This window comes from Drosophila suzukii (assembly GCF_043229965.1).
Source record: "Drosophila suzukii chromosome 2 unlocalized genomic scaffold, CBGP_Dsuzu_IsoJpt1.0 scf_2c, whole genome shotgun sequence".
NCBI lineage: Eukaryota > Metazoa > Arthropoda > Insecta > Diptera > Drosophilidae > Drosophila > Drosophila suzukii.
Genome location: NW_027255896.1, coordinates 31,389,601 through 31,677,958, shown reverse-complemented (window position 1 = coordinate 31,677,958; position 288,358 = coordinate 31,389,601). Strand labels below are relative to the sequence as shown.

Here is a 288,358-nt window from a genome sequence, read left to right as displayed (position 1 = left end):
CCCACCAGTGACTGCTGGCGGTACAGTGGGGACTCCGACAAGTTTGGCCAAAAGCACACGTGTGACCCTTTTGGGTGAATGCTAAGGGGGATCAGGCGGGCCGGCTAGATCGTAACCCAGGCCACAGCACAAAATGTCGGGCTAGTGCGACATAAAGGAGCCCCTCCAAGAGATATTTTACCCCTTTCCGGTCACTTGTGGCGCTTGCCACGAGTCAGACCCAATAGGCGTACCTGAAGAGTGACCCGCGGGGCCTTTATTTACCTAATTGTATCCAAATAAACATTTTTCTCAGTCTTATTGATCGATTAAATTATGCTTAGATTTTTGTCTTTTTATCTTTCCTAGTATTTACTATTATATCTTTAGACAATTAATTGTGTGTGTACTTAACTTTGAATTTCGTGACCTATTTTTATGTATTAAGTATGGATAGTCCACTCATCTCCAGGACAAGCAGCCAGGCAATAATCAGAATTCTAGCCAAACAAAAACCAGGCTTAAAAATAATACACTTTAACGCGCAAAGTTTAGCTAAAAAGATTAAGGAATTCCGTTTTTTACTTACAAAGTCAAATATTGATGTTATCTGTGTATCCGAAACGTGGTTTGTCTCCGATGTTAAAAATGTGTCAATTATGTGTGAAAGTTCTAATCTTTTTCGCTCCGATCGTAGTGGTCGAGGTGGAGGAGTTGCTATTTGTATTAACAAGAAACTTAACGCTTAAAAAGTATGTGTTCAACCAGAGACGAGTGCTATTGAATATATATTTCTAAGTATTTTCAACAAAAGAGAAAACACATCAGTTTTAATTTGCTGTATCTACAGACCACACAAAACAACAGAATACTCTAAGATGATTGAGTTGTTGTCCACCCTCTCATTGAATTACTCGGATGTAATTCTTGCTGGCGATTTCAACAGTAATATTTTAATTGAAAGGCAATTGTCAAACGATATGGAATCACTTGGTTTATTTCCTGTAAACTTTAAATATCCTACACATTTTTCCACTACCTGCAACACCCTACTTGATGTATTCTTTGTTAGTGACTGTAAAAAAATTCAGAATTATGACCAAATATCGTTGCTTGCCTTTTCCAAACATGAACTGATCTTTTTCACGTACAACATTAATATTGACTACAATGACTATTACATAGAGTATAGGGACTTTATCAACATTGACTTTGCTTTACTTAGTGCTGATTTAGACTTTTGCGACTGGAATTCCTTATATTGCACTGCTGAGGTTAACACTCAGCTAGAAATTTTACAACGGAAGGTAAAAATCCTGTACCACAGAACGGTTCCTTTGAAGCGCAAAATGTGTATACACAGGGACAAATCGTGGTTGAGTTATAGCATAAAAAAACCTAATAAAAAAGCGCTACAAATCGTATACGAAATGAAAACGCTACAAGACAGAGAATTTTTATAACGAATTTAAATCAAATAGAAAATTGGTCAATGAAACCATTGCAGAGGCGAAACGAAATTACTACATACATAAATTCCAACATTCAAAAAACAATAAAAATACATCGACTATTTTCAGGGAATTGGGGATCGTCCATATTAAACCAACTTTAAGCTGTGATACTGATCTTTATGATCTAAATCATGAGGTTTTGCAATCGACCGTACCTGAATTCACTAATACCACCTACCTGACATCCCTTGAATGTTGTGATAAAAATAACTGTGATATTATTTTTAGTTTTAATTGTGTCAGCCAGTGCGATGTCCTAAAATCAATTTTAAGCATTAAATCCAACGCAACGGGTTTAGATGAGATAAATCCAAAATTTTTAAAACTAATCCTTCCCAAAATTCTTCCTGTTATAACACACATTTTAAACTGCTCCATCACCACCTCTACGTTTCCCAAATCTTGGAAAATAGCAAAAATATTACCAATTCCCAAATCAGGTACAGAATATCGACCTATTGCCATCCTGCCTTTTTTGTCAAAAGTTTTTGAGCGGTAAATTGCTAACCAAATTGTGAGTTTTATGGATGCACACAATATTTAATCTGAGAAACAGTCCGGTTTTCGGAAGAACAAAAGTTGCACAACAGCTGTTTTCAAAATCACTGAAGATATTAGACTACAAATGGATAGATGCAATATTACTTTATTGACGCTTTTAGATTTTAGTAAGGCTTTTGACACGGTAATCCACGAAATTCTTTTAACTAAACTACGTCGTCTTTATATGTTTTCAACCTCTGCAACAAGTTATATGAAATCCTACTTATCTCAACGATCACAACTGGTAGCTACACAATCATTTAAATCATCTATTCTGTCCGTAAAACGTGGTGTACCGCAGGGGTCCATTCTTGGACCCCTTTTGATCAGTCTTTATGTTAATGAGTTGCCAAATATTCTTACAAAATGTGACGTGCACATGTATGCCGACGACGTCCAACTATATGTAAGCTGTCCTGTTAGCCAAATTAATGAATGTGTTCGTGTCTGTAACAGTGAATTAGACAAGGTTTGAAAATGGGCAGAGCGAAATAGATTATCCTTAAACCCCATCAAATCAAAATGCATAGTAATACATAACCGATCTTTTAACACAGATCATCTGGAAATACTTGCCTTAAATGGGCAACAATTAAACTATGTAGACAGAGCGAGCAACTTGGGGTTTACAATAAATTCCACTCTATCCTGGATTAATCACGTAAAGTACGATTGGGAAAATGTATGGGATACTTAGACAACTTAACGACACGAAAACCTTTTTATCAGCAAATCTAAAAATGCATATTGCGAAAACTAAGCTGACACCACTACTATTCTATGGAGTCGAAGTCTTTGGAAATTGTGATGCTACTAGCCAGCACAAACTCCTTGTAGCCTTCAATAATTATGTAGCGAGATATATATTTAATCGCAGGGGCACAGATCGAATCTCTGATGCAACTTTTAAAATTTTTGATATACCGCTAAAAGTCTGGATCGAGTACAAAACACTAGTACTGTTGCACAAAGTAATAACAACTTACGACAACTTAACAGCGCTTCCGACAGAACAAACAATCTAATTTGTCAAAAAGTAAAACATGCCTATGCTGAGAAACACTTTTTTTTTTGTGCTGTACGTTCTTGGAATAAACTACCACTTCCATTAAAAACAATTAAGTCTGCCACGCAATTCCAAACGAAATTACACACACACAAAGCAGTATATAATTTAAAACAAAAGAAGAATTTAATGTTTCATATGTCAAATGTCATAGTTTTAATGTCTTGTATTAGTTAAGAAAATTGTAATATGTTAATGAAATTGAATTATGACTAGCGCACTAATTTATAAGTATTCTTGTACTTGTAGCGTTAGGAAGAGTTAAAACCAAAATAAATAAATAAATAAAATTACAATGCCAACACAAATTAAATGGGGCGGATAACTTCCACCTACCAGTTATCTCCAATCCATGTCCCATCCTTTATAAATATTTCTGTAAAGGGGATCCTGGCCAGACTGAGCCGCATCCCAGCCTAAGAAACTACTTTACAGATGGCGCCCGAACAGGGACATGGGATTTACGAATTTTATATGACGAATATATGGCCTAAACATTTGACTTTGTGAATTTTTGGATACAAGGAAAAAAAAATTTGTTTTTTTTTACTTCGATTTGTAAGGAGAGGCATACATATCGAGGGGCCACTAATACTATCAAGAACCTCGAGGTTCAAGCAGGCACAGCGAGTATAATCTAGAAGACCTGGAAAATGTAAGCAGGTAGAGTCAAACGAACACGTGACCAGAGAACACGTGACCCATATATACCTAAGAGGAAAAAACACAGCGGCAGAGAAAATATATAATAAGAAAACCATAGAAACCACGAGGAAAATAAATACGAGTATATAAGAAAACCAGAGCGAGATAGATATATAAGGAAACCAATGAGCCAGAGCGAGATAAACATCGTAGAACGATATAGATATAAAGCATAGCAGAAAGAGAGCGGACCGAACCCTCTACCGGTACGCCATTCGAGTCGGGAAACTTAAAGCACGAGGCAGGAATCTAACGTGTACTCTCACAGCAACCGCCATTTTGTTTGGCTCTCTCATCGTCTCTCCGACACCCGAAGCTGACAGCCGACCAGATCAGCAAAGAAAATACCATTGACAGGAAGAACCAGCTTAAATTCTCATTTAGCCGCCGCCGAGTGTATCGAGTTACCACGCAGTTTTCTCCGAGTTTATTACACCCAAAAAAAAAACCAAAAGTATAGACTTAATAAGCGTTGTGTTAAAAGTATACTAAAGTTAGTGTCGGGTCACGCAGCCGCAGCAGCCAACTAACTTCTTAATTCGATCTCTTATATTAATGGCATCGCGAAAGGTAGCTCTCTTTATCTAGCTCTCTCGTCTTTTGTGTACTTGCATTTTTCGGCCCAGCTTTCGGCTGGCTGTCCGTTTGTAAAATCAGTACGAATTCTGATCTCGACATAAAACGCATTCTCGTCTCGCCTGTTGTACTCTCTCCCGCTAATAAATTGTTAACAAGCCTAAAGCAACCTGAAATTCGTATTTTAATTTAGCAACAACTAATAAAAAAGCTTATTAGTTCAACATTGGTGACCCCGACGTGATTTGTGCATAAATAATACTAAGTGCAAATCATATAAGTCTATTTATTGACTTTTTTCATTCTTGCTTCTGCGGTGCATTGGCGTAGCAACAATCATAAGGCCTTAAATGCAGTGAGCGCTATAAATAAATAGCAGTTGGTGATTGCGGAAATTTACATATAAGGCGCAAAATCAGCTATACATAGAAGCGTACATAGCCAAGTAACGGGCTGTTATTCCCTCGTTTGCTTTGCGCTCATCTTCCCGCTGGAGCCGAATTTCGGGCATTTCGTCTGCTGTTGTTGTTGTAGCCATGCCTACGGGAGCTTTTGGAGATGTTACCGCTGATGCAAACAGGGCAATATTTTTAAAGCGCAAGGCAACGGCTTTATTTAATAGAGTGGAGCGCTTAGTGGATTCCCTATCAAGTGCGGCGTTAACTTCATGCGACGAATCCGGTCTTCATGTGAGGTTAGAGTTGATTGATGAGCTTCAAGAGTCATTTAAAAAGGTGCTCGGTGAGCTCGAAGAGTTGGATTTAGAGGAAATTGAAAGTGATTTAAGTGAGAAATTTGATGACATTCTCGTAACTCTGAAGTCATCGGTTCGATCCGAAATTTCAAAGCGCACCTCACAGCTTCTTTCGCATTCAACTTTTGCTGACGGCATCACTCCGGGAGTTTTCGGCCCCCCGCAGCGTCAGCCTCGACATAGGGCAGCATTGCTGCCCCCACTGGAGCTTCCAAAATTCGCTGGAGGTTATGCAAATTGGTCTGACTTTTATTCTATGTTTACCACGATCATAGATAGTCATCCGGACCTCACCAACGTAGAAAAGCTGCAGCATCTACGATCATGCCTGAGGGACGCAGCGTTGGAAACTATTCGCTCATTGGAAGTTTCGGATGGCAACTACGCAATTGCTTTAGATTTGCTGAAAAATAGATTTGATAATCGACGTTTGGTTTTTCAGGCACACATTATTGAGATCCTGGGACTAAAGGCGGTGCAGAGTGGTTCCGTCTCGACACTTCGGGATCTGTCCGATAAATTCAATGCTCATATTCGTGCTCTCAAGGGACTGGGCACGACAGAACAAATCGCAGGATGCATCATCGTCCAAGTTCTGTTCCAAAGGTTGGATCCGGCAAGTCAGGCAAAGTGGGAAGAGCGTTTAGAGGACTGCCTTCGTCAATTTAATTCCTACGTGGGAGTCAATGGCATCATTTCTGGAGCAGCGATGCAGGACGTTGGAGACTATGGATTTCGCCATGGCAAACTATACGCCGGGCAATCAGGTGGGAAGTAACAGAATACTCAATGCGCGTAGATCAGCATTTGTTGCCTCGAACGCTAACCCCTGGCCCTGGATTTGTATATTCTGTAATGATACAGGGCATTCCATTTCTTATTGTCAGAATTTTAAAATCCTGTCTCCTGCGAATAGGCTTCAAGAAGCGAAGCGGCTCGGTCTTTGCATAAATTGTCTTAAGGTTGGTCATCAAGTTCGGCAATGCAACTATAGTAGTTGTCGTTCATGCGGATCTAAGCACCACACCCTGCTTCACCTGGGAAACTCACCTTCTTTTCCTTCACAAGAAGGAGCACAGCTTCAAGAAGCACTTCCTTCTGCTTCACCCTCTGCACTGCCTTCCACTTCGACTGCTCTTATTGCACAGGAATTTAGTACTGATATTGTGCTCTTAGCAACGGCTAGCATTTTAGTAAAAAACCGTTCTGGGGTTTTCGTTCCCTGTCGAGCTCTACTCGATTCGGGCTCCCAACTGCATCTAATAACGTCCCGATTCGTAAATCAGCTTCAAGTAAAGAAAGTAAAATCCTCAGCATCTGTAACTGGAGTTGGAGATTCCAGTTTTGTGACGGACGGTCACTCGGTCAATATTACGATTCAGTCCCGAACGTCCGAATACTCAGCCAACATTACCGCGGTGATTGCTCCGAACATAACAGAGCGACAGCGTAGCTTCAACGTCGACATTGGCAGCTGGAACATACCCAAAAATATACAGTTAGCTGACCCAAGGTTTTATGCTTCCCAGCGGGAGGATCTTTTAATCGGAGCCATCCTCTTATTCGAGTTGTTGTGCGTTGTCCAAATCAAGCTCCCACCTGGATTACCCCTAATTCAAAAGATGCGTCTGGGTTGGGTTGTTTCTGGAGGCTATGGCCTTTTCAATGGCTCGGTTTTAATGTCGTCTCAAGATGAACTTCTCGCTAGTAGAGAGAATAGTTTCGATCGGTTAGATGATCTTCTTCGACGATTTTGGGAAGTGGAAAGCTGCGCCGAGCCAATTATACGCGCTACTAAGGAAGAATTGGACTGTGAAGCACATTTCGTAAGACACGTCAATCGTTTGCCAGCTGGTGATTATTCTGTTCGGCTGCCTGCCAAGTTTAATCTAGATCTTTTGGGAGAGTCCTACCAGCAAGCTTATCGAAGATTTTTGTCCCTAGAGAGAAAGTTGAATCGTCAGCCATCTTTGAAGGCTCAATATGCAGCATTCATAAAAGAATATCTCGATCTAGGACATATGTCATCAGTTTCTGCCGCTGACATCGGGTTGTGCCGATATTTCTTGCCTCATCATTGCGTCATAAAGGAAGATAGCTCCACTACAAAGCTTCGCGTAGTTTTTGATGGATCGGCGGCCAGTTCCTCAGGCTTTCTCTCAACGATGTTCTTATGGCAGGCCCTGTTATTCAGCCTAAGCTGTTCCAGATTCTTCTACGGTTTCGTTCACACCCAGTAGCAATCACAGGAGACATTTGCAAAATGTACCGTTGTGTTAGGGTTCAGCCTGAGGACAGCCATTTGCAATGCATTTTGTGGAGGGACTCCCCCCAGGATCAATTGCGGGTGTTTAAGCTAGACACCGTTACTTATGGCACGAAGCCAGCATCATTTCTGGCTGTGCGAGCTATGCATCAGTTGGCAGCAGACGAGCATACAGCGTTTCCGCTTGGGGCTGAGGTCATTCGTCACGATTTTTATGTGGATGATTTGATATCTGGAGCCAAGTCCAAGGAAGAGGCAGTCATCATTATGGATCAGGCATCAAAACTTCTAGCCAAGGGAAAATTTAAGCTTAGAAAGTGGTGCTCCAATGTGTCGGCTGTTTTGGATGGAGTTGCAGACAAGGATAAGGAGTCCTATTTGAAGTTTGATGATGGCACTGATTTTGCAAAAACCTTAGGTCTCGCTTGGGATCCAGTCTCTGACCAACTACTGTTTTCCTTTTCGGTCTTACAGTCAACCTCAAGCCCCTGCAGGCGATCTGTCCTGTCTGCAATATCGCGATTCTACGATCCTCTCGGGTTGGTTGGACCTGTGATCACAAAATCGAAAATTTTCCTTCAACAACTGTGCAAGGAGAAGTTATCCTGGGATGAAAGCCTTCCTGAGTCACAGAATACGGAATGGAGTGCTATATGTACGAGTTTTGGGCAGACTAAGCATGCGTCATTTCCTCGGCTGGTTCGTTCTCCAAACTCTGAGAGTGAAATACATGGATTCTGTGATGCCAGCATAGAAGCATATGGTGCTTGTGTCTACATCGTTTGCAAAGGCCGATCTCAATTACTTTGCTCAAAGTCAAGGGTAGCCCCCTTGAAAACACTCACTGTGCCCAAGTTGGAACTGAGTGGGGCGGAGCTCCTGTCTAGGCTCATCGCAGAAGTGTCTGGGACGAATGCATTTGAGGGAAAGGTTTATTGCTGGAGCGACTCTGCTGTTGCGCTTTCATGGATCCGGGACGAGCCGTCCAGATTCAATATCTTTGTAGCGAACCGAGTAGCTGCCATTCAGGAGCTAACTGAGTCAGTGGAGTGGCGATATATTCCAACTTCTTTAAATCCAGCTGACATTCTCTCCCGAGGTGCTTTTCCTGCTGAGCTCAACGAGTTTCCTTTCTGGACTCATGGACCAAAATTCCTCTGTGGTCCCAAAGCTGACTGGCCGACCCCAATCACTGCTGAAAAGCCAACGCTTGAGGTTCGCCGGAGGATCCTGCTGATAAAATCTCCATATGAAGACATAGTGTCCAGTTCCAAATTTGCCAACTCCTTTGCTGCCCTTCAAAGAGTTTTCGGATACGTCTATAAGTTTAGTAATCGCATCCATCGCCCTACGCTCACGGTGTCTGATGACTTTTGCGGGCCATTTCTCTACAAGTCAGAGGTGCGAAGCAAGCCTCCAGTAAAATGCTACGTTTGTGTCTTCATTTGCTTCGCCACGAAGGCTATTCATCTGGAGTTGGTCAAGGATCTCTCTACGGTATCGTTTCTACACGGCCTCAAACGATTTATATGCACTAGAAGAAGGCCGCGGCAGATTTGGTCTGATAATGCAACCAACTTTGTTGGAGCTCGCAATGAGCTGCTCGAGCTAAGGCGTCTTTTCCTCAGCAGTGATCATCAGAGAGCTACATTGGACTTTTGCCTAGCTGAGGCTATTGATTGGTGTTTCATTCCTCCTAGGTCGCCACACTTTGGCGGTCTTTGGGAAGCGGCTGTGAAGATCGCCAAGCATCATTTCTACCGCGCTGTTGGCACTGCTGTTTTAGCCTTTGAGGAGTTGCGGACCCTGGTGTGTCACATTTCGGCGGTTGTTAATTCTCGACCATTAGTCTCGATTTCAGAAAACCCAGCTGATCTGGATGTATTAACCCCAGCACATTTTTTGAATGGTGGTCCGCCTTCTTCTTTCGTCGAGCCGGATGTGACCAGTCTTAACTTCAATCGCTTGGATGGATGGCAACGCGTGGCTTACTTGCAGCAGATCTTTTGGTCCCTATGGAAGGAAGAATACCTAACATTGCTACAACAGCGCTCCAAGTGGCGCACCCCAAAACCTGGCCTGGTTGTCGATGACCTAGTTCTGGTTAAGGACGAAAACTTGCCTCACATGAAGTGGCCCCTCGCCAGAGTGATCGAGCTTCTCTTCGGTGGAGATGGGGTTGCTCGAGTTGCCGTTCTGAAGACAGCATCAGGAGTGACAAAGCGAGCAGTAAACAAGCTGTGTCTGCTACCCCTTAAGGATAATGTTGAAGCCCAGGCTTCCAACGGGGGGAGTATGTCGGGTCACGCAGCCGCAGCAGCCAACTAACTTCTTAATTCGATCTCTTATATTAATGGCATCGCGAAAGGTAGCTCTCTTTATCTAGCTCTCTCGTCTTTTGTGTACTTGCATTTTTCGGCCCAGCTTTCGGCTGGGTGTCCGTTTGTAAAATCAGTACGAATTCTGATCTCGACATAAAACGCATTCTCGTCTCGCCTGTTGTACTCTCTCTCGCTAATAAATTGTTAACAAGCCTAAAGCAACCTGAAATTCGTATTTTAATTTAGCAACAACTAATAAAAAAGCTTATTAGTTCAACAGTTAGTATAAAAATGTAAGTATTAACTCAACACTAATTAGTTTCAACTGTAGTGTAAGTGCTCTACCAAAGAGTATAAAGCGTAAACCTGTAGTGTTATTTTTAAACTAGTCATATTTGACTTTTTAGTTTAAAATTTATACTTTTGGTTTCAACAAAAACTTGATGTAGTATAAAGAAAATGTAGTTTCAAGTTATTACAAAATAGTTTCATGTTAACACTTTATAGTATTAAGCTTATACTAATTATTATATGAGTGAGACTCAGTAGCATAAATAGTATACTGAACATTAAATAGTTTTTCATGGTGTGAAACTAGGACAATAGCGATTATTTGAACATATATTTTGGTGTGAAACCAGGACAAAAGCGAGTATACGAACACAGAAAATGCTACTATATTTGCCGTTTTTTGACGCGTTAATTATTATTATGAGGATTTATATCGGTGAGTTTGGTCCTGCATCCTTGTGACATTTGTGCCTAGTCAACATGTAAGTAAAATATTTATTCTAAAATTAAAAAATGCAATATTATATTGTGTTCATTGTGTATTTTCGGGATCGATCTCTCATATGTATACAGACATAAATAAATACATGAAAAGTGTAACAATTGTCTACATATATGTACTTACATACATATAGTGCAGAAGTTAATACATCTTAAAAATATAACAATTAAATGGTGAATTAACAACTAACAGTAGTGGCTGTGTAAAAAAAAATCAAAAAAACAACAGCACTTTGCTGATTTCATCCCCTTGTGCAAACAAGTCCTTTCCCTGCAAGCATTTTCTATCGCGGAAGGCACTATTAAGTGACTTCTAGAAGATGAAAACGATCGCCCGCGATATCGCATTCTGATCGCGGAAGTGTCTCCCTTCGGGAAGATATGTGCCACTTCGGCGACACTTCTCGAAGTCGCTTCTGCGTTACTTCTGGAAGTGTCGCCGAAGTCACTTCTGGAAGTTACTCCGAGGTGACTTTACATTTGCTTGTAGAATACATCTAGAAGAGTCTTTCCCAATTGGAAAAACGTGAATAAAAACATATTTTTTTATACTTTTAATATTTTGCATTTATTATTTGTATAAGGGCTTTGTCCGCTTGTATACACGGTCCCTGGCATGTAGGAAATTTGGCTGAACACTGTTATTTAGGTCCAGCTCCGTCGACATAAGAAATTTATTAATAACCATTTCTAAAGGAAACAGAAAAAAAAAATATTTTTTGTTCAGTCAAAGTAAAAATAAACTAGAAGACATTACCTTTTACAATGAAATATGTTGAGAATCGTTGGATCCGCAGTTACACGCCAAGTAATGTCCACAGCTAGCTTGTCCGTAAATAGCTTTAAATAATCGTACAGCTCACGATAAGCACTTAATTTCGCAGGGGGATATTTAAATATGTTAAATAATTAATAACATTTAGAAAAAAACAAAGCAATATTTTCAAAGCGCACAAAATTGATACAAAACCGCACTGTACACAGACAAATCGTGCAACGAAATGACGCTCGGGCTAAAAATAATAGCGTGGGTCAAAAGGAAGACCAAAAAATTTTCAGAAAAAAAGGGGTAACGGAAAATTACCGCGACCTCTTTTTATGGCTTGTTTTTTTCCATTAATTTTGTTTTTGTAAAATGTGTACTATCGTTTTTCTGTCGCGCAAAAGTGTCTCCGAAGTTACTTCTTCGCGATCCCGGCCCTTTTTGTTTTTGTAAAATGTGAACTATCGCCTTTCTATCGTCCAGAAGTGACTTAGAAGTGACTTCTACGCGTTATATGTATATTTTGTTTTTGTAAAATGTGTTCTATCGCCGTTTTATCGCGCAGAAGTGTCTCAGAAGTTACTTCTACGCGATCGCGACCCTTTTTGTTTTTGTAAAATGTGTATTATCGTCTTTCTATCGTCCAGAAGTGACTTAGAAGTTACTTTTACGCGACACATGTATATTTTGTTTTTGTAAAATGTGTACTATCGTCTTTCTGTCGCGCAGAAGTTACTAAGAAGTGACTCCTGGACGACAGGCGATAGAAATATCGCCATTTTGCTTGCAGGGTTGCGCACGCTTACAGATACATACACACGAAGGAGCTACAAACATATATGTATGTGTGTTGCGCAAAATACTTGTTTCCATGGAAACATGGGAATGAAATCGGAAAAGTGCGCCGTTCTTTTTTCTATACTTTTAATTACAAATGTATTTCAGCTATTCAGAAAGTGGACCAGTTGATCCAGTTCGTCGAAGAAAATAACTTAGACCCATGTTGCCTGATAAACTTGATAGGTAAGTTATTCGTAATATAAATCGTACAATTTTTTAAAAACATTATAAAATAATTTATAGAATATATACCTTCGAAAAACTACAATTTATTGAAAGCGGTGAATTAAATTTAATTTTTCCTAATCGTGAAGACACTGCATTGCGTTCCGAGTTTAGGGCAAAGTTAATGGAGTGGAAAGTTAGAAATGTAAGCACCTGTTAAATATTTTTGAAAAGTCAAATGTTGTAATATATGTATACGTAAGCAGAAAATAGTCAGGCCGACTATTGTTCAACCGGTATCACTGCCAATCCAAAATATACAAGAAGACATCGATATGCGAAGTGGTTCCGGGCTTGTAAGGTAACTATAAACAAAGGCTGCTTAAAAATTACACAAATCGGTTTGAATGATTTTAAATGATTTTTATTTTATTTATTTATTATAAAATAAGAGTGCAAGTGATTTACTACAGTCCTCGAGCTCTGGGAAAAAAATTATACAACTGTATGATTCAGTTAAGGTTTTGACAATGGAAAATAGGCGTAAAATAGTGAATTTAATTTCCGAAATCTTTTATAACCCTCAAAATGATACATATGCATCAGTTAAATTGGCAGAAATTGAAAGGCTCGCCAACGAACTAGTGAGCATATTTCCGTCCGAAAAAAAAGAGGTTTACTATATCGGGCGCAAGGAAGCCAAGAGAAATAGTCCTGGTGGGATTCTATTTAATAAGCTCCACAACCATTTTAAAAAAAGGACGTCCAAAAAAGTTATTAAGCCAGAACCCAGTTTCGGTATATAGATGTTTGTGATGTCTCGTATTGTTATTATATATATGTTTGAAACTACTTTTGCAAATCTTTGTTAACTATAATTTTTTAATAACTTTTAGTTGGAGCACGATTTTAATAACCTGCACTCCGATCGACAATACTGTTTCACAACGAAGTGGGAAAGAACGGTACCAAAGTTCATGTCCTATTATTCCTTAAACGTAAAAGACAGATTTTACAAGCAACTTTTAACGTCCCTAAACAATGTTGTTGGCGATGGTAAGTACATTTTTTTAAGTATTGATATTTAAATTTAAGAACTAAATTCTTTTACATCTTAGGCCCAAGGGACTGTATATTGTTTATGGCTTTGCACGCTGTTATAAAACCAACGTACCGGTACACTGTTACTCAAGCGGACCAGAAGTTCTGTCGAAAGGCGACCATCGAAGACAGCGTTAGCAGCGCGGTATTGCACGTCACCGAAATCAATGACATTCAAAACCTAATTGAAACATTGAACAAAAAAAGTGTCGAGTCAAACTCCCCCATTCAACCATTTATAATTGTTGTGGGCGTAGACATTTTCAATTTGGTTAAATTCTATGTTAGCATTGGAAAGTCCTTTTATAAGTTTAACTCTTTCATTATTGCACTAGACATACGAATGTTTTAAAATTTATCAAGTATTTGGTCTAAAGTACCCAAATGAATCCCATAAAGTTTGTTCTTTTTTACAATACTTTTTCTATAATATGAAAACTGAATTTGATATTATATATCCGTGCGTATCCAATGTCATTGAAGATTTAAACTAAATGTAAATACTTTGTAAAATATTTTTAATTTCAAAATTTATTCATATCCTTTTTAATTTTAAGATCTTGAAATATTCTGTTATTAGTTAAGTCTTATATTTTTAATTTCTATATTTAGTTCTTTTATAATATTAATACCTAGCCATTAACAATATGCGTTGCTTTAAGTGTTTTAAAGAATTTTCTGACCTCAATAATTTATGCTTACACTTTAAGCATCACCACAATTTAAGGGAAATTGATTTATACATATGTGTCGAAGGCAATTGCAACCAAAAGTATTCTTGTTTTCAAAGATTTAAAGCCCATCTCATAAGGCATTTAAATATAAAATCTGTCCACAACTTGAACAACACAGTGGCCGAGGAGTACAGATCTCAGCATTAAGTCAAGCTTAAAGTTTTCCTCGTTTTTAGAAAATAATATAGAAGGATTCCCCAAAACATTTTCTATAATTAAAGAAACTTTTTGCGATTCAGAAACAGCAGAGTTTTCCGATATGCTAGGTAGTTTAAAAAATAGTTTTAAATATTATTTTCAATATGATCTTTTGGAATTTAGTGAGCACTATCAAGCCTATACAGTTGGTGGAAAAGAAAATTCTTTAAAAATTAATAACATAAGTAGTTTCCAAGGTCCCCCTGTAAAATATCATAAAAAAATGGTGTTAGCTATGTAAGATTAAAATCATTTTAAATAAAACTGTATAAATATTTATGAAATAATAACAAAATAATATCTGAAATAGTAATAAAAGAAAAACAACATACAACGTGATTTTATTGGGTTTGGGATTATTGGGATACCACGAAAAACAAAATAATATACATTTTATACTACAGGCAACGGGGAAATCGTATAAGTCTTATACGAAATAGTATAAAATGTATACTAACGATTTCGATAAATAGCTCAAAAAGTATACTACGGCTCTCTAGATTAGTTTAATATCTATACGAAATAGTATAAAACGGAGACTACATAGCATAGCTTTTATACTAAATAGTATAAAACGGAGACTACATAGCATAGCTTTTATACTATCAGCAAAAATTTCAGTACACTGAGTGAGTATAGATTGTATACTCGTTAGTTTAACTTTGATAACTTCGAAAGTTTCAGTTTAATACTTTCGGTGTCATAAGGTTAATACACATCTTATCAAGATATTTTTGACACTCAATAGTTTAGTTTTAATGTACGAATAGTTTAGTTTCTATGATCATTTTTTTTTGAGTGCATGCCTACGAAGTCAACGTGGAAAAGATGCCACAAGCGATACCAGTACTTTTGACAGAGACAGCGGAACATTGGTTTAGAGCGAACCAATTACTCGGCGAATCTTGTGCTACCTTTAAGAGAGCTTTTCTTGAGTTTTTCCTACCACCTCGATATTTTCAGCGATTGGAGGATGAAATCCGTACGAGATATCAACAGCCAGGAGAAACATTCAAGCAATATCTAGTTCAGATCCGACTGATGATGCACAGAGCAGCATACAAGGCAGCGAGAGGCGTCTTCGCCACCTCGGGGAGCTGACGGAGACTACAAGGATGAATCCCCGGAATTAGATACGATACTGCAAGTTCCGGCAGGCCTCATCGTAGCACGAGTAAGCATCGATGGCCAGCTCTTCAACGCCACTATTGATACAGGCGCCAGCAGGAGTTTCGTGAGTGAACGAGTTATCCAACAATGTGGACGCGTATCTTTGCAATTGAGTCCCCTTAACTTAGGTACGACCAATTTAGTACTGTCCCCTCTTTCAACGACTGCATTTCGCCAGTCGCCAAATACTATAACCGGAGGCCAAGAACCAGAACCACTAGACCAGCCAGAGCAGCCTGAACACAGGAACCAAGAGGCCCTGGGGCCGATCAATAATCTTTCACCCCGAGACGAAGCCACGGCACACGCCTTGCGATTCGCGAAGCATAGATTCCCCAAGGAGGGTAGGAGTCACGCCTAACGCTGGAGAAGCGTTAGCAGTTATTACAGAAACCCCAGAACAGCCGGCCACGGAAGCCGTAGAACCCTGGGTGATCCAGTTTCTAGAGGCCGAGCACAGTATCACAATGCGCTATGACAAGCCAATCAAACAAAGATATTTCCCAAAGAACCTGGCGATGCAGAAGATTATAAATGAACAGATTGACGAACTGTTTCGCAATGATTGTATATAGCCTTCACGGAGTCCAAATGAGATTATGCGTTGATTTTCGGCAACTAAATGCCCATTCGGTACCAGACGCATACCCATTACCTAGGATAACTCACATACTAGAACGGCTACGACACGCGAGTGCACAGCCCTTACAGTGCCAGGGAGAGGACTCTATCACTGGAAGGTCATGCCGTTTGGCCTACACTCGGCACCAGCAACGTTTCAGCGAGCACTTGACAGTGTTATAGGACCCGACCTGGAGCCCCATGCATTTGCGTACTTGGATGACATTATTGTCATAGGAGCCACACTCGAGGAGCATGTTCTTCACCTACAGGAAGTATTCCAACGGCTACGAAAGGCGAACCTTCGCCTCAATTCGAAGAAATTCAGTTTCTTCAAGCGTAGTCTAGTATATTTAGGACATGTCATTAGCGAGGAAGGAATCCACACGGATCCACCACATGCACGGAACTCCTACGCTCTCTCGCAATCGCCTCTTGTACAGCCCATGTCCGACTTCTCAAGAAAGGGAGAATGTGGCAATGGCAGCAGGAGCAACAAGATGCATTCGAGGAACTTAAAAGGAAACTCACGGAAGCACACGTGCTGACATGCCCAAATTTCAGCAAGAAATTTTTCCTTCAAACCGATGCCAGCGACATAGGTCTGGGAGCCGTCTTAACTCAGACGATCCAAAAAACGGAGCGCGTCATCGCATTTGCTAGCCGACGTCTCATCGCCGCTGAAAAGAATTATTCGGCCACAGAGAAGGAGTGTCTGGCCATTGTATGGGCCATCAGGAAGTTACGTTGTTATTTGGAAGGGTATCGATTTGAGGTTATAACAGACCACCTCGCGCTGAAGTGGCTTAACTCAATCGATAACCCCACTGGTTGAATAGCGCGCTGGGCGTTAGAACTGCAACAGTATCAGTTTGACGTCCAACACAGACGCGGAGACCAAAACATAGTCGCAGATGCTTTGTCCCGACAGCCTTTAGATGTAATACACAGGATTCAGGAAGACGCTAAAACTAGTACAGGAAAAACCAGAAGATTTCCCGAACTACGTTTTCGAGAACGAGCAGTTATATCGACATATAGGATCACGGCCCGACGATGAGGAATCCGTGCCATGGGAGCTGTGTGTGGCCAAGGAACACCGACCGCGGGTGCTATTGGAGTGCCATGACCAGCCGACGGCGGGGCATCTCGGGATTAGAAAGACAACCACACGGGTTGCCCAGCGTTACTACTGGCAGGACTCTTCCGCGATGTAGCTAGATACGTCCGTAAGTGCGATACGTGTCAGCGGTATAAGGTAAGCCAGAACAAGGCGGCCGGTAAAATGTGCACCAGACAGATCAGTGAGCCCTTTGACACGATCTGTTCAGATTTTATTGGGCTCCTCCCACGATCCAAGAGTGGGAATAGTATGTTACTGGTATTCTTCGACGCGTTTTCGAAATGGGTAGAATTGGTCACTTTGAGAAAAGCCACCTGAGCCCATTTCGAAAAATCCTTTCGAGAGAGGATTTTGAACCACTTCGGCGTTACTCGCGTTTTCGTTTGGGACAACGGGACCCAATTTTCAAGTCGGTCCTTCAAGGCTTTCTGCAAACAAGCCGGAATGGAGATCCAATATACCGCGCCCTACACTCCGCAGCAGAATCCGACTGAGAGGGCAAATAGAACCATTAAGACTATGGTCGCCCAATACATCGAAGAGAAGCATACGACCTGGGAAGAGCTCTTCTCAGAACTAAATCTGGTTATAAGCAGCAGCGTTTCAGACTCTACTGGGTTCAGCCCAGCCTTCATCGTTCACGGCATGGAGCCACGCGTCCCAGGGGCCCTGTACGATGAAGTCACGCCAGGAGACACAAACGCCGCTTGATCGCCTTTTGCCAAGACAGAAATGATTCGAGATGTGTGCAGTACAGGATAATACGCAGAGAGCTTCACAAGAACAGAGGAGACATTATGATCTGATTAGGATCTTTGGTATTTCTCAGACGACATCACTTGTCCATGGCAGTGGACAACTTCGCCGCCAAGCTCGCGCCCAAATACGAAGGCCCATACAAAGTTTTCAAGTTTATCGCGCCCACAATAGTACGACTTCAGCAAGTCCACGGAAGACAACGCATAACCGCAGCACTGGCCGACCTGAAAGAGGCAACCTATCCCAGAGAAACCCAGGAATTAACACAACAGAAGCACGATGACCACGAAGATCCTGTGGATACTGTAGAATAAGCTACGAGCAATTTACGAGACAGGCCACTGAAAAAGGTGCCAACGCGGAGTCAGTGCGCCTTCCCAACGTCCTCACTCCCCTAAAGGGGAAGAACTCCATGCTCCCAGTGCTGCACAAACTAACCCTCTGGAAAACTAGACACTAATTGACCCGTCTTAGTCCATCATGACCCGTCTAACTGCGTACAAAACGCTAGGTAGACCACTGTGGAAAACCCAAAACTAATCAATTGTCTCTTCACAGATCCGACGACGGGGAATTATCCTGATTGGTGGCACATGATCAAGTGCGTGGAGGAGGCCATCGGACCCCGCCCCGGATCCGAGGCCACGGAAGCCGCGCTAGGCCGAAGTGTGCCCCACCTATGGCGGCTGGAGACGCCTGTTACGGTGGTCGCGGTGGAAGCCCGAATGGCGTCTTGCTGGAGTACCCTTGGGAGAGGCGGACACCAACACGCCAAGCGAGCCGACCAATACGCCAAGCGAGCTGACCAACCCGACCCCGGAAGGCATCGTCACCACCGACGACGAGGACAACCGTCCCACCGCTCCGCCGAAACCAGCCTCTTCCGGCTAGGAGAGCGCGGGTGAGTGGGAGCTAAGCAGCCTGGAGAGCACGGTCGACTCCGGCACGAGCAGCACCGGGAACGAAAGCCCACTTAAGACCCGGGTCCGGGAGGAGCTCTATCGCGAGAGCCCTACATACTCCGAGAGAGACGGTGGTGAGGAGCAACCGTGGGTACACACGCCCCTACACCCATCAGCGCATCAAGTCAGCCGTTGGCAACTGCGGCGAGCCACCCGAGCCTGGCTGGAGGCGTTCTTCGTACCTACTGGAGGCGACGCAGATGAGGAGAAGCCAGCCCTGGTGGCAGACGAGCAGCCTAACACCAAGGTTACAGCCACAGAGCCGGACGATGAAGACGAAGGCGCCCAACCACCCATTTTCGCGAGCTGGGCGGAAGAGATGGATTGGATGGAGCAGCAATAACGATGCCTCGAACTGGACGTCGTAGACAGACGCCCGGTACCCACGCAGGACCAAGCAGAAGCCGCAACGGCGCGGGGCGCAGCGGCGTTGCGCCGCGACGACCGCTCCCGCCAAGCAACACCGGAGGGCGAGGAGTGGATCGTCCCCCCACCACATTGGCGCAACAGGGTGGAGGGGAACCGCCTGCAGCGATCCCTTGTGGACCACATCTCGCCGCAGGAACGCAGCGGACGTCGTGTGGACCGGAAGTTCCTCTTCCGAGCAGGGGAAGTGGAATTCCGGGTCCATATCAATAGGCGGGACGAGATCACCATTTCGCAACGCCCCCCGAAGTAGGAGGGGAAAGTAAGAACCCTACGGCTCCTCACAAATAGAAGTATTAGTAGATAAATTTAGTATTAATCGTATTAGTAGATAAGTTTAGTGTTAATCGTAGGTTAAGATTAGGCACGAACACGCACACACGATAGTCAAGCGGAACACCCACCGCTAGCGAGCCAAAGCTCACCTACCACACACACACAAAGCGCGAGAACTCACCACGAAAAACTGGCACGCGCCAACTCCAGCCATAGGAGTGAGGGAGAGGACAATAGGATCGCAACTTACACGGGAATTCGCACGACAGCGAAATCAACCTCAACCGCTCAAATGCGAGCGAGAGGAAGATAAGATCATGGAAGTTTCGAGAAAAACGGCGCCAAGACAAGAAGATGGACACAAACTGGGAGTCAGTTATTTGCGAGTGGTCAATTGACACGGACGAACAAAAGTGAACAGACAGGCAGCGGTCGTTTTGACGCTGGCCCAGGCGAGTGGCGACAAAGGACCTACCGAGGAGCAACGAGGAGTACAATTGAAAGTATCTAACTCAGTTTTATTCCTTTCCTGTACTTTCCGTTATCCATTTAATTATTCTTGCTTATTAATTAGAATCCGTGCTTATCCTCCCAACATTTTTGACAAATTTTCACAAATGTTTCATAATTCATATCAGTATTAATATGGTCCCGATATATATGCCGCATATAAAAATCATTTTGTTTAAACATTATAATAAAGTTGGCATACTCACGAATCAAATGTTTCGGAAGAAGGAAGCGTTTCCGACCCCATAAAGTATATATATTATTGATATGTATTCTTGATTTACGATTTTTTTAAGTTTGTGGGCGTTAAAGTGGGCGTGGCAAAGTTTTTTTGGGTCAATCGATAGGTATTGATGAGAACAATACATTTCAGTTAAAATTTTTATTCTAGCATCAAAAATGTAGGAGCCACAGTTTTGGGCGGCTTGTGGGCCCTAGAGTGGGCGTGGCACCCTGCTGAAACGAACTTGCGCTGCGCAAGAAGCTCAGGAATCTGCATGCCCAATAGCCTAGCTCTTATAGTTTCCGCGATCTCAGCGTTCATACGGACCGACGGACAAGGCTAGATCGACTCGGCTAGGGATCCTGATCCAGAATATATATACTTTATGGGGTCGGAAACGCTTCCTTCTACCTGTTACATACTTTTCGAAGAATATAGTATACCCTTTTACTCTACGAGTAACGGGTATAAAAACATCGAATCTTCCTGGAACTTATACCATACAAAGCTAAGCCTATATAAAAAGGAAATAAGAATATAGAAGCGAAGAGCATGGGCTAATTTCTGTAGTAGCTCAGAATCTACTGCGGAGCCATTCAGACTCAGAAGAATTTTAGCAAAATCTCCAGCAACCATTGGCTACCTAAAAACCTGAAAACTGGACGGACAACAGTCAGGAAACCCTTGAACTCATGTTAGACACTCTTGTTAAAAACACCCAAGCAGTGGAGGACCTCTACATAGAGGAGAACCTTGACGACCAGAGAATAGACTACATCTCAAGCCCTGACCGCATCAAGTTGGATATTAACTCTTCTAAGCCCTTCGAATCCCCTGGCCGGGCGGGTTCTTCCTGGCCCAGTTACATCGGACACTAGATATTTCCCTACCCTGGCTGACAGCCATCTTCCACGGCTTCCTTGTACTAAACCACATTCCAACAAGGTGGCTGGAAGTTAAAGTAATTTTTATACCGAATGCCGACAAACCCTCCCACACCAGCCCAAAGGATTTCCGCCCGATAAGTCTCTCTTTCTTCTTGTTGAAGACCCTAGAAAGGCTAATTGACGTCCATATCAGGCTAACCATCAAATCAAGCCTACTCTCCGCGCTTTCAAGCCCTAGGAAGCTACACACTTCCGAACATAACGGCCATTCAGGGCGTAAGCATTCCAAAACTCTTATGTTTCCTAAAAATAACAAACTATTTCGTAAAAACAGTAGTAGGTAGTAGGTAGTAGGTATTAGGTAGTAGGTAGTAGGTAGTAGGTAGTAGGTAGTAGGTAGTAGGTAGTAGGTAGTAGGTAGTAGGTAGTAGGTAGTAGGTAGTAGGTAGTATGTAGTAGGTAGTAGGTAGGTAAGTAGGTAGTATGTAGGTCTTAGGTAGGTAGTAGATAGGTAGACCCCAACAGTGAAAGGGGAAAATTCCACCGAGGGAACTGGTCAAAAAAGAGGCTCCACAGGAACATCAGCCGTGAGAGGGAGTGGTGCAAGAAATAAGACCACTGTCTGGAGAATGGCGGTTCCAAAAAAGTGGGCTCGAAAGTCTATTCGCCCGGATGCCCTTACAGTGGAAGCAAATGTCAAAGCAAAACCTAAAGCGAAGTCCTGGCTATGGTCTCCCGTATGGACAACAGCACGCTGCAAAACCTTAGCACGCGAGTCAGCAAGGTCCTGCGTAAAGCAAAGATGGACGGACAGACGGACAGACGGACATGGCTAGATCGACTCGTCTAGTCATGCTGATCAAGAATATATAAACTTTATGGGGTCGGAAACGTCTCCTTCACTGCGTTGCAAACTTCTGACTGAAATTAATATACCCTCTGCAAGGGTATAAAAAGACGTGGATATTAACACGATCACATTCATAAATTTCGAACCTGGAGTTCCGGAGCAGTATTACCAAACGATTCTCAGTAATGAATTGTGGCCACAATCAAAAAAAGTTAGCCAGTGCATTCATAGGGAGAGATCCAAACCCCCCTTGGACTCTACGGTTGCGCACTTCTTAGAAGGAGGACCGTTGCGTCCTTCGACTCTTTTTAAAGGTGAATCAAAAAACCCCCAATAGTCGACGTCTCTGACATAGACGCCAGTATCGGTCTTTTCTTGGATCCTACTGCTTTTCGTTTCGGCTTTCTGCCCTATTCACAACAACATCAGCGGTCGACTTTTTTCCCGGCTACCCATATATTTTCTGCACCAGATGTTTTAAATCTCAGTTTTGACTTAAAAGAAACAGTTCATCGCGAGCTGCTTCAGATTCTGATGTTTCTTTTGTGTTGCTTATGCTCGCAATTTAATATAGTTACTCTCCCATACTGCGCACTCTCTGGATTGGCGACTCTGCTACGTGCTTGCTTATAGTAAATTGAAACAGCCATCATTCAGGAAAATATACTTTCATAATATATCCGGCATGAGAACCAAATCGCAATTTGTCTTTATGAATTCTTCTAACAGTGATTTGGCTAAGACTTGGAAACTTGGCTAAATTCTAACTTTAGTTAGAACGAATTCTTCGATTCTAAATTATTTCAAGTTTTTCGTAAAGATAGAGACTTTGGCAGAATGCAGTGCAAGAGAGGAGATGGTGTCATCGTGGCTGTTAGCCGTAAATTCTGTGACACTGTAATTCGACTCCTTAATAATGACTCGCTTCTGGACCAGTTGACGGTGAAGGTGTCTGGCTCATCCGGAAAGATATCGATTGCGGCTTCCTATGTTCCACCTGGCAGTAATTCTGTGCTTTACCAGGCTCACCTAGACAACATTTTTAACATCCATGCCAGCTTTGAGGACTCCGATGGCATTTGTGCGGCAGGAGACTTCAACCTCAGTTCTGTTTTCTGGACGTGGAACCCACAAGCATCTGCTATGGTGCCCGGAAATTTGCATCAATCACATGAAATTATTGTCATTAATGACTGTTTTAGTATGGGCCTCACCCAAATTAATAAAATTTTCAATGATTTGCAAAAGCTTCTTGATTTAATCTTCAAGATTATATTGTTCATTCTAACGTTACTCTTGCTGATCTTACGATTTCAAGTTGGGTTGTATATCACAAACCCTTTTGCTTAATCATCGAATGTTACAGCTTTCTGCCATTTATTGATTTTAATCCTAGATACATATTTGATCCCTCTAGTTTGAGTTCCCTAAGGGATTGCCTGCTATCCTTGAATCGGCGTGCCTTGCTATCGATCCCTTGCATTGAAACTAATTATTAAACCTTTCTTTCAACGATTAGAAATACTCCTGACAGCATAGTCCGTAAAGGCTTCCTTGGTACAGTAAAGGACTGCACAAATACAAAAACCTTAGGAACAAATACTACAAAAAATATTCTAAAACACATAACCCTGCCCATGGTAAAAGATACAGGCGGCACAAACGTGAGTTTGAGTTTCATAATAAATTTCTATATAACCAATACATTTGTGATGTTGAGCATAGTTTAAAGGCCAACCTTAAAGCGCTTTGGCGCTTTGTTAACTCTAAAAAATCACATACGTCTACACCTTCAAAAATGTCGTACGGTGATGTTGTTGCTTCCACAGAGGCCGATATCGCCAATTTGCTTGCTAACTGTTTTTCCTCGACCTTCCGATGATTGGTATGACCAGGAAACTTTATAATCAGTTTCAGAAATTTGCAACATTGGAAGCCTGGACATATTGTATGCTGACGTTTCTGAAGCAATTAGTTATTTTGATGATTCCCCGAGGCTAGACCTTGATGGAGTTTCTTCATTCTTCCTTAAGAATTCTATTGCCAGTCTTTACTTACCCCTGCAAATTATGTTCTCTTCTTCTTTGCCCCAAGGTAGATTCCCAATTAGATGGAAAATTTCTAGAGTCATGCCGGTTCATATAGGAGGAAGTAAATTTTATATTTCTAATTATAGGCCAATTGCTAAGATCAGCAACATAGCTAAATTGTTCGAAAGAATAATTTTCAAAAAATTATCTTTCTTAATAAGGTCTTATATCGAACCTAATCAACGTAGCTTCATGCTCGGTCGATCTACGACGACCAACTTGGCTATTTTTACGAATCACTGTATACATGCATTTGAGGATCATTCACAGATGGACATGATTTACACAGATTTTGCCAAAGCTTTTGACAAGTATTGTAACTCTGCCCTAAACTTTCCAAACTTGGCTTTCACTCCTCTTTTTTTAACTGGATGGCATCGTATTTGGATAACCGACGTTATCATGTTAAAGTAGGTCGTCCATTATCTAATCCTTATAAAGCGACATCTGAACTTCCTCAGGGTAGCTCTCTTGCCACTTTACTTTTCATTATTTTTATTAATGACATTTGTGCCTGTATCCTTTTTTCTAACTTCCTTTTTTATGCAGATGATCTAAAGACTTATAGGACTGTCAGTACCGTCAATGGTTCGATATTGCTTCAATCTAACCTAGAGTTCTTGGAGTTCCAAGAATAATTTTCCTTTAAACCTTAACAAATGCCACAGCGTTCGTTATGCGAAACGTCCTGTAATCAATCAATTCACTTATCACATCAATAACCACACTCTCTCTGTTTTGAATGAAATAGTTGATTTGATGACAAATTTCTGTTAAACGAGTACCTAAATTTTATATAACCAAAGGCATATGCTATGTTCGCTTTGTTAAGCGAAACACTTTCTTATTCAAAGATCCGTATTCCAGATTGTCTGTATTGTCTCTGCGTTTGTCCGTTCTAGGGTTGAATATGCTTCCTTTATTTGGAACCTTTCGGGAAGTGTCCAGATCAACAGGATTGAGAGGTTGCATAAAAAGTTTTTGAAGTTTGCATTGCAATCCTTGCATTTTACTGAACCGGCTCCGCCCTATGCTAGACAGTATTCCCTGCTTCAAACTTACTCCGTAAAGGAGCGCCCCGCAATTGCTGGCCTTCTCTCTCTTAATTATCTGCTAGTAGGAAATATTGATTGTCCTTACCTGTTGGGATGCATTAATTTAAATGTTTCTGCCAGGAATCTCCGTACCATGTTTCCTTTCCTGGACCGTGCTGTCCGGATAAACTATCCACGCAATGAGCCATTACTAAGGGCTCTTAGAATGTTTGATTCGCGGCCTTCAAGCATTAGATTCAGCTGGGGGGCCAAGAGAGATATGTTAAGGCAAACCCATAGGAAATATTTTTAAGTTAATTTTCAAAAATAGATTTAAGTTAATCATAAGTAGCCAGATAAGGATTTATCCATTGGCGATAAATTAAGAAATAAATAAACCTACAGCCATCGAGAGAAGTTGTGAAATACTTGAGGGATAAGATAGAATAAAATTACGATAGAGTTCAACACTTTAACACATCAACTGTGGGCACCTGAGTCTCTTTTTCCTACTCTCGTTCGTGGAAGATGTGGAGTCATAACCGGTATACTTAAGTGGTTAATTTACATTTGGGGTTTGAAAATCAATGTATGGGTACGTGTATGTGTAAAGAAAGTGGACCCGGACGCGTTAAAATTCACAGTCTAGGTTTTTACTTCATATCAAAAGTCGTTAAAGGGCAAGAACTTTGGATCATTCTTAACAAAAGACCATAACAGCTCATAACAGTTAATAACAGCTTTTAACCAGCTAATAACAACTAGTAAAGAACTAGTTAATAGCTACTAAATAGATAGTAACCATCTAATGACCAGTTTATACCAACTGTTTAATATCTACTAAAAAGATATTAACCATCTAATAACATTAAGTGACCAGCTTATATCAACGTCTAACAACTATACCACATCCAAGCAGCTCTACCTCCATCATGAATCAGGAAAACCAGATGAGCATTCTAATTAAAGAGTTTAGTTTAGGTTAGGTTAGGGCGGCTGTCGGACTATAGTGCGACACTCTTAGTCCTCTATGGGTCCATTGTGATACCGCATGATCTCGTTTTTTCTCTTCTCTAGGGTCCCATATTTTATGTGTTTCAACCTGTCTTAAGCTAATCAGCACATTCGCGTTCGGACTGTTGCATACAACGGAGGTGTTTGAGCAGTGTGTGATACTAACCAATTTTTACTTTTTCTGTTTTTTTCAAAAAAAAAATATTACGAAAAATATACGTTTAAATACTGTTTATAAATATTTGTTTATTGTTATTGGTTAAATAAATAATCAATTACGGGTAAAGTTACTCCAAGAAAAAAGGCCTCCTCCGAGGCCAAGGGTAACAACCCTTACTCGGAATTGAGAAACGTTAAAACGCCGAAATTATCGCCCTTAAATAAAAAGAAAAAACCTACGGATAAGAATTTAGTGGAATCGGTAAGCGAAGAAGTTGAGATGAAAGAAGTCAATGACCCTGTAAGTCATCCGAGTCTAACCAGCCAAGTAAGTGGTAGAGCTATAACGGATCCTGGTAGCAAAGAAGAGAAGAGAGAAAGTGGAAATTTGGAAAACAACGGATACTCGTACAGCAGCGCTCACAAGGGACCCTTTGTGGTCTACATAGACAAAATTGGTGAAACCAATAGCGAAAATCGACCTAGAAGAGTTCCTATAAATCCACTTGAATTATATGCTGTCTTGCTTAAATTAAAAATTAAAGATATAATTTCAGTAAATAAGATAGGTTATGGGCGCTGCAAGGCTGAGTGCAAGTCAGCAACGGCAGCTAATAGCATCCTGTTCTCTAATCTGTAAAGTAATGGTTACGAACCTAAAAGTCTTAAGCATTTAATTTTTAAAATGGGTATTATTTTTAATATTCCGACAAAATTTTCCGACTCTGAACTTAAGGAGTACATCTCTTCTCCAGTACCTATACAAGAAATAATTCGTGTGAAGACTAAGGACCGAGACAATAAAGATATTTTCATCAACACTCCTGGGGTTAAGATTCTGTTTAAAGGCACTCAAATTCCCAACGAGATTGTCTTTTTGTACACAAAAACTAATGTTAGTCCATTTGTTCCTTTTAGTCAAAGTTTTCGTTGTTTTAGATTTAATCATTTTGCTCAACATTGTAAGCAAACTGAGCAAAAATGCAGTAAATGTTCTCTTTCGCATTCAAGAGAGCAACATGTAGTCAACTCGTTTGTACCAACTACAAACAAAATCACTCAGCCACCTCTCTTGAGTGCCCTGCTCGTATGAAACGAAGATTAGGTACCCCTCTCTCTTTCAAATTTTAGATGAAGTCGACACCAACGACTTAACCCATTTCCCCCACCCAACATGGCAAAGAAAATCTGCCATTCCAGTGTTACAAAATAATACCAAAATAGCTACCCAACAAATATTTGCACAAAACCCTTTTAATAAAGTTATTAAGAACTCTCTTAACAAGAAAAACGAAGAGAAAAATTCGCGCGACACTATGATCAGCTGGAAAGCTGCTCTTCATGAACATGAGTACACTCTAAACGAAAAGTTTTCTCACGTTCATTCTAATCCACCTAGTTCCCCACCCTCTAGTCAACCTTTCTCAGACAATCCATCTCTTGAAGCAGCGGAGAATAGTTTAAATCAATTAGCTTCTGAAATTTCCTCATTTCTAGTCAACGAAACAACCAATTTAGTACCTGAATCAAGAAACTTTTTAGAGAATTTAAGAAGAGAATAGCACTTACAAACTCAAAAATTGATTTGTTCAAAATTAATCAACTTGTTTAATTTGGAATAATTATTATTTAATTATTTATTTATTTTTTTATTTATTTTTTTATTTATCTATTTACTTATTTTTATCTGTTAAATTAATTACTTTTTAATTATTCGTTTTTCTTTTCTCTTTTATTTGTCTATCTGTTTTCATTTGAAAATAAATCATAAAATTATATATTATTTAAATGACAATAAAAATCCTACAGTATAATATTCAGAGCTTAACTGCTAATAATAACAAACAATTACTAGAATTATTCTTAGTAAACAACAAAATAGACATAGCAATTTTATCAGAGATATGGGTTTCCAATAATTCCATGTGTAGCTTGGTAAATTATAATTTTGTAAGTAAGCCGCGTAACGATGTTTATGGAGGCGTTGGAATTTACTTAAAAAAACATATACGCTTTAGACAAATTAACTGTGATATTAGCTTAGAAGTCATTGGTATAGGTACAACTAACCTAAGAAATAATATTAATATTTTCAGTGTCTATGCTGCACCCACCACAGACATTACTTCTTTTCAACAAGGTTGCGATGATCTATTTACTATTGCTGCTCAATCGAGTGGTCTAACTGTCATAGGTGGTGACTTTAATGCCAAATCCAGCATTTGGGGTAATAATACTCAAGATGCCAGAGGCGGCATTTTAGAAAATTTCCTCTTACACTCCGGTTTCTTTTGCCTTAACAACGGCTCTCCAACTTACTCTCATAACCCATCCTATAGTTCAACACTCGATCTCACTTTCATTAATAGTAGCAATCTTTGTTCCAACTGGTCCTCAATAAATTCTAAAATATCAAATAGCAATCCTTTTCCAATCTTTATTGAAATAGACCAAATTTCTGCTTCGACTAATATTATTAAATTTAACCATAAAAAAATAATTAAAGACTTTTCCAAAATTCAAATTACAACGTTAGATAGCATCTCCAACTCATCCCAAACAATACACTGTAATAATTCAATTAAAATAAATACAAACAACAGATATGTTCCAAAAAAGTATTGGGACGAGGTCTGTGAAAAATTGTTTACATTAAGAAACGCGTGCAGACAAAAATATTTTAAATCCAAACTACAATTGCCTATATTAACAGTAATAAAAAACTTAACAACTATTTTTATAAAATGAGAAAAGAAAACCTCAATAAGCTAGCAGAAGGCATTTCCAACCCCTCTTCTCTGAAAGATATGTGGAACAAAATCAAAAATCTTAAACTTTATAAACAAATTAAACCGTCCAACAGTGCAATATCTGACTCAGAACATAGACACTTTCTCAATCAAATAGCCACAGCACCCAACACTGCGATGTGTCCTGACGTATCTTTTTCTCCTGATCTGCTTTATAGATATGCCAACTCAAATTTCTCAGCGTGTGAACTTCTTGACTTCCTGAACTCTCGTAACCCAGACTCGGCTAGGGGTCTTGACAACATTTCATATAGAATGCCTTTAGCTCTACCCTTAGATCAAATAGAAAAACTGGTATCCCTGCTAAACATTACTTTAGACAATGGTGTTATTCCAGAACAGTGGCAAAAAATAAGGGTTATACCTGTTCCCAAAAAAAATCTTGACTCTTCAATTATTACCAACAACAGACCTATCTGCCTTCTAAGTGTGACTTTTATGTCCTTAGAAGGTTTGATTAAATTGAGTATGGAAGAGCACATTAATAAAAATAAAATTCTGCCACCAAGATCCTATGCGTTCAGAAAAAACTATTCTACTGCCCAATGCATCAACGATGTACTAAATAACATAGCCAACCTAAAAGCTCGTGGTTTCCACGTTACCGCAGATGTTTTAGACTTAAGTAAAGCCTTTGATGTCGTCAATATCCCTGGGTAGCAAATTAGTTAGTTTGGGCTTCGACCACAATCATATTTATTTCAATACAAACTTCGTTAGTAAAAGAGTTCTCACTATGGGTACTGCAGAGGTTACTGTAAACAAAGGAGTTAGTCAAGGTAGTTGTCTGAGTCCAATCCTCTTTAATTTATATACAGCTGAGCTTCACAGCTTAAGTAATGACCATGACAGTATTCTGTTCCAGTACGCTACCGACTTCTTTCTAGTCTGCTATGACAAAGTCTTTTCGATGGCTGAAGAGAAATTAGAACAAAAAGTAAATAGATTTATGGAACTGTGCAATATTAATAATCTTACTTTTAATCCAGACAAATCAGCCACCATTCATTTTAATTTAAGAAAAAAACCTTTAAGTGTCTTGTGCAATAATATTATTTTAAAAAATGTAAATAGCGTAAATTATTTAGGTAGAGTCATAAGTTCAAACAACTCCTCTGTGCAGCTTGTAAATAAAACGATCTCTTAATCTAATCAAACGAATATGTTTATTCAAATGCTCAGTGGCTGCCGCTTCGGAGTACATCCAAGCAAGTCATTACTTTTTTATAAAGCATTTATTAAAACTAGATATGAATATGCCTGCTCCTCTTTTTCAAACATATCATAATCAGTACAAAACAACATAAATCAGCATGCTAATTTCCACCTTAGAAAGGCCTTAGGACTAATTAACTCGACTCCAATTAATATTATTTATAATCTTGCAGCTGAACTTCCTCCAGCTTATAGGATTAAATTCGCTACAGCGAAGGAGTTGGCCAAAACGTTCGGTCATGGACTACCATCTGCGTCGCTTCTGTCAAACTCCTTTGTAGCCAAAAATACTAGTTACAGTAGAATTTATGCTGAATTAATAAACATCCTGGATAGTATTGCTCCTATTTGTCCTTATTCTCTGTCCACACGAAAGATTTCAGTTGACACAAATTTCTTTAAAGGTACTTGTAAGAATAAAAAAATGGCAAGCGAAACTATAATTCTCTCTTTATTTAAAGAAAAAATAAGAGGTTTAACCTCAAAAAATATGGAAATCATCTTCACGGATGGTTCTGTGTCGGAAAATACAGATACAGCGGCTAAAAATTCTAGGATAAACGGCTCTTTCGTACCCGTCAGATGGACCCTCAAAGACGCAATCAATCATATGTTCGCGCAAATAAAACAAGACTGGGAGCGTGAATACAGTCTGTTTTCATTAGAGCGTAACAAGGGTTACTCTCTCCTCTCACCGTATACCACTTCCAAGCCCTGGTTTAAAAACAAAGAAGACCTATTCAACCGTATAGAAACGAAGATTCTGAACAGAATCTTAAGCGGACACGCTTTTGATAAGTACACACTTTCCAAAATGAAAGTTTACGATAACGCCCTATGCGATTCGTGCAACATTAATGAAGACATTTCGCATATTTTGTTAAATTGCTCAAAATATACACCAACAAGACAGAATTATCCAACACTACTTAAATATACCGATATTTATCGTTTACTTGGAAATGAACCAATTGAAAATTGGACATCGATTACCAGTTTCGTTCGTGCTGCTCATATTAATATCTAATATAACACACTCCACACTGCTCATTTAATACACTATAGCACCATTCACGCTTATACCAACTCACAAAATCTTAAAATTAAAATTTCTCACACACATTGATAACATTTTCATCGCTTATCGTTCATCGTCATCACTCATCGTTCATCGTCATCATAACATCACCAGAAACTACTGCACGCTATTTACTTAGCTGTCCATTAAATTTTGTTTTTCTTGAAATTTAATTTCATACATTGGCGGTGGCGTTAACCCGGTCCAACGGTCACAAAAGGAAGTAACTTAATACATAAAAAATAAGCTTATCAGCATGTCTTCCACCCGGAAGATTTCATAAAAGCACTTTTGTTTTTAAGATTAATCTCCGATATTTCGGTAAGATCGTCGATGAAGGGGTTTCCTAAGTGTTTCAGTCTCAGTCTGCATAGGGCTGGGCAGAAGCAGAGAAGGAGTTCTACCGTTTCTTCTTCTTCTTCATCCCTGCAGCTTTTAGCCTGCTGGCATGTGTGCCAACGAGCAGGTGGCCTTTAAGGGCTCGAACTAGCATGGCACACTCTGTGCGGCTGAATTTGAGTAGTTCCGAAGTTTTTTTTATTGTTTATCACTTGCAATGGTCCCTTTCTTGGTTCTCTCTTGGTTGTTTAAGCCCCATTTGAGATGCTTATCTAATACTAACCCCAAGGATCTGCTGTGATCGCTTAAGGAGAGATTACAATTGTTTAGAATAAAAGGGTTAAGTTTTGGGATTTGGTATCTATTTGTAAATATAACAAGTTCCGTTTTTGAGGGATTTACCCTAAGTCCGTTCTTTGTCGTCCATTCCGATAGTATTGTAAGTTTAGCGGTCATAACAACGCAAATTGTTTGTGGATATTTTCCATTAAAGATGATGGCGACGTCGTCTGCGTATGCCACTACCTTTCAGCCTCCTCCTTCCAGAATCCGCAGTAGTTTATTTACTGCGATATTCCACAGGAGGGGTGATAGTACACCTCCTTGCGGGGTTCCTCTGTTCACTTGTCTAGTCTGGGTTGAGGCTAGTGTGGCTGTGGCCATTCTGCTTATTATCAATTTATGGATCAACCCCACCATTGGCGACTCAACCCCTAGTTCTGTGGGAGATTCTGTTATAGCAATGGGAAGCACGTTATTGAAGGCTCCCTCTATATCTAGGAAGGCGATCAGTGTGTATTCCTTGATGTTGAGTGATTTCTCGATGCTGCTTACCACCAAGTGTAGCGCCGATTCCTTTGGTATAAGCGTGTTGTGCCTCTGATATTTCGAGTCGATAGTGGCCCTTATGTGTAGGCTTATCATTCTTTCAAAGCTCTTTAGCAGGAATGATGTCAGGCTTATTGGCCTAAAATCTTTTGCTGTGGTGTGGGTGGCCTTCCCTGCCTTGGGAATGAAAACCACCTTCGTTTCTTGCCATGCTGTTAATAGTTCTCCAACCAGTTTATGGCTATTTGTCCTGCTTGTTGTATGTGTGCCGGTTTTTCAAACTTTGAATGGACCATTTAATGGTGCGGTCTGATAGGAGGAGATCTAATTCTGGAGGATGACCTGTTTGTTGGCTCCTTGGACAGTGAGCGTCTAGGAGCAGGTCCAAGGGCTCTTTGCTGGAGTCTGACCATGATCCATTTGCCTTCTGAAGATAGCCCAAAGGCGCGGCTGTCTTAGAGAGTATTTTCCTGAGCCTTGCGGTATCAGTCATTTTTATACCCTTGCAGAGGGTATATTGATTTCAGTCAGAAGTTTGCAACGCAGTGAAGGAGACGTTTCCGACCCCATAAAGTATATATATTCTTGATCAGCATCACTAGACGAGTCGCTCTAGCCATGTCCGTCTGTCCGTCAGTCCGTCCGTTTCTACGCAAACTAGTCTCTCAGTTTTAAAGCTATCGGGCTGAAACTTTCCCAAAAGTCTTATATCTTTTGCAGGTAGTATATAAGTCGGAACCAGCCGGATCGGACAACTATATCTTATAGCTCCCATAGGAATAATCGGACGAACAAATTTAAAACAAGGAAGAACGCTATAGTCGAGTACCTCGACTATCAGATACCCGTTACTCAGCTAAATGGAGATATGCAAGTAGCAAAGTAAGATTAAAATGCGCCACCTACCGGCGGTATACAGATTTAAGCGTTATGGGCGTTAGAGTGGGCGTGGCAAATTTTTTTTTGGACCATTCGATAGGTATTGAAGGGACCAATATATTTCAGTTAAAATTTTTTATCTAGCATGAACATTGTGGGCGTCACAGGTTTTCGCGGTTTGTGGGCGTCAATCGATAGGTATTGACAAGACTAATACATTTCAGTTAAAATGTTCTATCTTGCATCAAAACTGTAGGAGCCACAGTTTTGGGCGGTTTGTGGGCGTTAGAGTGGGCGTGGCAGTCTACTGAAACAAACTTGCGCTGCGTAAGAAGCTCAGGAATCTGCACGCCAAATCTCAATAGCCTAGTTCTCATAGTTTCCGAGATCTCAGCGTTCATCCGGACAGACGGACAGACGGACATGGCTAGATCGACTCGGCTAGTGATACTGATCAAGAATATATATACTTTATGGGGTCGGAAACGCTTCCTTCTGCCTGTTACATACTTTCCGACGAATCTAGTATACCCTTTTACTCTAGGAGTAACGGGTGTAAAAATTATATCTTTGGTGTTTTTTAGCATATAATTTCCTAAGCTTGGAAATAACCTTTTTTAATTATTTTTGAATTTTGAATTAAATTTTATCGAAATCGGACGACTATATCATATAGCTGCCATAGGAACGATCGGAAAATTGGTGGAAAAATAATATGAAACAAATTATAGCCTCGGTGTTTTTCAACATATAACCGCCAAAGCTTGGAAGTAACATTTTTTAATTAGTTCTGAATTTCGAATTTAATTTTATCAAAATCGGACGACTATATCATATAGATGCCATAGGAACGATCGGAAAATTGGTAGGAAAATAACATGAAACAAATTATAGCTTCGGTGTTTTTTAACATATAACCTCCTACGCTTTGAAATAACATTTTTTAATTAGTTCTGAATTTCGAATTTAATTTTATCAAAATCGGACGACTATATCATATAGCTGCCATAGGAACGATCGGAAAGTTGGTAGGAAAATAATATGAAACAAATTATAGCTTCGGTGTTTTTTGACATATTATCTTATACTATTGGGAATATCATTTTTTGTGTTTTTAGATTTAATAATTATAGCTGCAAGGGTATATAAGCTTCGGCTTGCCGAAGCTAACTTTCTTTCTTGTTTTTATATCATTTTTATATCGTTTTGCTCTTTTAATGGCCTTTTTGTAAGAGGCTAGTTCATGCTTGTAGTTTTGCCAGTTACTTTGCTCTGTTAAACAGGCATCTGCAGTTGGTTCTGAGGATTGATAGTTGTTGGGTCCACCAGGGGGGTTTTTGCTCCCTCTTGGTTTCCCTGTCTTCTGCTTACAAAGTTGCATGCTTCTGTGAATTTGTCTACTGTTCTGTCCAGCTCCTGTGGGTTTCTAATGCTTTCTGGCGGTTCCATGTGGAGGATATTCGTCAGAACTTCTTTGTACCTGTGCCAATTGGCTTGTCTGGGGCTAGCTAAACTGAACGGCAAGGGCGAATCAAGGGACAATATTGTTTTTATGTATCTATGGTCTGAAAAAGAGTGCTCGTCAGTTTTTGACTGCGCCTACGAGTGAGTCTGATACCAATGTTAGATCTATGATCGGTTGGCAAGTTTTAGTTATGATGGTAGGGACATTGCCCCTAATGCATAAGAATAGGTTCGAATTTAGAATAAAATCAAATAGAGACTCACCTCTGTCGTTATTGTTTGGGCAACCCCACTGGGTGTGATGGGCGTTGCGTCACAGCCTATTACCAAACCCTAACTGAGCTTTTCGCCTTCCTCTGCCAGTTCTCTGCCCAGCGCATCTGGGGGGTTTTCCTTTTCAAAAGGACATAGCATAAGCTTGTATTCCATTGTTCCTAGTCCAGAAACCTTGCCTCCTACTTCCCAAGGTTACTGTACAAGGACTAGGTCGGCTCCGCCTTCGGTCAGGAGAGGCAACAGTGCAGCAGACGTTGCTTTACTGTGGTGCAGGTTGATTCGTAGAAGTCTTTTTGACATCTACAGCTCAACATCCACCACAGTGACGTCGGCCTCCTTTGTGTCGCTGAGGTCCACGTCCTCGATAGCTGATTAAAGAGTTTAATAAATTTAACAAAAAGACACTGCTTTTAAAGACAGGATGCCTGAAAATGTAAGATTCCCGACCCTCAAGACGGAGGATTGCTCTCGAGTTGGAGGAGTACATCTTGTACATGCCGGAAGGGTACACCTTTCTCAGGATGATATCATAAATGAAATGGTTGATGAAAAATGTAATATTCGTAAAAGTAATGACAACTTGTATTTAGAAATATGTAAATAATCATCAAGAATGTGAGTTTTTAGGAATATAACAATAAATAAACTTTTTTAATCTAAAGATGAAAATATATCTAATCTTTTTTATTTGGAGATGGTATATAAATATTACAGATTATGGTGTACAGTATTAGTTTAGTAACTGAGAAGTGACTACATAAATTTCGAAAATTTTTAATGTTTCACCTTTAAATTTTTCAAAATATACTACATTAATATTTTTGTCACAGTTAACCAAAGCTAGTTTTGCATTGAAGCGAAAATTCAATGATCTCAAACAAGTAAAAAATTAGACGAACTTACAATTGGAGGAAACGATTTCTACTTTACAACTAATGACTAACTAATGTTGAGTAAAGGTTACGGACCTTAAAAAAATGCAAGCAATTCATAAACATTGGGCGATAAATAACTAAAGGTTAAAGATAATAAATAACGCTTCCTAGTGGAATGAATTGTGATCTGACTTCTGGTCTGTACTCTCAAATTTCCTCAGTAAACCTGAAAACTTTGATAATCAAGACTTGCCAATGTATAAAAAACCATGTTTGAAACGATTACACATTTGATCCTCATAACCTTATAGAGGGTACACGAGCATACAAATATAGCAAAATTATTAAGAAGTTGATAGACAATGATTTGAGTCCTACAACTCCACTTCGCTCAAAAACAGGTTGATATTAAATGACTTTGATAAAGATTATCTAGCAACGAAACAATATACTGATGAGAACATCAGAAATTTGGGAGACGATTTAAGAAAACCGCTGACCCTATTTGTTTTCAAAATTCTGGGAAAGCTTAAAAACCTTGAGGACTATATGTTTAAATATGTAACAAATTTCCGAAGCTTATTTAAAATCGAATGAGGGTTACCGATATTTGTATACTTTTATAAAAAACAAATATTGCAAACATTTTATAATCACCTGAAAGTATTTGCTGGAAGTAAATTCCGTAAAGTCCGTAAGGTTCGTATTAGTAAATACATAATAACATGTCTTTGTAAAAGGGTACACACCAAACTATACAAGAGAAATCTTACAAGATAGAAATGTGAACAATACATTCCCTTAAACATTCTTACTTGAAGATTTAGATGGTAACCCGATTTAGGGAGGACTATATAAAGAAGAATTAAAAAAACTGGATTCCCCCACACATACCGAGTTGAAAAAGTTTTAAGGTGAAAAGGAAATAGAGTTTTAGTTAAGTGGCTGGGGTTTTCAAGGACCAGCTGGATAAATAAGGAAGAAAGAAGAATAAGTAGTATAATAAATGATTTATTTAATTATTCAATTTTATTTATATGTTTATCTTATTTTTTATAAAGTTAAATATTAATATTTTTGTACAATGTTTATTTAAATTAAATGAAAAATAGTATGTATACTTCTTACAAACTTAAAATAAATGTATTAATATTTTCCAAAGGCTCCATCATAATAATACATTTCCAATTCAACTGATTTATAAAATTGTTATTTTCCAATATGTTCTTTTTGATTCTTATGATTCTCCATCGTTCATATAATTATTTTGCATCATCTCACCCAAGCAATATGAATTAGATTTTAACCATTAAACATTTTCTAAAATATCTTTTTCGATTAATCTCTGATGTTTTATTGATGTCGTACCATGGTCTTCATTACTTAACTGTAAAAATTGTGTTGCCACAAAGGATTTTTTTATTAACAATAATTGTAGTTATTTTGTGTGCTTTTGATCTAAGCTTGTTATATTACCATATTGTGGGGTCCAGTTAATAAATAACCACTCCTTTTGCTTTATTATATGAAGATTCAACTTGATCTATTCTGTAACAATAAGCCTTTGAGCACAGACAAACAAATTCATTCATAAGTTTACCGTTAAGCTCATCTTTAAAAATCACTAAACTTTCTTTGTTAATTTTTTTGAAGTTATGCAGACTAGTTTTTTATCTGAATAGTCCGATGTATCAAATTGCTTCAAGATCATAATGAATATCTTTATAAAAATCTCCAGTTTTTGTTGTATAGGTAAATGAATCAGTATACATATAATTTAAGAGTAACTTTTCCTCAAACTTTGGCTTCATATATTGCTAGTGAAAATCATATATTTTCCAATTCGATAAGTCTGATCCTGCAAATCCTAGTTACACTGGCTTATTATATAGAACGGACAATTTTTTATAGAAAATTGGATTTTGAAATTAAAGTTTTGGCACAATGTGCTTTTCATACAGTCTTGGTGCTATCCGGAGCTTCTCATGTACTAACAAGCTTAATATCGACCCTGCGCTCGGGATATTCCATTGTTTTTCTGTATACAGAATTATTCATTCATTAAAAAAAAAACTTTTTCAAAATTTATTATTTGCATTTTGCCTACGTAAAGTATTTAGATCAATGTAATTCTTTAATCAAGACTTTTGTAAGAGCTGAACTCCTCTATAGATCTTTTTCAATACTAACCCATTCTGTATACATTGTTGCCAATTCCGATAATGCATTACATAATTTTTCTCATTTCCCAGGTTAGCAATTAAGTTTTTTACTTTTTTTTACTTAAAGTCTTTATATGGTAAAGGTTGTGACATTGCCCAACAATACAAGTTATTCGCATCCACAAACATTCATTTAAAAAAAACTTTTTCAAAATGTAAAATTTGCATTTTGCCTATGTAAAGTATTTAGATCAATGTTATTCTTTAACCAAGACTTTTGTAAGAACTGAACTACTCTATAGATCTTTTTCAATACTAATCCATTCTGTATACATTGTTGCAAATTCCGATAATGCATTACATAATTTTTCTTATTTCCCAGGTCAGCAATTAAGTTTTTTACCTTATCATCTCTTGAGGCTAGACAATTTGACGGACTAAATTGAAGATTATTATGAAGATCATGTAAACGGTACGGATATATTAAGTCCACTTTCAAAAAATAACCGTATTTGCAATCAGTTGGAATATTATGAACATCAAAATTGTTTATGTCTGTTGTAGACATCCACTTAAAGTCTTTATGTGGTAAAGGTTGTGACATTGCCCAACTATACAAGTTATTCGCAAATTTTTTTTGGTTCAATCGATAGGTATTGATGAGACCAATACATTTCAGTTAAAATTTTTTGTTTAGCATGAAAATTGTGGGCGCCACAGGTTTGGTCGGATTGTGGGCGTTAGAGTGGGCGTGGCATATTCGCATAACAAACTTGCGCTGTGTGCAAAGCTACGGAATCCAAATCTGAGATCCAATTCTCTATCTTTGATAGTTTCCGAGATATCCACGTTCATATTTACGATATTTTGAGGTTTGTGAGCTATTTGTGGGCGTTCAAGTGGGCGTGGAAAACTTTTTGGGTCAATCGATAGGTATTGACGAGGGTAATACATTTCAGTATAATTTTTATTCTAGCATCAAACTGGGCGGTTTGTGGGCGTTAGAGTGAGCGTGGCACTCTGCTGAAACAAACTTGCATGCCTAATCCCAGTATTGCAGCTCTTGTAGTTTCCTAGATCTCAGCGTTCATACGGATAGACGGACATGGCTAGATCGACTCGGCTAGTGATCCTAATCAAGAATATATATACTTTATGGTGTCGGAAACGCTTCCGTACTTTCCGACGAATCTAGTATACCCTTTTACTCTACGAGTAACGGGTATAAAGATGAAGAATCCTCGAGGAATCATAGTCTGACAAATATTTATTATTTGCTTTTGTATATCTATGACAACATTGAACTAAACCACCTCGAATGCTACTTTGAATAAATATATACATATTTTTATCTGTCAGCAATTATAGTTGAATATTCGAAGTTTTCAACATTGCCTCACAAGATAGACCTGGTGTCGTAAAATACTGAGCTGGGTCTAGTGAATAAATTTCCATACAAACTTTTCAGAAATTTTCAAAAATGTTAGTTAAAAGGAATACATCAGTTTCAAATATAATTCCAAAAAATTATTTAGCGAGATCATATTCTTCCTGAGAGCATTTTCTGTTAAATTACTATAGAAAACTTCCTTTGGTGGAAGGGAAGTGTTCTCGAGTCTACTAGCGGAATCCAAACATTCTTGGGGAAATATACCCTTCTTACGCATTGGTCGAAATTCTAAATAATTACTGAAAAATAACTTTACAGTATTCAATCAACTAAATTAGAAGCTAGGCTATCTAAACTTGATGGCATAAATCTATATGTACCGAGAAAACTAATTTAAAAACTATTTACACCAACACATTTTTTTTTTTTAACAGAAATAAAGTTTTTTTTGTTTACTAATTCTTGAATAAATAAATGACAGTCGTATTTCGAAAAATTATGAACATATACAGGTATAAATTTGCTTACTTTATTATCAAAGTTACATTAAGAGTGCAGCTCTATAGCGACCTGTGAAATGACAATGATCTCTAACCCTAGCAGTCTGATAGTTATTTTCGAAAATGCATTCAAAATCCGCGTATACAACGAATGGAACTTAAGTCTGATGTTGATTTTGAGTAAAATCCAGTGTATTATTCTAAGGGTGCGGAATCTTTGATACCTCCCGACTACATAACGTCTTGTGTCCTCCTGAAAAATGAAGATATAGATGCTACCGGAGGAAGCACAAATAAACTTTAACATAATCGCTGATGTCAGTAGCTCCCAGCGCAATGAAGTGAGCAATATAACAATAGCAATTGCCTTCAGATTATATTGTTTTGCAGAAGACTTTTCCCATATTTGCAGATGCAATGTCACTGTAATGGGCACAACGGCAACATCGTTAATGGGACGTCGATGCCAAGTTGCATTTTCAAAAAGGGATGTACTCCGATCTCATTTTGATCTCCTACTCAGGCCCAATATTATCAGTAAGAGCACCTCACGACACGCGTCATGGGGGATATTAGTCCCGAAAAGAAACAGAAAAAGTCGATTCTGCATCGACTGCAAATCTCTCAACGCAGTCACTGTGAAGAAATGATACCCAACGCCAATTGTAGAGGAACAATTATCCAAGCTGTCTGGAAACTCGTACTTCACAACTCTGGACTTACGGGCAGGAAAGCAAGAAATGTACTGCATTTATGACTCCGGATGGACTATTTGAGTTTAAGGTAATGCCATTTGGCTTGGTAAACGCACCAATGGTATTTCAGGAGGTCATCATTGATTTTTAATAAGTTATGTAGATGAAGGCATTATCAGTGCTGCCAACACTCAGCTGAAAAGACCGGAAAGATCCGCCACATTACTGCGGGAAAAAGGGACAAATATTTTTAAAAAACGACAAAAAACCTGACAAAAGTTAATCTTTAGTAAACTTATTATTTTATTATGTTTATTATTAAAATTATTTTAAGCTTTACTGGAATCTTTTAAATCGCGAAAAATTCAGTTTAAAATTTCTGATTGCTAGCTTACACATCTTGAAAGTTGACAGAAATAGTGATGGGTAAAAAAGTTGTGTGACCAATGGTCTGCGAATTGGTGTCTAAGCTATAACTTATACGCACTGTTTAGGTTGATCAAATATATTATTTTCATATAGGTGGCCCTGACTTGTATGGAAAGTCCGTTGTGTCTTATTCTGACTAAAGTTTTCTTTCCAAAACATTTCGGTATTTTACCTCAATTTTGTATTCATATTGAACGAGATACGAGAGTTGACAAAGTTGGGTAGGTGAAATCGATCTTTTAGAAAAAAGTTAAGATAAACTTGTCGTATGAGTAATTTTTAAAGAAACTTTGAGGACGTTTCGCGAAGTCTAAATTTTAGTTATTGAATACATTTTTGCACATTTAAATCAACCGAGGGAAGAGGTGAGAACAAGATTTCGTTTTATCGATCGCCTTAGTGACCATACATACACCGAGCGGTATTCAGAACTATCGAACGATACTCAAAGGTCTATTTTATGCGGCCGTCAGTAAATAAGTTCGATTTAAAGAACAGATACCCGTTACTCAGCTATAGGGACAAAAGGAAAATGGAGATATGCAGGCAGCAAAGCGAGATTGTTGTATAGCTTTAATAAAAGGTTTAATAGACGTTACTCAAATTATTTTCAAGCTTCTCAGTTTGTTATACAAACTCCGGCTTGCAAACAAAGGAAATATTAGGATATTTCAAGTTTTATAAAGTCTTCCGATAAAAAATTGACTTATTAACGCAACAGTTTTGAAAATGATATGTTTTAATTTTTAAGCAAAAATCTTGTTATTTCGACCATTAATGTTATAGAGTTACTTGCTAACACAAAGTCTAATCGCTTGAAAAGAACTTGTTGTACAGCTTTTATAATAGGTTAAATAGGGTTCACTCAGATTATATTGGGCGTTCACAGTATTGTTAAAAAAACTACGCCTTGGCAACTAAACATCAACCTAATCAACCTTGCAGCTATGAAAAATAGTCATAGTTGATGATTGATGATAAAAAAACAAGGAACAACGCTATTTTCGAGTGCCTCGACTATCAGATACCCGTTACTCAGCTAATGGGACCAAAGGGAAATAGAGATATGCAAGCAGAGAAGCGAGATTAAAATGCGACACCTACCCGTGATCTCAATATGTGGTTATGTGGGCGGTAGACAGACTTAAGCGTTATGCGCGTTAGAGTGGGCGTGGCAAACTTTTTTTTGGATCAATCGATAGGTATTGACGAGACCAATACATTTCAGTCAAAATTTTGTATCTAGCATGAATATTGTAAGCGCCACAGGTTTGGTCGGCTTGTGGGCGTTAGATTGGGTGTTCGTACCCAAAGATACTCAACATGACCACACCCAACAAATCATCAGTAGCCAAGTTGGGAACAGTACCAGGCGCTCAGTAGCACTCACTGCAGACTAACTCACCGTCTCACCGACTCAACGGCACACTGACCCGCCAATGCAGTCAGCACATGTCGCAGTTTTAGCTGCGCCAACTGCACCATAATCATAATTCCCTGACCTACTTTAGAATATAGCTTATTTCCCTAATCATTACACTAAGCTTCCGTGTTCCAAGTAGTATATAAGCAGGTATCAAATGAAGAATAAATCAGTTATCAACGCATTTCATAACTCCGCGGTTCTACTTCCTACCTCTGGGAACAGGGCTCGTAATACACTATATGCACTAGCAGCTAACCACGTTAGCTCAACCTCAGCGCAGGTCCGCATCGTCTGTGGTCCGGCGTCGCAGTAACCATCGTTACCATTGCCGCGACGCGATCGTCCTGCCAGCAAAGCGTCCCCGTGCCAGCGACAAGTGCTCATTACCCCCTTGTCCCGCGGTGTGAACCGGAAGTGTCTACGTCGGTTAGGCACAAACATTGGTGACCCCGACGTGATCCTTTACCAACAAAGGATCACACTCAAGCAACCCCCTTCCCACCAAAGGCGGAACTTCTGACTGGTGAGTGGACCCGTTAAGTTCACCACATCCATCCGCCCTGGAAACCATAGCTCATCCAGCTTCACAGGATACGCTTCGTCATCCAGCGTCACAGGATCGTCAGCTTTATATAGCTTCACAGGATACGCTTCGTCTTCCAGCGTCACAGGATCGTCAGCTTTATCCAGCTTCACAGGAACGCTTCTTCTTCCAGCGTCACAGGAACTCAGCTTAATCCAGCTTCACAGGATACACTTCTTCTTTTAGCGTCACAGGAACTCAGCTTAATCCAGCTTCACAGGATACGCTTCGTCATCCAGCGTAACAGGATCGTCAGCTTTATCCAGCTTCGCAGGATACGCTTCTTCTTCCACCGTCACAGGAACTCAGCTTAATCCAGCTTCACAGGATACGCTTCGTCTTCCAGCGTCACAGGATCGTCAGCTGTATCCAGCCTCCCAGGATACGCTGCTTCTTCCGGCGTCACAGGAATTCAGCTTAGTCCAGCTTCACAGAATTCACAGCTTCATCCAGCTTCACACGATACGCTTCTTCTTCCAGCGTCACAGGAACGTCAGCTTCATCCAGCTTCACAGGATACTCAGCTTAATCCGGCATCACAGGACTTACAGCTTCTTCTTCCAGCGTCACAGGAACGTGAGCTTCATCCAGCTTCACAGGATACTCAGCTTCATCCAGCTTCACAGGATTCTTTGTTTTCAATATGTCTACTTCATTCATAGAGGAAACAAGTCACACAAGAATCGATTTACACAATCGATTACTAGACACCCAAAACGAGCTGCAAGGGAAAATCCAACAGCTCATTAAGAATTATGGCAAGGATTCTGCCGACCGACGCCATCGAGACGGCTATTATTCCGGTAAGCTAAATCAGTTAAACGATCTCTGGCAGCAGTTTTGCGACCTAGATTAAGAAGTCCAGCAAGCGACACTACCCACTGGAAGTGAGTACTCTTCACGACTAGTAGCGGGCTTCCGAAGGCCCCCAGACGAACTTCGGCCAACATCAAGATCACAACAAGAGATCAAGTCAAAGGAGATTCCGCAATTGACACGGTTATCCGACAGTTGCAGAGAAGATGCAACGAATTGGAGTCATTATTAACATTAGCCTTGAACGCCCCAACTGTCACCCCAGCCCTACAAAGGCACCTGGATCTCCATTTGGCGTTACTGAGGTAAGCCCACGACGAATTGGATAGCACACCTGGGGCCGCAGCTCTGACAGAAGCAGAGCTAGCTCAATTAAACACATTATAAGAGGAATACGAAATGAACCTGCTTCGAGAAAACGACGAGCCAATGAGCCTAAACTTGGCACTTCCGCCAATTAGCATTCCGGAGTTCAACGGCGAGTATCTAGGCTGGCCACCGTTCCATGATCTCTTTGTGGAATTGGTACATAATAAACCATATTCGGCCAGTCAAAAACTACATATTCTACAGAGTTCGCTTCGTGGTGAAGCGAGGAACGTTTTGACAGACAGCCTTCTCACAGGGTGGCTATGACGACACCTGGTTGCGTTTGAAGGCCAGGTACCAGAACGGAAAAATACTAGTATTCGCCGCCGCAGCAAAAATTATTGACCATAAGCCTATAGACGGCTCCTCGCGCCAACTAAGGGTCTTACATGACACTATAAAAAGCTCAATGAGTACTCTTAAAAACCTCGATGTCAGCACAAAATCGTGGGATCCAATCCTGTGTTTTCTTATCAGAAGAAAACTAGGCCAGCAGTCTCTAGCTGCTCTGGCGCTCAACCTACAGCAACACTCCGCCATTAGTCAGTTCACAACGAAGAGAGCTGTAAGATTTGTCACCTATGACAACATAATCTTAGAGCATGTAGCCGTGCCCAGCAAATGGACCCCAAAACACGGCGCCAAGCCATTATTTATGTAGGACCATGCACAAATTATTTGTCTATAGCTCATAAGGTTGAAAACTGTGGATCACCGACCACTTGTCGAGTCTGCCAGCAACGGCATCATTCACTGTTACACCAAGGACCGACTAGCAATCCAGTGGCCGGCGCAGTAACCATTAGAGGCTACGACAACCCTAGAAGATATACTTTGCTCGCGACCGCCAAGGTATCATTACAAGGGCCAACGGGTCACCTACAAACATGTCGCGCTGTAATAGATGGTGGATCACAGGTGAATCTTATCTCAAGGAGGATGGCAGTTCTGCTATCTCTAAAGGAAATGTCACCGATTTAAATATTTGGTATCGGAGGGAAAATATTAACAGCAATCAGATCAAAACTAAAGTTCTCATCATGTACATCAGGGTTTGAAACACTGTTAGAGGTATTTATTATGCCCACAGTCATTAGAGACCAACCGTCAGTAGCGATTGCAACCGATCTTAATATTCCCGAGGGACTGCCGTTAGCAGATCCTGATCTAACCCTAGGGGCTGAAGTATTTTCTCGTGTAGTAACCGGTGAACTTCCGGAACTAGGACCTAATAGACCGTTGGCCCAAGGCACAAGGCTTGGTTTTGTAATCACAGGTTTTCTCGACAAAGAAACCTCATCGGATACGGAAATCAACCCTATTCTGGTAGAAGACAGAGGTGATCTTGCAGGACCAAACGCTGCTTATGAGCCAAAGAAAGATAAAAATCCAATGAATGATAATCATTTTGATATAGAAGATAGCAAACGGCCGAAAGAGATTTCACTCGATGAAGAAAGGATTCATTTAACGAACTTAGCATTGATGGATCATAAAAGAAAGGAGCCTGAAGATATATGTAGCCAATCAAGAACGAGCGGCACTGACTCGTCCGATCGAGGATCAGCCGCTATACATAATAGTTCATTGCAGCTAACTGAACTTTATACTACAAAAGAAAAACTAAGTAATACAGAACCGACTGCCCATCAACTTAAAACCAATAAGAAGGTTGACTTTTGTTCAACATTTCTAAATTTAACCAAGAAATACCTAAGTTTTGTTGCAGAAGGTCCACATACCATAGACGTGCCAAATGATCAAGTTCAAGATTTCAGTCCCTACGGTAATGTCAATATTATCGCAAAGGGGAGTGTTAAGCAGCATCAAGAAGATGTGAAGGACCTGAATCACAAACATGAACCGCCGCAGTTGAAGGAAAGATCCTCCTGCATCAATGATTTGTTGGGTGCTTTTTATATAATTCGGCCAAGGGTTGACCGACATCACGCCTTTATTGAGGGTACCCCTCAATGGGGGGAGAATGTTCGTACCCAAAGATACTCAACATGACCACATCCAACAAATCATTAGTAGCCAAGTTGGGAACAGTACCAGGCGCTCAGTAACACTCACTGCAGACTAACTCACTGTCTCACCGACTCAACGGCACACTGACCCGCCAGTGCAGTCAGCACATGTTGCAGTGTCAGTACCAGGCGTTCAGTAGCACCCACTGCATATGAGAATTGATGATCGGCATATTATATGTCCCACTAACTCACCGTCTCACCGACTCAACGGCACACTGACGCGCCAATGCAGTCAGCCCATGTTGCAGTTTTAGCTGAGCCAACTGCACCTTAATCATAATTCCCTGACCTACTTTAGAATATAGCTTATTTCACTTCCGTGTTCCAAGTAGTATATAAGCAGGTATCAAACGCGGTTCTACTTCCTACCTCTGGGAATAGGGCTCGTAACACACTATATCCACTAGCAGCTAACCTACGTTAGCTCACCCTCAGCGCAGGTCCGCATTGCCTGTGGTCCGGCATCGCAGTAACCATCGTTACCATTTCCGCGACGCGATCGTCCTGCCAGCAAAGCGTCCCCGTGTCAGCGACAAGTGCTCATTACCCCCTTGTCCCGCGGTGTGACCCGGAAGTGTCTACTTTGGTTAGGCACAAACAGTGGGCGTATTTAATCTAGCATGAAAATTGTGGCGCCACAGGCTTGGGCGGTTTGTGGGCTTTAGAGTGGGCTTGGCTTATTCGCGTAACAAACTTGCGCTGCGTACAAGGCTACGGAACCTAAATCTGAGATCCCAGTTCTCTATCTTTGATAGTTTCCGGGATATCCGGTTCATATTTACGATTTTTTTAAGATTGTGGGCGTTTAAGTGGACGTGGCAAACTTTTTTTTTGGTCAATCGATAGGTATTGATGAGAACAATACATTTCAGTTAAAATTTGAGTTCTAGCAACAAAACTGTAGGAGCCACAGTTTTGGGCGGTTTGTGGGCGTTAGAGTGAACGTAGCACCCTGCTGAAACCAACTTGTGCTGCGCAGGAATCTCAGGAATCTGCATGCGTAATCCCAGTATTGTATCCGCCGTGTTTTCGAGCTTCGGGCGGCCGATCGTTGCGCTCTCGGCAACTTGGTTACCGGACTCTCTCTCCTGCTCTCTGTGTGGCTTATTCTGATTTGTTACTGCCGTCCGTGGGTCTTCTTCTTTTCTAAGCTTATCCGAAACCTTACCTACTAACAATATTTACATCTACATCTGATGTCTACAAACTGTGAGGCTTCCTCACACTTCATCCCTTCTTCGGGGATGGGGAAGGATGAAAATTCATTGGCCCTGCCGTGAGACCTGGACTCGATAGCGCGTGTCACCAACCACTTCCTAGAAGCGTAGGTTTCTGCCGGGGTCGTCCACGAGCTCCATCTCAGGGAGTGCCTTCTCTTCGATGCTGGCTTCTTTCGCTGGCCATGGGGCGTGTCGGCGACGCGAACCGGTGCTCAGGATTCCTGGGCGGTTGGCGTCAGTGTCAGGCTCGGGGCCAGCTGTATCATGGCGGAACCGCCACCGCCATTCGTTGGTGGCGGGCAGCGGGCGTACTCCCTGAACTGGCCTCAGGGTGACCGCAACCCGTCCGGCGGTGGCTGTTATAACCTCGCCTGTGGGGGTTGGGCTCGTCGAGGTGGCCGATAACAAGCTCTCTATGGTGGCTCTGGCGGTCGCGCGCCTCTGGGCGGCGGCTGATGTGGTGGGTCCTTCTGGGGACTTGGAAGCTGTTGCACCATGTGCTCATAGGCGCTGTGGCCTCGAGCTCCTCCTGCGCTATCGTTCGGGCTGGCGTCGCCGGCCGGCGACTCGATGACCTGTCTGCGCTGATTGCGGCGCAGCCGGATGGTGCAATGTCGGTGATAAATGTCGGGTTTCCGGCTTGTGCGTGATCATTGATCACATTGTCGGGCGACCCAGAGGCGGCGGTCCCGGTGATTCTGACGATCATGGGGGTGGCCGCGTTGTCGGTCCTGGGTGTGGGTGATCCGGCCGTGGATGTGCCCGTAATGGCGTTGGTACTTGGAACGGCGTCGTGGCTGGAGCCGGTGTCGATGCCTGGTTTTCCGGCGCCAACAGCGTTGGTAGCTAAGAAGGCCGTGGGATTGACCTCGTTGGTGGTCCCGAGTATGGCTGTTCCGGCTGTGTCCGCGATACCGGTGGTAACGGCGTTTGAGCTGGGAATGGCGTCGTGGTCGGAATATGGCCCTGGCCCAAACAACTCCTCATACGTCGGTGGCGGCGTCTCGAACCTGAACGGTGGGATCTCTTCCGAGAGGTTGTTTTCCTCGTCCAGCAGCTCCTCCTCGTCTGAGGAGGGCGGCCTCGAGTCTTCGTCCCGGAGCTTACCTCGACGACCTCCTCTTCGGATATGTCCTCGTACGACGCGCCCAAGGGTCCCCTGTCGGTTCGAGGAACCGGGGTCGGTGCCAAATCTCCGTTGTCCTAACGAGACGGAGTCATCCAGTAGTGCCGCCATCATGTCCTCAAAAGACATCCCCTCGCACCAGGAAGAACTGATTGGTGGCGAGCGCTCGGGTCTAGCGACGATCAAATGTGGTCGGTGGTGCTTCGCTGTGCGTGTGGGTCGCGAATGTGGTCGGTGGTGGCCAGGATACGATCCCGGCAGCGATCGAGACGTGCAGTGGCGGTGATTGCCCGGTGACTGCCTGTGATGTCTCACCGCGGCCGACAGCCGATGATGTGGTCGGTGGGTGCCTTGGTTGTGCCTCCGAGGATCGTCGCGCGTTGGCGGATCGTCGACCATGCCGGTGGCTGCGTTTGTAGTTTGATGTCGGTCGCGGCATTCTCAAAACCTAATTCTCCGTGTATTTTGATGTAGTGGCTCCGGATACCGGATACTGAGCTATGGAGGATGTAAATTCGTGAGTACTCTTCTGGGTGCTTGTCATGTGTAACGCGGCTCCTAGCCTAGTCTTCTGTATCTCTCGGTTGTCCGAGGGTTAGTCTTGGCGTGTGGTTGATTTCGGGGACAGTGTCCAGGACGAGGAGAGCCTGGTGTGTATTTCTCTCCCAACGGGGTGTGGGGACGTTGGACGAGCGCGCTTATCAGCAAGTGGCCCCAAGACACCCTGGTCTCCTCGGCCGGGGCACGAGGGTGGTTTTCGTCCTGGTCGTTTGTGGTTTCGCCAAGGCGTTCTGAGTCACGGTCCTTGTCGTGGTCGTCGTCGTCGTCATCAACCTGGTGGTATGGTTTCAAGTTGTTCAAACTGGCGGTGCGGCGGCGGCTTCCCGGGATCTTTAAGAGGACGATATTTGGGGACGGGAATTTTGTGACTCGGTACGTTCCCTCGAATTTCGCGGCCAACTAGGCGGCGAAATCCTTGGCGGCTTTTGACAGGACGTGGTGGCGCACTAGTACCAGCGATCCTATTGGTGGTGTTCACTCCCGTCGCCGCAAATTGTAGGGCCGGCCCTGCTCGGCTGTGGCACGTTTTGCGTTTTCCCGGGCGACTTTGAAAATGTTGTGGAGCTGCTCGCTCCTCTCCTAAGGTGGGATCTGCGCGGATCCTCTTTCCGTCGTAATTTCGGAACACAGAGTGTTCAATTGTGACGCCGTGCCGAAAATGCTATATAAGGCTGTCATCGTTAGAGGGGCTCTTGGGAGTAGGTAAACGACTGAAGTTCAAAGATAACAGTTTAGCCTTTAATTAGTTAGCATATAATATTTACACTTCACTCTTGTTCATTAATTGACTTTACAATAAATGGGTCGCAATGGACAGAAAAGTAAAAGCAGACGATGTTGTTCCGATCGCTAAAGCTCGTAGTTCTCTTCTCCTTCTCGCAAGTTCTGCAGAGTTGCCGGATGTCCTGACCTTCGTCTTCAGTTGGCAGGGCTATCAGCCGCCCGCCAATGCGAAATCAGCATAATACATGTGTTGTTCAGGATTCTGGATCTAAATTCCCTTGTACTCGTAGAGGCTAAGTCAAAGAAAATGAGAAATGACATACAGATGCAATTGATTACCAAGCGAGCCACAGCTGGTTCATATTAGCATGAGATCGGCAGACGACAAAGCTTTGAGATGGAGCGTTTTTGACTGCCTGATTTTGTTTTCAGTGTTACAACTCGAACGAGTGAATCCTCTCCAGGATGGAGACTGGTAATTCTACCGAGCGTCCATTGCGATGGTGGCAGTTGATTGTCCTTGATGAGTACTAATTCATTGATTTCAAAATTCTTCTTTTCCTGACACCATTTTGGGCGAGTTTGAAGATGGGACAGCAAATCTCGGCTCCATTGCATCCAAAACTGACGGATCAAATTTTGATGAGACAGAAATTGCTCACGGAACGACGAGTTTTGAGGGCGACAATTGGCAGGTGCGAGCAGGGTGTCACCAATGAGAAAATGTGCCGGCGTGAGAGCTTCTAAGTCGTCTGGATCAGCTGTTAGCGGACAAAGTGGCCGAGAGTTCAGGCAAGCTTCAATTCTGATAAGCACCGTTGCGATTTCCTCATAAGTTTGCTTGTGACCTCCGACAATGCTCTTTAGGTGATGCTTGACGGACTTGACCCCGGCCTCCCAAAGGCCTCCGAAATTGGGGGAGTATGGCGGAGTGAAATGCCATGTCGAGCACGTAGCGTGCCTGTTGTGCGCTTGCTAATAATTTATTGGCGCCAACGAAATTTGTTCCGTTGTCGCTATACATATGTTGAACTGGTCCTCGGCGACCAGTAAAACGAGAAAATGCTAGTAGGTAGTGCTCCGATGAGATTCCGGTAACCACTTCTAGGTGAACTGCCTTCATAGCCAAGCAGACGAAAATAGCGATGTATCCCTTGTAAGTACTTGTCCCACCGGTATAATCGACGCCGGTCGCAATGAATGGGCGGTTCGGTGTGTTGACCCTGTGTACCTGCAGGTCACACATCAATAGACTTCCGATGCTAGGTGACGCACGGAAGCACGGCTTGTCTTCCCTTTGGAATCCAGAACTTGTACCTCGTGTGGGCTAGAGTAAGATGAGCGCCGCCATGCAGGGTAGCTTGATGGGAGTTCTTAATTACCAGCTCTGTAAAGAAATGACGCTGCGGTAAGATGATTGAATGTTTGCGATCGAAAGAAAGATTGGAATGTTTGAGACGACCGCGAACGCGTAAGATGCCGTCGTCAAGAAAGGGAGTGAAATTTCTTAGGATGCTCTTCGGAGGCAGAGGATGCATGTCGGATTGAAAGGTTTCGACTTGTACTATTTTCACGACCCAGTGCATTGTCCAGTTCCTCCGGCGACAGCTGACTGAAAAATCTGGTTTTCTTCGATTGAGTGTTGTGACAAAAGCGCAGTATGTATGCTATGACTCGAACGAGTTTGGTGTAAGTCGAAAACCGCTCAATAATATTAAAGTCTACTTGGGTGGTGTGCAAACGAATCCGAAAAGATTTTGCTTCTAGGGACTGCTCATCAATCTTTATGTTCGGTACCTCTGTATCCGACCACTCACTTAAGTGTTGCCTCAACCATGACGGTCCCTGCCACTAGAGATCAAAGATGGAGATTTCTGATGGGGATAGTCCTCTCGTAGCGCTGTCTGCTGGATTGTCCGCCGTGGGAACATGTCTCCATTGCTTTAAATCGCTGTGATTCAGAATGTAGGCAACGCGATTGGCGACGAACGTTTTCCACCTAGTAACATCTCCTTTGATCCCTTGGAGAACGATAGTGGCGTCCGTCCAGTATGTAACGGAGATTTGAGCGTTTTTCCAACGATTGTTTGCTACTACCTACTTAGTTAGTTTGGTTGCCAGTACAGCGCCGCATAACTCGGTCCTCGGGATCGTGAGTGGATTCATTGGAGAGATTTTGGATTTTACACTGATGAGAGTGTTAAAAAATGATGAATCCGGTTGTGGTATGCGCATGTAAGCCGCCGCTGCGTAGGCGTGATTGGTCCCGTCGCAGAAAGCGTTCAACTAAATATCATGGCTAAAGTCTGGCGTATACCGTACGCTGCGAGGAATTCAAATTTTTCTGATGTCCTCCAGATTAACACGAAACCTTTTCCATTTGTTAGCGATGGAACTGGTCACTGGGTCGTCCCATCCTAAGAAGTGCTTGCGGCCGTTCTCGGAATGTAGATGTGCCATTGTGACTTCCTTGAAAATTAATTTTACTAAAATGAGAATAGGAGCTATTAATCCTAAGGGGTCGAAAAGTCTGGCGATGCTCGAAAGAATTTCTCTTTTAGTTGAACCCGTGGGAATGCTCGCTTGCAATTTGTAGGTGAAACAGTCTTGGTTAGGTAACCAATGCATGCCTAAGGTTTTGACTGTATCAAAGCTGTCCCAGCTTCGTGAAGTTTGATTGCATCGGTTTGATGAAGGTCTAGGAGCGCTATGTCGTTGCTGGACCATTTTCTCAATTCCATGTTCGCAGATTTTTGAGCGTTCTGGATCTGTAAGCTCTTGTTTTGTAATACTGAGATAGTCTGATCACCAGAGAGAATATCGTCGACGTAGATTTCGTGCTTTAAGACCTTTTCCGCCAGTGGATAATTTTCGCGTTCATCTTCTGCAAGTTGACGAACGACTCTGATGGCGGTGAATGGTGCAAAAGCGTTACCGAAAGTTACCGTTGACAGACAATATTCCTTGATGTTTCCATCCACCGCCCGCCATAAAATCCGCTGGTACTGCGTGTCGTTCGGATGTACGTCGATGCAACGGTACATGCGCTGGATGTAGAGTGGGTCCTACGGACAATACATCGTTTAGAGATCGACCGTTGGAGGTCTTTGCCGATGCGTCGAATACAATGCGCTGTTTGGTGGTGAGACTGTCTTCTTTATAGACAGCGTGATGGGGAAGAACGCAGGATTCGACCAGAAAGGATTTTGTGGAGGTAATGCCTGTTGATCTCTCACTAGAGACTGCTGGTGTGACTTTCCCCAACTCAAAATATTCTTCGATTCCCTCCTTATAACGAATCCATTTTTCCGGATCCCGTTAATAACGCCGCTCTAATTGAAGAAACCTGTTTAAAGCGATTCATCTAGATTGAACGTTGGGTTTAGCGACGTTCAGATGCAGCATCTTGCCGTAAAATTGCACCGTTGACCAGTAGTTTGGACGGACGGCTATCGAAGCGCTGATTTTGCATCGTGGAAGCTGGAGAGCTTAGACGGTATGCTCTGAGATTATTGTAGCTTCCGACCCCTGATCGATGAGGGCAGTTATTGATGCTTAAGCGCCGCTCTGGGGGTGGCAGACAATAATCCGTGCGCTGGCTAACAAGATATTCTGTCGCGTTGCATGGGAGGCTGTGGAAGAATAACATTGGAGGTTTGGATTAGCAAGGGGGTTAACTGGTGAGGTGTCGTTGTTCATAATCGAAGCGATATGTGGTTGACTGGATGACACGCTCAGCGAGTAAGGTTTTGGTGCTTGAGGGATGCTTGGCGCCGCTGCCGGATGAAGTAGAGAATGGTGACGTTGTCCGCAGTGGTAGCAATTCTTTACACTTGAACAACGGGCAAGCATGTGCGATTTGCTCAGACAGTTACTTACGACCTCCTTACGTTGGTAGCAACCCAAGCTTAGGAATCGCTGACATCGACGAAGGATATGATTACCATTGCAGTGTGGGCAACGAAGCACAGGAGGGCTTGGTTGCTCGTGGGTGTTATGAACCGAGATACGTTTCGTGGTGTGATGATCCAGTGATGATCCAGATTTGTTGGTGCCCGAACAGTTTCTATTTTCAATGGCGTCCAGGGTGATTAACAGGTTGCTGAGAAACTTTTCGAGATCCTTGTACGAGGAAATGTGGGTTTGACTGCCGAGATGATGTTTCCAGGCGGAGTGCGTTTCTTTCGGTAATTTTGCAGTCAAATAATGAGCGAAGGTGATCCCCGACCTGCAACGACGCGTTGATGGTGTTACAGGCGGCTGCGCAGACGTTGACAGCACTGATCATAGATCGAATATCATCGGGCTTCTCCTTGCTTAGGCTTGGCAACTGGTACAACATGTTCATGTGATTGGAGAAGTCCACGCGTGGGTTGTTATAGCGCTGAATTAGTGTGTCCTATGCCACCGTATAATTAGCGGCCGCCAAAGGAATTTGACGAAAATCGCAATCTCGACCAGCTTGCAGAGATTCCTTGAGGAAATGAAAGCGTTGAATGTTGTCCAGCTGCCCATTTTAATGAATTAACCGAGTGAAGGCGTCATAATATCTTGGCCAGTCCACGCAGTTTCCGCTAAACTTGGGCACTGGCAGTTGTGGCATGTGGACACGTGCGTCGGCAACCGTCGACACGGCGGTTGGTGAAGAGGCTAAGGACGGCGTCACCGGGAACCTTATTCGTTTGCCTTCAGCTACAATGCAATAGGTTTCCATGTACAGATCCTCAAATCTGACGGCGATCTTCTTGGCGTGATAGTCCGATTTGGCATATCCCTCGGTGCAGATGATTACTTGATGGGTGGTCTCAAAAGCCGAGTTTAAACTCTCGATTTGCTGCATGCGCCTCATATAATAGCTTTCGGTTTTTCGAGACGCGGAATCCTTCTTATAGTTCTGCTGCAGACGTGTTAGACTTTGAAGACGCTCCTTTTCAAGTGTAACAAAACCTGCTAGGGTCAGACATATTATGAAAATTTTTACCAAATTTATTTATTTATTTAACAAATTAAGCTAAGCATTCAATGACTAACTTAATTGCAAAAAATACCGAGCACTTGAGCACTTAACTTGTTCTATGTATTTATTATGGTTTTATTTATATATATATACAAGGGTGGTCAAAAATATTTTCACAAAAAAAAATTTAAATATATTCATAATTTGAACTTACATCTTGTTAACTTTGGCATCAATGGAAAGGTAATTTAAATGCCGTTTGAATGATACAATACATTTCTTAACACATTCAGTACTTATTGAAAAGGACGAATTTGTGTGAAAATGTCCTTTTTGAACTTTTTTCCTCGACTTGAAAACTTAAATTTTTTGATGCAAAAAGTTTCTTCAAACAAAAATAATAGTAACTGCAAAAAGAATTTTTCAAAAATCATTTTGCTTATATTTTTTATGATTTTTTGAAAATGCTTAGAAACATGCATTTTAGGCATATTTTTCTCTTTTTCATACAAATTTTTTCCGACAGTGTCACCTTTAAAAAACCATAAAAAATATAAGCAAAATGATTTTTGAAAAATTCTTTTTGCAGTTACTATTATTTTTGTTTGAAGAAACTTTTTGCATCAAAAAATTTAAGTTTTCAAGTCGAGGAAAAAAGTTCAAAAAGGATATTTTCACACAAATTCGTCCTTTTCAATAAGTACTGAATGTGTTAAGAAATGTATTGTATCATTCAAACGGCATTTAAATTACCTTTCCATTGATGCCAAAGTTAACAAGATGTAAGTTCAAATTATGAATATATTTAACTTTTTTTTGTGAAAATACTTTTGACCACCCTTGTATATACATTTGTTTTTCATATTTTAACTTAACTTTTATATTGAGAGCTTTGCTTTTTTAATGAATTCGTGTATTATTTTGATGTTTTCTGCGGATGGGCATTCTTAGGTTTGTGTGGGTAGCTGGGGCCCAAAGAAGTATGATCTGAGGCTAAACAGACCGGGACAATCATTTAGTAGGTGGTCAATGGTCGGAAGTCCACCGCAGAGACTACAAATTGGATTATTTTGGCCTTTTAATAGGTGCTCGTGTGTTTGTTGAGTGTGTCATATTCGAAGTCGGATAAAAGTGCTGCACTGGGGTCTACCGGTCGCAGCTGGAAGATGTATTTTGGTGCATGTAGGATTAAAACTCCTGTACCTATGGTTGAAACTATTCCATTCCAGCATCTTTTGGGTTTCCAAGTGGTTATATGTAAGGTTGTGTATATCGTTGCAATTAATGGGTGTAAAGATGAAGGTTGGTGAGCGGCCCATATTGTGGGCAGCCAGGTCTGCGTCTTCGTTTCCTCGTATACCCTGATGGCTAGGGACCCAGAAGAATGTAATTTTTGTGGAATACTGTTTGCCTATCCTTTGTATCTCCTGTATTTATTGTTATTTATTGCTAACAGAGAAGAGAGGCTGTCTGTGCAGACAACAAATTTCCCCTTGTGATCGATTGCAAAGCGGCAGGCTAATAATATAGCAGTGGCTTCTGCAATGAATATGGAATTGTAAAGGGGAAGGCCTCCCCCCGCTATGATGGAGTTGTTAGCGTCTACAACCGCGAATGAGGTTGATTCCGATGTTTTGGATCCGTCGGTATACAGCCAATGTTTTCCCCCGAGGCGCTCTTTTTCGCTTTGAAATCGGGTGCGATATACTGAGCTAGGAGTGTGACACTTGCTTGAGATACGCAGGTTGGTGTTTATAATCGGTTGTTTCCGAGACCAGGGTGGAAATGGCCCGGGCGGCTTGGAGCGGTTTGGTGGGGGTAGATCCAATTCTTTGCTGAAGTTGGCGCATATTCGGAGAGTAGAAAGGCATTTATACTTCCTTCTATCCTTGAAAGTGCTCTTGAAGTCGTCAGCCAGTAACCGATTTGGGGTGGTGTACAATTTTGGAATTAGCCGGGTGGTTGTTTCTTTTACCCTTGTGGGGATGCTGGGTAGTCCTGATTCCGCAAGTATGCACTTTATAGGTGACGTAGGAAACGCGTAGATTGATCTGCGTGCAGCTCCATGGTATGGTGGTTGAATTTTCTTGATATGTGTGGCTGCGCACCAGCCGAAGATCGGGAGACCGTAGTCTATTTTGGAGAGCATTAATGCTCTGGTTATGTTTATAAGAGAATTAATATGTACATGAGAATACTTAGAGCTAAGAAATTTAATTATATTTAGGCGAGATTCTAGCTGTTTTCGTAATATTAAGCAGTGTGTTTTAAATGTAAACCTAGAGTCGAAGATTCTCCGTATAGCTTATACTTTTATTCCTGAATACAATTTCGGGAAAGTTACAATTGTGCTTACGACATATATGTAGGACCTGTCATTTTTCTATGGAGAGTGAAGCCCCGGATGAAGTACCCCATTGCTCCAGCTCTTCCAAAACTTCAGAGAAAGTTTCCTTGACAGAATCGAGATCTTTTTTTTTTGGTAAAAATAAAGGCATCGTCCGCATACAGCGAGATGGATATATCTTTATGCCTGTTAAAGATGGAGGTGATTTGCTCAAAGGCAACTATAAAGAGCAACACCGATAAAGGGGAACTCTGAGGTATACCGTTGTGGAGCTTGTGTAGTTTAGAGGTTGAGTTGTTAACTCGAACCCTAAAAGTTCTATTGGTCATAAAGGCTTTGATAAGGTTGTAAGGCCTTGGACCAACACCCCAGAGTTCAAGTTGGTGTAACACTGAATGTGACCCTACGCGGTCGAAAGCCTTGTCAAAATCCGTAGCCAGAACGGATACGTGATTTTTTGTAGAAAGGGCCTTCGACGTGAAGTGTTGAAATCTCAGCAGAGCGTCCATGGTAGAGTGGCTCCTTTTAAATGCCACTTGGTAGTGAGAGATTCGGTTTTTTTGGGTGATAAACCACATGAGTCTACGAGCTTTCATTTTTTCTATTATTTTCCCAAGGCAGGAGAGGAGCGAGATGGGACGGAAACTGTTTGTGCTGTGGTCAGATTTCTTTGGCTTCGGGATAGGGATTACTGTGGTTGATTTCCAGACGTGTGGGTAGGAACCAGTGACAAGAGTGAGGTTGAAGATTTCAAGGACCTTTTCCTTAAGGGTAGGGGGAAAATTTTTAGCACTGCATACGAAATTCTGTCGTACCCAGGACATTTCCCTTTGGAACTTATAACAAGTTCCATTTCCAAGAGACTGAATTTTTGCTCAAGTTGCTTCGCAGCATTGCATATTGAGTTTGGTTGGTATATGCTGTTTACGTAGCTTTGTTTTTGATCGACATAATTCCGAGAGAAATTACAGTCTGCAGATTAATTTGACCAGGTATTACCAAATTCATCAGCTATTTGACACTCACTGGTAACAAACCCAGCTACGGTTTTTAGGCACTTTATTGGGGTGGGAGGCACTCCCGCTAGGCGCTTTACATCGGACCATATCTTTTTTGAGCTAGACAGGGGCGAGATTCGTGAGGTAAATTTTTCCAGGCAGGATCGCTTAGCAGTCAGGACGGCCCTTTTGAACCGAGAATTGGATTTCTTGTAATTCAAGAGGTTTGAAGTGGTCAAGTTGGACTTGAATGTGTAGAACAAAGCTTGTTTTTCATTTCTAAGCTCCTGAAGGGTGCTATTCCACCAGGGAACTTTGGCTTTGTGCCGTATACACTTGGTTTGCGGAATACTGCGATTGGCCGCGGCACGGATGCATTTGGTTACTTGAGCGACTTGGTGGTTAATGGAGTTTGGTTTATAGTTTGGTATAGAGGAAAGTTGGCACATTCACTCTCGAATAGTTTCCAGTTTGCTAGATCGGTTTTATATTTTGGCAAAGGAGGGGAACTGTCTGGACTGGGGTTCAGACACAGAACAATTTGAATGAGAAAGTGGTCACTGCCATGTGGAGATTTGAAAACTGACCATTCCGAAATATGTGCCAGTCGTGGAGAAATGAAAGATACATCTACACGTGTGAGTGTGTTATGGGTGGAAATGTGGGTTGCTGAGCCATCGTTTAAGGTTATCATATTGGAATCGACTATGGCCCGCTCTAAGGCTTTACCACGCCCATTGGATCCAGGCGAACCCCATAGTGGGCTCCATGCATTAAAGTCACCTAACCAAATTGTTTTGAACCTAGCTAGCTCTGGTTGATAAATCAAAAAAGTCACTCGTACTCAAGTGATCTTTCTTTTCAGCTTACGCCTGAGTTTACGTAACGTTGATTATATCGTAAACGCAGGCAGTACTGTTTTCCGATTCCGCTTTGAGTAGGAGTTTTTCCTTGGTTGCGAAATTATAACGGGTCTTCTTGCAGCCCCCGTGTGTGTGTGGAGAAGCGCTGTCAGGCGACCGGGTTGCTGAGCCATCGTTTAAGGTGATCATATTGGAATCGACTATGGCCCGCTCTAAGGCTTTACCACGCCCATTGGATCCAGGCGAACCCCATAGTGGGCTCCATGCATTAAAGTCACCTAACCAAATTGTTTTGAACCTAGCTAGCTCTGGTTGATAAATCAAAAAAGGCACTCGTACTCAAGTGATCTTTCTTTTCAGCTTACGCCTGAGTTTACGTAACGTTGATTATATCGTGAGCGCAGGCAGTACTGTTTTCCGATTCCGCTTTGAGTAGGAGTTTTTCCTTGGTTGCGTGTGTGTGTGGAGAAGCGCTGTCAGGCGACAGGGTGTATTGGTATTGTCGGTGTGAAAGCACGTTTTGGGGGGCACAAACGGAGACGATCTCAATTTGTGTTAGATAGAGTCATTGGTGTTATGCTTTATAACTAACAATTGAAAGATCCAACTGAGATTTTTAAGCTTCAAGCAAGAGTCCCTTCATGGGCCACCATGTTCAATTGTGACGCCGTGCCGAAAATGCTATATACGGCTGTTATCGTAAGAGGGGCTCTTGGGAGTAGGTAAACGACTGAAGTTCAAAGATACCAGTTTAGCCTTAAATTCATTTGCTTATAATATTTACACTTCACTCTTGTTCATTTATTAACTTTACAATAAATGGGTCGCAATGGACAGAAAAGTAAAAGCAGACGATGTTGTTCCAATCGATGAAGCCCGTAGTTCTCTTCTCCTTCTCGCAAGTTCTGCAGAGTTGCCGGATTTCCTGACCTTCGTCATCAGTTGGCAGGGCTATAAGCTGTGTATACGAACCAAGTACCATGGGACTGAACACAGAGCTTTGGGCAGACGTGGCTCCCGGTCCTGCACAAGGAAGGCCGTCCCGTTGTGTCCGACGCGCTGCTGTTTACGACCAGCGAGATCTCCGGGAATAGGTGGTCTCCAAGATATTGTGCTATGATCGTCTTCACGGTTCTATTCGCCAGCTCCGTGGGATTCTGACGTGGGGTGTAGGGTGCGGTGTGTTGCAACTCCATTCCCAGAATTGTGTTCCGTTATCGCCATCGAAGGTCCTCGGCACCCCGAAACGGCTGAGAATCCGTTCCCGAAACGCTCGCTCGAGATACGGGACTGTGCGGAACAAGATCTACCCATTTGCAAAAAGAGTCGAGAAACACGAGAAGCACAATGTTTCCTTGTTTGGAACGTGGTAAAGGCCCGACAAAGTCGGAGCACAGCATGTGGAAGAGCTCGTCGAATTGTCGAGAGAAAATCTTTCCGGCCGGCTTCTTTTGGCAACTAGTACATCCTTGTACGCATTGGGCCACTTTTCGGAACAATCGCGGCCAATAGTACTGTTGGGCCACCCGCGGCTTGTCTTGCGAACGCCTAGGTGACCAGCAGTGGGATGATCGCGGCACTCCCCCAGCGGTATTGCGTTTCCGCGAATAGTTTCCAGTGCGTGTTTTCTTCCCTTTTCGGGCGTAGGCCAATGAGCCTTTAGAGTTTTCTGTTCTCCTCTCGAAAATCTGGAAACTTCGCTGGCTCCTGCCGAATTCGTCGTACCATTTTGTTTATCCATTTGCACTTGTTTCCTTGCACTTGCGCTTGCTGAATCTTTGCCAGAGGCTGGAGTGACAGGGCGTCAGCGACCAGGTTCTGAGTTCCGCGTAGGTAGTTTATGTCGTACTGGAAATGTTGCAGCTCCAATGCCCACCGAGCGATCATGCCAGTGGGGTTGTCGATAGAAGTCAGCCACTTTAGCGAGTGGTGATCGCACTGCCCCTATACCATATTCGCTCGCGTCGATTTGCAACACGAACTTTGCCTCGGTCAACAGGTCCATCAATCTTTGAAATGCCTGCTCTTGCTCCTCTGTCTTGAGTAGATTTGTCATCGGCTCGATTACGTCAGCAAAGTTGCGAACGAAGCAACGATACCAGGAAGCTATCCCAAGGCATCGGCGGAGCTCCCTTAGGTTCGTCGGCGGTGTCAGTTCGCGGATGGCTGCGACCTTATAAGGGTCGGTTTGTATCCCGGCCCCGCTGATAACGTGGCCTAGGTACTTTAAGCTTGGCTGGAAAAACTGGCACTTGTCCCGATTCAGACGTAGTCTCGTTTTCCTGAGTAGCGGGAACACCTCACGTAAATTTCGGACATGCTCTTTGAGTGTGGCTCCGATCACGATGATGTCTTCTTCATCCGGGCCGATGACAGTTTCCAGGGCTCGCTAAAAGGTTGCCGAGGCCGAGTATAGGCCAAAAGGCATAACCTTCTAGTGAAATAAACCCCGGCCTGGAACTGTGAACGCGGTGTACTCACGACTGGTTGGCGCTAGTGGGATCTGCCAGTACCTATTCTTAAGCTCCAGCTTGGATATATATCGGGCGTTGCGCATCCGCCCCAATATGTGGTGGATTCTCGGCAGCTGGTAGGCATCCCGTACCGAGCTCTCGTTCAATTGTCTGTACCGCTCGCATGGCTGGATTTCTCGGGTGGTACCTCTGTTTGATCGGTAAGTCGGTTCGCATAACGATACTGTGCTCGGCGATTTACTTGTGAAGCCGTGTCTCGGCTGTTCTGTTGCGTCATTGAGCGGCTTCTTAGTAGTTCTCCTGTTGCTCTGGTTGTGCCCGTGGGGCGGCTTCGTCGTAGTTCTCCCGCTAAGTGTTCCATGCTATGTCTGCGTGCGGCTCGCAACTCTTTGCTGATCCGGCTTTGGTAGGTGGCTGCAGGATAAGGGGCTGGCCTCCACATTGAAGCGTTGCTCCACTGTTGCACAAGAGATTCATACCGAGGAGGAGGCCATCTAGTACGTCCGACAATTCCTCGCCAGGCGTTCGCTTACAAGACTGTGCGAGGCCCCCGTATCCAATGTAGCACTGATACGGTCCGGATACGGTCCTGATCCTGTACGAATGGGTTGGTTATTGTCCCTGTGGGATCGGTGGGTTCCTTGGCTAATTATAGGATACTCGAGGTCCTTGGCCGATCCCCGACTCGTAGTTCCGGCAGCAGTCGATGGTCCGCAGATTGCGTCGGCCGCAGTCCCAGCAAAAGATGACTATGGGATTCCGGGATTCGGTAGCGTAGTGACCAGCCTATCGCTTCTCCCAAGGCTCGGGTGTGGGATGCCGGCGGTGTGAGTGGTTTCGTAGTCGCGAAGGGTACTATCCCAACACCATGGGATTATTCTTCTTATAATGTTGAAATTCCTTAAATTGTACCCATCTTACGGAAGAGTCTAGGTTTTAACAAAACATGAATAGTTGGCAGAAGAATTAATTTGGTCGTTGGCAATATCTTCGCGATGAGCGCGAAGAGATTCATGGTGGTAATATAATGAGATGTCATTATTTTCATTGACCAAAGCTTCATATTGCGTAGTCAAGTTCTTCCTGGATATTTGTGGCTCCAAATCTAGTTTCCTGAAAGGAAAAATCCCGATGCCCTTGTTCTCTGCAGCAACCTACGTTAAGCGAAGCTCGCTTAATGTGTCTTTAAAGATGCACTGCGACTTTGTTGTAGGTCGCTCCTTGGCTTTTATGGATAGTATAAGCCTCTGCAGGAGCAACAGGAAATTGCTTTTGATCAATTGAAGAATGTCCCGAGTTACCATATTTAAATACTGGGGCTGTTTATTATTATTATAGTTCAGTCTGGGCAATAATTTTCTCGAACTTTTGACCTAGCTATGGCCCCGACAGTGGCATCTGAAAACCTAATCCATAGTCTATTTGCATTAATTGACCTGTTGTCCCATTTACCAGTCCATCATTTGTATCAGTATTGACGATAATGATATATTTTGCAGTTGTCTTGAAGTGTAAAACATATGGAAGACCCTGGGTTTCAGAGGTCTTCATGTTTTGGGCATGCTTAAGAGTCGCTTCTCAATATTTCTCACACATATTGGCTGATTAAACGGTATTTACTACAGTTGCTACAGACTCTCCCGTTATAATTTGGTCAAGCTTTAGGGAGTTGCAATGCTTTACCTCAGCACTAGAACAGAACAAGTGAGTTGTATTTTCAGGAACATCAGTTACTGGAAGAAGTTCAAAGACAAAGCAAAAGCTTTGTCGTCTTGTTGCCGCATTATTTCCGTAAGCTCAAAAAACTTTAAATTATTCCAATGGTTTTCTCCGGCAAGCTATTATACGGATTGGTCGCATATTTTAAGAATATCCAACGATCTACAACTGAGATAAGCTGTTTCAGATCTCCGAAAACTATTATTGATTTGATTATATCCTGACTTATGAAAATTTGACGATGTCTTGGGATTCGAATATCCAAGCATTTTGATCCGACCATTGATATATCATCTATAATAATTAATTGGATATTTATTAACTTGCAATGCATCGTATTTAATGTATCATTGCCTATATCAGGGCTGCTATATCTAGCCCTTTTCAGGACAGACCTTTTACTTTTTTGTAAGGGGCCGGATGTTTGATTTACTGGAAGGTAGAAAACGAAATTTAGCGTTAGTCCTCCAATCCCAAAAGCGACCTTTCCAGTAGGAGCAAAAAGTAAAACCTTTGCAAAATCTGTTCCGCCAGGAACTTTATTTGCTCGCCAAGTTATGGACTGATACATTTTAGAACTCAATAAGCTTTTCCCACTCGGGCCCCTTCACCAACGTATTCATAAAATGTTTTTATACCCTTGCAGAGGGTTAAGTGATTTCTGTCAGAAGTTTGCAACGCAGTGGCGGAGTCGTTTAACTACGAAATAAATTCCTTTTAGGAGAAAAATTAAAGGTACAAATCGAGGTATTCAGCCAAAAACAAAATCCATGATGCGCCACTGAAATTCTCATCTAACTCGAGATATCCTATCATGTAATAATTATAAGACTCGTCATAACTTCATTGCCTTTCACCCTATATGATCATATAATAAGTTGATCAGCCCTCAAACTGTTTTTGCAGCAAGTGCTAAACTTCAGAAGGCAGTTTAAAAACTGATCAAAACATCCATGCATTAAAGTCACCTAACCAAATTGTTTTGAACCTAGCTAGCTCTGGTTGATAAATCAAAAAAGGCACCCGTACTCAAGTGATCTTTCTTTTCAGCTTACGCCTGAGTTTACGTAACGTTGATTATATCGTGAGCGCAGGCAGTACTGTTTTCCGATTCCGCTTTGAGTAGGAGTTTTTCCTTGGTTGCAAAATTATAACGGGTCTTCTTGCAGCCCCCGTGTGTGTGTGGAGAAGCGCTGTCAGGCGACCGGGTGTATTGGTATTGTCGGTGTGAAAGCACGTTTTGGGGGGCACAAACGGAGACGATCTCAATTTGTGTTAGATAGAGTCATTGGTGTTATGCTTTATAACTAACAATTGAAAGATCCAACTGAGATTTTTAAGCTTCAAGCAAGAGTCCCTTAATGGGCCACCATGTTCAATTGTGACGCCGTGCCGAAAATGCTATATACGGCTGTCATCGTAAGAGGGGCTCTTGGGAGTAGGTAAACGACTGAAGTTCAAAGATACCAGTTTAGCCTTAAATTCATTTGCTTATAATATTTACACTTCACTCTTGTTCATTTATTAACTTTACAATAAATGGGTCGCAATGGACAGAAAAGTAAAAGCAGACGATGTTGTTCCGATCGATGAAGCTCGTAGTTCTCTTCTCCTTCTCGCAAGTTCTGCAGAGTTGCCGGATTTCCTGACCTTCGTCATCAGTTGGCAGGGCTATCAGCTGTGTATACGAACCAAGTACCGTGGGACTGAACACAGAGCTTTGGGCAGACGTGGCTCCCGGTCCTGCACAAGGAAGGCCGTCCCGTTGTGTCCGACGCGCTGCTGTTTACGACCAGCGAGATCTCCGGGAATAGGTGGTCTCCAAGATATTGTGCTATCATCGTCTTCACGGTTCTATTCGCCAGCTCCGTGGGATTCTGACGTGGGGTGTAGGGTGCGGTGTGTTGCAACTCCATTCCCAGAATTGTGTTCCGTTATCGCCATCGAAGGTCCTCGGCACCCCGAAACGGCTGAGAATCCGTTCCCGAAACGCTCGCTCGAGATACGGGACTGTGCGGAACAAGATCTACCCACTTGCAAAAAGAGTCGAGAAACACGAGAAGCACAATGTTTCCTTGTTTGGAACGTGGTAAAGGCCCGACAAAGTCGGAGCACAGCATGTGGGAGGGCTCGTCGAATTGTCGAGTGAAAATCTTTCCGGCCGGCTTCTTCTGGCAACTAGTACATCGTCGTACGCATTGGGCCACTTTTCGGAACAATCGCGGCCAATAGTACTGTTGGGCCACCCGCGGCTTGTCTTGCGGACGCCTAGGTGACCAGCAGTGGGATGATCGCGGCACTCCCCCAGCACTCTCCTGCGGTATTGCGTTTCCGCGAATAGTTTCCAGTGCGTGTTTTCTTCCTTTTCCGGGCGTAGGCCAATGAGCCTTTAGAGTTTTCCGTTCTCCTCTCGAAAATCTGGAAACTTCGCTGGCTCCTGCCGAATTCGTCGTACCATTTTGTTTATCCATTTGCACTTGTTTCCTTGCACCTGCGCTTGCTGAATCTTTGCCAGAGGCTGGAGTGACAGGGCGTCAGCGACCAGGTTCTGAGTTCCGCGTAGGTAGTTTATGTCGTACTGGAAATGTTGCAGCTCCAATGCCCACCGAGCGATCATGCCAGTGGGGTTGTCGATAGAAGTCAGCCACTTTAGCGAGTGGTGATCGCACTGCCCCTATACCATATTCGCTCGCGTCGATTTGCAACACGAACTTTGCCTAGAAGTCTGGGCATGCTAAGATCGAGCCTCGGTCAACAGGTCCTTCAATCTTTAAAATGCCTGCTCTTGCTCCTCTGTCTTGAGTAGATTTGTCATCGGCTCGATTACGTCAGCAAAGTTGCGAACGAAGCAACGATACCAGGAAGCTATCCCAAGGCATCGGCGGAGCTCCCTTAGGTTCGTCGGCGGTGTCAGTTCGCGGATGGCTGCGACCTTATAAGGGTCGGTTTGTATCCCGGCCCCGCTGATAACGTGGCCTAGGTACTTTAAGCTTCGCTGGAAAAACTGGCACTTGTCCCGATTCAGACGAAGTCTCGTTTCCCTGAGTAGCGGGAACACCTCACGTAAATTTCGGACATGCTCTTTGAGTGTGGCTCCGATCACGATGATGTCTTCTAAGTATGCGAAAGCATGCGGTTTGATGTCCGGGCCGATGACAGTTTTCAGGGCTCGCTAAAAGGTTGCCGAGGCCGAGTATAGGCCAAAAGGCATAACCTTCTAGTGAAATAAGCCCCGGCCTGGAACTGTGAACGCGGTGTACTCACGACTGGTTGGCGCTAGTGGGATCTGCCAGTACCTATTCTTAAGCTCCAGCTTGGATATATATCGGGCGTTGCGCATCCGCTCCAATATGTGGTGGATTCTCGACAGCTGGTAGGCATCCCGTACCGAGCTCTCGTTCAATTGTCTGTACCGCTCGCATGGCTGGATTTCTCGGGTGGTACCTCTGTTTGATCGGTAAGTCGGTTCGCATAACGATACTGTGCTCGGCGATGTACTTGTGAAGCCGTGTCTCGGCTGTTCTGTTGTTGCGTCAGTGAGCGGCTTCTTAGTAGTTCTCCTGTTGCTCTGGTTGTGCCCGTGGGGCGGCTTCGTCGTAGCTCTCCCGCTAAGTGTTCCATGCTATGTCTGCGTGCGGCTCGCAACTCTTTGCTGATCCGGTTTTGGTAGGTGGCCGCAGGATAAGGGGTTGGCCTCCACATTGAAGCGTTGCTCCACTGTTGCACAAGAGATTCATGCCGAGGAGGAGGCCATCTAGTACGTCCGGCATAAAGAGGATGGAAATGATGACCCGTGCTTCTCCTAGCAGTACCCTACCGGTTCCATCGACTTGTTTCACTTGTGAGCGTACGGCGCGAAGATTCCTCCCGTTGTCTAACTCCCTCGCCAGGCGTTCGCTTACAAGACTGTGCGAGGCCCCCGTATCCAATGTAGCACTGAGAGAGCGCCCTTCGACCGTGACGTAGGCGCGGATACGGTCCTGATCCTGTACGAATGGGTTGGTTATTGTCCCTGTGGGATCGGTGGGTTCCTTGGCTAATTATAGGATACTCGAGGTCCTTGGCCGATCCCCGACTCGTAGTTCCGGCAGCAGTCGATGGTCCGCAGATTCCGTCGGCCGCAGTCCCAGCAAAAGATGACTATGGGATTCCGGGATTCGGTAGCGTAGTGACCAGCCTATCGCTTCTCCCAAGGCTCGGGTGTGGGATGCCGGCGGTGTGAGTGGTTTCGTAGTCGCGAAGGGTACTATCCCAACACCATGGGATATATTCTTCTTATAATGTTGAAATTCCTTAAATTGTACCCATCTTACGGAAGAGTCTAGGTTTTAACAAAACATGAATAGTTGGCAGAAGAATTAATTTGGTCGTTGGCAATATATTCGCGATGAGCGCGAAGAGATTCATGTTGGTAATATAATGAGATGTCATTATTTTCATTGACCAAAGCTTTATATTGCGTAGTCAAGTTCTTCCTGGATATTTGTGGCTCCAAATCTAGTTTCCTGAAAGGAAAAAACCCGATGCCCTTGTTCTCTGCAGCAACCTACGTTAAGCGAAGCTCGCTTAATGTGTCTTTAAAGATGCACTGCGACTTTGTTGTAGGTCGCTCCTTGGCTTTTATGGATAGTATAAGCCTCTGCAGGAGCAACAGGAAATTGCTTTTGATCAATTGAAGAATGTCCCGAGTTACCATATTTAAATACTGGGGCTGTTTATTATTATTATAGTTCAGTCTGGGCAATAATTTTCTCGAACTTTTGACCTAGCTATGGCCCCGACAGTGGCATCTGAAAACCTAATCCAGAGTATATTTGCATTAATTGACCTGTTGTCCCATTTACCAGTCCATCATTTGTATCAATATTGACGATAATGATATATTTTGCAGTTGTCTTGAAGTGCAAAATATATGGAAGACCCTGGGTTTCAGAGGTCTTCATGTTTTGGGCATGCCTAAGAGTCGCTTCTCAATATTTCTCACACATATTGGCTGATTAAACGGTATTTACTACAGTTGCTACAGACTCTCCCGTTATAATTTGGTCAAGCTTTAGGGAGTTGCAATGCTTTACCTCAGCACTAGAACAGAACAAGTGAGTTGTATTTTCAGGAACATCAGTTACTGGAAGAAGTTCAAAGACAAAGCAAAAGCTTTGTCGTCTTGTTGCCGCATTTTTTCCGTAAGCTCAAAAAACTTTAAATTATTCCAATGGTTTTCTCCGGCAAGCTATTATACGGATTGGTCGCATATTTTAAGAATATCCAACGATCTCCAACTGAGATAAGCTGTTTCAGATCTCCGAAAACTATTATTGATTTGATTATATCCTGACTTATGAAAATTTGACGATGTCTTGGGATTCGAATATCCAAGCATTTTGATCCGACCATTGATATATCATCTATAATAATTAATTGGATATTTATTAACTTGCAATGCATCGTATTTAATGTGTCATTGCCTATATCAGGGCTGCTATATCTAGCCCTTTTCAGGACAGGCCTTTTACTTTTTTGTAAGGGGCCGGATGTTTGATTTACTGGAAGGTAGAAAACGAAATTTAGCGTTAGTCCTCCAATCCCAAAAGCGACCTTTCCAGTAGGAGCAAAAAGTAAAACCTTTGCAAAATCTGTTCCGCCAGGAACTTTATTTGTTCGCCAAGTTATGGACTGATACATTTTAGAACTCAATAAGCTTTTCCCACTCGGGCCCCTTCACCAACGTATTCATAAAATGTTTTTATACCCTTGCAGAGGATTAAGTGATTTCTGTCAGAAGTTTGCAACGCAGTGGCGGAGTCATTTAACTACGAAATAAATTCCTTTTAGGAGAAAAATTAAAGGTATAAATCGAGGTATTCAGCCAAAAACAAAATCCATGATGCGCCACTGAAATTCTCATCTAACTCGAGATATCCTATCATGTAATAATTATAAGACTCGTCATAACTTCATTGCCTTTCACCCTATATGATCATATAATAAGTTGATCAGCCCTCAAACTGTTTTTGCAGCAAGTGCTGAACTTCAGAAGGCAGTTTAAAAACTGATCAAAACATAGAGCTGTTGTACATTTGTACAAATTGAAGGATATGTAACCTAAGAATGCCCGCACTCATAGAAATGTTACTGTAAAATCACCCTAAAAACAAGGAAAATCGCCCTAAATCGACTGGGTAACAAAAGAAGAGCAACATTTTCTAAAAATAGGCATGTATTGGTCTTACATTTAGGGCGATTTTTCATAAATCTAGGGTGAGTTTTCTTAAATCTAGGGCGATTTTTCTGTTTTCAAAGGTAAATACCCTTAAATCCTTAAAATAATTTAATTTTAATTCTTGAAATTATGCTGAAGCGCCTTAAAAACAAGAGCAAGTGCCCAAAAATTTAAAACAAAAGCTTGTAAAAAATCGTGTTTGGACATGTTTGCTGGTTCTCGGCAAACATTATCTGCGGTACTTTTTCCAGGATTATTAGCTTAGTGTCCTTTTTTTACTCTAATTTGAGAGGGTGAGAAGGCAAGGTTATTATTTGGCCGCTCCTCGCATGTTGGAAAACTGCTAATTAGAGTCATATGAATTGAAAGTAGTCATTAAACAGAATTAGAGAAATAACATAAATATAAAACAACTTACTTCTTAAGAGGGTATTCTAGTCTAGAAATTTGAAAAAATCGAAAATTTTTTTTTTTCATAATTCGAGAGTTTAGATATTTAAAAATATCTCCCTAAACGGATTATTCAAAATTCAAGTTATTTTTAAAATTATGGCTGATTAAGAGAATGTAAGTTGTACGTGCTATTCTATCAGTTACACTGCCTGAAATTTAACGTAAAACTTTAAACGCGTTTTTCTCCAAACTACTTTTTCTGATACGGTAGCCATAATATTTCAAGTTCTAATCAGCCGATTTACTTAAAATTTGGCATGAATATTCTTTCAATATCTCTCTATCGCATGAACCAACAAAAAATTGGAATTTAAAATTTGTAATATTTTTAAAAAATTCGATAAAATTACAAAATTAGTATAAAAAATCGACCTTTTTTTTGAGTGGCCGCCATTTTATGAAAAAAATTTTTTTTTTTAGTTTGGCTGGTTCATGACATAGCGACATTCGTACTGACTAAAAATCTTTTTTTTTTTATTTTTCAAATGACCACAAGGGTAGAAATCATGGCGACGAGGACACGGCCTTTTTTTTCCCCCCTCTACTTCAAGGACGCATAACTTGATGAAAAAAAAAATGTTTTTTTTTTAAATTTTATTTTATGTACTCTTTTAAGTTAAATTAACAAATGATAAAAAACCCGACGTTAAAAATATCAATTGTTTAGTTTTAATTAATTGTTAAAAAAGGCTCGAAACTAGAGCCTCTAGACTAGAATACCCCCTTAAGAAACATTTTCGTGGTCGCAACGAGAAACGAACTCACGACCGCTGGGTTCGTAGTCAAGAGCACTACCGCTGCACCAAAGTCCCATCGCGCTAGGCGACGCTCAAAAAGGGTTCATATCTCAATATGTTCTAAGAACAAATTCTCAATTTAATTCTAAGAAATATTCTCACTAATGACAACAAATTATGTTTTATTTTAAAAAATATTATTTTAATGTACAATAAATTATTTTTGTTTATTATTTTTACGTTCTAAATTTTTTTTGCCTATGCACACAAAATTGACTCTTCGTGGAGTAGATGAGTTTGAAAGTTCAACGCATTTGACCGCTAGGCCAACGATTTTCAAATTGTAATGGCGGTTTTCTAGTTTCATGCGCGATTTTGGATGATTTTTTGTTCTACGAAATAAGGCGACTTGCCTTAAATATGAGAAAATATTAAAAGCATATGCTCTGAAAAATTCGCGTTAAATAGTAGAAATAATTAGCATTTTAGAAAAATTAACCCTAAAACATATTTTCTATGGTGATTTTTTCTATATTTAGGACGATTTTTCTTAATGTTAGGTAGATTTCATGTTTATGGCAATTTTTCTAGTATTAAAAAATAATAATATAAGTAAGGTAATCCTATTTTAGTTTACGGAACTAGCCATAAAAAGATTAGCACAAAGCGTTACTAGACAATTCCAAAATGTGGCTATCAGCCAATTTTACCTGTTATACATTAAAATTGATTTTAAAAGATATTTTCTAAGATATTGGCCGCTATAAGAAAGGGTTACCCGAAGGTTAATAGCAGGTATAATTCAAACCAATATCCTACGCCTTATCCCCTGATTAGACTATGAATAACAGTTGCCGAGTGACAACATATACGAGAACAGAATTTTTATTGTGTGTATAATTTTTACTCAGTGAATATTAATCCACCCATAGGAAAATAAAGAAAGGTGTCAAGTGAAATATTTGCCATTTGGTAAGTATGGCTAAGAAGGGAATGTCAAAAAGATTAACCGATTTTAGAAACTGTACAAATTTTATAAGAGATTTGCCACAAATCCATATTATAAATTGTTTAAGTCTGGTTGGCTTTTAATCATGTGGCGACGCACAAATCTCTTTGGGTCAAATTTGAGTGGGATGTAAGTTAATATCAATACAACTTTTTATTACGCAATAACTTAACTTAAAATTTTGTTTAGATTTTGAACAGGAAAGCCGCACGTTCATGGAAATACTTGGACCGTTTTATAATTTGGAGTCCTGTCTGGCTGATAATTTTCTCAAACTTTTGACCTACACTCATAAAATTATTTTTCTAAATACTAGAAAAATCGGCCTAAACATGAAATCGCCCTAACATTAATAAAAATCGCCTTAAATATAGGAAAAATCGCCATAGAAAATATGTTTCAGGTATAATTTTTCTAAAATTGCGTTTAATATTTTCTCATATTTAGGGAAAATCGCCGTTTTCCGTAAAACAATCAGATACCCGTTACTCAGCTAAATAGAGATATGCAAGCAGCAAAGCGAGATTAAAATGCGCCACCTACCGGCGGTATACAGATTTAAGCGTTATGGGCGTAAGAGTGGGCGTGGCAAATTTTTTTTTGATCAATCGATAGGTATTGACGAGACCAATACATTTCAGTTAAAATTTTTTATCTAGCATAAAAATTGTGGGCGTCACAGGTTTTCGCGGTTTGTGGGCGTTAAAATGGGCGTGGCAAACATTTTTTCAATCGATAGGTATTGATGAGAACAATACATTTCAATTAAAATTTTTATTCTAGCATCAAAACTGTAGGAGCCACAGTTTTGGGCGGTTTATGGGCGTTAGAGTGGGCGTGGCAGTCTACTGAAACAAACTTGCGCTGCGTAAGAAGCTCAGGAATCTGCATGTCAAATCTCAATAGCCTAGCTCCCATAGTTTCCGCGATCTCAACGTTCATCCGGACAGACAGACGGACAGACGGACAGACGGACATGGCTAGATCGACTCGGCTAGTGATCCTGATCAAGAATATATATACTTTATGGGGTCGGAAACGCTTCCTTCTGCCTGTTACATACTTTCCGACGAATCTAGTATACCCTTTTACGGGTATAAAAATCATCCAAAGTCGCCCTTGAAACTAGAAAATCGGCCTTGAAATTTCAAAATCGTTGGCCTAGCGGTCAAATGCGTTGAACTTTCAAACTCATCTACTCCACGAAGAGTCAATTTTGTGTGCATAGGCAAAAAAATTGTAGAACGTAAAAATAATAAACAAAAATAATTTATTGTACATTAAAATAATATTTTTAAAAATAAAACCTAATTTGTTGTCATTAGTGAGAATAATTCTTAGAATTAAATTGAGAATTTGTTCTTAGAACATATTGAGATTTGAACCCTTTTTGAGCGTCGCCTAGCGCGATGGGACTTTGGTGCAGCGGTAGTGCTCTCGACTGCGATTCCTGCGGTCGTGAGTTCGATTTTCGCTGCGACCTCGAAGATTTTTCTCAAGAAGTAAGTTGTTTTATGTTTATCTTATTTCCCTGATTCTGTTTAATGACTACTTTCAGTTCGTATGACTCTAATTAGTAGTTTACCAACGTGCGTGGAGCGGCCAAATAATAACCTTGCCCTTCTCACCCTCTCAAATTATGGTATAAAAAGGACACTAAGTCAAAATTCCTGGAAAAAGTACCGCAGATAATGTCTGCTGAGAACCAGCAAACATGTCCAAGACGTTTTTTTTATAAAAATTAGTTTTAATATTTAGGGCACTTGCTCTTGTTTTTAGGGCGCTTCTCCATAATTTCAAGAAATACCGCCGTTGATGCTTAAAATTTTTTTTCACATGTTAAGGGTATTTACCTTTGAAAACAGAAAAATCGCCCAAGATTTAACAAAAAATTAACCTTAGATCTAAGAAAAATCGCCCTAAATGTAAGACCAACACATGCCTATTTTTAGAAAATGTTGCCCTTATTTTGTTACCCAGTCGCCATTGACCCCCGTTTTAGGGCGATTTTCCTTGATTTTAGGGCGATGTTACAGTAAAATTTCTATGAGTGTAGCTATGTCCCCAGATGCATCTGAAAACCTAGTCTGCAGTCGAGTAACTAACAAAGAGCCGTTAACCATGCAACTGTAAACTCGCATAAATTGACCTGGTGCTCCATTTACCAGTCCATCATTTGTATTAATATGGGCAGTAGCCATGTATTTAGCAGTTGTCTTGTAGTGTAAAATATATGGTAGACCCTGAGTTTCAGATGTCTTAGTGTTTTGGGCATGCCTAAGAGTTGCTTCTCGATATTTCTCATACATATTGGCTGATTAAACGGTATTTACTGCAGTTGCTTTAAATACTTCCGTCATAATTTGGGCAAGATTTAGGAAGTTTTAATGGTTTACCTCAGCGTTAAAACAGAATAATTGATTTGCATCGTCAGGAACATCAGTTACTGGAAGAAATCTTGCCTTGAAAAGCTCTGAGTCTTTATCTGTCATGTTGGCTTCGGACATATTATTCAAAGCCAATGCAAAAGCTAGGTCGTCCCGTTGACGCGTTATTTGCTCAAGATCAAAAAAACTTAAAATTATTCTATACGTTTCTTACGGCCAGTATATTATAGGGATTGGTCGCATTTTCTAAGCTGCTTCAAATCTCTAAAAACTGTTGTTGATTTACTGGAAGGGAGAAAACGGAATGAAGCGTTAGTCTTCCAATCCCAGAAGCAGCTTTTTTAGTAGGAGCACAAAGCAAAACCTTTGCAACATATACTGTTTGCTCCAGGAAGTTTATTTGCTCGCCAAGTTATAAAATGATATATTTTAGAAATTAATCTGCTTGTTCCCACCCCGCCCCTCCACCAACGTATTCATATATAGGTGATGTATTATCCATAACGTGGGCGCAATACTGGCGTTGCTTAAAGTTGAGCGACTGGGTAAGCGAGCAAAGGATATCGTCGAATACTATCGGAGGAAGTCTTATAAATGGAATTTCACCTGGAATATTTATAGCGATGTCATCTTGGAGTACGTTTAAGTTTTGTCTGACATCGAGTATTGCCAAAGCCCCAAACTCTTCATAAAGGTATTGTAAGGCTGGCTCCTCGGGATGGGGTCTATCTTTGTCTCTATCAACATTTTGCAGATCTTCAAGAATTCTCTCTAATTCCTTGTTGGCAAACACATCATATTGCTCCTTGTTGCGTTTAATAATTTCAATATTTTTCCTCAAAGTGATTTCATTATCGTTTAAAATTAATTCCGTCTCTTCACTTGTCCGCGGTAAGAATAGCAATCTGATGGAGAAGAGTTCGAGCTGAATCGAATCCATATAAAAATTAGGGCATGCTTACATTTTTTTATACTACCGGTCCCATGTAGCATTTGTTAACTTTGTTCGGCCATGGTATTTTCTTCATCTGGCTCAAAGTCCATTTGTTTACCTTGCAAATAAATAAACTTGCTCCCGAAATGTGAAATTTGCTTTTAACGGAAACATTTCTATGGCTAATTTCTGTTATTGCTTCTCGAAGCAGTTGCGACACGCCACGGTTGGATTTTTTGCTGTTGTTAATTATATAACTACCACAGGTGTAAGGATCTAAGATGAATTGAATATCCATGCTAGCTTTATATAAGCCTAAAATATTTATATTATAAGCATTCAGCAATTTTTCAGAAAACTGGCGATGATGAAGTACTTGGTTTTTTGTATGCTATACCGAATTGCGAATCGTACTCTTCATATGAAATTTCAAGATAAGTAAGAAAACATTCAAAATGATACAATGTGGCTGATTCTTGTTCGGGAACGGATTTTAAAAGCTCTTTTTTTTAAATTATTATTATTAATATCTAATGCTAACTTATAGTTAAAACTTTAAGCTAAAAGTGGGTTTATTCTAGAGCTATAGCAGCAAAAGGCCTTAAGCTCGGACTATTTTTAATATTTCTCTATGTTGTTCAACGTTGGCTTCGTTTTCTTCTAATGGATACAAATCCAGTGTTTCAGGCTGTTCGTACCCAAAAGTGCTCAACATGACCACACCCAACAAATCGAGCAGTAGCCAAGTTGGGAACAGTACCAGGCGCTCACTAGCACCCACTACAGATGAGAATTGCTGATCAGCATATTATATGTCTCACTAACTCACCGACTCAACGGCACACTGACCCGCCAATGCAGTCAGCAAATTTGGCAGTGTCAGCCGAGCCAACTACGCAAACTGCTACCATAATCATAATTCCCTGACCTACCTACCTACTTTAGAATATAGCTCATTTCACTAATCATTACACAAACCGTCCGTGTTCCAAGTAGTATATAATCATGAATCATATGAAGAATAAATCAGTTATCAACGCAACTCATAACTCCGCGGTTCTACTTCCTGCCTCTGGGAATAGGGCTCTTAATACACTATCTCAACTAGCAGCTACCCAGCTCCAGCATCGCCTGTGGTCCGGCATCGCAGTAACCATCGTTACCATTGCCTCGACGCGATCGTCCTGCCAGCAAAGCGTCCCCGTGCCAGCGACATCATTACCCCATTGTTCCGCGGTGTGACCCAGAAGTGTCTACTTCGGTTAGGCACAAACATTGGTGACCCCGACGTGATCCTTCACCAAAAAAGGATCACACTCCAGCAACCCCCTTCCCACCAAAAGCTGAACCTCTAACTTGTGAGAAAACCCGTTAAGTTCACACTACATCCACCCGCCCTGGAAACCATAGCTCATCCGTCACCCCAGCCCTACAAAGGCACCTGGATCTCCATTGGGCGTTACTGAGGCAAGCCCACGATCAATTGGATAGCACACCTGGCGCCGCAGCTCTGGCAGAAGCAGAGCTAGCCCAATTCCACACATTATACGCCCTTCCCATAGAGTCCATCCGTTCGTTGGGATTTTTGACAAATGTGAAACTCCGATTCCCACAGGGAATATCCACCATCTACCATCCAACAACAGCTGTCAGATCAGCTGTGGCTAATAAAAACACAAGCAAAAATTGTTAAAGTGGATTTTGCGACACCAAAATGAACAATTTACCAACTATTTGGGCTGTTGTACAACAGCAAAATCTGAAGTTAAATAAGCTTTTATTGGCAGCCAGTTCAGAGGAGTGGAATGACGACCAATTGGATCTGTACGAAAGTTTTTGTTTTGCAAAAGAGCAAATGCCACGAAGTGTGTGGATGCTGGTATGCGACTTATAATAAACAGAAGCGATGCGGGACATTTTGAGAAAAGGATATACCGGAAAACAACGACGAGTTCTTCAAAGAGAGCTTTCGTATGGAGAAAAGTACCTTTTCGTTTTTGGTTTACCGACTTGGTGTTTTGCGGAGGAAGGACACCAACTGGCGAAATGCCATTCCTCTTGAAAAGCGGATCGCTACAGCCTTGTAAGCCTTGGGGTCATCAGCGGAATATCGTTTCATCGAAAGACTTTTTGGAGTTGCGCAGAACACTGTATACAAAATTCTCCACGAATTTAGCCGGGCACTCATTTTTTGTTTGCCAGCGAGTTCATGTCACCGGACTATCTTATTCCAAAAAAAGTGGACGAGTGTATCAAAGGATTCGAAGCAATCGGATTTCCCCAGTGTCTAGGTGCAATTGGTAAGACATAAATTCATTAAATCAGTTCATGTTCTTAGCAATGTATAATGTGTAGATGGTTGTCACATCGAAATAAAACCGTCAGCAGCAGAAGCAGTCGATCAATGGCTGGTACTCAATAGTACTATTCGCTCTCGTGGATTAAAGGTAAACTGCATTCTTCTAAGAGCTCAACAATGTTATAAACGAATTGTATTTTAAATTTACTACAGATACAGATTTACCTATGTAAACATCGGCTCTGCTGGGCGCTGCAACGACTTTCAAGAGTCGAGCCTGACAAGGAAAATGGTGTCTTCTCCGTTTCTTCACGAAATCACAAGGGAAATTTGTGCCGTTCAAGTTCCGTTGCTGCTTATTGGGAACTCTGCCTTTAGATTTTCCCAAACGCTGATGAACGACATTTTCTACAACTGCATCCGAAAGGCAAGATTTCGTTTTATTGGGAAAAGTCTTGGCAGCCACTACAAGAATAATAGTGAAGTCATACTAGCCTGCTGCATTTTACAAAACATTTTAAATGAGCACAACAACGCTATAAATGAAACAACCAAATCGGACTAATATGTCTGCAGATTTTTTCCAATCGCAGAAATTGTCTAAATGGTAAAAAATAAAGTTCATAAAAAATAAATCTGTTTGTTTTTTATTTAATTTTAATATCACATTTCATTTTGGTCTATTTATTATAAATTTTAGGAATTCGTTGAAGTAGACGGGTTCTGGGACAATTAGCATATTAATGGCCCCACCCCCTTATTAATTTGCATATTAATGACCCCCGCCTCTCACTAATTAACATATTAATGGCCCCCGCCTCTTTATTAATGTATTTAGGTTCTGGGACAATTAGCATAATCCATAAATTATCTGGTTTTAAAAGGTTTAGATGTCATAAAAATGTCACGATCATATCCATAAAGAGTATACTAAATTACCCCCCAACCACACACCACCATGTGACAATACTGATCACGTGACTTTTTTGCCTCATTATCAGCAGTTAATATTCAGCAGGTGTTGCTGTACACGGGAGAAAGGTCGCACAGTTTCCCCACATCCCCATGTGACAATATTGATCATGTATCCTTTTCCTCATTATCAGCAATTAATATTCAGCAGGTGTTGCTGTGCACGTGAGAAAGGTCGCAAACCCAAAACATCTAAAGCTGGTTGCCTTAGAGGGACATGTCCGATCATGTTGGGGAATAACGTTTCCTATGATTGTAAAACTAATTTAGAAATCAAAAGAGCCCCAATAAAATAAATCCTACAAGCTTATAATTCTCAGATGTCGAATATTTTCAAACAGACTTTTTTTCGGCCCAGAGTGTTTAACTGGTAAATTTTCCAAGATCTCTCCTTTCTACAAACGGGTTATAAACATGTCATAAAAGGGATAAAAGCAAGAGCTACCCGAACATGCGCACCTGTCTATTACCTGACCGAATTAAAAGGGACACATGCACAAGTCTGAAAGCGCACGCCCATTGACAAGATCATGGGCCTCACGCCAACGACCTAACTGCTGGCTCTAATACGTTCCCATAATAGGTGTTGAAATCACGACCGCGCAACAACTCGCAAGTAGCCGACATATCTCAGTCAAGGAAATATTTTCCATTCTCCATACCTGTAATTTTAACTCGAAATAAAATGTCAGAAGTTTATGTTGTACCATAATAATACATTTATTCATTTATTTTGGTATTGCGAACATTTTTGTTATATATAGAAATTAATTTTCTGCTTTGATTCCGGCGATTTGCGTTTACGTTTCCGACGTCATTTCTGGATTAAAAAATCTAAAGTGTTCACCATAATTCGAAATTTTGAGGTCATGTCCACCTCGATTCCTGAACATAGTTTTTATACCCGTTACTCGTAGAGTAAAAGGGTATACTAGATTCGTCGGAAAGTATGTAACAGGCAGAAGGAAGCGTTTCCGACCCCATAAAGTATATATATTCTTGATCAGGATCACTAGCCGAGTCGATCTAGCCATGTCCGTCTGTCCGTCTGTCTGTCCGGATGAACGCTGAGATCTCGGAAACTATGGGAGCTAGGCTATTGAGATTTGGCGTGCAGATTCCTGAGCTTCTTACGCAGCGCAAGTTTGTTTCAGTACAGTGCCACGCCCACAATCCGCCCAAAACTGTGGCTCCTACAGTTTTGATGCTAGAATAAAAATTTTAACTGAAATGTAATGTTCTCATCAACACCTATCGATTGACCCAAAAAAAAGTTTGCCACGCCCACCCTAACGCCCATAAACCGCCCACAAACTTCAAAAAATCGTAAGTATGAACGTGGATATCTCGGAAACTATCAAAGATAGAGAATTGGGATTTCAGATTTAGATTCCGTAGCCTTATACGCAGCGCAAGTTTGTTACGCGAATATGCCACGCCCACTCTAACGCCCACAAACCGCGAAAACCTGTGACGCTCACAATTTTTACGCTAGATAAAAAATTAACTGAAATTTATTGGTCTCGTCAATACCTATCGATTGGTCCAAAAAAAAATTTGCCACGCCCACTCTAACGCCCATAACGTCTAAATCTGAATACCGCCGGTAGGTGGCTCATTTTAATCTCGCTTTGCTACTTGCATATCTCTATTTAGCTGAGTAACGGGTATCTGATAGTCGAGGTACTCGACAGTATCTTTCAACATTTTTCTAATGTTAAGCAACTCGTTGTACTAGTCAGTTTAGTGGGTTATATTCAAGTAAACGGTCTTGTATGAGGAGACAGTAAGCTTGGGTATTTTCATGACTTAGTGTCTTTAGTTCTATTGAAATTCTCACATAAATAGGACCAATTTTTACTGATTCATTTTGATATGAAAGATCAACTACAATAATAGGGGTTTTCAATTTAAATTCATTTGAGGTCAAAAATGGTTGTGACTCACGATTATAGTAACTAGACTGAAATCTTGTATACATTTCATATAGGTGAGAATATTAATTCTTACTAAAATCAACATTCAACTTTCAAGTTTGATAAGTTATTTGTGATAAGTTCTCCATTTAGTGTAAATCCAATTATGGCATATCTTGGTTTTTCGCGGTTAGCCGACAATTTCACATTTCAGCTGTGTTGACTCCCACACCCCAATTTGGGGTTAACTTATAAATCCCAACTCTGGAATGCGATTGGTAGGTTTACACAACTTTTAATAATATCGTACATCTTAATTTTTGAAAAATCGCTCAGAGTTACATGGGGAATTTTCCAGATTTTATTCGTAATTTCCAGTCTAAAAGTTTATTCATTTCTGGTTTGTTCAAGATTCACCAAGATTCTTAGTTAGCATCAACACTAGTTCGTGTTTACAATTTAACTTAACTTTTTATAATCCTCAGCCAATCCCAACAAATTTTTTAATGGTACAGAAAAATTTTATGTGGGGATCCCGTAGAAATTTCGTCTCCACTCCTCCATCCAGAATTTAATAGGTATTGACTTTGAAGATTATCCAGAGATATACAATTTTTTAGGGTAGTAGTCATACCGACATTGACTTGACACGTTGGACTCAATGTATTTAGTTGATACCTAGCAGTATTTTGATGGTTACTTTCTTTTTAGTCTTGATTTTGGATGGTTACTTTTTGTATAGTACCTGTACAGTACTTGGTTTTGGATGGTTACTATCTGTATAGTATCTGTAAAGTACTTGGTTTTAGATGGTAACTAAATGTTAACAAGTATTATGAGTTGCTATAGTCTCTTGTTAAGAATTATCAAAGTACACAAGTTACAGTTTCTAAGATGTGTTAGCCAAACACACTTGCAGTGAACTACCATTACCTGACCGTCATCAAAGTCACATGCCCAAGACCCAAGGACATTGAATAAAATACTTCCCCTTCATTTGTACCTGGAGTTTTAATTACAGTCAGATACAAAATTTGTAGGATTATTCAATATTTTTTTATATATTTTATTATTGTAAACATATTTAATTAAATTCATAATTAATTATATTCTATGTATATTTGTATATAATTAATTTTCTTACTCCATCCCTCTGTAAGAAACATGTCGGTTATAAATCTTCGTTCCAAACGCAGATTTTAGCTTGGTTCCCATAGATAGATGTAAAATAGTTCTCACAATGTAATCTTTCTCAGATGTTGAATTATTTTTAAAGCATTCATTTGTTCCATCCCCTAATAACATTGTAACATATTTCGAAAGCACCATTAGCTAGCATAGGAGCGTCTTTCAATTTAATTTCTGATTCAAGTTTATGACAGAGGTGTTGGGACCTGGTAATATCGGTTTATGTTGTCAAGTATTTTTCTAGTTCTAGTTTTCTAATTCTATTCTATTTGTATACTATTTGTATGAGTAAGGCATCATTGTCTAAGATTCTGAATAAGTTTAATAAACTCTTTAATTACAATACTGATTAGCTGGTTACTATCTACTTAGTAGATGTATACAAGTTGTTTAGTATCTGGTTTCTATATGTTTAATAGATGTATACAAGTGGTTTACTAGATGTGTACAAGTTAATTACTAGCTGTTTAGTATCTGCTTACTATATATTTAGTAGATGTATACAAGTTGTTTAGTATCTGGTTTCTATATGTTTAGTAGATGTATACAAGTTGTTTACTAGATGTATACAAGTTGTTTACTAGCTGTTTAGTATCTGGTTTCTATATGTTTAGTAGATGTATACAAGTTGTTTAGTAGATGTAAGTTATCCAACCCGTGAAACGGTTCCACTTATGGAATTTATAAACAAATTTTTGAATTCAATCTCAGCTATGTTACCCTTGCCTTCAGCGACATTGCCTTTGCCTTTGTTTAAGATTCTGCCTTTGCCTTTGCCATTCACTTCGAGGGCCGCGCTTGACCGTCCTGCTAAGATAAACAAACCAATCGTAAAGTAAACACAAGCCTCCGTTCGAAGCCCAAACTTTTCCGTTCAAGGCCCAAAGTATTGCGTTCTAAGTTCAGAACATATTGCGTTCCGATTTTCAATCAAATTGCATCGGTCAGCATAATTTCATTTCACAACGAGATGCGACAGTTTCAGCAAAAGCTTTTATTTTAAACAAAAATTAAAGTTCTGGAAGCTTAAGAAAAGGAAAGCTTCTGGCCGAGGTTCATTGGATAATTTTTTAGAATTAAGAGCCAGTCCTATTTTATCCGAGACCGCGATCGGTTCACAATTTTTAAAAAGTGTCTTGTATTAATTTAGTTTAAGAATAAAGGGTTATCACCCGAGGTTTAAAAATAAAAAAATACATTTTTTTAAATCATCTACTAACGACAAATTTAATTGGCGCCCAACGCGGGGCCACCAAACATCACAACAAAGTGACAGTGGTCGTTAACAATAATTAAATGGAAATTAAAAAATGAAATATTCCATTTAAAGGTGAAGGGTGGACAAAAATCTTAAATAAAAAAAATACAAGAACACAAAATAAAGCAAAACCAGAAACGCACTAAACAAAAACAGTTAAACAAACCAACTCTTACAACAACAACAAGAAAATCACAACTCGCTGAAACAGGAAAAATTAAAGAAGGAAGGAAGGCCATTCTATTGCCAATAATTTCTACTGAATCCAGGAAGGAAGATCAACCCACAACCTCACAGAAGGGAGACCCCATCGGGACAGTCTCGTGAGAAATTAATTTTCAATAAAAAAAAAAAATTAAAAATTATAATCTAAGATCAGGAAATAAAAAAAAAAAAAATTTAATATAAGATTTAAACATTGATAGAAAGTAAGATAGATTCACGATTTAATAAAAAATATTAAACAATCTGGAAGATTTAATAAATAGCTTTGGTGAAATAAACTTAACCATGGCAACCGGAGGTTCAGCACCAAATTTTTCTGCAGGTAGTATAGCCACAGCAGGCGGCTTAACAGTGGAATTAATAAATAGATTGATAAATCTTCAATTAAATGAAGTGAGCAGGAAAATAGAAGGTTTAGAAGGAAAGTTACCCACAAATGCAAACACTGTGGAGGATTATAAAATTCAAACAATCGACCCAACTATAAAATGCGATACAACACTTGAAGTGGTAAAATCTTTACCAAAATTCACGGGGGAACCAACACAATATGTAGGTTGGAGGGAAGCCGCAGAAACTGTAATGAGTCTCTATAAAATTCAAAGTGAACAATATTTTATCGCCTTAACAATTTTACGAAATAAAATTTTGGGAGCTGCCCATGATGCTCTTACCAATCATGGCACCGTTTTAAACTTTCGAGCAATCTTATCTAGATTGGATTTTATATATAGCGATAAAAGACCAATACATATTCTCGAATCAGAACTAAGTATCCTCAGGCAGGGACGAATGACAGTTACAGAATACTATAATGAAGTCAATAAAAAAATGACACTACTAATAAACAAAACCATAATGACATTCGGAAAGGACAGCGTAATTGCCAAAGAAACAAGCAAAACAATAAGGAGCAATGCTTTACGAATTTTTATATCTGGGCTAAATGGATCGATTACAGAAACTCTTTTCTCATTAAATCCACCAGATTTACCCAATGCTTTGGCAAAGGTCCAAGAACTAGAATCAAACAATTTCCGTGCTCAATTTGCAAACAGGTTTAATGGATTTAAAAATGAAAATAAATATCAGGGAAACAACTTACGATTTGATCAAAAAAGACAGAACAATAATACCAATAAAACGGGAAATTATTGGAGTAATAACCAGAATTATAATTGGCCACAAAAGGGAAATTTTTGGCAAAACGATAATCATAATAATAATCAAAAGCAACAAGCCGTCGAGCCAATGGATGTTGTTCCATCGATTCAACTCCAGAATAAACCTAGTTACAATCGACAGCCGAATAATAATTGGCAGGCAAATAATAATCGAGGTAGATACAATAATAATTATTATCAAAATAATAATCGATCAAATTACTATCGCGCTAATCAAAATAAAGAGCAAACTCAAGCTCAGAAAAGGGAACCAGATGGAACAGTAGCAAGAAGCAGTTAAAGATTTTAATAGATACAGGAGCCACTGCTTGTTATATAAAAAAGGGAATTTTCGAAAATAAAAATGAGTTATCAATATACAAAAAGGTAACTACAGTTCATGGGTATTCAATTATTAGGTATTACCATATTATAAATATATTTGAAATAAGACAATTATTTTATGAAATCGAAGGATTAGAATCTGATCTGCTAATTGGATTTAATTTATTAAGAAAAATCGGAGCTATAATAAATATAGAAAAGGGAGTCTTGGAATATAAAGAGAAAACAGAAAAGTTAAAATATTATGATAATGAGGGAAAAAAATGAAATAAGTTTAATTGAAGACAATAATATTCTTCCGTTAAAAGAATTTATTATAAAAAAATATTTTGATGAAAAAAATAGCGAAAACACAGATTCATTATTTGTGGAAAATAGTGAAAAAAGCTTGGGAATTCAAAATCCTGAGAGTGCCGACGAAGTAAATACCGTCAATAAAAATACAAATATCTTGGGAATTCAAGATCCTGAGAGTGCCGACGAAGTAATTACCGTCAAAAATCAAATAAATAAAAATCGTTGAGTTACCCGACAAACAACAGATAAACAATATAGGTACTGATCAATTAGATGGACTAAAGGAAAAAATAGTTCTCTATATTGAAAAAGAGCATTCATAGATAAATATGCAAATTCCTTTTAGAACAGACATAAAGGGGAAAATAAATCTTATTCACGACAGGCCAATATACGGGAAACAATATCCGTACGCTTTTTCTGTCACCGACTTCGTGAACAGCGAAATCAGTAGAATGTTAGCAGAGGAAATTATAAGGCCTAGTCGAAGCCCTTATAATTCACCAGTTCTGGTAGTACCAAAGAAAGGAGAAAATCAAGACGGAAGCCGTAAATTAAGACTCGTCATTGACTATAAAAAATTAAATGAAAATACCATACCTGACAGGTACCTAATGCAAGACCCACCAGTAATTCTATCTAATTTGGGAAAAGCAAGATATTTTTCACAGATTTAGAATCAGGTTTTCATCAGATATTAATGAAAGAATCTGATGTAGAAAAAACATCCTTTTCAATAAATAATGGAAAATACGAATTTTTAAGAATGCCATTCGGACTAACAAATGCACCAAGAATTTTTCAGAGAGCAATGTACGACATCTTAAGAGAACAAATAGGGAAAACATGTCATGTCTACTTGGACGACATTATAATATTCTCAAACTCGATTGAACAACATTATAAAGACTTAAACAAAATTATAAATATATTATTAAAGGCAAACATGAAAATCTCTTTAGAAAAATCAAAGTTTTTTAAACGCGAAACCAGTTTTCTAGGATACATCGTATCTTATAACGTCATCAAGACAGACCCAGAAAAAATTGACACCATAATTAAATATCCGCTTCCAAAAAATATTCGGGAACTAAGAAGTTTCTTAGGCCTTACGGGCTATTATAGAAAATTTGTTTTAAATTACGCCTCTATAGCCAAACCTCTAACAAAATATCTTGGAGGTCAGAACGGCAAAATTTCAAAAAGAATGTCAACAAAAATGTTAATTCAGCTGGATGACCCAGCTATTAAAGCTTTTAACGAGCTGAAAGAAAATCTCATTGCTCAAGTAGAATTAGTTCAACCGGATTAAAATAAAAAATTTACCCTGACCACCGACGCTTCGGACGTCGCAATTGGTGCAGTATTATCTCAAGAAGGTAAACCAATTACTTTTATTTCAAAAACCTTGACTAAAACGGAACAAGTTTATGCAACTAATAAGAAGGAACTTTTAGCCATAGTATGGGCTCTTAAAAATCTAAGAAACTACTTGGAATTGAAATCCAAACCGATCATCAACCATTATCTTTCGCAATCTCTGATAAAAATCCTAATATTGAAATGAAACGCTGGTACTCCTTCATAGAAAGTTTTCATAGTATCTGTAAAGTACTTGGTTTTAGATGGTAACTAAATGTTAACAAGTATTATGAGTTGCTATAGTCTCTTGTTAAGAATTATCAAAGTACACAAGTTACAGTGAACTACCATTACCTGACCGTCATCAAAGTCACATGCCCAAGACCCAAGGACATTGAATAAAACACTTCCCCTTCATTTGTACCTGGAGTTTTAATTACAGTCAGATACAAAATTTGTAGGATTATTCAATATTTTTTTATATATTTTATTATTGTAAACATATTTTATTAAATTCATAATTAATTATATTTTATGTATATTTGTATATAATTAATTTTCTTACTCCATCCCTCTGTAAGAAACATGTCGGTTATTAATCTTCGTTCCAAACGCAGATTTTAGCTTGGTTCCCATAGATAGATGTAAAATAGTTCTCACAATGTAATCTTTCTCAGATGTTGAATTATTTTTAAAGCATTCATTTGTTCCATCCCCTAATAACATTGTAACATATTTCGAAAGCATCATTAGCTAGCATAGGAGCGTCTTTCAATTTAATTTCTGATTTAAGTTTATGACAGAGGTGTTGGGACCTGGTAATATCGGTTTATGTTGTCAAGTATTTTTCTAGTTCTAGTTTTCTAATTCTATTCTATTTGTATACTATTTGTATGAGTAAGGCATCATTGTCTAAGATTCTGAATAAGTTTAATAAACTCTTTAATTACAATACTGATTAGCTGGTTACTATCTACTTAGTAGATGTATACAAGTTGTTTAGTATCTGGTTTCTATATGTTTAATAGATGTATACAAGTGGTTTACTAGATGTGTACAAGTTAATTACTAGCTGTTTAGTATCTGCTTACTATATATTTAGTAGATGTATATAAGTTGTTTAGTATCTGGTTTCTATATGTTTAGTAGATGTATACAAGTTGTTTACTAGATGTATACAAGTTGTTTACTAGCTGTTTAGTATCTGGTTTCTATATGTTTAGTAGATGTATACAAGTTGTTTAGTAGATGTAAGTTATCCAACCCGTGAAACAGTTCCACTTATGGAATTTATAAACAAATTTTTGAATTCAATCTCAGCTATGTTACCCTTGCCTTCAGCGACATTGCCTTTGCCTTTGTTTAAGATTCTGCCTTTGCCTTTGCCATTCACTTCGAGGGCCGCGCTTGACCGTCCTGCTAAGATAAACAAACCAATCGTAAAGTAAACACAAGCCTCCGTTCGAAGCCCAAACTTTTCCGTTCAAGGCCCAAAGTATTGCGTTCTAAGTTCAGAACATATTGCGTTCCGATTTTCAATCAAATTGCATCGGTCAGCATAATTTCATTTCACAACGAGATGCGACAGTTTCAGCAAAAGCTTTTATTTTAAACAAAAATTAAAGTTCTGGAAGCTTAAGAAAAGGAAAGCTTCTGGCCGAGGTTCATTGGATAATTTTTTAGAATTAAGAGCCAGTCCTATTTTATCCGAGACCGCGATCGGTTCACAATTTTTAAAAAGTGTCTTGTATTAATTTAGTTTAAGAATAAAGGGTTATCACCCGAGTTTTAAAAATAAAAAAATACATTTTTTAAATCATCTACTAACGACAAATTTAATTGGCGCCCAACGCGGGGCCACCAAACATCACAACAAAGTGACAGTGGTCGTTAACAATAATTAAATGGAAATTAAAAAATGAAATATTCCATTTAAAGGTGAAGGGTGGACAAAAATCTTAAATAAAAAAAATACAAGAACACAAAATAAAGCAAAACCAGAAACGCACTAAACAAAAACAGTTAAACAAACCAACTCTTACAACAACAACAAGAAAATCACAACTCGCTGAAACAGGAAAAATTAAAGAAGGAAGGAAGGGCATTCTATTGCCAATAATTTCTACTGAATCCAGGAAGGAAGATCAACCCACAACCTCACAGAAGGGAGACCCCATCGGGATAGTCTCGTGAGAAATTAATTTTCAATAAAAAAAAAAAATTAAAAATTATAATCTAAGATCAGGAAATAAAAAAAAAATATATAATATAAGATTTAAACATTGATAGAAAGTAAGATAGATTCACGATTTAATAAAAAATATTAAACAATCTGGAAGATTTAATAAATAGCTTTGGTGAAATAAACTTAACCATGGCAACCGGAGGTTCAGCACCAAATTTTTCTGCAGGTAGTATAGCCACAGCAGGCGACTTAACAGTGGAATTAATAAATAGATTGATAAATCTTCAATTAAATGAAGTGAGCAGGAAAATAGAAGGTTAAGAAGGAAAGTTAGCCACAAATGCAAACACTGTGGAGGATTATAAAATACAAACAATCGACCCAACTATAAAATGCGATACAACACTTGAAGTGGTAAAATCTTTACCAAAATTCACGGGGGAACCAACACAATATGTAGGTTGGAGGGAAGCCGCAGAAACTGTAATGAGTCTCTATAAAATTCAAAGTGAACAATATTTTATCGCCTTAACAATTTTACGAAATAAAATTTTGGGAGCTGCCCATGATGCTCTTACCAATCATGGCACCGTTTTAAACTTTCGAGCAATCTTATCTAGATTGGACTTTATATATAGCGATAAAAGACCAATACATATTCTCGAATCAGAACTAAGTATCCTCAGGCAGGGACGAATGACAGTTACAATGAAGTCAATAAAAAAATGACACTACTAATAAACAAAACCATAATGACATACGGAAAGGACAGCGTAATTTCCAAAGAAACAAGCAAAACAATAAGGAGCAATGCTTTACGAATTTTTATATCTGGGCTAAATGGATCGATCTCAGAAACTCTTTTCTCATTAAATCCACCAGATTTACCCAATGCTTTGGCAAAGGTCCAAGAACTAGAATCAAACAATTTCCGTGCTCAATTTGCAAACAGGTTTAATGGATTTAAAAATGAAAATAAATATCAGGGAAACAACTTACGATTTGATCAAAAAAGACAGAACAATAATACCAATAAAACGGGAAATTATTGGAGTAATAACCAGAATTATAATTGGCCACAAAAGGGAAATTTTTGGCAAAACGATAATCATAATAATAATCAAAAGCAACAAGCCGTCGAGCCAATGGATGTTGTTCCATCGACTCAACTCCAGAATAAACCTAGTTACAATCGACAGCCGAATAATAATTGGCAGGCAAATAATAATCGAGGTAGATACAATAATAATTATTATCAAAATAATAATCGATCAAATTACTATCGCGCTAATCAAAATAAAGAGCAAACTCAAGCTCAGAAAAGGGAACCAGATGGAACAGTAGCAAGAAGCAGTTAAAGATTTTAATAGATACAGGAGCCACTGCTTGTTATATAAAAAAGGGAATTTTCGAAAATAAAAATGAGTTATCAATATACAAAAAGGTAACTACAGTTCATGGGTATTCAATTATTAGGTATTACCATATTATAAATATATTTGAAATAAGACAATTATTTTATGAAATCGAAGGATTAGAATCTGATCTGCTAATTGGATTTAATTTATTAAGAAAAATTGGAGCTATAATAAATATAGAAAAGGGAGTCTTGGAATATAAAGAGAAAACAGAAAAGTTAAAATATTATGATAATGAGGGAAAAAAATGAAATAAGTTTAATTGAAGACAATAATATTCTTCCGTTAAAAGAATTTATTATAAAAAAATATTTTGATGAAAAAAATAGCGAAAACACAGATTCATTATTTGTGGAAAATAGTGAAAAAAGCTTGGGAATTCAAAATCCTGAGAGTGCCGACGAAGTAAATACCGTCAATAAAAATACAAATATCTTGGGAATTCAAGATCCTGAGAGTGCCGACGAAGTAATTACCGTCAAAAATCAAATGAATAAAAATCGTTGAGTTACCCGACAAACAACAGATAAACAATATAGGTACTGATCAATTAGATGGACTAAAGGAAAAAATAGTTCTCTATATTGAAAAAGAGCATTCATAGATAAATATGCAAATTCCTTTTAGAACAGACATAAAGGGGGAAATAAATCTTATTCACGACAGGCCAATATACGGGAAACAATATCCGTACGCTTTTTCTGTCACCGACTTCGTGAACAGCGAAATCAGTAGAATGTTAGCAGAGGAAATTATAAGGCCTAGTCGAAGCCCTTATAATTCACCAGTTCTGGTAGTACCAAAGAAAGGAGAAAATCAAGACGGAAGCCGTAAATTAAGACTCGTCATTGACTATAAAAAATTAAATGAAAATACCATACCTGACAGGTACCTAAGGCAAGACCCACCAGTAATTCTATCTAATTTGGGAAAAGCAAGATATTTTTCACAGATTTAGAATCAGGTTTTCATCAGATATTAATGAAAGAATCTGATGTAGAAAAAACATCCTTTTCAATAAATAATGGAAAATACGAATTTTTAAGAATGCCATTTGGACTAACAAATGCACCAAGAATTTTTCAGAGAGCAATGTACGACATCTTAACAGAACAAATAGGGAAAACATGTCATGTCTACTTGGACGACATTATAATATTCTCAAACTCGATTGAACAACATTATAAAGACTTAAACAAAATTATAAATATATTATTAAAGGCAAACATGAAAATCTCTTTAGAAAAATCAAAGTTTTTTAAACGCGAAACCAGTTTTCTAGGATACATCGTATCTTATAACGTCATCAAGACAGACCCAGAAAAAATTGACACCATAATTAAATATCCGCTTCCAAAAAATATTCGGGAACTAAGAAGTTTCTTAGGCCCTACGGGCTATTATAGAAAATTTGTTTTAAATTACGCCTCTATAGCCAAACCTCTAACAAAATATCTTGGAGGTCAGAACGGCAAAATTTCAAAAAGAATGTCAACAAAAATGTTAATTCAGCTGGATGACCCAGCTATTAAAGCTTTTAACGAGCTGAAAGAAAATCTCATTGCTCAAGTAGAATTAGTTCAACCGGATTAAAATAAAAAATTTACCCTGACCACCGACGCTTCGGACGTCGCAATTGGTGCAGTATTATCTCAAGAAGGTAAACCAATTACTTTTATTTCAAAAACCTTGACTAAAACGGAACAAGTTTATGCAACTAATAAGAAGGAACTTTTAGCCATAGTATGGGCTCTTAAAAATCTAAGAAACTACTTGGAATTGAAATCCAAACCGATCATCAACCATTATCTTTCGCAATCTCTGATAAAAATCCTAATATTGAAATGAAACGCTGGTACTCCTTCATAGAAAGTTTTCATAGTATCTGTAAAGTACTTGGTTTTAGATGGTAACTAAATGTTAACAAGTATTATGAGTTGCTATAGTCTCTTGTTAAGAATTATCAAAGTACACAAGTTAAACAAGCCAAACACACTTGCAGTGAACTACCATTACCTGACCGTCATCAAAGTCACATGCCCAAGACCCAAGGACATTGAATAAAATACTTCCCCTTCATTTGTACCTGGAGTTTTAATTACAGTCAGATACAAAATTTGTAGGATTATTCAATATTTTTTTATATATTTTATTATTGTAAACATATTTCATTAAATTCATAATTAACAAGGAAGAACGCTATAGTCGAGTACCTCGACTATCAGATACCAGTTACTCAGCTATATGGAGATATGCAAGCAGCAAAGCGAGATTAAAATGCGCCACCTACCGGCGGTATACAGATTTAAGCGTTATGGGCGTTAGAGTGGGCGTGGCAAATTTTTTTTTGGATCAATCGATAGGTATCGACGAGACCAATACATTTCAGTTAAAATTTTTATTCTAGCATCAAAACTGTAGGAGCCACAGTTTTGGGCGGTTTGTGGGCGTTAGAGTGGGCGTGGCACTGTGCTGAAACAAACTTGCGCTGCGCAGGAATCTCAGGAATCTGCTTGCCTAATCCCAGTATTGTAACTCTCATAGTTTCCGAGATCTCAGCGTTCATACGGACAGACGGACAGACGGACAGACGGACAGACGGACATGGCTAGATCGACTCGGCTAGTGATCCTGATCAAGAATATATATACTTTGTGGGGTCGGAAACGCTTCCTTCTGCCTGTTACATACTTTCCGACGAATCTAGTATACCCTTTTACTCTACGAGTAACGGGTATAATTATATTTTATGTATATTTGTATATAATTAATTTTCTTACTCCATCCCTCTGTAAGAAACATGTCGGTTATTAATCTTCGTTCCAAACGCAGATTTTAGTTTGGTTCCCATAGATAGATGTAAAATAGTTCTCACAATGTAATCTTTCTCAGATGTTGAATTATTTTTAAAGCATTCATTTGTTCCATCCCCTAATAACATTGTAACATATTTCGAAAGCATCATTAGCTAGCATAGGAGCGTCTTTCAATTTAATTTCTGATTCAAGTTTATGACAGAGGTGTTGGGACCTGGTAATATCGGTTTATGTTGTCAAGTATTTTTCTAGTTCTAGTTTTCTAATTCTATTCTATTTGTATACTATTTGTATGAGTAAGGCATCATTGTCTAAGATTCTGAATAAGTTTAATAAACTCTTTAATTACAATACTGATTAGCTGGTTACTATCTACTTAGTAGATGTATACAAGTTGTTTAGTATCTGGTTTCTATATGTTTAATAGATGTATACAAGTTGTTTACTAGATGTGTACAAGTTAATTACTAGCTGTTTAGTATCTGCTTACTATATATTTAGTAGATGTATACAAGTTGTTTAGTATCTGGTTTCTATATGTTTAGTAGATGTATACAAGTTGTTTACTAGATGTATACAAGTTGTTTACTAGCTGTTTAGTATCTGGTTTCTATATGTTTAGTAGATGTATACAAGTTGTTTAGTAGATGTAAGTTATCCAACCCGTGAAACGGTTCCACTTATGGAATTTATAAACAAATTTTTGAATTCAATCTCAGCTATGTTACCCTTGCCTTCAGCGACATTGCCTTTGCCTTTGTTTAAGATTCTGCCTTTGCCTTTGCCATTCACTTCGAGGGCCGCGCTTGACCGTCCTGCTAAGATAAACAAACCAATCGTAAAGTAAACACAAGCCTCCGTTCGAAGCCCAAACTTTTCCGTTCAAGGCCCAAAGTATTGCGTTCTAAGTTCAGAACATATTGCGTTCCGATTTTCAATCAAATTGCATCGGTCAGCATAATTTCATTTCACAACGAGATGCGACAGTTTCAGCAAAAGCTTTTATTTTAAACAAAAATTAAAGTTCTGGAAGCTTAAGAAAAGGAAAGCTTCTGGCCGAGGTTCATTGGATAATTTTTTAGAATTAAGAGCCAGTCCTATTTTATCCGAGACCGCGATCGGTTCACAATTTTTAAAGTGTCTTGTATTAATTTAGTTTAAGAATAAAGGGTTATCACCCGAGGTTTAAAAATAAAAAAATACATTTTTTTAAATCATCTACTAACGACAAATTTAATTGGCGCCCAACGCGGGGCCACCAAACATCACAACAAAGTGACAGTGGTCGTTAACAATAATTAAATGGAAATTAAAAAATGAAATATTCCATTTAAAGGTGAAGGGTGGACAAAAATCTTAAATAAAAAAAATACAAGAACACAAAATAAAGCAAAACCAGAAACGCACTAAACAAAAACAGTTAAACAAACCAACTCTTACAACAACAACAAGAAAATCACAACTCGCTGAAACAGGAAAAATTAAAGAAGGAAGGAAGGGCATTCTATTGCCAATAATTTCTACTGAATCCAGGAAGGAAGATCAACCCACAACCTCACAGAAGGGAGACCCAATCGGGACAGTCTCGTGAGAAATTAATTTTCAATAAAAAAAAAAAATTAAAAATTATAATCTAAGATCAGGAAATAAAAAAAAAAAAATATAATATAAGATTTAAACATTGATAGAAAGTAAGATAGATTCACGATTTAATAAAAAATATTAAACAATCTGGAAGATTTAATAAATAGCTTTGGTGAAATAAACTTAACCATGGCAACCGGAGGTTCAGCACCAAATTTTTCTGCAGGTAGTATAGCCACAGCAGGCGACTTAACAGTGGAATTAATAAATAGATTGATAAATCTTCAATTAAATGAAGTGAGCAGGAAAATAGAAGGTTTAGAAGGAAAGTTAGCCACAAATGCAAACACTGTGGAGGATTATAAAATACAAACAATCGACCCAACTATAAAATGCGATACAACACTTGAAGTGGTAAAATCTTTACCAAAATTCACGGGGGAACCAACACAATATGTAGGTTGGAGGGAAGCCGCAGAAACTGTAATGAGTCTCTATAAAATTCAAAGTGAACAATATTTTATCGCCTTAACAATTTTACGAAATAAAATTTTGGGAGCTGCCCATGATGCTCTTACCAATCATGGCACCGTTTTAAACTTTCGAGCAATCTTATCTAGATTGGACTTTATATATAGCGATAAAAGACCAATACATATTCTCGAATCAGAACTAAGTATCCTCAGGCAGGGACGAATGACAGTTACAGAATACTATAATGAAGTCAATAAAAAAATGACACTACTAATAAACAAAACCATAATGACATACGGAAAGGACAGCGTAATTGCCAAAGAAACAAGCAAAACAATAAGGAGCAATGCTTTACGAATTTTTATATCTGGGCTAAATGGATCGATCTCAGAAACTCTTTTCTCATTAAATCCACCAGATTTACCCAATGCTTTGGCAAAGGTCCAAGAACTAGAATCAAACAATTTCCGTGCTCAATTTGCAAACAGGTTTAATGGATTTAAAAATGAAAATAAATATCAGGGAAACAACTTACGATTTGATCAAAAAAGACAGAACAATAATACCAATAAAACGGGAAATTATTGGAGTAATAACCAGAATTATAATTGGCCACAAAAGGGAAATTTTTGGCAAAACGATAATCATAATAATAATCAAAAGCAACAAGCCGTCGAGCCAATGGATGTTGTTCCATCGACTCAACTCCAGAATAAACCTAGTTACAATCGACAGCCGAATAATAATTGGCAGGCAAATAATAATCGAGGTAGATACAATAATAATTATTATCAAAATAATAATCGATCAAATTACTATCGCGCTAATCAAAATAAAGAGCAAACTCAAGCTCAGAAAAGGGAACCAGATGGAACAGTAGCAAGAAGCAGTTAAAGATTTTAATAGATACAGGAGCCACTGCTTGTTATATAAAAAAGGGAATTTTCGAAAATAAAAATGAGTTATCAATATACAAAAAGGTAACTACAGTTCATGGGTATTCAATTATTAGGTATTACCATATTATAAATATATTTGAAATAAGACAATTATTTTATGAAATCGAAGGATTAGAATCTCATCTGCTAATTGGATTTAATTTATTAAGAATTACAGTCAGATACAAAATTACAGTCAGATACAAAATTTGTAGGATTATTCAATATTTTTTTATATGTTTTATTATTGTAAACGTATTTCATTAAATTCATAATTAATTATATTTTATGTATATTTGTATATAATTAATTTTCTTACTCCATCCCTCTGTAAGAAACATGTCGGTTATTAATCTTCGTTCCAAACGCAGATTTTAGTTTGGTTCCCATAGATAGATGTAAAATAGTTCTCACAATGTAATCTTTCTCAGATGTTGAATTATTTTTAAAGCATTCATTTGTTCCATCCCCTAATAACATTGTAACATATTTCGAAAGCATCATTAGCTAGCATAGGAGCGTCTTTCAATTTAATTTCTGATTCAAGTTTATCACAGAGGTGTTGGGACCTGGTAATATCGGTTTATGTTGTCAAGTATTTTTCTAGTTCTAGTTTTCTAATTCTATTCTATTTGTATACTATTTGTATGAGTAAGGCATCATTGTCTAAGATTCTGAATAAGTTTAATAAACTCTTTAATTACAATACTGATTAGCTGGTTACTATCTACTTAGTAGATGTATACAAGTTGTTTAGTATCTGGTTTCTATATGTTTAATAGATGTATACAAGTTGTTTACTAGATGTGTACAAGTTAATTACTAGCTGTTTAGTATCTGCTTACTATATATTTAGTAGATGTATACAAGTTGTTTAGTATCTGGTTTCTATATGTTTAGTAGATGTATACAAGTTGTTTACTAGATGTATACAAGTTGTTTACTAGCTGTTTAGTATCTGGTTTCTATATGTTTAGTAGATGTATACAAGTTGTTTAGTAGATGTAAGTTATCCAACCCGTGAAACGGTTCCACTTATGGAATTTATAAACAAATTTTTGAATTCAATCTCAGCTATGTTACCCTTGCCTTCAGCGACATTGCCTTTGCCTTTGTTTAAGATTCTGCCTTTGCCTTTGCCATTCACTTCGAGGGCCGCGCTTGACCGTCCTGCTAAGATAAACAAACCAATCGTAAAGTAAACACAAGCCTCCGTTCGAAGCTCAAACTTTTCCGTTCAAGGCCCAAAGTATTGCGTTCTAAGTTCAGAACATATTGCGTTCCGATTTTCAATCAAATTGCATCGGTCAGCATAATTTCATTTCACAACGAGATGCGACAGTTTCAGCAAAAGCTTTTATTTTAAACAAAAATTAAAGTTCTGGAAGCTTAAGAAAAGGAAAGCTTCTGGCCGAGGTTCATTTGATAATTTTTTAGAATTAAGAGCCAGTCCTATTTTATCCGAGACCGCGATCGGTTCACAATTTTTAAAAAGTGTCTTGTATTAATTTAGTTTAAGAATAAAGGGTTATCACCCGAGGTTTAAAAATAAAAAAATACATTTTTTTAAATCATCTACTAACGACAAATTTAATTGGCGCCCAACGCGGGGCCACCAAACATCACAACAAAGTGACAGTGGTCGTTAACAATAATTAAATGGAAATTAAAAAATGAAATATTCCATTTAAAGGTGAAGGGTGGACAAAAATCTTAAATAAAAAAAATACAAGAACACAAAATAAAGCAAAACCAGAAACGCACTAAACAAAAACAGTTAAACAAACCAACTCTTACAACAACAACAAGAAAATCACAACTCGCTGAAACAGGAAAAATTAAAGAAGGAAGGAAGGGCATTCTATTGCCAATAATTTCTACTGAATCCAGGAAGGAAGATCAACCCACAACCTCACAGAAGGGAGACCCCATCGGGACAGTCTCGTGAGAAATTAATTTTCAATAAAAAAAAAAATTAAAAATTATAATCTAAGATCAGGAAATAAAAAAAAAAAATATAATATAAGATTTAAACATTGATAGAAAGTAAGATAGATTCACGATTTAATAAAAAATATTAAACAATCTGGAAGATTTAATAAATAGCTTTGGTGAAATAAACTTAACCATGGCAACCGGAGGTTCAGCACCAAATTTTTCTGCAGGTAGTATAGCCACAGCAGGCGACTTAACAGTGGAATTAATAAATAGATTGATAAATCTTCAATTAAATGAAGTGAGCAGGAAAATAGAAGGTTTAGAAGGAAAGTTAGCCACAAATGCAAACACTGTGGAGGATTATAAAATACAAACAATCGACCCAACTATAAAATGCGATACAACACTTGAAGTGGTAAAATCTTTACCAAAATTCAAGGGGGAACCAACACAATATGTAGGTTGGAGGGAATCCGCAGAAACTGTAATGAGTCTCTATAAAATTCAAAGTGAACAATATTTTATCGCCTTAACAATTTTACGAAATAAAATTTTGGGAGCTGCCCATGATGCTCTTACCAATCATGGCACCGTTTTAAACTTTCGAGCAATCTTATCTAGATTGGACTTTATATATAGCGATAAAAGACCAATACATATTCTCGAATCAGAACTAAGTATCCTCAGGCAGGGACGAATGACAGTTACAGAATACTATAATGAAGTCAATAAAAAAATGACACTACTAATAAACAAAACCATAATGACATACGGAAAGGACAGCGTAATTGCCAAAGAAACAAGCAAAACAATAAGGAGCAATGCTTTACGAATTTTTATATCTGGGCTAAATGGATCGATCTCAGAAACTCTTTTCTCATTAAATCCACCAGATTTACCCAATGCTTTGGCAAAGGTCCAAGAACTAGAATCAAACAATTTCCGTGCTCAATTTGCAAACAGGTTTAATGGATTTAAAAATGAAAATAAATATCAGGGAAACAACTTACGATTTGATCAAAAAAGACAGAACAATAATACCAATAAAACGGGAAATTATTGGAGTAATAACCAGAATTATAATTGGCCACAAAAGGGAAATTTTTGGCAAAACGATAATCATAATAATAATCAAAAGCAACAAGCCGTCGAGCCAATGGATGTTGTTCCATCGACTCAACTCCAGAAAAAACCTAGTTACAATCGACAGCCGAATAATAATTGGCAGGCAAATAATAATCGAGGTAGATACAATAATAATTATTATCAAAATAATAATCGATCAAATTACTATCGCGCTAATCAAAATAAAGAGCAAACTCAAGCTCAGAAAAGGGAACCAGATGGAACAGTAGCAAGAAGCAGTTAAAGATTTTAATAGATACAGGAGCCACTGCTTGTTATATAAAAAAGGGAATTTTCGAAAATAAAAATGAGTTATCAATATACAAAAAGGTAACTACAGTTCATGGGTATTCAATTATTAGGTATTACCAAATTATTAATATATTTGAAATAAGACAATTATTTTATGAAATCGAAGGATTAGAATCTGATCTGCTAATTGGATTTAATTTATTAAGAAAAATTGGAGCTATAATAAATATAGAAAAGGGAGTCTTGGAATATAAAGAGAAAACAGAAAAGTTAAAATATTATGATAATGAGGGAAAAAAATGAAATAAGTTTAATTGAAGACAATAATATTCTTCCGTTAAAAGAATTTATTATAAAAAAATATTTTGATGAAAAAAATAGCGAAAACACAGATTCATTATTTGTGGAAAATAGTGAAAAAAGCTTGGGAATTCAAAATCCTGAGAGTGCCGACGAAGTTAATACCGTCAATAAAAATACAAATATCTTGGGAATTCAAAGTCCTGAGAGTGCCGACGAAGTAATTACCGTCAAAAATCAAATAAATAAAAATCGTTGAGTTACCCGACAAACAACAGATAAACAATATAGGTACTGATCAATTAGATGGACTAAAGGAAAAAATAGTTCTCTATATTGAAAAAGAGCATTCATAGATAAATATGCAAATTCCTTTTAGAACAGACATAAAGGGGGAAATAAATCTTATTCACGACAGGCCAATATACGGGAAACAATATCCGTACGCTTTTTCTGTCACCGACTTCGTGAACAGCGAAATCAGTAGAATGTTAGCAGAGGAAATTATAAGGCCTAGTCGAAGCCCTTATAATTCACCAGTTCTGGTAGTACCAAAGAAAGGAGAAAATCAAGACGGAAGCCGTAAATTAAGACTCGTCATTGACTATAAAAAATTAAATGAAAATACCATACCTGACAGGTACCTAATGCAAGACCCACCAGTAATTCTATCTAATTTGGGAAAAGCAAGATATTTTTCACAGATTTAGAATCAGGTTTTCATCAGATATTAATGAAAGAATCTGATGTAGAAAAAATATCCTTTTCAATAAATAATGGAAAATACGAATTTTTAAGAATGCCATTTGGACTAACAAATGCACCAAGAATTTTTCAGAGAGCAATGTACGACATCTTAAGAGAACAAATAGGGAAAACATGTCATGTCTACTTGGACGACATTATAATATTCTCAAACTCGATTGAACAACATTATAAAGACTTAAACAAAATTATAAATATATTATTAAAGGCAAACATGAAAATCTCTTTAGAAAAATCAAAGTTTCTTAAACGCGAATCCAGTTTTCTAGGATACATCGTATCTTATAACGTCATCAAGACAGACCCAGAAAAAATTGACACCATAATTAAATATCCGCTTCCAAAAAATATTCGGGAACTAAGAAGTTTCTTAGGCCTTACGGGCTATTATAGAAAATTTGTTTTAAATTACGCCTCTATAGCCAAACCTCTAACAAAATATCTTGGAGGTCATAACGGCAAAATTTCAAAAAGAATGTCAACAAAAATGTTAATTCAGCTGGATGACCCAGCTATTAAAGCTTTTAACGAGCTGAAAGAAAATCTCATTGCTCAAGTAGAATTAGTTCAACCGGATTATAATAAAAAATTTACCCTGACCACCGACGCTTCGGACGTCGCAATTGGTGCAGTATTATCTCAAGAAGGTAAACCAATTACTTTTATTTCAAAAACCTTGACTAAAACGGAACAAGTTTATGCAACTAATAAGAAGGAACTTTTAGCCATAGTATGGGCTGTTAAAAATCTAAGAAACTACTTGGAATTGAAATCCAAACCGATCATCAACCATTATCTTTCGCAATCTCTGATAAAAATCCTAATATTGAAATGAAACGCTGGTACTCCTTCATAGAAAGTTTCACTCCTAAAGTCATTTATAAGCCAGGTACAACTAATGTAGTTGCAGACGCCTTATCAAGAATTCAGATCAACAACTTAACTGACAGTAACGAATCGTTCTCAGATCAAAACACTCAGCATTCAGCAGAGAGTATTTTTGAGAATGTTATCCAAGAAACCCGTAAACCCTTAAACCAGTTTAAGCAACAATTGCTATTAGCAACGGGGAGGTATACAATACATGAGTCGATTAATATATTCGAAAATACCAGACATATAATAGAATTTGACACTCCCGAACATTTGATATCAATCTTAAGAGAATATATTCCTCCAAATTTAACGGTAGGTATTCATTGTACTTTAGAGGACTTTTATAGAATTCAAAAACCACTTAACGATAATTTTGTGAATAAATTTTTGTATACAAAAATATTTGTCCAAGATGTAGAAACTCCTGAGGACAGAGCACTTATAATCGAAGAAACACATTGCAGAGCACACAGGGGACTTGACGAAAATTATAAACAAATCAGTAGATTGTATTATTGGCCAAACTTACTAACAAAATTAAAAGAATATATAAAAAATTGTAAAATTTGCAATGAAAACAAATATAACAGACACCCAACTAAAATTCCAATTGGAGAAGCCCCAATCCCGAGTAAAGAAGGCGAAAATTTACACATCGACATATATTACGCGCAAAGTCTTACTTTCATAACTTGTATTGACGCTTACTCAAAAGTTTTATTAGTAAAAGAAATCCAAAATAAATTAAATATCGAAAACAAAGTAATGGAACTTCTTCACCAATTTCCACAAGCCAAAGTGATAATGACCGATAATGAACCAAGCTTTACCTCGGCCCAATTTAAATCTTTTGCACAAAGGTGCGGCTTAACTTTACATTACGCAGACCCGAGGCACAGTACCTCAAACGGACAAGTTGAAAGGGCACATTCTACACTAACAGAATTAGCTCGATGCATTAAAGAAGAATTTAATCTAACCGACTATTCCGAAATAGTAATAAGAGCCGCTCAAGAATATAATCAGAGCATTCACTCTACAACGAACCAAAAACCTTTTGACGTACTATATATTAAAATAGAGCACGATAACATTCCTCAAATTTTAAAAAATACACAAGAGAAAATGTTAGAAACACATAATGAAAACAGAAAAGAAAAAGCATGTCATGTAGGACAGGTAATTTATGAAAAGAAACACGGGGAAAGAAATAAACTTAAAACTAGATATAAAAAACAAGTAGTTAAAGAAAAATTACCTAACAAAATAATAATCAACAATAGAAATATAATTATTCACAAAGATAATATAAAATTCTTAAAATTTATATGTTACTTTTTTTGTTCTTTTCCAGAAAATGTTTTATCAGGTGCTCATACTACACCTTATTTTATTAACAAAATCAGAAATAATAGACTATACAAGTCACGAGTATCTTTTATTCAAGGACAATAAAGATGTATTGACGTACGATTCATACGCAGAAATATTCCACGTAACTAACTTAAGTTTTTATAAAGAAATAATAAAATTGGAATCAGATAATATAAAAAGGGATACTAATAAAAGGTCACAATGGGAAATTAAATATGACATAGAAGTAATCGAATTAATTTTATCCCAATTAATATCAACTAGATCAAAAAGGGGGATAAATGAGATAGGCACTGTGTGGAAATGGTTAGCTGGAACTCCGGATCATGATGATTTTATTAAAATACAGAATAAAATCGATGAATTAATTGAAAATAATAATAAGCAATTTATTATCAATTCCAAACTGTTTAAATAAATAGAATCTCTTTCTGGTGATTTTAAAAATGTTTTTATTGATCAAGATTTACCACTGCGAAAACATCGCTTACGATTATTAACATTTGATCTGCAAAATTTAATTGACACAATCACACTAGCAAAAACTGACGTTTTTAATACCAAAATATTAAACAATGATGACATCATGGAAATATTAAAACATGAACAAAAACCAGTAATTATCGCTGACTTAATGGACATCTCTGTTTTTAAAATCGCACTGCATAAAGAACTTGTAATAATTTATATAAAATACCCAATAATAAAAAACAGATGCGAAATATATTACGCTAGAGCGATTTCCCAAATCGATGGGAAACTAGTATTAGGCAATCAAGTCGCAAAATGTGCAATTATGTTTTATGAAATGTCTAACTTTAAGAACGAACTTTTTAATAATTATTGCACTTTAAATAATAAAAAACTTGTTTTACCCGCCTGTTAAATGGCGAGAAATCCACTTGTAAAAAAATAAGAGAGAAAAATAAAACAATAGACATCATCTTGTATGATGCCATTCTTATAAATGGTAACAATATTGTGAACAACTCTCATTTAAACGGTTCATTTTTGATAACATTTAATGGTACAACTGAAATTAATAATTTTTCTTATACCAATTTGGAAAACAAAATTCTTTACTACTTAACTACGAACCACTTCAAAAATTATGAAATATCCGATTACATATTATCAAATAACTCAGAACTTTCTTTAGATAATATAAACATTTTAAATCCTTTCATTAAAATTAATAATACCAAAATATCACTTACCTTTATATTATTAATTTTAATCATTATATATTTGATTTTTTTACTTATTATAAAATACAAAAATGTCATATTATTTGTAACCAAAACACAACGGCCAGAACCAGAAAAATCTATTAACCAAAAAAATTCTTAACAGAATTTAGAGATCAATTAAATGAATTTCATATTGAATCGGGACGATCCATTTTAGAAGGGGGAGAGTTATCCAACCCGTGAAACGGTTCCACTTATGGAATTTATAAACAAATTTTTGAATTCAATCTCAGCTATGTTACCCTTGCCTTCAGCGACATTGCCTTTGCCTTTGTTTAAGATTCTGCCTTTGCCTTTGCCATTCACTTCGAGGGCCGCGCTTGACCGTCCTGCTAAGATAAATAAACAATCGTAAAGTTAACACAAGCTTCCGTTCGAAGCCCAAACTTTTCCGTTCAAAGCCCACAGTATTGCGTTCTAAGTTCAGAACATATTGCGTTCCAATTTTCAATCAAATTGCATCGGTCAGCATAATTTCATTTTACAACGAGATGCGACAGTTTCAACATAATCTTTTATTTTAAACAAAAATTAAAGTTCTGGAAGCTTAAGAAAAGGAAAGCTTCTGGCCTAGGTTCATTGGATAATTTTTTAGAATTAAGAGCCAGTCCTATTTTATCCGAGACCGCGATCGGTTCACAATTTTTAAAAAGTGTCTTGTATTAACTGAGTTTAAGAACAAGGTTTATCACCCGAGTTTTAAAAATAAAAAAATAAATTTTTTTAAATCATCTACTAACGACAAATTTAATTTGTATACAAGTTGCTTACTAGCTGTTTAGTATCTGGTTTATATATGTTTAGTATCTGTTTACTTGATGTTTACTAATTATTTTAAGCTGGTTACTAGTTGTTATAAACGTCTACGAGCTTTTATAGTCTTTTGTTAAGAATGATCAAAAATTCTTGATCACTAGACGACTTTCGATGTGAAGTAAAAACTTACACTCTGATTTCTAATGTGTTTGCTATGTACGTAACAAAGAATGCAAAGCCAAAATATCTCAAGATTGATATATAAATCTTAGAGGGACATGTCCTATTATGTTGGGGGAAGATGTATCCTGTGATTGTAAAACTAATTAAGAAATGAATTGTTCACAAGTTGTCTAAAAGCTGTGTAGAAGCTGCTTTGATAAACAATTTTTATTCATAATTACAGATATTAAAAATATATAATAATATCATCCACTTTAACTAATATATTGTTAAAATAAAACATTTCCATTTTTCATGTTCTTTCATCTTATGTAGGTATAATAAATGTAATCTTAACTACGATAGCTAGCCTTACATCGCATAACTATAGATATTAGCTACAATAAAATGTCTAGAAAGAACAAAATATATGAATGTCAAAAAACGATTTAAAACTAACTATAATTGGGAAAGTAATTGAAATCGCTCAGGCGAAATACAGTAAAAAACAAAAAACACTGTGATTATCCCATTTTCAATCACCATAAGAAATGTGTATACCCACACCTAAATGACCAATTGTATCCTTTGTCCAAAAATGTCTGTGACTTTCACTTATAAATTTTTCACCGATAATTTAAATCCCATTAAGCAAACCACCCATTGCTAACCGTACCATAACCCCAGAGTCAAGTTGGTTACCTACAATACACATAGGTGGTGGTGTAAAGAATTGCTAAAATGCCTCGACACAGGCGCAAAAGTCATAAAAAATGATCATAAAAATATAATTAGGAAAGTATTTTTTATTGCGAACCATTTATAACTGTTACCAACAACACAAATAGTTATGTTACAAAGGATTTGCTTAAATGCCTCGACGCAGGCGCAAAGGTCAAGGTATTGGAAAAAAATGCATGGAATATTATCCCATCATAAAAGGGGTCATAAAATATATAATTAGGAAAGTATTTTTTATTTGCGAACAATTTATAAATGTAACCAACAACACAAATAGTTGTTACAAAGGATTGCTTAAATACCTCGATGCAGGCGCAAAGGTCAAGGTAATGGAAAAATTCATGGAATATTATCCCTTGACCAAAAACGAAAATTTCTTCTATTTGGATATTAAAAAAATATATATTAATTCCATACTTCGAATTTTCCATCAATATATTTGATATTCTCTAACTAATTGAGTAATAAGTTATCATGTGCCTATTTAATTTACCAAAAACAGTATTAGTATTCTCTCATAAAATTTATCTTTTGGATCCCTCTAATTCCCCACCGGTGAAATATATGTTCCTCATAATTAATAATGATGGTTTGTCATAGATGGGTACTTTTAATTGATGTTTAAGATATTTACATCCTTCTCTAACTAATATCCTTTTATCCATCATGTAAACAGGTTTAGAATTGTATTGCGTGCTTCAACCCCTAGCCACACCCAACACTGTAACAGATTTGACTTTTCCATTGGCTGCCCCAGCTACCTAAACTGTACATTTCTTTTGATTTTCTCTTTTCCTTTCTAAGCAATGTACACAATTTTTAAACTGGTTCTGACCTCCCCCTTTAATGGCATCCTCTACTTTAGTTTCGTTATATTTCTGATCTTTTCCTAACAGTATGCGAAGTTTCAACAGCAAATTGATCTTCACGATGCGGAAATCGAAAATAATCCGCTGTCACGACGGCTACTGGAAGTTAAGGAGATGATTTTTCGTATAAGGGATTCAATATCAGACTTAGAATGTCTTAAATTTAATGGTGAGGCAGACCAATGTGAGTTGGTCAGCGCTATATCTCGCGAGGACGACCCTATCTTAATATTTAATATTAAAAATAGATATGATGCAATATCATTTAATATTAATAATTGGGAAACTCTATTGATAAATCTAAAAAATTGTAAGATATATTATGGATATTATTTGAATGTGATTAATAAATTATTTTCTGAAACAAATAATTTTGAAAATATACAAATAATAATTATGTATTATTCATGGGATACTATCACAAAAACATTATTATCTCTGTTGGCTTAATAATTTTTAATAATTTTGAATGAACTCCAAAACCAGTTTTTGAAATTTTTTAATATTGATTAGAAGAAAAGAGACAGAAATATATTGTGCATTACAGATACCTTGAGAGTCAGTTCTATGAGGTTGTAAACCAGTGTCTGATTGGTATGGAGTTGGCAGCCATTTGTTAAAAATTGGTATTCACCAGCGGGAATCTGATAATTAAACTGCAAATACTAAACTCTTCTCCAGAGATTGTAGATGGTAAATTGAATTGTAGGTAAGTCTTGTCTTTTTAGAGTCTGATATCTTTAACTATATTCTGCTAGTTACATGTTATGAGTTAATATTTGGGACTTCGGGTGCTCAATAATCCCATAAAATGATAGGGGTTGAAGCTCGCAATACAATTCTAAACCTGTTTACATAATGGATAAAAGTATATTAGTTAGAGAAGGATGTAAATATCTTAAATATGAATTACAAGTACCCATCTATGACAAACCATCATTATTAAACATGAGGAACATATATTTCACCGGTGGGGAATTAGAGGGATCCAAAAGATAAATTTTATAAGAGAATACTAATACTGTTTTTGGTAAATTAAATAGGCACATGATAACTTATTACTCAATTAGTTAGAGAATATCAAACAACTAGATTTATCAAGCATTTTGATGGAAAAATCAAAGTATTGAATTAATATATATTTTTTTAATATCCAAATAAAAGAAATTTTCGTTTTTGGTCAAGGGATAATATTCCATGAATTTTTCCATTACCTTGACCTTTGCGCCTGCATCGAGGTATTTAAGCAATCCTTTGTAACAACTATTTGTGTTGTTGGTAACATTTATAAATTGTTCGCAAATAAAAAATACTTTCCTAATTATATATTTTATGACCTCTTTTATGAAGGGATAATATTCCATGCATTTTTTTCCAATACCTTGACCTTTGCGCTTGCGTCGAGGCATTTAAGCAAATCCTTTGTAACATAACTATTTGTGTTGTTGGTAACAGTTATAAGTGGTTCGCAAATAAAAAATACTTTCCTAATTATATTTTTATGATCATTTTTTATGACATTTGCGCCTGTGTCGATGCATTTTAGCAATCCCTTACACCACCACCTATGTGTATTGTAGGTAACCAACTTGACTCTGGGGTTATGGTACGGTTAGCAATGGGTGGTTTGCTTAATGGGATTTAAATTATCGGTGAAAAATTTATAAGTGAAAGTCACAGACATTTTTGGACAAAGGATACAATTGGTCATTTAGGTGTGGGTATACACATTTCTTATGGTGATTGAAAATGGGATAATCACAGTGTTTTTTGTTTTTTACTGTATTTCGCCTGAGCGATTTCAATTACTTTCCCAATTATAGTTAGTTTTAAATCGTTTTTTGACATTCATATATTTTGTTCTTTCTAGACATTTTATTGTAGCTAATATCTATAGTTATGCGATGTAAGGCTAGCTATCGTAGTTAAGATTACATTTATTATACCTACATAAGATGAAAGAACATGAAAAATGGAAATGTTTTATTTTAACAATATATTAGTTAAAGTGGATGATATTATTATATATTTTTAATATCCGTAATTATGAATAAAAATTGTTTATCAAAGCAGCTTCTACACAGCTTTTAGACAACTTGTGAACAATTCATTTCTTAATTAGTTTTACAATCACAGGATACATCTTCCCCCAACATAATAGGACATGTCCCTCTAAGATTTATATATCAATCTTGAGATATTTTGGCTTTGCATTCTTTGTTACGTACATTGCAAACACATTAGAAATCAGAGTGTAAGTTTTTACTTCACATCGAAAGTCGTCTAGTGATCAAGAATTTTTGATCATTCTTAACAAAAGACTATAAAAGCTCGTAGACGTTTATAACAACTAGTAAGCAGATAAAAATAATTAGTAAACATCAAGTAAACAGATACTAAACATATATAAACCAGATACTAAACAGCTAGTAAACAACTTGTATACATCTACTAAACAACTTGTATACATCTACTAAACATATAGAAACCAGATACTAAACAGCTAGTAAACAACTTGTATACATCTAGTAAACAACTTGTATACATCTATGAAACATATAGAAATTAGATACTAAAAAACTTGTATACATCTACTAAGTAGATAGTAACCAGCTAATCAGTATTGTAATTAAAGAGCTTATTAAACTTATTCAGAATCTTAGACAATGATGCCTTACTCATACAAATAGTATACAAATAGAATAGAATTAGAAAACTAGAACTAGAAAAATACTTGACAACATAAACCGATATTACCAGGTCCCAACACCTCTGTTATAAACTTGAATCAGAAATTAAATTGAAAGACGCTCCTATGCTAGCTTATGATACTTTCGAAATATGTTACAATGTTATTATGGGATGGAACAAATGAATGCTTTAAAAATAATTCAACATCTGAGAAAGATTACATTGTGAGAACTATTTTACATCCAACCAAGCTAAAATCTGCGTTTGGAACGAAGATTAATAACCGACATGTTTCTTACGAGGGATGGAGTAAGAAAATTAATTATATACAAATATATATAAAATATAATTAATTATGAATTTAATGAAATATGTTTACTATAATAAAATATATAAAAAAATATTGAATAATCCTACAAATTTTGTATCTGACTGTAATTAAAACTCCAGGTACAAATGAAGGGGAAGTATTTTATTCAATGTCCTTGGGTCTTGGGCATGTGACTTTGATTACGGTCGGGTAATGATAGTTCGCTGCAAGTGGGTTTGGCTAACACTTCTTAGAAACTTTAACTTGTGTACTTTGATAATTCTTAATAAGAGACTAAAGCAACTCATAATACTTGTTAACGTTTATTTACCATCTAAAACCAAGTACCTTACAGATACTATACAGATAGTAACCATCCAAAATCAAGTACTGTACAGGTACTATACAAAAAGTATCCATCCAAAAACAAGACTAAAAAGAAAATAACCATCAAAACACTGCCAGGTAACAACTAAATAAAATTAAGATGTATGATATTATTAAAAGTTGTGGATTTATGGATTTATGTATGGGAGTCAACACAGCTGAAATGTGAAATTGTCGGCTGAAATGTGAAATTGTCGGCTAACCGCGAAAAACCAAGATTTGCCATAATTGGATTTACACTAACTGGAGAACTTATCACAAATAACTTATTAAACTTGAAAGTTCACTTGAATTCTGAGTCATATCCATAATAATCTGAATGTTGATTTTAATAAGAATTATTATGCTCACCTATATGAAATGTATACAAGATTTCAATCTAGTTACTATAATCGGGAGTCACAACCATTTTTGACCCCAAATGAATTTAAATTGAAGACCCCAATGATTGTGGTTGATCTTTGATATCAAAAATCAGTTAAAATTGGTCCTATTGATGTGAGAATTTCAATAGAACTAAAGACACCAAGTCATGAAAATGCCCAAGCTTACTGTCTCCTCATACAAGACCGTTTAGTTGAATATAACCCACTAAACGGACTATTACAACGAGTTTTTTAACATTAGAAAAATGTTGAAAGATACTGTTTCGATTGATGTTCAAGGTTTCTTTGATAATAATAATAATTTTATTCTAAAGGAAATTGGAATTGTATTCGATAAAGATCCAAGCTTGAATAATAGTTTTTTTTTATAGAACCACCATATGATTTTACTTTGCTAAATACAAAATCTTGAAAGACTGCAATTTGGTTTACCAATACACATCACAAAATTTTTTGGAACGATGGAGAAAATAGTTTTCCACAAACTCGAAAGTATCTAAGGACAATTACAAGCGGAAAAAATTATTTGTAAAGGTGTGGAAAAGAAACGATTTCTACAGACGTTTTTTGGGAGTCGTCAGCTCATTAACGTCGAGAAAACGGGCTGTCCGTCATTAAACAGGTTTAAAGGAAACCGGTTTCCCTATTGTGAAACACACCTTAAGGGCGGGGTTTGTGCTCTTAACAATGCATACATTATTTTGACATTTTTTAAAAGTAGCTTCAAAACAATAAAATAATTTTTATAAATTATTTAAAAGTTGAGAGTAGATGTGTAAAGATGTGCAAGAAAACAAAATTAACCAAATGAAGTTTCATGAGGAAATTGACCAATTTATTGAACAATTTGAAGGAGAGATAATTGGTCAGCATTTTCAATACCTTCTAAACACAAAAACTATGTTCATGAATCGAGGTGGACATGACCTCAAAACTACGAATTATGGTGAACACTAGACATTTTGTAATCCAGAAATGACGTCGGAAACGTGCTCCTGCTTCTTCTATGCAAATCGCCGGAATCAAAGCAGAAAATTAATTTCTATATATAACAAAAATGTTCGCAATACCAAAATAAATGAGTAAATGTATTATTATGATACAAAATAAACTTCTGACATTTTATTTCGAGTAAAAATTACAGGTACGGAGAATGGGAAATATTTCCTTTACTCGGTCGTGATTTCAACCCCTATTATGGGAACGTATTAGAGCTAGCAGTCAGCCGTGAGGTCGTTGGCGTGAGGCCCATGATCTTGTCAATGGGCGTGCGCCTTCAGACTTGTGCATGTGTCTTAACAGCTCCAACAAATCCAATTGGAATTTTGCTTGTCTGTCTGCCATTCTCGACAGGATTTCTGTCTGCGCTCGCTGCTCCTACAGTCTTTCTCGAGTTATCTGCACAAGCTCCGACTTGTGTTCCCCCTATGCGCGCTTATTTCTTTCCTGCCTGCAAGGAATAATATCGTTGAGTGGATTTCCAATATGTTGTTGCGCGCATATAATTTACCTGTACTTTTTGGTCATGTTCTTTATTTTTGTCCGGACGTCCTTGTAGGACACATCAAGCCCATCTTCCATTAAGTCTGGGCCATCTCCATGTATATATGGACATTTTTTCGTGCTCCCCGCTACTGCTCGATGTTCTCCTGCAAAATATGGATCAGCAGGATCTCCATCTGCATAGTCACCCTCAGCTTGCCACCGGCGGTTCGCGTATTATTGACTGAAAAATTAAAAGCAATGAATTATTACAAAAATTAAGAGCATTTATGGTCATACCTATTTCTTTGTCACCTTCCATTTTCAAAAGTTTCGCGTCATCATTGTTTACGTTTTCGTAGAGAATGTTCCACTTTCAAGAAATTATCGCCTAACTTTAGCATAAAGCAGTCCGACAAATTTGGATGGGGAACTAACTGTACAATTTTCGGAACGGCAAAACCTTATGGACCATCCGTTCAACGGATGGTTGACGGTGGGTGGATCTCTGTGGGAAGACCCTATTATATGAGGAATACGAAATGAACCTGCTTCGAGAAAACGACACGCCAATGATCCTAAACTTGGCACTTCCGCCAATTAGCATTCCGGAGTTCAACGGCGAGTATTCAGACTGGCCACGGTTCCATGATCTCTTTGTGGAATTAATGCATAATAAACCATATTCGGCCAGTCAAAAACTACATATTCTACAGAGTTCGCTTCGTGGTGAAGCGAGGAACGTTTTGACAGACAGCCTTCTCACAGGGTGGCTATGACGACACCTGGTTGCGTTTGAAGGCCAGGTACCAGAACGGAAAAATACTAGTATTCGCCGCCACAGCAAAAATTATTGACCATAAGCCTATAGACGGCTCCTCGCGCCAACTAAGGGTCTTACATGACACTATAAAAAGCTCAATAAGTACTCTTAAAAACCTCGATGTCAGCACAAAATCGTGGGATCCAATCCTGTGTTTTCTTATCAGAAGAAAACTAGGCCAGCAGTCTCTAGCTGCTCTGGCGCTCAACCTACAGCAACACTCCGCCATTAGTCAGTTCACAACGAAGAGAGCTGTAAGATTTGTCACCTATGACAACATAATCTTAGAGCATGTAGCCGTGCCCAGCAAATGGACCCCAAAACACGGCGCCAAGCCATTATTTATGTAGGACCATGCACAAATTATTTGTCTATAGCTCATAAGGTGGAAAACTGTGGATCACCGACCACTTGTCGAGTCTGCCAGCAACGGCATCATTCACTGTTACACCATTGACAAGCAATCCAGTGGCCGGCGCAGCAAGAGATGAAGATTAATTTAACGAATTTAGCATTGATGGATCATAAAATAAAGGACCCTGAAGATATATGTAGCCAATCAAGAACGAGCTGCACTGACTCGTCCGATCGAGGATCAGCCGCTATACATAATAGTTCATTGCAGCTAACTGAACTTTATACTACAAAAGAAAAACTAAGTAATACAGAACCGACTTCCCATCAACTTAAAACCAATAAGAAGGTTGACTTTTGTTCAACATTTCTAAATTTAACCAAGAAATACCTAAGCTTTGTTGCAGAAAGTCCACATACCATAGACGTGCCAAATGATCAAGTTCAAGATTTCAGTCCCTACGGTAATGTCAATATTATCGCAAAGGGGAGTGTTAAGCAGCATCAAGAAGATGTGAAGGACCTGAATCACAAACATGAACCGCCGCAGTTGAAGGAAAGATCCTCCTCCATCAATGATTTGTTGGGTGCTTTTTATACAATTCGGCCAAGGGTTGACCGACATCACGCCTTTATTGAGGGTACCCCTCAATGGGGGGAGAATGTTCGTACCCAAAGATACTCAACATGACCACACCCAACAAATCATCAGTAGCCAAGTTGGGAACAGTACCAGGCGCTCAGTAACACTCACTGCAGACTAACTCACCGTCTCACCGACTCAACGGCACACTGACCCGCCAATGCAGTCAGCACATGTTGCAGTGTCAGTACCAGGCGTTCAGTAGCACCCACTGCATATGAGAATTGCTGATCGGCATATTATATGTCTCACTAACTCACCGTCTCACCGACTCAACGGCACACTGACGCGCCAATGCAGTCAGCCCATGTTGCAGTTTTAGCTGAGCCAACTGCACCTTAATCATAATTCCCTGACCTACTTTAGAATATAGCTTATTTCACTTCCGTGTTCCAAGTAGTATATAAGCAGGTATCAAATGAAGAATAAATCAGTTATCAACGCATCTCATAACTCCGCGGTTCTACTTCCTACCTCTGGGAATAGGGCTCGTAACACACCATATCCACTAGCAGCTAACCTACGTTAGCTCAACCTCAGCGCAGGTCCGCATCGCCTGTGGTCCGGCATCGCAGTAACCATCGTTACCATTGCCGCGACGCGATCGTCCTGCCAGCAAAGCGTCCCCGTGCCAGCGACAAGTGCTCATTACCCCCTTGTCCCGCGGTGTGAACCGGAAGTGTCTTCGTCGGTTAGGCACAAACATTGGTGACCCCGACGTGATCCTTTACCAACAAAGGATCACACTCAAGCAACCCCCTTCCCACCAAAGGCGGAACTTCTGACTGGTGAGTGGACCCGTTAAGTTCACCACATCCATCCGCCCTGGAAACCATAGCTCATCCAGCTTCACAGGATACGCTTCGTCATCCAGCGTCACAGGATCGTCAGCTTTATCTAGCTTCACAGGATACGCTTCGTCTTCCAGCGTCACAGGATCGTCAGCTTTATCCAGCTTCACAAGAACGCTTCTTCTTCCAGCGTCACAGGAACTCAGCTTAATCCAGCTTCACAGGATACGCTTCGTCATCCAGCGTAACAGGATCGTCAGCTTTATCTAGCTTCGCAGGATACGCTTCTTCTTCCAGCGTCACAGGAACTCAGCTTAATCCAGCTTCACAGGATACGCTTCGTCTTCCAGCGTCACAGGATCGTCAGCTTTATCCAGCCTCCCAGGATACGCTTCTTTTTCCAGCGTCACAGGAATTCAGCTTAGTCCAGCTTCACAGGACTCACAGCTTCATCCAGCTTCACAGGATACGCTTCTTCTTCCAGCGTCACAGGAACGTCAGCTTCATCCAGCTTCACAGGATACTCAGCTTAATCCAGCATCACAGGACTTACAGCTTCATCCAGCTTCACAGGATACGCTTCTTCTTCCAGCGTCACAGGAACGTGAGCTTCATCCAGCTTCACAGGATACTCAGCTTCATCCAGCTTCACAGGATTCTTTGTTTTCAATATGTCTACTTCATTCATAGAGGAAACAAGTCACACAAGAATCGATTTACACAATCGATTACTAGACACCCAAAACGAGCTGCAAGGGAAAATCCAACAGCTCATTAAGAATTATGGCAAGGATTCTGCCGACCGACGCCATCGAGACGGCTATTATTCCGGTAAGCTAAATCAGTTAAACGATCTCTGGCAGCAGTTTTGCGACCTAGATTAAGAAGTCCAGCAAGCGACACTACCCACTGGAAGTGAGTACTCTTCACGACTAGTAGCGGGCTTCCGAAGGCCCCCAGACGAACTTCGGCCAACATCAAGATCACAACAAGAGATCAAGTCAAAGGAGATTCCGCAATTGACACGGTTATCCGACAGTTGCAGAGAAGATGCAACGAATTGGAGTCATTATTAACATTAGCCTTGAACGCCCCAACTGTCACCCCAGCCCTACAAAGGCACCTGGATCTCCATTTGGCGTTACTGAGGCAGGCCCACGACGAATTGGATAGCACACCTGGGGCCGCAGCTCTGACAGAAGCAGAGCTAGCTCAATTAAACACATTATAAGAGGAATACGAAATGAACCTGCTTCGAGAAAACGACGAGCCAATGAGCCTAAACTTGGCACTTCCGCCAATTAGCATTCCGGAGTTCAACGGCGAGAATCTAGGCTGGCCACGGTTCCATGATCTCTTTGTGGAATTGGTACATAATAAACCATATTCGGCCAGTTAAAAACTACATATTCTACAGAGTTCGCTTCGTGGTGAAGCGAGGAACGTTTTGACAGACAGCCTTCTCACAGGGTGGCTATGACGACACCTGGTTGTGTTTGAAGGCCAGGTACCAGAACGGAAAAATACTAGTATTCGCCGCCACAGCAAAAATTATTGTCCATAAGCCAATAGACGGCTCCTCGCGCCAACTAAGGGTCTTACATGACACTATAAAAAGCTCAATGAGTACTCTTAAAAACCTCGATGTCAGCACAAAATCGTGGGATCCAATCCTGTGTTTTCTTATCAGAAGAAAACTAGGCCAGCAGTCTCTAGCTGCTCTGGAAACTTCAGCGGATGCACCAATGGAATATCCAACGTTTAGGAGTGTACTGATGTTTATTGAGCGGCGCGCTTGCATGCTGGAGACGATAGGCGCTCAACCTACAGCAACACTCCGCCATTAGTCAGTTCACAACGAAGAGAGCTGTAAGATTTGTCACCTATGACAACATAATCTTAGAGCATGTAGCCGTGCCCAGCAAATGGACCCCAAAACACGGCCCCAAGCAATTATTTATGTAGGACCATGCACAAATTAATTGTCTATAGCTCATAAGGTTGAAAACTGTGGATCACCGACCACTTGTCGAGTCTGCCAGCAACGGCATCATTCACTGTTACACCAAGGACCGACTAGCAATCCAGTGGCCAGCGCAGTAACCATTGGAGGCTACGACAACCCTAGAAGATAAACTTTGCTCGCGACCGCCAAGGTATCATTACAAGGGCCAACGGGTCACCTACAAACATGTCGCGCTGTAATAGATGGTGGATCACAGGTGAATCTTATCTCAAGGAGGATGGCAGTTCTGCTATCTCTAAAGGAAATGTCACCGATTTAAATATCTGGTATCGGAGGGAAAATATTAACAGCAATCAGATTAAAACTAAAGCTCTCATCATGTACATCAGGGTTTGAAACACTGTTAGAGGTATTTATTATGCCCACAGTCATTACAGACCAACCGTCAGTACCGATTGCAACCGATCTTAATATTTCCAAGGGACTGCCGTTAGCAGATCCTGATCTAACCCTAGGGGTTGAAGTATTTTCTCGTGTAGTAACCGGTGAACTTCTGGAACTAGGACCTAATAGACCGTTGGCCCAAGGCACAAGGCTTGGTTATGTAATCACAGGTTTTCTCGACAAAGAAACCTCATCTGATACGGAAATCAACCCTATTCTGGTAGAAGACAGAGGTGATCTTGCAGGACCAAACGCTGCTTATGAGCCAAAGAAAGATAAAAGTCCAATGAATGATAATCATTTTGATATAGAAGATAGCAAACGGCCGAAAGAGATTTCACTCGATGAAGAAAGGATTCATTTAACGAACTTAGCATTGATGGATAATAAAAGAAAGGAGCCTGAAGATATATGTAGCCAATCAAGAACTAGCGACAGTGACTCGGCCGATCGAGAATCAACCGCTACATATAATGGTTCATTGCAGCTGGCTGAACTTTATACTGCAAGAGAAAAACCAATTAATATAGAACCAACTTTTCATAAATTTAAAACCTACAAGAAGTCTGACTTTTGTTCAACATTTCTAAACGTAACCAAGAAATATCTCAGTTTTGTTGCAGAAGGTCCACATACTATAGACGTGCCAAATGATTAAGTTATACGAGGGCACAATTTCAGTCCCCACGGTTATGTCAATTTTATCGCACAGGGGAATGTTAAGCAGCATTAAGAAGATGTGAAGGAGCTAAATCACAAACATGAACCGCCGCAGTTGAAGGAAAGATCCTCCACGGTCAATGATTTGGTAGGTGCTTTTAATACAATTCGGCCAAGGCTGACCGACATCACGCGTTAATTGAGGGTACCCCTCAACGGGGGGAAAATGTTCGTACCCAAAAGTGCTCAACATGACCACACCAAACAAATCAAGCAGTAACCAAGTTGGGAACAATACCAGGCGTTCAGTAGTACCCACTGCAAATGAGAATTGCTGATCAGCATATTATATGTCTCACTAGCTCACCGACTCAACGGCACACTGACCCGAGCCAACTACGCAAACTTCTACCATAATCATAATTCCCTGAGCTACCTACCTCCTTTGGAATACATTCCATGGGAGTGCGCCGATCATCTGTAATGGAACTCGATTCTCCAATAAAAATGTACTAGTCTTACCTAGCCAAATATCTCGGAGCTTTTGAACATTTTATTTAATTCATAGACTAATATGGCTTTTTCCGTGGTAGATAGAGCTGCCGCCTCTTCGTTACTTATGACTCTGTTGTTCAATAAAATAAAGGAATAAGTAAGAGTTCGTTCCATTTAGATACAGCAGCAGAGAGAGTTATGAAAAATTTTGGCAAGCCAAATTGTCTTATCATGGCTATCACTTTTTTTTCTGCTTCCCAGTTGGCTGGGCCGGAACGGAGACTTTTTAAAATGTAAAACGGGAATTATCCCTCACACTTTCAGCAGTTACAGTACCTGATTTTTTTCGTAGGGCAATGGAAATGGAATTCTGAATTCGCTGAATTTTATAAAACTTGTACGTATACAATACTTCGGGTACTGTTCAAGAAGAACACTAGTTGTTATAAATGTAAGGTTTTATGAGCTCTGTTCATGTCAATATGTAAATCTATCTAGAGCCTTAAATAACGATCAGTAACTTAAAATCTACAAGGGTGCAGTGCCGAACAATTGTAATCTTCAGTACAGGATACTTGAACCTGACCATAAGTACTGCACAAAGGGTGGCTTTGCGGGAGACCGTTGATAAGGCTCCCGCTCAAGCAAACAAATTTGGTCTTTGTGAAATTTCAGCCGAATCGGACTCGTACTTTTGTTTTGACTGCGTGTGGAATCGGACGTGTCCGCGGATTTTAGAAAAATGGAGAAAGAGCAATATCGGTCTGTGATTCGATTCTTGTTTTTGAAAGGAAATCGCGCAGCGAAATCAAAGAGCGCTTGGATGCCGTGTACGGTGACTCTTCTCCTTCGATGGCGACCGTCAAAAATTGGTTTAACGAGTTTCAACGAGGTCGAACGTCGGCTTTTGATGAGCCACGCCCAGGCGCCCCGAAAACGACTACCACGGAGGATAACGTGACAAAAATCCACGATCTCGTATTGACAGACCGCCGATTGAAGATACGCGAGATAGCTGAGACATAGCATGTCAAAAGACCGCGTGGGTCATTCCTGCTTGAGAAAGCTGTCGGCGCGATGGGTGCCGAGTTTGTTCACTCCGGACAACAAACGCAACCGTGAGACCACTTCAGAGCAGTGTTTGACGCTATTTAAGCGCAATCCGAAGGAGTTTCCGCGTCTTTTCGTGACCGTCGACGAAACATGGTACCACTGGTACACACCAGAGACCAAGGAACAGTCGAAACAGTGGACTTTACCTGACGAACCTGGTCCGAAGAATGCGAAGTCTGTCCCATCGGCCGGAAAGGTGATGGCCACCGTTGTTTGGGATTCACAAGGTGTGATCTACATCGACTACCTGGAGAAGGGCAAAACGGTCACAGGGCTGTACTATGCCGAATTATTGGGCCGATTCGCCGCCGAATTGCAAAAAATACGGCCCCATTTGGCCAAAAAAAAAGTGCTCTTCCATCATGACAACGCACCGGCTCACACTTCCGCCCTCCCCAAGGCCAAATTAGTCGAATTGGGCTACGAGCTGCTACCCCTTCCACCATATTCTCCAGATTTGGCCCCGTGTGACTTCTTTTTGTTTCCGAACTTGAAAAAGTCACTCGCTGGACAGAAATTTGCGTCGAAAGAGGAGGTCGTCGCCGCCACAGAGGCCTATTTTGCAGACCTCGAGAAAACGTATTTTTCAGACGCTGGGTCAAGTGTATCGAGCTAAAAGGAGATTATGTTGAGAAATAAATCGCCACTAATCCTCTTTTGGAGGCTATGTACTTATCCGACCACCCTCGTACATGCGTCCAAATTCAGATAAGTTAAAAATACAAATTGTTCCTAATTTGCTTAACATACATAAATAAAAAAAAAATATAAAAAAATTATGAAAATGTTGTCCGACAAGACCATTGAGCTCTTGCAAAAGCAGTCCGAGCAAAGGTGCATTTAACTCAGCAGGAGTTTCGAAAATCGTTAGGCCCACATAAGGTTTTTATACATAACCATAGGGTTTTGCTAAAGATAGGTGTAGTTGAGCACGAATACTTCACATCAAAACATTATGATGCGATGATGATGATACTTGCTAAATTAAAGATACACTATGAAAAGGACACAGTTAGACTGGGAAGTAGTGCGGTAAATAGAAATATGCGAAATTAAAACCCCTTCAAGGGCTGCTAAGTTGAAGAATAATTTTGAAAACAATGTGGGGCATTTAAGGAAGTATCTTGAGGAAACTTTTAGTAATTTAAATTACGATATTTATTCCTTTGAATTTAAAAAAGAATAAAAGTTACATTTGGGAAAATCAAAACTTCTGGTTTAATAGATGAAGTACAAAGTTATTTTGAAAGCTCGGAATTTGAGGACAAGATAAGCGAATCAGATTTCGATGTCCAAAAAATTTTAGATGTAATAGATAAAAGACTTAAGAATGAAAGTAATCAGGTTAAGGAAACTATATCTGTAGAGGCAAAGGAATTACCTAAACTGACCAAAATTCAGATACTAACTTGATTTAGTGATTCTAAGAAATGGAATCTATTAAATGAGTTGTTTATGGAACTCATTCATACATTTGGAGTTGATAACCAAGCGGTATGAGAATAGAAGAACAATTTTCTCTGAACACATGAATAGGCTTATGGATTACCCCAATCTAAATTAGTGTGTTTGCCCACATTATACTTCGGAAATTTAACAAAGATTTTCTTAATTTTATGAGTGTCATGTAAAAATGACAAAGAAAATTCCGGGACTTTCTGTTGTCAAGGATGTCTTATAGCAAAGACTCAGCTCCATTTCCTTTTTCCACAGAAAAATAATCTTTTGAGAAAAGAATTAAAAAAAAACCACAAAGAAAATTGTTCTTGCTGTAATTTACCAACCCATAATGAAACACAGTGTTATAAATTTAAAGGAATGGAACTAGCAGAAAGAAATGACTGGCTGAGGCATTCAAGCAGTAACAAGGGAGAACGCTTTAGTCGAGTACCAAAGGGAAATGGAGATATGCAAGCAACAAAGCGAGATTAAAATGCGCCAGCTACCGGCGGTATACAGATTTAAGCGTTATGGGCGTTAGGGTGGGCGTGGCAAACTTTTTTTTGGGTCAATCGATAGGTATTGATGAGAATAATATATTTCAGTTAAAGTTTTTATTCTAGCATCAAAACTGTAGGAGCCACAGTTTTGGTCGGTTTGTGGGCGTTAGAGTGGGCGTGGCACTCTGCTGAAATAAACTTGCGCTGCGTAAGAAGCGCAGGAATCTGCACGCCAAATCTCAACAGCCTAGCTCTTACAGTTTCCGAGATCTCACCGTTCATCCGGACGGACAGACAGACGGACATGGCTAGATCGACTCGGCTAGTGATCCTGATCAAGAATATATATACTTTATGGGGTCGGAAACGCTTCCTTCTGCCTGTTACATACTTTCCGACGAATCTAGTATGCTCTTTTACTCTACGAGTAACGGGTATAAAAAGTGCACAAATGAAATTATTTGCTTGAATTGCAAAAAACCGCACCACACGCGTCTTCACATTAATGATATTAAAGAAGAAGTAAGTCGACGGAACAAGCCTTATTGGCCACAGCATTGATTCATGTGAAATCAGCTAGTGGAGGCTTTGAAAAACTCAGAGCACTGATTGACAGTGGTTCTCAGAGTACTATTATATCGGAGGAAACTTCACAAATACTCAAGCTACCAAAAATAAATAATTTTACTGAGATTAGTGGAGTTTCTTCGATAAAAAAATGTATATCAAAGCATAAAATAAGACTGAACACTTAACCTTTAAAAGAAAGAAAAAATGAGTTAGTAGTGGAGGCAACTGTCCTCCCAAAATTAATAAAATCGCTACAAATGCGCTTATTTAATATTGATAAAGAAATAAAACGTTAGCCGATCCCGAGTTTAACAAATCAGGTCAAGTGGACTTAATTATAGGAGCCGATTTAATAATAAAGATAGACAACCTTCTTGGTCAAAACACAGACTTTGGTTGGATAGTGTCTGGATGCACCAAATCAAAAGGAAGTTACACGGTAGTTGCGACCACGATTGAGTGCAAGGACTTGGTAAGATTTCGGGAATTGGAAGAAGAAAGTAAGGAGGACTTGGAGTCCGAAATTTGTAAAGAAAACTTCACGAAAACAACACAAATAGACTCTTCGGGACGATATGTTGTTAAGATGCTGTTCTTGCCTAAGTTAGCTAGATAAGGTTGTGGTCACTCCGCGGGGCGAGGAGGGGTATGGACGCTCGTCGCGGGCACGGGGCGCTGTTTATTACAGTCGGATCGCGTCGCGACACGGGTGACTATGGGTAGCACGGTGCCGGACCACAGGCGATATGGACTGTGTGAGGAGAGTTATCGAATGCTCGTGTAACCGGTGATCAACAGTGTGTTGAGGTCACGCCGCGGGCCAAGGAGGATACTGACACACCTGTCGCTAGCACGGGGACACTAGAGAGCACAGGACGATTGCGTCGCGACACAGATAGCTAGAGTAGTATAGTGCCGGACCACAGGCGATCGATGAACTTGGGTGCATATATTATCTGATATGTCACGCCTCATGTTGGGGTTTCACATACAATTGTGTTGACCTAGCTTCGCTTCTGGTTTGTAGACTGTCGTCTACGCTGCAATGTCAGCAGTATGCTGCTTGTTGCTGCTGACCCACTGAGTCTTGCCCGACTGTCCCATACTTGCAGCGTCGGCACTATACTGTGCTGCTACTGTGCGCCTGGTCGCTGTTTCGTATAAGTTGCATTGGTAATATGTTCTGCTCGCTGACAACTTGCAACTCCGTCGTGTTGGGAGTTGCGTGCGTTTGACCCGTGTTCGTAACCATGCTGGATCGAGCCGAGTAACCTTGGTTACGAATTTCCCCCCCCCCCCCCCCCCATTGACGGGTTCGTCAATAAAAGCGGAGAGTAGCCACTATTTGTCAGTTGTCGACATGTTGCTCGTCCCTTATACGGATCTCGTGTTTCAGTTCGCATGTGCGGAGGAGTCTACTCGTCTCCCACAAGGACTGCACCTTCTTTATCCAAATGGTCCTAACATCTTTCGTCGAAGAAAACCAACCGTGGATACGTATTCCGATTGGTTTTGTTTCGCGTAACCTACGATATCCAGCTGGTCGTGTGGTCCAACTTCATCCTGAGTCCTTTCTTTTATTGGACGATGGGTCTGTCTTGGTTTTTTGCGTGCTGTCCTGGCCTTGCACCGTAGTGATAGTCCTGTTTTGCGTGCGGGCGTGTCATCCTGGTATGATGAATCAGATTCCGGTGTTGAATGCGATATTGGATCTGCATTTGTCAGTGTTTAATGCTCAATAAATTGCTTATTCTACCGTTACATGTGTATATATATTTTTTGCTGAGGTCTCGTCAATCATCTATAAAACTGCGGTGTTCTGTGTTATTGGGTCTTCGTTTGTAGCAATGGTGCTTGAAGACCATTGCGAAGTCGTTTTGGACCTTAACGGTTCGATGCGTTATACTTGTGTTCCCACCTGTTGGTCTTTACTGGATAATATCCCAGGATTCTATGTACGTCGTAAACGCCGTTCGGTCTCGATTTGTACCTCATGTGGCCCTATTATAGATGGTCTGCGTTATCCTCCCAATCTGCCTGTGACGGTCCACGACGGCTCCTTCATCCTTCTTCCTAACAATCGTTTTGCTGTTGTTCGATTGGCTGTGCTTGCCGTTACCCTGCGTGGTCCTCCAGTGCCGGACGCCGATCCTCTGGAGATGTATTGCGACTCCACTAGTAATTCGGGTCATGAGTAGTGACCACGTCCTCCTTTTTTTTTTTGATTTACTTGACAACTAAATATATTCTACCATCGTAATGAATTTTTGAACTTTTTATATTTTTTTTTTTTATTCCGTGGTCGTCAGCGTTTTCACCCGACTCATAGGTATTGGGGAAGTGACGCTTTGTTCTGCGACGTTCTCTTGTTGACATATTCTTGTTTGTTTACCTTTTCTAATGACTAAACAAATTGCTGCTAGCAACAGTAATATTACGAGCCCTGCTGCAATGGAGATTGGTTTAATGTAGTTCATCTGCGTATTCGTAGTTGCCTCCGAGTCCCCTCTGTCTATCTGCTCTTGAAGTTGATGGACTTCTCCCTGCAGATGATTTAGGTAGCTCGTTGTATTGCTATGTATGGTCGTGTCTTGCTGCCTCTCCTGTGTTGGTCTCTTTAACGAATGTATAATAATTGTCCCTGGTTTTTTCTCTATTGTCGACCCTGTAGCGTAACCACCTCACTCCTTGCAATGCAGTCCGCATTCATTTTTTCTCGTTCCTCCCCGCAAACATAAGTTAGTGTTACTTCCTGGGTTGTAGCGAAAATCCAAGAATTTGGAGCATCAAGAGGGTACCATATGCTTGTTGTGTTGATCTTTTCGGGTTTGCAGCTGGATTTTTGTTCAGTTTGATTGGCTGCCAGCGCGCATTGCAACTGCTCGTGCGCTGGACCCAACGTCGTTTGTTTTATATTGCACAGCATTGGTCCCTTTGACATCTTCGTGCATTGGTTCAGCTCTTCCACAGTTAGTGCGAAGGGTCGGTCTCGATGATCACTAATCGCTAGATATTTGGTTTCTGTCTCCGTTGTGATTATTTAACCTTGTGTGGCTACTGGAATTGGCGTCAATTGATACACGTCGTACTCCTCTTCGTCCACTAATGGTTTTTTAGTATGGAATATGAGGGTATTGTCCAATTCCTGGACTTTAGATACCATCACTGATACGTATCATGCATTGTCTCATGTGTAACAGGTAGCCGCCTCCCCTTCGGGAGATTGGCCTTTATGTTTCTAAGCTCCTTTTGCAGCTGACTTACGGAGATTAATGCTGGGCTGTCTATGCCCCTTTTTAATCCGGATATAATGTTGACGACTGCCGTCTGTGCCCTCTTGATATGCCCTGCTATTAATGTTAGCTCTGATGACACCTGCGCCATGTTCCCAGTTCGTATGGTATTTTCGAGGTCTGTGACGTGTGTTTCCATGTGTCTTACTCTGCGTTCCATTTCATCATTACTCGTTCTCATCACGTTTATTTTGCTATCTAAGATCGACGTCTGATTCTTGAGTAAATGCGTGTTGTGCAGTTCCTTAGCTTGGATTCTGCCGATGACATCTTCCATATTCTGCGCATACTGAGAGTCTAAAACTCCAAATAGTCCGTTGGCGAGATTTGCTACCAGATTCAGGACTCCTCTCCGTTGTCGATGATGATTGAATAGCTGTTGACCATCGTAAGCTCGCTGGACTCTTGTTCGAGCACCTGTATTATTGTTGGACACGACCCGCCTCGAAGGCACCAGGTTGATAATTCGTCAATATTTTTCTTAAATGCAGTGATTTCCTGCGCTAACAGTCGTAGATCGAAATATGATATGATCGTCCATTCTGCTGACATCATCCTTAATTCTACATATGTTCCCATATTATTAGGTAATGGACTTACTTTTACGGGAAGTTCAGCCATGATTGGGACGGCTTGGGTGGCGTTGGCAATGGCCAGCAGCACTATGAATTGGAACATAGCCTTGGGGATCTTCTGACACCTTTTGTCACTTCTTCGGGTGCCTTTTGAGTGTCTAGTGGTAGCACCGCCAGCCAACGAATCGCTCTCGTGCATTCTCCTGCTAAAGTCCGGATGCTGACGACTCGGATTGCACCGTCCTTTCCTGCGTGTACCGTCACTATTCTCCCTAGTGGCCACTGTAATGGTGGCATATTGTCTTTCTTTATCACCACTAGGTCTCCTACAGACACGTCTTTTGTTTTCTTGTCCATTTTGACCGGTTTTGTAGTTCCTGCAGGTACTCGTGGCTCCATCTTTTCCAGAAATCCTGTCTGACCTTGTCTAGTTGTTTCCATCTTGTCACTAGACCCGATCGTACCTCCTTGTTATGAATGTCGGGAGATGAGGTTATTGGTCCTCTGATCAAGAAGTGTCCTAGAGTCAGCAGACAGATCGCGTTGTCTGGAAGAAATTGGAGTAAGAGGCCGTGAGTTTAATATTGCCTCTATGTCGATAATAACTGTTTCTTATTCTCTTTATGTCAAATCTGCCGTTGACACCGTGCGGATCAACAAATGTTTTGCTGATTTCACTGCCGGCTTACACAGTCCTCCGAAATGAGGTGCCCGTTGTGGAATAAAATGGAACTCTGTTCCGAGTATATCGTGGTTTTTAACTCTCGCAACTCGTTCTTCGCCCCGACAAAATTCGTGGCGTTTTCACAATAGATGCTCCTGGCGACTCCTCTCCTTCCATTAAATCTTTTAAGTGCTGCCAAGAACGCTTGAGTGGTTAGATCCGAATTCACTTCTAAATGTACTGCCTTGGTGGTAAAACAACAAAAAATAGCTAAATAGACCTTATGGGGTTTCTTTCCTCGGATTTTGTAATGCACAAAAAATGGTCCGCAGTAATCCACCCACTAATATTAAACGGTCTTGCAATTTGTACCCGATCGGTTGGTATCGGACTCATAATCTGATTTAAAAACCTTGGCTGAGCTCGGCAGCAGGTGATGCAGGGTGGTACTGTCGTCAATGCGAGTTATTTTCCCTTGATCGTCCAAAATTGTTGTCGCGTGTTTGCCAACAGTGCCTGAGGGCCACAATGCTTAAGCTGCCGATGCTTGTTCTCAAATATGATGATTTGTTCTCAAATATTCCGAGCTCGGCAGCAGGTTATGCATCGTGGTACTGTCGTCAATGCCAGTTGTTTTCGCTTGATCGTCCAAAATTGTTGTCGCGTGTTTGCCAACAGTGCCAGAGGGCCACAATGCTTAGGCTGTCGATGCTTGTTCTCAAATATGAGCCATGACCTGCTGGCAGCAACATAGGATGTTTTTCATCGAATGATAGTGTAGTATGCACATACATTGAATACCCACTGTACCGAAAGTACTTAAAGGGTAAGCACTGTAACACTTTGTTGCAGTGTTTACATATTTTAAAGTCCCCTAAGTGGCCGAAATATGAACCGATCGCTATGGCTTAGCCCGCACACAGAAAGTGCTAGCGTCGGCATAATTGCAACGAACGGACAGCATATGCATACCCCTCGCGACTCCACTCGAGAGCGCATAGCAACATATATAAGTACACTCCTTTATACATAAGTATATAGGTACATAGCCGTCTCTCTGCCGCCGCCTGCGAGCAGCGCAGCTACGAGACAGCCTTAATTAGACTTAAAGAATATTGTAAAAATCAGAGACTCTTCGATCGTTGGAGCGGCACCATTGCTGCTCCAAATAAACCCTAAAATAAAATTAAATGAAAATAAAATACAAACTTGAAACAATCTTATTTCATGGCGACCGTGACTAGAGTCACAAGGAGCAGCGGATCAGGAAGATAATACATGGAGGATATACTAAAAAATAACCCGTCTGAGTGAGTAGAGTGTGCGTTATGGTACGTGGAGGTCAGAAGAATAAAATTAACAAAAGAATAGCCCGCCTAAAATGGCTGTTATTTGTTCAACCAACACCGCCCGCATGGAGTACAGCGCAAAAACTGTACAACGAGCTTGAATTTTTAAAGGAAACCCTCCAAAATAGAGTACCACAAGTCACAACTCACTCAGAAAATCAAATACAAGTTATAAATAAAAAACTAATAACGAAACCAAATATTCCCAAGCCACTGCCGAAACAACCACAAGTCTGCCCGACCGACTGCCCCGGACCTCTCAACTCTGCGGCATGCAATTACGCATGCATGAAGCCGAAGACCAGTGCGAAGACTAGCGCCGGTACCGCCTGAGCCAATAGGCCCAGGACAGCTGCAGCAGTTATCAAGCGTGGGAGGCACGACCGCCACCTGCGCCTTCGAAGGAACGTCAGCGTAGCCAAACTGGCGACGACCAGCTGACGTAGAAGGAAGAAAAAGAATCCAACTAAGCTGAAAACAAATTTTTTTTTACCCATGCACTGCGTTGCATAATTTTTTTGATTTCACTACGATGCATATTTTTTTTATATAATATAATATTTTGTAAAATTGAGCGGAACTTTTTCTGCCCGATTATACGTGTAGCCCGTAAAGCTATGCAAAAAACTAGGTAGGAAGTTTGTTAATTTAAATGCGCAGTAATGCGATAAGTAAATTTTCAAGAGAAGATCATAATAATTTTAATAAAACACTTTATACACATAAAATACAAGTATATGCAAAACCCACCAAAATGACTTTGGACATAAAAACAGTGGATTCCACTGCCAATGTCATCAATAAGGTAGAATCTAGCAACATCAACCTATATTGGGTACATATACTCTTGATAATCATTGTTGTTATCATGTGCACCACTTTCTTTTACAAAATTTACAATATGCATAATAAATGTCTGAGAAAAAGGTATATGAGCCAGGGAAATGACCTGGATAAAATATAAGCAGCAAAACAAATAAATAAAAAAAAAACAGCACAAACAACAGTGGTTACACATAAATGTTAACACCTAAAATCTAAGAAAATGAAATAAAAAAAAAATATATAAAAATATTTTAATATATTATTCTTACAAAGTATGGCTAAACTAAAGGCATGGAATGGAACAAATTGTACGAGGAATTAGCAAACATTAAAACTAAATTTGACAGATCACACAAGTCACTAACCCAGAAAAGACCTATCCAAAAGAACACGGTTAGGAAGCATGTTGAAATATTAGTAGAGTGCTTTGATGAAGCGCGAATGCTAATACATGATCACAGGGAAAAATTAACTCAAAATCATTGGTCACAGGTATCGAAACTTTTGATACGACTACGAACTAATTTAATATTTGTTAAACAAAAGTTCAGTTTAGAATTATCGGTACCAACCGTTCTTAACACTCCAACAGAAGTTGACACTGCACCTGACCCGGAATCAACAGAAGCGAACGAATCGGAGTCAGAAGAGCTTCCCGAAGTAAACCTCAAAATAGAAGATGAAGATTTAAATAATCTTACTATTTCGGCGGTATACACTGATCTGGACAATTCAACAGATTCAGATACTTCAAGTGTAATAGAAAACAAAATAAGTAACTCTATCACAATGGCACAATCAAATATTGACTTTATTAATACAGCATCCAAGCTTATACCAGTTTTTGATGGTAAGGCTGAAAATTTAACAAGTTTCATTGATGCTTTACAAATAATAGAATCAATAAATGGCGAGCACGAAGAATTAGCTGTTTACATAATTAAAACAAAGCTAAAAGGTGTCGCCAGAAATCTAATCGGTAATGAAACAACAATTACTGAAGTGATTTCCAGACTAAGAGGCAACGTCAAAGGCGAAACTGTTGAAGTATTATCAGCGAAGCTGATGAACCTACAGCAACGCAATAAAACTGCTAACCAATACACACAAGAAATTGAGCAGATGACGAAAGCCTTAGAAGGTGCATTTATAACAGATGGTTTATCTTTAGAGCTAGCCAGAAGTTATTCCACGCAGCATGCAGTCAAGGCAATGACTAAAAATTGCACAATCGATAAGGTAAAACTTATCATGCAAGCTGGCACCTTTAGGACTATGAACGATGCCGTTTCCAAATTTGTCAATAGTGTCACTGAAGCAACTGGACAGTCAAACACCGTCCTATATTTCAAGAACTATCCACAGCGCGGCTCAAATCGCGGCCGTGGAAATTATAGAGGTAATTTTCGTGGTAATCACAATAACTATAACAACAATTACCAAAATAACAATAGAGGACGAGGCCAATATAGAGGAAACTCTAGAGGTGGTAGTAACTCGAACCGAGGCCACAATGGCAATAACCAAAGCAATGTCAGAATTACCCAAAATACTAACCAAAACACATCGGAAAACTCCCGAAGCCCTTTAAATACTCAACAATAAAAGAAGTCAGAGTTCACACTATTAATCTCAGCCAAAATATATTCGTTTCATTTTTCAATGTAGCTACTGGAAAAGAACTTATCTTTTTAATAGACACAGGTGCAGACATTTCCATTTTAAAAGAAACTTCGGATAACTTCCCAAACATCCAAGATGATTACATCATAGACATAAAAGGCATAAGTAACGAAATAACCAAATCCCAAGGTTTAGTTTCTATAGAGATACAGACAACTAAATACATAATCCCACACGATTTTCATATCGTAAATTCACATTTCCCTATTCCATGCGATGGAATATTAGGCATCGACTTTATTAAAAAAAAAAACTGTCAATTAGACTTCAAGCCATCTGAAGATTGGCTTATAATTAGACCCAATAATTTAAAATTTCCAATTAATGTACCAATAGCTCATAGTGCTGGCAATAATTCAATACGTCTGCCAGCAAGATCCCAAGTTATTCGGAAAATTGAACTTAATTCAAAAGAAGACAGTGTATTAATTCCAAATCAGGAAATTCAGTATGGTATTTACGTTGCAAATACCATAGCAACATCCAATAATGCCTTCATAATGCTAATAAACACAACAAATACCGACCAAGTAGTCAGTACAGATAACCTAACATATGAACCACTTTCGAACTACGATGTAGTCAACACAAATCCAGACAATAGAAAAAAATCCGTACTATCACAACTTTCAAAAAACTTCCCTACACAGTTCAAGTCACAGCTTTCTAGCTTATGCACCCAGTATAGCGATATATTCGGATTGGAAACCGAATCAATAACCACAAATAATTTTTATAAACAAAGACTGAGATTAAAAGATGATGAACCAGTCTATATAAAGAACTATCGAAGCCCACATAGTCAGGTGAACGAAATACAAAAGCAAGTAGGAAAATTAATCTCTGACGGTATTGTCGAACCGTCAGTATCCGAATATAATAGCCCATTGTTACTTGTTCCTAAGAAATCATCCCCCGGGTCAAATGTAAAGAAATGGCGATTAGTAATTGACTACCGCCAAATTAATAAAAAATTACTTTCTGATAAATTCCCATTACCTAGAATTGATGATATTTTAGATCAACTAGGTCGAGCTAAATACTTTTCATGTCTTGACTTAATGTCAGGATTCCATCAAATTGAACTAGAAAAAGGTTCAAGAGATATAACGTCTTTTTCAACGAGCAACGGCTCATATCGCTTCACGCGATTACCCTTCGGATTAAAAATAGCTCCTAATTCGTTTCAGAGAATGATGACTATTGCGTTCTCTGGTCTAGAACCTTCTCAAGCATTCCTTTATATGGATGACTTAATTGTAATTGGTTGTTCCGAAAAACATATGCTTAAGAACTTAACAGATGTTTTTGAGAAATGTAGGAAATACAACCAAAAGTTACATCCAGAAAAGTGTTCATTTTTTATGCATGAAGTGACTTTTCTAGGTCATAAATGCACTGATAAAGGAATACTTCCAGATGACAAGAAATACGATGTCATTATGAACTACCCAGTTCCGCACGACGCGGACAGTGCTAGACGTTTCGTAGCATTCTGTAACTATTATAGACGTTTTATAAAAAATTTCGCCGACTATTCACGGCACATAACAAGATTATGTAAAAAGAATGTTCCTTTTAAATGGACGGATGAGTGTGAAAATGCATTTCAATATTTAAAAACAAAACTTATGGAACCTACATTGCTACAATATCCAGATTTCACTAAAGAATTCTGTATAATAACAGATGCAAGTAAGCAAGCATGTGGAGCGGTTTTAACTCAAAACCACAATGGTCTCCAACTTCCCATTGCATACGCATCAAGAGCATTTACAAAAGGTGAAAGTAACAAATGTACTACTGAGCAGGAATTAGCTGCAATTCATTGGGCAATATTACATTTTAGACCATATATATATGGAAAACATTTCTTAATAAAAACAGACCATAGACCTTTAACATACCTTTTCTCAATGATCAATCCCAGTTCTAAACTGACACGTATGAGGCTCGAACTAGAAGAATACGACTTTACAGTCGAATATTTAAAGGGAAAAGATAATTATGTAGCCGATGCGTTATCAAGGATAACCATCAAAGATCTACAAAATATAACTGGAAATATACTGAAAGTCACTACTAGATATCAAAATAGACAAAAATTCCTCGCGGAAAATCAAGAACAAGAATTGCCTATGCAATCCTTAAATAAAGCTTCTAAGCCCAACGTATACGACGTCATAAACAATGATGAAGTACGTAAAGTAGTGACCTTGCAGATAAAAAATACGTTATGTTTATTTAAACAAGGCAAAAAAATTACTGCAAGATATGATGTCAGCGATTTATATACTAATGGAGTTATTGACTTAGATCAATTTTTCCAAAGGCTTGAAATGCAAGCCGGTATACATAAAATCAGCCAACTCAAAGTGGCACCGTGGGAAAATATCCTTGAACATACTTCAATAGATAATTTCAAATTAATGGGCAGTAAAATCTTGAAAACATTTAGAGTAGCGCTACTCAACCCGGTGACCCAAATAGCAAATTTAAAAGAAAAAGAAGCGATTTTGTCTGCATTTCATGACGATCCAATTCAAGGAGGTCATACTGGCATATCAAAAACTTTGGCCAAAGTAAAAAGACACTATTACTGGAAAAATATGTCTAAAGATATAACTGAGTACGTAAGAAAATGTCAAAAATGCCAGAAAGCCAAAATAACTAAACACACGAAGACCCCTTTAACAATTACTGACACACCAATAAATGCTTTCGACAGAGTGATAGTGGACACTATTGGTCCACTACCAAAATCAGAAAATGGCAATGAGTATGCAGTCACTTTAATATGTGACTTAACTAAGTATTTAGTTGCCATACCTGTTCCGAATAAAAATGCTAATACTGTCGCTAAAGCAATATATGAATTTTTTATCCTGAAGTACGGTCCAATGAAGACGTTCATTACGGACATGGGAACAGAATATAAGAATTCAATTATAGACGATTTGTGCAAATATTTAAATATTGAAAATATTACATCCACAGCACACCACCACCAGACAGTTGGAACAATAGAAAGAAGTCATAGAACTTTCAATGAGTACATTCGATCTTACATATCGGTTGATAAAACTGATTGGGACGTATGGCTTCAATATTTTGTCTTTTGTTTCAACACGACCCCCTCTATGGCACATACTTATTGTCCATATGAGCTAGTATTCAGTAAAACAAGTAATTTACCAAAACATTTTAATAGCATAGATAGTGTAGAAGCACTATATAATATAGATGACTATGCTAAGGAGAGTAAGTATAGATTAGAAGTAGCCTATAAAAGAGCTAGAGTTATGTTAGAAGCAAATAAGAATAGAAATAAACTACTATACGATCATAAAGCAAATGATATAGATATATCAGTAGGTGACCAAGTTTTATTAAAAAACGAGACAGGTCATAAGTTAGATCCTAAATATACAGGTCCGTATATAGTAACGGAAATAGGAGATAGAGATAACATAGTAATAACAAATAATAAACAAAAGAAACAAACAGTTCATAAGGATAGATTAAAAATCTTTATTTCATAAATTGCACTTAGTATGGCCATACAAAGACACACATACATAGATAAATAAATACACGTATTCTCTTAATAATTTCATTTTCTTTGATTCTAATAACAAAATACAAAAAAATAATAAAACAAAAAAAAAAAGTGTATTAATTAAAAATTTTTTACTATAAAAATAACTTCATTATATTACGTTATTTTTCAAAAGGAGGGAGATGTAGTATGCACATACATTGAATACCCACTGTACCGAAAGTACTTAAAGGGTAAGCACTGTAACACTTTGTTGCAGTGTTTACATATTTTAAAGTCCCCTAAGTGGCCGAAATATGAACCGATCGCTATGGCTTAGCCCGCACACAGAAAGTGCTAGCGTCGGCATAATTGCAACGAACGGACAGCATATGCATACCCCTCGCGACTCCACTCGAGAGCGCATAGCAACATATATAAGTACACTCCTTTATACATAAGTATATAGGTACATAGCCGTCTCTCTGCCGCCGCCTGCGAGCAGCGCAGCTACGAGACAGCCTTAATTAGACTTAAAGAATATTGTAAAAATCAGAGACTCTTCGATCGTTGGAGCGGCACCATTGCTGCTCCAAATAAACCCTAAAATAAAACTAAATGAAAATAAAATACAAACTTGAAACAATCTTATTTACTTGAATTCTGGAGTCGTTCTCCTACTCGTAGTACCTTGGTATTGTCCAGAAACGGGTCTAATGACCGATAAGGATCTGATACTGCCACACAACCGTTCTTCTGCAACTGAGTTATAGTGGGCTGGAATGCTATTCCTTGTACCTGTCGCACTATTCGTTGTAATGCTTTTGCTCGTTGTTCCGGAGTTTTTGGTCCTGTTTCTCTCTGATTGCCTGATCGAAAATTTTTTCCAAAACGCAACATCCAGGCTGCTATTCCTACCAGCGTGTCAAATGACCCGTGGTGACTCATTTCAGTGGTCCAATCATCGATTTTGATTAGACTCAGGACGTGACTGGTTATAGTCCGTTGTTCAGGGTCCTTCGTGCTCAGCATATGCTTAGTCTGTTGTATCCAGGCTTATTGGTTCGTTGTCAGAAATGGTGGACCATTAAAACACAACTCCTTTTGTTTAAGCTGTGTTGCTGAGCATGACGAAAGGTCTGCTGGGTTGTCTTCTGATGCTAGATGCACCCAATGCTCCGGATTTGATAGTTCATGAACCCGAGCAACTCGGTTTGTCACGAACGTATGAAATAATGATGCTGTTGCGATTATCCATGCTAACACTATTGTAGAGTCCGTCCAATATTGGACTTCATCGATCACTATCCGTATATCCTTTTTGATTCTTTTTGCTAGCTCAGCTCCTAGCACCGCTGCACATAATTCTAGTCTAGGCAATGTTTATTTTGCTAAGGGTGCCACTCGTGATTTTGCGCATAGCAGCCTACTTACTATTGGACCCGCGGATGTGATCGTACGAAGATAAGCAGCCGTCCCATAAGCGACTTCTGACGCATCAGAAAATATATGCAGTTGAATGGCTGCTGGGTCTGCCTGTGATAGCGGATGCCTGGCGAGCTCAATGGTAGCCAATACCTGAATATCATTTCGAAACGCCTGCCAATGGGTTGTATCTTCCTTGTCTAATTCAGTATCCCAGCCTAACGATTTTTGCCATAGTTGCTGCATAAATATTTTTGCTGCTGTCGTTATGGGGCATAGTAACCCTACTGGATCAAATATTTTGGCTAATTCAGAGCACACAACTCGTTTTGTGACCGTCCCTTGTTCGTATGGCGTCGCGCGTCCTTGGAGTTTATCTTCCTTAGGATTCCACACTATCCCTAGTGCTTTTATTGTTGCATCCGAGAATTTGCTGAAATCGAGGTCCAAAGCCTGGTCGTCCCTTGGAATATCCTTAAGTAACTCGGGGTGATTTGCGCACTACTTCCCCAGCCTTAGTTTTGCCGACCCTAGAATTGCACAAATCTGATCTCGTTGCCGTATCGCCTCCTCCAGCGTGTCGGCTCCCTATAAGCAATCGTCGACACAGAAGTTTTGCTGAATGGCGTCCGCGCCTAGCTGCTGGTCTTTCGGCGCTCTCTGTGCCAGATGTTGTAAACATTTAGTTGCTAAGTAAGGCGCTCATGCAGTCCCGTAGGTCACCGTATTTAAATGGAAGTAACGCATTTTTTTTAGTGGATTTCGTCGCCATACTAAGAGTTGATAGCCCTTGTCTTGAGGATGAACCCAGATTGGTCGATACATTTTTTCTACGTCTGCTGTGAACACGAACCGGTGAGTCCGGAACCGTAACAAAATTGATAGTGAATCACTCTGAACTGTCGGCCCGACCCTTAGGATGTTGTTAAGGCTCTTTCCTGTTGAGCTAGGCTCCGAAGCGTCAAAGACCACTCATAATTTTGTGGTGGAGCTGTCTGGTTTTAGGACGCAAAGGTGGGGAATGAAGTAATGATTCCTTGGTACATTGGAAAGCTGTACCTCCGTCATGTGATTCAAACGTTCATACTCATCCATAAAACTCACGTATCCTTCTAGCATTGCTGGATCCCGTTCTAAACGACGTTCTAGGCTGAAAAATCTCCGTTGAGCCAAAGCTAATGTTTTTCCTAGTTCTCTTAAATTTTCTGCGAACGGCAATCTTACCATTAGTCATTGATCCGGGCAGAATTGGACGTTTAATAGAAATTGTTCTTCACAAAGCCTCTCTTGGACTGTAGTGGATTCTCCCGTGTTATTGTCATGACATTTCCTGCCATGGCTGCTGGCACTTGTCGCCTCACTGCGCCGAACACAATCCACCCAAGAGCGGTTTCTTGTAGAGTTGGCTTATCATCCCCCAACTCGTTAAGTCCGGGTTTTATCAATCGAGAATACACCTCGGCTCCCAGAAGCAAATCTATGCTCCGAATACTAAGTCCTTCATCTATGGATTCCGACGGTTGGTTTTTCATCAGTTGTGGTAAGATAAACACAACAATCTCCTTCTGAAAGTTCGACCTTAACGATGACAGCAGCACACGTGCCCATGACGAAGATCCCTGCTCCGTTTGTCCAATTACTAAGATACCTTGTGATGAGTTGAAGGTGGGGAGAGCAAGTTGATCTGACATCCTTCTGGACATGAGATTTAGCTGAGAGCCAAGGTCGATGACTGCGCGACAATTTTCTCGCTTTGCAGCTTGTCTTTGTATTGCCACAATGGCTGTGGCGAGTAATACGTCCGTGTTTGGCTGTTGGCCGAGGGCCAACGCAGACACCTTGTTGATCATTGGGGTTGCAATGGTTGATCTCGGGTAGCAATGGCAACAACCGGCGCCGTGGATTCTGGATGTTTGTGCAACATGGAATGATGCCAGGTTTCCAGGTTTTTTAAAGTACTCATTGAATTCATGATCGTGTCATGTAAGGCCCTGAGTTGGAGTGAAGAACCATCAACGATTTTTGGTATGATGATTCCAATTCGTTGCATCTTCTCTGCAACTGTCGACTTACCGTGTCAATTGTAGAGCTTCCCTTTACTTGCTCTCCTGTTGTGATCTTGATGTTGGCTGAGGTTCGTCTGGGGGCCTTCGGTGGATCGCTTCCAGTCGGTATGTTGTCCAGGAAGACTTTTTGATATTTCTCGACCAGCTCCTTAAGTGCTATTAGTCGTGAGGAGTATTCACTTCCCGTGGGTAGTGCCGCTTGTTGAACCTCTTCATCCAGATCACAAAATTGTTGCCAGAGCTCCCTTAGTTGTTCTAATCTGCCGGCATAATAGCCTTCTCGGAGGCGTCGGTCGGCAGAATGCTTGCCATAATTCTTAACAAGCTGTTGTATTTTTCCTTGCAGCTCGTTTTGGTCGTCTAACAATCGATTGTGTAAATCGATTCTGGTTTGGTTTGTCTGCTCGATCAATGAAGTCGACATAGTGCAGGTGTTCAGTAAGTCTTAGCCGACTGCGGTTCTTAAGATAGGCTTGACAGGTGATTGTGTAAGAACGTCTTACCTGTGCAAACCGGCGTGTGTGTTGCCTATGTGGAAGGCGGATGCTGAAGTGTGATCCTTTGTTGGTAATGATCACGTCGGGGTCACCAATGTTCTTGCCTAAGTTAGCTAGACAAGATTCTGGTCACTCCGCGGGACGAGGAGGGGTATGGACGCTCGTCGCGGGCACGGGGACGCTGTTTATTACAGTCGGATCGCGTCGCGACACGGGTGACTATGGGTAGCACGGTGCCGGACCACAGGCGATATGGACTGAGTAAGGAAAGTTACCGAATGCTCGTGTAACCGGGGATCAACAGTGTATTGAAGTCACGCCGCGAGACAAGGAGGACACCTGTCGCTAGCACGTGGACACTAGAGAGCACAGGACGATCGCGTCGCGACACAGATTGCTAGAGTAGTATGGTGCCGGACCACAGGCGATCGATGAACTGTGCTAGGGTGAGTTGACAAGAGTCTTCAGGTGATAGAAGTAATAAGACTTGTGGGTGTTTAGATTTGTAACTGACTTTATTGAGCTGTTGATCAGAGCTTAAATACTATCATGACCCGGAACTTGGGTGCATATATTATCTGATATGTTACGCCTCATGTTGGGGTTTCACCTACATTTGTGTTGACCTAGCTTCGCTTCTGGTTAGTAGACTGCTCGTCTACGCTGCAATGTCAGTAGAGTGCTGCTTGTTGCTGCTGACCCACTGAGTCTTGACCGACTGTCCCATACTTGCAGCGTCGGCACTATATTGTACTGCTACTGTGCGTCTGGTCGTTGTTTCGTATAAGTTGCATTGATCGTATGTTCTGCTCGCTGACAACTTGCAACTCCGTCGTGTTGTGGGTTGCGTGCGTTTGACCTGTGTTTGTAACCATTCTAGATCGAGCCGAGTAACCTTGGTTACGAACAGATGCCTTTTAAGGAAGAGCAAACCTTAGGGGAATCTAAAGGCCAAGCCATAGCAATATTTTTAAATTTGGAAACAAAATTAATTAAAAATCAAAGCCTACAAGAACAGTACTGCAAGTTTATGACAGAATACATGACTTTAGGGCAAGTTATCTAACCTGTGAAACGGTTCCACTTATGGAATTTATAAACAAATTTTTGAATTCAATCTCAGCTATGTTACCCTTGCCTTCAGCGACATTGCCTTTGCCTTTGTTTAAGATTCTGCCTTTGCCTTTGCCATTCACTTCGAGGGCCGCGCTTGACCGTCCTGCTAAGATAAATAAACCAATCGTAAAGTAAACACAAGCTTCCGTTCGAAGCCCAAACTTTTCCGTTCAAAGCCCACAGTATTGCGTTCTAAGTTCAGAACATATTACGTTCCGATTTTCAATCAAATTGCATCGGTCAGCATAATTTCATTTCACAACGATATGCGACAGTTTCAGCATAAGCTTTTATTTTAAACAAAAATTAAAGTTCTGGAAGCTTAAGAAAAGGAAAGCTTCTGGCCGAGGTTCATTGGATAATTTTTTAGAATTAAGATTCAGTCCTATTTTATCCGAGACCGCGATCGGTTCACAATTTTTAAAAAGTGTCTTGTATTAATTCAGTTTAAGAACAAAGGTTTATCACCCAAGTTTTAAAAATTAAAAATACATTTTTTTAATTCATCTATTAACGACAAATTTAATTGGCGCCCAACGTGGGGCCGCGTTAATTAAAAAGTTCCAAAAAATTATTTAGTGAAAAATAAGTTAAATATAAACGGAGCTCGCGCAGCCAACAACTCAACATTTCTAGTGGAGAAATTAAAAAATCCACCAAACATCACAACAAAGTGACAGTGGTCGTTAACAATAATTAAATGGAAATTAATAAATGAATTAATCCATTTAAAGGTGAACTTTAAAAAAAAGGGTGGACCAAAATCTTAAATAAAAAAAATACAAGAACACAAAATAAAGCAAAACCTGAAACGCACTAAACAAAAACAGTTAAACAAACCAGCTCTTACAACAATAACAACAAAATCACAACTCGCTGAAACAGGAAAAATTAAAGAAGGAAGGAAGGGCATTCTATTGCCAATAATTTCTACCGAATCCAGGAAGGAAGATCAACCCACAACCTCACAGAAGGAAGACCCCATCGGGACAGTCTCGTGAGAAATTAATTTTCAATAAAAAAAATTATTAAAAAATTATAATCTAAGATCAGGGAATTTAAAAAAAAAAAAAAATAATATAAGATTTAAACATTGATAGAAAGTAAGATAGATTCACGATTTAATAAAAAATATTAAACAATCTGGAAGATTTAATAAATAGCTTTGGTGAAATAAACTTAACCATGGCAACCGGAGGTTCAGCACCAAATTTTTCTGCAGGTAGTATAGCCACAGCAGGCGGCTTAACAGTGGAATTAATAAATAGATTGATAAATCTTCAATTAAATGAAGTGAGCAGGAAAATAGAAGCTTTAGAAGGAAAGTTAGCCACAGATGCAAACACTGTGGAGGATTATAAAATACAAACAATCGACCCAACTATAAAATGCGATACAACACTTGAAGTGGTAAAATCTTTACCAAAATTCACGGGGGAACCAACACAATATGTTGGTTGGAGGGAAGCCGCAGAAACTGTAATGAGTCTCTATAAAATTCAAAGTGAACAATATTTTATCGCCTTAACAATTTTACGAAATAAAATTTTGGGAGCTGCCCATGATGCTCTTACCAATCATGGCACCGTTTTAAACTTTAGAGCAATCTTATCTAGATTGGACTTTATATATAGCGATAAACGCCCAATACATATTCTCGAGTCAGAACTAAGTATCCTCAGGCAGGGACGAATGACAGTTACAGAATACTATAATGAAGTCAATAAAAAAATGACACTACTAATAAACAAAACCATAATGACATACGGAAAGGACAGCGTAATTGCCAAAGAAACAAACAAAACAATAAGGAGCAATGCTTTACGAATTTTTATATCTGGGCTAAATGGATCGATCTCAGAAACTCTTTTCTCATTAAATCCACCAGATTTACCCAATGCTTTGGCAAAGGTCCAAGAACTAGAATCAAACAATTTCCGTGCTCAATTTGCAAACAGGTTTAATGGATTTAAAAATGAAAATAAATATCAGGGAAACAACTTACGATTTGATCAAAAAAGACAGAACAATAATACTAATAAAACGGGAAATTATTGGAGTAATAACCAGAATTATAATTGGCCACAAAAGGGAAATTTTTGGCAAATCGATAATCATAATAATAATCAAAAGCAACAAGCCGTCGAGCCAATGGAAGTTGACCCATCGATTCAACTCCAGAATAAACCTAGTTATAATCGACAGCCGAATAATAATTGACAGGCAAATAATAATCGAGGTAGATACAATAATAATTATAATGAAAATAATAATCGATCAAATTACTATCGCGCTAATCAAAATAAAGAGCAAACTCAAGCTCAGAAAAGGGAACCAGAAGGAACAGTAAATGAGCCAGCTAATAAGGTAACCAGATTAAACAATATCAACGAACATCATTTTTTAGACCAGACCCCTGCAGGGGAATGCCTTATTTAAATAGGACAGACCGAAAAACCAAGAAGCAGTTAAAGATTTTAATAGATACAGGAGCCACTGCTTGTTATATAAAAAAGGGAATTTTCGAAAACAAAAATGAGTTATCAATATACAAAAAGGTAACTACAGTTCATGGGTATTCAATTATTAGGTATATTATAAATATATTTGAAACAAGACAATTATTTTATGAAATCGAAGGATTAGAATCTGATCTGCTAATTGGATTTAATTTATTAAGAAAAATTGGAGCTATAATAAATATAGAAAAGGGAGTCTTGGAATATAAAGGGAAAACAGAAAAATTAAAATATTATGACAATGAGGAAAAAAATGAAATAAGTTTAATTGAAGAAAAGAATATTCTTCCGTTAAAAGAATTTATTATAAAAAAATATTTTGATGAAAATAATAGCGAAAACACAGATTCATTATTTGTGGAAAATAGTGAAAAAAGCTTGGGAATTAAAAATCCTGAGAGTGCCGACGAAGTAAATACCGTCAATAAAAATACAAATATCTTGGGAATTCAAAATCCTGAGAGTGCCGACGAAGTAAATACCGTCAATAAAAATACAAATATCATGGGAATTCAAAATCCTGAGAGTGCCGACGAAGTAAATACCGTCAATAAAAATACAAATATCTTGGGAATTCAAAATCCTGAAAGTGCCGACGAAGTAATTACCGTCAAAAATCAAATAAATAAAAATCGTTTGAAATATAAAAATTTCAAGCCCGCCGTCGTTGAGTTATCCGACAAACAACAGATAAACAATATAGGTACTGATCAATTAGACGGACTAAAGGAAAAAATAGTTATCTATATTGAAAAAGAGCATTCAAAGATAAATATGCAAATTCCTTTTAGAACAGACATAAAGGGGGAAATAAATCTTATTCACGACAGGCCAATATACGGGAAACAATATCCGTACGCTTTTTCTGTCACCGACTTCGTGAACAGCGAAATCAGTAGAATGTTAGCAGAGGAAATTATAAGGCCCAGTCGAAGCCCTTATAATTCACCAGTTCTGGTAGTACCAAAGAAAGGAGAAAATCAAGACGGAAGCCGTAAATTAAGACTCGTCATTGACTATAAAAAATTAAATGAAAATACCATACCTGACAGGTACCCAATGCAAGACCCATCAGTAATTCTATCTAATTTGGGAAAAGCAAGATATTTTTCAACAATAGATTTAGAATCAGCTTTTCATCAGATATTAATGAAAGAATCTGATGTAGAAAAAACATCCTTTTCAATAAATAATGGAAAATACGAATTTTTAAGAATGCCATTCGGACTAACAAATGCACCAAGAATTTTTCAGAGAGCAATGGACGACATCCTAAGAGAACAAATAGGGAAAACATGTCATGTCTACATGGACGACATTATAATATTCTCAAACTCGATTGAACAACATTATAAAGACTTAAACAAAATTATAAATATATTATTAAAGGCAAACATGAAAATCTCTTTAGAAAAATAAAAGTTTTTTAAACGCGAAACCAGTTTTCTAGGATACATCGTATCTTATAACGTCATCAAGACAGACCCAGAAAAAATTGACACCATAATTAAATATCCGCTTTCAAAAAATATTCGGGAACTAAGAAGTTTCTTAGGCCTTACGGGCTATTATAGAAAATTTGTTTTAAATTACGCCTCTATAGCCAAACCTCTAACAAAATATCTTGGAGGTCATAATGGCAAAAATTTCAAAAAGAATGTCAACAAAAATGTTAATTCAGCTGGATGACCCAGCTATTAAAGCTTTTAACGAGCTGAAAGAGAATCTCATTGCTCAAGTAGAATTAGTTCAACCGGATTATAATAAAAAATTTACCCTGACCACCGACGCTTCGGACGTCGCAATTGGTGCAGTATTATCTCAAGAAGGTAAACCAATTACTTTTATTTCAAAAACCTTGACTAAAACGGAACAAGTTTATGCAACTAATAAGAAGGAACTTTTAGCCATAGTATGGGCTCTTAAAAATCTAAGAAACTACTTGGAATTGAAATCCAAACCGATCATCAACCATTATCTTTCGCAATCTCTGATAAAAATCCTAATATTGAAATGAAACGCTGGTACTCCTTCATAGAAAGTTTCACTCCTAAAGTCATTTATAAGCTAGGTACAACTAATGTAGTTGCAGACGCCTTATCAAGAATTCAGGTCAACAACTTAACTGACAGTAACGAATCGGTCTCAGATCAAAACACTCAGCATTCAGCAGAGAGTAGTTTTGAGAATGTTATACAAGAAACCCGTAAACCCTTAAACCAGTTTAAGCAACAATTGCTATTAGCAACGGGGAGGTATACAGTACATGAGTCGATTAATATATTCGAAAATACCAGACATATAATAGAATTTGACACTCCCGAAAATTTGATATCAATCTTAAGAGAATATATTCCTCCTAATTTAACGGTAGGTATTCATTGTACTTTAGAGGACTTTTATAGAATTCAAAAAGCACTTAAAGATAATTTTGTGAATAAATTTTTGTATACAAAAATATTTGTCCAAGATGTAGAAACTCCTGAGGACAGAGCACTTATAATCGAAGAAACACATTGCAGAGCACACAGGGGACTTGACGAAAATTATAAACAAATCAGTAGATTGTATTATTGGCCAAACTTACTTACAAAATTAAAAGAATATATAAAAAATTGTAAAATTTGCAATGAAAACAAATATAACAGACACCCAACTAAAATTCCAATTGGAGAAGCCCCAATCCCGAGTAAAGAAGGCGAAAATTTACACATCGACATATATTACGCGCAAAGTCTTACTTTCATAACTTGTATTGACGCTTACTCAAAATTTTTATTAGTAAAAGAAATCCAAAATAAATTAAATATCGAAAACAAAGTAATGGAACTTCTTCACCAATTTCCACAAGCCAAAGTGATAATGACCGATAATGAACCAAGCATTACCTCGGCCCAATTTAAATCTTTTGCACAAAGGTGCGGCTTAACTTTACATTACGCAGACCCGAGGCACAGTACCTCAAACGGACAAGTTGAAAGGGCACATTCTACACTAACAGAATTAGCTCGATGCATTAAAGAAGATTTTAATCTAACCGACTATTCCGAAATAGTAATAAGAGCCGCTCAAGAATATAATCAGAGCATTCACTCTACAACGAACCAAAAACCTTTTGACGTACTATATATTAAAATAGAGCACGATAACATTCCTCAAATTTTAAAAAATACACAAGAGAAAATCAGTCAATCAAAATTATCAGGTGCTCATACTACACCTTATTTTATTAACAAAATCAGAAATAATAGACTATACAAGTCACGAGTATCTTTTATTCAAGGACAATAAAGATGTATTGACGTACGATTCATACGCAGAAATATTCCACGTAACTAACTTAAGTTTTTATAAAGAAATAATAAAATTGGAATCAGATAATATAAAAAGGGATACTAATAAAAGGTCACAATGGGAAATTAAATATGACATAGAAATAATCGAATTAATTTTATCCCAATTAATATCAACTAGATCAAAAAGGGGGATAAATGAGATAGGCACTGTGTGGAAATGGTTAGCTGGAACTCCGGATCATGATGATTTTATTAAAATACAGAATAAAATTGATGAATTAATTAAAAATAATAATAAGCAATTTATTATCAATTCCAAACTGTTTAAAGAAATAGAATCTCTTTCTGGTGATTTTAAAAATGTTTTTATTGATCAAGATTTACCACTGCGAAAACATCGCTTACGATTATTAACATTTGATCTGCAAAATTTAATTGACACAATCACACTAGCAAAATTGACGTTTTTAATACCAAAATATTAAACAATGATGACATCATGGAAATATTAAAACATGAACAAAAACCAGTAATTATCGCTGACTTAATGGACATCTCTGTTTTTAAAATCGCACTGCATAAAGAACTTGTAATAATTTATATAAAATACCCAATAATAAAAAACAGATGCGAAATATATTACGCTAGAGTGATTTCCCAAATCGATGGGAAACTAGTATTAAGCAATCAAGTCGCAAAATGCGCAATTATGTTTTATGAAATGTCTAACTTTAAGAACGAACTTTTTAATAATTATTGCACTTTAAATAATAAAAAACTTGTTTTACCCGCCTGTTAAATGGCGAGAAATCCACTTGTAAAAAAATAAGAGAGAAAAATAAAAAAATAGACATCATCTTGTATGATGCCATTCTTATAAATGGTAACAATATTGTGAACAACTCTCATTTAAACGGTTCATTTTTGATAACATTTAATGGTACAACCGAAATTAATAATATTTCTTATACCAATTTGGAAAACAAAATTCTTTACTACTTAACTACGAACCACTTCAAAAATTATGAAATATCCGATTACATATTATAAAATAACTCAGAACTTTCTTTAGATAATATAAACATTTTAAATCCTTTCATTAAAATTAATAATACCAAAATATCACTTACCTTTATATTATTAATTTTAATCATTATATATTTGATTTTTTTACTTATTATAAAATACAAAATTTGTAACCAAAAAACAACGGCCAGAACCAGAAAAATCCATTAACCAAGAAAATTTTTTAACAGAATTAAGAGATCAATTAAATGAATTTCATATTGAATCGGGACGATCCATTTTAGAAGGGGGAGAGTTATCCAACCCGTGAAACGGTTCCACTTATGGAATTAATAAACAAATTTTTGAATTCAATCTCAGCTATGTTACCCTTGCCTTCTGCGACATTGCCTTTGCCTTTGTTTAAGATTCTGCCTTTGCCTTTGCCATTCACTTCGAGGGCCGCGCTTGACCGTCCTGCTAAGATAAATAAACCAATCGTAAAGTAAACACAAGCTTCCGTTCGAAGCCCAAACTTTTCCGTTCAAAGCCCACAGTATTGCGTTCTAAGTTCAGAACATATTACGTTCCGATTTTCAATCAAATTGCATCGGTCAGCATAATTTCATTTCACAACGAGATGCGACAGTTTCAGCATAAGCTTTTATTTTAAACAAAAATTAAAGTTCTGGAAGCTTAATAAAAGGAAAGCTTCTGGCCGAGGTTCATTGGATAATTTTTTAGAATTAAGATTCTGTCCTATTTTATCCGAGACCGCGATCGGTTCACAATTTTGAAAAAGTGTCTTGTATTAATTCAGTTTAAGAATAAAGGTTTATCACCCAAGTTTTAAAAATTAAAAATAAATTTTTTTAATTCATCTATTAACGACAAATTTAATTGACATATGGTTGAGGCAAACGCAAAAGGTAAGTATTGTATACCACATCAATCCGTAATTAGAGATGCGAGCTTAACCACGAAAGGAAGGGTTGTTTTTGATGCGTCACCAAAAACAACTAATAAGAAATGTCTTAATGATATTATGTGGATTGGACCTAGAGTTCATAAAGATATTTTCGACATCATTTTAAAATGGCGCAGGTGGCTGTATGTAGTTTCGGCAGACATTGAAAAAATGTATCGTCAAATAAATATAGCGTAAAGCGATCAAGAATTTGTGCCTGCCTTGTGGAGAGATTCTTCAAAAATCAAAATCAAAGACTTTAAATGAACTACAGTTACCTATGGTACTGCATCGGCTCCATATGTAGCTAAGCGAGTGCTAGCGGATATAGGAGATAAATGTAAAAATTCACTAATCAGTGGAATTATAAAAAATTATTTCTATATGGGTGATTTGATGACAGGATCAGACAGCATGAAAGAACCCAAAGAAATCGTTAAACAGGTCTCATTGGAGTTAGAAAAAGTAGGGATACATTTTATAAAATGGATTTTGAGTCATCAAGAAATTATTGAAAATGTTGAAAATGCTGGAGAAAACAAAACATTAAGCATGGATGATAATTAGTCGGTAAAGGCTTTAGGACTTCAATGGGAACCTTTTAAGGATGATTTTTAGTTTTGTTGTAAATTTACCATCAGTAAAAACATAAATAAAAGGATAGTATTGTCGAACCTAGCCAAAATATACGATTCATTAGGATGGCTATCACCAGTTACTATTGTTGGAAAAATATTTATGCAAAGACTTTGGTTAGAGGAAATTAATTGGGATCAAGAACTAGAGGTGAATGATTTCAACGAGTGGAAGTTGTATGAAGAAAATTTAAAATTTTTGTAAAAAATTAGGATTCCGAGATGGATAAAAGCACATGTAAGTTTTTCAGTTCAGCTTCACGGTTTTGCAGATGCTTTTGAAAAATCGTACGCGGCAGTTGTATATGCAAAGGTAGAACAATCGGTGACGTTAATAGCTGGTATAGGTAAAGTAAGTTCTAAGAAAAACAGAAAGACTATTCCTAAGTTAGAGCTTTGCGCAGCCCACCTTTTAATTAAACTAATCCAGAGAACAAAGGAATCTATTTCAGACAGCAGAAAATGTTGCATGAAGTGATTCCAGCATTACATTAGCTTGGATACGTAATCGGAACTGCAAAGATAAGTTTATTAGATAGATACAAAATGGAGTCACGTAAAGTCAGAAGATAGCCCGATAGACATTGTCTCCAGAAGTATTTGTGCCACCAAATTAAAAGATTACTCAATTTGGTGGAATGGGTCAAAATGGCTTTCAATGTCTAAAGACCATTGGCCAAAGTTTCATTTGTAACAAAAAGAAGATATATTTGTTAATACTGTAATAACGAGTACGGAAAATAACTTATCTAAATTTCTTGAAAGATATTCAAGTTTTCAAAAATATTAAATATATTTTAATATATAAATATTAAAATTAATAAGGCTTCAAGCTTTTGTGGCAGTTAATGAATTGAAAATCACGCAGAGACCTTACATGGTGGAATTAATCTAATGAGTAACCAAGTTCAAAGGATATTTTGGATATTTAGGTTGAGATTCCCTCAAGAAAATATTACAAGATATCGACAATTAATGAGTAATCTACTTAAGTACAGAGTAAATGCTTCATGTCCCTTCATTTATAGAGGAATAGACTATGCGGGACCATATCACCTGATATGCTCAAAAAATCGGGGACAAAAGACACTTAAAGGTTACATTTCAGTGTTTGTGTGCATGGCTAGTAAAGCCACTCATTTAAAAGCTGCTAGTGTCTTAACTTCCGATGCATTTTCAGCAGCATTAAAAAGAGTTATATCTAGAAGAGGGAAATGTACTTACATATATTCGGATAATGGTACTAATTTCGTAGTTCCTGCTCGGAAGTTGGATGAGGAATTTCTAAAATTCATTAAACATAAAAGTAGAGTTTCAAAAATTAAAAACGACAAAATTCTTTGGCAATTGGTATTTGGGAAGCAGGTGTTAAATCCGATAAATATCATTTAAAACCGGTAATTGGGGATAATATTTTGACTTAAGAAGAAATGTCATCTCTGTTATGTCAGATAGAAGCGGTGCTAGGTTCAAGACCGTTATATACTACTGGGGACGATATTGAAGATAATAAAGTTTTAACACCCGGTCACTTTTTAATAGGTAGACCACCATAAGATGTGGTTGAGTCCATAGAAGACCATAAGAAAATTGGTAGTCTTGATAGGTGGAACACAGCTTTTTGGTTGAAGTGGAAAAACGAATATCTTTACACACTGCAGCAAAGATATAAATGGGAAAAGGCAGTTCCAAATATAGAAATAGGGTAGGTTGTGCTCTTAAAATATGAAAATGGTCACCCCGCCAGTTGGCCAATGGGAAAGTAGAGGAAGTTCACAAGGGCAAAGATGATAAATTTCGAGTTGTAAAAGTTAAGACCAAAAAACCTTCATTTACAAGACCAGTAGCAAAAATGTGTCGTTTAATTGGTGTAAAACAAGCAGAAGATCTTATGGAAAAGACAGTTAAAATCAAGAAAAGAGTTAACTATAATATGGATGCCTATTTTCAAATAATAAAGAAAAGTAATGTGCTGATACAGAAAATGAGAAATGTTTGCGGGAGCTTCATAGCTTCCAGGATCAATTCAATAGAGTTTTGGACAATATGCAAAATCAGTAAATGGATCTGAAAGAACATAGTAATGTAATTTATGTGGGATATGGATATATTGAGGGATTTACAGCAACCTATTTAATTTCACATGGGGACACACTGTTCAGAGTTCCGCAACCTCAAGCATTTTTCATCAGCCAAAATCGCAAAGGAGTTCCTATCCCTTTCCATCAAAGTAATATATATCCATCACCCTCTTTCATTAAAAATTACGCCTTATAAATGTAAGCTAGTCAGTTGATGTGGAAATTTTGTCAGAGGAAGTCGTGTCATCCATAGAGTGCGAAAGTCGTGAAGTTTAAATAAAATACCTTTGTTTCTTTAATTTACTTACTATACCCGAAATAAACATTTAAATTTGTAATACCCTACAAATTATTGGGGGCTCAACCGGGATTAAAGTAAAAGAACAAAGAGAAAACTGTGCGTTAACACATCGAAAAACTGCCGCGACAAAGAACGAAGCAAAAGCTGAAAAGAAACAGTTTAAACCGGGGGAAGTATGGTTGCAAAGCTGAAACTTAAAGGAATTGACGGAAGGGCACCACCAGGAGTGGAGCCTGCGGCTTAATTTGACTCAACACGGGCAGTACGAATTTACTCATGTACCGTTTGGTATCTCAAATTCTCCTGCTGTTTTCTGTCGTTATGTCACGGCTACGTTGAGGGATCTCATTCAAGCGCAAACAATCGTTGTCTATATGGACGATATAATCGTGCCAACTAAGAACGAATCTGAAGGACTGAAGGCGTTGGAGAAAGTATTGAGCGTAGCCTCGAGGGCTGGATTACGAATCAAGTGGGAAAAAGCACAATTTCTCAAGAGCAAGATCAATTTCTTAGGCTACACTATTGAGAACGGAACTATAGCACCCACCAACGAGAAGATTAAAGCAGTCGTCAATTTTCCAATTCCTCAAAGCAGACAAGCTTTGCTGCGCTACTTGGGTCTGACGTCATACATGCGGCGCTTCATTAAAGACTACGCCCTCACAGCAAAACCTTTAAGCGACCTTCTTCGGATGAAAAGCAACAAAAAGGACAACAGAAATCTCACGTTGACAGAGCAAGGATTACTTTCATTTAACCTCTTGAAACAGCTACTAGTGTCAGCACCAGTACTCAAACTGTTCGATCCGATAGCCACAACCGAAGTGCATACAGATGCAAGCAAGTATGGCTTTGGAGGCGTTTTAATGCAAAGAGACTCGGAGGATCAGCAGTTCCATCCTGTAGAGTTTATGAGCAGGAAGACAAACGGTTGTGAAGAAAAGTACAGTTCCTACGAGCTCGAGGTTTTAGCAATCGTAAATGCGTTGAAAAAATGGCGAGTTTACCTCCTTGGTAAACCTTTTACTGTGGTTACCGATTGCAACGCCTTCGCAATGACGATCAAGAAGGATGACCTACCACCAAGAGTTGCCAGATGGGCCATGGCTCTGCAAGAGTTTGAATTTAAGGTAGAACACAGGGCTGGAACCAAGATGAGGCACGTTGATGCATTAAGCCGATTGTCATGCTTTCTAATCGCAGATTCCACAAAGTCACGTTTAGTGGAGGCACAGGACAACGATAGCTGGATAAAAGCTGTAAAATCCATATTAACCAACAACGATGACTACGAAGACTATTTCTTAAAAAATAATATCCTGTACAAGGACGCAGTTCTTGAGCTGTTAGTTGTTCCTAATTCAATGGAAGAGGAAATTATCAGCGTAGCACACAAGGAGGGCCACTTCGGTATAAAGAAGACTCGCGATATTCTGGAAAAGTCGTATTATATCCCTGGAATTCAACAGAAGGTAGAACGAGTTGTCAAAGCATGCGTGGAATGCCTCATCATCGACTCCAAGCGTGGAAAAAAGGAAGGGTTACTTAGTCCCATTGACAAGGCTCAGGAACCTCTCGGAACCTATCATATCGACCACGTTGGACCCCTCACCGACACGAAGAAACGCTATAACCACATTTTGGCTGTCTTGGATGGATTTTCCAAGTTTGTCTGGCTTTATCCAACAAAGTCGACTGGAACCGAAGAAGTCTTAGAAAAACTGGAAAAGCAAGCATCAGTTTTTGGCAATCCTCGCCGAATAGTTACTGACAGGGGCACCGCTTTTACTTCAGGACTCTTTAACGAGTACTGCAACCGTGAAGGAATCCAGCTTCTACACATCACCACAGGCGTACCCAGAGGTAACGGCCAAGTGGAAAGAGTTCACAAAATTGTCATCCCGATGCTCAGCAAAATGTGCCAGGAAAACCCTCTGAATTGGTATCGTCACGTAGATAGAGTTCAGCAGATAATTAACAACACTCCACCTCGAACAACTAAGTACAGTCCGTTCCAAGTCTTGACCGGATTGAATATGAGAAAGAGGGACGACGAATTCTCGAAACTTTTTGAAAACTTAGAAATAGAAGAACTAAATGACGAACGTGAAGAGATACGAAAGAAAGCTCAGCAAAATATAGAGAAAGTCCAGCAAGAAAACAGAAAGAGTTTTAACGAAAAAAGGAAGGTAGAAACTGAATATGCTGTAGGTGAATTGGTTGCCATAAAAAGAACACAGTATGGAACTGGAATGAAACTCCGTCCAAAATTTTTCGGCCCATACAAAGTAACTAAAAAACTTAATCACGGACGCTATGAAGTAAAGAAAGAAGGCACTCAGGAGGGACCAAATATTACTACAACAGCAGCCGAATATATGAAAAAATGGGGTTCATTCAGGGGCGAATGAAGATTCAGGATAGCCGATTGTGGGATATGGATATATTGAGGGATTTACAGCAACCTATTTAATATCATATGGGAACACACTGTTCAGAGTTCCGCAACCTCAAGCATTCTTCATCAGCCAAAAACGCAAAAGAGTTCCTGTCCCTTTTTCATCAAAGTGATCTATATCCATCACCCTCTTTAATTAAAAATTACGCCTTATAAATGTAAGCTAGTCAGTTGATGTGGAAATTTTGTCAGAGGAAGTCGTGTCATCCATAGAGTGCGAAGGTCGTGAAGTTTAAATAAAATACCTTTGTTTCTTTAATTTACTTACTATACCCGAAATAAACATTTAAATTTGTAATACCCTACATTTATGATGCAGAAGAGATCCAGTAGCAAACGTGCTCCTTTCGATTTCTTGTGTTCATTATGTCACGTTTTGTATGGAATCATGGGTGAAGATGAAAAATATGAAAATTCTATTAGATAATCAGCACAATTTAAATGAATTGGTTCAAAAACAAACTTCGGTGGTAGACTCCACTGCAAATTTTTAAAAGAAAACGACTGAGGACATTGGCGATAACTTTAAAAATATGCATATAAGAATTAAAAATATGACAGAAGTTCATAAAGCAAGTTATTATGTTTATAAAGAGTAGATTAATTTCTCTATAATAACTAAACAACTTAACTCATTGATTGAAAAAGGTGAATGGGTGCAGGCAGCGATCATAAGTCTGTTAACTGACATTAATCATGGTAGATTAAACACTAACATCCTTAAGCCAAATCAACTACAAAATGAAATCGCAAGTGGGCGTGGCCTATTAGCGAAATAAACTTGCACTGCACTCAAGGCTACGAAATCTAAATCTTAAATCCCAATTCACTATCTTTAATAGTTTTCGAGATATCCGCGTTCATATGTAAAATTTTTTGAAGTTTGTGGGCCATAAAGTGGGCGTGGCAAACTTAGAGTGTTAGAGTGGACGTGGCACATTGCTGAAACAAACTTGCGCTGCGCAAGAAGCTCGGGAATCTGCATGCCAAATCCCAATAGTCTAGCTCTTATAGTGTCCGAGATCTCAGCGTTCATACGAACAGACGGACAGGCGGACAGATGGACAGACGGACATGGCTAGATCGACTCGGCTAGTGATCCTGATCAAGAATATATATACTTTGTGGGGTCGGAAACGCTTCCTTCTGCCTGTTACATACTTTCCGACGAATCTAGTATACCCTTTTACTCTAGGAGTAACGGGTATAAATATGAATTTTACTCTACGAGTAACGGGTATAAAAATACATGCGACATGTTTGTATGTATATACAGGGGTGATCAAAAGTATTTTCACAAAACAAAAGTTAAATATACTCATAATTTGAACTTTCTTCTTGTTAACTGAGGCATCAATGGAAAGGTAATTTAAATGACGTTTAAATGATGCAATACTTTTCTTAACCCATTCAGTACTTCTCAGGAATCTGCGTGCCTAATCCCAGTATTGTAACTCTCATAGTTTCCGAGATCTCAGCGTTCATCCGGACAGACAGACGGACAGACGGACAGACGGACAGACGGACATGGCTAGATCGACTCGGCTAGTGATCCTGATCAAGAATATATGTACTTTTTTGGGTCGGAAACGCTTCCTTCTGCCTGTTACATTGTTTCCGAAGAATCTAGTATACCCTTTTACTCTAAACAAACTAAATGCACGCGTTTGGTTTCACCCTAGATTTGCTAGGGAATGTACATTTTGGCGACCGTGACATCCTTCCTTTACCACTAATTTCACTGGAAAGTGGGAATGGCAAGTTCTGAAATATCGATATTCTTACGAACGGTTATACTAAGCAAAGGCTTTCGATAGCACGTCACCAGTCGAAAACGGTGGTACTTGGGAAGTAATTACGACGCAATAAAATGAGTAAATAAGACGAACGTTTAGCTACCCTTTTACTAGAAAAGAGTAACTTAGTTTTGGTCATCAGGAACTTAAAGAAACATGTGGAAGCTGATCATCGGATGAGTGCTGCAGAACTAAATTGCCGAGGGCATGTGGTAGACGCTCATTTCAAGCAACCGTCCCAAACCCAATCCAACTGTACTGTACCCAGCAAACAAGGAGAGAGACCCTCGATGAGTTTTTCATCACGACCAAGGCAGGCATACTCAGCAGCTCCTCCAAGCTGAAAAGGCAGAGAATAGAAGGAAACGCAATCACACTTGATTGCCTTTATTAAAAGTACCAACATGTGATTTATGACTGCGTTCACGCACTTAGTGCATAATGACGTAACAATTAACCCAGTCGAATTTAACTACCTCTTAAGTTGCTTCTCCGACACCGCCTTGAGTGTTGTGTCCTCTTTCCAAGTTTCGGAGGAGAACTATCGCCTCAAAGATCGGTACGACAAGTAGGTACTCATTTTTCTGGAGAACACATCCAGCTTTTGCACTATAACCAGTATAAAGCCAGCAGACTCAAATTCACTCCATGGTATCTTGGACACTGTTTCTGCACTGGGCGGGTCATTGCAATCACTCGACTCAATAACTGATATACTCAATGCAATTCAAATTCACAATGTTCTCTTAAAGTTGGATTCAGATGCTCGGCAAGCATACAATCGATCTCATGCCTGTGATACGTTGCCTTCTTGGGACCACTGTTACAAGACGCTTACCCGACACAGTGAATTCCTGGATTGCAGTGCGACGTGCATCTTGACGGAGCGGCTGTCAGAAAAGCGGCATGAGAAACAGTATGGAAATCGCCATGACAACTTACTTAATTTGCACCGCTTCACCCAGGTTTCTAAGCAAGTCATCACGGCATCGCCAATGGATGACACTTCACAAGTTGACCCTTGCACTCAAGCGGTATCCCTTTTAGCCAAGCAGTCTAGACGCGCTCTCATTCCAACTATGTTATCTTCACGACTCGGGATAGGAGACCAACTTTATCACCGAGGAACTGGCAAAGCGGTTTCAGCTTACCGATGTTCGGCAGCAGTATGAGATCTGTGGCATTGCATGTGCGCGAGCTAAAATGAAGTTCTCAGTCATCACAACATTAAAGTCAAGAATTGGACACGTAGAGTGGTTACTCGTATTTGTCATAACCAAATGCATCATTCAGAGCCAACCGGAGAGCATTGTTGAAATCAACGGATGGAAATTTCCGGCAGAAGCAAGATCGATATTTTCTTGGGAGAAGAAAAAATATATCTCACTCAAAATTTTCACTATTTTGCAAAATTCTTTAATTGGGTGACTTATTTGCGGCAGAATCAACGAGCCTAGGAGTGTAAGGGCTCACGCATTCATGAGCAAGGAGAAAAGCAGTCGTAGAAAGAAGTCAAAGAACTGTCTCTCACAGAGGAAGAAGAAGCCTCCAAAAAACAGATCTTGGTTCCGGACGCGTTCAGGTATGCCTACCATTTTTCGATTTTTGCAACTGGAGAAGCGTCTGGAGCGCGATCCTTTGCTGAAGGAAATGTACTGCCATTTCTCCTCTCATTTCGCTCTCAAAGATATGCTCTCACTGCAGACATCTCAAAAATGTACCGACAATTTATGGCACACTCTGACGATCGCAAGTTTCAATTGATATTTTGGAGATCTTCGCCAGAGCAGCCACTGGAAATCTATCAGATCAACACGGTTACCTATGGAATGGCATGCCCACCATTCCTAGCAACAAGCATTCTTCAATTTATCGCCCAACAGAAACAAGAACAGCATCCTATTGGTGCGTCTGTACTACTCTAAGACATGTATGTTGATAGGAGCAGACTCCATTGAAGATCTACAGCAGAAGGTCCACCTGCACTGGCATCGAATCGAATATGATCTCCAGAACATTAATAATATCGAAACACCACGATTTGTGAATTCTTCACCACAGCACTCTGGACAAATCCATGGGTTTTCAGATGTGTCAGAATTTTTGGGTCAATCGAAAGGTACTGATGAGAACAATACAATTTTTATTCTTGCATCAAAACTGTAGGAGTCAAAGTTTTGGGCGGGTTTTCGAGATCTCAGCGTTCATCCGGACAGACGGACTCGGCTAGGGATCCTGATCAAGAATATATATATCTGTGGTCGGAAATGTTTCCTTCTACCTCTTACATATTTTCCGACGAATCTAGTACATTCCTTTACTCTACGAGTAACGGGTATAACTATTATAGGATTCTCGCTTTACTTGTCAAGGGTCGGTCTGAGAGTAGGAGGTCGACTTACTAGAGCACCAATATAAATTGACGGGAGATATCCCTTGCTCTTCAGACTACTTCGCCTGCAAGTCTATGTTGAAAATGCTAAGCATAAACTGTCATCGTTTGTGGTAAGACAGTGCGTTCACTGCTACCATTACAAGAACAGACTTGCTAACCAAGTAATGGGTTCGTTTCCTTTTGACCGACTTAAGACTTTAAGACCATTTACTGTAACTGGAGTAGATCTATGTGGACCGTTTTAAACATCCTATCGCATACGCAGAAAGGTGCCATATAAGATGCTCAAGCAAGATCTCTTCAGCCAGCAAAGTAAACAGGACCTGGAAACATTCAGCAACGATAATGGAGTACAACTCTGCTTTATCCCGCCAAGAGCTCCATAGTTTGGTGGGCTTTGGGAGGCAACGGTGTAGTCAATGAAGAACCTACTAATCAAATGTATGTCGGATACCGGGATGACATATAAGGAACTGCAGACGATCGCAATCGAGGCAGAAACCTTAAATTGACCAATTAAATTCTCGACCAATTGCTGGAGATTCAGAGGATCCCAATAACGGGGAAGCTCTTACCAATGTTCATCTCCTCACTGGCAGTGGATGACAGCAAGTTATCGTATCAACGCATTGCATTCTGTAATCGAACCTAGTCCTAAGCCATGTACTTAATCAACATGCTTGTAAATATTACCAAATCGCAAAATGTATCTCTAATTTTGTGGAATGTGGAGATCTTAACCCTTGGAACAAAGTGAAGGGCTTCCCGATCAATAAACGACTGGAAATCGAACCAGAAAACTGAATGCACGCGTTTAGTTTCAACCTAGATTCGCTAGGGGAAGTAAAGTCGTCAAGGGTTAACTTTGTTGGTATGAGACCTTCTCCAGGAGTTAGAGCACTACGCTGTCCAGTCCAGAATTATCGTTTTCCATGCGGGTTTCATGACCTGCTGGATTTAAATCCGCCTCCTATTCATTTGGTCATTTGATATAGAATAGGTTTGTTGATGATGAAGATGTTCTACAACTTCTCTGTCAGATTCATCAGTAATCTCTATCTTCCATTTGATTAAGCCAATCACCCTTAAAAGATATGTTGCGCTTTCTATAGAACTCAGTAATTATGGGAATATTCAAACTTTCTCTACAGGTGAACCTTGACCACATGAGTCGAAGCAAAGGTACGGTGGAGCGCACTTACAGTAACAGGTACTGAAATTGTAACATTAACAACGGCACCTCTTAATCCACATTGCCTTTTATATCCAAGGGAAGTAATGCGCGTAAAGGTTAGGTTAGGTTAGGTAGGAGTCTTTGGAGATTAGATACTAGTCCCCACACTTAGGCCGCATTGGCCCCTTGTGATACCACGTTATCTCTGAGCATATCCTTTTTCCCTAGCTCATGGGTTATTTGCTTTCGCCAAGTATTTTGTTCTCTTAGGAAACATACAAGTTTTTGAATGCTTACGCCTTTAATGGCCGCAAGGCTCGGAAGTGTTTACCTACCTAGGGTTTGAAAGCGCTTTAGGTTATGCGCTGGGCAGAAGCATAGGAGGTGTTCGATACTCTCCTCTTCGTCTATCTGTTTGCAGCTGCGGTAGAAGTCGTGGTTACAAAGTCCCAGCCTGTGCGCGGGAGTCCCTATAAGACAGTGGCCCGTGAGGGCATTTAGGAGAGTGGAGATGTCCTCACTACTACATTGTAGGAGAGTTTTTGTTCTTTTCGAGCTGTAATTTGGCCATGTGGGTCTAGAATTGTGTCATGTTGAGATTGAGTTCCAACTGTTGTTGGAAAGTGTGTACAGTCTCTGCCTAAGATGGAGCTTTAAGGTAGCGATGGGCATACCCACCGTGTCCTAACCACGAAGGATGTCGGCGGTTGTCCTTTGTCTTGACAGCTCGTCTGTTATGCAGTTGCACTCAATATTACGGTGTTCAGGCACCCAGATGAGGTTGATTCTCAGATGAGTGGCCATCTCGTTAAGAGAGATTGTTTTTAATTTGTTGTGTAGGCGTCGAGGGCCCTGAGGGCTGCTTGACTATCCGAGAAGATGAAAATGTCTATGTCGTGATGTTCTTATGTGTCCAGGTGGGCTATGGCTTCCTGAATTGCCCCTTGGAAAACAGTACAGTGGTCTGGTAGGTGAAAAGAGACTTTTATGTCTAGTTCGGGAGAGAGTTAAGCCTGGAGCCGTCCGTGTTTATGTTGACGGCGTTTTCGAATTGGTGTGGGAGATTGTCCCAATCTGTACGGGTGGGTATGAAGATCTTGTATCTTCTTTCGAAGTTGACTATGGCTGGAACGTAGTCTGTACTATGTGGTGTGAGGAGTTGAATAACTCCCCACAAATAGAAGCAGCAGCAGATGACCGGTCGCTTACCAGATACGTGGCGAATTCGCGTAGTAACGGCGCGGCGAGGATAGTTTGGAGACTTGGATGGAGAAAGAGAGAGTTTGGAGACCAAGAATGGAGATCGAGAGAGCTTGGAGACCAAGGACGGAGAGCGAGAGAGTTTGGAGACCAAGCATGGAGATCGAGAGAGAATGGAGACTTCGAGGGCAAGGCAAGAGTGCCGTGTGCAAAAACAGGATAACGGAACTCCACCGGACTTTGGACTCTCCCGTGAACTTCGGGCCGGGAGAGGAAGTGCCACATCTCGGCAGTGGAGCGGCACACAGGCGTGCCACGAGCATCACGGGAATCAGCGGGATGGCAGCAGTGGGTGGAGAATCGATTGGAAGCGGTACGTGGAGGACAAGTGGGTCAACCAGGAGGCACGGACTTTGGACCCAGAGTGGAGAGATCCAGCGGACCGTGCGCAAAAGGGAAATAACGGTTCCCGGAGGCCCTGTTTAAGGCCGCAGAGCGCTGGCAGTTGGATCAGGCGATCACGAAGAGTCAAACCTTCAGGATCAGTTAAAGTACCAAGTGAACAGTCAGTCAAGCAAGTAATCTACGAGGAAGCCACAACCAAGCGAGTCGTCGGAAGCAGCACCGTGGGAAGCACACAAGGAGCAAGATCGCCACGTCGAGACGTTCGGGATTGGGACACTAAGAATCTCCGAATTGAGACACAGGGGGCTGAGTTCTGGTGGGCATCACGCGGCTAGGTCAAGGCGTCTGTTTTCCAACTTTTTCACGACCACACCCTGGCGAGTCGCCCGGCGGGTCTGTCAGAGACAAGCAAAAGAGTCCTACGACGAAGAACCGTCAGCTTGGGGAGGCAAGTTGTCTGCGACCCAGCGTACCTTGCCCGACCAAGCAGGACCTGGCGTGACGGACGAGCGGTAGATCGATTTGTGGTTTCAAGAGGCGGCCACCTGGAGAGCCATGCGATTACCGGTTACCGCCCAACTCCCCGAGTGCCAGAACGACGAGATACTGGTCAGAAGACAGCGCAGAGGACATCGACAGCGACGCCAGCAGACATTTTTGGCAGCCACGTTACCATCGCCGCGCGGAGCTCATTGGGAAGCGCAGGAGCGTCGCGGACGTCACGCATTAGGGTGAAGCCGGGTGGAACGTTCGTCTGCGCTAGGCGTAAAGCAAAGTGAACTGCTAGTCAGCTTCCTGGCGGCAGCCTTGGCTGTCAGCGCGATCTGAGCAAGAACCTAACGGGACCGTCAGGGATAGAGCAAGGGACAGGTATTGCCTCGAAAGGCGTCGGCCTGGAGAGCAAGGCTTGTTCACCCTAGTCTGAGAACGGTGACGCTTCTCTAAGCCCACAAGGCCGAACTCTCTGCGGGTCTAAGGCGCAACAAGCGACACCGAGGGAGCGCGTCGGCAAGCAAGCAGAGGCGGCCAATTAAAGCGTCCCGAAACCCAGGATCCAGTGGAACCCGAGTCAACGCGTCGAGGAGCCAGAAAGAGGAGCGCCAGCAGCCGGCGGAACAAGAACTAGGAGATACCGAAGCCAGCCCAGCCACACACCCGCTGTACTAATACCACGAGAATAAATTCCACTGTTACCATTTGAACCCTTTGTTTTCTCACTGATCTACGGGCAATCACGTCAAATAAATTTTGGTGGGACAAACACACAATCTTCTGAGCTAGCCGCGCGAATCTCGTAGCGAGCAGACGCAAAAAACAGTTCGTTACATCTGGCGCCCAACGTGATTGTCCCAACAGTGAGAACAGCAGAGCCGGCCCAAGCATTACGTTAACAAACGCTGAAGGGGACAACCTGGTGGCAAGCCTGAGCCTTGACCACATGCAAAAAGAGGCCCATAGGAGAGAGTCAAGCCCGGATAAGAAAACAACAGCGCTGACCCCGAGACCAAGCCAGTCGGACTATGCAAAGGTCGCTAAACAGGTCCGCAAATGGTCGTTCAGGTTCGACATTTGAGTTCCTGGAGCAGGTAGAATGGTCCGCCAACACGTACGGCTTGGACCTTGATATGATCCCTCGAGCGATGCCGGAGTTGCTTAAAGGAAGGTTCATCGCCAACAACAAGCAATGGAGAACCTGGGCAGAGTTCATAGAAACCACACGTATTTTCTGCCAAGAGATTTCTTCACCAGGCTAGCGGACCAGGTCCGGCAACGGAAGCAAGGATTCAGCGAGGCGTTCAAGGAATACATGATCGATATGCAGACGATGGTGAGGCCACTTAACTACTCTACGAAAGAAACGTTAAGGGTCATTAAAGAGAACTGCACACCAAGCCTACGGATTTTCCTAAGAGCATACAAAGTTTCGGACCTGGATACGCTAATGATCCTAGCCGATGAGTACGAAGATTTTGAAAAGGAACGAGAAGTTTTCGCACAGAAGAACAAGTTCTCAAAGACCAAGTCGGCGTCACCAACGCAGGTGACATGCAGAAGATGCGAGGAGACAGATAACCAGGACACACGAGGAATGACCCATGGTCACCTCCACACCAAGCCAGACACTTCAATCTGAGATGGAGGCAATGGTCACCAGCGGTGGGCGACAAAGTGTGGGCCAAGGAACATTACCTGTCCAAAGCGGCTGAAGGCTTCGCTGCAAAACTAGCCCCGAGGTACGATGGCCCTTACCAGGTTGTAGATTTCGTCTCTCCAGTGATCTGGTCACACAGTCGAAGAAAGAAAGGACAGTTCACGTTGGCGAGCTCAAGCAACAACACAACGAGCAGACAGCAGAAACTTCAGATGTCTAACAACAGGTACGAGGCGACAGGATTAGGCGTCAGGCCGTAGAAAGGTCAACCATAAGGGTAGGGCACAACGACGTGGATAAGGATGGATGGTGATCCCGACCGCAAGGCAACAGGATTCAGCGTCGGGCAGTTGCCAGGGTCATCCGCGATAACGCCAGGCGGAAGGGACACTTACAAAACGGCACAAGGACACGGGTAACGTGTAGGGATCCAACCGCAAGGCAACAGGTTTCAGCGTCGGGCGCGAGCCAGAGTCAACTGATTACGCCACGTAGAAGAGAGTATGCTCGGAGGAAGACAAGCAACACAAGTAGCGCAGTCCAGACATACACCGCAGCATCCGGAGATTCTATACGGAATGCGCCGGACGAGCTCGTCTAGTTGTTACCCGAGGAAAAGGGAGGATGGTGCAGAATCAGATCTACACCGTAGCCAGTTGGTCACAAAAGACAGAAACACACACCACACCAACAGTTAACTAAAAACAAGAAAAAGAACGGGGCATGCATGGGCCGCACCAGCAACCTGAAATTTAAAGGGGGCTTAATGCAGGAAGCAGAAACGGACATCATAATACTTACCTGCTGTCCTGGTTGCAAAGTGGATGCGAAGTCCTCTCCGCACCCGCTCTCGAAAGCTGCCAATATGGAGTCAGATGCTGCCAACAGAGGACGAGTGAAGGGCGAGAGAGGACGAAAGGATGAGATGAAAAGGCGTGAAAGAAATGCAAAAGAAACTTACCTATAAAAGTTGCAAAATCACCACAAGCCAGGGAAGGGGGCGCCTTGATAGGCGTTCGATTGGCACTGGACGATAGTGCGATCAATGGTCACACGAAGATGGAAAAAAATCGGCCAAGGTGGAAATATCGCAACGAGCAGGTGGCAACGCCGCCCCGTCGGTATCGATATGCGAATAAACATCGATCACGCACGAATGGTGTGACCAGGCGGAGGAAGCATGGAAAGGAGTGAGACGCAGCAATGAGCAGCGCGCTGGGGATCGATAGCCCATGAGTATCGATGTCCCAGTGGAAACACGGGAAATATCGGCGCGGGAGATTTAAAGTTGCTACAAAGAGGATGACCAGCGCTGTAGGAACTCAGTAAAGTTAAGAGCGTCGAGGGAGCATCAAGGGAGCAACGAGGGAGCGCCGCGGGAATCACAAGGACTCGAAGGCTAGGATATGCAAGGAAACACCGGAGAGTAGAAACAAATTTTAAATGTTTCCCGAAGTAAGGGGGGAATGTGAGGAGTTTAATAACTCCCCACAAATAGGAGCAGCAGCAGATGGCCGGTCGCTTACCAGATACGCGGCGAATTCGCGTAGTAACGGCGCGGCGAGGAGAGTTTGGAGACTTGAATGGAGAACGAGAGAGTTTGGAGACCAAGGATGGAGAGCGAGAGATCTTGGAGACTAAGAATGGAGATCGAGAGAGTTTGGAGACCAAGGACGGAGAGCGAGAGAGTTTGGAGACCAAGCATGGAGATCGAGAGAGAATGGAGACTTCGAGGGCAAGGCAAGAGTGCCGTGTGCAAAAACAGGACAACGGAACTCCACCGGACTTTGGACTCTCCCGTGAACTTTGGGCCGGGAGAGGAAGTGCCACATCTCGGCAGTGGAGCGGCACACAGGCGTGCCACAAGCATCACGGGAATCAGCGGGATGGCAGCAGTGGGTGGAGCATCGATTGGAAGCGGTACGTGGAGGACAAGTGGGTCAACCAGGAGGCACGGACTTTGGACCCAGAGTGGAGAGATCCAGCGGGCCGTGCGCAAAAGGGAAATAACGGTTCCCGGAGGCCCTGTATAAGGTCGCAGAGCGCTGGCAGTTGGATCAGTCAAGCAAGTAATCTACGAGGGAGCCACAACCAAGCGAGTCGTCGGAAGCAGCGCCGTGGGAAGCACACAAGGAGCAAGATCGCCACGTCGAGACGTTCGGGATTGGGACACTAAGAATCTCCGAATTGAGACACAGGGGGCTGAGTTCTGGTGGGCATCACGCGGCTAGGTCAAGGCGTCTGTTTTCCAACTTTTTCACGACCACACCCTGGCGAGTCGCCCGGCGGGTCTGTCAGAGACAAGCAAAAGAGTCGTACGACGAAGAACCGTCAGCTTGGGGAGGAAAGTTGTTTGCGACCCAGCGTACCTTGCCCGACCAAGCAAGATCGATTTGTGGTTTCAAGAGGCGGCCACCTGGAGAGCCATGCGATTACCGGTTACCGCCCAACTCCCCGAGTGCCAGAACGACGAGATACTGGTCAGAAGACAGGGCAGAGGACATCGACAGCGACGCCAGCAGACATTTTTGGCAGCCACGTTACCATCGCCGCGCGGAGCTCATTGGGAAGCGCAGGAGCGTCGCGGACGTCACGCATTAGGGTGAAGCCGGGTGGAACGTTCGTCTGCGCTAGGCGTAAAGCAAAGTGAACTGCTAGACAGCTTCCTGGCGGCAGCCTTGGCTGTCAGCGCGATCTGAGCAAGAACCTAGCGGGACCGTCAGGGATAGAGCAAGGGACAGGTATTGCCTCGAAAGGCGTCGGCCTGGAGAGCAAGGCTTGTTCACCCTAGTCTGAGAACGGTGACGCTTCCCTAAGCCCACAAGGCCGAACTCTCTGCGGGTCTAAGGCGCAACAAGCGACCCCGAGGCAGCGCGTCGGCAAGCAAGCAGAGGCGGCCAATTCGAGCGTCCCAAAACCCAGGATCCAGTGGAAGCCGAGTCAACGCGTCGAGGAGCCAGAAAGAGGAGCGCCAGCAGCCAGCGGAACAAGAACTAGGAGATACCGAAGCCAGCCCAGCCACACACCCGCTGTACTAATACCACGAGAATAAATTCCACTGTTACCATTTGAACCCTTTGTTTTCTCACTGATCTACGGGCAATCACGTCATATAAATTTGGTGGGACGAACACACAATCTTCTGAGCTAGCCGCGCGAATCTCGTAGCGAGCAGACACAAAAAACAATTCGTTACAGTGGTAAGGATGTATGTTTTGTTAGGATACTGGAGTGACCCGAAGAACCTGTTGTCCATGCCGCTGCTTCGCGGAGCCTCAGCGCTGTTGCAGATGCCCAGCTTTTGGCAAGTAGGTCCAGGGGTCGAGAATTGTGTTTAGTGCTTCAGTGGCGGTGGTGCGGAGCGCCCCACTGATACAGAGTGCTGCGCTTCTCTTGATCTTGTAAAGGATCCGGAGGTTATTCTTTTCTAGGGAAGGCCACCATACGATGTTTCCGTAGAGGAGAATGAGCCTGACTATTGCAGTGTATAGCCAGTGAACTATCAAGGGGGAGAAACCCTACTTCCTTCCTATGTCTTTTTTACAAGCGAAGAGAGCTATGGTGCGTGTGCGATCTAGGATGTTGTCTGTCCAAAGGAGCTTTTTGTCAGGGATGACACCTATGCGCGTTTGGTATAATTTTCAGAGAACTAGACTTGGGACCTTATACTTCCTTTTAAAAAGAACTAGTTTGGTCTCGAGGGAATTCGACATGTGCTGCAATATTGATATTGACGGACTCGGAAATTTTCTTCCTAAGCAAAAACAAAAAGAAATCATTTCTCTGATCAGCGCTCGTGTCGACCAGACTTAGTTTTTCGCTATGTCTTCTAATTCGTGTGCGGAGTGAAAAGCTGAAGGCTTTGAGGTGGTTCGTTGTGCAGCTCTTTGTCGCTGCAAGTTCCACACCGCTTGCGTTGATGTGCCGGAAGATGCAATTAAACTTTAAACAACCATGCCCAATCTTATGTGGCAGTGCGACAGTTGCGATGTGAGCAATTACTCGCATTCCAAAACAGATGAAATTATGAAAGAAATTTCTAAAAGCGTTCCCGTAGTCTACTATGGCAAGCTTAAGAACCAATCATCGAAGGGTGGATAAACCTCTTATCATAGCGCCAGTTGCATCAACATCCAAACAAGTTAACCCTTCTTCCGACCACGATCCCGTTATATCAACGAAAGTTGTGGAAATGAAGCGAAACAATAATCGCAAGAACAACAACAAAGTTTGACTCCTTCTTGTGTTTTATTCGAAGCTCTACCAAGCAAACGTTTTCTGCACATAGGTAAATTTCCAGTTAACACACAACCAGTGGTGCTGTGTAAATATGTTGCGGACAAGTTGAGCGTTAAGGAAAATTTAAATATTTGCAATTCTCTAACTAAAACCAAGGGAGAAAGCTATAGTCGAGTACCTTGACTATCAGATACCCGTTACTCAGCTAATGGGACGAATGGGAAATGGAGATATGCAAGCAGCAAAGCGAGATTGAAATGCGCCACCTACCTGTGATCTCAATATGTGGTTATGTGGGCGGTAGGCAGGTTTAAGCATTATGCACGTTAGAGTGGGCGTGGCAAACTTTTTTTGGATCAATCGATAGGTATTGACGAGACAGATACATTTCAGTTAAAATTTGGTATTTAGCATGAAAATTGAGGGCGCCACAGGTTAGGTCGGTTTGTCGGCGTTATAGTGGGCGTGGCATATTTGCGTAACAAACTTGCGTACAAGGCTACGGAATCTAAATCTGAGATCCCATTTCTCAATCTTTGATAGATTTCGAGATATCCGCGTTCATATTTACGATTTTTTTAAGTTTGTGGGCGGTTTATGTAGTTTTAAGTGAGTCTCTGACATAGACGTCACTATCGGTCTGTTCTTGGATCCTACTGCTCTTCGTTTCGGTTTACTGCCCTATTCACAACAACAACATCAGCGGTCGGCTTTTTTCCCGGCTACGCATTTATTTTCTGGACCAGATGTCATAAATCTCAGTTTTGACTTAAGAGAAACAGTTAATCGCGAGCTGCTTTAGATTCTAATGTTTCTTTTACAATAGTTACTCTCCCATACTGCGGCCTCTCTGAATCATTCTGCGCTCCTGCATTCGCCGTTTGCCTAAAATCAACATCGTATGCTGCTATCTTCGGACTCTGATACTAATGAGCTCTGCGCGTTTCTGGGGATAGCGCTCTCTTATATGAGCAGTCGGATACTCTCTTCACTGTGCTCTTTACCGCCTCTCTCTACTGATGCAATTTCTTCTACCCTCTTTGGATGGCCCTCACAAAACAGGCATGCGCCCGTAAGAAAATCATTTACATATTCCCAATTCGACTGCACTATTATTCCTCGGAACGATGATCTTAACCTGCCTTTAAAAATACGTATGGATACGTTGCGCAAGGTACTTAATAGTACTTATGATCTTACAAGGCCTACATCTAATTTGGATGTTGAGAATTTCTCTACAACAATATGCGCTGACTGGCAACCTCCTAGGGGCTTGTCCGCAGTAAATTCAATCTTTCAGGAAATAATGGCCTGAAAATATACTTTCAAAGTATAACCAGCATGCGAACCAAAACGCAATCTGTATTTATGAATTCTTCAAACAGTGATTATGACATTATTATACTGGTTAAAACTTTGCTAAATTCTAACTTTAATTCGATTGAATTCTTCGATCCTAAATTATTTCAAGTATTTTTGTAAAGATAGAGATTTTGGAAGAATGCAGTGCGAGACAGGAGGTGGTGTCATCGGGCTGTTAACCGTAAATTCGGTTGCACTGCAATTCGACTGAAGTTATTGTCATTAATGACTGTTTTAATATGGGCCTCACCCAAATTAATAATATTTTCAGTGATTTGCATAAGCTTCTTGATTAAGTCTTCATTATTTCTATTGTTCATTCTAACGTAACTCTTGCTGAAAACACCATTAATAATTAGGTTGTGCATCACAAACCCTTCTGCTTAATCACTGAAGTTTACAGCTATTTGCCATTTATTGATTCTAATCCTAAATACGTATTTGATCCCTTGAATTGGGGTGCCTTGCTATCAAACTCTTGAATTGAAACTAATTATAAAACCTTTCTTTCAACGATTAGAAATACTCTTGACAGCATAGTCCGTTCCAAGGTAAGGGTTTCCTACATGCTTTCTTGGTATAGTAAAGGACTGCAAAAATACAAAAACCTTAGGAACAAATACTACAAAAAATATTCTAAAACACATAACCCAGCCGATGGTGAAAGAGTCAGGCAGCACAAACATGAGTTGCAGTTTCTTAATAAATTTCTATATAACCAATACATTTGTGAAGTTGAGCATAGTTTAAAGGCCAACTCCAAAGCGCTTTGGCGCTTTGTTAACTCGAAACAAGGAAGAACGCTATAGTCGAGTACCTCGACTATCAGATACCCGTTACTCAGCTAAAGGGACCAAAGGGAAATGGAGATATGCAAGCAGCAAATCGAGATTTAAATACGCCACGGGGGTAGACAGATTTAAGCGTTATGGGCGTTAGAGTGGTGTAACGAACTGATTCTTATGGTCTGCTCGCTACGAGATTCGTGCGGCTAGCTCAGGATATTGTGTGTTCGTCCCACCAAATTTATATTAACGTGACCGCCCAGTAGCTCAGTGAGAAAGCACAGAATTCATGGGTTCGTATTGGGTTTATTGCGGGTATATTATTACAAGTGTCTTAGTCGCTTGGTTGGCCTCGACTAGTTGCTTGTGACCTTCGGTGCTTCCGACGGTCCTGATTGACTCGACGACCTCTCGCCTTGATGACTCGGTGCTCCAGTCCTGTAGCTCCCCGAAGATACTCGCAGCTCCCTGAAGATCCTCGCCGCTCCCTGAAGATCCTCGCAACTCCCTGAAGACGCTCGCTCGCTGTTCGCTTCTCACGCGTGACTTGGTGACTGCTGGTACCGACTCGGACTCGCGAGGGGTATCGGCAGTACGGCCTTAGGGAAGCGTCGCCGTTCTCAGACTAGAGTGAACAGAAGCTGCGCTCTCCAGGATCGCTCCTTTCGATACACCGCCGCCTGTCCCTTGCTCTGTCCCGGATGGTCCCACTGGACCATCGCGCGGACAGTCCGCGCGGACAGTCAAGGCGGAACGCCAGGAAGCTGCCTTGCGCCTCACTTCGCTTCCACGCCTAGTGTAAACGAACGTTCCACCCTAGCCTCACCCTTTTGCTTTTTGTCCGGGTCGTTTACGCGTGGCTTTTGGTACTCGGGGTTCGGGCACGCCGCTCCGGGACCTCGCAAGTCGAATCCGTAGGGCTCTCCTGGACAATCCCACTCGAGACCATACCGATCGACCGCTCTCCCTTCTGGCTTGTTATACTCTTTCCAGGCGTAACGCCAGGACTTTGTGGACAGGGTTAATCGACCGCCATGACCTAGCCGTGTGATGCCCTCTGGATCTCAGCTACCTGCGTCTCAATTCGGAGATTCCTGGTATCCCAATCCCGAACGTCTCGACGTAGCAATCTCGCTCCTCGAAGGCTCCCACGGCGCTGCTTCTCTGGCGACTCGACTTGCTGTTGTTCCCTTGTAGATTATCTGGTTGTTTGATTGTTCACTTTGGTATCTGAGTGATTTTGACGGTTTGACTCCTTGTGATCGACTGATCCAGCTGCCAGCGCTCTGCGGCCTTATATAGGGCCTCCGGGAAGCGCTATTTCTGCTTATCCCAGCCTTCGAGTCCTTGTGATTCCCGCGGCGCTCCCTCGTTGCTCCCTCGATGCTCCCTCGACGCTCTTAACTCCGTTGAGTTCCTACAGCGCTGGTCATCCTCCTCGTAGCAACTTGAATCTCCCGCGCCGATATTCTCCCTGACTCCACTGGGACACCGATACTCGTGGGTTATCGATCCCCAGCTCGCTACTCATTGCTGCGTTCTACTCCTTTTATTGGTTCCTCCGCCTGGTCACACCATTCGTGCGTGCTCGATGTTTATTCGTTTATCGATACCGACGGTGCGGCGTTGCCACCTGTTCGTTGCGATATTTCCACCTTGGCCGATTTTTTTCCATCTTCGTGTGCCCATCGATCGCACTATCGTCCAGTGCCAATCAAACGCCTATCAAAGCGCCCCCTTCCCTTGCTCATAGTGATTTTGCAACTTTCTAGGTAAGTTTTCGCATTTCCTCACTCCTTTCTAATTTCTCTCTCCACACGACCTCTCTCGCCTCTCGTCTCTCTCTCTCGCCCTTCAATCGTCCTCCGCCGGCTGAGCCTGGCTTCACGCTGGCAACACTCGAGAGCTGGTGCGGAGAGGACTTCGCATTTGCTTCGCTGCAGGTGATTATTTTGGTGTTGTTTGGCTGCTTCCTGTATTAACCCAGTATGAATTTCAGGATGCTGGAGCTGCCATGTATGCCCCTCACTTCTGGCCCCTGTTTCAGCTTTTCCGAGTGCAATATCTCCACGTTCATTTTGACCTTTTTGATGTCAGCGGCGCTCAGGTTCACGCATAGGCTGCGCACCAGATCTTCGACGAACTGGGGAAAGTGCTCCGATTCCCGAAACTGAGCCACCTTCCAGCTGTTCGTGGTGCCGAACTCCTTGAACTCCTCCTTGCTTTCCGGATTGAAGGCATCGAAGCCGCCGCTCGTACTCGTCACGCCGAAGGCGTCTTGGACGTGTTTGAGGTCTGAGGCCTCCTGGATCTTTTGCAGGCGCAGCTTCTCGGCCAGTTTATCCTCGGGTGATAGGTTGGCCAGTCGTTCCGCCTCCGCTTCCTCCTCCAGCCTTGCTTGCTGCTCCATTTTGGCCTTTAGTGCTTTGCTTGGCTTGGTTTTGTCTGGGGCTTCTGTTTTCGTGGGCTTCTCCTCGTCCTTCTAGTAAGAAGTAGTAGTAGTAGTAACCCAGATCTACGGTACAGCTCTCTGCTCTGTGCCGTCTTCCCCCTTCCTTCGGCAGACTTTTGATGCGTGTTTTTTCCTTCCTCCAATCAGTCCCAATCAAGACCTTAGACGCTCTGGTTCGCTCCCTTTGTGTTCTCCTGATGTCCTTTATGTGTTTCATTGCGCCTTTGTAGATGCCCTGTAGTATCCTTGGAGTCGGTTTGTAGTATCCCTTTCGAATCCTTGGAGGTATCCTTGGAATTTGTTCGTAGTATCCTTTGGGAATCCTTGCAGGTATCCTTGGACTCTTTTCGTAGTATCCTTTGGGCATCCTTGGAGGTATCCTCGGAATTCTTTCGTAGTACCCTTTGGGCATCCTTAGACGTATCCTTGGACTCCTTTCGTAGTATCCTTTGGGCATCCTTGGGGGTATCCTTGGGATCCTTTCGTAGTATCCTTTGGTAATCCTTGGAGGTATCTTTGGACTCCTTCCGTAGTAACCTTTGGGCATCCTTGGGGTATCCTTGGACTTTCAATGTTGTTTTGCGTCTGTTGTGTTTGTTTGCTGTGGCCGCTCGCTTGTGTTTTCCGTTTGTTGCTGTTTCAGCTCGCTTACGTGGATGGTCCGCTCTTTCTTTGTGTTTATGTGTCGTATCTTGCAGATTACTGGTGACGCAAAACCTATGACTTGGTAAGGTCCGTCGTATCTTGGGGCCAATTTTGCTGCGAACCCCTCCGCCGCTTTTGATAAGTGGTGTTCCTTGGCCCACACGACATCACCCACCTCTGGCGTCCATTGCCTCCTCCTTAGGTTATAATGCCTAGCCTGGTCCTGGGATGCTTTCTCCAGGTTCCGCCTTAAAATCTCGAAGATTTCCCTGAGTTTGTTTGCTTTCTCTTCCGGGGTCTCTGTCGGTCGTCCGGTCCCTACGGTATCTCTGTCGTATAGGGCGCTCGGTAGTCTTGGTTCTGTGCCTTGGGTAATGAACGACGGTGTGTAACCTGTGGATTCTGAAACGCTCGTGTTTACTGCCAGCATGATTTCTGGCCATTTTTCGTCCCAGTCTCTTTGGTTCTGCCCTGCGAACTGCGCTATCATTGTTTTCACCGTCCTATTGGCTCTCTCAGTCGGGTTCTCCTGTGGGGTGTATGGAGCTGTGAACTGTTGCTTGGCTCCCATTTCGGCCAGGAAACTCTTGAAAGTTTTGCTGGTAAACTGGACTCCGTTGTCCGTTATGACTATTTTGGGGACCCCATACCTCACGATTATGCGTTCTTTAAAAGCTTTCTTTCGGGACTCGGCCGTCGCGCTTCGCAGCGGCACGAACTCAGTCCACTTGGAGAACCTGTCTATCAATACCAGCAGCATTTGGTTGCCGTGCTTCGAACGCGGCAGGGGTCCGACGAAGTCCGCACATACCGTAGCCCATGGTTCCTCTGGCACCTGCGTAAGCATTTTCCCAGCCATTTTCATCTGATTCGGCTTGAATCTCATGCATGTCTCGCATCCTCGCACGTGGGCTCGGGCGTCTCTGTGCATTCCTGGCCAGTAGTACCGGGCTGCCAGACGTGCTATTGTCTTTCGAATTCCTACATGGCCAGCCGCCGGTGAGTCGTGGTTCTCCTTCAGCACCGTTTCCCGTAGAGCTTTCGGGACGCACATTTTCCATGTTGCAACATCTTCGCTGCCCGCTCTATGAGGTATATTCCTGTACAGGGTGTTACCCTCCATCACGTAGTCCGGAGCATTTCCAGAGTCCAGCTGCATGCTGCAGAAGCTTCCGCCGCCGACGTCTCCTTGATCCCTCGAAGCGTTTCCGGCAGTGGCTGCCTTGACAAAGCGTCTGCCACCACGTTGAGTTGTCCTTTCCTGAAGGGCTTTCTATGCTGTTGAGCCACTTCAGTGCCATGTGGTCGGTTACTACTTTAAAGCGGTAAACTTCCAGATACGGCTTGATTGCCCAGACGATTGCCAAGCACTCCTTCTCGGTCGTTGAGTAATTCTTCTCAGCGCCGTTGAGCGTTCGGCTTGAGTAAGAGATTACCTTTTCGCCTCGTTCAGTTTCCTGGGTCAAGATTGCCCCGATGCCGCAGTCGCTTGCGTCAGTTTGCAAGATGAATGGTTTGTCGAAGTCCGGGCATGCCAGTACGGGGTCTGCGACGAGTCTTCGAACGCCGTCTGATGTTCCTGTGTCCACACCCACTTATTGCCCTTGCGTAGCAGATCGTTGAGAGGTTTGACTATTTTTGCGAAGTCAGGTACAAACCGGTGGTACCATGATGCTACGCCCAGGTACTGTCGGAGCTCTCTTACTGTCGATGGTGGTTCTAGTTCGGCGATGGCTGCTACCTTTTCCGGATCCGTGCCTATTCCTTCGCTAGTCACTCGATGACCGAGATATAACAGCTCTTTCTTGAAAAATTGGCACTTCTCCGGGTTTAACCTCAGATTTGCCTCCTTTAGTCGTCGGAACACTTCCTTTAGGTTGGCCTTGTGTTCTTCCAGCGAGCGCCCGTTTACTATGATGTCGTCCTGGTAAGCAAATGCGTGCGGCGACATTTCGGGGCCGATCACCCGGTCCAGCACCCGTTGAAAAGTCGCAGACGCCGAATGGAGTCCGAATGGCATTACTCTCCATTGGAATAAACCTTTTCCCGGCACTGTAAACGCCGTATACTGCCTGCTGTCTGCTTTCAGTGGGATGTGCCAGTACCCATCCTTTAGGTCCAAGCTGCTGATGTACCGTGCTTCCCTCAGTTGGTCGAGAATATAATTTATTCGGGGCATCGGGTAGGCATCCTTTATAGACTTGGCGTTGATTTGCCTAAAGTCTCCATTTCTCCATAGTCTCCATTTGCCCGTCTTTTTTTTAACCATCATGATGGGGGAACTGTATGGGATTGTTGAGTGTTCTACGTATCCCATTTGGAGAAGCGCGTCCACCTTCGCATTGATCACCCCTTGAACTTTCGGATTCTTGGGGTAGTATCGCTGCTTTATTGGTTTGGCGTCTTTCATCGTGATCTGATGCTCTGCCATGTTTGACGCTCCCTTCATGCTGCTGAAACTCGCTAGCTTGCCCGTTGTACGACTGCCACCGATAGCTTCTCCTCGAGCCATCCCTTGTGACGATTCCTGGCCGGTATTATCACTTCGTGTCCAGCGCACTTAATCTCGGTACCGACTTGTGATAGAAAGTTCCATCCCAACACCAATGAATCCACTACCCCTGGTAGTATCAGCAGGCTCATGCTCAGTCGCTTGTTCCCGAACGCGATTTCCACCTCCAGCTGCTCATCGATTCCGCCACATCTTCCGTCTGCCAACCTAACTTGCCGTCATATCCTCGTAATCTTTCCGAGGGCAGCCAGGTCGTCCGCCAGCTCTTTGCTTATAAAGCTTGCTGTTGCCCCGGTGTCGATTGTGGCCTTGTATGTGCCCCCACCAATCGTCACCGCTGCGGACAACTGCTGCTCCTCCTCGATCAGCTTTCCTGTTAGTTTGAAGAGGTAGCATCTTGCGACCCCCGCTCGCCTCTCTGCGGCTGAGATCGCTGGGCATTTCCCGCCTGCTGGCAGCATTCGACGCTCCTGACGCCTACTCTCCCGCCCACCCAGCAGAACAACAGGCGTTGGTGCCGACATCCCCGCGCCCAGTGTCCATGACCGCCAAACTTTCGGCAGGCCTCCTGGGGGTCTGTGATGTGTGTCGTTTCACGAGGACTTTGTGTTGTACTTGGTGGCCTCCAAACATTGTTTGCTGGCTGCATCTGTTGCTGTTGTGGTGGTGTCCATTGGCCTTCGGGTGGTGCTCCTGTTGCCTGCTGCCGTGGTACTCGGTTAGGTGGCGACCATTGGTCGTTTCCCCGTGTCTACTGGATTCCTGTCTCTTCGCATCTTCTGCATGTTACCTGCGCTGGCGATGCCGACTTGTTCTTAGAGAATTTGTTTTCCTGCGCGAACGCTTCCCGCTCCTTTTCGAGTTCTTCATACTCGTCTGCTAATATCATCAGCGTGTCCAGGTCCGACACTTTGTATGCCCTGAACGACTCGCTGTAGCCTTGCTTCCTTTGCCGGACCTGGTCCGCCAGCCTGGTGAAGAAATCTCTTGGCAGGAAGTATGTGTGGAAATTTTCAATGAATTCTACCCAAGTTCTCCACTGCTTATTGTTGACGATGAACCATTTCAAAGCCCTTCCTTTTAGCAACTCCAGCATCGCTCGAGGGATCATATCAAGCTCCAAACCGTACGTGTTGGCGGACCATTCTACCTGCTCCAGGAACTCGAATGGTTTTTCCGCCCCGTCGAACCTGAACGACCATTCGCGGACCTGCTTAGCGACCTTTGCATAGTCCGCCTGGCTTGGTCTCGGGGTCAGCGCTGCTGCTTTCTTTTCTTGGCTTGATTCTCTCCTGTTGGCCTCTTTTTGCATGTTGTCAATGCTCAGGCTTGCCACCAGGTTGTCCCCTTCAGCGTTCGTTAACGTAATGCTTGGGCCGGCTCTCTCCAGCTCGGCCCAGATGTCGACGAGTTGTGGATCGTTCTCTGTTTCGGAGTAGTATTCCGATAGCGCCTTCCTCATGTCGTCTAGCCTGCCCTCCAGGGCGACGTTGAGCCTCTGTGCGACATGGGCGAAGTCTTCCTTCTTGAGGCGGTAAATCCACTTCTTTCCCATTTTTACTGTGCTGTTCTCACTGTTGGTACAATCACGTTGGGCGCCAGATGTAACGAACTGATTCTTATGGTCTGCTCGCTACGAGATTCGTGCGGCTAGCTCAGGATATTGTGTGTTCGTCCCACCAAATTTATATTAACGTGACCGCCCAGTAGCTCAGTGAGAAAACACAGAATTCATGGGTTCGTATTGGGTTTATTGCGGGTATATTATTACAAGTCTCTTAGTCGCTTGGTTGGCCTTGACTCGTTGCTTGTGACCTTCGGTGCTTCCGACGGTCCTGATTGACTCGACGACCTCTCGCCTTGATGACTCGGTGCTCCAGTCCTGTAGCTCCCCGAAGATACTCGCAGCTCCCTGAAGATCTTCGCCGCTCCCTGAAGATCCTCGCAGCTCCCTGAAGACGCTCGCTCGCTGTTCGCTTCTCACGCGTGACTTGGTGACTGCTGGTACCGACTCGGACTCGCGAGGGGTATCGGCCGTACGGGCTTAGGGAAGCGTCACCGTTCTCAGACTAGGGTGAACAGAAGCTGCGCTCTCCAGGATCGCTCCTTTCGACACACCGCCGCCTGTCCCTTGCTCTGTCCCGGATGGTCCCACTGGGGTTTCTGCTCAGCCCGCGCGGACAGTCAAGGCGGAACGCCAGGAAGCTGCCTTGCGCCTCACTTCGCTTCCACGCCTAGTGTAAACGAACGTTCCACCCTAGCCTCACCCTTTTGCTTTTTGTCCGGGACGTTTCCGCGTGAGTTGTGGTACTCGGGGTTCGGGCACGCCGCTCCGGGACCTCGCAAGTCGAATCCGTAGGGCTCTCCTGGATAATTCCACTCGAGACCGTACCAATCGACCGCTCTCCCTTCTGGCTTGCTATACTCGGGGTTCGGGCACGCCGCTCCGGGACCTCGCAAGTCGAATCCGTAGGGCTCTCCTGGACAATCCCTCTCGAGACCATACCGATCGACTGCTCTCCCTTCTGGCTTGTTATACTCTTTCCAGGCGTAACGCCAGGACTTTGTGGACAGGGTTAATCGACCGCCTTGACCTAGCCGTGTGATGCCCTCTGGATCTCAGCTACCTGCGTCTCAATTAGGAGATTCCTGGTATCCCAATCCCGAACGTCTCGACGTAGCAATCTCGCTCCTCGAAGGCTCCCACGGCGCTGCTTCTCTGGCGACTCGACTTGCTGTTGTTCCCTTGAAGATTATCTGGTTGTTTGATTTTTCACTTTGGTATCTGAGTGATCTTGACGGTTTGACTCCTTGTGATCGACTGATCCAGCTGCCAGCGCTCTGCGGCCTTATATAGGGCCTCCGGGAACCGTTATTTCCCTTTTGCGCACGGCCCGCTGGATCTCTCCACTCCGGGTCCAAAGTCCGTGTCTCCTGGTTGACCCACTTGTCCTTCACGTACCGCTTCCAACCGATGCTCTGCCCACAGCTGCCGTCCCGCTGATTCCCATGATGTTTGTGGCACGCCTGTGTGCCACTCCATTGCCGAGATGTGGCACTTCTTCTCCCGGTCCAAAGTTCACGGGAGAGTCCAAAGTCCGGTGGAGTTCCGTTATCCGCTTTTGCACACGGCACTCTTGCTCTGCCCGCGAAGTCTCCATTCTCTCTCGATCTCCATCCTTGGTCTCCAAACTCTCTCGCTCTCCTTCATTGGTCTCCAAACTCTCTCGCTCTCCTTCGTTGGTCTCCAAACTCTCTCGATCTCCACCCTTGGTCTCCAAACTCTCTCGTTCTCCTCGCCGCGCCGTTACTACGCGAATTCGCACGTATCTGGTAAGCGGCCGGCCATCTGCTGCTGCTTCTATTTGTGGGGAGTTATTCAACTCCTCACAGTGGGCGTGGCAAATTTTTTTTTGGATCAATCGATAAGTATTGACGAGACCAATACATTTCAGTTAAAATTTTTTATCTAGCATGAAAACTGTGGCCGTCACAAGTTTGGGCGGTTTGTGGGCGTGGCAATTTTTTTTTCGGCTCGATAGGTATTTATGAGAAGAATACACTTATGTTAAAATTTTTATTCTAGCATCAAAACTGTAGGAGCCACAGTTTTGGGCGGTTTGTGGGCTTAAGAGTGGGCGTGGCACATTGCTGAAACAAACTTGCGCTGCGTAAGAAGCTCAGAAATCTGCACGCCAAATCCTAATAGCCTAGCTCCCATAGTTTCCGAGATGTCAGCGTTCATCCGGACGGACAAAAAGACGGACAGACGGACATGGCTAGATCGACTCGGCTAGTGATCCTGATCAAGAATATATATACTTTATGGGGTCGGAAACGCTTCCATCTGCCTGTTACATACTTTCCGACGAATCTAGTATACCCTTTTACTCTACGAGTAACGGGTATAAAAATCACATTCGTCTATACCTTTAACAATGTCGTACGGTGATGTTGTTGCTTCCACCGAGCCCGATATCGCCAATTTGTTTTTTTCGAGCATTGAACGTTCCGATGAAGGTTGAGCATTTTCAAAAATGCTTTTCTGACTAATGGTGGTGCATCCGAGCAGTCCACTTCAGTAAAATTGATATCGGGGCATGAGTGAAAATCAATCTTCTCTTTTTCGGTGCCCAAATTCGGGTGACCTGAAGCTTGACAAAGTGATGCCCCGCCTGTTTTAACAGGTCGATACCGATGATTGCATAAAAGGAGGACAAGTCAGGTAAAATGAAGAATGTGGTCTTCAAATTAAAAATTGACACGAAGCATTTCATCGTGATAGTGGTGACGCCATGAATGGCGTCTAAATAAATTAATGGCACCGAGTCATACTCGTAGTTCTTGTGCCGAGCTATAAGGCGCGGTGGTGTATGTACTACCAGTTGTGTCAGCGCTTTGCGAAATGTTATTCACCCTCTGCCTTTATGGTGTGCCTGATCGGTCGGACGCAGCCGGCTTCCTATTCTGGTATGCCGGGGCCTGTTATGGTTTTAGTAACTTGGACCATAATGGGTCAACCTCCATGGGCTCTGGCGTGTCCCCACGACGCCTATCGCTGCGTGGAGCAGAGTGTACCTGTGCTTTGTGCTGTTTAGTGAAGTGTGGATTTTTCCCAGCACCTACTTGGGGGTTTACCTGATGGGATGCATGTTGGCGTTCTTGCGCCCTTGGAGTTTGCCTCCTATCCCTATCTTCTTGGCTCCTTGCAAACGACGATGCAAATGTGTACCTCTCGTGGTTTGATTCCACTTCTTGAGCCAGTTCCAGCGCCGTTGGCATGTTCTTCGGCTTTGCCGAGAAGAGGACATCCGTGAGACTGCGCTTGAGTCCCGAAATAAATACCCGGAGTGCATCATTCCGGAACTTGTCACATAAAACCTTTGCCGCCGACGCTTCATACAATTTAGTGGCTTTAATGGTGAGTAAGGTGAGCTTTTTCTCAACCTCGTCATAGTATTGTAAAAGTGTGAGGCTTCCCTGTCTGAGGGTGCCCATCTCCTGCTCGATAACATGAACCTGACGCTTGTCACTGTACGTGAAAGCATCGAAATTCAACAGGACAGCACGGCATCGGCCCTGCCGATCTTATTTTATCTTTATCTTATTTTACTCCTAATAATAATAACAGCCTGATAAAGGCGCGAGCTATTTTCATAATTTCTGAATATATAATATGCGGCTACTACCGCTTGCCGCCAGGAGACTAATGCGTCTTGTGCTTTCGTAAATTCGGGCAGGCACTTAACGACGCAGTTCATTTTCCCTGCGCTGATTTTCAAGGGCTGCTTTTTGAACGGCATGGTTAACGGCCGCCTGTATAGTGGCCGTCATTTGTTCCATGCTAAATGACATGTTTGTAGCTGCTAGCGTTTGCACATGCAAATAAAATAATATGCAAACCATACGCAATAATAAATATCTCGTAATAGCGTACTGCCACTATTAATCATATATTTTAATAACATATAATTATTATATAAAATGTAATATTTTTATATCAAACTGTCAATCAATTAATGAGTGTTAATTAATTAAGATATTAATATGAAATGTTAGTATGGAGCTGCAGAAAGTTTTTGGCAGTGTATATGAATTTTAACAAAACGAATGCAGATGTAGGTAATGTGATTATTGATTTGCTCACTTACATGGTTTCCTTGTTTTACCGCAATGGGTGTTTTACGTTGAGCGCCAATTATATAATTTGGTAATCCCGCACCGCGTTCAGTGACGTTACAGGGAGAGATCAGCTTACAGATGATTAGTTTACTGTGGAATACATCTCGGTTGCCAAGGGTACCGGGATGCCTGGCGGTTTCCAAGGGAATTCTTCCTTCTCGCTTTGAAGTTTTGTTGGAAGTTACTAACTCCGTTGCTACGGCCCTTAAGGCACGATAACAAATTTCATAAAATAATTTGAATGTTACGGCTAAGCCGGAGTATTGACATTAATGAGTTCTTAATTCAATGAATCTCAGAATCGTAATGTCTTAAAGCTAACAAAAATAGAACTTCATAGCGGCCACGCAAATATGCTGTGTTTGCCAGCTATGCATGGGCATCCGACCAGACGCCGTGTCAGCAGTTTGGCCGGAGCGAGCTCTTGGACGATCGGTCATCGCCGTCGCCCGGTTAACTTAGTTAACTTGCAATGTTCGGCTTTATTAGGCGAAACACTTTTTCATTCAAAGATCCGTATTTCAGATTGTCTGTATACTCTGCGTTTGTCTATTCTAGGGTTGAACATGCTTCCTTTACTTGGAATCCATTAGCGATAAATAAATAAACGCGTTGTCTACATTAAGGTTGGGGACTTTGGAAGAATTAGTACGTATGTTCGAACCACTTATCTGAGATGGAAACCATGTTCCTCCACAGCATGTACAGAATATAGATGCGTTTTAGTGTTATAGTCGCTTGTGGGCGTTAAAGTGGGCGTGGTACCCTGCTGAAACAAACTTGCGCTGCGTAGGTAGCCCAAGAATATAACACATGGAAAACAACAATAAAACGTTGGTTTGGTGACTTTAAACGTGGTCGAAGAGACACAGACGATGCAGAACGCAGCGGACGTCCAACTGCGGCGGTAGCACCAGAATTTTTTTTTTAATTAGGGTAGCTGAAATAAGCTGGTGCTGCTCAAGAAGCTCCAGAATCGACACGCGTAATCTCAACTTTCCAGCTTTTAAAGCTTCCGAGGTCTCAGCGTTCATACGGACCGACGGACGGACGGAGAGACGGATATACGGACAGACGGACATAGATTGATGAAATCTTTAAAACCTACTTCTTTCCTACCCACACAACACTGTCACTCGTACCGTGCCGAGAGGCAACCTGGCTGGGAGCCCGAGTTAACAAATAACTCAGTCTCAAACGGTGAGCTCAGGCGAGTGGGGACCGCCTGTTCTAAGTCAGCGAGGTCCTTTGCGGAAGTGGTAAAGGATCGGAAGATCATTGGCGTCATCGACCAGAGCGATAAAGGCGGTAGGATCCCTAGTAACCAATGGGGTCTGGTTAGACGGGATCTTGCGCCACCCGTTTGCACAGATGCAGGGTGGTACCAGGGCAACGTAAGTTTGATCGCCTAAAGATCTGCAGCACTTTACAATGCTGCCATCAAAAACGTCGGCGAGGTCTATCCCGGGGCCAAGCTGCCAGTCTGCGAGGCTGCAGATATCCCGTCTCGACCGAGAGCGACGGTGTGGCTGCCGTCTGAATCCTCGGAGCCAGGGGCTATCGTCAGCCGGCTGCATTACGGGTTCGATGAAGTGCAGCTTCGCGTCTACAACACGGACAAGCTAGCGGCAGACATCCTGGCTGCCTGCGCATCTTATGAACCCCCGTGTGTCGACGAATTGGAAGACGAGGCCACCCATACAGGATACGTGTCAACTGACTCGGAACTTACCGAAAGCCTGAAGCAGCTGTGCACACAGGACGCGACCCGACCAGGGCGCACTGTTCTGCAAGATATAGCGGAGGAAGCGGAGGGTACCCAGCCTGACCACGGTTTCTTCAAATTATCCTGCACCACAGCAAGGCAGCATCCGCTGCCCTCCTCATCCACCTGGCAACAGGAAAAATAGACGTAGTCCTCATTCAAGAGCCATGGATTGTTGGTAACAACATCTGTGACTTATCAACCCCCTATACAAGCTATTTCACAACAAGGGTAAGGGTAAAACCAGAACCTGCATTCTTACATAGAAACACATTAACGCTTATCTTATTCCACAGTTTAGCGAAGGCGACCTCACCACGGTCAGACTGGAGCTAAACGAACATACTCATTACACCATAGCATCATTCTATCTGGCTCAGAACTATGACGGGGCATTACCAAAGACCACAACAAAACAACTTATACATGCACACTCATCTAAGGAAATCATCCTGGGAGGGAACGCTAACTCACACCACATGCAATGGGGAAGTACAAATACAAACGAAAAGGGTGAGTTACTTACTTCATTCACATCTATTCATCCGCAGCATAGGTAATGACCCAACTTTTATCACTAGGAATAGGAGGGAAGTATTAGACATTACACTAACATCTGATCCCATACTTAACCAGCTAGAAGCGTGGAAGGTTGGGATCGAACACTCATTCTCAGACCACCGATACATAGAATTTACAACAACTTTAGACTGTGCTCCCGCCGAGAACATTACTAATCTAGTTGGTCCGTTTTAAATGTTTCGAAGATACTGATCCCTCGCAGTAGGTCGGCTCCTCCGTCGCTGGCGTTCCCATTCATTCTCCCGTTCATCCTGCATAAGTTCCGCTCTTGCAGCAATTCTTCGTTGTGACTGCCTTAAAGATGCAGCCTGTCGATTTTTTGAACTCTACCTATACGTGATAAGTCGCTCCTCTGCCATTTCCTGAATTTATTGCTCCCGAAGTCTCCGCTGGAGTCGTGTGTTCTGATGTTTCACCGTGTTCGATCTCCACGTAGCGTGATCAGCAATATCTTGTGGTCGTCGTCGCTCAACGGAATTCGGTCTTGCGATTGCTTGTGCTGTAGCGTCCCGTGATCAGGTCCTCGTTCGATCTACAGGTAGCATGATCAGCAGTATATTGCACTTGGTGGCGTCGTTATTCCTCGGAATTTGACCTGACGATTGCGTGAGCTGCCGCGTCCCGTGTCCGCTCCGGTAATATATTTTCCTACTTCGATCTCCAGGTAGCATGATCAGCAGTATTTTGCGCTTGCTGTAGTTGTCGCTCCTCGAAATTCGATCTGACGGTTGAGTGCGCTGCGACGGTCCGTGAAGGACGAATCCTCGATTCGATCTCCAGGTAGCGTGATCAACAGTATTTTGCGCTTGCTGTTGTCGTCGCTCCTCGGAATTTGATCTTCTGATTGAGTGCGCTGCAGCGTCCCGTTCTCAGGTCCTCCATTTTCCTGGGCCGATCTCCAGATAGCGTGATTAGCAGTATTTCGCATCTGCTAGTGTCGTCGCTCTCTCGAATTTGACGTGACAAATGCGCGCACAGCAGTGTCCCGGGAGCGCTCGTTCACTTGAATTCTTGCACTACGCCTTCTCTGAGATTGTGCAGCGGTATTTCGCGAACGAGCCTCCAAATTATTTGCCCGGGTAGATGCAGTGTGCTAGGCATTACGAGTCCTTATTTGTGACGCATTTCGAGCGTATTGTAAGCGACTTCGTCTAGGTGCGGCTTGGCGGCGCTGTTCCTGAGGTAAAGAAGATAGGCGCGGCACTCTTTTAAATCATTAAAAATAAGTTCATATTTAATAAGAAACAAGAGCATACGCTATAGTCGATGGTCTCGACTATTAGATACCAGTTACTCAGTATTAGGGAGTGCGAGAGGAATGCTTAAATAATATGCTTTAGGAAAGTTCTGCTTTTTCACTAACTCACCTAGTCAATATTTTCACTATCTATAGCGCCACTTAGCCTACAGCGCCAACTAGCCTACAGCGTTTTAGTGTTATAGTCACTTGTGGGCGTTAAAGTGGGCGTGGTACCCTGCTGAAACAAACTGGCGCTGCGTAGGTAGCCCAAGAATATAACACATGGGCTGAAAAGTCCGGGGCCTAACACATAGATGGTGCTAGTTTTATTGCAGTCACCTTTTTTACAGTTAATACTAACCTTCAAAAGACAACTGTTAAAATATTATGATATTCCTATCATTAGTTTGTGAGCTATTGTGCTAAGAGTGACGCTACTTTTGTTTTTTTCAAAACAATTGATCAAAAGCCATTTCGTGTTTTAATTTTACACTGCTTCTTGATGCGAAAAATACCGTTCAAGCGAAGGAATGGCTTGAAATGGCTCCATCAGAAACAACAATAAAACGTTGGTTTGCTGACTTCAAACGTGGTCGTAGTGACACCGATGATGCAGAACGCAGTGGACGTCCAAATGCGGCGGTAAGACCAGAAATTTTTTATTTTAATTAATTTTATTTCAATTTTTTTTAATTCTAACAAAATATTTAAAAATGTATGCACTATTCAGGTTTTAAAGTTAAGGGCGTACGAGTCGGCATGGCACCCTGCTGAAATAAGCTGGCTCTGCTCAAGAAGCTCCAGAATCGACACGCGTTATCTCTTTCCAGCTTTTAAAGTCTCCGAGGTCTAAGCGTTCATATGAACAGACGGACGGACGGAGAGACGGAGCGACCTGCTTCTCCAGGGTAGCTACGAATAAGTGTGGAAGTTGGACACGGCCCGGCTACAGCCAAGCCCCCAACATTAAGCGAAATAAGTAGCCCCGGACAGTCAGCGGGTATCTGCGCCGTAGCAGTACCGACGTCGCGCTTGTGCTGCCGCCTCCGACAACTGGCTCACACTCACCCCTTCCTACACTTTAAAACCTACTTCTTTCCTACCCACACAACACTGTCACTCGTACCGTGCCGAGAGGCAACCTGGCTGGGAGCCCGAGTTAACAAATAACTCAGTCTCAAACGGTGAGCTCAGGCGAGTGGGGACCGCCTGTTCTAAGTCAGCCTTTCCCGGGTACAGCGAGGTCCTTCGCGGAAGTGGTAAAGGATCGGAAGATCATTGGCGTCATCGACCAGAGCGATAAAGGCGGTAGGATCCCTAGTAACCAATGGGGTCTGGTTAGACGGGATCTTGCGCCACCCGTTTGCACAGATGCAGGGTGGTACCAGGGCAACGTAAGTTTGATCGCCTGTGAGGACTAAAGATCTGCAGCACTTTACAATGCTGCCATCAAAAACGTCGGCGAGGTCTATCCCGGGGCCAAGCTGCCAGTCTGCGAGGCTGCAGACATCCCGTCTCGACCGAGAGCGACGGTGTGGCTGCCGTCTGAATCCTCGGAGCCAGGGGCTATCCTCAGCCTGCTGAATAGGTTCAACCCAAAGCTCCCGACAGATGGTTTGAAGGTGGTTAAGGTGGAAAAAACCGAGCGCGTCACCGTGAACGTGGTAATCCTCCTGAACCAGTCCTGCTTGGAACCCATCGCAGTGCAACAGAACCGGCTGAATTACGGGTTCGATGAAGTGCAGCTTCGCGTCTACGACATGGACAAGCTAGCGGCAGACATCCTGGCTGCCTGCGCATCTTATGAACCCCCGTGTGTCGACGAATTGGAAGACGAGGCCACCCATACAGGATACGTGTCAACTGACTCGGAACTTACCGAAAGCCTGAAGCAGCTATGCACTCAGGACGCGACCCGACCAGGGCGCACTGTTCTGCAAGATATAGCGGAGGAAGCGGAGGGTACCCAGCCTGACCACGGTTTCTTCAAATTATCCTGCACCACAGCAAGGCAGCATCCGCTGCCCTCCTCATCCACCTGGCAACAGGAAAAATAGACGTAGTCCTCATTCAAGAGCCATGGATTGTTGGTAACAACATCTGTGACTTATCAACCCCCTATACAAGCTATTTCACAACAAGGGTAAGGGTAAAACCAGAACCTGCATTCTTACAAAGAAACACATTAACGCTTATCTTATTCCACAGTTTAGCGAAGGCGACCTCACTACGGTCAGACTGGAGCTAAACGAACACACTCATTACACCATAGCATCATTCTATCTGGCTCACGACTATGACGGGGCATTACCAAAAACCACAACAACAATTCATACATGCACACTCATCTAAGGAAATCATCTTGGGAGGGGACGCTAACTCACACCACATGCAATGGGGAAGTACAAACACAAACGAAAAGGGTGAGTTACTCTACGACTACCTCCTTCATTCACATCTACAACAAAAAACTACACAAACCTAGTTAATACTTTCACTGACATCTGCGGTGAGGCCATAAAAAGACTTGCCCAAGCAGAACAGTCAAAGCAAAGCACCAACCACCATGGTGGAACACAACCCTGGCGAACCCCAAAAGAGAGTGCAGGACTTACCTCAACAGAGCAAAATACAACAACAGCGAGTCTTCCTGGAACTTATACCATACAAAGCTAAGCCTATACAAAAGGGCAATTAGAATATCAAAGCGAAAAGCATGGGCTTATTTCTGTAGTAGCATATAATCTACTGCGGAGGCAGTATAGAAGAAGAATTTTAGCAAAATCTCCAGCAACCATTGGCTACCTAAAAACCAATGCTGACAGCTGGACGGAAAACAATCAGGAAATCACCCAAGCAGTGGAGGACCTCTACATAGAGGAGAGCCTTGACGACCAGAGCATAGACAACATCTCAAACCCTGACCGCATTAAGTGGGCTATTAACTCTTTTAAGCCCTTCAAATCCCCCGGCCCGTACGGGTTATTCCCGGCCCAACTACAACGGACACTAGATATATCCCTACCCTGGCTGACAGCCGTCTTCCACGGCTGCCTTGTACTAAACCACATTCCAACAAGGTAGTTGGACGTTAAAGTAATTTTTATACCGAAAGCCGGCAAACCCTCCCACACCAACCCAAAGGACTTCCGCCCGATAAGTCTCTCTTCTTTCTTGTTGAATACCCTGGAAAGGCTAATTGACATCCATATCAGGCTAACCATCGACCCAAGCCTACTCTCAACGCACAACATGCATACCGTAAATGCAGATCAACAGGTACAGCCCTCCACTCTCTAGTATTTAGTATAGAGAGAGGTTTCCGCAATAAGGAATACTCTCTGGCAGTGTTTCTAGACATAGAAGGCGCCTTCAACAACGTCACCCCAACGGCTATCACTGGCGCTCTGACTGAACTGGGTATTGAGCGGCCAATAGTGGTTCCATGGGTGGAACGTAATCTGTAACATAAGGTATGGATATATGATTTCTTAGGATACGGGGTCAACCTCCCACATCAATTCGAAAACGCCGTCAACATATACACGGACGGCTACAAGCTTAACTCCCACACAAGTGGGGGAGTTTTCTCTCCCGAACTGGACATAAAAGTCTCATTCCGCCTACCAGACCACTGTACTGTTTTCCAAGCGGAAGTCATAACAATTCAGGAAGCCCTGTCCCACCTGGATACGTGAGAACACCACGATATAGACATATTCATCTTTTCGGGTAATCAAGCACCCTCAGGGCTCTCAACTCCTACACAACAAACTCAAAAACTATCCCTGAATGCCGCAAATTTCTGAACAAGGTGGCCACTCATCTGAGAATCAACCTCATCTGTCTGGACTCCAAAATATAGATGGTAACTGCATTGCAGACGAGCTAGCAAGACAAGGAACAACCGCCGACATCCTTCGCGATAAGGACACTGTGGGTATGCCCATGGGTACGTGCAAGCTCAACCTCAGGCAGAGACTGTACACCTTCTCCAACATTTTGACATATTGAACACCTCCTATGCTTCTGCCAACGCATAGCCTAGAGCGCTTTCAAGCCCTAGGGATCTACACACTTCCGAACCTTGAGGCCATTCAAGGCGAAAGCATTCCAAAACTCTTATGTTTCCTTAACAAACAATTTCGAACAATTTTGAACAAACTATTTCGTGAAAACAACTAAGCCATGACCTAGGGAAAAGGATCTGCTCAGAGATCATGTGGTATCACAAGGGGCCCATTGTGGCCTAAGTGGGGGGATTAGTTATCTAATCTCCAACCACTCCTACCTTACCTAACCTAACCTATACCCTTTTACTCTACGTGTAACGGGTATAAAAACAATTGAACGATTTGTCAAAATAAATCGGTTTCTTATTTATTTATCTTGTTTGCTATTTTATAATGGGGTGATACCGAAATCGCTTTGGTCGGTATTCGTGTTGTCTAAAGATAAATTTTCATTCCATACAAATTTAATCCGAAGAGTTTTCTGGGCCGATGCAGGATAAAAGCCAGAAAGATTTGTGCAATTTATGATAGTCATTTGTTGTAAACCTTTTATAAATTGTTAAGGGTTTCTGTTTATGGGGAAGACAACAAATGTGCCACCCTTATTATTATAATTAATAACGCACGAATAGGTTATATTAAAATGTATACCGGTTATTCGGAGCGGCAGACGGACTGTGTAAAAGCTCGGCTCCAAGAACTTGATATAGACATTTGCAGGCTTACAAATTAGTTGCTGAATAGATAAGCGACAGCTTTAGTGGTATAAGAAAGAAGGCGACAAAGATAAGCAGAGAGCGCTGCAGGTGCCGTCGTACACCTATGCGCGCATGACTAGGCGCTGGCGATCTGCTCCGAACATACTCCCCCCGTTGGAAGAGGTAAGGTTCCAACAATCTCGGAATCGATGGGCAGAACGACTAGTGTGGCGAAGGCTCTCTTGATCAGACCCGTAGCTGTACGGACCATAGCTACTCGGATAACTCCGTTCCCGCCGGGTATGACTTCCTGGATGCACCCAAGCTGCCATCTCAAGGGTGGAACGTTGTCCTCCTTCAGCAAAACTATGCTTCAACCTTGATGTTAGACGTTTCGACCCGACTCTTCGACTTGCTCCTCTCTTGAAGTAGGGACAAATACTCGCTGCTCCACCTTTTTTAGAAATGTTGTTGCATCTGGGTCACCCGCTGCCATCTGCTGAGACGGCCTTCGCGAATATGAGTAATTTCAGGTTCAGGAAACTTAGTGTAGCTGGAACCCTTCAGGAAATGTGCCGGTGTTAGCACCTCAAGGCTTTCAGCATTTTCTGAAATTGGACAGAGTGGACGAGAGTTAAGGATAGCAGAAATCTCATATGCAAGAGTTCTTAATTCATTGATGGCACCGACGACTCTGTAGAAGTGAAATTTAGCTGACTTCACAGCAGCCTCCCATAAACCACCGCAGTGCGGGGCACGCGGAGGGATGAACAGACGGAAGATATCGATGCTGTGAGCTGCTCGCTCTTTGCGCCGACAAAGTTTGTAGCATTGTCGCTCCAAATGGTACGCGAAGTGCCTCTAAGGCTGATGAATCTCCTCAGCGCTGCGATGAAAGAATCCGTCGTGAGATCCTGGACCACTTCCAAATGAGCAGCCTTCGTGGAAAAGCAGACAAGGACGGCGATATAGCACTTGTGGGGTGCCTTATTTCTGGCCTCTGCCTTATGATAGAATGGCCCACAATAGTCTGCACTCTATTTGCTGGCAGGCTAGCCATGACGTGCTCGCAAGTAACACGCTCCATTCGGAAACATCGAACGCATTTGTTGATAACGCTGGCGACGATCGGCCAGTACCTTTGCCGTAATGCGGCGAGCAGCGCCTGCGATCCTCCATGCAAATATTTTTCATGATAATAAACGATGATCGCCTTGGTGACTGGATGATCCTTGGGCAACAGTAGCCTTCCACCCACGCGAAGTAACCCATCGGAGCCGAGTATAGGCCTAAGCGAAACCAGCTTGCTTTTCTGTGGAAACGGCTTGCCCTGGCTAAGAGACCCATATTCCTTCGCCAAGTTAACCTGTTGAATGTTCCTCAAAAGAAGTACAGTTCCAGAGTTGATCTCCTCCACCGAAAGACGACCTTTTCCGGCGCAGATTTGGCTCTGCAATTTGAAACGAAACGATAAATGTATGCAAATACACGCTGCAACTTATCGAAAGAGTTGTGGAATTTGCAGTTTGATGAACTGTCTATGCAAACGGACCCAATTAGAGCCACAGAACGGCGCTCTGGAAGATCCTTTGCTGAGTCTAGCAGCGACGGCCAATTCGACGAGCTTTGCAGAAGGAATGGAGGCCCGTTAGCCCAAAAGGAATGTTCCAACAATTCTCTTGGGGTACATTCTCGCGATACGCCGTCTGCCGGATTCAAGTTTGTAGGAACGTGATTCCAAGTTATGTCTTTCGTCATCGATTCTGTTTGATACGAAAACGTTAAACTCCCTCGGAGATTGCCGAATCCACGCCAACACAATAGACGAATCCGACCAGCAATAAAAGGTGCAATCGAAATCTATGGCTTCCTTGGCGTTTACGATTAGCTCAGCCAATAAAAGCGCTGCGGAAAGTTATAATCTTGGAATTGTTAGGGCCTTCAATGGAGCTACCCTTGACTTGGCACAGAGGAGATGGACTTTCGATTCTCCATTGGTCTCCGATCGCAAGTATAGACACGCTCCATAAGCTGACATGCTAGCATCGCAGAATCCATGCAACTCGACGGAAGCCCTTGGTTGCAGTACGAATCGTGGAAATTTTAAGTTCTATACGACCGATAACTGTGAGGTCAACTCCCCCCATGACGAAAGAATGGGCTCTGGCAGTGCGTCATCCCAATCCACGTTCGCACTCCATAGAGATTGCAGAAAAATCTTCGATTTTGTGATAATTGGAGTTCTTAAACCGAGTGGATCACAAAATTTGGCAATCGTTGACAATGCAACCCGCTTAGTGGGTCGTTGATTGGTTGGCAGTTGAGAAAAATTAAATATGAGTTGATCAGAAGATGGATCCCAGACTAGTCCCAATGCCTTGGCGACATCCGATCCATCGTCAAATTTGATTAGCTGCTCCTTGTCGCATTCAGACTCTTCTGCCAGGGCTGCTGACTCATGCGAACACCATTTGCGGATTGGAAAGTGGCCTCGCGACAGTAGTTCCTTCACCTGACCAAGAATTTCTCTCACCTCTTCAACTGAGTCCCCACCAGATATTAAATCATCCACATAGAAATCTCTACGAACAATTTTGGCTCCAATAGGAAATGATTCCTCCTCATCGTAAGAGAGTTGATGCATGGCCCTTATAACCAAGAAGGCAGCTGGCTTGGTCCCATAAGTCACCGTGTTCAATTTAAAAACACTCAACTCTTTCGTGGAGCTCTCTCTTCAAACGATGCATTGCAAAAAATCATCCGGGTACGAAACACGCACGCATCGGTACATCTTGCATATATCTCCACAAAGGGCAACTTTAAAAAATCGAAAGCGAAGCAGTATATTGAAGCTTTTCTGTTGAATTAATGGTCCTGCCAGAAGTAAGTCGTTCAGAGAGCTACCAGAAGTTGTTTTAGCAGATCCATCGACAAGAAGCTTCGTACTCGTGCTCTCCTGCTTATGTAGGCAATGGTGGGGCAAAAAGAATTGTGTTTCTGACGGTTTCTTAGTTACAAGAGACATGTGACCTAGATCGATATACTCCCTCAAAAATGCTGAGTACTGAGCTTTCAGGGCTGGGTTTCTATCTGGTTTAGCTTCCAAACTCTTGAAACGACGACGAGCCAGGCAATAAGAATCACCTAGAGATTCGAATCCGGAAGTGAACAAGAGACGAACAGAGTATTGGCCGTTTTCAAGTCTAGTGCAATTTTCAGTGAAAAGTTGCTCACATCGCCAGTCTTCCGGCAATAAAGATGGTTTAGACGAAGTGAAGTCCTCGATTTCCCAAAATCGGAATGATCAGCTGGGTCCTTGATGCTGGCTTGTAAAACCGATTTATGAGTTGGCATGTTCGATGATAACCCTCCAGAGACTATCCAACCAAGTTTGGTGTTCTGAAGAGTTGGCAAAGCCCTGTCCAAATGAATTTGTCCCATAGAAATTATTTCGAAAAACAACCCAGCGCCGAGTAAAAGGTCAGTTCGTTGTGATTGATTGAAATTATGGTCAGCGAGTGAAATGTTTTGTGGTATCCTCCATGATGTTGCATTTATGTTGAAATGGGGCTGATAATCAGTAATACTGTGAGTCACAACCGCTGTGAATGCCGCACGATAGCTTGCATCCCGTGATTGCACAAGAATATCGACAGTCTTATCAGAGATCATGGAAGATTCTCCAATACCAGAAATCGAGGTTTGCGATCTTCTATGATTAAAGTTTAGGCTAGCTAAGCGAGAGGTTATAAAGTTTAGCTGGGAGGCCGAATATAAAATTGCTCGGCAAGGCATAAATGCTCCAATTCTATTTCTAACGTAGATAATAGCAGTTGGAAGCAACACGTAGTCGATTGGCAAAATATTTAAGGTTTTGGGTGGAGGGCTTACGTTAGGTTAGGTTAGGTTTGGGCGGCTGTCGGACTATAGTCCGACACACTTAGACCTCAATGGGTCCGTTGTGATACCGCATGATCTCGTTTCTTCCTTCTCTAGAGTCCCGTTTCTAGTAGTTTCGGCTTGTGTTAAGCTGATCAGCATGTCTTCCACCCGGAAGATTTAATAAAGGCACTTATGCTTTTGAGATTAATCTCCGATATTTCGGTAAGATCGTCGATGAAGGGGCTTCCTAAGTGTTTCAGTCTGAGTCTGCATAGGGCTGGGCAGAAGCAGAGAAGGTGTTCTACCGTTTCCACTTCTTCCTCATCCCTACAGCTTCTGCAGAAATCATTTTGCGGGGCTTTTAGCCTGCCGGCATGCGCGCCAACAAGCCAGTGGCCTGTAAGAGCTCGGATCAACATGCCACACTCTGTGCGGCTGAGCTTGAGTAACTCCGAGGCTTTCTTGTTGTTTATCACAGGCCATGTCTGGTGAGAGATGCGACACTGTGGTGCGTTTTGCCAATGGGTGTTGGCTAGTGTGTTGAAGTGGTTTTTTATGTTTAGCTTGCAAGTAGCCATGGGCATACCGACATTTTCCTCTCCTGGTAGGAGAGGCTTGGTGGTGCCCTGCCTGGCTAATTCGTCCGCTATGCAGTTGCCTACGATGTCCCGGTGACCCGGAACCCATATTAGGCTGATAGTAAACTGATTTGCCATCTCGTGGAGAGATCTGCGACAGTCTGCTATTGTACGAGAATTGGTGTTTGTCGAGTAGATCGACTTAATAGCCGCTTGGCTGTCACTATATATGTCTAGGTGTCCTCTCTGGAGGCTAAGGTTCCTTAAACAGGTTAGTGCTTTTTTTATAGCGTGGACCTCCGCCTGAAAGACGCTACAGTGGTTCGGGAGCCTGAATGACTTCCTGATATCTAATTGTTCGGAGTATACACCTCCGCCGACTTATCCTTCTAATTTGGAGCCATCTGTATAGAAACAGATTGCGTCCGTCGTGCCCGGTCGGCCCTGTTCCCATTCCTCTCTATCAGGAATCAGGGCCTCAAAGGGTGTGTGACTATACTCAATAGATTTGCATAGATCCGTGATTTTCGGAATCGATTTATCATGCTGGAGAATTTTAGCATGGCCATATAATTGGACTTTCCACTGTCCCTCAGTCGAATAGCTGCCGATTTGGCCCTTTCCATGCCTGCTAAGTCCAGGCTAGGGAGGTTCAAGATCGCATTAAGCGCTTCATTCGGGGTGGTTCGAAGGGCTCCACTAATACACAAAGCCGCCATTCGCTGTACTTTGTTTAGAGGAGTCAGTATGCATTGTTTGTGTAAGGCGGTCCACCACAGAGCCACTCCGTACAGTAGGATTGGCTTGACTACCGCTGTGTATATCCAGTTAACTATTCTTGGGGACATGCCCCATCTTAGCCCGATTGCTTTTTTACAGGAGTAAAGTGCAATGGTCGCTTTTTTGGTTCTCTCTTGGTTGTTTAAGCCCTATTTGAGGCGTTTATCTAGTACTAACCCCAAGTACCTGGCGTGATCGATAAAGGAGAGATTACAATTGTTAAAAATGGGTGGGTTAAGTTGTGGAATTTTGTACCTATTCGTAAAAAGAACAAGTTCTGTTTTCGAGGGATTTACCCCGAGTCCGTTCGCTATCGTCCATTCCGATAGTATTTTAAGTTTAGCGGTCATAAGATCGCAAAGTGTTTGTGGATATTTTCCATTAAAGATGATGGCGACGTCGTCTGCGTATGCCACGACCTTACAACCTCCTCCCTCTAGAATCCGCAGTAGTTTATTTACAGCGATATTCCACAAGAGGGGTGATATTACACCTCCTTGCGGGGTGCCTATGTTCACTAGTCTAGTCTGGGTTGAGGTCCCTAGTGTGTCTGTAACCATTCTGCTCATCAGCAATTTATGGATTAGCCTCACCATTGGCGGCTCAACCCCTAGTTCTGTGAGAGATTCTGTTATAGCGGTGGGAAGCACGTTATTGAAGGCTCCCTCTATATCCAGGAAGGCGATCAGTGTGTATTCCTTGATGTTGAGTGATTTCTCGATGCTGTTTACCACCAAGTGTAGCGCCGATTCGGTTGACTTACCTTTGGTGTAAGCGTGTTGTGCTTCTGATATTTGTGTCGGGTCTACGGTGGCCCTTATGTGTAGGCTTATCATTCCTTCAAAGCTCTTAAGCAGGAATGATGTTAGGCTTATTGGCCTAAAATCCTTTGCTGTGGTGTGAGTGGCCTTCCCTGCCTTGGGAATGAAAACCACCATTGTTTCTTGCCATGCTGTTGGTAGTTCTCCTACCGCCAGGATGGATTGGAAGATTTTTTTCAACCAGTTTATGGCTATTTGTCCTGCTTGCTGGATGTGAGCCGGTGTTATCCCGTCCGGTCCCGGGGATTTGTATGGTTTGAAACTATGAATGGACCATTTCATGTTGCGGTCTGATAGGAGTGGATCTATTTCGATTCCCTCTCCTGTTCCTCTTTCAGGTGGATGACCTGCTTGTTGGCTCCCCGGGAAGTGAGTGTCTAGGAGCAGGTCCAAGGACTCTTTACTGGAGTCTGACCATGATCCATCTGCTTTTTGAAGATAGCCCAAAGGCGCGGCTGTCTTAGAGAGTATTTTCCTGAGCCTTGCGGCATCAGTTGTTTTTTCTATGTCAGAGCAGAAGGTCTGCCATGCCATTCGTTTTGCTCTTCTAATGGCCTTTTGGTAAGAGGCTAGTTCAAACTTGTAGTTCAGCCAATTGGTGTCCTCATTTCCCGCCTTTGCTCTGTTAAACACGCATCTGCAGTTGGTTCTGAGGATAGATAGTTGTTGGGTCCACCAGGGGGGTTTTTTTCTTCCTCTTGGTTTCTCTGTGGGGCATGCCACTTTGAAGGCAGTGTTGCATGCCTCTGTGAATTTGTATACTGTTTCGTCCAGCTCATGTGGGTTTGTGATGCTTTCTGACGGTTCCATGGGGAGGATATTTGTCAGAACTTCTTTGTACCTGTGCCAGTCTGCTCGTCTGGGGTTGGCGAAGCTGACCGGCAAGGGCGAATCAAAGGACAATACGGTTTCTATGAATCTATGGTCCGAGAAGGTGTGCTCGTCAGAGACTGCCAGTTTTTGACTGCGCCTACGAGTGAATCTGATACCAAAGTTAGATCTATGATCGTTTGGCAAGCTTTAGTTATGAAAGTAGGGGCATTGCCCCTATTGCATAAGAATAGGTTCGAATTTAGAATAAAATCAAAAAGAGACTCACCTCTGTCGTTGTTGTTTGGGCAACCCCACTGGGTGTGATGGGCGTTGGCGTCACAGCCTATTACCAATCCGTACTTGAGCTTTTCGCATTCCTCTGCTAGTCCTCTGACCAGCGCATCTGGGGGTTTTTCCTTCTCAAAGGCCAAATAGGCCGATAGAACCCTTATAGAGCCACTCTGCAGCTCCAGGCTTACTGCGGTGTTGTCTCCGTTGCTGTAATTGCGAAGTAGAAATATACTTAGATGCCTCTTGGCTAATATGCAGGTTCGAATTTTACCTTCTTTGGGGTCAAGCATAAGCTTGTATTCCTTTGTTCCTAGTCCAGCAACCTTGCCTCCTACCACCCAAGGTTCCTGTACGAGGACTAGGTCGGCTCCGCCTTCTGTCAGGCGAAGCAGAAGTGCAGCAGGCGCTGCTTTACTGTGGTGAAGGTTTATTTGTAGAAGTCTTAGTGACATCTACAGCTTCAACCTCCACCACAGTGACGTCGGCCTCCTCTGTGTCGCTGAGGTCCACGTCCTCGATTGCCGGTCCGAGCGCAAGCATCTCTCTGCTCAGCGACGAATCGGTAGAGTAGCCGTCCTCCGGCCCACCAGGTGCCTCCAACTCCTCAGCAAGCAACTGCTCGGCTGGGTTGCCGGCAGAGCTGCTAGCGGCGTTGGAGTCGCCCTTATACACTTTGATGTGTATCGCACTGAACCCGAAGTTCAGCACTCCACAAGCAGTCTCGGTCGGAGCTACTGACTCCTTGTTCAGGACCAAAACCGCCTGGTTGACGTCCCCTTCATGCTCCTCCACCTTGACGACTTTCCAGTCCTTCGTGGGGAGGTGCGGGTTGCATTGTTGCAACATGAAGAGGATGTCCTCCGGCGCCTTGATCGCTGATGGAATCCAGATCCTGGCTCGGGGTCTACTGGGGACATCGCACCAGTCAAGCGCAACGATGTTCGCCCCTTCGTAAACCTCGCCGAGCTTGCTTGTCGAAAGAAATTATACCTGGAAAAGCCCTTGGCTGTTACTGCATATGATTCCAAAGATTATGTAGAAATCGAAATGCTTAGACCATTTAAACAGGAGTATGTAGGCAGGGAAATAAATACAATGGAGTTAACCAGGGGTGAAGAGAAGCATGCAAAGTTGGATATGTCGCATCTAAATACAGAAGAGGCGGGAAGCCTTAAAAAACTGGGTTCGGAATTTCCGAGTATTTTTCACACAAAGGGAAATCAATTGACATTTACCAATGCGGTAACTCACTCAATTCCAACAACGGATGATATTCCTATCTATAAAAAGCCATACAGATATGGATTTAAACAAAGGGAAGAAATGAAAAATCAGATACAGGAGTTGTTAGAACAGGAAGTTATTAGGCATAGTCACTCACCTTGGAGTGCACCAGTTTGGCTAGTACCAAAGAAGATGGACCTATCAGGAAAACAAAAGCGAAGATTGGTAGTCGATTTTAGGAAGTTGAATGAGAAGACAGTAAAGGATAGGTATCCGATGCCAGTAATTGGTGAAGTACTTGATAAACTGGGAAAGGCCATGTATTTCTCGGTATTAGATTTGGCTAGCGGATACCATCAGATTGAGATGGACAAACAGGACATTCCAAAAACAGCATTTACAACAGATAACGGGCACTTTGAATATGTAAGGATGCCATTTGGATTGACAAATGCTCCAGCGACGTTTCAAAGAGTGATGAATAACCTAATGGGAGAGTTAGTAGGCAAGATTTGTCTGGTCTACATGGATGATATAATTGTGTATTCCCCGTCATTGCAAAGTCACATGCAAGACTTGAGGACAGTTTTTAGAAGGATAAGTGGAGGAAATTTTAAACTTCAAACAGATAAATCGGAATTTTTAAAGAAGGAAATAGAGTATTTAGGGCATGTAGTGACACAAGAAGGAGTCAGACCAAACCCAAAGAAGATTGAGGCCATAAAGCTTTTTCCTTTGCCCAAAACACTAAAGGAAATAAAATCGTTTCTTGGACTCATTGGGCATTACAGAAAGTTCACAAAAGATTTTGCAAAAATAACCAAACCATTAACTAAGAGACTAAAAGGGAAACAACAAATAATCATAGATGAAGAGTATACAAAAACCTTTGAATATTGCAAGACGTTGTTATGCAATGATCCATTGTTGAGATATCCAGATTTTACAAAGCCCTTTATTTTAACCACAGATGCTAGCAATTTCGCTATTGGTGCGGTGATATCACAAGGAACAAGTGATCGCCCTATCGCACTTGCGAGCAGAACGTTTAATGAGGCTGAAGTCAATTATTCCACAGTAGAGAAGGAAATGCTTGCCATAGTTTGGGGTATAAAACACTTCAGACCATACTTGTTCGGCCACAGGTTCACAATAGTCACAGATCACCGCCCACTAACTTGGCTTATGGGATTTAAAGAACCCAATTCCAAGTTGGTGAGGTGGAAGCTGCAACTGTTGGAATATGACTACGAGGTGGCCTACAAAAAGGGATCACAAAACGTCGTGGCAGACGCCTTGAGCAGAATTGAACTACAAGTTCACAACAGTAAACTGGAGTCAACTCAGGCCACTTGTGCGGGCCAGACAAGTGAACTGGAATTAAGTAGCATCCATGTGGCAGAAAAGCCACTGAATGACTTTAATATCCAGTTAATATTTGAGGTTGGGCTGACACCAGGCAGAACAGTAGTGACACCTTTTAGGAACAAAATAAGAAGGACAATAACAGAAAAGGAGTTCACAAAAGAAGAAATTGCTAAAATTCTTAAGGAAATACTTAAACCGTACAGGATGTGTGCGATATACACGTCAGATGAAGTCTTTAAGAAGGTATAAGAAGCGTTTCAGAGTTATTTTAGCAAGAGCAAACTATATAAAGCAGAACGATGTCTTACCTTCATGCGGGAAATAACAGATATTAGTAAACAAAGGGAAGAAATAGAAAGGTATCATACCTCAGGTAATCATAGGGGAATAGATGAAACGTTTTGGAAAATGAGACGTGACATTTATTTTCCATTTATGAAAAACCGAGTAACGCAGGTCATTAATGCGTGTGAAATCTACCAGACATTGAAATATGATCGGCAACTACAAAAGGTGGTATTTCAAAATACGGAAACTCCGTGCAAGCCACTTGACATCAATCAACAAAAACTACGTTATAACAATAATAGACAAGTTTTCAAGGTTTGCTGTGGGGTACACCATACCGGCAAGAGATAGTTTAAATATTGTTAAATCAATAAAGAAGTTCATAAGTCAGTACGGTGTCCCCAAAAAGATCATATGTGACCAAGGTGCAGAGTATGCCTCGGCATTATTCAGGGATTTCTGTAGGCAATACGGAATTGAATTGCATGTGACGTCGTTTCAACAATCGTCCAGCAATTCACCGGTTGAAAGGCTTCATTCAAGGCTGACAGAAATTTATAGAATAATTATGAAAACAAGGAAGGACTTGAAACTAGAAAATGAGCATGAGGAAGTTTTAGATGAAGTTTTCCTAACATATAATAACTCAATAGACTCCAGTACGAAATTGAAGACTTTCGAATTGTTCTCGGGGAGAACACACGTTTTTTAACGGGAGATCAGTTTTGATACGGAGCATGAGTACTTAAGAAAGTTAAATGCTTATCAAAAGGAAATGTATAAGGAGGTTAAGGACAGGTTAGAAAGACAAAAACAGGAAAGGACGCGAAAACTCAATGAGGGAAGAAAAGAACCCATGGAGTTGGAAAAAGGAGATGTAGTTCATAGGAAGGAGAATAGAAGAAATAAACTAACACCTAGGTTTACGGAGCACACAGTAGATGAGGATAATGGGGTTACATTCGTTACAAAAAGAAAACAAAAGATACATAAATCGAAAATTAAAAAAAAGATTAAAACAAAATAAAAAACTAATCAATCACGGTTACAGGTGCATATTGGTCCATGGACAGACAATGGACGTGCAAACGCTAAAACGAGAAGAAGCGATCATAAAAATGGAGCTGGGGAAGGCAAGAGTAATGGTCGGAGCGAAAACGTTCGACCATATAATAAACTTTAAGGACTACGAAGGTAATATTGCACAGATTGAAAACGCGTTGTTAGACATACAGAATGTTAGATTCTCAGGTGAGGCAGTCCAGGTAGTTAAGGAAAAATTGTACCAGGTGAAGGAGAAGCTAGAAATACTTAGACCAAGAAGTAGGGTCAAAAGAGGGATTTTTAATGGGTTAGGAAGCATGATAAAAATAGTTTCGGGAAATATGGACGCGTATGATGAGGAGAAAATAGAAAATAGAATAAAAGAATTAAGAAACGAAACAATGTTTCTTACAAAAGAAGCGGACGAGCAAAGAACCTTTTATCAGGAAACTTTGAGTAGGTTTACGAAAATTACTAAGCATATAAACAAGGAGCAGGAAGATATAAATTTGTTTATAAAAAATTATAAAAATAACGTGTTTAAGGAATTAACGCAAGAGCACAATGAAATACATATGCTCCAGCATTTGAATAGGATTAATTACAGTGCATTTGAACAATATTGCGGAGAGCATATTGTTAGCGAAACTTCGCATTGTGCCTAAATTCATTTTAGCAGAGACAGAATTAAATAGAATTATACAATTTGTCGAGAGTCAACGGCTCAAAATTGGTTCAAACGAACAAGTATATGAACTTATAAATATACAGGCCCAATATCAATTATATCATGTTATACCAATTCCAATTAATGGGACACATTTGTTAGTAATACCAAATTATGTAGCAATTAATAAGTATAAAATAAGCTTCTTTAACAACCAATGTTCAAAAGTTCATGAAACTTTTATTTGCGAGAGCGAAGAGTTGGGTGTTGATATAAAAGGAAAGGAGTGTTTGAGGAAGATTTTAATGAACAAATCACCAATATGCGATTCAGTAAATGGTTTTGGCACCTGAGGATGGACACATATTCATTTTCAATGCCTCGGACTTACCTGTAAACAACACGTGTGGAGAAGATATGACAGTCTCGGGGGCGATAGCAATCAAATACGCAAACTGTTGTATCGAAATAAATGGCATAAAGAATGATGGCCAAGTTATGGAACATAAAGAGGACCATATAGTACTTACCACTACAATAAGTAAGCAGATACTTATAAATAACACCAAACAGGACTTAAACCTAGAAGTTTTACATCTCGAAGATATGAGAAACCTCAAAAAAGTAGTGTACATAGGAAAAGTACAGGAAAGACATTTTTCCGTAATAAACGGTATGTTGGTGATTCTAACGATAACGGTACTGGCAATATGGAGAATTAGAAAAACAAAAACAATCTTCACCCCCAATGCTTTTCTGCACAATGTCGCTCTGGATATACCACAGATGTGGCCATCGCTCCATTCTCGGGGGGGAGTAGTTACCATACCGGTACCATCAACTACGCCACCGCCTAAACCTCCCCGTGCTACCCTTTTTCAATTGGACAGTGACCGGCAGCTAGCCGTTCGTTGTCCCACATAGAATCGACATAAGAAATGCAACATGAGCACAAGGCAGGATGTTGCTAAACGACACCCACTCAGCAGAGATCTAGAAAATACCTTGTTAGCATTTACACACCCATACATACATAATTGTAAACACATAATATTCTTTGGCGGAGGTTCGGTTTGAATCGCAAGCCACAATAAAGATTATTCGATTTTGAACAACCGAACAGAAGACATCGAGCTATTATTTAAAATCAGGAGCAGCAATTGTAACCTACTGTAACTATAACTATAACTCTGGCGATCTGCTCCGAACAGTTTCTAAAATCTGTCAATCTTGTGGCATTACATTTGTAGCCATATTTATCAAATGATAAATGTATAATACTCGATTATTATAACACACTTGACACCATTCCCCCTTTTAATTTGGGTGGATTTATATTCACTGAGTAAATATTATACACACAATGCAAAAATATTAGTGTTGAAATACACAACAGTAATTCACAGAATAATCCGGGGATGGAGCGTAGGAGTAAATATAGACGTTTGTTACATGTTATCCATAATTTTGAGAACCATTCTTAGGTATAAGAGGTAAAATGGGCTGATCACCCAATTTAGGGATTGTCTAATATCCCTTCGGGCTAATCCTTTTTCGGTAAACTACGGAATCTAAGATATGATTGGCATACTTAGGTAACATATCCTACAGCTTATCCTTAAACAGCTATGACTTCTGAAGTTCGTGAGTTGACCGGATGATTATGTACGTTAAAAGGCAAAGAGTTATGACGAGCCACATAAAGTAAATACCGTAATTGTTACATAATAGAATATCTCGAGATATTTGAGAATTTTAGGGGGCATAAGGGTTTCGGTTGGTCGGAGGGGGACACATTTCTGAAATTTAAAAAAGTGCTGTATACCGGAGAAGATAAAACGAAGCAATAATTATTTTCCCATTAATATTCCCATCTGTTATTTTAGTCGTCCGATTTAATTTTGTAATTCTGAAATAATAAACAAATGCTATTTACCGAAAAAGAAATAAATTGTAAGAAACCAGGAAGAACGCTATAGTCGAGTACCTTGACTGTCAGATACCCTTTACTCAGCTAAAGGGAGCGAAGGGAAATGTCAGCAAAGCAAGATTGAAATACACCACCTATCCGCGATCTTAATATATGGTTATGTGGGCGGTATACAGATTTAAGCGGTTTGGGCGTTATCAATCGATAGATAATGATGAGAACTATACACTTAAGTTAACCTTCTTATTCTAGCATCAAAACTGTAAGAGCTACAGTTTTCGGCGTCTTGTGGGCGTAAGAGTGGGCGTGGCACCCTGCTGAATCAAACTTGCGCTGCGCAAGAAGCTCAGGAATCTGCATGCCAAGTCCGAATAGTCTAGCTTTTATAGTTCCCGAGGTCTTAGCGTTCATACGGAGAGACGGAGAGACGGACATGGCTAGATCGACGCGGTTAGTGATTCTGATCAAGAATATATATACTTTATGGGGTCGGAAACGCTTCCTTCTGCCTGTTACACACTTTCCGGCTAATCTAGTATACCCTTTTACTCTACGAGTAACGGGTATAATAACGAAGGTTTAATTATTTTCCTATTACTTACCATTAATTACTCGATCATTTCTATTGCAGCTGTATGTTAAAGACGTCCGATTATTAAAAAATGTAATTCTGAAATATATAATTATTGAAAACTCCACGAAAAGAAAATAATATGTCAAAAAACACCAAAGTTATAATTTCAAACAAAAAATTAAATTATATTTCCGATGATTACTATGGGAGCCATAAGATTAAGTTGTCTGATATTTCTAAAATGTATTTCGATGTACTAAAATTTTAATAGAGTGATATTCCCAAGAGTGATCATTTCTATGGGAGATGTACGAAATAGCAAGATTTATTGCGAAACCAAAATCTACTGATTCACAACAATCCAAATAATGACTTCCCCACCAATGCTCCCTTCAGAAACACACCTTACAATTAAATACAATTTTCATCTACGAGGCTATTCATTCTACGGGAACACTCATACAGATGGTAAAGCAGATGGTGGGACTGGAATTCTAATCAGAAGCCGTAGTAATAACAAATTTGCTAAAAACTTCATAAAGGCCACATCTATAAATATACAACTAAATTTTGGAAACCCTAGCCGCCGTATACTTGCCGCCGACACTTGCACTTCCTGTGAGCGCACCGATCCAATCATGTTTCGCCCACTTAGCTTTTTGACCGGGACTTTGTTTATGTAAACACTGCAACAAAGTCTTACAGTGTTTTCACTTCAAGTACTCTTGTTAGAGTATATATTTAATATATGCGTACTACATCTCCCTCCTTTTGAAAAATAACGAAATATTATGAAGATATTTTATTATTATATTTTACTTAAAATAATCATTTTTAATTATCAAAGAAAAATTAAATTTTTTTTTATTTTTAATAGTTACAAAGAAAATGGAATTACGAATAACATTCGCACGTAAAGAAGAAGCACTTCTAAGCATGGCCATACTTAATACAGTTATGAAATAAACATTTTTAATCTATCCTTATAAACTGTTTGTTTTTTGTTTTTATTCGTTATTCGTTATTATACTTTATACGGACCAGTATATTTGTAATGTAACTTATGTCCTGCGTCATTTCTTAATAACGCATAGAATTTTAATTAATTATTTTTTTAGATCGGGGCTTATGTTTAAATAAGTTTCGTTCACTTTACGGATCGGCGAGAAATGTGAATAAAGTAATATATATATATGTGATTAGTTAGTGTGACTCACGGCATTTCCTCCAACGAAGATCGATCTCCGGACGGGATGGGTTGGCTGGAATCTAAATGGTAGCGATAATTCTCGCCATGTAGAATTTAAAGGGCAAATAAACATTTCTCTCATTTCTCTTAGACGCGCGAACGATTTAAACTAAACTTGTAACCCGTTCCGAATTCATCGTACTTCCTTGTGGCAGCACTGGCTGGGTTTTCCACCCGGAATTTTAAAAATACGTGTAGTGAAATTTTTGTTGGGGGTTAAATACGCACCAATTTCTAAGCAAATGCACTTGCACTTACTTTAAGCTTTCTTCGCTGGTTAGCTTTTACTTGGGTTATTATTGTTGTGGACTCGACTCCAGTTCCCACGGCCTCTTGAGTTACCTCTATGTTGGCCTCGTCCATTATTGTATTGGGTACCATTGTTGTTGTAATTATTATTACGACTACGAAAGTGACCCTTATAATTTCCACGTATGCACCTTCTAAAGCTTTTTTGATCTGCTTAACCTCTAGTGTGTACTGGCTAACAGTTTTATTGCGTTGCTGTAGGTTCATAAGTTTTGCTGACAATACTTCTACCGTTTCGCCTTTGACGTTGCTTTTTAATCTGGACATGACTTAAGTTGTTGCTGTTTCATTTCCGATTAGATTTCTGGCTACACCTTTTAGCTTTTTTTTTTTTATTACAGAAACTGCTATTTTTCGTGTTCACCTTTAATTGAATATATTATTTGTCATGCATCAACAAAACTTGTTAAGTTTTCAGCTTTACCATCGAAAACTGGTATATGCTTGGATGCTGTTTTAATAAAATCAATATTAGCTTTCGCCATTGTGATATTGTTGCTAAATTTATTCTCTATTATGCTTAAACTAGCATCAGAATCTGTAGAGTTATCCAGACCTGACATTAAAACATCTGGAATAGTAATGTTATTTAAATCTTCCTCTTCTATTTTAGGATTTGTCTCTGCAAGCTCTTCTGACTCTATTTGGTCAATGTCAGTTTGTTCTGTTGATTCGGGTTCATCACCAGTTTCAACTGTAAAAGAAGTGTTGACTATGGTCGGTACTGATATATCTAAATTGAATTTTAGTTTAATTGATATTAAATTAGATCGTAGTCTGATCAAATATTTTGATACTTATGACCAATGATCTTGATTTAATTTTTTTCGTTTGCAACGCAGTGAAGGAGACGTTTCCGACCCAATAACATGTCCGTCTGTCCGTCCGTTTCTACGCAAACTAGGCTCTCAGTTTTAAAGCTATAGGGCTGAAACTTTCCCAAAAGTCTTCTTTCTTTTGCAGGTAGTATTTAAGTCGGAACCAGCCGGATCGGACAACTATGACTTATATCTCCCATGGGAATAGTCGAAAAAAATTTTTTAAGAAAATGATATCTCTTGTGTTTTTAAACAAATAACCTCCTACGCTTGGAAATAACAATTTTTAAATAGTTCTGAATTTTGTATTTAATTTGATCAAGATCGGACGACTATATCATATAGCTGCCATAGGATCGATCGGAAAATTGGTGGGAAAATAATATGAAACAAATTACAGCTTCAGTGTTTTTTGAAATATTATTTTATACTTTGGAAATATATTTTTTTTATTTTTAAATTTTATTATTATAACAGCAAGGGTCTTGGTCCAAAAAACTTGTGAGATGGTTCCGAGGACGCCTAGCTGGAGGCGACCAAGCGGGTCGCAGGTTGCGGATAGCGAACGGCCTATAAGGCCAGCTGTGAATAGCAGTAGGCTAGGTCAAACGGATTCCGTCAGACCGAAACCTCTGTAATAAACAGCCCCGGACAGCTAGCGGGTATCTGTCGCTGTTTAGCGGCAGTACCGTCGATGCGAATTGTTCAGCCGCATCTAAATAGTTGCTTTACACAAACCCACTCCCAACACAACACCTACCCAACTCCCCTCCCAAACAACATCTCACTCCGAGCCGGACTACGGTGTAATACGGACCGTGCCAAGAGTCAGCCTGGCTCAGGGCCCGGGTTAAAAACTAGCTCAGTCTCTAACGGTGGGCTCAGGGAGTTGGCGGCCCCCTGCTCTATTTATCGCCTTACCCGGGCATCGCGGATCTCTGCCCCGGTGGACCTTCCCTTTCTCCGCAACTCGTGCCAACAAAAATAAAAATAAGAAGGAAGAACGCTATAGTCGAGTACCTCGACTATCAGATACCCGTTACTCAAAGGGAGATGGAGATATGCAAGCAGCAAAGCGAAATTAAAATGCGCCACCTACCGGCGGTAGACAGATTTAAACGTTAAGTGGGCGTGGCAAACTTTTTTTTAGGTCAATCGATAGGTTTTGATGAGAACAATACATTTCAGTTAAAATTTTCTATCTAGCATCAAAACTGTAGGAGTTACAGTTTTGGGCGGTTTGTGGGCGTTAGAGTGGGCGTGGCAGTCTACTGAAACAAACTTGCGCTGCGTAAGAAGCTCAGGAATCTGTACGCCAAATCTCAATAGCCTAGCTCTCATAGTTTCCGAGATCTCAGCGTTCATCCGGACGGACAGACAGACGGACAGACGGACAGACGGTCAGACGGACAGACGGACAGACGGACAGACGGACATGGCTAGATCGACTCGGCTAGTGATCCTGATCAAGAATATATATACTTTATGGGGTCGGAAACGCTTCCTTCTGCCTGTTACATACTTTCCGACGAATCTAGTATACCCTTTTACTCTACGAGTAACGGGTATAAAAACACAATGGAGCCGGGCACTCCTAAGAAACCCGTGACGGAGGAGAAGGAGGGTGCGACAAGATCTGCGAGCGTTGGCTCCGCCTGTGCTGGCACCAGCTCGGGGGCTATCCCAAAAGGGCCCCACCCCAAACTGGGGGTGATAGGTGGAAGACAGTCGGCCGCCAGCACCTCTGCAAAGTACGCGCCGGCGCCAAAAACTGCAGGAGGTATGCATAAGACGGTCGCTCCAACCACCGAGCAAAATAAATTCACCTATGCGGAGAAGCGGACTGCCGCGCTCACATAACAGGAGCAAGATTGCCAACCCCTCAGCCGAATGGCTGAAGAAGGTGGAATGGGCGAAGACGGTGCTCCCCAACTACGGGCAAGAGAAGCCTAATGCTGTAAGTGCACAGCCGAAGAGACAACGATTTCTAGAGTTGCCTGGACCTGCGGCAAAGAGATCTAGGGTCCAACAGAACCTGTCATTTGCGGAGATAGCGCGGGACAAGGTTCTGATTGGACTGGTTGACAAGGGAAACCCCGGAGGCCGGATCCCAAGAAACCAGTGGAAGGCGGTCGAGGAGCAGCTAGCGGTAATCTGCATGGCTTTGCTCCGGGACTTCCCCCAACCGACGCCATGTTGCAAGGACGCAGGCTGGTTCCAGGGCAGCGTCAAGGTGGTGTCTTGCGACAGTCAGAGATCAGCTGACCTCTACAAGAAGGCGACGGAGAAGCTCGGAGAGGTGTATCCTGGGGCGGAAATCGTTGCACTAGATTGGTGCGACGTCCCCAGCAGACCACGAGCGAGGATATGGCTGCCGTCGTCTATCAAAGCACCGGAGGACATCCTCTTTATGTTGCAAAGATGAAACCCCAATTTTCCCACGCACGACTGGAAAGTCGTAAAGGTGGAACCTCACGAGGGGCCGATCAGCCAGGCCATCGTGGTACTGAATAAGGAGTCAGTATCCCCAATAGAGGCCGCTCACGGGGAGCTGAACTTCGGATTCAGTGCCATCCGCATCAAAGTCTATAAGGGAAACTCTAACTCGAAGGAGGACCCGACCGGCAACCCAGCCGAGCAGGTCTTTCCCGAGGAAATAGAGGCTCCTGGAGATGATGAACCGGAAAATGGCTACTCAACCGACTCGTCGCTAAGCAGAGGGATGCAGGCGATGAATCCGGCGGACGAAGACGACGGAGACCTCAGCGGCAGCGAGGAAGCGGACGTCACAGTGGTGGAGGGGAACTCGGCAAATGTCGCTAAGACTACTGCAAGTGAACCTCCATCACAGTAAAGCAGCGTCAGCTGCCCTCCTGCTCCGCCTGGCTGACGGCGGGGCAGACCTAGTACTCATACAGGAGCCTTGGGTGGTAGGAGGCATGGTTGCTGGACTGGGTACCAAAGATTTAAAGCTGCTGCTTGATCCAAAAGAAGGTAAAATTAGAACCTGCATTTTAGCCAAAAGGCACCTTAGCATATTTCTGCTTCATAATTACAGCAACGGAGATATCACCGTAGCAAGTCTGGAGCTTCCAGCGGCTACAATCAGGGTGGCTTCAGCTTACATTGCCTTCGAGAAGGAAGACCCCCCAGACGAGCTTGTCCGGACACTGGTCAAAGATAGCGAGGCGCTCAAAATAGGACTGGTAATCGGCTGCGACGCAAACGCTCACCACACTCAGTGGGGAAGCCCAACAAGCAACAACAGGGGTGAGTCTCTTTTTAACTTCGTCCTTGGCTCAAATCTATTTCTATGCAACAGGGGTAACACCCCCACCTTTATCACAAAAAATAGCCAAACAGTCATTGACCTTACCATGGTGTCAGGTAATCTGCTAGAAGCAGTCAGAAACTGGGAAGTCTCAAACGAACACTCTTTCTCTGACCATAGATTTATAGAAACCACTTTATCACTAGACCCTTCTACTCCAGCTAAATTCGTCAACCATAGACGTACCAACTGGCGCGCTTATAGGGAAGCCCTACTAAACATTCTTCCAATAGAACCCCCAAATGACAACAGTGATATACTCAGTCTTGATAACATAGTAGGGATGTTCACGAATGCCTGCAACTCGGCTTTCGAAGCAGCCCACCCTAAACGCAAACCGAGAGGAACCAAAAAGCCTCCTTGGTGGACACAGAAACTTTCAGAACTCAGATCCAGTTGCAGAACCCTTTTTAACAGGGCAAAAGCAGGAAATGAGGATCTAAAATGGCAACGGTACAAGTTAGAACTAGCCTCCTACAAGAAGGCCATAAGGAAAGAAAAAAGATCAGCTTGGCAGACCTTCTGCTCAAACATAGAGGAAACAGCCGATGCAGCTCGGCTTAGGAAGATCCTCTCCGAAACAACCCCCTCCTTGGGGTACCTTCAAAAACCAGATGGCTCGTGGACAGACTCTAGTGAGGAGTCCCTAAGCCTACTACTAGACACCCACTTTCCGGGTAGTCTCCCGGTAGAACGTCTCCCAGAAAATCATGCAGGTCTAAGCATTGACTTGGAAACGCTTCTTACCGAACGCAACATAAGTTGGGCCATAAACAGCTTCAAACCCTTCAAATCACCAGATCATCTCTCACCTGCGCACATCCAAAACGCAGGTCAACTTGCCATCAACTGGCTAAAGACAATTTTCCGTACCATTTTTAGGATAGGAACGTTGCCATCAACATGGAGGGAAACAAAGGTAGTCTTTATACCCAAAGCGGGCAAAGCCTCGCACACGATGACGAAAGATTTTAGGCCCATACGTCTGACATCCTTTCTCCTTAAGAGCTTTGAGCGACTGATTGGACTGCACATCAGGTCAGTCATGGACTCGAAACGGTTATCAGCAGCGCAGCAAACTAGGCTCTCAGTTTTAAAGCTATAGGGCTGAAACTTTCCCAAAAGTCTTCTTTCTTTTGCAGGTAGTATTTAAGTCGGAACCAGCCGGATCGGACAACTATGACTTATAACTCCCATGGGAATAGTCGAAAAAAATTTTTTAAGAAAATGATATCTCTTGTGTTTTTAAACAAATAACCTCCTACGCTTGGAAATAACAATTTTTAAATAGTTCTGAATTTTGTATTTAATTTGATCAAGATCGGACGACTATATCATATAGCTGCCATAGGATCGATCGGAAAATTGGTGGGAAAATAATATGAAACAAATTACAGCTTCAGTGTTTTTTGAAATATTATTTTATACTTTGGAAATATATTTTTTTTATTTTTAAATTTTATTATTATAACAGCAAGGGTCTTGGTCCAAAAAACTTGTGAGATGGTTCCGAGGACGCCTAGCTGGAGGCGACCAAGCGGGTCGCAGGTTGCGGATAGCGAACGGCCTATAAGGCCAGCTGTGAATAGCAGTAGGCTAGGTCAAACGGATTCCGTCAGACCGAAACCTCTGTAATAAACAGCCCCGGACAGCTAGCGGGTATCTGTCGCTGTTTAGCGGCAGTACCGTCGATGCGAATTGTTCAGCCGCATCTAAATAGTTGCTTTACACAAACCCACTCCCAACACAACACCTACCCAACTCCCCTCCCAAACAACATCTCACTCCGAGCCGGACTACGGTGTAATACGGACCGTGCCAAGAGTCAGCCTGGCTCAGGGCCCGGGTTAAAAACTAGCTCAGTCTCTAACGGTGGGCTCAGGGAGTTGGCGGCCCCCTGCTCTATTTATCGCCTTACCCGGGCATCGCGGATCTCTGCCCCGGTGGACCTTCCCTTTCTCCGCAACTCGTGCCAACAAAAATAAAAATAAGAAGGAAGAACGCTATAGTCGAGTACCTCGACTATCAGATACCCGTTACTCAAAGGGAAATGGAGATATGCAAGCAGCAAAGCGAAATTAAAATGCGCCACCTACCGGCGGTAGACAGATTTAAGCGTTATGGGCGTTAGAGTGGGCGTGGCAGAATTATTTTTGGATCAATCGATAGGTATTGACGACACCAATACATTTCAGTTAAAATTTTTTATCTAGCATGCAAATTGTGGGCGTCACAGGTTTTCGCGGTTTGTGGGCGTTTAAGTGGGCGTGGCAAACTTCTTTTTAGGTCAATCGATAGGTTTTGATGAGAACAATACATTTCAGTTAAAATTCTATCTAGCATCAAAACTGTAGGAGTTACAGTTTTGGGCGGTTTGTGGGCGTTAGAGTGGGCGTGGCAGTCTACTGAAACAAACTTGCGCTGCGTAAGAAGCTCAGGAATCTGTACGCCAAATCTCAATAGCTTAGCTCTCATAGTTTCCGAGATCTCAGCGTTCATCCGGACGGACAGACAGACGGACAGACGGACAGACGGACAGACGGTCAGACGGACAGACGGACAGACGGACAGACGGACAGACGGACATGGCTAGATCGACTCGGCTAGTGATCCTGATCAAGAATATATATACTTTATGGGGTCGGAAACGCTTCCTTCTGCCTGTTACATACTTTCCGACGAATCTAGTATACCCTTTTACTCTACGAGTAACGGGTATAAAAACACAATGGAGCCGGGCACTCCTAAGAAACCCGTGACGGAGGAGAAGGAGGGTGCGACAAGATCTGCGAGCGTTGGCTCCGCCTGTGCTGGCACCAGCTCGGGGGCTATCCCAAAAGGGCCCCACCCCAAACTGGGGGTGATAGGTGGAAGACAGTCGGCCGCCAGCACCTCTGCAAAGTACGCGCCGGCGCCAAAAACTGCAGGAGGTATGCATAAGACGGTCGCTCCAACCACCGAGCAAAATAAATTCACCTATGCGGAGAAGCGGACTGCCGCGCTCACATAACAGGAGCAAGATTGCCAACCCCTCAGCCGAATGGCTGAAGAAGGTGGAATGGGCGAAGACGGTGCTCCCCAACTACGGGCAAGAGAAGCCTAATGCTGTAAGTGCACAGCCGAAGAGACAACGATTTCTGCACATCAGGTCAGTCATGGACTCGAAACGGTTATCAGCAGCGCAGCATGCATATTCAAAAGGCAAGTCCACCGAGTCAGCTCTACACGCGGTAGTCAGCCAAATCGAAAAGTCACTCAATCACAAGGAATACGCACTTGCTGCATTTCTGGACATAGAGGGCGCTTTCAACAATGTTCTCCCTACAGCCATAACCGAATCCCTCACCGACCTGGGTGTTGAGATCCAAGTCGTGGAGTTAATCCATAAATTGCTGATGAGCAGAATGGTAACCTCCACCCTAGGAATCTCAACACAAACAAGGTTCGTGAACAGGGGAACCCCTCAGGGTGGTGTACTCTCCCCCCTGCTATGGAACATCGCAGTAAATAAGCTGTTGTGCTACATGGAAGGGGGTGGATGCAAGGTTGTGGCATGACGATGTAGCCATTATTTTCTCAGGAAAATTTCCTCAGACACTATGCGATCTAATGACCGCCAAACTTAAAATACTCTCTGACTGGACAACAGAAAGAGGTCTAGGGGTAAACCCCTCGAAAACGGAACTGGTGCTGTTTACAAACAGATACAAGATTCCTCAATTAAACCCACCAATATTAAATAACTGCTCTCTCTCCTTCAGTGACAACGCCAGGTATTTGGGGTTAGTATTAGATAAGCGTCTGACATGGAGACTAAACAGCCAAGAGAGACCGAGGAAGGCAACAATTGCCCTCTACTCCTGCAAAAAGGCCATCGGAACGAAATGGGGCATGTCCCCAAAAATCGTCAACTGGATACACACAGCGATAGTTAAGCCTATTCTGCTCTACGGAGTGTCAATATGGTGGCCCGCGCTAATGAAGCAGACAACCACAACAAACCTAAACAAGGTACAACGAATGGCATCCTTATGCATAAGCGGAGCCCTTCGCACCAACGAGGCGCTAAATGCTATTCTGAACCTTCCAAGTCTGGACTTAGCCAGCATGGAACGAGCTAAGATAGTTGCGGTTCGGATGAGGGACTTAGGGCAGCGGAAACCCCAAATATACGGTCATGCCAGGATACTCCAGCAAGACACAATGATCTCACCCAGTACAGATCTATGCAAACCTATTAAATACATCCACACCCCCTTTGAAGCATTGCTCCCAACCAGAGAAGACTGGGAGCAAGGCCAGCCGGGCCCTACAGAGGCAGTCAATTTCTACACTGACGGCTCAAAATTAAATAATCAAGTCGGAGGAGGTATATACTCCGAACAACTTAATATCAGGAAATCCTTCAGACTTCCGGATCACTGTAGCGTCTTCCAGGCGGAAGTATATGCCATAATTTAAGCTTTGATGCTTCTGAACGATGCAAACTGTCAGATTGACATCTATAGTGATAGTCAGGCGGCTATCAGGTCGATTATCTCGACCAATACAAACTCCAACACCATATCAAACTGCCGCAAATCTCTGCACGAGATGGCTCTAAAATTTACCTGATATGGGTCCCGGGTCACCGGACCATTACAGGCAATTGTATTGCAGATGAGCTGGCCAGGCATGGCACTACCGTTCCTCTCCTTCCGGACAAGGAGAACATTGGTATGCCGATGGCCACCTGCAAGCTTAACATTAAAAACCAATATAAGAAACATGCGACCAATCATTGACGCGAAGAGAACTTCGGAACTATTAAGACTAAACCGTACCGAGTGCGGAATGGTAATACGAGTGTTAACAGGCCACTAGTTGGTTGGCACACACGCAAGCAGATTGGGCGCGCCCCGAAACGATTTCTGCAGAAGCTGCAGGGACGAGGAGGAAGAGGAAACGGTGGAACACCTGTTCTGTTCCTGCCCGGTCCTGAGCAGATCTAGACTGTACCACTTAGGGAATCCCTTCATGAGCAGTCTATCTGAACTGGCGAACATAAGCCTAAAACGAATAATAAAATTCATTAAAGCAACCGGATGGGAATTATGCTAAGCCAGCTGCATTAAAGGCAGCAGCTTTTTAGGAAAGGGGATACAGATCCACGCGGTACCACAATGGACCTTTTAAGGACTAAGTGTGTCAATGATTTGGCAGCCGCTCTAACCTAACCTAACCTAACCTAACTGCAAGGGTATAAAAACTTCGGCTTTCCGAAGTTTACCTTCTTTCCTTTTTGTATTTGTATTTAATTATATTAATTTTATTCAATTTTCTAAAATGTTTCAAAGTTAATTACAAGATTATTTGTTTATTTTTTTTTTCGAATTAAATTTCGTCCAGATCATTTGCCTGGCTCATATATATCTTTTTTAAACATTTGTTATGTAACTTATATAGTTTAAAAAAAACAATTTGCGTACATTATAACAACAATAATATATAACAGTGTGTGTATTAATTCTAAGTCACTATTATTTGACTCTACTTTATTAATAACATTAGCAGTGGAGTCCACTGACTTAACGCCTACTATTGACATTTTCGTTGTATATATATTTAAATTATAATTATAACTATTTGTTGTGTCCTCATTTACTTTTACAGGTTTTGAACCTATTGTTTTGTTTAGCTTTACGGGCTACACTTCTAATTGAGCGGAGATGGTTCCGCACAATTTTACAATTTTTATTAAATATATGTATTTTGGAACTATTTTGATTGCTGCACCGGATGTCTTCCGCGTCAGCTGGTCGTCGCCAGTTTGGCTACGCTGACGCTCCTTCGTAGGCGAAAAGGACGGAGCGCCCCTCGCGCTCTTGGCTTCACTGCTGCTGATGTCCGTGGCCTATTGGCTCAGGCGTGGCCGGTGCCGGTCTTCGCACTGGTCTTTGGTTTCATGCATGTGTATTTGCATGCTGCAGCGTCTAGTCATCCAGGACAGTCGTTCGGACAGACGTCAGACTTTTTCGGCAAAGGCTTCGGAGATGGTGGTTAATAAATTACTGTTTCATTTATAACTTTAATATTTTCTGAGTGAGTTGCGGTATTTGGCTTTCGTAGCTGGAGGCATTCTTTCAGAAAATCAAGTTCAGCAATTAATTTTTCTTGTGTTGCCCATGTGGGCGGCGTATTTGTGTATAATAGCCACTTAATGTTTGCTATTCTTTTATTGATTTTGTTTTTCTGGCCTCCGCGTTTGCCCATTACTCGCACTTTACTCGCTCTGAGTTTTGATTTTTCCTTCCTATCTGCCAGTTTACCGCGTTAGCGTTAGGGACGGATTGCCTCTCACACTTGTTGAGTAATTGGTGTTTTGTTCCAGCGTTGGTACAAGTGATCGCCAATCGCACTTGTAAACTGCTGGTCGCAAAGACATGACATTTTTCCTCATTTTGGTTGTTGTGGTTGATAATCCCTGAGTTGATGTTTTCGTACCCGTTACTTGTAGAGTAAAAGGGTATACTATATTCGTTGGAAAGTATGTAACAGGCAGAAGGAAACGTTTCCTACCCCATAAAGTATATATATTCTTGAGCAGGATCACTAGCCGAGTCGATCAAGCCATGTCCGTCTGTCCGTCTGTCTGTCCGTCCGGATGAACACTGAACTGTCGGAAGCTATCGGAGCTAGGCTATTGAGATTTGGCATGCAGAGCTTCTTACGCAGCGCAAGTTTGTTTCAGCAGCGTACCACGCCCACTCTAACGCTCACAAACCGCCCAAGACTGTGGCTATGTATATATTATATATTTTATTTATATGGTTATGCTCTCTTAAGCTGGAGAGCTAGGGAATATGCATGTATTGCAGTTTTTTTAAGCGGTCTGCGCGTGCAACAGAATGCTGACACTTGCACTTTCTGTGAGCTCACCGATCAACTCATGTTTCGGCCATTTGAGTTTTTGACCGAGACTTTGTTCATGTAAACACTGCAACAAAGTGTTAGAGTGTGTTTACTTTTAGTATCCTTGGTACAGTAGATATGCAATATATGCATACTAAAGTCCCCCTCACTAGGAGACTACTTCATAGCAGTAGGAGACTTCTATGCCAAGCATACCACTGGTGATCTCGTCTCGTGACTCCAAAAGGAAAGCAGCTCTATAGCAGCAATTATCAAAGCCAAGAACAAGCTCGACTATGTTTCTTCTGGCAGACCAACACACTGGGAGGCAGACCCAAAGACACTACCCAATTTAATACACCCAGAAAAATTGAAAACGAAAACAAACCGAGATCGGTTCTTCTCGGTTTTAGTATTGTGTCTTCTCACATTTTTCTTCTCGGTTTCATGACGGAAGAGATGTCGATTTTAGTAATCCGAATCTCGGTTCTGTGGCTGTTGACAAGGGACGTGAGGGGAAGACGTAGAAAGAATTAGAGTGAGAGGAGAGAGACTAAACTCCTCTCTTGAAGTTACCGTTATCGAAGTTACCGAAATAAGCGGCGCCTATATGGCTGCAAATTCACTTCTTTGTATATGGTGAAGATGTGCAGTTTAAGAGTGTAATGAGTGACAACGAAGACGAGCAAAAATTGGAGGACCTGCTTCAGAAGTTTAAACTAATAGTAGCCTTTCCGTATTTGCAGCGTAAGTAAAATGATTTTATTACAATTTGGGTCAGCGTCTTAGGATAGGTTAGGTAGGAGTGGTTGGAGACTAAATATTAGTCCCCTCACTTAGGCCACAATGGGCCCCTTGTGATACCACATGATCTCTGAAAAGATCCGTTTCCCTAGCTTCTGCTTTCGCGAAGTATTCTGTTTTTCTCAAGAAACATAGTAGTTTTTGAATGCTTACGTCCTGAATGGCCGCAAGGTTCGGAAGTGTGTAGCTACCTAGGGTTTGAAAGCGCTTTAGGTTATGCGCTGGGCAGAAGCATAGGAGGTGTTCGATGCTCTCCTCTTCGTCTATCTGTTTGCAGCTGCGGCAGAAGTCGTGGTTACTTAGACCCAGCCTTATCGCATGAGTCCCTATAAGACAGTGGCCCGTGAGGGCATTTAGGAGAGTGGAGATGTTCTCTTTGCTACATTGTAGGAGAGTTTTTGTTCTTTTCGTGTTGTAGTTTGGCCATGTGAGTCTAGAATTGTGGCATGTTGAGATTGAGTTCCAACGGTTGTTGGAAAGAGTATACAATCTCTGCCTGAGATGGAGCTTGCAGGTAGCCATGGGCATCCCTACCGTGTCCTTATCGCGAAGGATATCGGCGGTTGTCCCCTGTTTTGCTAGCTCGTCTTCTATGTAGTTGCCCTCAATGTTGCGGTGTCCAGGCACCCAGATGAGGTTGATACTCAGATGAGTGGCCATCTCGTTAAGAGATTTGCGGCATTCAGAGATTGTTTTTGAGCTCGTTGTGTAGGAGTCGAGGGCCCTGAGGGCAGCTTGACTATCCGAGAAGATGAAGATATCTATGTCTTGATGTACAGACGTGTTCAGGTGGGTAGTGGCTTCCTGAATTGCAATCACTTCCGCTTGGAAAACACTACAGTGGTCTGGTAGGCGGAATGAGACTTTTAAGTCTAGTTCGGGGGAAAAGACTCTCCCACCTGTTTGGGAGTTAAGCTTGGAGCCGTCAATGTATATGTTGACGGCGTTTACGAATTGATGTGGGAGGTTGTCCCAGTCTGGACGGGTGGGTATATAAATTTTGTATCTTCTTTCAGCGTCTTAGTTTATATTTGATTTTTATTCGAACACGTTTTTCTTAACAAAATGAAATCGGTAATGTGTTGTAATGACTGTTTTGCATACATACATATATACACAAACATAAACGTAACGTAATGTAAACTAATAATTATTAGCTTATAAGATAATGTGTGAAATATTTAAGTAAATTGGATGCTATTAACAAACACAGATTTCTATGAACATATGTATGTATGCATAACTATGCACGCAGCGCAGTTTTTTATTTGACTTGTAACTACGCTGTTTGCACGCACGCACAGTGAGACACGACAGTTAAGGAAAAAGTATTTTTATATGAAACCACAAATAAAGTGCTGAAACAGGTAATCTCATCTTATTCAAATTAAGTTTTTCCGAAAACAAATTGTGTAATATAAGCTAACTAAAAATTTTCTATTTTTAATTATTTCATAGAGCTTGCGTTCATTACTACAATCGCCACTACAATAAAGTGTTGATGGAAACGCAAAGGAATTTTTTAATAAACATAATCACAGAAGATTTTTCGAAGTTGTCCGGATGGCTGCACACAAATGTTTACAAATTTCCTGAGTTTCCGGCGGCACTTAATTAGATTACATACGCAATCAATTCCAAGGCAAAGAAATTCATGTGAAGAATTGTTATTCTCTAAGTACAATCAAACCGTTAAAGAGATTGAAAAAAAGGATGAGGAAGAACAAACAAATTTATGTTTTGGAGCCCAAAGCACACAATCAATCATAGACGATTTAAAACAAAAATCGCTTAAATTTACTTTATGTTTATATGGAAAAGTCTTTAAGTCTATAGCAAAGCAATTCGATCCAGACATTGTTGTGCTATTTGTTTTATACTTATATGACTTTCAAATTAGCAATGCGTTCCTTTAATACTACCTTTCTAAAGTTCAATACATATTTCATGTCGCATTTATAGCGACAGACAATTTTAAAAAGTGTGGAATTGCAAATTCATTTTACCATTTAGTTGAAGAATTCAATGTTCTTGAGAGTGGAATAATAAAAAGAACTAAAAACGGCTTGCAAAAAGTGCGGCTTATATTGTCATCAATTGTTGGCGACAACTTAGCTGTTAACAGCATACTTGGTTATGTCCAATCATTTATTTCAAAGCGATATTGCCGCGTATGTTATAGAACGAAACCCGAAATGGAAATGGATTCTTCCGAAAGTTTTGAAAGTTTACGAACTGATCAATCTTATTACGAAGTCTTACAGTTGAATAATTTTCAAGAAAGTGAATTTAAGCAAAATTGTATATTCAACGAGTTATTGCCGTTTAAAGTTATAAATAATTTTTTTTTTGACATAATGCACGATATTTTCGAAGGCGTATGTATGTATGATATTTGCCACATTCTTTTTTTACTAATTAATAAAGGAATAATCACTTTAAATGAAATAAATAGCAGAAAACCGCTTTTTCCATACGGAGAAACAGAAGTTGGTAATTCGTCTGTAAAAATAGAAATAAATTGACTTAGAACATGTAATTTAAAAACGTCTGCAAGCGAAACACAATTAGGGTATTCAATTGAGTTGCAATCGTTTGAAAAGTGTAAAAGTGTAAGCAGTCCCAACAACAATTTCCATACAAAATAGTTTTCAAGGCCTACAACACCCCAGCCTATGTATACAAATCTGTTGTACTTGTGTAGAAATAGGGGGTTAATAATGGGTAGGAATTTTATTTAAAATACTAAAAATATACTGAAAAGTTGGGTTTTAATGACAGAAAATATCATAGCCTTCTCTTCACAAAAATTTAAAAGTTGGCGTTATTTTGTACGTCAATTTCCTGCAACGATATTTTAAAATAGAGGGCGTTCACAATTCTCGTCTGGCAAACTTACAAAGTTTACACTTTTGCAACGCAATTGAATACCCTAAATATCTTACCCACTTCTTGCCCTTAATGATTGGAGATAGAGTTCCACACGGTAATGAAGAATGGGAATTGTTATTTACTTTACTTGATGTAATAGATTTTTTATTTAAGTCAAATTACCTGAAAAAGGAATTAATCCTCCCCATACTTTAGCCATTATATGCCAAATTAAGTTTGCAAAGTTTCTGACGGACCATGCCAGATGTATTGAGCCGTATTTAAGACTTACATAAAGAGCATAGTATTTTGAATAATAATCTTGCATTAGATATAAATGAAAACCATGGGAGTGTAAATAGCTTTACATTTTATAACCAATTAGAATATGGGGGCACTACTTATAAAATAAATAATTAATTCCCAAAATAAATGTAAGTGAAGTTTATGTTTATTTATTAAAAAAATTGATGTAGAATACAATTGTCATTTAAGATCATACATTGTAAAAATTCCATTAAGAAACTACATTTATAATTTGTCAGACCTCGCAACGCCCCCCTCCATGTATATACCCTTAATAATGACATTGAAGCCGTATCGCTAAAATATATATAAATTTAATAAATTTAGCATTTTTATTGAGAATGGATTCTGAGAGCGATATCGATGCGATGTTGAAACCAAGAACGGTTCTTCTCGAAATCGAGATCGATGCGATGCTAAAACCGAGAACGATTTATACCGAAGCCAAGATCGATGCGATGTTGAAACCGAGAACAATTCATACTTGAAATCGAGATCTATTCGATGTTGAAACCGAGAACCGTTATTCTCGATATCGAGATCGATTCGATGTTGAAACCGAGAACGATTCATTCTAAAATCAAGATTGACCATTCTCAAAGGCCCGTTCTCAAACCGAGAAGACTTCGATGACGATTTTAGTTTTTTTAGGATGAGTCGGTCTTGGTCCACTTTTGAGATCGAAAATACTGAAATCTAGAACGGTGAAAACGGTTTTTTCCCTGAGTGTAGTACTTTGAGTGTGTACTTTGGAACAATCGTTAAAATTGACTTCACAGAAAACCAATTGGGTTAAGTACAGGAAATATATTAGCTCAGTCTGGAGTCTGTACTCGTCTCTGCAGATCGAGTTTCAGCACCTCAAACTACAAATACACAATGCAACCAAAAGAAGACAAATCTACAAGTCGAACAGCTCGTCCTCGAAAAGCGACGCTTACGTCAAGAGTGGCAATTCCACAGATCGCCATCTGCTAAGCAAAGCTTAAGACATGCCTTACGTCAACTTATTAAAGCTCTACAGCAAGAGAAGCATATGTCCACCGCCACTACATAGAGCAATTGTCAACTTCTAGTACAAAACTCTCACTGTGAAGAGCTCACCCAACTCTGAGCTCACCGAAAGAAACCGTGATGCGTATTAGAAATCCCACAGGCGCCTGGGCGCGCAGTGATGCAGACAGAGCCAGCACGTTTACCAACCACCTTAAAAATGTCTTCGAACCAAATCATGCCACTAGTGCGTTTACTTTGCCGACTTTACCAATTCAATTTCGGCCAAACGAAATCGTTAACATTATCAAAAATCAACTGAGTCCCAAAAAATCTCCGGGCTGCGACCACATAACTCCCAAAATTATCATTGAGATCCCATATTGCACCGTTTGCACTATCACCCAGCTTTTCAAAGTCATTGCAAAACTTGGCCACTATCCAGTGAGATAGAAGAAGTCAATTATAATAATGATAGCAAAGCCGGGAAAAGACCACACAATCCCCACGTCGTATAGACCTATAAGCCTACTTTCATGTTTATCTAAACTCTTTGAAAAATGCGTATTGACTCGGATAGTTACATACCTAAGACTCCAGGAAGGAATCGCGTCACATCAATTTGGGTTTCGTGAAAGACACGGAACAGTTGAGCAGGTCAACCGGATATCATCAGAAATTCGCAACGCGTTCGAAAAACGAGAGTTCTGTACTGCCATATTTTTAGATGTCTCTCAAGCATTTGATAGACTCGGGCTAGAAGGTCTAATGTACAAGATCAAGACAATGCTCTCCTACAACACCCACAAGCTTTTAGAGTTTTACATTTACGACAGAAGATTTGTTGTGAGGTGCAACACTGCTATATCTGATGATTTTACTGTTGGAGCTGGAGGGACATCATCATATGTCCTTTACACAGCAGACATCCTGACAAGCACACGACTAACAACATCTACGTTTGCTGATGATGCAGCTACTCTTAGCCGCTCAAAATGCCCGATACAAGCAACTGCACAGCTAGCTATTCATTTGGTCGATGTTGAAAAATGCCTATCAGATTGGCGAATTAAAGTGAACGAACAAAAATGCAAGCACGTTACGTTCACCCCGAACAGGCAAAACTGCCCGCCGCTTACGTTAAACAAGGTTGAGCAACCAATCACGTCTTCGTCGCAATGACTTACCCACAGAGCGAACGACTTGAGGGACGCCAACCAGAATGCGGTCTTAGCATTCTGATCGTTAAATTTTAATGTTAAGATTCGTAAACTTATTGTTAGTCTCAAAATTAAGAGAAGATTCAATAATTTAAAGAAAACTTCATTAAAAAAAAAAATCTTTTCACCCTAACCACATGGCTAGAGGTCTAACAAGGTTGAGCAACCAATCACTTCTCCGTCGCAATGACTTACCCACGGAGCGACCGACTGCGGTCCTAGCATTCTGATCGTTAAATTTTAGTGTTAAGGTTCGTAAACTTATTGTTAGTCCCACAATTAATAGAAGATTCAATAAATGAAAGGAAAGTTATTAATAAAAAAAGTAGCTCCTGCAGAAAAAACAAGTTGACATACAAATCTAAAAAAACAAAATTCAGAAACAATACGAAGACGCGAGCTAAATATAAATGAGTAAAATAAGCGTCCCCAAATGCCCTAAAATTCCATTTGTTTTTTTAACTATTTTCCTTTGCCATTTTTCTGTTATAAATTTAGCCTTAAGGCAACCCGCAAATAACTGCATAATTAAACCCGTTACTCGTATAGTAAGTTTGTTTCGTCAGTGTGCCACGTCCAATTTAACGCTCACAAAACGCCCAAAACTGTGGTTCGCGTAACAAACTTGCGCTGTGTACAAGGATACGTAATCTAAATCTTGAATCCCAATTCTCTATCTATGATAGTTCCAGAGATATCCGCGTTCATACTTACGAATTTGTTAAGTTTGCGGGCGGCTTGTGGGCGTTAAAGTGAGCGTGGCACCTTGCTGAAACAACCTTGCGCTGCTCAAGAAGCTCAGGAATCATCATGCCAAACCCAAATAGCCTAGCTCTTATAGTGTCCGAGATCTCAGCGTTCATACGGACAGACGGACAGGCGGACAGATGGACAGACGGACATGGCTAGATCGACCCGGCTAGTGATCCTGATCGAGTATCTATATACTTTACTTCCTTCTGCCTGTTACATAGTTTCCGACGAATCTAGTATACCCTTTTACTCTACGAGTAACAGATATAACCAGCAAACTAAATGCACGCGTTCGTTTTTACCCTAGATTCGCTAGGGAACGTGCATTTTGGCGACCATGACAGGACATCGGTTCTGTAACAAAGTTCCAGTTCAAGTTCAATTCGAATATCTCCACAGTTTTATTAAGAATGGTCAACCATAGATTTTACCATTCGGGTCAAAACAAAACGTTATACCTTACTCGTAATTCGAAGTAATCGTCCCAAACCCAATCCAACATTGAGCGACTATACCCAGAAAACAAGGAGAGAGACCCTCGTTGAGTTTTTCATCACGACCAAGGCAGGCATTCTCAGCAGCTCCTCCTAGAGAACAGAAGGAAACGCAATCGCATCACACTGGATTGTCTTCATTAAAAGTACCAAAATTTGATGGAAATTACAGCGATTACAACCGATTTATGACTGCGTTCACGCACTAATAATGGATAAATGATAATGACGTAACAGTTAACCCAGTCGAGTTTAACTACCTCCTAAGTTGCTTCTCCGACACCGCCTTGAGTGTTTCCAAGTTTCGGAAGAGAACTATCTCCTCAAAGAGCGGTACGACTACTAGTCGTACTCATTTTTTTGGAGCACACATCCAGCTTGTGCACTTTAACCAGTATAAAGCCAGCAGACGCAAATTCACTGCATGGTATCTTGGACACTGTTTCTGCACTCGTGGGTCATTGCAATCACTCGGCTCAGAAACTCATAAACTCAATGCAATTCAAATTCACAATGTTCTCTTAAAGGTGGATTCAGATGTTCGGCAAGCCTACAATCAATCTAATGCCTGTGACACGTTGGCTTCTTGCGACCACTGTTACAAGACGCTTACCCGACACAGTGAATTTCTGGATTGCAGTGCGACATGCACATTGACGAAGCGGCTGTCAGAAATGAAAAACGCCATGGCAACTTACTTAATTTGCACCGCTCACACAGGCTTCTCGGCAAGTCATCACGGCATCGCCAATGGATGACACTTCGCAAGCTGACCCTTGCACAACTCAAGCAGTATCCCTTTTAGCCAAGCAGTCTAGACGCGCCCTCATTCCAGCTATCCTATCAAAAAGCACGAGCTCTTCTCGACTCAGGATCGGAGACCAACTTTATCACCGAGGAACTGGCAAAGCGGCTGCAGTTTACCGATGCTCGGCAGCAGTATGAGATCTGTGGCATTGCAGATGCGAGAGCTAAAATTAAGCTCTCAGTCATCACAACAATAAAGTCAAGAATTGGACACGTAGAGTGGTTGCTCGAATTCGCCTTAACCAAATGCATCATTCAGAGCCAACCGGAGAGCATTGTTGAAATCAACGGATGGAAATTTCCGGATGAAACTGAATTGGCAGACCCCTTCTTCGACAAACCAAGCAAGATCAATATTTTCTTGGGAGAAGGAAAAATATCTCTCAGTCAAAACTTGCAATATTTGGCAAAATTCTTTACTTGGGTTGCTTATTTGTGGCAGAGTCGACAAGCCTAGGAGTGTAAAGGCTCACGCATTCTTGTGCAAGAATCGCGATCTCAACGTCAACCTTGCAGTTTTTTTGTGAAGTCGAAGAACTGGCGATTAATTTCAATCCTAGTCGTCTTTATGATCTACTCTGCTTGCTCAGCTCAGTGGTCGTTCGCTGCAAAACCTTCGATCAACAACTCTGGCTGCAAGGACTGGGATGGGATGACACATTACTATCTAACCTCAACGTTCGCTGGCAATGAAACGAATTGGATCTCCAGAGCATTAATAATATCGAAATACCACGATTTGTGAATTCACCATCACAACACTCTGCACAAATCTATAGGTTTTTAGATGCCTCGGAACATGCATATGGCTGTTGCATTTATCTGCGCACACGGATAAACGGCAAGTTGAAAACACGGTTGATAATTTAGAAGTCAAAGGTTGCGCCATTAAGGAACTCTCGCTACCGAGACTAGAGATATGTGGTGTAAGTTTGTTGTGTAACGTATGGCACAAAATTAAACAAAAGTTCACAAACTTAATCAATACGAGATTCTTTTGGACAGTCTTCCAAATTGTGCTTCATAGAATAAACTTACATTCGTCGCAGATCAAAAGCGTTATTGCCAATAGATCCATAATGTGTGCCGCTCCACTGCCGAGATGTAGCACTTTCTCTCCTGGACCAAAGTCCACGGCAGAGTCCAAAGTCCGGTGGAGTTTCAATATTTCCTTTTGCACACGGCACTCTCGCTCTGCTCGCAAAATCTCCACTCTCTCATTCTCCACTCCTTGCTCTCCAAACTTTCTTTCTCCGCATTTTTGTCTCTTAATTCTCTTTCTAAGTCCCTTCTCCAACCGCTCTTCCCCGCGCCGTTACTGGTAAGCGGCCGGCCATTCGTTGTTACTGCTGTTGGAATTTGTTTGGCGTTTTTCAACACTTCACAAAGGAATCAACGCCATCCGTAGTGACAAGCAGAGGGTAATCTTCAGTCAAAGCAGTGAGCCTGGCACTGAAACTTCTCCTCGCCTCGATGTAAACGCCTTGTTTTGGAAATGACTTTATAAGCAGCAACAGAGAAATATATCAGGAGCGGAATATGATCAGAGGAAAGGGCCGAGCACTCAGAGATGGAAAGGTAGCTGCAAGGGATACCTCTTTACACTGAAAAATCACCCTCACCCTCCAAGGATTTGCTAACTAAATTGTTAGCGTTCCAAATTCTGATATTCATTGATAGTCATTGCGGCGCGTTGGTTCTATGGCGTGCTTAGACATTACGCTCTGTGACATTTGCAACGTCGTCGTCATGACTGAAATTATTTGATAAAAGCGTTCCAATAATTTTTCAGTTGCCACCGCTTGGGCATTTAGAGCAGCCTCTTGCTGCTTTTGTATGCTATTAATAAATTCCAAGGGACCGCCCTAAGCATGTTGTTCTACCATAGAGGCCTTAGTAGCATGTTCAATGTTAGGCTGGCTCAGCGGACGCAACACATTTTTGAACGAATCAATGGCTTACTTGAGGGAATACGAGGACGAAAAGGAAACCAAGCATTCTGGCTAGGGAGCAGAGTAACAACAGCTTGCTTTTGATGCCGTTCTGAAGTGCTGTTGGACTTACGTTTCTCACACTATTCTAGATAGACAGGATAACTGCGGGAGGAAGCACTGTGATTTTACCCTCAGTTTATGTACTTAAACTGATCCAATTTCAGTGCTAGGCATTTACCCATGTCCTTGGTGTCATGGTCGATAGCACACCTAGCACATTTAGGTGAAAACAAGCAAAAGTTGTTCGAACGGTTAGATGATTGGCATTTGAAATATCTTAGAGGGCCCTTTCTTTGAATCCGTGGTTTTATTGTAACCCCTTGATAGTCTATTACTCAAATTGACATTGTAACGAACTGATTTTTGTGGTCAGCTCGCTACGAGATGCGGCTAGCTCAGTATATTGTGTGTTCGTCCCACCAAATTTATATTAATGTGACCGCCCAGTAGCTCAGTGGGAAAGCACAGAATTCACGGGTTCGTATTGGGTTTGTTGCGAGTATATTATTACAAGTGTCTTAGTAGCTTGGTTGGCCTTGACTCGTTGCTTGTGACCTTCGTTACTTCCGACGGTCCTGATTGACTCGACGACCTCTCGCCTTGATGACTCGGGGCTCCAGTCCTGAAGCTCCCTGAAGATACTCGCAGCTCCCTGAAGATCCTCGCAGCTCCCTGAAGACGCTCGCTCGCTGTTCGCTTCTCACGCGTGACTTGGTGACTGCTGTTAACGACTCGGACTCGCGAGGGGGGTCAGCCGTACGGGCTTAGGGAAGCGTCACCGTTCTCAGACTACGGTGAGCAGAAGCTGCGCTCTCCAGGATCGCTCCTTTCGACACACCGCCGCCTGTCCCTTGCTCTGTCCCGGATGGTCCCACTGGGGTTTCTGCTCAGCCCGCGCGGACAGTCAAGGCGGAACGCCAGGAAGCTGCCTCGCGCTTTACATCGCTTCCACGCCTAGTGTAAACGAACGTTACACTTCTCTGCTTCTCTGTCGACTCGACTTGTTGTTGCTCCCTTGTAGATTATCTGGTCGTTTGATTTTGATTGTTTACTTTGGTATCTAAGTGATCTTGACGGCTTGACTCCTTGTGATCGACTGATCCAGCTGCCAGCGCTCTGCGGCCTTATATAGGGCCTCCGGGAACCGTTATTTCCCTATTGCGCATGGCCCGCTCAATCTCTCCACTCCGGGTCCAAAGTCCGTGCCTCCTGGTTGACCCACTTGTCCTTCACGTACCGCATCCAATCGATGCTCCGCCCACTGCTGCCGTCCCGCTGATTCCCGTGATGCTTGTGGCACGCCTGTGTGCCGCTCCACTGCCGAGATGTGGCACATCTTCTCCCGGTCCAAAGTTCACGGGAGAGCCCAAAGTCCGGAGGAGTTCCGTTATCCGTTTTTGCACACGGCAAATTTTTATTTGAGCAAAGATCTTCGCGAAATCGGTCTACCGATTAAATGGAACCGTTTACTTTTGCTGAATATTTGCTGCTATTCTGAAGGGTCAGAAGGCTACGGAATCTAAGTCTGAGAATTAAATTCTCTAACTTTTTATAGTTTCCGAGATATCCACGTTCATATTTACGATTTTTTGAAGTTTGTGGGCGTTAAAGTGGGCGTGGCAATAATAATAAATAAAAAAACAAGAAAGAAAGTTAGCTTCGGCAAGCCGAAGCTTATTTACCCTTGTAGCTATAATTATTAAATTTAAAAACACAAAAAATGATATTTCCAATAGTATAAGATAATATGTCGAAAAACACCGAAGCTATAATTTGTTTCATATTATTTTCCCACCAATTTTCAGATCGTTCCTATGGCAGCTATATGATATAGTCGTCCGATTTCGATAAAATTTAATTCAAAATTCAAAACTAATTAAAAAATGTTATTTCCAAGGAAAGGAGGAAATATGTAAAAAAAACACCAAAGATATAATTTTTTAACATATTTTTCCGATTATTCCTATGGGAGCTATAAGATATAGTTGTCCCATCCGGCTGGTTCCGACTTATATACTACCTGCAAAAGATATAAGACTTTTGGGAAAGTTTCAGCCCGATAGCTTTAAGACTGAGAGACTAGTTTGCGTAGAAGTGGACGGACAGACGGACATGGCTAGATCGACTCGTCTAGTCATGCTGATCAAGAATATATATACTTTATGGGGTCGGAAACGTCTCCTTCACTCCGTTGCATAATTCTAACTGAAATCAATATACCCTCTGCAAGGGTATAATGAATGCATGAATGAAAAAGGAATAAATATGTATTTCGCAGAGAAAACAATAAACATTAACAAGTCTATTATTTTTCGACTCGTCTAGTGATGCTGATCAAGAATATATAATCTTGTTGGGGTCGGAAACGTCTTCTTCACTGCGTTGAATGCAAGGGTATAAAAACGAATAACCGTTGAAATCTTGAGTTTATGGCGAAATCGATTCTTTTGAAGCAGTTCTTATTTTAGTTCTGACATTAAGTGCGCTAAAGTCAACTGATACTCAACCTAAACTTATTCTTAGCCAATTACAAATAATATTTCACGGTTCGAAAATAGGCAATTTATTACCCATTTTGTCTGTGATATACATATTTTATGTTATATAAAAAAAGTTTTTTTTTTTTAAATTTATGAAGTCACATTTTTTTTTACAATAAAAATACGTTTAATAAAATATACTTTTATCAACTTTATATTAATATATTATTTTAAAGAAATTTTACATCTATGCATATTCTCATATTTTTAAGCACAAGATGCAATTCTACATCTTTGGAAATGTGCACATTTATCGAAGAACTTCTTCATTTGGTATTACCGACTGTAATTTTTTTAAATGTAAAAAGCTCTTGTCATTTGAATTCCGGAAATCAAATTGAAACGGCACTGTACGTGATAATCTTCAATATTAAAGTTAAAATGTGGTGTTTAGTGCATTGTGGCGAGTACCATGTGCTCCCCAATGAAAAAATAACAGTTCAGAACAAAACAAGGAAGAACGCTATAGTCCAGTACCTCGACTATCAGATACCCGTTACTCAGCTAAAGGGACCAAAGGGAAATGGAGATATGCAAGCAGCAAAGCGAGATTGAAATGCGCCACCTACCGGTGGCTGTTCCTAACTTGGCTACTGCTTGATTTGTTGGGTGTGGTCATGTTGAGCACCTTTAGTACGAACATTCTATATTAATTGGTTTTTCTTTTGCAGTATAAAGTTCAGTCAGCTGCAATGAACTATTATGTAACGCGGTTGATTCTCGATCGGACGAGTCAGTGTCGCTCGTTCTTGATTAGCTACATATATCTTCAGGCTCTTTTATTTTATGATCCATCAATGCTAGATTCGTTAAATGAATACCTTCTTCATCGAGTGAAATTTCATTTTGCCGTTTGATTTCTTCTATATCAAATTGATTATTATTCATCGGATTTTTATCTTTCGTTTGCTCATAAGCAGCATTCGGTCCTGCAAAATCACTTCTATCTTCTACCAGAATAGGTTTGATTTCCTTATCAGATGAGGTTTCTTTATCGAGAAAACCTGTGATTACATAACTAAGTCTTGTGCCTTGGGCCAATGGTCTATTAGGTCCTAGTTCAAGAAGTTCACCGGTTACTACACGAGAAAATACTTCAACCCCTAAGGTTAGGTCAATGGGTCCTGGTTGCCGAAAGTCAGGATCTGCTAACGGCAGTCCCTCGGGAATATTAAGATCGGTAGCAATCGCTACTGACGGTTGGTCTGTAATGACTGTGGGCATAATAAATCCTTGAGATATAATTCACTTGTGACCCACCATCTATTACAGCGCGAAATGTTTGTTGGTGACTCGTTGGCCCTTGTAATGATACCTTGGTCCTTGGTGTAACAGTGAATGATGCCGTTGCTGGCAGACTCGACAAGTGGTCGGTGATCCACAGTTTTCAACCTTATGAGCTGCAGAGAAACAATTTTGGCATGCTCCTACTTGAATAATGGCTTGGCGCCGTGCTTTGGGGACCATTTGCTGGAAACGGCTACATGCTCTAAGATAATGTTCTCCTAGGTGACAAATCTTACAGCTCTCTTCGTTGTGAACTGACTGATGGCGGAGAGTTGCTGTAGGTTGAGCTCTTATCGTCTTATCGTCGTCGTAGCGCCGCGCTAGAGACTGCTGGTCTAGTTTTCTACTGATGATAAAACACAGGATTGGATCCTAGGATTTTGTGGTGGCATCGAGGTTTTGGAGAGTACTTATTGAGTTTTTGATAGAGTCATGTAAGGCCCTTAGTTGGCGCGAGGAGCCGTCTATAGGCCTATGGTCAATAATTTTTGCTATGGCGGCGAATACTAGTATTTTGCCGTTCTGGTACCTGGCCTTCAATCGCAACCCGGTGTCGTCATAGCCACCCTGTGAGAAGGCTGTGTCTGTCAAGACGTTTTTTGCTTCACCACGAAGCGAACTCTGTAGAATATGTAATTTTTGACTGGCCGAATATGGTTTATTATGAACCAATTCCACAAAGAGATCATGGAACCGTGTATAGTCTAGATACTCGCCATTGAACTCCTGAATGCTTATTTGCGAAAGTGCCAAGCTTAGGCTCATTGGAGCGTCGATTTCTCTAAGCAGGTTCATTTCGTATTCCTCGTATAGTGTGTGGAACTGGGTTAGCTCTGCTTTTGCCAGAGCTGTTGCCCCAGGTGTGCTATCCAGTTTGTCGTGGGCTTGCCTCTGTACCGCCCAATGGAGGTCCAGTTGCTTTGTAGGGCTGGAGTGACCGTTGGAGCATTAGAGGCTAATGTTATGTAATGATTCAATTTCGTTGCATCTTCTCTGCAACCGACGGATAACCGCGTCAATCGCGCAGTCTCTCTTGATTTGATCTCCTGCTGTAATCTCTGCTTGGTCGAAGTTCGCCTGGGGCCTTAGGAAGTCCGCTTCCAGTCGGCATGTTGTCCAGAAATATTTTTTGATATTTTTCGACCACCTCCTTAAGTGCTACTAGTCGTGACCCGTATTCACCTCCAGTGGGTAAGGCCGCTTGACTTCTTCATCTAGGTCGTAAATTTGCTGCCAGAGATCGTTTAACCGATTTAGCTTACCGGAATAATTGCCGTCTCGGTGACGTCGTGTGACCGAATCCTTGCCATAATTCTTTATGAGCTGTTGGATCTGTACTTTTAGCTTTTTTGGTTGTCTAGTAATCGATTGTGTAAATCGATTCTTGTGTGACTTGTTTCCTCTATGAATGATGTAGACATAATGTGTGTCTTGGAAACGAAAAATCCTGTGAAGACGGATAAAGCTGTGTGTCCTGTGAAGTTGGATGAAGCTGTGAATCCTGTGAAGCTTGGTTAAGCTGATGATCCTGTAAAGCTGGATCAAGCTGTGTATCCTGTGAAGCTGGATGAAGCTGGGTATCCAGCAAGCGGGCAGCGAAAACGTCAAATCATGGAAGATGTGCAACCCAAAGTCGATTCGGGAAACAGTATTAAGGAAGAGCTACGACGTACCATCGGCGGGACACGTCTGAAGCCGAAGGACAATCGGACGGTTGGCAGCCCGATACTACTGGCCAGAAATGCAATGATCAAATTATAGCGCAGTTCAAAGGGCAGGACCAGAGAAACTGGGACGAGAAATGGCCAGAGTTTATGCTAGTAGTGAATACGAGCATATCGCAATCCACCGGTTATACCCCATCGTTTCTTACCCAAAATACGCTACATAAACACAAGGAAAGAGCGGACTACACACGTCGGTAAGCTTAAGCAGCAACAAACACAAGACACAAGCGAGCAGCCTGCAGACACATCGGAGAACTAACAACAAGTACTGATCCAGATCCGCAAGGCAACAGGATTCAGCGTCGGGCATTTGCCACAGTCATCCGTGATTACGCCAGGCGGAAAAGACATTTAGAATTATACCACACGTGGATACAATCAATAATGTACGAGATCCTGAGCGCAAGGCAACAGGATTCAGCGTCGCGCATTTGCCGGAGTCATCCGTGATCACGCCAGGCGGAAAGGACATTCACTAGGACACGAATCAAGGATACGAGCAAGGCAATATGTGATCCAAACTACGAGACAACTGGACTAAGCGTCAGGCCTAAGCAACAGGCAGAGCAAATATGTACTGAACACGGTCCAAGGACAACAGCAAGGGTGTACAGCAGCCCAATTACTAGGATACTTCTCAAGGATATCAACGAAGAATATCTACCACAGACACTCACCAAGGATACCGACCCAGAATACCCTTCAAGGATAAACTGCAAAAGATACCCCTCAAGGATATCACACTGGGACACCCTCCAAGGATGCCGCCCAAAGGAAATGCCAAGGACACTGCCCAACGAATGACTCCAAAGATACACTCAAAGGACAACGCACAAGGATATCCCTAACGGATACCCCAATGATATCCTCCAGGAATACTCACCAAAGAACCCAAGCCCATGATATTTAGGAACTCGGAGGAGCAGCGACCGCAGCGTCTAAGGTACCAATACGGTCTAGCTGGTCGATCCCAGCGCTGAGCGGAGGGAGTGACGGCGTTAAATCCCTTCGGCGACAGCATACCACCCGGGTCAACGGGGGTCGGGAGGGCGACGTCGGAACAGCGAGACGCCACCAACGGAGCGACCGATGGGGAACGCCGAGGTGATCGGCCGGGCCGCGATGGAGAGCAAGGTGGAGAGCGGAGGAAGTAGCCTGAGCGAGAAGAGACGGAGGACAAGCAACGGCAACAAGGGGAGGAAGCTGCACGGTAGCGGGCAACGGTGCGCAAGGCCCACGAGCAGGAGGCCGCCCGATGGCATGCCAGGTTGCAAGAGGCCGAGGAGGAGGAGCGGCGACTATGGAAGGACCCGGTGGAGGACGCCTGAGAGGTCCCGCCGAATCCGGATCGCAGCCCAGTCAGCCAGAAGGTGGGCAAGGTATGGTCGCCGTCTCCTCCGCGGTGGTTGCCGGAGGTGCCACCCTTTCCCAGGAGCTCTGGTGCCTGCACCGAAGTGGACGACCACCCAAAGGGGAGTCCTCTCTGCGCTCTCTATCATACCTTACCCAGCGGGGGACTGGTCGAACCTGCAAAGGCCACCTGAAGGGCGAATGGGGAAAGAAGGAAAGAAACCAAACTTAAGAAATTTCGCGGCATCGCCATTGCCTATATTTGTAGGCGGTCGATCGTTACTATACGATACGATACGATCGATAGGCACAAGAACAAAATGGAAAAGAACGCAATCAAGATAGATCTGTGAGCATCGAGGGAGCATCAAGCGAGCAACGAGGGAGAAACGTTGGAGCGTCGAGGGAGTCATCGAGAGCATCGCAAGAAGGATTAAAGCCGGAGAGGAGGAACAAGTTTATTTGTTTCTCTAATACGGAGGAGTTGAAAAACTACGGCATGGCGAAGAGAGTTTTGAGAGTGAGAAGTTGGAAGGCAAGAGTTTCAAGAAAGAGAAATTGGAGAGTAAAAAAATGGAGAATGAGAGTTTGGAGAACGAGAAGATGAAGAACAAGAGTTTGGAGAACGAGAGCATGGTGATAGAGGGAAGACTTCGAAGACAGAGTGAGGGTGCCGTGTGCCAAGGGAAAAAACGGAACGCATCGGACCTTCCTCGGAGAGGAATTTCTGAATTGAGACACAGGTAGTCAAGGCGATTCGTTCCTACTCTTGTCACGACCACACCCTGGCATATCGCTCGGCGGGTCCGCGCCCAATTGAGCAGGGCCTGGCGTGAAGGACGAGAGGTCAAACGATTTGCGGTTTCAGGAGGCGCTGTTTTGGAGAGTCCAGCGGATACCGGCGGAGCCCCAGAACAGCGACTGACCGAAACCTCGAGTGCCAGAGAACGACACTGTCAGCAAGTAGGGAATAAGCGGTCATCGAGTCAACGCGTCGACGATCCAAGACGAGCGTCATCAGCAGCCACTGGAGTCAGCGGTTCGCGTCACCGAGCCACGGAGACCACCCGCTGTAATAAGATAATCCAGAATAAATCCACAGTAACCCTTTGAATTATATGCTTCTACAGGGCAGTCACGTCATATAAATTTGTTTGGAACGAACACACAATCTACTGAGCTAACCCACGAACCAGTTCGTTACAATTAACTTGGAGTTGGCTACCGATCTCAGCACGGAGATATTTCTTGCTGCACTTCGACGGTTTTTTCTCCCGTCAAGGCAAGTGTTCCCTAATCTGCAGCGACAAAGCTCGCAACGGTGTGGCAGCAAAGGAAGCGTTGGACGAGATGTATAAGCTCATCCTGTCGCAGCAGCAGAACAACTAAGTAACCCAAGGGAGGCCAGCGAGGGTATCAAATGGACCACCACACGCACCCCACTGGGGCGGAAAATGGGAATCAACTGTTCGCTCCGTAAGGCGTCATCATCGGCAATTCTATCCTCATATTTGAGCAAATACACACACTTCTGACTCACTTTGAGTCCGCCGTCAATTCACGCCTACTCTTTGCCACATCAGACATCGAGGTTTCCTACTTGTCACCCGTACATCAGCTGATTGGACGCCAATATCCATTAGTCCCAAAGGGCGATCTTACCCATGTTGCAGTTAACAGGCAATGCTTCAATGCTTCTGGAAGAGCTGGCATCAAGAGCACCTCCCTAAACTCCCTTAGTAAAAAACGGAGAGGAAGAACGTTGCTACTGACAATCATCAAGGATTCAAGCCCTGCCGCATGGGTAGGGTTTACTCGTAGAGTAATCGGGTATACTAGATTCGACGGAAAGTATGTAACAGGTATAAGGAAGCGTTTCCGACCCTATAAAGCATATATATTCTTCATCAGGATCAGAAATTTGGGATTTGGTATGTAGATTCGTGAGTTTCTTGCGCAGCGCAATTTTGTTTGAGCAGGGTGCCACGTTCACTCTAACGCCCACAAACGAGTATAGCACTACATTCCGTCCAGCGCCCACATTTTATAATATTTTGTAGAAATGAAAATTTTGTTTTTATTGTCAATAAATATATACATAACAAATATTATTGAAATCTAAAAAACAACAACAAGCAATTCACAGCAATACGGCAAAGTACGACAATTGTAAAAAATTTTGTAAGTAATCAACGCAGAAACAATTTTATGAGAACACCTGTTGCAGTTGCCCACATTTGATTTACACAATTTATTAGATATGGGAGTGTAAGGTAAGGTGACGTAAACGTCGAAAGTTTCAAATAGTTGTATTCAATTTCTCTTATCGTGCCGACGATTATTAGGAATTGGCGTAATTTGTTTGTGAGAACATTTTGAATAGGAAGGTGGAGAAAAACTTAAAAAACGTACTCAAATTACAAGTGTTTCAGCGGTTCCACAGAAAAGATTTGTGGAAACCCAAATCAGATAAGTATATACAAGTATTAATAAGATCTTAAGCAACAGTTCTTGGTACATTGTAATTTTTTCTTTTTCGACTTTTAAAAGTTTCACTGAGCTGGCTCTTGGCTGCGTACCAAAACGGAGCCCCAGAATGCGTCAAAGATTTGTGATGCGGCAACGGTGAATTGCCATGCGTAGCGGCAGAGGGCTTTACGATCGGGGGAAATGCGCCGACTCGTCCAACCAAATATAAAAACACATCACGTTATAATTCATTTTAATTCCTGATTTAGTTTGCTTACAGAAAGAGTGGCTTGCTGAGAATGATTTCTAAGACTAAACAAGGAAGAACGCTATAGTCGAGTACGTCGACTATCAAATACCCGTTACTCAGCTAAAGGTACCAAAGGGAAATTGAGATATGCAAGCGAAATTGAAATGCGCCACCTACCCGTGATCTCAATATATGGTTATGTGGGCGGTAGACAGATTAAAGCGTTATGGGCGTTAGAGTGGGCGTGGCAAATTTTCGATCGATAGGTATTGTCGAGACCAAAACATTTCAGTTTAAATTTTTTATTTAGCATAAAAGTTGTGGGCGCCACAGGTTTCGGCGGTTTGTGGGCGTTAGAGTGGGCGTGGCATATTCGCGTGAAAAACTTGCGCTGCGTAAAGGCTACGAAATTAAAATCTGAGATCACATTACTCTTTCTTTCATAGTTTCCGAGAAATCCGCGTTCATATTTACGATTTTTTTAAGTTTGTGGTCGGTTTGTGGGCGTTAAAGTGGGCTTGCCAAATTTTTTTTGGCCCAATCGATAGGTATTGACGAGAACAATACATTTCAGTTAAAATTTTTACTCCAGCGTCAAAACTGTAGGAGCCACAGTTTTGAGCGGCTTGTGGGCGTTAGAGTGGGCGTGGCACGCTGCTGAAACTAACTTGCGCTGCGTAAAAAGTCAGGAATCTGCATGCCTAATCCCAATAGCCTACCTCTTATAGTTTCCGAGATCTCAGCGTTCATCCGGACGGACATGGCTAGATCCACTCGGTTAGTGATCCTGATCAAGAATATATACACTTTATGGGGTCGGAAACGCTTCTTTCTGCCTGTTACATACTTTTCGACGAATCTAGTATACCCTTTTACTCTAGGAGTAAAGGGTATAAATATGAATTTTACTCTACGAGTAACGGGTATAAAAATACATGCGACATGTTTGTATGTATATACAGGGGTGATCAAAAGTATTTTCACAAAACAAAAGTTAAATATACTCATAATTTGAACTTTCTTCTTGTTAACTGAGGCATCAATGGAAAGGTAATTTAAATGACGTTTAAATGATGCAATACTTTTCTTAACCCATTCAGTACTTGTTGAAAAGGACGAATTTGTGTGAAAACCTACTTTTAAAACATTTTTCCTCGTCTTGAAAACTTAAATTTTGTTGATGCAAAAAAGTTTCATCAAACAAAAATAATAGTAAATGCAAAAAGAATTTTTCAAAAATCATTTTGCTTATATTTTTTATAATTTTTTGAAAATGCTTAGAAACATGCATTTGAGCTATATTTTTCTTTTTTTTCATACAAATTTTTTCCGACATTGTCACCTTTCAAAAATCATAAAATATATAAGCAAAATTATTTTTGAAAAATTCTTTTGGAACACATGATGAATGTTCTATTTCAAATGTGTCCTGCAAATTTGATCCAGATCGCATAATAAATATTGAAGCTATTCAATAAGAAAGAATTTTATTTCGTTGAATCATTTTATGTATTCATTTTCAACTTCATCAATGTCATCAATTTCATTATTATTATAAAAAAACAAGGAAGAACGCTATAGTCGAGTACCTCGACTATCAGATACCCGTTACTCAGCTAAATACAGATTTAAGCCTTATGGGCGTTAGAGTGGGCGTGGCAAATTTTTGGACCAATCGATAGGTATTGACGAGGCCAATACATTTAAGTTAAATTTGTTTATCTAGCATGAAAACTGTGGGCGACACAGGTTTTCGCGGCTTGTGGGCGTTAAAGTGGGCGTAGCAAACTTTTTTTTGGGTCAATCGATAAGTATTGATGAGAACAATACATTTCGGTTAAAATTTTCTATCTAGCATCAAAACTGTAGGAGCCACAGTTTTGGGCGGTTTGTGGGCGTTAGAGTGGGCGTGGCACTCTACTGAAACAAACTTGCGCTGCGCAGGAATCTCAGGAATCTGCGTGCCCAATCCCAGTATTGTAACTCTCATAGTTTCCGAGATCTCAGCGTTCATACGGACAGACGGACATGGCTAGATCGACTCGGCTAGTGATCCTGATCAAGAATATATATACTTTATGGGGTCGGAAACGCTTCCTTCTGCCTGTTACATACTTTCCGACGAATCTAGTATACCCTTTTACTCTACGAGTAACGGGTATAAATATGAATTGTCGTCTTCCCTTGCGTCGATATCATTTGCAGACTCATCTGCAGATTCAACTTCACAAGCCAACAGCTGGATGACTTCTACTGGCAAAGCAAGTCTCTTATGTTTGTGGATCCGCCTGATTAAGATGTTGCTTCCTAATAAATCAAATAACGCAAAAAGGCGCGAAAAGCGCACAATGTGCTTACTAGTTCTGAATTCAGAATTGAAAACTCTACAACATGTATATCGACACTCACTGAAATAATTTGAAATTTGTTTTTAAACTCTTTGGAATGTTCAACTTTCTTTCCAAAAGTGACAAGGGGACATCACTTGCTAAATATAGAAATTGTTAGAAAAATACGAACAAAACACGCAACATATTAGTATCAACACCTAACCTGAAGAATTAATATTCATTTTGAATTTGATTATTTAATGATTTTTTGTCAGAGATATGCCAATTTGAAATTGCACCGAAAACTTAACCTTTAAGACATCACGTGTTGTTCGCTTGCAGGAATTGACTTTAGCAGCTGTTGTTTTAACACTAAACTGTTAAGATAACATTTCAGGTATGTAACATAGCACTTTGATCATTTCTTAACATGTTAACATGTTAACATACTCGCGAAAAATGAGTTTTGCCCACGGAAACTGGTAAAATTCAACATAGTGCTATGGCAGCTATATAATATAGTCGTCCGCTTTTTATAAAATTAAATTCGAAACTCAGACCTAATTAAAAAATGTTATTTAATTTTGTTGAATTTTATATTCCGATTATTCCTATGGGAGCTATAAGATATAGTTGTCCGATCCGGTTGGTTCCGACTAATATACTACCTGCAAAAGAAATAAGACTTTTGGGAGAGTTTCACCCCGATAGCTTTAAAACTGAGAGACTAGCTTGCGTAGAAACGGACGGACAGATGGACATGACTAGATCGACTCGTCTAGTGATGCTGATCAAGAATATATTTACTTTACACTATGAGCTTTGATAGTTAAAATATAAGAGAATTTCTGTAAGACTTGGCAAAAATAAAATCAATTACAAATAATATAAAAATAATTGCAAGGGTATAATAATTATTTTATTATTTCTCTGACCGTTTCTTTGTATTTGTATTAAATTTAATTCGAAATTCTTAAAAAACAAAAACTAATATTCCCAATAGTATAAGACAATAAGTCAAATATCACCGAAGCTATGATTTGTTTTATATTATTTTCCCACCAATTGTCCGATCGTTTCTATGGCAGCTATATGATATAGTCTTTTTTTTCGATTATTCCTATGGGAGGTGTAAGATATAGTTGTCCGGTCCGGCTGGTTCCGAATTATATACTACCTGCAAAAGGCAAAGGTTTGGCCCGATAGCTTTAAAACTGGGAGACTAGTTTGCGTAGAAACTCGTCTAGTCATGCTGATCAAGAATATGTATACTTTATCGGAACGTCTCCTTCACTGTGTTGCAAACTTTTGACTGAAATCATAATACCCTCAGCAAGGGTATTAAAAGTACAGCTAATATTCTAGAAAAAATGTGCATCCGCAAAGAGAATCGTGCTCTAGTTGCCAATTCTCTTTCGTTGTCTCTCCAAGAGTTTTTAGGGTGAGCCTAGACTAAATTAAACGCGAGTTCCAACATCCTCCCGCATTAGATGCCTGTTGCAGACATCATATCCAGTGGTGTTTTCCGATATATTCCCTCCGTTTTGTACCACCTAAAAATACAGATCGCTAGAAGGAAAGTGTAAGACTAGCATCTTTCAGCCAGCAACTCGCTTTTGACTGGCAGCGGGGAAAGTTTGGCTATGGGTCTGTTTATGACGCACGATTGGGTTTTTAATGTAGCAACACGTACCAAACCATCTGATGCAACAAGAGTCTGTATGATGCGTCCAAGAGCCCACCGGTTTGATGAAATCCGGTCATCCTTGATCAAAACTAATTCGCCAACACGCAAGTTCTATCTTGGTTGAGCCCACTAAGGTCTTCGTTGTTGTCTTGTCTAAATACTCAGCTCTCCATCGTTTCCAAAATTGCTGCACATGAAATTGACAGTTTTCCCAACGTTCTGTGAGATTCAACTTTTCAATTTCTGGTGCCGGTGGAGCCAACAATGAGTCCCCTGTTAAGAAATGGCCCGGAGTCAGCACCATAAAATCGTTTTGTCATTCGGTTGTGGACAGAGTGGTCTAGAATTTAAACACGACTCGATTTGCACTAGAACAGTGGACAGGTCCTCGAAAGTTAACACACGTTCTCCAACAAATCCAACACATGACTTGACCCCCGCCTCCCATAGTCCTCCAAAATGTGGCGCTGAGGGAGGGTTGAAACGCCATGTGATACCTTTGTCAACGAGACTTGGAATGTGTCAGCCTGCAATTTCATATTTGCACCGACAAAGTTTGTCCCGCAATTCCTATATAATTCCCGACAAAGACCTCGTGTCCCAACAAAACGATGCAGAACTCCAATTAATGATTCTGATGTTAGGTCTTCAACCGCCCCTAAGTGAATGGCCTTTGTAACCAAACAAATAAAGACTGCAACATATCTTTTAACAGCAGGGCGACCTCGACCTTTCAAAGGCAAGATACATATGGGTCCAGCGTAGTTAACTGCTGCTGATGTGAACGCTGACTCTGGCTGTATGCGTACTGTTGGTAAATTTCCCATTTGTTGTTCGGCTAGGCCAGGGCTCCATCGGAAGCACACCATACATTTGTGTTCTTCCATCAATAATTTAAAACCTTTTGCGAATGAAATTTAACGTGAGCGCGGCGCCACCATGTAGAGTACTGGCATGAGCACTTTGCATTTCCAATGTAGTAAAACCATGCAGCACGCAATCTGCCGCCCAATCGAATTACTTTTTCCTGGGCATTTAAATAGGGATTCAAGTTTAAAAGCACGCCAAAACAACTCGGATCTGCCAAAGTTAGATTCTTAGACTTTGGAAAGTGGAGTTCACATAAAAGCCTTTCTGGCATTTTTTTTTTCCTCACCCTTGGCAATATGTAAGCATGATACCTGGTATTAGAATCAAGCCGTGACCCCAATTCCAAGATTACCTCTGCCGACGACTCTGTGACTCCTGCATTTGCCGAGCCGTTTACCTTAATGTGGACCTTAAAGACCCAATAACTGTACAGCATTTTCCGTGATGAACGAGGCTTGTTACCCTTGATCCAGGATAGCTCGAAGATTAAGCGTTGTCCCTTCAGCAGAGTCCACCGTAACTACTGCTGTTGGCAGCAGCACTCAATAATTTTCCCTTAAGCGACCCTCTTCGATCTTGTTGTTTCTGTAAGGCGCGCTCATTGGAAAGTTCCACACCATTGCTTTTTGACGACTCCGCAGGATTGCTCGTAATTTCCACATGAATGAGTGCGTGATATCACCTAGAAAATTTTTCACAACTTCTCCGACTGCTTCATTTGGCAGACTGATGATTATAACCTAAGCAATTATAGCACAGCCAGTGCTTAAATATTGCCAACTTGCGATCCGGTGCACTCATGTCCAGAAACTCCTTGTACTCTCGGATGAGATGATTTTTCTTTACCGCGCACCAGACAGGACCCTGCATCAACGGTCACAAATGATAACTTTTTTTTGTACTACGATTTCCACCTGAACCAGACGTACCTGAGTAATATTGCCCCTTCCATTCCTTAGTGGATGGAAATACACAACTGAAAATCCGGAAGAGTTTTCTCGGAAAAGTTACTGCAAAAAAAGGCGACTACAACTCCGGCTGGCTGGGGATTTTCCACCGGCGAAAGGAGAACACGCAGCAATCAAAATTCCAATTCCAGTTATATGCTCTGGTGCAGCCAGCTATTCTCAGCGATAATGAGCGACTGACTCACACGAGCAGTGCCAAATTTTACAACAGCTCACGACCTTACTATTGTAATTATAATTATTATCAGTATAAGAGTACGCCGCTCAGCTATATAGAAGTTGGTGGCGTTGTCGCTGTACATCTTCTCCGGAAGACTCCTCCGACCGACGAACCTTTTGAAAACAGATAAAAAGCTGTCATTAGATAGATCGACAACGAGTTCAAGGTGAACAGCCTTTGACGAAAAACATACGAAGACGGCCACGTGTGTAAGTCTTGATAGGGGCTTTTTCACGAATCTTCAGCGAAACATAAAATGGACCGCAGAAGTCTACCGCACACACCAAAAAGGAGCGAACTCTTCTGACCCGATCTGCGGGCAAGTTACCCATTATCTGACCCAGTAGCTCGGACTTGTAGCGAAAATAGTGGACACAGCCAAATCTGCTGCCTCAAAAGTGACACCATCACCTTGACACCTGCATGAAAATGGGCCCTACGTAAGTTGCGAAGAAACAACGTTTCGAATTGGTATTTTTGAGATAGCAGCATAGGAAATTTGGCATCATACGGGATTGGCACACTCAACCATCTGCCTCCAAACCGAATCAAACGAAGCGTCACACCATCTAATTCGCTGATGTGTATGAAAGGGCTTAGAGGTTAAAGTTTTGGGGCCAAGCTTTCCGATTTCTCTAATTTGTTTTACTCTGATCAGGAACTCAAATTTTTGAGTTATTTGGACCAGCCTAAGAAACGATACCCGTAGTTCTTAGGCCGAAATAACCTCCTCGCGATGACCTTTCTTTCCTTGAATAAACCGATTTACGTATGGCATGATCCGCAGTAACTTAATAAAAGATGAACATCTTTCAACAAGATCCGCTAACACATTCGGTTGGCCTTTTGTCACGGAACATGCTGCCACGCTTTTCTTGTTCTCGGACAGCTGTAAATCAGGCGAGACCTCAATCTGATGAAGACGAGGCCACTCATCTTGACTTCGAAGCAAGAACTATGGTCCACTTTCCCATAGAGTATATTTCAAACCCTCTATGTCTGTTCCACGGGACACCAAATCAGTCGGATTCTCTTCCGTAGGCACATGCCTCCAAACAACGTTTTCTGAGAGCTCTTGGATCTCTGAAACTCTATTTCCAACAAACGTTGATAGTGTGGATAAATCCCTTTTTATCCAATACAAAGTAAATTGCGAATCCGACCAGAAATTAATTCTTTCCAATTCGAAGTTGTTTAGCAAGGGCCATAACTTGGCGAATTGATTTTGTTATAAGGGGGAATACTCGCAATTTGGCAGTGGTACGGACATAGATGCAAAAGCTGTATGCTTCACTAGATGCGAATCCGTGGACCTGAACAGTCTCATAACCCGAAAGACAGATATATCGGGATATGGATATCTTGTCTAACTCTCTGCCTATTCCAGCTGGTACACACATTCATTGGAACCGACTCGTCCCAATTCAATTTTTTTTATGACTTCCAGCGCTTCCAAACTGTTAGCTCATGTGAGCATATCATCGACATAGAAGTCGCTGGATATCGCTTTCGATGCAAAAGGATATGACTCAGCGTAGATCTTTGGTAGCTCAAAGGGGCAACGGATGTCCAAAAACGGAGCTGGGGCAGTCCCATAAGTGATCGTGTTCAGACGATAGGTTTGGAGAACATTTGTCGATTTTTCCCCCCATAAGATATGTTGGAGGTTCCGATCTTCTGCGACCACGTTAACTTGCCTATACATTTTCGAAATGTCAGCCGAAATGTCATATTCGCACAATCGAAATCTTGCTAAAATTGCGTTAAGCTCCCTCTGAATAGTTGCACCCACCATTAAAGTGGTGCTACTGTCAGGTCTCAGGACACATTGATGTGGAATATTGTAGTGGGGTCCTGGAGGAGGGGTTGGAAGCAATGACATATGACCAAGGTTAAGATACTCTCTCATGAACTCCTGATATATGTCATGCAACTCATTATTAGATGCAAGTCTGCGCTCCAACGCAAGAAATCTGCGCTTTGCCGTTTCAAAGGATAAGCCTAGAACACATGAGTCCCTTTTAAATGGCAGCTTAACCTCAAAACGTTCCGACGAGGGCTTGCGTACGGTGCGCTCGCAAGCGACTTGTTCAGCTGTATAAACAGCCTTCGATCTATCTGTGACTTGTTCCAATTCCAGAATCGTTCAACCAGAGAGTCGAGAGAACCGATACTTTCATGGACAGTGACGATGCACACCTGAGCTCTATTTGATCCCTGTTGAGTATACTTTCCCGAAACAATCCATCCTAGCAAAGTTTTTTGAATTGATGGATGTTCGGATACCAACTTTATTTGGCCTAAGCTCAGCAGTTCGAAAAAGGATTCTGCACTGATTAGTAAGTCCACTTTTGCGGTCTTGAAAAATCGAGGGTCCGCCAACTCAATGTTTGCTGGAATACTCCAAAATGGACCTCATGATCGGGTTGATATGTTGAAATCGATTTTAAAACAGAAAAATCGCTTGCGAAACTATGAGAATTTACTCGAGAATGAATCGACGTATGAACTTTGTGTCGTACTATCGAGTCATTCTTTCCAACAGCGGCGACATATAGAAGCGATCTAAAAGAGCTCGAGCCAACTGAAATTGTCCAGTTCTATCCCGTACCTTTACTATGGCAGTAGCAAGAATGACTTGATCACTTGTGAAGGAGCGTATTATGGGGTTTCGAGCAAACTCTACACTTTGCTGCCTTGCACTTCTTTACTGCATGTCCTGGATTTAGGCAACTGCTGCTACAGTATGTACTGCATAAAAGGGAATCGCAAATTAGCGGCACATCGCTATCTTGATTTAAGCGGTCATTCTTTCAGTTTTACATTATGTGTATGTGCAAATAAAATTCGTTGTTTGAAGATGACTTAAAAAAATTTATTTTTTATTTTAAAACTCGGGTGTTAAACCTCTATTCTTAATACAAAACCTTTATTCGGACAAAATAGGACTGACTTCTTCATTTCTTAATCTGATCCAATGAACCTCGGTCAGGAGCTTTTCTTTTTGAACTTTTAGAACTTCAATTTATGTTTAGATTAAAAGCTTCCCTGCAGTACCATTCAGCGCTTATTGAGCACTCAATCCCTGCAAAATGTTCATCACTGAGCGCTCAATGAGCGCAAAATTTGTATGGAATTGAGTGCTTAAAATAACATAGGCATGTCCTAGGGTTCATCAGTGCACAGAAACTAGCACGCATTGAGCCCATTTGTGAGCACACTTTTGAGCGCTTTTTTACGAAGCAAAAAAAGCACACGTCCAGCACATGTTGAGCGCACGATTTAGCAGCGGAAAAAGCACACAATCAGCACACGTTGAGCGCTCATTTAAGCAGCGAAAAAGCGCACACTCAGCACACGTTGAGCGCTTAGCAGCAAATAAAATTTCAGTTGTAATTCTTATTTTAATTTGTTTGTTTTAAAATTTGAGCTCGGGGATTTCCGGTGTTATCGGGGTCGCTGGCACCTCCTCCTCAGCATCTGGTGCCGGCGTTGCCTTTTTTTTTGGAACAACTCAAGTTTTTAACGCACCGCATTGCCTTCTGCAGCGCCGTTACTTTCAGCCTCAATAAAAACTTACTTAATAAGGCGCGGACGAAATTTGGGTAGTCTGAGCTTCTTCTTGTTTTGTGTATATATTTATACCCGTTACTCGTAGAGTAAAAGGGTATACTAGATTCGTCGGAAAGTAAGTAACAGGCAGAAGGAAGCGTTTCCGACCCCATAAAGTATACATATTCTTGATCAGGATCACTAGCCGAGTCGATCTAGCCATGTCCGTCTGTTTGTCTGTCTGTCCGTTCGGATGAACGCTGAGATCTCGGAAACTATGGGAGCTAGGCCAGTGAGATTTGACGTGCAGATTCCTGAGCTTCTTACGCAGCGCAAGTTTGTTTCAGCAATGTGCCACGCCCACTCTTAAGCCCACAAACCGCCCAAAACTGTGGCTCCTACAGTTTTGATGCTAGAATAAAAATTTTAACATAAGTGTATTCTTCTCATCAATACCTATCGAGTGACCCGAAAAAAAATTGACACGCCCACTCTAACGCCCACAAACCGCCCAAACCTGTGACGGCCACAGTTTTCATGCTAGATAAAAAATTTTAACTGAAATGTATTAATCTCGTCAATACCTATCAATTGATCCAAAAAAAATTTTGCCTCGCCCACTCTAACGCCCATAACGCTTAAATCTGTCTACCGCCGGTAGGTGGCGTATTTAAATCTCGATTTGCTGCTTGCATATATCCATTTCCCTTTGGTCCCTTTAGCTGAGTAACGGATATCTGATAGTCGAGGTACTCGACTATAGCGTTCTTCCTTGTTTTGTATATATATTTTGTATTTTGTATATATATTCTTGATCAGCATGACTAGACGAGTCGATCTAGCCATGTCCGTCTGTCCGTCCGTTTCTACGCAAACTAGTCTCTCAGTTTTAAAGCTATCGGGCTGAAACTTTCCCAAAAGTCTTATATCTTTTGCAGGTAGTATATAAGTCGGAACCAGCCGGATCGGACAACTATATCTTATAGCTCCTATAAGAATAATCGGACAAAAAAATTTTAAAAAATTATATCTTTGGTGTTTTTTAGCATATTACCTCTTAAGCTTGGAAATAACATTTTTTAATTAGTTTTGAATTTTGAATTAAATTTTATCGAAATCGGACGACTATATCATATAGCTGCCATAGGAACGATCGGAAAACTGGTGGAAAAATAATATGAAACAAATTATAGCTTCGGTGTTTTTCAACATATAACCTCCAACGCTTGGAAATAACATTTTTTAATTAGTTCTGAATTTCGAATTTAATTTTATCAAAATCGGACGACTATATCATATAGCTGCCATAGGAACGATCGGAAAATTGGTAGGAAAATAACATGAAACAAATTATAGCTTCGGTGTTTTTTAACATATAACCTCCTACGCTTGGAAATAACATTTTTTAATTAGTTCTGAATTTCGAATTTAATTTTATCAAAATCGGACGACTATATCATATAGCTGCCATAGGAACGATCGGAAAATTGGTAGGAAAATAATATGAAACAAATTATAGCTTCGGTGTTTTTTGACATATTATCTTATTCTATTGGGAATTTCATTTTTTGTGTTTTTAAATTTAATAATTATAGCTGCAAGGGTATATAAGCTTCGGCTTGCCGAAGCTAACTTTCTTTCTTGTTTAGTCATCTAGCTTTCTTTGCGTCCAGACGTGCTTAAAATTCTCGCTATGTTACTTCCCCGCTGTCCCGAGTGCAAAACCGATGTTACATTGGCCCAGCTTCGCGCTTCGGATGCTGTTCGCTGCTCTTCTTTGTGCCGTCGCGCCTATCATACTTCTTGCGTAGCCCTACCGGATGATGTGCTCAAACTCTTATTAAATCCAAATATACTATGGCAATGTGATAGCTGTGTGGTTGCGAATGATTCGCATTCTAAAATAGATGAATTCGATGAAAAATTGAAAGCCCTGGAGCGCTTATATCAGGGCCTTCAAAATAAATTCATGGAGGCGTTCCCCCCTAAAGATGATGCATTGAATCAGAACGTAAATCCCAAACCTCGTCTACCGAGGCCTACCAACGTAGCTGCAGCTCCCCTGTCATATGCGGCTGCTGCTGCTACGGCTTCCGCGGTCGTTGACCCTTCTAATCATGCTCTGGATATGGAGAGAGGAAATTTCATACAAGTTCGAAATAAGAGGAGAAGGAACAACAACAAGCCCAATAAACATGTTGTTGGAGTGGCTCCTAATGCCGAAGACCTTCATGTTTTGCCGACCAAGAAATTTTTGCATGTCGGAAAGTTTGCAACTGATACAGAGCCGAATGCTGTTTTGAAATATGTGTCCAACAAGCTTAAGGTGGATGCTAGTTCTCTCACTTGTGCAAAGCTTGTAAAAAAAGATGTCGACGTTACAACTTTAAAGTTTGTAAATTTCAAGCTTGGTATCCCTGATCAGCTTTACGATATAGTCTTCAAAAACGATTTCTGGCCGAACTCAGTTAAGGTCAAAAGATTTATTCATAGAGAGCGGGCCACTGTCCCAGCGAGGCCTCTTACGGATTCGGGCCATGATGCTGGACCAGTTATTGATAGCATGACCATGGATGACCGGATATGCGCTAACAATACAAATTTCAATATTTATTTTCAAAATATCGGTGGTATGCGTACGAAAGCTCAATCCCTTTTCCAGGCAACGTCTCATGGTGATCATGACGTCATCATTTTTGTTGAAACCTGGCTCAACATGGATTTCTTCGATAATGAATTCTTTGATACAAATCTTTATCATGTGTTCCGTAAGGATCGAGATTCCGTTAAAACACGATGCTCCAGAGGTGGCGGAGTTTTAATTGCTGTGCGGCGTGAGCTGCGATTCATTGCTATTTGTCTCCAGAACGAGGATTCTCTGCTCGACCAACTCTGTGTATCTCTCGCTGGTCCTACGGAAACAATTTTCCTGACAGTATCATACATACCCCCAAGCAGCAGTTTTGATTTATATAAAGCGCATGTTGACAACATTGCCCACCTATACCAGGAGCTGGAAGATGGCCAAGATATATGTGTTTTGGGCGACTTCAACCTATCTTCGCTCGTGTGGGCTCATGATCTTGAGTCTTCAGCAATGGTTCCCAGTAATCTGCATCTTCCCCACGAAATCTTAGTCATCGATGAGCTTCTTAGTATGGGATTAGTCCAGATTAACCATGTTTTTAATTACTTAAATAAGCTTCTAGATCTAATTTTTGTACACCCTGATTTATGCCTTACTCTATGCTGCAACGATCATCACAAGCCCCTATTAATCTTAATTATTTGTTATATTTTCTCACCAAATAATTCTCGCTTGCCTCTTACCTATATTAATTCTAGCAGTTTAGATTCTATCCGTAGTGATATTTCTAATATCAGATGGGCGGAAATCCTCTCGCATGCGGATGGGAATACAACCTATGAAGTTTTTATATCTTTTCTCTCTACTATTATAGGCAGATATGCTAAAACTAGAGTTCAAAGTTCTTATAGACTACCATGGTACACACAAGGACTAAAAAAATACAAAAATCTCCGAAATAAATTCTATAAGCGCTACATAGAAAGCGGTGAAGCTGCCGACTTTGATCGGTACAAACAACATAAGCGTGAGTTTGAGTTCCTCAATAAATTCTTATACAGCCAATATATTGCTGATATAGAGTGTAAACTAATTACCAATCCTAAGTCATTCTGGCACTTTGTCAATTCTAAACGTACAACCTCCTACTTTTTTTCCCATATGTCATATGAAAGTCTTTCAGCTTCTTCTGATATTGGGGTCGCTAATCTATTTGCTAAGTACTTTGTATCTAACTTTGTAAATTTCAAGCTTGGTATCCCTGATCAGCTTTACGATATAGTCTTCAAAAACGATTTCTGGCCGAACTCAGTTAAGGTCAAAAGATTTATTCATAGAGAGCGGGCCACTGTGGTAGGGGATGGAATTTTATCTAATTTGCCGGAGCCTGGACAAACTTCATCAAGTCAGCCGTCAAAAAACCCCTAGTGTTCGACGCCACTGGCGTCGATACTTTTGCGGGACATCGTCTGCAAGCCTTTCCTCATTTGTCGGAGTCGTTTTCGCAACAACATCGGCAGCTGCTTGCGTTTCTCAATGCGCTCTCTTCATCTTCTGACTCTCTCCTAACGCATCATCGACAACATCAGCCGGAGCTTTTGTTGTCCACTTTGTGCGACATTCGCCGTCCGCCTGGCTTGAATATCGGCACGCTCCTCGGAGTTGCGCTCACATCATTTTCCGTGGCTCTCCTGATGCTTCATCAACAACATCAGCCGGAGCTTTTGTTGTTTGCTTTGCGAGACGTTCGCAGTCCACCTGGTTCTAATATCGGCGCGCTCCTCGGAGTTGCGCTCTCATCATCTTGCGCCTCTCTCCCGTTGCACCGTCAACAACATCAGCTGGAGCTTTTGTTGTCCGCTGTGCGCGACATTCGCCGTCCGCCTGGCTCTAATATCGGCGCGCTCCTCGGAGTTGCGCTCTCATCATCTTGCGTCTCTCTCCGGAAGTACCTAGAAAATCGGGTGGATTCTTACTCTTCATCGCCTAATAGTTATGCGCTCTCCGTCTCTACCTTTCTGACGTTCGACTTTCTACAACAACTTTTATCGACACATTTGGCTGGATGGCGAGCCTCTCAGAGTGCTCTCTCTGAAGGTGCTCTTTGGAGATGCTTTCGCCATCAACAACAACAATGGACTGCGGCTGCTGTAGTACGTTCTCGCTCATTATTACCAGGAGTGGATTCACCTGCGTGCAGTTATATCTTGAATGCTAATATTGACTGCCCACCTAATATTTGGAGCGCCGATCACCAGCCTATTCGTATCCGTACCACTACTTTACTGAAGGTTCTTACAAATAATTTTATTAATTATGATAAAATCCCAGCGAGGCCTCTTACGAATTCGGGCCATGATGCTGGACCAGTTATTGATAGCATGACCATGGATGACCGGATATGCGCTAACAATACAAATTTCAATATTTATTTTCAAAATATCGGTGGTATGCGTACGAAAGCTCAATCCCTTTTCCAGGCAACGTCTCATGGTGATCATGACGTCATCATTTTTGTTGAAACCTGGCTCAACATGGATTTCTTCGATAATGAATTCTTTGATACAAATCTTTATCATGTGTTCCGTAAGGATCGAGATTCCGTTAAAACACGATGCTCCAGAGGTGGAGGAGTTTTAATTGCTGTGCGGCGTGAGCTGCGATTCATTGCTATTTGTCTCCAGAACGAGGATTCTCTGCTCGACCAACTCTGTGTATCTCTCGCTGGTCCTACGGAAACAATTTTCCTGACAGTATCATACATACCCCCAAGCAGCAGTTTTGATTTATATAAAGCGCATGTTGACAACATTGCCCACCTATACCAGGAGCTGGAAGATGGCCAAGATATATGTGTTTTGGGCGACTTCAACCTATCTTCGCTCGTGTGGGCTCATGATCTTGAGTCTTCAGCAATGGTTCCCAGTAATCTGCATCTTCCCCACGAAATCTTAGTCATCGATGAGCTTCTTAGTATGGGATTAGTCCAGATTAACCATGTTTTTAATTACTTAAATAAGCTTCTAGATCTAATTTTTGTACACCCTGATTTATGCCTTACTCTATGCTGCAGCGATAATCCTCTAGCCGCGTGTGATGCTCATCACAAGCCCCTATTAATCTTAATTACTTGTTATATTTTCTCACCAAATAATTCTCGCTTGCCTCTTACCTATATTAATTCTAGCAGTTTAGATTCTATCCGTAGTGATATTTATAATATCAGATGGGCGGAAGTCCTCTCGCATGCGGATGGGAATACAACCTATGAAGTTTTTATATCTTTTCTCTCTACTATTATAGGCAGATATGCTAAAACTAGAGTTCAAAGTTCTTATAGACTACCATGGTACACACAAGGACTAAAAAAATACAAAAATCTCCGAAATAAATTCTATAAGCGCTACATAGAAAGCGGTGAAGCTGCCGACTTTGATCGGTACAAACAACATAAGCGTGAGTTTGAGTTCCTCAATAAATTCTTATACAGCCAATATATTGCTGATATAGAGTGTAAACTAATTACCAATCCTAAGTCATTCTGGCACTTTGTCAATTCTAAACGTACAACCTCCTACTTTTTTTCCCATATGTCATATGAAAGTCTTTCAGCTTCTTCTGATATTGGGGTCGCTAATCTATTTGCTAAGTACTTTGTATCTAACTTTGAACCGAGCTCGCTGTGGAATGACGATGATTACCTCGGTGCCATTGCCACGATGCTAAATATTGGGTGCTTAGATGTTACTGATTTGGACTGTCATATGGCGGCTGAGAGTTTTAACGACTCAGGAAAATTAGACTGCGATGGCCTTTCTCCATTTATTTTGAAAAACTGTACAGGTGTTCTTTGAGAGCCCCTAAAAATGATCTCCAACAAGTCTCTTTCCACTGGGGTATTTGCGAATAGATGGAAACTTGCCACAGTTTCTCCTATATTCAAGTCTGGTTACAAAAATATTGTTTCAAATTATAGGCCAATTGCAAAGCTAAGTAATGTCTCAAAAATGTTTGAACGAATTGTAGCTAAGCAGCTAACTTTTCTTGCTGGTCGGATCATCAGTCCTAACCAACATGGTTTTATGCCTGGAAGGTCAACTACCACTAACTTAGCTACGTTTCATCTTTTTTGAATCCACTCGTTTATCAGTCATCATCAAGTTGATGTAGTCTACACCGACTTCGCCAAAGCATTTGACAAAGTCTCCCATAATGCTTTATTGGCAAAATTGCAGAAATTGGGATTTCATTCATCAATATTAAATTGGTTTAAATCTTATTTAGATGGGCGGATTTATAGAGTAGAGTGCAATGGTTTTTTCTCAAACACGTATGTGGCTACTTCTGGCCTTCCTCAGGGAAGTGCATTGGGTCCGTTTCTATTCATCATCTTCATTAATGATTTAAGCTATTGCATAACAAATTCTGAATTCCTGTTGTTTGCGGACGATCTTAAAATATTTAGGTCTGTGAATTCAATCTCCGATAGTGAACTTCTTCAAAATGACCTAGTAAAAGTGGGAAATTGGTGTTCTCGTAATAAGTTGCCTCTGAACGTGTCAAAATGTTTCTACTTTAGGTACAGCAAACGAATAATTAATGTCCTTAGCTCTTATTCCATTAGTTCCCATGTTCTTTCCTTAAGAAATGAATTACTGGACCTAGGAGTTATGTTTGATACCAAATTTACTTTCATGGATCACATAAACTACATAATTCCAAAGGCATACGCTATGTATGGTTTTGTAAAACGAAATTCCACGCAATTTAAAGATCCTTACACGAAACTAACCCTATTTTCTTCGTTCATTAGGTCCAGATTGGAAAATGCTTCGTTTGTCTGGAGTCCGACTGGAACTACACACATCAATCGTATTGAGCGTGTTCAAAATAAATTCCTATCTTTTGCCCTTCTTTCTCTAAACTTTAATGACCCGGTTCCCACTTACTCTGCTAAATGTCGTCTTGTGCACCTTTCTTCCCTACAAGATCGTAGAACAACAAGCGCACTAGTTTTTATTTGTGCTGTCCTCCAAAATAGACTCCCTGCATTGCTGAATAGCATAGGCTTTTCCGTACCTGGTAGGTCTTTAAGGTCATTTGAACCTTTTTTTATTCCGGCATATAGAGCTAACTATGCTTTTAATGAGCCTCTGTGTAGAGCCTTGTTCTACTGGAACAAACTTCCATCTCACATGCGGCTGGACCCATGCTCCCCTAGGGAATTAATTAAGAAAACCCTTTACAATTACCTTTCGTCCCTTAGTATTTAGTTTAGTAATAGACAAGTAGCCAGTTAAGGTACCAACTGTTGGCGAAATAAATAAATAAATATACATTAACTTGTTTTTACTCTCACTGTTTAAATAAATATTGGTCTGCGACAGGCTTACCTGGGAATCGTATAGGTATCACTTTTAAACCACTGGTTTATATTATTTAACTAATTTCGGGCAATTCTAACTGCTTCACATAAGTAAGCGCCAGTGAAAAAGACGAAAAAAGTCGCGTATCAAAATATATTTTTTTTAAGACTTCACATATTAATAAATAATATTAATAAACATATACATTTTTTAAGAAATACAAATAATTTAAAGCCCAAACATATTATTTTAATTGGTTGTTTTAACATTTACGAAAAAATGTCGCATTATTCAAAAGGCAAGGGTGCAAAAAACTCCAGCTATTTTAATTGTTGGGCCTCCTTTCCCTCACACGCATTTCTCCAGCTGAGACATGGCGAGAGAGAGAGAGCCCAAAAGTACTTTTTGTGCGTTCTCTTTGCGGACCCCGACTGGGAGCTCGTCTCTTTGCCGCCGTTGCGCTCAGCTCTGCCGGCGACGCTGGCTGCTCTGCCGACGTCGCAGTCGGCTTCGAGATGATTGGGCGCTTAACTCAATTGTGGAACTGCAGGGTTAAGATAAAACTGTCGCATCTCATTGTGAAATTCAATTATGCTGACAGATGCAATTTGGTGGGAATATGAAAGCAAAAGGCGCAATTGGTTGGGCTTCGGAGGGAAGCTGATGATTACTTTAATTTTGATTTGATTAACTTAGCTGGGAATCAAGATCAGACCTCAAAGCCAAAGGCAAAGACAAAGGCAAATGCAGAGTTTGAAAAGGCGCAATTGATTGGGCTTCGAACGGAAGCTGATGTTTCTTTAATTTTGATTTGTTTAGTTTAGCTGGGGAACCAAGATCGGACCTCGAAGCCAAAGGCAAAGGCAGAGTTTGAAAATATTGTTTATAAAAGCCATAAGCGGCCTAGTATCACGGGTTGGATAACCTTCCCCCTTCTAAAATGGATCGTCCCGATTCAATATGAAATTCATTTAACTGATCTCTTAATTCTGTTAAAAAAATTTCTTGGTTAATAGATTTTTCTGGTTCTGGCCTTTGTTTTTTTGGTAACAAATAATATAGCATAAGTAAAAAAATCAAATATATAATGATTAAAATTAATAATATAAAGGTAAGTGATATTTTAGTATTATTAATTTTAATGAAAGGATTTACAATGTTTATGTTATTTAAACAAAGTTCTGAGTTATTTGATAATATGTAATCGGATATTTCATAATTTTTGAAGTGGTTCGTAGGTATGTAGTTAAGAATTTTGTTTTCAAAATTGGAATATGAAATATTATTAATTTCTCGGCTGAAAAACTTGTGAGATGGTTCCAAAGTCGCCTAGATGGGGCAACCGAGCGGGTCGCAGGTTGCGGATAGCGGACGACCACTCCCAACACAACACCTACCCATCTCCCCTCCCAAACAACATCTCACTCAGGGCCGAACTACAGTGTAATACGGACCGTGCCAAGAGTCAGCCTGGCTGGGGGCCCGGATTAAAAACTAGCCCAGTCTCAAACGGTGTGCCCAGGGACATGGCGACCCCCTGTTCTAACTATCGCCTTACCCGGGCATCGCGGATCTCTGCCCGGGCGGACTTTTCCCCTTCTCCGCAACTCGAGGGACCAAATTATGGAACATAAAAAGCAAACTAACAACACAACACAAAACACAGAGACGGGAACTCTCAAAAAACCCATGGATAAGCTGAACACTGGTTCCACCATCCATACCAGCACGGTCCAGAAAGGGCCGCATCCCAAACTGGGGATGACGGGTGGCAGAAAGGCAGCCTCAACGCGCATCTGCGCCTAAGGCAGCGGTAGGCACTGCCAAGGCGCTCGGGCCAACCGCTGGAGCTAACAAATACACATACGCAGAAAGGCGGACTGCCGCCCAGACTCTGCGCTCACACACTAGGAGTACCGTTGCCCCACTTTCGCCTGAATGGCTAAAAAATGTTGAGTGGGCAAGGAAGGTGCCTCCTAACTACGGGCAGGATAAGTCCACTCAAGAAGGGACTCAGGCGAAAAGGCAGCGATTCCTCGAACTACCCGGACCATCGGCGAAGAGATCTAAGATCCATCCATCGGTCTCGTTCGCCGAAATCACGAAGAACCGTGTCCTACTCGGCCTGATTGACAAGGGAAATCCGGAGGGCAGAATCCCCAGGAACAAGTGGAAGACCGTGGAGTCCCACCTTTCCCTCATTTGCCTGCGCATGGTACGGGAGAAGCCTGGCACCTGCTACAAGGACGCGGGCTGGTACCAGGCCAGCGTCAAGGTGGTGGCCTGCGACAGTCAGGGGTCGGCGGACGTGTACAAACAGGCGACGAGCAGGCTTGGTTAGGTCTACGAAGGGGCGAACATCGTCGCACTAGACTGGTGTGATGTCCCCAGTAGGCCCCGAGCCAGGATTTGGCTCCCAGCAGCGATCAAGGCGCCGGAGGACATCCTCTTCATGATGCAAGAATGCAACCAGCACCTCCCCACGAAGGACTGGAAAGTTGTAAAGGTGGAGGAGCATGGAGGGGATGTCAACCAGGCGGTGTTGGTCTTAAACTAGGAGTCAGTTGCTCCGATCGAGACTGCTCGAGGAGTGCAGAACTTCGGGTTTAGTGAACTTAAACTAAAACTAAAGGCAAGGGCGACTCCAACGCCGCTGACGAGCACTCCTTTTCGGACCATAGATTCATAGAAACCGTATTGTCCCTTGACTCGCCCTTCCCGGTCAGCTTCACTAACCCCAGACGAGCCGACTGGTACAGGTACAAAGAAGTTCTGACGAATATCCTCCCCATGGAACCGCCAGAAAGCATCACAAAACCACAGGAGCTAGACGGAACAGTATATAAATTCACAGAGGCTTGCAACACTGCCTTCAAAGTGGCATGCCCACAGAGAAACCAAGGGGAAGGAATAAACCCCCCTGGTGGACCCAACAACAATCAATCCTCAGAACCAACTGCAGATGCCTGTTAAACAGAGCAAAGGCGGGAAATGAGGACACTAACTGGCTGAACTACAAGTATGAACTAGCCTCTTACACAAAGGTCATTAGAAGAGCAAAACGAACTGCATGGCAGACCTTCTGTTCTGACATAGAAAAAACGACTGATGCCGCAAGGCTCAGGAAAATACTCTCTAAGACAGCCGCGCCTTTGGAGTATCTTCAGAAAGCAAACGGCTAATGGTCAGACTCCAGTAAAGAGTCCTTGGACCTGCTCCTAGACGCTCACTTCCCGGGGAGCCAACAAACAGGTCATCCTCCTGAAAGAGGAGCAGGAGAGGGAATCGAATGAGATCCACTCCTAACAGACCGCAACATGAAAAGTTCCTTTCATAGTTTCAAACCATACAAATCGCCGGAACCGGACGGGATGACACCGGCTCACATCAAACACGCAGGACAAATAGCCATAAACTGGTTGAAGAAAATTTTCCAATCCATCCTGGCGGTAGGGGAACTAACAACAGCATGGCAAGAAACGAAGGTGGTTTTCTTTCCCAAGGCAGGGAAGGCCACTCACACCACAGCAAATGTTTTTAGGCCAATAAGCCTAACATCATTCCTGCTTAAGAGCTTTGAAAAAATGATAAGTCTACACATAAGGGCCTTCAATGACGTGCTTCCCACTGCAATAACAGAATTTCTCACAATCTAGGGGTTGAGCCGCCAATGGCGGGGTTGATCCATAATTTGCTGATAAGCAGAATGGTCACAGCCACACTAGGGACCTCTACTTAGACTTGACTAGTGAAAAGAGGCACCCCGCAAGGAGGTGTACTATCACTCCTCCTGTAGAATATCGCGGTGAATAAACTACTGCGGGCTCTGGAAGGAGGAGGTTGTAAGGTTGTGGCATACGCAGACGACGTCGCCATCATCTTAAATAGAAAATATCCACAAACAATTTGCTATCTTATGACTGCTAAACCTAAAATACTATCGGAAAGGTCGATAGAGATCGGACTTGGGGTAAGTCCCTCGAAAACGGAACTTGTTCTATTTACAAATATACACAACATTCCACAACTCAACCCACCCATTCTAAACAGTTGTAGTTCATCTTTAAGCCATCACGCCAGATACTTGGGGTAAGTATTAGATATGCACCTCAAATGGGGCTTAAATAACCAAGAGAGAACCAAGACAGCGACCATTGCACTTTACTCCTGTAAAAAAGCAATTGGGCTAAGATGGGGCATGTACCCTAGAATAGTCAACTGGATATACACAGCGGAAGTCAAGCCAATCGCACTATACGGAGTGGCTCTGTGGTGTACCGGTCTGCACAAACAATGCATACTGACTCCTCTAAACAAAGAACAGCGAATGGCAGCTTTGTGTATTAGTGGAGCCCTTCGAACCACCCCGAATGAAGCGCTGAATGCGAGCTTGAACCTCACTAGCCTGGACTTAGCAGGCATGGACAGGGCCAAATCGTCAGCTATTCGACTGAGGGACACAGGGCAGTTTAATGGCCATGCTAAAATTCTCCAGCATGATAATTCGATTCCGAAGATAACGGATCTATGCAAATCCATCGAATTTAGTCGCACACCCTTTGAAGCCCTGATTCCAGATAGAGAGGAATGGGAGCAGGGCCGACCGGGCACGACGGACGCAATCTGCTTCTATACAGATAGCTCCAAATTAGAAGGACAAGTTGGCGGAGGTGTATACTCCGAAGAATTAGATAACAGGAAGTCATTCAAGCTCCCGGACCACTGTAGCGTCTTCCAGGCGGAGGTTCACGCTACAAAAGAAGCATTAACCTGTTTAGGTTACTTAAGCCTCCAAGGAAGACACTTAAACATATAAAGTGACAGCCAAGCGGCTATTAAATCGATCTACTCGTCAAGCAGATCGCTCCACAAGAGGGCAATTCAGTATACTATCAGCCTAATATGGGTTCCGGTTCACCTGGATATTGTAGGCTACTGCATAGCGGACGCGTTAGCCAGACAGGGCACCATCAAGACTCTCCTCCCAGGAAAGGAGAATGTCGGTATGCCCATGGCAACTTGCAAGCTAAATATAAAAAACTACTTTAACAAACTAGCCAATACCCATTGGCAAAACACACCACAGTTTCGTATCTCTCACCAGACATGGCCTGTGATAAGCAACAAAAAGTCCTCGGAATTACTCTAATTCAGTCGCACAGAGTGTGGCTCTTACAGGCCACTGTGTTGTTGGTACACACGCCGGCAGGCTAAAAGCCCCACAAAATGATTTCTGCAGAAGCTGCAGGGATGTGAAAGGAGAGGAAACGGTAAAACACCTTCTCTGCTTCTGCCCAGCCCTATGCAGACTCCGACTGAAACACTTAAGAAGTCCCTTCATCGACGGTCTTACCAAATGTTAAACTAATAAGCTTTTTTATTAGTTATTGCTAAATTAAAATACGAATTTTAGGTTGCTTTATGCTTGCTAACAATTTATTAGCGAGAGAGAGTACAGCAGGCGAGACGAGAGTGCATTTAATGTCGAGATCAGAATTCGTACTACTTTTACAAAGGGACAGCCAGCCGAATGCTGGGCCCAAGAATGCAAGTACACAAAAAATGAGAGAGCTAAATAGAGAGAGCTACCTTTCGCGATGCAATTAATATAAGAGATCGAATTAAGACGTTAGTTGGCTGCTGCGGCTGCGTGACCCGACATACTCCCCCCGTTGGAAGCCTGGGTTTCAACATCATCCTTAAGGGGAAGCAGACACAGCTTGTTTACTGCTCGCTTTGTCACTCCTGATGCTGTCTTCAGAACGGCAACTCGAGCAACCCCATCTCCACCGAACAGAAGCTCGATCACTCTGGCGATGGGCCACTTCATGGGAGGCAAGTTTTCGTCCTTGACCAGAACTAAGTCATCGACAACCAGGCCAGGTTTTGGGGTGCGCCACTTGGAGCGCTGCTGCAGTAATGTTAGGTATTCTTCCTTCCATTGGGACCAAAAGATCTGCTGCAAGTACGCCACGCGTTGCCATCCATCCAAGCGATTGAAGTTAAGACTGGTCACATCCGGCTCGACGAAAGAGGAAGGCGGACCACCATTAAAAAAATGTGCTGGGGTTAATACATCCAGATCAGCTGGGTTTTCTGAAATCGAGACTAATGGTCGAGAATTAACAACCGCCGAAATGTGACACACCAGGGTCCGCAACTCCTCAAAGGCTAAAACAGCAGTGCCAATAGCGCGGTAGAAATGATGCTTAGCGATCTTCACAGCCGCTTCCCAAAGACCGCCAAAGTGTGGCGACCTAGGAGGAATGAAACACCAATCAATAGCCTCCGCTAGGCAAAACTCCAACGTAGCTTTTTGGTGATCACTGCTGAGGAATAGGCGCCTTAGTTCGAGCAGCTCATTGCGAGCGCCAACAAAGTTGGTTGCATTATCAGACCAAATCTGCCGCGGCCTTCTTCTAGTGCATATAAATCGTTTGAGGTCAAGTAGAAACAATACCGTAGAGAGATCCTGGATTAACTCCAAATGAATAGCCTTCGTGGCGAAACAAATGAAGACACAAACGTAGCATTTTACTGGAGGCTTGCTTCGCGCCTCTGACTTGTAGAAAAATGGCCCGCAAAAGTCAATGCCAGTGACTTCGAACGCATGAGATCCATCAAGTCGCTTCTTTGGAAGATCCGCCATGATATGCTCCACTACTCGAGGCTTCATTAAAAAGCATGTAATACATTTGTTTACCGCCTTCATAACCGTCTTCCTCCCCCCAATAGGCCAATATTGGGATCGAATTATGCCGAGTAATGCCCGTGACCCAGTGTGCAGATTGCGTTCATGAAAGTGAGTAATAATGGCAATAGTGACCGAATGAATCCGTGGTAATGTATTTGGATGACGCCCATTAAAATCCAGCGAAGAATTCCTCAGCCGGCCATCCACTCTAAGAAGCCCAAATTGGTCAATGAATGGCGAAAGAGATGCGAGCGTGCTGGAGGAGTGCACCATTTCCTTCGACTGTAATGATTTGATGTCATCCCAAAAATGTGAGCGCTGGACATGACGAAGCAACAGCAGCGTACCGCCCTGAAGGTCAGACACCGTGAGCGTAGGGCGATGGATGCGATTACTAAACTTATAGACGTATCCGGAAATTCTTTGAAGAGCAGCAAAGGAATTGGCAAATTTGGAACTGTCCACTATGTCTTCGTATGGAGATTTTGTTAGTAGAATCCTCCGGCGAACCTCAAGCGTTGGCTTTTCAGCAGTGATTGGGGTCGTCCAGTCAGCTTTGGGGCCACAGAGGAATTTTGGTCCATGAGCCCAGAGAGGAGACTCGTTGAGCTCAGCAGGAAAAGCAACTCGGGAGAGAATGTCAGCTGGATTTAAAGAAGCTGGAACATACCGCCACTCCACTGACTCAGTTAGCTCTTGAATGGCAGCTTCACGGTTCGCTACAAAAAAATTGAATCTGGACGGCTCGTCTCGGGTCCATGAAAGCGCAACAGCAGAGTCGCTCCAGCAGTAAACCTTTCCCTCAAATGCACTCGTCCCAGCCACTTCTGCGATGAGCCTAGAGAGGAGTTCCGCCCCACACAGTTCCAACTTGGGCACAGTGAGTGTTTTCAAGGGAGCTACCCTTGACTTTGAGCAAAGTAGTTGAGATCGGCCGTTGCAAACCATGTAGACACAGGCACCATATGCTTCTATGCTGGCATCACAAAAATCCATGAATTTCACTGTCAGAGTTTGGAGAACGAACCAGCCGAGGAAATGACGCATGCCTAATCTGCCCAAAACTCGTACATATAGCACTCTATTCCGTATTCTGTGACTCAGGAAGGCTTTCATCCCTTGATAACTTCTCCTTGTTGAAGGAAAATTTTCGATTTTGTGATCACAGGTCCAACCAACCCGAGAGGATCGTAAAATCGTGCTATTGCAGACAGGACAGATCGCCTGCAGGGGCTTGATGTTGACTTTAAGACCGAAAAGGAAAACAATAGTTGGTCAGAAACTGGATCCCAAGCGAGACCTAAGGTTTTTGCAAAATCAGTGCCATCATCAAACTTCAAATAGGACTCCTTATCCTTGTCTGCAACTCCATTCAAAACAGCCGACACATTTGAGCACCACTTTCTAAGCTTAAATTTTCCCTTGGCTAGAAGTTTTGATGCCTGATCCATAATGATGACTGCCTCTTCCTTGGACTTGGCTCCAGATATCAAATCATCCACATAAAAATCGCGACGAATGACCTCAGCCCCAGGCGGAAACGCTGTATGCTCGTCTGCTGCCAACTGATGCATAGCTCGCACAGTCAGAAATGATGGTGGCTTCGTGCCATAAGTAACGGTGTCTAGCTTAACCACCCGCAATTGGTCCTGGGGGGAGTCCCTCCACAAAATGCATTGCAAATGGCTGTCCTCAGGCTGAACCCTAACACAACGGTACATTTTGCAAATGTCTCCTGTGATTGCTACGGGGTGTGAACGAAACCGAAGAAGAATCTGGAACAGCTTAGGCTGAATAACGGGGCCTGCCATAAGAACATCGTTGAGAGAATAGCCTGAGGAACTGGCCGCCGATCCATCAAAAACTACGCGAAGCTTTGTAGTGGAGCTATCTTCCTTTATGACGCAATGATGAGGCAAGAAATATCGGCACAACCCGATGTCAGCGGCAGAAACTGATAACATATGTCCTAGATCGAGGTATTCCTTTATGAATGCTGCATATTGAGCCTTCACAGCTGGCTGACGATTCAACTATCTATCTAGAAACAAGAATCTTCGATAAGCTTGCTGGTAGGACTCTCCCAAAAGATCTAGATTAAACTTGCCAGGCAGCCGAACAGAATAATCACCAGCTGGCAAACGATTGACGTGTCTTACGAAATGTGCTTCACAGTCTAATTCTTCCTTAGTAGCGCGTATAATTGGCTCGGTGCAGCTTTCCACTTCCCAAAATCGTCGAAGAAGATCATCTAACCGATCGAAACTATTCTCTCTACTAGAGAGAAGTACATCTTGAGACGACATTAAAGCCGAGTCATTGGAAAGGCCATAACCTCCAGAAACAACCCATCCCAGACGCGTCTTTTGAATTAGGGGTAATCCAGGTGGGAGCTTGATTTGGCCAACGCACAACAACTCGAATAAGAGGATGGCTCCGATTAAAAGATCCTCCCGCTGGGAAGCATAAAACCTTGGGTCAGCTAACTGTATATTTTTGGGTATGTTCCAGCTGCCAATGTCGACGTTGAAGCTACGCTGTCGCTCTGTTATGTTCGGAGCAATCACCGCGGTAATGTTGGCTGAGTATTCGGACGTTCGGGACTGAATCGTAATATTGACCGAGTGACCGTCCGTCACAAAACTGGAATCTCCTATTCCAGTTACAGATGCTGAAGATTTTATTTTCTTTACTTGAAGCTGATTTGCGAATCGGGACGTTATAAGATACAGTTGGGAGCCCGAATCGAGTAGAGCTCGACAGGGAACGAAAGCCCTGGAACGGTTTTTTACTAAAACGCCAGCCGTTGCTAAGAGCACAATATGATTACTAAACTCCTGTGCAATAAGAGCAGTCGAAGTGGAAGGCAGTGCAGAGGGTGAGGCAGAGGGAAGTTCTTCTTGAAGCTGTGAGCCTTCTTGTGAAGGAAAGGAAGGTGAGTTTCCCAGGTGAAGCAGGGTGTGGTGCTTAGATCCGCTTGCACGACAACTACTGGAGTTGCATTGCCGAACTTGACGACCAACCTTAAGACAATTTATGCAAAGACAGAGCCGTTTCGCTCCTTGAAGCCTATTCGCAGGAGACAGGATTTTAAAATTCTGACAATAAGAAATGGAATGCCCCGTATCATTACAGAATATACAAAGCCAAGGGTTAGCGTTCGAGGCAACAAATGCTGATCTACGCGCATTGGGTATTCTGTTACTTCCCACCTGATTGCCCGGCGTATAGTTTGCCATGGCGAAATCCATAGTCTCCAAAGTCCTGCATCGCTGCTCCAGAAATGATGCCATTGACTCCCACGTAGGAATTAAATTGACGAAGGCAGGGTCCTCTAAACGCTCTTCCCACTTTGCCTGACTTGCCGGATCCAACTTTTGGAACAGGACTTGGACGATGATGCATCCTGCGATTTGTTCCGTCGTGCCCAGTCCTTTGAGAGCACGAATATGAGCTTTGAATTTATCGGACAGCTCCCGAAGTGTCGAGACGGAACCACTCTGCACCGCCTTAAGTCCCAGGATCTCAGTAATGTGTGCCTGAAATACCAAACGTCGATTATCAAATCTATTTTGCAGCAAATCTAAAGCAATTGCGTAGTTGCCATCCGAAATTTCCAATGAGCGAATAGTTTCCAACGCTGCGTCCCTCAGGCACGATCGTAGATGCTGCAGCTTTTCTACGTTGGTGAGGTCCAGATGACTATCTATGATCGTGGTAAACATAGAATAAAAGTCAGACCAATTTGCATAACCTCCAGCGAATTTTGGCAGCTCCAGCGTGGGCAGCAATGCTGCCCTATGTCGAGGCTGACGCTGCTGGGGGCCGAAAACTCCCGGAGTGATGCCGTCAGCAAAAGTTGAGTGCGAAAGAAGCTGTGAGGCTCGCTTTGAAATTTCGGATCGAACCGATGACTTTAGAATTACGAGAATGTCATCAAATTTCTCACTTAGATTACTTTCAATTTCCTCGAAATCCAATTCTTCGAGCTCACCGAGCACCTTTTTAAATGACTCTTGAAGCTCATCGATCAACTCCAACCTCACATGAAGACCGGATTCGTCGCATGAAGTTAACGCCGAATTTGATAGGGAATCCGTTGCCTTGCGCTTTAAAAATATTGCCCTGTTTGCATCAGCGGTAACATCTCCAAAAGTTCCCGTAGGCATGGCTACAACAACAACAACAAACTCAGCAGACGAAATGCCCGAAATTCGGTTCCAGCGGGAAGATGAGCGTAAAGCAAACGAGGGAATAACAGCCCGTTACTTGGCTATGTACGCTTCTATGTATAGCTGATTTTTGGCCTTATATGTAAATTTCCGCTCATTTCCGCAATCACCAACTGCTATTTATTTATAGCGCTCGTTGCATTTAAGGTCTTATGATTGTTGCTCCGCCAATGCACCGCAGCCGCAAGAACGAAAAAGTCAATAAATAGACTTATATGATTTGTACTTAATATTATTTATGCACAAGTCACGTCGGGGTCACCAATGTTGAACTAATAACCTTTTTTATTAGTTATTGCTAAATTAAAATACGAATTTTAGGTTGCTTTATGCTTGCTAACAATTTATTAGCGAGAGAGAGTACAGCAGGCGAGACGAGAGTGCATTTAATGTCGAGATCAGAATTCGTACTACTTTTACAAAGGGACAGCCAGCCGAATGCTGGGCCCAAGAATGCAAGTACACAAAAAATGAGAGAGCTAGAAAGAGAGATACCTTTCGCGATGCAATTAATATAAGAGATCGAATTAAGACGTTAGTTGGCTGCTGCGGCTGCGTGACCCGACACCGAAATATCGGAGATTTATCTCAAAAACATAAGTGCCTTTATATAATCTTCTGGGTGGAAGACATGCTGATCAGCTTAACACAGGTTGAATCTACTAGATACGGGACCCTAGAGAAGGAAAAACGAGATCATGCGGTATCAAAATAGACCCATAGAGGTCTAAGTGTGTCGGACCATAGTCCGACAGCCGCCCTAACCTAACCTAAGCTAACATATTATTCATTTCGGTTGTACCATTAAATGTTATCAAAAATGAACAGTTTAATTGTGAGTTGTTAAAAATTTTGTTACTATTTATAAGAATGTCACCATCTTGTATGATGTCTATTTTTTTCTCTTATTTTTTTTACAAGTGGATTTCTCACCATTTAATGAGCTGGTAAAACAAGTTTTTTTCGTAGTTAAAGAGCAATAATTATTAAAAAGTTTCTTCTTAAAGTTAGGTTGGAGTGGTTGGAGATTAGATCCTAATGCCCACACTTAGGCCACATTGGGCCTCGAAGTATTTTGTTCTTCTTAGGAAAGACTTTTTTGATGCTTACGTCCTAAATGGCCGCAAGGTTCCGAAGTGTGTAGCTACCTAGAGGTTGAAAGCGCTTAAGGTTATGCGCTGGGCAAAAGCATAGGAGGTGTTCGATACTCTCCTCTTCGTCTATCTGTTTGCAGCTGCGGCAGAAGTCGTGGTGACTGAATCCCAGCCTGAGCGCATGAGGGCGTTTAGGAGAGTGGAGATGTCCTCCCTGCTACATTGTAGGAGAGTTTTTGTTCTTTTCGAGTTGTAGTTTGACCATGTGAGTCTGGAGTTGTGGCGTGTTGAGATTGAGTTCCAACGGTTGTTGGAAAGTGTGTCAGTCTCTGCCTGAGATGGAGCTTGCAGGTAGCCATGGGCATACCCACCGTGTCCTTATCGCGAAGGATGTCGGCTGTTGTCCCCTGTCTTGGTAACTCGACTGCTATGCAGTTGCCCTCAATATTGCGGTGTCCAGGCACCCAGATGAGGTTGATTCTCAGATGAGTGGCCATCTCGTTAAGAGATTGGCGGCATTCAGATATTGTTTTTAAGTTCGTTGTGTAGGAGTCGAGGGCCCTGAGGGCTGCTTGACTATCCGAGAAGATGAAAATATTTATGTCATGATGTACTGACGTGTCCAGGTGGGTCAATGCTTCCTGAATTGCCATGACTTCCGCTTGGAAAACACTGCAGTGATCTGGTAGGCGGAATGAGACTTTTATGTCTAGTTCGGGGGAGAAGACTGCCCCACCTGTTTGGAGTTAAGCTTGGAGCCGTCTGTGTATATGTTGACAGCGTTTTTGAATTGCTGTTGGAGGTTGTCCCAGTCTGAACGGGTGGGTATGAAGATCTTGTATCTTCTTTCGAAGTTGACTATGTGTGGAACGTAGTCTGTACTGCGTGGTAAGGATATATGTTTTTGTTTGTTGTCCATGCCGCTGCTTCGCGGAGCCTCAGCGTTGTTGCAGATGCCCAGCTTTTGGCAAGTAGGTTCAGGGGTTGGAAGTCGAGAATTGTGTTTAGTGCTTCAGTGGCGGTGGTGTGAAGCGCCCCACTTATGCAGAGTTCAGCGCTTCTTTGGATCTTGTGAAGGATCCGGAGGTTGCAATTCTTTTTTTTTTTACGTAGAGGAGAATGGGCCTAACTATTGCAGTGTATAGCCAGTGAACTATCATGGGGGAGAAGCCCCACTTCCTCCCCATGGCTTTTTTACAAGCGAAGAGGACTATGGCCGCTTTGCGTGTGCGATCTAGGATGTTGTCTGTCCAGAGAAGCTTTTTGTCAAGGATGACACCTAGGTACTTTGCTTGGTTGCTAAGGGTTGGGCGCGTTTGGTGTAGTTTTTGGAGAATAAGATTTGGTATCTTATAGTTCCTTGTAAAGAGAACTAGTTCGGTCTTTTCTGGGTTAACTCCCATTCCACAGACAGCCGTCCACCTGGAGATGGTGGATAAGGCTGTCCACATTAGATTGCAAAGAGTTTGCGGGAATTTGCCCTGCAGTAGGATAACAACGTAGTCCGCGTAGGCTACCACTTTAGTGCCCACCTTTTCTAGAAGTGATAGCAGTTTGTTAACCACTAAAACCCATAGAAGAGGTGAGAGTACGCCCCCTTGTGGGGTTCCTCTGCTGACATTCCTGGTCGAGTGGGCTGATCCCATAGTAGAGTACACTACTCTGCTGGTTAGCATGGTGTGTATGAGTCCCACTATGGGCCGCTCAATGCCCAGTTCAGTCAGAGCGCCAGTGATAGCAGTTGGGGTGACGTTGCTGAAGGCGCCTTCTATGTCTAGAAACGCTGCCAGAGAATATTCCTTATTGCGGAAACCTCTCTCTATACTAAATACTAGAGTGTGGAGGGTGGTGTTGATCTGCATTTACTGTACGCATGTTGTGCGTTGAAGAGTAGGCTTGGGTTGATGGTTAGCCTGATAGTCTAGAGTTATTGTAAATTCTATGTATCGGTTATCTGAGAATGTGTGCTCGATCCCCACCTTCCACGCTTCTAGCTGGTTAAGTAGGGGTTCAGATATTAGTGTAATGTCTAGTACTTCCCTCCTAGTTCTAGTGATGAAATTTGGGTCATTACCTCTGTTGCAGATGAATAGATTTGATTGAAGGAGATAGTCGTAGAGTAACTCACACCTTTCGTTGGTGTTTGTACTTCCCCATTGTGTGTGGTGTGAGTTAGCGTCCCCACCCAGGATGAGTTCCTTAGATGAGTGAGTGCGTATAGAATGATGTGAGCCAGATAGAATGATGCTATGGTGTGATGAGTGTGTTCGTTTAGCTCCAGTCTGACCGTGGTAAGGTCGCCTTCGCTAAACTGTGGAATAAGAAATGTGTTAAAGTGTGCTTTTGTAAGAATGCAGGTTCTGGTTTTACCCTTATCCTTGGTGTAAAATAGCTTGTATAGGGGGTTGAAAAGCCACAAATGTTGTTACCAACAATCCATGGCTCTTGAATGAGGACTACGTCTATATTTCCTGTTGCCAGGCGGGTAAGGAGGGCAGCGGGTTAATCTGCAGAAACTGCACCATCTTTGGGACCGTGGTCGGGCTGGGTACCCTCCGCTTCCTCCGCTATGTCCTGGGTTGTGTCCAGAGTGCACAGCTGCTTCAGGCTCTCTGTCGGCTCCGAGTCGGTTGACACGTAGCCGGTGAGGGTGGCATCCTCATGCTCCAATTCGTCGTCGCTCGGGGGTTCGTACGATGCACAGGCAGCCTGGCTGTCTGCCGCTAGCTTATCTGTGTCATAGATGCGCAGTTGCACCTTATCGAACCCATAGTTTACCCGGTTTTGTTGGGCTGCGAGGGGTCCCAAGCAGGCCTGGTTCAAGAGGATTACCACGTTCATGGTGACGCGCTCGGTTTTCTCCACCTTGACCACCTTCCAACCATCTGTTGGAAGTTTCGGGTTGAACCTGGTCAGCAGGCTGAGTTTAGCCTCTGGTTCCGAGGGTTCCGACGGCAGCCACACACTCGCTCTCGGTCGAGACGGGATGTCTGCGGCCTCGCAAACTGCCAGCTTGGCCCCGGGGTAGACCTCGCCGACCTTATTAATGGCAGCCTTGTAAAGTGCAGCCGACCTCTCGTTTTCACAGGCGATCAACTTAACGTTGCCTTGGTACCACCCTACATCTGTGCAATCGGGTGGCGGACCTGGGTTCTCGTCCAGCACTTTTAAGGCCACTGACGCAAGGGCCCGTCTAACCAGACCCCATTGGTTCTTTGGGATCCTTGCGCCTTCATCGCTCTGGTCGATGATTCCAATGATCTTCCGATCCTTTACTACTTCAGCAAAGGATCTCGACCATGTGCCGCTGATGGTTACTCTGGCCTTCTTACTCGCTGGTTGAGCTGTCTCCATCGACCTTTCTCGCTTGTTGCTGTTGCTGGTGGTCATAGCGATGTCAAAGTCTGGGATTACCGCCTTTGCCCAGGCTATGTCCTCTTGGATTTTTAGGTAATCCAATTTTGACGCTTGATCCTCTCGTATCGGGTTGGTGGCAAGCTTGGGCTTGTCGTTGTGGTGAGCTGGGCTTAGTCGGCTGCGTTGTTCGCTGGCCTTGGCAGGGGTCGACGTCACAGGGACTAGGGTAATCGAGCCGTGATCTTGCTCGTCTTGTCGTCGTTGGTTACGACTTCCGACTTTTTGAGAGTGTCGGTCTCTTTTTTGCTGTTCAATCGACTTAGCGTCGCTTGTGACCGGTTGTGTTTATCTTGTGCTCTGTGATTTTTGTCAATTTGTCATTAATATCTGTGTTACTGGTGCCTTGCTTTGTGACTTAGTCCAACATAACCAGCCGTGCTTGTGTTTTAAATCGTTTATTTATGTTTAATTGTCTATTTTATTGTAGAATTCTTAACAAAACCTAACTCTGTTTTTAGCCTGTGCATTTTGTTATTGTAACTTCTGTACGCAGCGGTGCATTTGTTTCAATAGCTTTTGTTGTTGTTTCCCATAACTTTCTTGTAATCTCTCTCCCGTGTCTTGTCGTCTAAACTGTTGTCGTGTATATTTTGTTTATGTTTTGCAAGCCACGCTCAGTCGACAGCCACTCTGTCGCGCTCTCTCGCTCTCGCAGTCTCTACGCGCTCTTATACTTTTGTGTTCTTGTGTGTCTACATTTTTATTGTTTGATCCCAGTGTCAAATTAAGTGAGGTATTTATAATTCTTTTGATTCTTTGGTTTTATAAATAGCTTTTCTTCTTAAATTTATATACTTAAAAGTGGTTCTTTTTTATTCCAAGAAAGATTGTCAGTTTGGATCGTCACCTAATGACGATTTTATTTACCGTCGTCTCTGCAATACAGTCATACATCCAAAATGTACTGGACTTGTTGTCAGAGTAAAAGATTTTATAAATAGACCGTGATTTTGATGGCCATGTTGCGCTGACCAATGATCGTTTTCTGCAACTTTTTAATAAACTTATGAGCGTAGTTGCTGATTTTAAAGAGTTTAAGGCGGACCTTGATAATAAAAAAATGTCAGTAGGGTCACCTAAACGCAAAAAGACCGCTCCTTCAAAATCTGTTCAGGTCAAGGCATCAGTTCCAAATCCCAACTTAGCTTCAAATATTTTTACCCGATCGGTAACAGCAGCTATGTCGGCATCCACTGGGGCTGGGGGACCTAAAGTTTCACTGAGGAGTCCCTGTTTCTGCTACTCAGCCTAAAGGGTCAAACCCTACGCAGCTTTCTGTGCCTACAGGTGAAGTTAGCTCTATAGGAGTCCCAAGTCTCGTTAATCAGACGAACGATGTTCAGATTGCTACTGGTGGAAGAAAGAGCCTCTCGGTTGTTCCATATAGGAAGCAATTATTTGTGTCTCGTTTAACACCTGAAACCACATCTGCAGATGTTTTGGAATTTATACAACAGGAATTGCCATCTCAAAACATCACAGTGGAGGAGTTTAAATTTCCATATGTTCGTAGGATATCTTAATTTTAAATATCTGCTCCTCCGGAAGTATTTAATGTACTAAATTCTAAAAGTTTTTGGCTTAATCATGAATTGGTCATTAAAGAATTTGTTCCAAACAGACGGAGAACTAATAATAGGCCTTCCACGACAGTACCTGCGCCAAAAAACTGAGCAGTTTATTTTTGGCCTATCAAAATGTTAGGGGACTTAATATGAAGCTACCTAAGCATTATGCTGACTCATCTGCCTTTTCTGAAGACATTCTGGCCTTTACTCAGACTTGGCTGAAACCGGAGATATCAGACTCTGAAGAGTGAATATACTTTCTTAATCCCAATGACATAGAATTCGTTGGTGTTAAAGTTTCTTTGAAATCTTATTCTATTTATGTAACTTGTTCTTATATTCCACCTGGATCCGACTTAACAATTTATGAGCAACATTTGTCTGCAATAAAAAATGTTTTATCTCATCTTTCCGAAAGGGATCTTTTAATTGTTTTGGGTGATTTCAATCTCCCTGACATTTCTTGGTCCCTTTCCACTGACTCACTTGTCTCTACCCCTTTATCTGACCATGACTTCGTTGACGGTCTGTTAGATTTATTATTACAGCTAGTTAGCTTTATACTTAATTCACTAAACAGACAATTAGACAGACAATTTATGAGCAACATTTGTCTGCAATAAAAACTGTTTTATCTCATCTTTCCGAAAGGGATCTTTTAATTGTTTTGGGTGATTTCAATCTCCCTGACATTTCTTGGTCCCTTTCCACTGACTCACTTGTCTCTACGCCTTTATATGACCATGACTTCGTTGACGGTCTGTTAGAATTATTATTACAGCAAGTTAGCTTTATACGTAATTCACTAAACAGACAATTAGATATTGTATTGGTTTTAGATCCGTTCGAAGCCACGGTATCTAGAATTGACCCACTAGTTGTGGCTGAACCCCAGTATCATCCCACATTAGAATTTACAATTTGTCTTCCCTGCGTTGATACCCTCTCTTCTTCACTTTCTCCAACTAAAAGAAGATGCTTTCGCAAGTGTGACTTTAGTAAACTCAACCACTTGATTTCCCAATATAACTGGACATATTTATATAATTGCTTGGATATTGAAAGTGCTACGGAACTATTTTATAGTGTCCTAAACTCTTTTTTCTGTGAATGTGTTCCTGATAGTTTTCCTCCTAAGTTAGACAGGCCACCTTGGTTTACCAATCAGTTGCAAAGACTAAGAAACCCAAAAACAAACTTCTATAAAAAGTACAAACTGGACATATTTATATAATTGCTTGGATATTGAAAGTGCTACGGAACTTTTTTATAGTGTCCTAAACTCTTTTTTCTGTGAATGTGTTCCTGATAGTTTTCCTCCTAAGTTAGACAGGCCACCTTGGTTTACCAATCAGTTGCAAAGACTTAGAAACCCAAAAACAAACTTCTATAAAAAGTACAAAAAGTCGGGTAGGCCATCCGATTTTTCAAGATATGTGGTGGCTCGTACTAATTTTAAAGTACTTAACAATCATTGCTATTCCATGTATTTGATCCGATGTAAATTTGAATTTTCAAAGGATCCGAGGCAGTTTTATAACTATAAGCGAAAGTCTTCAGCATTGCCATCATCCATCATCATATAGTTCTGCTTCTTGGTCTAGTTCTAGCTACCCTGTTTATAAATGATCTTCCTTCTATCGTAAATCACTCTCGTGTACTAATGTGTGCTGATGATGTTAAGCTTTGTTTTTCATATAATAATATTCTCGGCTGAGGAACTTGTGAGATGGTTCCAAAGTCGCCTAGCTGTGGCAACCGAGCGGGTCGCAGGTTGCGGATAGCGGACGACCTCTCTCGAGGTCAACTGTGAATAAGCTGGTGGGATAAGTCAAACACGGTACCGTGGACGGAAACCCCAGTAAATAAACAGTCCCGGACAGCCAGCGGGTATTTTGCAACGAAGCAATACCTACAATGCGAGTTGTTCAGCCGCATCTAAATAGTTGCTTTACACAAACTCACTCCCAACACAACACCTACCCAACTCCCCTCCCAAACAACATCTCACTCCGGGCCGGACTACGGTGTAATACGGACCGTGCCAAGAGTCAGCCTGGCTGGGGGCCCGGATCAAAAACAGCCCAGTCTCAAACGGTGTGCTCAGGGACATGGCGACCCCCTGTTCTAACTATCGCCTTACCCGGCATAGCGGATCTCTGCCCGGGCGGACTTTTCCCCTTCTCCGCAACTCGTGGGACCAAATTATGGAACATATCAAGAAAACAAACAACACAACACAAAACACAGAGACGGGTACTCTTAAAAAACCCATGGATAAGACGAACACTGGTTCCACCTTCCATACCAGCACGGCCCAGAAAGGGCCGCATCCCAAACTGGGGATGATGGGTGGCAGAAAGCCAACCGCAAACGCCTCCGCGACGTGCGCATCTGCGTCGAAAGCAACGGTAGGCACTGCCAAGGCGCTCGGGCCACCCGCTGGTGCAAAATATACATACGCAGAAAGGCGGACTGCCGCCCAGACTCCGGGCTCACACACCAGGAGCACCGTTGCCACGCCTTCGCCTGAATGGCTAAAGAAGGTAGAGTGGGCAAGGAAGGTGCTTCCAAACTACGGGCAGGAAAAGCCCACTCAAGAGGCGACTCAGGCGAAAAGGCAGCGATCCCTCGAACTACCCGGGCCATCGGGCCATCGGCGAAAAGATCAAAGATCCAGCCATCGGTCTCTTTCGCCGAAATCACGAGGAATCGTGTACTACTCGGCCTGATTGACAGGGGAAATCCGGAGAGCAGGATCCCCAGAAACAAGTGGAAGGTAGTGGAGTCCCACCTTTCCCTCATTTGCCTGCGCATGGTACGAGAGAAGCCAGGCACCTCGTCCTGTTGCATGGACGCGAACTGGTACCAGGGCAGCGTCAAGGTGGTAGCATGCGACAGTCAGCGGTCGGCCGATATGTACAAAGAGGTGACAAGCAAGCCCGGCGTGGTTTACGAAGGGGCGAACATCGTTGCGCTTGACTGGTGCGATGTCCCCAGTAGACCCCAAGCCAGGATCTGGATTCCAGCAGCGATCAAGACGCCGGAGGACATCCTCTTCATGTTGCAACAATGCAACCCGCACCTCCCCACGAAGGACTGGAAAGTCGTCAAGGTGGAGGAGCATGAAGGGGACGTCAACCAGGCGGTTTTGGTCCTGAACAAGGAGTCAGTAGCTCCGATCGAGACTGCTCGTGGAGTGCTGAACTTCGGGTTCAGTGCGATACACATCAAAGTGTATAAGGGCGACTCCAACGCCGCTAGCAGCTCTGCCGGCAACCCAGCCGAGCAGGTGCTTGCTGAGATGTTGGAGGCACTTGGTGGGCCGGAGGACGGCTACTCTACCGATTCGTCGCTGAGCAGAGAGATGCGTGCGCTCGGACCGGCAATCGAGGACGTGGACCTCAGCGACACAGAGGAGGCCGACGTCACTGTGGTGGAGGTTGAAGCTGTAGATGTCACTAAGACTTCTACAAATAAACCTTCACCACAGTAAAGCAGCGTCTGCTGCACTTCTGCTTCGCCTGACAGAAGGCGGAGCCGACCTAGTCCTCGTACAGGAACCTTGGGTGGTAGGAGGCAAGGTTGCTGGACTAGGAACAAAGGAATACAAGCTTATGCTTGACCCCAAAGAAGGTTGAATTCGAACCTGCATATTAGCCAAAAGGCATCTTAGTATATTTCTACTTCGCAATTACAGCAACGGAGACAACACCGCAGTAAGCCTGGAGCTGCAGAGTGGCTCTATAAGGGTTCTATCGGCCTATTTGGCCTTTGAGAAGGAAAACCCCCCAGATGCGCTGGTCAGAGGACTAGCAGAGGAATGCGAAAAGCTCAAGTACGGATTGGTAATAGGCTGTGACGCCAACGCCCATCACACCCAGTGGGGTTGCCCAAACAACAACGACAGAGGTGAGTCTCTTTTTGATTTTATTCTAAATTCGAACCTATTCTTATGCAATAGGGGCAATGCCCCTACTTTCATAACTAAAGCTTGCCAAACGATCATAGATCTAACTTTGGTATCAGATTCACTCGTAGGCGCAGCCCAAAACTGGGCAGTCTCTGACGAGCACTCCTTCTCGAACCATAGATTCATAGAAACCGTATTGTCCCTTGATTCGCCCTTGCCGGTCAGCTTCGCCAACCCCAGACGAGCAGACTGGCACAGGTACAAAGAAGTTCTGACGAATATCCTCCCCATGGAACCGTCAGAAAGCATCACAAACCCACATGAGCTGGACGGAACAGTATATAAATTCACAGAGGCATGGCACACAAAGTGGCATGCCCCACAGAGAAACCAAGGGGAAGGAAAAAACCCTCCTGGTGGACCCAACAACTATCAATCCTCAAAACCAACTGCAGATGCCTGTTTAACAGAGCAAAGGCGGGAAATGAGGTCACTAACTGGCTGAACGACAAGTATGAACTAGCTTCTTACAAAAAGGCCATTAGAAGAGCAAAACGAACTGCATGGCAGACCTTCTGTTCTGACATAGAAAAAACGACTGATGCCGCAAGGCTCAGGAAAATACTCTCTAAGACAGCCGCGCCTTTGGGCTATCTTCAAAAAGCAGATGGATCATGGTCAGACTCCAGAAAAGAGTCCTTGGACCTGCTCCTAGACGCTCACTTCCCGGGGAGCCAACAAGCAGGTCATCCACCTGAAAGAGGAACAGGAGAGGGAATCGAAATAGATCCACTCCTATCAGACCGCAACATGAAATGGTCCATTCATAGTTTCAAACCATACAAATCCCCGGGACCGGACGGGATAACACCGGCTCACATCCAGCAAGCAGGACAAATAGCCATAAACTGGTTGAAAGAAATCTTCCAATCCATCCTGGCGGTAGCAGAACTACCAACAGCATGGCAAGAAACAAAGGTGGTTTTCATTCCCAAGGCAGGGAAGGCCACTCACACCACAGCAAAGGATTTTAGGCCAATAAGCCTAACATCATTCCTGCTTAAGAGCTTTAAAAGAATGATAAGCCTACACATAAGGGCCACCGTAGACCCGACACAAATATCACAAGCACAACACGCTTACACCAAAGGTAAGTCAACCGAATCGGCGCTACACTTGGTGGTAAACAGCATCGAGAAATCACTCAACATCAAGGAATACACACTGATCGCCTTCCTGGATATAGAGGGAGCCTTCAATAACGTGCTTCCCTCCGCTATAACAGAATCTCTCACAGAACTAGGGGTTGAGCCGCCAATGGTGAGGCTAATCCATAAATTGCTGATAAGCAGAATGGTCACAGCCACATTAGGGACCTCAACCCAGACTAGACTAGTGAACAGAAGCACCCCGCAAAGAGGTGTACTATCACCCCTCTTGTGGAATATCTCTGTAAATAAACTACTGCGGATTCTGGAGGGAGGAGGTTGTAAGGTCGTGGCATACGCAGACGACGTCGCCATCATCTTTAATGGAAAATATCCACAAACACTTTGCGATCTTATGACCGCTAAACTTAAATTGCTATCGGAATGGACAATAGCGAACGGACTCGAAAACATAACTTGTTCTATTCACGAATAGGTACAATATTCCTCAACTTAACCCACCCATTTTAAACAATTATAATCTCTCCTTTAGCGATCACGCCAGGTACTTGGGGTTAGTACTAGATAAACGCATCAAATGGGGCTTAATCAACCAAGAGAGAACCAAAAAAGCGACCATTGCACTTTACTCCTGTAAAAAAGCAATCGGGCTAAGATGGGGCATGTCCCCAAGAATAGTTAACTGGATATACACAGCGGTAGTCAAGCCAATCCTACTGTACGGAGTGGCTCTGTGGTGGACCGCCTTACACAAACAATGCATACTGACTCCTCTAAACAAAGTACAGCGAATGGCGGCTTTGTGTATTAGTGGAGCCCTTCGAACCACCTCGAATGAAGCGCTGAATGCGATCTTGAACCTCCCTAGCCTGGACTTAGCAGGCATGGAAAGGGCCAAATCGGCAGCTATTCGACTGAGGGACACAGGGCAGTGGAAAGACCAATTATATGGCCATGCTAAAATTGTCCAGCATGATAAATCGATTCCGAAAATCACGGATCTATGCAAATCTATTGAATATAGTCACACACCCTTTGAGGCCCTGATTCCTGATAGAGAGGAATGGGAACAGGGCCGACCGGGCACGACGGACGCAATCTGTTTCTATACAGATGGCTCCAAATTAGAAGGACAAGTCGGCGGGGGTGTATACTCCGAACAATTAGATATCAGGAAGTCATTCAGGCTCCCGAACCACTGTAGCGTCTTTCAGGCGGAGGTCCACGCTATAAAAGAAGCACTAACCTGTTAAAGGAACCTAAGCCTCCAGAGAGGACACCTAGACATATATAGTGACAGCCAAGCGGCTATTAAGTCGATCTACTCGACAAACACCAATTCTCGTACAATAGCAGACTGTCGCAGATCTCTCCACGAGATGGCAAATCAGTTTACTATCAGCCTAATATGGTTTCCGGGTCACCGGGACATCGTAGGCAACTGCATAGCGGACGAATTAGCCAGGCAGGGCACCACCAAGCCTCTCCTACCAGGAGAGGAAAATGTCGGTATGCCCATGGCTACTTGCAAGCTAAACATAAAAAACCACTTCAACACACTAGCCAACACCCATTGGCAAAACGCACCACAGTGTCGCATCTCTCACCAGACATGGCCTGTGATAAACAACAAGAAAAACTCGGAGTTACTCAAGCTCAGCCGCACAGAGTGTGGCATGTTGATCCGAGCTCTTACAGGCCACTGGCTAGTTGGCGCGCATGCCGGCAGGCTAAAAGCCCCGCAAAATGATTTCTGCAGAAGCTGTAGGGATGAGGAAGAAGTGGAAACGGCAGAACACCTTCTCTGCTTTTGCCCAGCCCTATGCAGATTCAGACTGAAACACTTAGGAAGCCCCTTCATCGACGATCTTACCGAAATATCGGAGATTAATCTCAAAAGCATAAGTGCCTTTATTAAATCTTCCGGGTGGAAGACATGCTGATCAGCTTAACACAAGCCGAAACTACTAGAAATGGGACCCTAGAGAAGGAAGAAACGAGATCATGCGGTATCACAACGGACACATTGAGGTCTAAGTGTGTCGGACTATAGTCAGACAGCCGCCCAAACCTAACCTAACCTAACCTATAATAATATTTTGTCTGGTTTCTGCTTGCAGTCAGACATTAATAGATTCCAGGAATGGTGTCAGTACAACCTTTTGAATTTAAACTATCTTAAATGCAACGTTATGACTTTTTTTATGGGTACGCCAACGTTCATGTTCTTCAGAACATGTCCCTGGATACTCAGTAAACGATTTAGGTGTTCTCCGATCCCAAACTTAAATTTGACTCCCACATAACCTCTACTGTAAATAAAGCTATGAGTGTTCTTGGGTTTATAAAGCGTTGGTCTAAAGAATTTGATGATCCATACACTACCAAATTATTATTTACCTCACTTGTCCGTCCTAATTTAGAATACTGTTCTTCCGTTTACATTCTATTTATGTAACTTGTTCTTATATTCCACCTGGATCCGACTTAACAATTTATGAGCAACATATGTCTGCAATAAAAAATGTTTTATCTCATCTTTCCGAATGGGATCTTTTAGTTGTTTTGGGTGATTTCAATCTCCCTGACATTTCTTGGTCCCTTTCCACTGACTCACTTGTCTCTACCCCTTTATCTGACCATGACTTCGTTGACGGTCTGTTAGATTTATTATTACAGCTAGTTAGCTTCATACTTAATTCACTAAACAGACAATTAGACAGACAATTTATGAGCAACATTTGTCTGCAATAAAAACTGTTTTATCTCATCTTTCCGAAAGGGATCTTTTAATTGTTTTGGGTGATTTCAATCTCCCTGACATTTCTTGGTCCCTTTCCACTGACTCACTTGTCTCTACCCCTTTATCTGACCATAACTTCGTTGACGGTCTGTTAGAATTATTATTACAGCAAGTTAGCTTTATACGTAATTCACTAAACAGACAATTAGATCTTGTATTGGTTTTAGATCCGTCCGAAGTCACGGTATCTAGAATTGACCCACTAATTGTGCCTGAACCCCAGTATCATCCCACATTAGAATTTACAATTTGTCTTCCCTGCGTTGATACCCTCTCTTCTTCACTTTCTCCAACTAAAAGTAGATGCTTTCGTAAATGTGACTTTAGTAAACTCAACCACTTGATTTCCCAATATAACTGGACATATTTATATAATTGCTTGGATATTGAAAGTGCTACGGAACTATTTTATAGTGTCTTAAACTCTTTTTTCTGTGAATGTGTTCCTGATAGTTTTCCTCCTAAGTTAGACAGGCCACCTTGGTTTACCAATCAGTTGCAAAGACTTAGAAACCCAAAAACAAACTTCTATAAAAAGTACAAAAAGTCGGGTAGGCCATCCGATTTTTCAAGATATGTGGTGGCTCGTACTAATTTTAAAGTACTTAACAATCATTGCTATTCCATGTATTTGATCCGATGTAAATTTGAATTTTCAAAGGATCCGAGGCAGTTTTATAACTATAAGCGAAAGTCTTCAGCATTGCCATCATCCATCATCATATAGTTCTGCTTCTTGGTCTAGTTCTAGCTACCCTAATCACTTAAACAGGGCAAATTGTATTTTTTCTCCTGTAATCACCGAAAGTTCTCTCTTAAGTGATTTAGAAACTATAACGCCAACCTATTCTCCGGGGTCAGATGGACTCCCTGGGTGTGTTCTTAAGTTTTGTGCCCGAACTATTTGTAAAACCATTCTTAAACTTTTTCATTTGTCTATCTCATCACCTGTTCTTCCTTCTATCTGGAAAGATTCTTTTATTATTCCACTCCACAAAAAGGGTACGAAAGCTAATGTTCAGAACTATAGAAGAATCTCCAAATTGTCTGCAATTCCTAAAACATTTGGACGTATTATAACCTCTCAGTTGCAACATTTGTGCTCCTCTTTAATATCGCCGTGTCAACATGGTCGAATTGACATCTTTTGTACTAGATAGACTTAACAAAAAATTGCAGACGGACGTTATATATACAGATTTTAGTAAAGCTATTGACTCTGTAAACCACTCGCTTCTTTTATTCAAATTAGGTCAGCTCGGGTTTCCAAATAATCTGTTAACTTGGATTTCAAGTTATTTGGATGGTAGATCTCAGAGGGTTTTATTCAAAAATGCTGTTTCCAAGATGATCAGCGTGACATCTGGAGTGCCTCAGGGCAGTCATTTAGGCCCTTTGCTGTTTACTCTGTTTATAAATGATCTTCCTTCTATCGTAAATCACTCTCGTGTACTAATGTGTGCTGATGATGTTAAGCTTTGTTTTTCATATAATAATATTTTGTCTGGTTTCTGCTTGCAGTCAGACATTAATAGATTCCAGGAATGGTGTCAGTACAACCTTTTGAATTTAAACTATCTTAAATGCAACGTTATGACTTTTTTATGGGTACGCCAACGTTCATGAGTTACCCTCTTCAGAACATGTCCCTGGATACTCAGTAAACGATTTAGGTGTTCTCCGATCCCAAACTTAAATTTGACTCCCACATAACCTCTACTGTAAATAAAGCTATGAGTGTTCTTGGGTTTATAAAGCGTTGGTCTAAAGAATTTGATGATCCATACACTACCAAATTATTATTTACCTCACTTGTCCGTCCTAATTTAGAATACTGTTCTTCCGTTTGGTGTCCTCAGAATCAAGTGCACATTGACCGTATAGAGTCCGTACAGAAACAATTTCTTCTTTTTGCCTTACGTGGTTTGAACTGGGATCAAAACGTCAGGTTGCCTTCTTACTCGAGTAGATTGCTATTAATTAATTTGCCTAGTCTAGTAAGCCGTAGAATTATGCTTGGTTTTTATTTCATGAATAATCTTTTCAGAGGCGATATTGATTCTGTAGATTTGGTAAGCCGCCTAACTTTCAATGTTCCTGTTAGACTAATGCGAAACTACCATCCTATCAACTTACCACGATGTTCATCTAATTTTAGTCAGCATGAGCCCTTTCGCGTTCTTTCTAATAATTATAACAACCTATATCATTTAATTTGTTCCTCAACTTCTATCCCTATACTAAAAACTAAAATCTTAGCTCATTTGCTTTAGTCTTGTTGATCAATGTTTTGTCCTGTCTTTATTTGTTCTATGTACCTTCCTCGCGAACCGTACTGGCCCGAAATAAAAATGGGTCCGCGCGTAACAAGCACGTGTTTGGTGTCGTTTGGGCCATTTGTTTGTACTGCTCTTAGTGCATCAACGTTCAACAATATACCTTTTTTAATTTTGTTATATGTTAAGTTCTCCATATTTATTCCCACGAGCTGCGGAGAAGGGACAGGTCCACCCGGGCAGAGATCCGCTGTACCCGGGTAAGGCTGACTTAGAACAGGCGGTCGCCACTTGCCTAAGCTCACCGTTTGAGACTGAGTTTTTTGATAACACGGGCTCCCAGCCAGATTGACTCTCGGCATGGTTCAAATGACACCTTATTCCAGCCCGGTGTGAGATGAGTTGTGTGGGTAGGGAAGAGGTAGGTACAAAGAGTGTGGGAAGGGGGTATGTGTGAGCTATTTGTCGGAGGCGGCAGCACAAGCGCGACGTCGGTTCTGCTACGGCGCAGATACCCGCTGACTGTCCGGGGCTACTTATTTACGCTTCGTGTTGGGGGCTTGGCGGTAGCCGGGCCGTATCCAACTTCCACGCTTATTCGTAGCTACCCTGGAGAACCAGGGCGCTCGCTATCCGCAACACGCGACCCGTTCGGTAGCCTTCAGCTCGGCCCCCTCCGAGCCATCCCACTAGCTCTTTGGCCGAAAATTCTTTGAGTTAGACATTTTGCGACTTGATGACATAATACTAGTTTCCCATCGATTTGGGAAATCGCTTTAGCGTGACATATTTCGCATCTGTTTTTTATTATTGTACCCAATATCAATTATATATAACTTTTTGCTAGTGTGATTGTGTCAATTAAATTTTGCAGATTAAACCGTAAGCGATGTTTTCGCAATAGTAAATCTTGATCAATAAAAACATGTTTAAAATCTTCAGAAAGAGATTCTATTTCTTTGAAAAATTTGGAATTGATAATAAGTTGCTCATAATTATTTTCAATTAATTTATTGATTTAATTCTGAATTTCAATAAAATCATCATGATCCGGATTTCCAGCTAACCATTTCCACACAGTGTCTAACTCACTTAACCCCCTTTTTGATCTAGTATTAAAAGGTATTTACAAATTTATCTTTGAATGCTCTTTTTTAATATATTAAACAATTTTTTCCTTTAGTCCGTCTAATTGATCAGTACCTATATTATTTATTTGTTGTTTGTCGGATTACTAAAAGACGGCGGTCTTGAAATTTTACATTTTAAACGATTTTTATTTATTCGATTTTTGACGGTATTTACATCGTCGGCACTCTCAGGATTTTTAATTCCCAAGACACTTGTACTTTTATTGACGGATATTTCTACGTCGGCACTCTCAGGATTTTTAATTCCCAAGATATTTGTATTTTTATTGACGGATATTTCTACGTCCGCACTCTCAGGATTTTTAATTCCCAAGTTAATGGTTTTTTTATTGACGTAGTTTCTACGTCGGCGCTCCCAGGATTTTTAATTCCCAAGCTTTTCTCCCTATTTTCTACAAATAATGAATCTGTGTTTTAACCATTTTTATAATCAAAATATTTTTTTTATAATAAATTCTTTTAACGGAAGAATATTATTTTCTTTAATTAAACTTATTTCATTTATTTCCTCATTATCATAATATTACAACTTTTTTGTTTTCCCTTTATATTCCAAGGCTCCCCTTTCTATATTTATTATAATTCAAATTTTTCTTAATAAATTGAATCCAATTAGAAGATCAGATTCTAATCCTTCGATTTCATAAAATAATTGTCTTGTTTCAAATATATATATAGTAATACCTAATAATTGAATACCCATGAACTGTAGTTACCTTATTGTATATTGATAACTCATTATTATTTTTGAAAATTCCATTGTTTATATAACAAGCAGTGGCTTCTGTATTTATTAAAATTTTTAACTGCTTTTTGGTTTTTCTGTCTATCCTATTTAAATAAGGCATTCCCCTGGAGGGGTCTGGTCTAAAAAATGATGTTCATTAATATTATTTAATCTGGTTTCTTTATTAGCTGTCTGATTTACTGTTCCATCTGGTTCCCTTTTCTGAAATTGAGTTTGATCTCTATTTTGATTTGTGCATTAGTACTTTGAACGATTATTATTTTGATAATTATTATATCTTTCTCGATTATTACTTGCCTGCCAATTATTATTCGGCTGCCGATTGTAATTAGGTTTATTCTGGAGTTGAATCGATGGATCAACATCCATTGGCTCGACGGCTTGTTGCCCTTGATTGTTAATTTGATTATTGTTTTGCCAAAAATTTCGCATTTGTGGCCAATTATATATCTGGTTATTACTCCAATTATTTCCCATTTCATTAGTATTATTTTTCTGTCGTATTTGATCAATTCGTAAGTTGTTTACCTGATATTTATTTTCATTTTTAAATCCATAAAAGCTGTTTGCAAATTGATCACGGAAATTGTTTGATTCTAATTCTTGGACCTTTGCCAAAGCATTGGCCAAATTTTGTTTTATTGACTTCATTATAGTATTCAGTAACTGTCATTCGTCTCTGCCTGAAGATATTTAGTTCTGACTCGAAAATATGTACTTGTCGTTTATCGCTATATATAAAGTCCAATCTAGATAAGATTGCTCGAAAGTTTAAAACGGTGCCATGATTGGTAAGAGCATCATGGGCAGCTCCCAAAATTTTATTTCGTAAAATTGTTAAGGCGATAAAATATTGTTCACTTTGAATTTTATAGAGACTCATTACAGTTTCTGCGGCTTCGCTCCAACCTACATATTGTGTTGGTTCCCCCGTGAATTTTGGTAAATATTTTACCACTTCAAGTGTTGTACCGCATTTTATAGTTGGGTCGATTATTTGTATTTTATAATCCTCCACAGTGTTTGCATCTGTGGCTAACTTTCCTTCTAAACCTTCTATTTTCCTGCTCACTTCATTTAATTGAACATTTATCAACCTATTTATTAATTCCACTGTTAAGCCGCCTGCTGTGGCTATACTACCTGCAGAAAAATTTGGTGCTGAACCTCCGGTTGCCATGGTTAGATTTATTTCACCAAAGCTATTTATTAAATCTTCCAGATTGTTTCTCAATATTTTTTATTAAATCGTGAATCTATCTTACTTTCTATCAATGTTTAAATCTTATATTATTCTTTTTTTTTTAATTCCCTGATCTTAGATTATATTTTTTAATTTTTTTTTTTTTATTGAAAATTAATTTCTCACGAGACTGTCCCGATGGGGTCTTCCTTCTGTGAGGTTGTGGGTTGATCTTCCTTCCTGGATTCAGTAGAAATTATTGGCAATAGAATGCCCTTCCTTCCTTCTTTAATTTTTCCTGTTTCAGCGAGTTTTCATTTTGTTGTTGTTGTTGTAAGAGCTGGTTTGTTTAACTGTTTTTGTTTAGTGCGTTTCTGGTTTTGCTTTATTTTGCGTTCTTGTATTTTTTTTATTTACCTCCACCTTTTTTAAAGTTCACCTTTAAATGGATTATTTCATTTTTTAATTTCCATTAAATTATTGTTATCGACCACTGTCACTTTGTTGTGATGCTTGGTGGATTTTTTAATTTCTCCACTAGAAATGTTGAGTTGTTGGCCGCGCGAGCTCCGTTTATATTTAACTTATTTTTCATTAAATAATTTTTGGAATTTTTTATTTAACGCGGCCCCACGTTGGGCGCCAATTAAATTCGTCGTTAGTAGATGATTTAAAAAAATTTATTTTTTTATTTTTAAAACTCGGGTGATAAGCCTTTATTCTTAAACTCAATTAATACAAGACACTTTTTATAAACTGTGAACCGATCGCGGTCTCGGATAAAATAGGACTGGCTCTTAATTCTAAAAAATTATCCAATGAACCTCGGCCAGAAGCTTTCCTTTTCTTAAGCTTCCAGAACTTTAATTTTTGTTTAAAATAAAAGCTTTTGCTGAAACTGTCGCATCTCGTTGTGAAATGAAATTATGCTGACCGATGCAATTTGATTGAAAATCGGAACGCAATATGTTCTGAACTTAGAACGCAATACTTTGGGCCTTGAACGGAAAAGTTTGGGCTTCGAACGGAGGCTTGTGTTTACTTTACGATTGGTTTGTTTATCTTAGCAGGACGGTCAAGCGCGGCCCTCGAAGTGAATGGCAAAGGCAAAGGCAGAATCTTAAACAAAGGCAAAGGCAATGTCGCTGAAGGCAAGGGTAACATAGCTGAGATTGAATTCAAAAATTTGTTTATAAATTCCATAAGTGGAACCGTTTCACGGGTTGGATAACTTACATCTACTAAACAACTTGTATACATCTACTAAACATATAGAAACCAGATACTAAACAGCTAGTAAACAACTTGTATACATCTAGTAAACAACTTGTATACATCTACTAAACATATAGAAATTAGATACTAAACAACTTGTATACATCTACTAAATATATAGTAAGCAGATACTAAACAGCTAGTAATTAACTTGTACACATCTAGTAAACAACTTGTATACATCTATTAAACATATAGAAACCAGATACTAAACAACTTGTATACATCTACTAAGTAGATAGTAACCAGCTAATCAGTATTGTAATTAAAGAGTTTATTAAACTTATTCAGAATCTTAGACAATGATGCCTTACTCATACAAATAGTATACAAATAGAATAGAATTAGAAAACTAGAACTAGAAAAATACTTGACAACATAAACCGATATTACCAGGTCCCAACACCTCTGTCATAAACTTGAATCAGAAATTAAATTGAAAGACGCTCCTATGCTAGCTAATGATGCTTTCGAAATATGTTACAATGTTATTAGGGGATGGAACAAATGAATGCTTTAAAAATAATTCAACATCTGAGAAAGATTACATTGTGAGAACTATTTTACATCTATCTATGGGAACCAAACTAAAATCTGCGTTTGGAACGAAGATTAATAACCGACATGTTTCTTACAGAGGGATGGAGTAAGAAAATTAATTATATACAAATATACATAAAATATAATTATACCCGTTACTCGTAGAGTAAAAGGGTATACTAGATTCGTCGGAAAGTATGTAACAGGCAGAAGGAAGCGTTTCCGACCCCACAAAGTATATATATTCTTGATCAGGATCACTAGCCGAGTCGATCTAGCCATGTCCGTCTGTCCGTCTGTCCGTCTGTCCGTCTGTCCGTATGAACGCTGAGATCTCGGAAACTATGAGAGTTACAATACTGGGATTAGGCACGCAGATTCCTGAGATTCCTGCGCAGCGCAAGTTTGTTTCAGCACAGTGCCACGCCCACTCGAACGCCCACAAACCGCCCAAAACTGTGGCTCCTACAGTTTTGATGCTAGAATAAAAATTTTAACTGAAATGTATTGTTCTCATCAATACCTATCGATTGATCCAAAAAAAAATTTGCCACGCCCACTCTAACGCCCATAACGCTTAAATCTGTATACCGCCGGTAGGTGGCGCATTTTAATCTCGCTTTGCTGCTTGCATATCTCCATATAGCTGAGTAACGGGTATCTGATAGTCGAGGTACTCGACTATAGCGTTCTTCCTTGTTAATTATGAATTTAATGAAATATGTTTACAATAATAAAATATATAAAAAAATATTGAATAATCCTACAAATTTTGTATCTGACTGTAATTAAAACTCCAGGTACAAATGAAGGGGAAGTATTTTATTCAATGTCCTTGGGTCTTGGGCATGTGACTTTGATGACGGTCAGGTAATGGTAGTTCACTGCAAGTGTGTTTGGCTAACACATCTTAGAAACTGTAACTTGTGTACTTTGATAATTCTTAACAAGAGACTATAGCAACTCATAATACTTGTTAACATTTAGTTACCATCTAAAACCAAGTACTTTACAGATACTATGAAAACTTTCTATGAAGGAGTACCAGCGTTTCATTTCAATATTAGGATTTTTATCAGAGATTGCGAAAGATAATGGTTGATGATCGGTTTGGATTTCAATTCCAAGTAGTTTCTTAGATTTTTAAGAGCCCATACTATGGCTAAAAGTTCCTTCTTATTAGTTGCATAAACTTGTTCCGTTTTAGTCAAGGTTTTTGAAGTAAAAGTAATTGGTTTACCTTCTTGAGATAATACTGCACCAATTGCGACGTCCGAAGCGTCGGTGGTCAGGGTAAATTTTTTATTATAATCCAGTTGAACTTATTCTACTTGAGCAATGAGATTTTCTTTCAGCTCGTTAAAAGCCTTAATAGCTGGGTCATCCAGCTGAATTAACATTTTTGTTGACATTCTTTTTGAAATTTTGCCGTTATGACCTCCAAGATATTTTGTAAGAGGTTTGGCTATAGAGGCGTAATTTAAAACAAATTTGCTATAATAGCCCGTAAGGCCTAAGAAACTTCTTAGTTCCCGAATATTTTTTGGAAGCGGATATTTAATTATGGTGTCAATTTTTTCTGGGTCTGTCTTGATGACGTTATAAGATACGATGTATCCTAGAAAACTGGATTCGCGTTTAAGAAACTTTGATTTTTCTAAAGAGATTTTCATGTTTGCCTTTAATAATATATTTATAATTTTGTTTAAGTCTTTATAATGTTGTTCAATCGAGTTTGAGAATATTATAATGTCGTCCAAGTAGACATGACATGTTTTCCCTATTTGTTCTCTTAAGATGTCGTACATTGCTCTCTGAAAAATTCTTGGTGCATTTGTTAGTCCAAATGGCATTCTTAAAAATTCGTATTTTCCATTATTTATTGAAAAGGATGTTTTTTCTACATCAGATTCTTTCATTAATATCTGATGAAAACCTGATTCTAAATCTGTGAAAAATATCTTGCCTTTCCCAAATTAGATAGAATTACTGGTGGGTCTTGCATTAGGTACCTGTCAGGTATGGTATTTTCATTTAATTTTTTATAGTCAATGACGAGTCTTAATTTACGGCTTCCGTCTTGATTTTCTCCTTTCTTTGGTACTACCAGAACTGGTGAATTATAAGGGCTTCGACTAGGCCTTATAATTTCCTCTGCTAACATTCTACTGATTTCGCTGTTCACGAAGTCGGTGACAGAAAAAGCGTACGGATATTGTTTCCCGTATATTGGCCTGTCGTGAATAAGATTTATTTCCCCCTTTATGTCTGTTCTAAAAGGAATTTGCATATTTATCTATGAATGCTCTTTTTCAATATAGAGAACTATTTTTTCCTTTAGTCCATCTAATTGATCAGTACCTATATTGTTTATCTGTTGTTTGTCGGATAACTCAACGACGGCGGGCTTGAAATTTTTATATTTCAAACGATTTTTATTTATTTGATTTTTGACTGTAATTACTTCGTCGGCACTCTCAGGATTTTGAATTCCCAAGATATTTGTATTTTTATTGACGGTATTTACTTCGTCGGTACTCTCAGGATTTTGAATTCCCAAGATATTTGTAGTTTTATTGACGGTATTTACTTCGTCGGCACTCTCAGGATTTGGAATTCCCAAGATATTTGTATTTTTATTGACGGTATTTACTTCGTCGGCACTCTCAGGATTTTGAATTCCCAATTGAATCTATGTTTTCGCAATTTTTTTCATCACAATATTTTTTTATAATAAATTCTTTTTTTTATTTTTTTTATTTGATTTTTTTCCTCATTATCATAATATCTTAACTTTTCTGTTTTCCCCTTATATTCCAAGACTCCCTTTTCTATATTTATTATAGCTCCAATTTTTCTTAATAAATTAAATCCAATTAGCAGATCAGATTCTAATCCTTCGATTTCATAAAATAATTGTCTTGTTTCAAATATATTTATAATATGGTAATACCTAATAATTGAATACCCATGAACTGTAGTTACCTTTTTGTATATTGATAACTCATTTTTATTTTGAAAATTCTCTTTTTTATATAACAAGCAGTGGCTCCTGTATCTATTAAAATCTTTAACTGCTTCTTGGTTTTTCGGTCTGTCCTATTTAAATAAGGCATTCCATTGTAGGGGTCTGGTCTAATAAATGATCTTCGTTGATATTGTTTAATCTGGTTACTTTATTAGCTGGCTGATTTACTGTTCCATCTGGTTCCCTTTTCTGAGCTTGAGTTTGCTCTTTATTTTGATTAGCGCGATAGTAATTTGATCGATTATTATTTTGATAATAATTATTATTGTATCTACCTCGATTATTATTTGCCTGCCAATTATTATTCGGCTGTCGATTGTAACTAGGTTTATTCTGGAGTTGAATCGATGGATCAACATCCATTGGCTCGACGGCTTGTTGCTTTTGATTATTATTATGATTATCGTTTTTCCAAAAATTTCCCTTTTGTGGCCAATTATAATTCTGGTTAGTACTCCAATAATTTCCCGTTTTATTAGTATTATTGTTCTGTCTTTTTTGATCAAATCGTAAGTTGTTTCCCTGATATTTTTTTTCATTTTTAAGTCCATTAAACCTGTTTGCAAATTGAGCACGAAAATTGTTTGATTCTAGTTCTTGGACCTTTGCCAAAGCATTGGGTAAATCTGGTGGATTTAATGAGAAAATAGTTTCTGAGATAGATCCATTTAGCCCAGATATAAAAATTCGTAAAGCATTGCTCCTTATTGTTTTGTTTGTTTCTTTGGCAAATACGCTGTCCTTTCCGTATGTCATTGTGCGCCAACAAGCCAGTGGCCTGTAAGAGCCACACTCTGTGCGACTGAATTAGAGTAATTCCGAGGACTTTTTGTTGTTTATCACAGGCCATGTCTGGTGAGAGATACGAAACTGTGGTGTGTTTTGCCAATGGGTATTGGCTACTTTGTTAAAGTAGTTTTTTATATTTAGCTTGCAAGTTGCCATGGGCATACCGACATTCTCCTTTCCTGGGAGGAGAGTCTTGATGGTGCCGTCTGGCTAACTCGTCCGCTATGCAGTAGCCTACAATATCCCGGTGACCCGGAACCCATATTAGGCTGATAGTAAACTGAATTGCCCTCTCGTGGAGAGATCTGCTTGTCGAGTAGATCGATTTAATAGCCGCTTGGCTGTCACTTTATATGTTTAAGTGTCTTCCTTGGAGGCTTAAGTAACCTAAACAGGTTAATGCTTATTTTGTAGCGTGAACCTCCGCCTGGAAGACGCTACAGTGGTCCGGGACCTTGAATGACTTCCTGTTATCTAACTGTTCGGAGTATACACCTCCGCCAACTTGTCCTTCTAATTTGGAGCTATCTGTATAGAAGCAGATTGCGTCCGTCGTGCCCGGTCGGCCCTGCTCCCATTCCTCTCTATCTGGAATCAGGGCCTCAAAGGGTGTGCGACTATATTCGATGGATTTGCATAGATCCGTTATCTTCGGAATCGAATTATCATGCTGGAGAATTTTAGCATGGCCATAAAATTTGGCTTTCCACTGCCCTGTGTCCTTCAGTCGAATAGCTGACGATTTGGCCCTGTCCATGCCTGCTAAGTCCAGGCTAGTGAGGTTCAAGCTTGCATTCAGCGCTTCATTCGGGGTGGTTCGAAGGACTCCACTAATACACAAAGCTGCCATTTGCTGTATTTTGTTAAGAGGAGTCAGTATGCATTGTTTGTGCAGACCGGTACACCACAGAGCCACTCCATATAGTGCGATTGGCTTGACTACCGCTGTGTATATCCAGTTGACTATTCTAGGGTACATGCCCCATCTTAGCCCAATTGCTTTTTTACAGGAGTAAAGTGCAATGGTCGCTGTCTTGATTCTCTCTTGGTTATTGAAGCCCCATTTGAGGTGCATATCTAATACTTACCCCAAGTATCTGGCGTGATGGCTTAAAGATGGACTACAACTGTTTAGAATGGGTGGGTTGAGTTGTGGAATGTTGTGTATATTTGTAAACAGAACAAGTTCCGTTTTCGAGGGACTTACCCCAAGTCCGTTCTCTATCGACCTTTCCGATAGTATTTTAGGTTAAGCGGTCATAAGATCGCAAATTGTTTGTGGATATTTTCCATTTAAGATGATGGCGACGTCGTCTGCGTATGCCACAACCTTACAACCTCCTCCTTCCAGAGCCCGCAGTAGTTTATTCACCGCGATATTCTACAGGAGGAGTGATAGTACACCTCCTTGCGGTGTGCCTCTTTTCACTAGTCAAGTCTAAGTAGAGGTCCCTAGTGTGGCTGTGACCATTCCTCTTATCAGCAATTTATGGATCAACCCCGCCATTGGCGGCTCAACCCCTAGTTCTGTGAGAGATTCTTTTATTGCAGTGGAAAGCACGT

At 41.3% G+C, this 288,358-nt stretch overlaps 1 protein-coding gene and 1 long non-coding RNA gene across 2 annotated transcripts; both read left to right on the top strand.

Annotated features, from left to right (window-relative positions):
* Window positions 1-12,151: 12,151 nt before the first annotated feature.
* LOC139354264 (uncharacterized) lies at window positions 12,152-13,535 on the top strand. The gene is made up of 5 exons (XR_011605409.1): window positions 12,152-12,302; window positions 12,363-12,489; window positions 12,551-12,645; window positions 13,181-13,340; window positions 13,403-13,535. It is a non-coding gene; the product is annotated as an uncharacterized lncRNA (long non-coding RNA).
* A 195,772-nt stretch (window positions 13,536-209,307) lies between these two features.
* On the top strand, window positions 209,308-211,040 carry LOC139354411 (uncharacterized). Its single transcript, XM_070998640.1, has 3 exons — window positions 209,308-209,509; window positions 209,907-210,021; window positions 210,341-211,040. Exons 1-3 carry the CDS (start codon window positions 209,308-209,310, stop codon window positions 211,038-211,040), a joined length of 1,017 nt encoding a protein of 338 aa, XP_070854741.1.
* Window positions 211,041-288,358: the final 77,318 nt, after the last annotated feature.

Bases quoted from the DNA above. Each gene is read 5' to 3' on its own strand.
- LOC139354411 (XM_070998640.1), top strand. From the start codon at position 209,308: ATGGAGCCGGGCACTCCTAAGAAACCCGTGACGGAGGAGAAGGAGGGT. The intron at 209,510-209,906 runs GTATGCATAAGA...TTCTCCCTACAG, and splicing joins GGCGCCAAAAACTGCAGGAG to CCATAACCGAATCCCTCACC. The intron at 210,022-210,340 runs GTTCGTGAACAG...TCTCTCCTTCAG, and splicing joins GGAATCTCAACACAAACAAG to TGACAACGCCAGGTATTTGG.